This window comes from Canis lupus, chromosome 18, assembly GCF_003254725.2.
Source record: "Canis lupus dingo isolate Sandy chromosome 18, ASM325472v2, whole genome shotgun sequence".
Classification (NCBI taxonomy): Eukaryota; Metazoa; Chordata; class Mammalia; order Carnivora; family Canidae; genus Canis; species Canis lupus.
In genome coordinates this window covers 111,495-397,375 of record NC_064260.1, presented here as the reverse complement: position 1 = coordinate 397,375, position 285,881 = coordinate 111,495, and the positions used below count along the sequence as shown (strand labels likewise).

The window sequence follows — 285,881 nt, the reverse complement described above, 5'->3', positions numbered from 1 at the left end:
TCTAATAAATAAATAAAATCGTTTTTAAAAATAAATAAATAAATGAATAAATAAATAAATCATCACCTGCTTAGGGACTTCCATCACATCTGCCTTCCCCACCAGCACTTGGTGACGGCGGGTTTGTACCTCAAGAGTGTTGCTGCCTCTCTCCATCCTCCACCTCTGACAGGAGCACGTCTCCTGTCCCCTCGGTGAGACACTCCAGAAAGGTAGTTCTAGGGGATGTGGCCGAGCCTGGAGAGCTGACCCACCCCACCGCCATCACCGTCCAGCCCTTGTGAACACAACCCTACACACAATTCCCGAAACCACATGTCCTCTGAACAGCGATTGACACCATTGGCTCTCCTGTGCACGACTGTGTGCCAACTCCTCCCTGGAAAGAAAGCAGAGTCGTCAGGTGACATTCACACTTCTCCTGGGATGGCCTGCGGCTCATACCCAGGTGTACGTCGACTATGAGTACTACCTTGTGTTGGATGACAGCAGGTGGGAGAAGGGAGGAGACACAAACACCAGGTACAGAAGACGGAATGTCTGCATCTTCCCCAAATCTGCCCATTGAGATCCTGACCCTCAAGGTAACGGTATGAGGAGCTGGGGCCTTTGGGCAGTAGTTAGGCCACAATGGTGGGGCCCACACCCCAGGGTTAGCGCCCTTGGAAGGAGAGAGGAGAGAGCTTGCCCCTCTCCCCAAGGTGGGCTCTCCACCTGTGAGGACGCGGTGCAGGACAGCTGTCTGCGAGCCGTGAAGCGGGTCCCAGCAGACACCAGGTCTGTGGGAGCTTGGATCCGGGACTTCCCAGGGTCTACAACCATGAAAAACAAATTCGTCATACAGTCAACGATATTCTGTTACAGCGATCCAAACTAAGACAGTAGAAAGGCACGCAACATGAATACACATGATAATATTCATAATGTGGTAAATGTAATATAAATATCATATATAAAATTGAACACCAATAAAAAATAAATTTATTATTAAAAATATATATATCGTATATAAACCAATGTGTTCACACTGAGATGAGGAAGAAACACTGGAGGTCTCTTCTGGCAGATGTAGAGAACGTTCTCCAGATCGGCCACAGTAGGCCAGGTACCCAAGGCCGGCCAGCGTGCTGGCACACCCTAACCCCACCTGGACCAGCAGCTGCTGTTGGCGTGACCCCCTGACCCCGTCAGTCCCTGAGACCCATCCGTCTTCCCCACGTGCAAAGTCAGTTGAATGTGGTTGGGGTCGGAATCCCCATCCCTGGGTTCTTTCAAACTTTGTTGGTGGCACGAATGTTGCATCCTTCTCGGAACGTGGCATTGGGGACTGTCTACTGTTTCTGTAGGTAGAAGCAGGTGGAAACCACCAGACATATGAACACATAACCGAGGAAATCGATGACACCATGGCGGATGGCGAAAGGCGGAAAATCTGGCACTTCAGCAGAAATGAGGACTCTTAGGGGGTGAGGAAGGCCCTAATTATTTCTTAATTAAGTTTAATGTTTTAAGATACTGTTTCCAGGGGTGTCCGGGTGGTTTAGCATCTGACTTTTGACTCAGGCTCATAACATAATCCCAAGGTCCTGGGACTGAGCCCTGTGTCAGGTTCCACAGTCAACGCAGAGTCTGCTCGAGATTCTTTCCCCTTCCCCTCCCCCCCTTTTCTGCTCCTCCTCCCACCACTCGCGCTCTCTCTTTCTAAGAAATAAATTTAAAAATAAATTAAAAATTTATTAAATTTATTAATTTATCATAAAAAATAAATAAATAAAAATAGATATGAATTTATTTATAAAATAAATAAAAATAAATAAATAAAAATAAGTAAATTTATAAATTTATATAAAAAAATAAATAAAAATAAGTAAATTTATAAATTTATTTATAAAATAAATAAAAATAAATAGATAAAATAAATAAATTTATAAATTTATTTATAAAAGAAATAAATAAAAATAAATAAATTTATAAATTTATTTATAAAAGAAACAAATAAAAATAAATAAATTTATAAATTTATTTGTAAAAGAAACAAGTAAAAATAAATAAATTTATAAATTTATTTATAAAAGAAACAAATAAAAATAAATAAATTTATAAATTTATTTATGAAACAAATAAAAATAAATAAATTTATAAATTCATTTATAAAAGAAATATAAATAAATAAATAAAAATAAATTTATAAAATTTATTGATTTATTAAAAAAATCTTTTTTAAAAATAAAGTGCTGTTATCAATGATTATTTCAAATTGACATCAATGATGGATGTCTTTGGCCTCTGAGGCAGATTGACCCCTTGTGTAGAATCATAATATTATCAGAGCTAATTAGAGAATAATCCTCTAAAATTCAGGCCACATTCAAATTTCTCCAGGGCTGCGCAGCCTTAGAGGTAGAATCAAAACACCAGCATTTCCACCAGGTGTAAGGTGATCTCCACGCCTGGCCAAGATGGAGGAATATTGCTCCAGGCCCACCTTTCCTGAATAGAGTTGGGGTCTAAAGACTCATTCATTTGGGGAATATAAATAATAGTGAACGGGAATAGAAGGGAAGGGAGAAGAAATGAGTGGGAAATATCAGAAAGGGAGACAGAGGGATCCCTGGGTGGCCCAGTGGTTTGGCGCCTGCCTTTGGCCTAGGGCGCGATCCTGGAGACCCGGGATCGAATCCCACGTCGGGCTCCCGGTGCATGGAGCCTGCTTCTCCCTCTGCCTGTGTCTCTGCCTCATTCTCTCTCTGTGTGTGTGTGTGACTATCATAAATAAATAAAAAAAAAAGGAAAAAAAGAAAAAAAAAAAAGGGAGACAGAACATGAAGACTCCTCACTCTGGGAAACGATCTAGGGGTGGTGGAAGGGGAGGAGGGCGGGGGGGTGGGGGTGAATTGGTGACGGGCACTGAGGGGGGCACCTGACGGGATGAGCACTGGGTGTTATTCTGTATGTTGGCAAATTGAACACCAATAAAAAATAAATTTATAATCTCTGTCTTAAAAAAAAAAAAAGTTGCTCCCAGTTTCACTGTCTGATCAAAACCCCAGGAGAAATAGTAGTAGTACTGCTAGTGTGCATGCAACACCCTGGAACCAGTCTGCAAAGTGCTCCCCGGTGCCTACGGATGAAAGATCCTTGTGACGCTGATCTCCAGGAAGAGCACGTTCAGGACAGCGGTCCAAGCGGGTGATGAGGGGGCACCGTTTATCATGTCGTCAGCCCCTCCGTGCCTGGGACGCCGGGAGGGCCGACTACGGGACAGGCAGAGAGCTCAGCACAGGGAGCACACGGCGTCCTCCTTGGCGGATGCTCCGAGTAAAGGAGAAAGCTATGGAAAGGAGGAGTCGTGGCCGACAAAAGGAGAACATCGCGGCAGAGGAGGCCTGGGTGAAAGAGGGACATTTCGCCCAATTAGGGATTCGACACGAGGTGCTTCACGGATACGTGCTGGACGGACGAGCAGGTGCTCCCGGGAGACTCCGTCAGCTGGGCACATGGATGGTTTGTGCAAAGGGCTTGGTCGCACGTGAGTGCGTACGGAAATCCGGTTGTGTGAGAGCCCCTGGCTGAGCTCATCCTTCTCTCCAAAAGTGTTCTTTCTTCTCCTGCCTTTTTTTTTTTTTTTTTTTTTTTTTGATGTCGCTCCTCAGATCCCTGTCCCCACCCGGAAAGCAGCACCATCTTCAACTCTTCCTTGTTCCATCCACCACTTCATCCATCACTTCGCCTAGTCTTTTCGGAGCTCCCTCCTCCCCTCCACCTCTCCGACGCTACATAATTCAGAGGTCGGTAGCCCCTCGTCAAAATGACAATTTCTGCATCTTCAAATACACACCGTATACTTCTGTGGGCTCAGCTCAATTCGTTGGAGCATCTGTTGAGTTCCAACAATAATATCCCAGTCACGCTCCTACAACGTGGTCCCTTTGGCTCAGCTAGATAGCCCTTCGCTGCGTTTTCTCCTCTTAGGATTTTTCCTGGTCTCTAAACGCAGGCCCCATGGCACTTCCCGTAGTGGATTGTGTTGTTCTCTCCATGCCATCTCCACTGGGCGTTGACCCTCGTGCCGTGTAACTTTGCGGTTTCTCCCACTGAAGGACAGAAGCACGAGGGGGTGACACAGAGCCGCCGCCACGGGCACATTGTTCCAGGGCAGGCAAGGTCTGGCCCTTGCTCGGCTCCTGGAGGGGACCTCTGAGCCCTCGGCCTCCTGCTGGGGATGCTCAGCATCTTGCTTTGATCTACAGTGACGCAGATCTGGCCTCCACACCTTCATCCGGCTGACCTGGCGGGGAGACCACCCTCTCGATGGAAAGTGCGGTCCTCGGAGGAGTGGGATTGCCCAAGCTGGCTGCATCGCCAGGCTCTGCTCCAGGGGGCGAACCAGGAGTCCTTGCAGCGGGTACCCTCACTGGGAAGCAATGGATGTCTTAACTTCAGTGGATGCAGATCAACAGAGGCAACCGGAAGCACTAAAATAAAATACTGGAAATAAAAAAATGATTGTCTTTCCGTTTTATTTTTTTAATTTAATAAATTTATTTTTTATTGGTGTTCAATTTACCAACATACAGAATAACACCCGTCTTTCTGTTTTAATAACAATCCCTGCTCTGATCATTGCCCCGGCTCTGCTGCTCACTCACCGTGCGAACTTGAACAGCCTCCGACACCTCTCTGGTCGTGAGCACCTCATTTATAAGATATGAAAAGTAAAGATGCGTCACTTAAACCGTTGTTGTAAGTTCTAGAAGTGGACGTGTGGCATGCACTGGGAAGAACGCCTGGAACATTTTTGCAAGTATCCGGTAAAACTAATCGTAATAATAATTATTGTGCCCCTATAATTACTCTTGACTTTCTAGGATGAGAGCCAAGTTCCTCAGGCTTCCATATATGACATCCCTCATTTCCACAGTGCCCCGGTGCTCCAATCCCAGGGCTTGGAAGATTTTTAAGAGCATATTTCCTGGTGTTAAAGCTTCATCTGAGGCCCTGAGAATAAAGTCTTGTTTTATTTTGTTTTTGTTTTGTTTTTTGAAAATAAAGTTTTGTAGAACAGATTGGATGGTTGCAACAAAAATCACAAGATGAGCTGACACTCCAGATGACGATATTTCCAGGGGAAGAAGGTAAATTAAGGGACCCACCTAGAAGCCAGGCTCCCGCCCATTCCAAGTGGTACAATATTGAAACCCGCAGGCTCTGGTGAGTCCCACGTGGAATACGGACTACGTAGAGCAACTGTAAGGAGGCTGTGAAGCAGATATGTGCCAGAGCACTATGAATAAGTCAGGATGGAATAAAAAAAATAATATTCAAGGAAATGAACAGGAAGGCAGCGAAAGGGAAACAAAGAACTCAGAAACAGAGACAACCAACAAAAATCAACTAATAAAATGGCAGATTTAGGCTTCACTGTAGCAATCGTTACCTTAGAGGTAAATGATCAGGACACACCGATTAAGACAGACCTTTTCAGGGTGCGAACACAAATGGATTTTAACTACTGCCTATTTATAAGAGATTTGCTTCCGATTCAAGACGTAGGTAGATAGAAAGTGCAAGAATAGGAAAAGACATACCATCCCAACATAATCCAAAAAAATACCAGTTGCCTCAATTGTATTTGAACTTTTTAACATTGACATCCCTCCGTGCTACATCTACTTTATTTTTATTTTATTTTATTTTTCTATGTCTACTTTAAATGTGTGCTAAGAGGTCGTGCAACACAGATCCGTACCTGAAATCACGGACTTAAAAATGCTGCACGTCTGCCGCTTAGAGGTGGAGAAAACCGTCTGCCTAGTAACTCAGCCAACTTTGTTGAGGTTCAAGGTGTCAAAAGTTACGTGGAGGGCAGGCCCAGACAACACCGCGCTGGGCTCCGGGTGCTGGTTTGCAATTTCCAGGGCTGTGGGCTCCGGGAAGACCCGGACAGAGGTGATGAGACTCCAAAAGGGAATATTGAAGTTTGATGGCCTCAGACAGGAAAACGGGCAATCTGGAATAGACCTACCCGCCTCACTAATGGCATAACTTTCGAGCTGCTAGAGCTTCCGCTCGGCTAGTGAAATGACTGCAAGGTCGGGGAAAACGCCCACAGAAACCAAGGAGGAGTAGAGGTCTCTGACCATAACCGCAGATGGGGAAAGCATCCTCAGGGCGCCTGGCGGGGCAGTGGGGTGGCCAAGGTCGTGATCTCAGCGCGTGAGACTGAGCCGCACGTCGGGCTCTGCGCTGGGCCTGGGATGCTCTCTCCCTCTGTCCCTCCTCCCTCTATAAATAAGTGAATGAATGAATGAATGAATGAATGAATGGCATTCTTAGTAAGTGAAAGGACAAGCAAATAATATCAGAAATAATATAAAAGTCTGGAACAAGATTAATAAGTCGATGCAATTAAAACACTTGACACTTGTACACAAACCAAGAGAGCACAGGTTCCCCACGTGCACACCTACCAAAACGGACCGAACGCTGAGCCACAGAGAAAGTCTCAGAAAATTCAGAGGTTTCAGTCTGAGCACAACGAAACTAAAATACGGCCTAAACCAATTAACATTTTAAAGATATTAATGATAATCGAGGTAAATATGATTAATAAACTATCTAGGGAGAGCTCAGATGCTTGGATCTTAAGCAACAGGCCTCTAGATAATCCAAGGGTCAAAGAAGACAGTGTAGTAAGAGAGTTTGTCTTAAACTTAATGAAAATTGAGAGGATGCCATACCAAAAATTGTGGAATGGATCTACATGCCAGTGGATGTGTTTTTTTAAAAAAAGGAAAATGGTTGGGATCCCCGGGTGACTCAGTGGTTTAGCGCCGCCTTCAGCCCAAAGTGTGATCCTGGAGACCCAGGATCGAGTCCCGCGTCAGGGTCCCTGCAGGGAGCCTGCTTCTCCCTCGGCCTGTGTCTCTGCCTCTCTCTCTGTGTCTCTCATGAATAAATAAATAAAATCTTTTTAAAAAAATTATTATTTATTTTAGAGAGAGAGAGAGAACAAGCAGGGGCAGGAGCAGAGGGAGAAGGAGAAGCCAACTGCCCCCTGAGCAGGGAGCCCGACATGGGCCTCGATCCCAGGACCCTGAGACCATGACCTGAGCTGAAGGCAGATGCTTAACCCGCTGAGCCACCCAGGTGCCCTTATTTGATATATATATTTTAAAGATTGTATTTATTTATTCATGAGAGATGTAGAGACCCAGGCAGAGGGAGAAGCAGGCTCCCTGTGGGGATCCCCACGTGGGACTTGATCCCAGGACCCCGGGGTCACGCCCTGAGCCAAAGGCCGATGCTCAACCACGGAGCTCCCCAAGAGCCCCCCGTTAGATGTTTTTTAAGGTTTCATTTCTTTATTTGGGCGGGGGAGGTGCAGAGAGAGAATCTGCAGCAGAGTCCCCGCTGGGTGTGGAGCCTGCCGGGGCCTCGAGCTCGCAGCCCTGAGATCATGAGCACAGAGAATATCTGACTTTAAAATTCTAGGATCAGTGGAGGGACAGAGCGGGACAGGAGCCATCCAAGAGGGTCTACAGTGAGGGACGTCGCTGGGTGTGGGGGGCGGGCAAACATGACCATCCCCACATTTTCAAAAAGAAACCCAGGATAAACGCAGCAGCAGAGGCAGCAGGCACGGTGCCTGAGCCCCGGCCTCAGTGGGCTTTGCCCTCTGGGCCTTCAGCAGCCCGGCCCTACTGGGTTCTCTGGCAGTGGCGACGCCCGCGAGGTGGCCAGGGACTGGCCTGCGCTGCTCAGAGAGCTCCTCCCAGGACCGGCTCCCTCGTCCCCGCTTTTTTTCTTTTAAAAAAAAAGGTCATTAGGGGATCCCTGGGGGGCTCAGTGGTTTAGCGCCTGCCTTCGGCCCAGGGCATGATCCCGGGGTCCCGGGATCGAGTCCCACATCGGGCTCCCTGCATGGAGCCTGCTTCTCCCTCTGCCTGTATCTCTGCCTCTTGCTCTCTCTGTGTCTTTCATGAATAAATAAATAAAATTCTTTTAAAAATGTTTTTAAAAAGGTCATTAGAAATGTTTGCGCCACAGCTGTGTGTCTCCACCCCGATGACACCTGTTATCGCCCGTTCATAGTACATAGTTTTATGGCACACACTCCATCCCTAGAGAATATGTGGGTTCATTTTACTCTTTAGGAGCCTTGCAGGAGTCACTGCGTTCTGCGGCGCGGCGCACTCGCGCGTGCACACTGGGTAACGGCGGGCGAGTCTGCGACCCTCTGGTGGCACCGCAGTCTGTGTCCCCGCGTGGCACTTACTGGACTCCGGCGAGACACCACGAGTGACTCCAGAGCGACATTTACTCTCAATGGCTGCATTTTCAGTTAATGGTGTAGACAAAACTGGGGCCCAGAACCAGTTTATGAATTGAAGGAAACTTCCGTTATTCCATGGAAAGAAGCTCAGTAGCTTAAACTAAGTCTTAAAATGTATTTAATAACTTCTCTCTGTAGAGCTCATGCCTTTATGCTCCCAATACTGTATATTTGTGATATATTTTCTTGTGCTTTATGAATCCTCCCAGATATTTATGTATTCCATTAGTTTTATTTTTCCTGACAATAAACATTTAGCGTTATTGGTCTTTCTAGAATGTTTTCTATTTCATTACTTTCTGCTATCGTCTTGATTATTACTCACCCCCCCTTTATTTCCTTTGAGGTTATTTTGCTGCACCTTTACTACCGTGTAACACAGCTGCTTAGCTGCTTGGTTTTCAGCCTTTTTTTTTTTTTTTTGGTGAATGTTCCTCTACATCTTTCTTTAGATCTTCCCTCTGCATCTCCTAAATTTCTATACATAATATTTCCATTATCTCTTAGCTCTATTTCTCTAAATCTTTTTTTAATTTTTTTATTTCTCTAAATCTTTATGTGACTTCATTTGATGCAATTATTTAGAACTATATATGTATTTTTAAATTTTTCTTTATTTTTTCTTTATTTTTTAAAATTTCTAATGGATGATGATTTTTTAAAAAAAATATCTCTGTTATTACAATATAATTGCATTGCCTCGGACATTGTGACTACCACGGCATAAATGCCTTAAATGTGCTGAGGTTTGCTTTATTGGTTAGCATGTGGTTAGGGCCCACGCTGCTGCTCGCCCAGTCTTACCCCCTCCCCCTGACCACTGCAGGGACAGTGCCCTCTTCCCAACCGTTAGCATGGTTTCTTTGCCAGTAGACTTGGTCACAGCCTGTGCTATCAGCCACCTGAGCTGAGACCCTCTAGTGCAATATGTGTGGTGGAACGAAAGCCTCTCGGGGAGCGCCAATCCACCAGCGTCCGTGGTCTAAGGCACCCGGGCTGTCCACAGCCTGCTGTGCATTTTCATACTGGCTCCCCCAGTTCCTCAGCAGGAATAAGCTCCATTTGCCCACAAACCCCAAACCATGCCCTTTGCCTTTTCCCTTCCTCGCTCCCCATTTCTCTATCATGGTTTCCTTCTGTACTCATAAGCCACCCTCATGCAAACATTTGTCTCAAGTTCTGTTTCTGAAGAATTGCAACGTAAAGGCAGTGATGAACTGGAAGCTACATTTATCCTTGAGAAGAACCTGAGTCCTCTATTTTTTTAAGGATTTTATTTATTTATTTATCCATTCATTCATTCATTCATTCATTTATTATTTATTTATTATTTATTTATTTATTTATTTATTTATTTATTTAGTGAAAAAACAGGAGGAGAGGCAGAGGGAGAGAGAATCTCGAGCTGACTCCCCTCTGAGTGCAGAGCCCAATGCAGGGCTCAATCTTGGGACCCTGAGATCACAACCTGAGCCAAGATCAAGAGTCAAATGCTTGGGCCGCCGGGTTCCTTCAGTTAGTTGAGTTTCTGACTTTTGGGTTTGGCTCAGGTCATGATCTCACAGTTGTGAGGTTGAGCCCCATGTTGGGCTCTGTGCTCATTGGGGAGCCTGCTTGGGATTTTCTCTCTTCCTCTGCCCGTCCCCCTGCTTATTCTCTCTCTCTCTCTCTCTCTCTCTCAAAAACAAATAAAAAGAAGTTTTGGAAGTGAACCCAATCTGGCCTAAACCTTAATGATTTTGAGCTTTCTGAGTTTGTCTGGGGGCATCTGGGTAGAGCGAGGCTGGCATCTGCCAGCCAGGAGATTGAAGCAAGAGGAGCAGCTCTCAGCAGCATGGACACTTCGGTGGCATCTGAAACCAGGAAGTAGTGCGGTCCAGGAAGGGAAGGAGAGCGACATGAAGGCAGACCCTGGAAAGCTCTAAGCTTCATGTGAGCCATGCACGCTATACAGTGGGGAGGAACAATCCAGATTTCGAGCTTGATGCTCCCATCCCAGTTCTTAGGTTTTCAATCCACCCTCATTCATCTCTTATTTCATGAGTAACATAAAATGTCCTGCCAGAAGCCATCCATCCATCCATCCCTGTTTGTTTTAGAGTTGGCTGCAGAGCTGAAAAACCAAGCCACCTGACCAGCACAGAACCACTTGACGTGAAAGGCGGTGAATACGGTGAGGTGGAAGATGAATCCCATACACATCTGAGAAGGGTAGACAAGAACCGTGTGCACAGGCCTATAAAGGACCAGCAGGCAAACCTTCCAGAAGTTAACAGACGGGGAATCTGAGACAAATAGAGGTGATGGAATATGGACCCAAGGTGGAGGATGCAGGGTGCAACACAGGACATGCCGAACCGTAAGTGGCGGAAACAGTTCAGCAGGGAAGCAGCTGGACTCAGAGATAGTTTAGGGAGAGACCAAGGACTCTCTCTTCAATAAATGGTGCTGGGAAAATTGGACATCCACATGCAGAAGAAGGAAACTAGGCCACTCTCTTTCACCATACACAAGGATAAACTCAAAGTGGATGAAAGATCTGAATGTGAGACAAGATTCCATCAAAATCCTAGAGAAGAACACAGGCAACACCCTTTTTGAACTCAGCCACAGCAACTTCTTGCAAGATTCATCGATGAAGGCAAGAGAAACAAAAGCAAAAATGAACTATTGGGACTTCATCAAGATAAGAAGCTTTTGCACAGCAAAGGATACAGTCAACAAAACTCAAAGACAACCTACAGAATGGGAGAAGATATTTGCAAATGACGTATCAGATCAAGGGCTAGTTTCCAAGATCTATAAAGAACTTATTAACCTCAACACCAAAGAAACAAACAATCCAATCATGAAATGGGCAAAAAACATGAAGAGAAATCTCACAGAGGAAGACATAGACATGGCCAACACGCACATGAGAAAATGCTCTGCATCACTTGCCATCAGGGGAATACAAATTTAAACCACAATGATTAAAAAAAAAAAAAAAAAAAAACCACAATGAGATCCCACCTCACACCAGTGAGAATGGGGAAAATTAACAAGACAGGAAACCACAAATGCTGGAGAGGATGCAGAGAAAAGGGAACCCTCTTGCACTGTTGGTGGGAATGTGAACTGGTGCAGCCACTCTGGAAAACTGTGTGGAGGTTCCTCAAAGAGTTAAAAATAGACCTGCCCTACGACCCAGCAATTGCACTGCTGGGGATTTACCCCAAAGATACAGATGCAGTGAAACGCCGGGACACCTGCACCCCGATGTTTCTAGCAGCAATGTCCACAATAGCCAAACTGTGGAAGGAGCCTCAGTGTCCATTGACAGATGATGGATAGAGAAGCTGTGGTCTATGTATACAGTGGGATATTCCTCAGCCATTAGAAACGACAAATACCCACCATTTGCCTCGATGTGGATGGACCTGGAGGGTATTATGCTGAGTGAAATAAGTCAATCGGAGAAGGACGAACATCATATGGTCTCCTTCTTTCAGGGAATATAAAAAATAGTGAAAGGGAATAAAGGGGAAAGGAGAGAAAATGTGTGGGAAATATCAGAGAGGGAGACAGAACATGAGAGACCCCTAACTCTGGGAAACGAACAAGGGGTAGTAGAAATGGAGGTGGGCAGGGGGTGGGGGTGACTGGATGACGGGCACTGAGGGGGGCACTTGATGGGATGAGCACTGGGTGTTATTCTATACTTTGGTATATTGAACACCAATAAAAAATAAATTAAAAAAAAGAAAAAAAGACATAGTTTAGGGAGAGACCAAGGACAGGATGAAAAGGACGGTGGGAGACTAGCTCCATATGAAGATTACATGACATGGAATAGAGTCTAGAGAGATTTGCTGCAAAATACGTTTCTTGAGAAGAATCCAGGGATTTTCAAGGCTTTTCTTTTCCCAAGTGAAATGAGGAGTCAATGAAACAAAGATAAAAGATATCTGGCCTGAGAAAATGCACGAATGTTGGAATGGGAGAGGAGAGCTGGCTCTGGGTGAGGGGTAGACGGCTCACAATTCCCTCCCCTGTTCTCGAGATCTCTGTGAGGCCTGGGGACCTACAGACACATAGAGCGACTCCCGCCCTCAGAGTCAGGGGCTCCGGCTGCCGGGAGGAGGCCACCAGCCACGGCCCACCTCGGAGCAGCAGCGGCCCTGGCTGCACCCGGCCTCCCTCACGTCTTCAAGGCCACCGCCTGGCACATTCTCAGCCTCGTTTGAAATGGGCCTCAGCATCCTAGAGCTTCACTGGTGACAAAACCCAAGTTCAAATCGATGACTCTAAGGTAAATATTTACAAAAGCCCCCTCTGGCTGTCCATAGGAAAAAAGAAATCGTTGTTTGCCCGAAACCAAATATTTTCCGAGCTGGATGTGACCTCTTATTTATGCAGAAACACAACAAAGGGATAATTAAATAATAAATATTCGAAGGAAGAAAAGCCCTTGTTCCCGGTATCCTATCCTGATAAATAAACAGGGTTGAAGGCAACACTGCGTTGATGATGTGGTTCAGTCTCGTTTGCTTTGTCAGCCTGCGAGTTCCATTAAAATACAATCAACGGATCTATTTACACCCTGCACAAATCTATGACGAATTTTAGACAAGTACACACACCACTAATTAATTATTAATAATAAATAAGTTAATCTTGAAAAGATGAAGGAACAAAGGTAAGAAATGAAGTCTCATTCCAGAGAAAGGTTAGTCCTAAGAAGTGTCCCATGGGATCTTCTAAACTGGAGCGCGGACGCAGGCCGGGGCTTCCTGGGAGCCAGAGAGAGGACAGGGGTCGCCTCAAGTAAAACCCCTAGTCTCACCGCCAAGGTAAAGCAGGTGCGAAGGTCCTGTGGTTACCAAAGGCCGTTCCACCTTGCTCGACAAGCACGGCCCCAGCTCTCATTGTGGTGTCTCCAGGCCTCCCCTGCAGCCTCTGGGGCTGCCGCTCTGGTCCCCAAGATAGACCAGCTGCTTCCCCCACAGACAGCAGGATCCCTCAGCTTCCAGGGCCGTCGTCAGGTGCCATTGGCTTCTGGGCTCAGGACTTCCTTCCTCTCGCCCCCACTTTCTGCCTCTAGCACCCGCTCAGCATCTCCGTTTCCAGGAGTTTCAAGGACAAGCAATAGGGAGCCCTGGCAGGGGGAGATCGGGGCCCGTAAGGTGTATTTTTATGCCACGTGCTGGGAAGGCGAACTGGCCATTGAGGCAGGGCCTTGCCCTCCTTGGAGCCTCAGGAAGGCTCGGCTGCCACGCGGGCCCCCTGCAAACACCTCCTGCGGGCCCTACAGGCCGCACAACCCCGTGAGGAGGGTGAAACATCACGGGAGGAGGGGGCCGCGCGGGTGGGTCACCGCGTCACCACGAGGCATGAAGGACTGGAGGAAAGCAACTCTCCCTCTCCCTCATCTCTCAGAGAATCACACGGGAAGATCGCACGGCGCGCCTCGTCAAAGAGCCCAGAATTTCTTCCAAAAATCATCAAAGAAACGAGCGCCTGGGTGGCTCAGTCCACAGAGCATTCGGCCCCTGGTCTCAGGTTTTGAGCTCAGGGTTGTGAGTTCAAGCCCCGTGTCGGGCACAGAGGGTAATTAAAAAAAAAAAAAAATAGCAAAGAAAAATGACGAAGACACTTTCAAGCCATATGATGAATTGACACATACTCTTTTAAAAAAATTCCTTTTTGTATAAACTCCCAATTCTTCCAATTAATGGGCCCTCATTTGTTTTCTTTGCAAGAGGTCTTAGGAACGCGACTATTAGTAGCTGACGAGGAAGACAGCAGTCGCTGGATGGGACAATGGAACACCTCACCCCTTCTGCTCCAGGCTCCGGGTGAAGCATTTTTTATGCGGTTGAACTTTGGGGAAGGGCTCCGGAATCTCCTATTTCATCCCCGCGCAGTAGACCCAGCGCGGCGCGGAGACGGAGCGGCGATGCCTGCACAGCTGACTTGGAAGCTCTGCTCTCCGGTCGCGGTGCCCACGGCCCCGGGCGACTCAGGGAGCCTCTCCAGCCTCTTCTCAGTTACGGTAACGGAGCAGAGAGGCCTTACCCCGCCAGGCGATCTCCAGATTGACCGAGACGAGGCAGAGGCAGCTCATGCTGTTGGTCTGGGCGGCTTCCTCGAAGCCCAGCAGCCACGCGCTCGGAGCCACACACGCAAGGTGCTCCCGTCCTGCTGGCTTCCTCCCCTCCTGGCCTCCCTCCTCCTCTGCCTCAAGCAGCCTCCCAGGATCTCCGGCCAGAGAGGCTATTTTCACCCAAATACTTGTCAGAAGGTTGCTCATCTCGCTTCTTTTTGGGGGAGAGCCCAAATCAAGACGACCCGAGAGCACCCTGGCCTGGCCAAGGTGCTCCCGAGAGCACCTCCCTCTCCTGCATCGCCTCACCTCCAAGCAGCCTTTCCCAGCGGCCCCGTGTCGGGATTCCCACATTTCCCTAAGTAGCTTACAGACGGAGCTATGCAAATGTTAATGACTTTTGTCCTTAGGATTTGCTGAAAAATAAGCAATGGTACGGCAATTCTATAAGCAGTGTTCTCCGTCGATACGTGTCCACCGATGATAAGGTTCCGGTCACCCGACACCCCGACAACCAATTTCTTTCTTTCTTTCTTTCTTTCTTTCTTTCTTTCTTTCTTTCTTTCTTTCTTTTCTTTCTTTCTCTTTCTTACTTTCTTCTTTCTTTTCTTTTTTTCTTTTCTTTTTTTTAATATTTTATTTATTCATCTGAGGTAAAAAGAGAGAGAACAAGCAGGGAGAGGGGCAGAGGGAGAAGCAGACTCCCCGCCGAGGAGGGAGCCTGATGTGAGGCTCGATCCCAGGACCCCGGGATTGTGACCCGAACCAAGGGCTGACACTTAATCGACTGAGCCACCCAAGTGCCCCCTTTTTTTTCTTTTCTTTTTTTCTTTTTTTTTTTCCCCACAACCGATTTCTTAATGTCGTCTCTCTGGGGCAGGGATTTCTAACCCGTGGCCCCAACACCCTGCATCAAGCCGTCGCTTCCTCCCCATAACTGAAGAAAAGGCTGCTCTTGGGATTAAAGACCAGTGTAGGGAGAAGGCAAGACTGCTTCTGTCGCGTGTCCCACTAGCTCGCGGGCGCTGGCCATTCACACCTGCTGCACAACCTGCAGTGTCTTCCGTTCAGGAAATTATGGGGACGGCGCACTGCAGGTCGGATGCTCCGCGGGAAACCAGAGGAAGGAAGCATTACGTTTCTGGTCCCTCACAACAAAGGTATAAACAGACCATTAAAATGCAAGGTTGGGCGGGGGGTGGGGGTGACTGGGTGACGGGCACTGAGCGGGGCACTTGACGGGATGAGCACTGGGTGTTGTGCTATATGTTGGCAAATTGAACACCAATAAAAAATAAATGTATTAAATAAATAAATAATAAATAAATAAATAAATAAATAAATAAATAAATAAATAAATATAAATGAAATACAAGGTTGGGGGATCCCTGGGTGGCTCAGCCCAGGGCGTGATCCTGGAGTCCCGGGATCGAGTCCCGCATCGGGCTCCCTGCATGGAGCCTGCTTCTCTGCCTCTCTCTCTGTCTCTCGTGGATAAATAAATAAAATAGTTTAAAAAATAAAACAAAAAAATAAAATGCAAGTGGGCGCAGAGCCGTGACCCTGAGTCATGCCTTCCTGCCGTCCGGATGCAGGCCTCCACCTGCCTGGACCTTGGCAGCGGCCGGGACCAGGGAGGGACCCAGTGGCGCAGGAGCAAAGGGACGCTGTCCCTGCACCGCACTCTAAACCCAGGAAACACTTGGAGTCTGACTACAGATCGCAATCGATCCAGACTCGTTAAAAACCGCCCGGAAGAGTGTCAAACGCAACCATTTTTTTACTACACTGTCATCCCAGAGTATAAATTTTCTTTCAAAAGCTCAAAAGTTCATGCTTTGGAGAGCTTTTTGGTCCTGTGCAATTTATAGAGACGTCACACAGATCCGCATTCTTTTTTTTTATGAGCTGAGGATGTTGGGTGGCATATGGGCGAGCGTGGAGGGATGTTTCGTGGCCCAAAGCACAGTACGCTTGCTCCCAGCACAGCACCTTCCCCATGGAGCGTGACTGGGGACCTTTTGAAACTGGAAATCAGGCAAGTGTCTTTGCAGGGCTGAGACGCCTGGGATGCGTGGGGACACCGAGAGGGGAACCAATGGCCACGTTCGCTTCTCCAGGTGCACCAGGACGGCGCAGACACCAAAGGAGTCATTTGGTGCCAGGGTCACTGCTCCTGGTGGCAAATGTTGACGTTCCTCAAATAGCACTCTATTCCTAGAAAAGAAGTAATGCATGATGCTTTTGTTTTTTTCCAATAAAATGTTGTGATCTTTTTACATGTTTTCAGGGTTGTCCTGGGCTTTTCCCCTTGATCTACAAGCATATGAATATGTGACTCTTCAAGTTCTTCTTTTAAATCAGTAGTAAAGGGCAGCCGGGCTTGCCCAGTGGTTAGCGCCGCCTTCAGCTCAGGACCTGATCCTGGGGACCCGGGATCGAGTCCCATGTCGGGCTCCCTGCATGGAGCCTGCTTCTCCCTCTGCCTGTGTCTCTGCCTCTCTCTCTCTCTGTTTCTCTCATGAATAAATATATAAAATCCTTAAAAAATAAATAATAAAATAATAAAATAAAATAAAATAAAATAAAATAAAATAAAATAAAATAAAATAAAATAAAAAAATCAGTAGAAAAAGAAATACAAGCAAGCAACCAGCAAAACCACCAAACAGGCTGGTAACTCTGCGTTACACAGGAACATCCTGGATTCCCTTGATCGTAAAAACGTCTTTTCATCTAAGATTTTTTTTGTTTTGTTTTGCCATTTTATTTTATTTTATTTTATTTTATTTTATTTTATTTTATTTTTTTGGATTTCCAAATGATTAACAATCATCATTTCATTTGGTTTTTGTCATCTGTCATTTGAGCTTCCCCAAGCAAAACATATCATCAGGGGACGTTAGGCCTCCTTCGAAGTCAGCCGGTGTCGGGCAGCTCAAGTGTTGCTCTTCTTCTAAATGAAGTTGGGACCGGAGGGGAGACCTTGGGATCAGAGAGCTGCACTAATCTGCTGAAGATCCCGAGTGAGGGAATTCCAGGACCCTGGGGTCACGACCTGGGCCGAAGCAGACGCTAAACCGCCGAGCCCCCCAGATATCCCCAAGGCATCTCTCTCTATGCAAACATCTCAAGGTCTGTGAACCAGGTTTCATAGACATATCTATGCCTTATTTTTGTCCTGCGCTAGAGGAAGGAGCTGCACGCCCCCAAGGCTTGGGGCGCTCCCGCCTGCCTGCAGCGCTCACCGCTGGGGGGTCCCCTGTGCACCTGTTACTGGCTGTATCGGTGAGACCCGGCCACAGCCCGCCCGCAGGGTCTCCCTCCTCATCGCATAAGCCCGGCCTCTGTCCAGACCACTCAGGCCCAGGAACAGCAAGACGGTGTGCAGAGGCCCCCACGCCAGTGAGCGTCAGTTTAGAACTCAGGAAGTGGGTCCGCTGCCGGCATCTTCTGAGGTTTGGCCCCCAAACCCGTCCCCAGCCAAACGCCAAGATTGAAAAAAAAAAAAAGAAAACATTTTATCTTTAGATTTCTCTAGTTGGGGAAGAACGACATCGCAGCCTGACAACGGCCCCGGGTGAGGCCACACTCAGAACTTCGCACGTCCCGTCGGACCCACGCAGATCAAAGCGCGGCGCAGCCATGCAGCCCCACCGCGTTCTTTCCTGCCGCCTTCACACACAAGGGTGACAAGACCCATAGGAACAGTAACTCCCGGTGATCTTATTATACAGGAATCACCAGTTTTCTGGCGAACCTATGCAAAACGGCAACCAAAACCCCCAAAGCCTTCCTAAAACAAACGCCTACGTACACGCACTTTGACAACCTGCTACTCACGATACAGGTGATTGTATTAAATATTTGCTCCAATATTTCCTATTCGTTAAGCGCTGATGGTCAAGGCCCCGTATTTATTCCAAAGAAGCCTGAGCGGGAGGGCTGCAGGGAAGCTGAGCCGGGCTGAGACCCGTCAAGGAGCAAGGAGCATCCTCCCAGGACGATGGCTCAGGCCCCTCCAGGAAGCCTGGCCGCCTCCCCCGACTGCATGAGGCAACGTTCCTCCCTGGGAAAAACTTTATGGGAACGAATGTGCGTCTTCTTGGACACGTTTTTTTTATCCCAGCAAGTGGAGCAAGCCAACTTGTGGTTACGGATCGAAGATTAAGCAGTATTCAGGTTTCGATGAGGCCTTTTGGCTTTTGTCTCTAAAAAGAAATCCCAGGAGAAGGACTAAGCCTCTGGAACGCTTTTCACCAAGAATGGCAGCCTCTTGTTGACTTTGTGAGTTTTTCTGACACTGTGGATCATATTAGACTTTTTGCAAGCATGGTTTTTGATCTTTTGGGAAAATCTCCCTCCCCGAGAGCAACACTGGAATTTCTATATGGTGAAGTTTGAATCCACTCCTGCATTCATACACGATGCCATTTTTATAGAAAGGAATTATCCCTGAGGTTATTAGAAGAGTAATCGCAGAGCCGTCCCTCCCGGAGCCGAGCGGATGCTCACATACGCAGAATTCTCAGTTATCTGACGGCAGCGATGTGAATTCCCTTTGGCAAGGAAGTGAATAAATCTCAAAATCATTCAAAGCAAAGGAATCGCTAATGGTAACTCTATTAAAGTCTTCCACCTTAGAAATTGGGTGCAGTGCATTTGAGCCCCAGGATAATTAAAGCTTAGGTGGGTCGTATACCTTAAATGGGATGTCTCCGCCTGGCGGGCCTCAGCAAAATTAAGAGGAGGTTAATTACCAAATCAGTGGGATATAGACACAGATATAGCTGTGCCTGGAGACTTGGACATGTGTTCTAAAAAATGTAGGATGACCCTCCAGGGCACCTGGGGGGGCTCCGCAGGCTGAGCGTCTGCTTCAGCTCAGGTCATGATCCCGGGGTCTGGGACCGAGCCCCACATCAGCTCCCTGCTCAGCAGGGCGTCTGCTCCTCCCTCTCTCTCTGCTGCTCCCCCTGCTTGTGCTCACTCTCCCTCTGGCTCAAATAAGTAAAGTCTTTAAAAAAAAAAAAGTGTGATGACCCTTCAGGTGACACTCGGATGCTCCTCTTCCAGAAGACTTCCAGAGGGGGCTCATGCGAAGACTACAAAGAAGCCTTGAAGCACAAGCACTTCCTAGTCTGTGCACCCCGTTTGCAAGTGTGTCACTGGCTAGACCACCTACGTGGCGAAGCCAAGAACTAACTTTGAAGTGTGGTCATGTTTACCACCTACCACAAGGCAGGTAAGAGTGGTTCCATGCAGATGTCTGAGAACGGAACTTCCAGGCAGAGAAGGCAAAGAAGTAGAGTCTAAGGTAAGACTGTGCCTGAAGTAGGGAAGGAAGCTTATGTGACCAGGTGAGCAAGTGAGCAGAGAGCAGGTGAGCAGGTGAGCAGGTGGGCAGAGAGCAGGTGAGCAGAGAGCAGGTGAACAGGTGGGCAGAGAGCAGGTGAGCAGGTGGGCAGAGAGAGGTGAGCAGTGAGCAGGTGAGCAGTGAGCAGGTGAGCAGAGAGCAGGTGAGCAGATGGGCAGTGAGCAGGTGGGCAGAGAGCAGGTGAGCAGAGAGCAGGTGGGCAGAGAGCAGGTGAGCAGAGAGCAGGTGGGCAGAGAGCAGGTGAGCAGTGAGTAGGTGAGCAGGTGGGCAGTGAGCAGGTGGGCATGGGGCACCCTATGCAAGGGGACACCAAGGACAGCAGATGTGGCCTATCTTACCCTTCTCATTTGTGCACCTTGCTTTCCTCCTCGTGCAGGTGAAGGCACTGATTTAGGGGAGAGGCCGGGCCGCCTGGCTCCGGGCCGCAGCTCCGCCGCCTCCATGGCGGCCTCCGGGTACCGATTTCCTCTCCACCATGCCCTGGGTGTAAGGGCCGCGGCGGCCCCTCCCGGCCCGTGTTGTGGGGAACACCAGGCCGAAGCACGCGTGTGGCCAAGCCCACGCCCCCGTGACGGTGCGTCGTGATCAGCGGTGGTTCCCCAGGTAACCTCCCGCCGGTGACATTCGTGCTTCCCTCCCTTCTGTCCCCAGCTCTTCGGCACAATCGGCAAGTCGTCGAAGGAAGGAGCGAGTGAGCCGGCGAGTGAGTGAAGGAGGGAGCAAACCTGGGCTGTGCCTCCGGGTCCCCAGTGTGCCCAGGTCGGCCGTCTCCAAGCCCCCGGGAACTTCTACCGCCACCTCCGACTGGTCCGTCCCTCAGCACCAGACCGCGCACCTCGACGTCTCCTTCCCACTCGGCTGTTCCCAAGGCCACAGCGCAGCGGGCTAGCGCCCAGGAGCGCTGCTGCTCTTGGCCCGACGCTCTTCCTCCATCCGTGGGAGGCAGGAACATCGCCCGCCCATTCAAAATCATCTTAAAATTGGTTAAGGTTTATTTATTTTACTTTATTTTATTTTTTGGTTAAGGTTTAAAAAGAAGAGGAAGGAGTTGGTGTTGGCGCGCGACAAATCGGGACTTGCTCAGAAGCGCTCGGGTACATAATCGAAAGCTGATTGAATGTTCTCATCCATATGCATGAAATGCAATTGGCATCGCTTCATTATTTAGAAGCGGCATGAAGATGCGGCGGTGGTGGCGGGCACCTATGCGAGGAATGTTCTTCCTGCAAAAGGAAGCTTGACTCTTCGGATCTTGGGGATGTCTTTCGGAGCCCCGCACGCTGCAGGGAACCTGTGCTTTGGTATAGGGGCTAGACCCGGAACACTGGGCCGAGCTGGTTCTAACCACCCTGCACTCCCCAGCTGAGTCCGCTCTTCACAGTCTCTTCTAGACAAAGGAAGAGACAACCCGGGGCAGAAACTCCATCGCCCTGGGGCCTCTGTGGCTATGGGATTAGCGATCCTATGGAGCGCTGGAAGGTGGGCAGAGCCGTCGCAGCCCCACCGCACCCTCCCGGGCTCTGGGCCCTTGTCTGGGCACCCCTGGGCCGGATGCCGCGACCTACGTGAGGCCACCCAGCCTAGACGCGATTCCGTATCCGTTACTTTCTTCCGCTAGTAGTGTTTACCGTGACGTATCCCACTGGAACCACAGAGTGGGATTCTTTGTCGGGGCGGCCCCGGCTCCCTTACTCTCTGGTTTTCGTTGTCCTCAATCAGCACAATATCAACAGAAGGACTTTTGTTTCCGGGGAGACGGAGTAACAAGCACAGGGGCCGCCCTGCAGCCCGTTGGCCCGGCCGAGCTCCCCGTCCTGGCCGCCCCCCGACCCTGCAGAAACCAGCCCTGGGTCCACCCACCGCGCAGCCCACCTCCCCAGCTCAGGTTCACAGCACTCACCTTTCCTCCAAGCTTCCAGAAGCCAAAAATCATCACAGTTGTCCTTGCGTGGCCAGTGCCGCGATCGTACTGGTTTTATTCCACAACACAACCATTGCATTTCCCATCCGTTGCCTCATAGACAGGTCAGTGACAGGCATGTCTTTCTCTTTGAACCTATGAAAATTTGAGAATATTCAGGGAACTTAGAGGCCTACACCTGTTTAATTTTTAAAATGCTTTATCTTCAAAATTCCAAGAACTGGTTAAATAATAGTTTCTGAAGCCACTTCAGACTATCTCCTAAACATGTTCTTTTTTAAAAAAATTTTTAAAATAAATTTATTTTTTATTGGTGTTTAATTTGCCAACATATAGCATAACACCCAGTGCTCATCCCGTCAAGTGCCCGTCACCCAGTCACCCCCTGCCCACCTCCCCTTCCATCACCCCTAGTTCGTGAATATCAGAATAATTTCTACTGGTTTCATATAGTAAAACTATAAAAAAAGTCCTGTGCTCATAATTACTTTGAAAATTATCACTGGTCTTTTTTTTTTCTGGATGTTAGATCCCCGAGGATAGGGGCTTTATCTGTGTTTCTCCCTATTCTGTTTCAAATCTCTCGCCCGTGTATCTATCTCACGCCAGCTGTCGAGGGTGAAACCAGATTTTACATCAGATATCACATTGCCTGGCGTGCAGTGGGGTTCAAGGAATACTGAATTCCCCCAAATGATCCTCAAAGCAAACCATGGAGAAGGTGGAGTCACCCCCAAAGTTATAGATTTAATTTCCATTTTTTTGAAAAGAAAACCAGAGGCTCCATTACCTTGGCTTCGATGGAGTCTTGCGGCCAATCGGGAGGCGCCCCCAGAGGTGGACGTGAGTGAAGGCCGGTGCTCCCTGCAGGTCCCGGGCACACAGCTGCAGGAGGGGCCTGCCCACGACGTGCAGAGGAAGGCCCCGTACAGTCGCAGGTATGTGACGATAAGCTCGTGGCTGTAGGGTAAGCATCCACCGGGATGCTGGGATTAGCATCAAGGGGTCACTTTTTATAACCTGGGAACGGTCTCCAAGGACTTTATGATATCTAGTTGCCTTGCAGAGACTCCCTGGGCCCGGACTGAGCCAAATACCTCCCCTGAGGAGGCTCATAACTGAGTTAATACCTGACAAATGGTCGAAGCCAAGACCTGGCTGACGCCAAAGCCCCTGTTATTAACCTCAGCGCTTTGTGGCTTCCCCTGCTTTGAGGAAATCACAGAACGTTGCCAGAGGAGCTCTTCCTGGGTAATTGTAAGGACCTTCTGGCTCTTCTGGTTCTTACACATTTTTGCTTTTGACATAGAATCTTGAAAAGAAACAGAGCACCCATCAAAATGCGAATTATAGTTGTCAAGTGCCATGGCCCCATAAAGCCCATAAACCTCCAGGGCGGGCGGAAAGCAAACGGATCACCCAGGCCTGGGCCTACGGTCCAAGGTCCCCCCACTCCTCCCCGCGGACCGGCTGCCACGCTCCGCACATCACCCCACGCTCTGCCCACCCCTGTCTCTCCTCACCTTCCAACCCGCTTCACCCTGAATGGAAGGCCTTTCTCTACTGCCGCAGGATCTACGTAGGCTAACAAACCAGGGATCCTCTTTTGCAAACATCCGTTGACAGGATGCGTGTTCGAATATTCCTTCGAAATTTCTGCAAAATGAACCCCTCTCTAAACTCAGGCACTGCTAACGGGCCGTGGGCGGAGGGAGTGCAGCCAACGGAGCGGTAGGCATGTTCCAGTTGCGCTTCTGTCTGGCTTCCAGCTCTTGGCTGAAGGTAGGAAGGTCTCCTGATCAGCTCTTCTCCCGCAGCCGGGAGGTAGTTGGCAGGAGAAATTACATGGGTGAGGGGCGCCGGGGTGGGTCCGTAGGTTAAACGTGTGACTCTCGGTTTCACCTCACGTCATGATCTCAGGGTTGTGAGATGGAGCCCGTGTCGGACTCTGCGCGGGGCGTGGGGGCTGCTTGAGACTCTCTCTCCTTTTCCTTCTGCCCCTTGCCTGCAAGCTCTCTCTCCCGCTCTCTCTCTCCCTCAAAAAAATAAGTAAATCTTTTTTTTTAAGAAATTATATGGGTGACCACCACCCCCTACCATTGTGCATGCACCTAGTCACTATGGGTTCAACCACTTTCTCCTACTGATCCAGGCTGTTAATATCTGGTAAACCAGGGTCCATATGCACTGCCCCCCATCCATTCTTTGGTCCCCACTCTGCACCCTGTCTTGGTCTTTGCCCAAGAGGCTCATCCTTGCAAATTGCATCATCCAAACGCACCTGCCAGGCGGCTTCTGGGTGGGTTCAGCTAATGGGAAACCCCGACAGAAAGCAGATGACGGAATGAGAGAGGTCAGGGCACTTCTTTGTGCTTGTCTGCTGTAGTACCACACCTCTGTAAGTGTCTGCGCCCCCACTCCCTCCCTGATCACCGCTACCCCGCTTTCTTTGGCTCCATGGATCCTGACTCACCACAGCCTCACCTCTAACCACAGCCTCACCTCTATTAAGTGTTCTTGTTGAAATCATTCTACTTGAGCTGAGCATGGAGCCAGATACAGGGCTCAATCTCACAACCCTGAGATCATGACCAAAAAACTGAAATCAAGAGTCATTCAACCACCTGAACCACCCAGGCGCCCCATGGGATGAGTTCTCTTTTCTATAGGGAACCAAATGATACATCTAGAAACAGAACATAATTCTCCTCTGATTGGACAAATCAGAACAAAATTTTTTCCAATCCATTGTATGCTTCATGGCAAATAGCCTCACCATCCAAACCAGAATTGTGTCAATGTTAGCCTGCATTCTGTATTTTTCCAGAAAAAGAGAAGAAGAAAAATCTCTTCATCGTTTGGTGACAGTCTCATCTCAACCAACACATCACTGATCGACGACTCATCTTTCAGGATTCAACTTCTCCTCTGGTGCCTTCACCGCTTCCAGACAGAGGTAGACCAACCCTTCATTCTCCCCTCGGGATTCCTCACATAGTAACCAACTCCTTCTGTGATTGCTCTTCTAACTGCTCCCAGTGCATGTAAATGGAAGCAGCAGAGAAGATGCTGTGAGCACCTGAATCTCCCCCCTTGCATAGTCACCTCGTTTGGCACAACTTTGATATCAGCTCAAACTCTTCCCAATTTGCTTGGCCACAAACCTCACACCCCCTTCCACTGGCCTATCTGGATGCTGCTTCAGTAATTGACCCTTCTGCAGTACACGTGCCAATCCTGGGCAAGATGCACGCACGCATCTTGATTTGGCACATTTTCGAGACGACTTGCCTAAATCCTGCTCTTCCACAATCATCTGCAAACCCTCAAAGCCAGGGATTTTTGTTTTACTTGTGTTTGTGTCTTGAGTTTTCAGCACTGTAGACACTCAGTTAACATGGTTAAACATTCATCAAAAAATCATGCAACGAAAAAATTAGTTGTGGGACCAAATGATTCAACAAAAAAGCTCTTCTAAACAGCATAAAGCTGTCAACTTTTTGGCACAATCCCTTTAAATCCCATCCATTATAATGTTCAAATACATATATCGAACTCTGCAGTTCCGTGTTCTCTGATCGATCTCTTTCACTCTCCTTTTTAAGACACAGGCAATCCTTTCAGAAACCATTGAGAATTTCTTGACAAAATAGAATAACTGCTATATACTTTTGGTTTAAATAAAGATCACCTAAAGCGTTCTCTGGGGCTGCTTCTGGAAAGTTCAAGACTAATGAGGAAAGCAGACAAAAAAAGTCTCCCAGACGAGTTCATGTACTGAAGTGGTGGATTTTGAATGGTACAGGTGTTCTAACATGATGATGAACGGGGAACTCTCTGAGACTCATCGAGGACACTTGGACAAATAAACAGCAGGACGTACTCCTTGAGGAGTGACTGAACAGCGGTAAGACTGCAGAGAATGCTCTGATTTCTTTGATTTATTTACTGGCATTCTTCCTACAAAACAAGGTATAATGAAGACAAATATGGAAGGAATGAATTTCTAGGCCCAGAGATCACAAGATCATTACTTGTCCCCTGCTTCCAAATAACCAGGGGAAAGGACTCCTAAATTTTGAAGAAGTCGCCGGGCAAATATTTCAAAGTGATCCAGGAGAAACAGAATACAATAGCTGCTGTCTATACCAATCAACTGGAGAAACTACAAGATGGGTCTGTTAGGGGAGAATCAAGGGGTGGAATGGTGACAGGTGCGTGTTTCTGTGCACAGCACTGAGCTTTGAGGGCACTAACTTGCAGTGCAGTATAAGGAATAGAGAAGCAGGGATGCCTGGGTGGCTCGGCAGCTGAGCATATCGGCCTTTGGCTCACAAACAAAAGGAACGGAGAAGCAGTTCCAAAGAGAAAAGATCAGCGCAGAAATCTGAGAAACACTTTTTAGAAAAGTACAATTTGCTAATCCAGACCTCAGCAGCCCATATGTGTGTTTTGTTCCTAAACTGAACATCACGCCCTTTCTCATGATGCCCCTGAGCGAACTACTCCTGGACCTCCTGCAAATATGTTGCCATGGCCCGTTCCAAATTCAAGCCATTGCCAAGGGCCCAGGCAGGAATCAATGCATCCTACTTCCTGGCTCTCAGAAGATACCAATTCTATTTCCCTGGTTTAAAAAAAAACCCTACACACACACACACACACACACACACACACACCCCTACACCTGAATTAGAAGACCAGGTAGCCCACCAGGCACAAGAGCAGAGATGACAGTCCTGCGCCAACAATCACAAGAGGGGCCCAGAGGGTGGCGAATCCTAAAGACATAATGACAGAAACACTGAAGCCTGGGAAGGGACTGCAGAGCCTGGGGCGAGCCAGTGAACAGCACTGGGAGTGGGAGAGGCAGAGCTGTCACCTTGACATTGGCTTTTGTCCCATTGTGGTTTGCTTTACAGCACTCTAGGCCAAGTGCTGCATGACCTGCCAGATGGAAGAGCTGCAATACGAAAAGATGCCAGAACCCAAAAGAGTCCCTCATGGGGACTCCCTAGGTTCACCCGCTAGAAGGCCTGCAGGCATGGTGGGTGGGTACAGATTCCCATGATTCTGTTTTCATTGGTCCAGGTTGTCGTGTGAATGTTTGTGCTCCCTCACAAGTTCATATGTTGACATCCTAGTGCCCAATGTGGCGGTAGGAAGATGTGGGATCTTTGGGAGCATCCTCATGAATGAGGTGAATGCCCTTATAAAAGACCCCTGAGAGCCCCTTTCCCTCTTCCACCATGTGGAGACACAATGAGAGGAAGGCACTCCCCCAACCATGCTGGTACTTGGTCTTAGACTTCCAGCCTCCAGAACTGTGAGAAATAAATGTTTGTTGTTTATAAGTCACCTAGACTGGGGTATTTTGTTAAAACAGCCCAATGGGACTGAGACAGCCCATCATTACTATGAAAGCTTCAACTACTGGAGCTGTTCTGGCCTGTACTGGTGCCAAGCACCACTCATCAGAAGCTTGTTCAGTGGGGAGGCCTGGGGGGCTCAGCGGTTTAGTGCCACCTTCGGCCCAGGGCATGATCCTGGAGTCCCGGGATCGAGTCCCACATCGGGCTCCCTGTGTGGAGCCTGCTTCTCCCTCTGCCTGTGTCTCTGCCTCTCTCTCTTTCTCTGTGTCTTTCATAAATAAATTAATTAAATCTTTAAAAAAAAAGAAGCTTGCTCAGTATATTCATGTGCCTAAAAATATATTACAGATCCTCTTGGGAAACCCACTCCCTTCAAAGTACATCTAGTTATGATCACTTTTGTATATCTGCACACCTAGAAAGGATCTATACTGCTGATTATGGTTGAGAGCCAGGGAGGACGTGTACCGTCTTTGTGAACATATATTCATCATCCAGGTGATGCTGTGTCCAAGGAAAAACAGCGGGTCAGTGATGAGGGTGTCCATGGCCAGATTCCAAGGGCACCTGAAGGGTGAAAGCAGGGCACTAGTCTACCAGTGGACTAAGGACAGAAGTCACAAATATGGTGCATCAGAGAATGATATGCTGGATCTGGAAACCTCCCAGATGCCACATTGGAGACTCGGCCTAAGCACTAGAACTCTTGGAAAGAAAATAGTTCCTATAGAATCAACAGAAGTTCAAGTCACAAACACAAATGCGTTATAAATCTAAAGTAGGAAATAGATCTTTCATGATTTACTCCCTTAATCAAAGCCTGTGACATCCTTACAGTCTCCATTATTTATTTATTTATTTATTTATTTATTTATTTATTTATTTATTTATTTAATTTTATTTTATTTCATTTTATTCTATTTTATTTTAGTTTTTCAGACTCCATTTAAGTGAGCAAAGAGCATGACCTCTTCCAAAATTGTTCTGCCATTATCCTTTCCTTAGAGCCATTTCTGGGGAGGCAGTCCCCCGTGGGCCCCAAGTACCTGTCCTTCCCTGCTGGGTGCATCAAGAATCTGGGCCCCTTCCTCGGACTTGTGTTTGTAGTGAGTAGCTACCAGGAATGAAGCCACAGCTGCACCCTACCTTCCAGAAAAGGGAAGATCTCCTATAAAGAAAACACACCACATATATCCTATAAAAGCCATACGTTCCCTGGGCTCAGCGTCTCATCCTGGCAGGCGACCCACTTCGTGGACAGACGTCATGTGGTCCTGCCCATGTCGGGGGCCCATGGATTGTAACAAGGATGAGAAACTGTAGCAAACCAGCATGAAGCTCTTGCTTCAGTTTGTTCTTGAAAATAAATCCCCATGTCTGACCCCGAGCCTCACGTCGCCTAGCAACACCCACAAAGCAGCGGAGGGCTACCCACCAAGGCCGTAACTATGATGAAATCTCACCGCCCTTCCCAGATCCTGCCAGCCACCAAGAAGTTTGCAAACCTAAGACCCCAAATTCTACCTTCCTCTTCCCACGAAGGGTTGTGAGATCTTATTAACCACAAACCCTTATGTCTAAGACGTTTGGGGCTAGCGGGGAAGACGCTCACCCTGTCTCACCACACTACAGAACTAGGGTCCCCACCTGCATGAGACCAACTCTGTGGGCAGCAAGGAGCACTAGCTCCCTGCTCCATCCAGCCTTCCAAGAGAGCACTGCTGGATCAGACAACGCAGGACAGACCTACGGGACAGGTGTCCCAAGAGGGTGAGCGGTTGGACACACAGGCTCCTGACTGTTCTCTGAGCCAGGCTTGCAAACCTAGTTCGTTCCTTTCCAGGAGTGGGATGGTCCCAATGGACCCTGCTCCCTCGAAAGGTGCGGAAACCATTACCATGTGCCATACCTGGCAGGGAGGGACCCACTGAAAGCCCTAGAAGTCTCTTGCAGTAAGGGCGTGCATGCCGAAACCTGCTTGGAACACCAGGTAGATTTCAGTTAACCTCATGTTTACGTAGAAAATACACTATTTTATTTTATTTTATTTATTTTATTTTATTTTTTTAAATACACTATTTTATTTTATTTTTTTTAAATACACTATTTTAAATCATGTTCGTGAGTTCATTGTTCCTTAAAAATGTGTATGTTGAAGTCCAAACTTCTAAGTACCCTAGAATGTGACCTTATTTGAAAATAAGGTCATTGCGGGTGTAAACGAGTTAAGAAGGCTTCATTAGGGTGGAGTCTAATCTATTACGACTGGTGCCTTGCAGAAAAGGGGACTTCGGGACCTAGACACACGCACGCACAGAGTGCCGTGTGCAGATGGAGGCCAAGACAGGGGTGCTGAGGAGCACCGCGGATTTCCGGGAAACCTCTGGAAGCCAGGAAAGAGGCAGAGACCCGATCCTCCATGGGTAATCTCGGTCTTGAACTTTCCGCCCCCTGATCTCTGAGACAATACATTTCTATTATTGAAGCCACGGTCTCCGTGGTCCCAGGGAACCAGGACAGGCTCACAGGGCGTGTGTCGTGTGTCACTGGCCTTTGCTGGAACTCACGGAGGATGTGAGTCCGAGCCGTTTGCTGGGCTGCTGGGCAGGACCAACCAGGCAGGATTTATTCGCTGAGGCCTCTCAAGTCACGCGCACGAGAGGGCAGGCCAGACGCGCAGGCCGGGCCACCGTCCCCCTGTTGCTAGTAGATGAAGACGGAAGGCCATCCGTTCTGACTCTCTTGACTGCCTTTGCAGGGACTGGGCCCTGGGCCCCCGGCCCGGGGGTCCGCTAAGCGGTTAGCACTGTCGCCCCCTCGCCAGAAAGTGGCCGCATTTCCTTCTCAGCGATGCTTGTTTCAGACACAGACAGTAGGTGGCTGAGGCCAGACCCACTGAGCGAATAATAAGTGCTCTGGAAACCCCGGGTTTTTATCTACCCAAGCTATGGCCACAGGGTGGGGGTGGGAGCCCGTCCCGGCTACCTCCAGGGGCTGAAATCAAGGTGCTCACCCAACGTGAGAGCATGGCCAGACCCCTTGGGGACGACTGAGGTGACAATGGCCAACGCAGACGGTCCAGTGGAGGAAATACACGGCAGGAACCAAGACCCCCCCCCCAGGGACTTGGAGAGGTGGGGGGACCCTGGAGGGCTTGCTCACCCCCTCCAGCTGCTAGCAGAGCACCTGCACCAACACATTCCGTCTGTCCTTTCAGAGCCTTACTGTTGTGTGGGGTCCCCTTGGCCCTCACTTGTGACAGGGGCTCCTTCTCCTTTGTTCTCTTTGTAAACGTGGCTCCTCTGGGTTTGCACCCGTCCTCATCCCAGTTGCTCGTTTTCAGTGTCAAACGCTCAGCAGCCCCGGCCACCCTCTCCTGGGGACCCGCGGGCAGACGCTGCTCAAGCCATCCACCGCAGGAGCCCAGGTCAGACTCCGGAGTCCGGTCCCGCGTGACCCTGCCCGCCAGCCCGCCAGCCCCAAACGTCCCCACGCCCTGACCCCACCTGAGCTCCCGCAACACCCGCACCACATTTCGACCATTCTCAGAATTTCCCTGGCAGGTGCACGCCCTCACTTGTCCACACTCTTCCTGCGCCCTGGGTCGCCACCCGGGCCTCCCTGGCAAGCGCCGACCTCCCCAACAGTAGGAAAAGGATTCTCTTCCGTGATGTGCCCCTGACTTCCTGCACAAGAGCCATGTGCTCCCTCTCGAGGGGCCTCCACCTGCCACAGCCGTGGCCACCGTGGCCATGCAATCCTTAGTGGCCTGTCCACTGCATGGTGAGCTCTTGGGGTGTCTTTGGATTTATAAATCCCAGTACCTAGCACATTATTATTTTATTTTATTTTATTTTATTTTATTTATTTTATTTTATTTTATTTTTTTATTTTATTTTATTTTTATTTTTATTTTATATTTTATTTATTCCATTATTTTATTTTAATTTATTTCATTTATTTTATTTCATTTCATTTTTTTAAATTTTTATTTTATTTTATTTTATTTTATATTTTATTTCATTTCATTATTTTATTTTATTTCATTTCCTTTATTTTATTTCATTTCATTTTTTAAATTTTATTTTATTTTATTTTTTATTTTATTTCCTTTTTAAAATTTTTATTTTATATTTTATTTTATTTCATTTAATTAATTAATTTATTTATTTTTAATAATAAATTTATTTTTTATTGGTGTTCAATTTGCCAATATACAGAATAACACCCAGTGCTCATCCCGTCAAGTGCCCCGCTCAGTGCCCGTCACCCAGTCACCCCCACCCCCCGCCCTCCTCCCCTTCCACCACCCCTAGTTCGTTTCCCAGAGTCAGGGGTATTTCATTTATTTTATTGCATTTCATTTCATTTATTTTATTTTATTTCATTTCTTTTATTTTATTTCATTTCATTTTTTTAATTTAATTTATTTTATTTTATTTTATTTTATTTTATTTTATTTTATTTTATTTTATTTATTTCCTTACTGCAGGCATGCATGAGCACAGGTGTGAAGGAAAGGAGAGGGAATCCTAAGCAGGCTCCACCCTCAGCTCAGCAGGGAGCCTGACACGGGGCTGGATCTCATGACCCTGAGATCATGACCTCAGCCAAATTCAAGAGTCAGCAACTGAGTGGCCGAGGCACCCCGGGCCCCCCACCCCCCAGCACAGGATTGATAGCAAATTTGCAGATGAGTGAGCAGCAGTTACGAGTTTCTTCCAAATGATATGGAACCTAAGATAGAAACAACGAGGTGATGGCTCACATTTTGGTGACAGCTTGTGGCTCACGCTCCACTAAACGTGTGACTTGGTATCCCCCCGCGTCACGTCTAGAGCCAAGTCAACAGCACTTTTCTTCATCGTTTGTAATCGCCTGGGGAGTTGCAGCCCCCGGTGCCCGGGCCGAAGCTCAAGCGCCCCGAGACTCTCAGCCTCGCCTCCTCCCCCTTTCCAGCCTCTGTTCCGGCCCCACGGCCCCAGACTGGGGGGACTGGGGAAGAGCCTCCCAGGCCCCCCCACCTGGCGAGGCCCCCGGGGCTCGGAGCCACTGTCCCTGCCTCGGAGCTGAGGAGCCCGGGGACCGTGCCTTTGCGCTGCGGGGAGGGAACCCTCACTGGGCAGAGGGCAGAGCGACCCTGCGGCCTCCCTGCCCAGGGAGGGGCCTGCGAGGTCACCAGCAGGCCTTGGCCTCAGCCACAGGTGCACTGAGGCCCCTCCAGCCCGTGGGGTGCAGTGCGCAGGGAAGCACAGACCTTCCTGACAGGCGTGCGGGAGGCAGGAAGGCACGAGAATACTCGCGCTTCTCCCTCAAGTCCACACAGAACTTGGTCAGGGGCACCTGGGGCTCAGCCGGTGAAGCACCTGCCTTGGGCTCAGGTCATCACCCCGGGACCTTGGGATCGGGCCTGCGTTGGGCTCCCTGCTCAGCGTCTCCCTCTGCCTCTGCCCCTCCCCATACTCATGCTCGCTCTCGCCCTCAAATACAAAAATAAAATATTTTTCTAAAAAAATATCTTAAAGAAAATACCTTGACACACACAAACACACAAAGATGTAAACCTAAGGACATTAGTTACAGCCACACTTTTGGTGATACGGACACAGCATATGTGTGTGGGCACAAGCAGGTGCACACGTTTGGGTTGAAAGTCTAGCATTTCGTGTGTTTACCTAAGTGGCCATGATCATAGCTCCCCTTCCACAGGGCGGCCGCGAGAACCATCTACGACGTGTAAGTGTGCACACACGCGCATGCACACACGCACACACATGTGCACCCCAAGCCTTTGGAACCCTGCCCGAGACAGCTACTCAGCAGGTGCCAAGCAATGTTCGTTATCCTTATTATCACCTTAGTTCCTATATTTACCAAAATAAGATTGTGTGGAGAATGTCATTTTGTAACTTATTTTATCCAGTTTCTGGACGTGACCTCACGTCATCGGCGTTTAGCTTCTGTGCCATACCTCATGCCCTGTTGTTTGGATACACCTTCCCCCCCCCCACCCCAGGCCGCTGGGAGATTAAGCAACCAACCCCCTATTGTCAGATCCCGAGGCTGTTTTTAGCGTTCCACTGCGCAAATACTGAGGGGGTGATACAGGTCCCTGCAAGTAAATTTTACCACGTGTTATTAATTTTTTATTAATTAATTAAATTTACTCGTTGACATAAATTGGCCACACTAAAGAATAAGTGATGTTTTCCACTTTTTAGGCCAACCTCTTGGGACAGCCTTGACAGTTCGTGATTTCTCAACCAGAAACCGGAGGGTGCAGCCTCCCGCGTTCCCCACAGAGAGGCCCTCAAGCATGGCCTCTGCCAGCGTGATGCGAGACTCGGTGACCACGGGCTGTCACCTGTTTACCCAGGACACTTCGCATCTTAGTAATGAACCCCGAGCCCCAGACCTGCTTGTCACACAGACCGAGGGCCGAAGGGGCCGAGGGACCGCGCGGGGCCGTGCACATGGGCCCAGGCTGCTGGGGGTTGTCCCCGCCAGGCCCCCTCTGCTGGCCCCCAGGGACCCCCCCTCTGCTGGCCCCCAGGGACCCCCCTCTGCTGGCCTCCGAGGACCCCCCTCTGCTGGCCTCTGAGGACCCCCTCCCCCGGCCTCTGAGGACCCACCATCCCATCCCAGGGGGAGCCAAGGCCATGCTGGTGCCATGGAACTGCTTCACCTGGGTCACCCCAGGTGTCGTGGGGCCACAGCTCAGGCTCCTCTGCCGCCGGTGCCGCATCCACACGAGCCGCAGGCGACTGAGATCCTAGGAAGTTTGCGGGGAGCTCACTGGTCGCTGCTGCCCCTGCCCAGCCCACTCCGCCCTCTGCTCGATGGCCCGGTGCATCCCACTAACCATTTTCTGCTGCTTTTACGGGCTCCTGGGGTGGGGAGACCCCAGCGGGGCCAGGGGGGCCCTCAGGCTGCTTGTCCTCTGCATAAAGTGCAGGACGGGATGGAGCCAAGCGTCCTGTGCCACGCACATCCTCCTTCGCCCCTCGGGGGGCAGGGCCTCAGACCCCGGGGGGTAGGGCACCGGGGAGCATGGGAGCACAGCTCGGGAACCAGGGAAGGACAGGTGGCTTCCATCCCGCCCGTGGCCGGGGCCCCCGCTCTGCCGACACCTGGACCGTGGTCTCCTGGCTTGAGGACAGTGGGGGCGAGCTCCTGGTGGCCCTGCTCCCACTGGCTTGCGCGCTGCACCCCGGAAGCACCCCCCCAGCTCCGGGCCATCCAGGCAGCCACCCACCCAAACACTTGCCGCGCATGGTCTCCTTCCCAAGGCCGCGTCTTCCATCCCTGGGACTCCGGGAGCCCGTGCCCCCTACACCCTGTCACCCACTTTGTTTTAAGGATGCAGTGCGTGATTTTTCGAGGGAGACAGAGGTGAGGGCGCAAACAGGGAAGAGGAGAGAACGTCTCACGCAGGCTCCTCGCTGAGCACGAAGCCCACGCGGGCCTGGATCCACAACCTGAGGTCACCACCAAGCAGAGGCCAAGCCGGAGCCACCCAGGGGCCCACCCTCGCACCCGTCCATGCACCCCACCCACCCGGGGCCCACCACTGTGTTCTCCGTGTTCACAGGTCTGTTTCTGCTCTTGGTCTCTTAGACCACACATGACTGAGCCCCACGGTGCTTGTCCTTGTCTGACCCCACGTAGCATAAGGCCCTCCTGGTCCACAGGAAACTTGTTCTCTTAAATCATTCAATTTGTGGTGCTTTTGTTACAGAAGCCCTAAGACCAACATGCATGGCCCTGACCAACTCTAAAAATCCTATTTTTCCTTTTTTTCCCCCCCCTGCTTCAGGGCAAGGCTTACATGTCAGTCCTTGGGGAAGCTTTAACGGACCACGATTAATTTTTGAAATTATGTCATTTATTTTATTTCGGCGTCATAAACACACTCAATTAATTAATCCTCATCATGGATTTCCCCGTCCCCTCTAGTGACCATCCGTGCTCTCTGTACTGAGGCAGTTTCTTGGTTTGTCTCTCTCTCTCCCTCTTTTCATTCCCCTTTATTCATTTGCTTTTTCTCTTAAATTCCATATATGAGTGAAATCATATGATGCTCGGCCTTATCTCTCTGACTTCTTACTCAGCCTACCACACTCTAGATCCATCCACGTGAAATCAAGTGGCGAGGTCTCATTCGTGATGGCTGAGTAAAGCTCCGTGCACACAGACCGCATTTCCATCCATCCGTCAGTCAGTGGCCACTTGGGCTCCTCCATAATTTGGTGACCGTTCACTGCCCCTGTGATCCTGGGGGTGCACGTATGCCTCTGAATTCGTATTTCTGTGTCTCTGGGTAAATCCCCGGTAGTGGGATTACGGGGCCATTAGGGTAGCGCCATTTCTAACTTCTTGAGGACCCTCCACGCTGTTTCCGCAGTGGCTGCACCTGTTTGCCCGCCCCCCGCCCCCCCCCCCCCCGCCACCGCGCACAAGGGCTTCCCTCCTCCGCATCCCCACCCGCACCTGTGCCTTCCCGTTTTACTAATCCAAGCCGACCTGACAGCTGTGAGGTGGCCTCTCATCACGGTTTTGATCCGCATTTCCTGCCGATGAGTGATGATGAGCATCCTTTCATGCGTCTGGTGGCCATCGGGACCTCTGAGCCCCCCAGGTGCCCCCCACTTTTTTTAAGAGAGAGCGAGCAAGCAGGAGAGCCAGAGGGCGAGGGAGGGAGACTTTAAGGGGGCTCCACGCCCAGGCCCCGACATCATGACCTGAGCCCAAACCAAGAGTCGGACGCTTCTTCTTTGCAGAAATGTCTATTCGTTTTTTTAAACTGGATTATCTGGTTTTGGGGTGTTGGCCTGTATAATTCTTTGAAGATTTGGGGTACTAACCTTTTATCAGATGTGTCACTTGCCTGCCCCCATTCCATAGGCTGTCTATTAGTTCTGTTGTTGCCTTTGCTGTGCAGAAAACTATTTTTAAATATTTTATTTATTTATTCATGAGAGACACAGAGAGAGAGAGAGGCAGAGACACAGGCAGAGGGAGAAGCAGGCTCCATGCAGGGAGCCCGATTCGGGACTCGATCCCAGGACTCCAGGATCACACCTTGGGCTGCAGACGGTGCCAAACCGCTGTGCCACTGGGGCTGCCCTGCTGAAACCATTTTTTTAAGATTTATTTATTTGAAAGAGAGAGCGAGCAAGAGGAGAGGTGGAGGGACAGAGAATCCCGAGCAGACTCTGCAGCGAGTGCAGTGCCCGACACGGGGCTCGACCTCAAAACCCCGAGATCAGGACCTGAGCTGAAACCAAGAATCAGCACATAACCGACTGAGTCCCCCAGGCACCCTGTGCAGAAGCCTTTTTTTTTTTTTTAACATTTACTTATTTAGTTAGTTATGATAGACATAGAGAGAGAGAGAGGCAGAGACACAGGCAGAGGGAGAAGCAGGCTCCATGCCAGGAGCCCGACGTGGGACTCGATCCCGGGACCCCGGGGTCACGCCCTGGGCCAAAGGCAGACGCTCAACCGCTGAGCCACCCAGGGATCCCCAGAAGGCTTTTATTTAATCAAGTCCCCATAGCTTATTTTGCTGCTCGGGAGACACAACTAGGAGCAAGCTGCTGGAGCCGAGGCAGAGAAATCACTGCTCTGGTCTCTTCTGGGGCTTTTGTGGTTTCAGGTATCATATTTAGGTCCTTTATCCATTTTGAGTTTACTTTTGTGTACAGTGAAAGGAAGGGCCCCGGCTTCATTCCCTTGCGTGTCTGTCCACAACTCCCACGTCCCTACCTTGTGTTTCACTCCTGGGCAATTCCGAGTGCTCCGGACGCACTTTTCGGAACACTGGTTTGGACCCCCCCCTCCCCCCGAGGTCCCGGGACAACCGCGAGCCACCCGCACACACCCCCCAGGGACGGTCCTTGTCAGTCTGGGTCACGTGCCTCTACGGCCACCCGTGGCATCTGCTAAGAACTGGACCGGGACTCGTGGGCTCAGTAGTGGAGAGAAGAGAAAGGCCAAGCCGGAGACTGACTGGTAGGAATCGGAGGGGCCATTGCAGCTGGAGAAAAAATACAAGTTGAGACCTAGGAAGAAAGATCCAGAACTAAAACTCGTCTTAACGGGCCGCCAGGTGCCGCACCCGTGCGCCCATCCTCCCACTGTCGGAAACCCGTGGACCCTCCTGACCCCCAGGCCCTCTGTCCCTCACCCCGGCCCCACTGCGATTCCAGGAGGGAGGTGTCCTGGAGCCCCGTGTGCGCCGCCGGCCGTGAGGACGGGGACTCCCGCCCCAGGAGCCACACTCTGAGCCCAGACGACCCCTGTCGCGGGAGGCGCTGAGCCCGCTCACAGGTCCGTCCTCACCTTGGACGCCTGCGCGATGCGCATCCTTAGGACGCCGGCGCTGAGCGTCTGTTCTCCACGAACACGGGACATGGTGTTGTCGCCGGTAAATAACAGCATTTTTCCTGCTTATATCTGGTGGGCAACACGCTCCCTTCCCCCGAGATGCCAGATTTCTATTCAGGTCTTTGTTACCAGGAGCCTGAGCGGGTCAGTTAAGCGTCCGACTCTTGGTTTGGACTCAGGTCATGATGTCGGGGCCTGGGCGTGGAGCCCCCTTAAAGCCTCCCTCCCTTGCCCTCTGGCTCTCCTGCTTGCTCGCTCTCTCTTAAAAAAAGGTGGGGGGCACCTGGGTGACTCAGCAGTTGGGCATGTGCCTTGGGCCCAGGGCGTGACCCCGGGATCCCAGGATCAAGTCCCCCATCGGACTCCCTGCATCTGAGGCTTTACCTGTGCAATCCCAGCCGCCATCAAAGTAGAAAGCAGGTGGTTGCAGGCAAGACTCGGCGGGGCCGAGGTTCGGCGGAGATGCCGCAGCAGGGCTGTGGCCCCGTGGGAGGTGAGCGAGCAGCGGAGGAAACCAGCCACAGCCGTCAAGGGGCTACGCTGGCAGAGGGGGGAGCCTGGAGCCCGGAAACCAACTGGGGAAGCGCTGAATCATGGAATCCACGGAATAAAAGCCACCGCGTCGGAGAGCTCAGTCCGTGGGCTGCTGCCGACTGAGTGCAGCCCCTTCCTTGCTGGGCCCGGCCAGGGCTTTCTGGCATGAGGAGGGGGGTCCTGAGGTCGGGGCGGGGGACGGGGGGGCAGCGCAGGCTGCAGACACTTGGCCGCAGGTCGGGAGGCGGGAGCTGGTGCCCAGTCAGCACAGACAGGCCGCTCCTGTGAGGACACAGGAGAGGACCCGGTGCCAAGAGAGACAACAGGGGAAGGACCCAAAGGGCACAGTCCCCTGGGGAGGGTCGAGTCTTTCCGCAGAGCCACACAAGTGGCCGTCAGCACTGCATACATAGGTGTGGATAGGTCTTGACAGATCTTGGAGAGTCACTGGCAATGTCAATCTGAACCTCTACGGGTTTTCTAATATATTTTATCATACATTTCATGAGACATCTTGTCTGCATTTCGGACGATTCATGTTCTTACCTTTTTTTTTTTTTTAAAGGTTTTTTAAAATTGTATTTATTAATTAGAGACACACAGAGAGAGGCAGAGACACAGGCGGAGGGAGACGCAGGCCCCATGCAGGGAGCCTGACCCAGTACTCGATCCTGGGACCCCGGGGTCACGCCCTGGGCTGAAGGCGGCGCTAACCGCTGAGCAACCCGGGCTGCCCACGTTCCTACCTTTGAACGCAGTGGGTTGCGTTGTTTCTCGCGTGGAACCACCATCACCATCCCGATAAATCGTACCGATTATCAGCCACGTTACTTATTATGAGCACCCCGCGGGGGTTCATTGACCGATATTCCTGTATCTGTGCTGGGACCTGAAGTTGTTCCCAACCTGCTTGACCTCTGCTCGTGGACAACGTCTTGTGCCAAGGCCAAGCTGGCATCAACAAGGTGGATGGCGATTCTCTCCTTATTTCCTACGAAGTTGTAGGAGCTGGTGTTGAACCCCCGTGGTGTGAGCCTGAAGCCCTTGGGCCCCCTGCCTCCCCGTGAGCTAAAGGCGGGGGACGACCCGTGGGACCCATTCGTTTTCCAGTGTGGCTGCTGCTTCCTTAACACAACCTTGGTCGCTAATGGTTTCTGAAAAACATAGTCCACTTCATCGATCTTGAAATAATCGGCAGAAAGCGTTTTGTGTTACCGTCTTACGTCACATTTCTACGGAAAGATCTGTTCTGCCTTCTTGGCTAATATCGTAGATTCAGGCACAACAAGGTTTGCTGATCTCACTAGGCTGTTTGGAGATCTCACCCTGATCGCAAAAGTGAAGAAAAGGGAAGCTGGAGAGACGGGAGGCAAGATCCCGGTGGAGCTGAGGTCAAGCCGGGTCTCCTGACGCGCGGCCAGCGGCCTTGGCCTGCCCTGCTGTCTTGCCCTCATCTGTAACCCTGACTCGGGGAAATTCATGTCGGGGCAAAAGAAGTTTTCCTGTGACTACACGGGGGCAGGGTAGGGACAAGTACGGTCACCGAGGACTCGTCACCACCATGACGCCCCGCGAGGGTTGAGCGGAAGCTGCTTCCCAGTTTCTCAGGGACAAAAGCAAGAACCAGATAAAAGACCACCTCAGCTTGGTAACAGGTGAGATTCAGCACCGCAAAGCCGTGTGCACCAGAAGTAAGTGCTGCGGCAAATGCGGCGTTCACAGCCCTCCCTTCCATTTCTGTATTTTTTTTTAAAGATTTTATTTATTTATTTGACAGAGAGCGAGCAAGAGCAGGGGCGCAGGGAGCGAAGCAGACGCCCCGCCGAGCAGGGAACCCGATGCGGGACTCGATCCCAGGACCCTGAGATCATGACCTGAGCCGAAGGCAGGTACGTCACCGACGGGGTCACCCAGGCGCCCCATCCCCTTCTGTTTAAAAGAAAGATACGCTCCTGATATGTCCAGATGAGTCTTTTAAGCGAGGACGCCTGCCAGGTTTGAGATGTACGTGTCCCTCTGTGGGCCCCATTTTTCCACAAAACGCTCACATGTAAAGAAAAATGTGATGGATTCGCTGATAAGGGAGCGAAGCGCTTCTTTTACGATGACAAGCAAAAGCAAGTAAGTGAGAAGAAACGGTTCTGACTTCTTTCAGCAATCTGAAGCCCTTTCCGGCAAGGAAAAAAAAAGGATCTATTAAGACTCTTAAAGGAATTCCCCCTTACGAGTAAGTGACAGGGCTACTTATTGACTCCAAACAGAAAATAGCCATAAACCTCTTTCTCCCCCTCGGCTACTGCATTAAGCGTGACGTCTCTAGACACACGGATGGCACTGGGCCTGTGAGTCCACACGTCGCTTCAATTCTGGGAGTAGAAACGATCTTTAGAGCTCAGACTTCTCAAAGACAGTCCCATTGTTTGCCTCGACATGCCCCAAACTGATTTTACTCTATCCTCATGCAAATGGCACACAACCTGTTCTGTGATCCTGGAGTAGAGGCCGCTGGCCGTCCATCCAGTATCCATTTCGTTCTTGCATAGAATCAGAACTCTCGTGTCACTTTAGGGACTCCGTTAAAACTGCACTGTGACGTCCTCGAAGCCTGACTACGTGGGTTAGGCATCTTTAAATGGCGTCCCCCCGCCCCCCACCCCCGGCTTAATCCAGTTGTGGAGGCCGAGAAAAATTAAGGCCATTCCACCTCAAGTTTAGTATTAGCAAAAGTACAGCCATCTTAGGCCCCTGGGAATAAGAGCTGAGCTTTACAGGAAAAACTGCAGAATGTCCTAGGCAGGAAATCCCATATGGAAAGACAATAAAGCTCAGAATTGCCCTCGGCAGAGAATCCCATATCAGATCTTAAGAAACTCCCCCACCCTTTCAGCCATATCTGAATGGAAAAATTCCTCCACCCCTTCTGAAGGTCCCCTAGACCAGCCCATAAAAAACCCAGCTGTAACCCACTTTGGGGTCCAAGTCCCGGCTCTGCTCTATCGGGTCCACTTGGACCCAAGCTCAGGCTTGTAAATAAACCCTCGTGTACTTGCATCGGTGTCGGCTCCTTGGTGGTTTCTTGGATTCGCAATCTTGGGCACAATACAGTCATGTTTTTGTTTTGTTTTGTTGTGTTTTTCTGCTTTGAAAATATTGTGATAACTGGTGCTCGAGCAGCCACTTTGGAACATAAGGGAGACTGTAAAGATGGTTGACTGGGGTTTTGGGGTCTATGGAACTGCTGTATCAGCCTCCACCAAACGAACAGGCAAATGTCCACCTCCTGAATATTGAATATTGTGGATTCCCTCCGACATTCCCTCCCCTCCAAGGGCTTCCTCACGCCCCAGGGGGTAACCCTTTCACGAGGCTGGATCCTACATCCTTGCTTAGAAGGAACCCCGCCGAGGCCCCACAGCAAGCGGTGCCTGTTACCTGAAGGTCTCGTCCAGTCCTCCCCAGGTAACCCCCTGCTTCCCAAGGACACACAGACTCTGGGTCCTTTACCTGCCAGGTACCACCCTCATGTTTGCCATACCCACCATCTATTTATGCACATACGATGGGCTCAATAGTATGAATTGAAACAATGCGCACGCGCGTGTGTGTGTGTGTGTGTGTGTGTGTGTGGCTTTGAATCACTGGAGTATGAGAAACTGGGTTGTCAGGCACCACCAGCCTACATCATCGAGCTGAAACACCCCAACATCCCACAGCAAAGCCGGACGAAAACATGCCCAAACCAGTCTGAACAGGTTAAATGTCTGCATCCCGTATTTGGTGGGGGAGGAGGGGGCGTGGAACTCTGTGATGCAGCTAAAGTAGTCCCGTCATTGTCGTCGCCGTGTATAAACACCAAGTAGCAGGGGAGGGCGGGGGAGGGAATACACTTCCCAAAGGGTTTGAGAGCCATCGTGTTGCGTGTTTCCCCGTTCAACATCTGCTGAGCCGAGCCCCCTGTAACCTTAGGCCCCCCACTGTTTACTCTTCTAAAAATACGCTTCTTGTTTGCTTTTTCCAATCCTGATTGTGCACGAGGCTTTAATACACCCTCTGTTTAAATATTCGGGTAAAGATAAGCCATGCGATAAAAGCTGGGTTGCTGGAACCGGGATAATCACGGCGATCTCTGCCTTAGACAGGACTCTCCTCCAAAAGCTCTCAAAAGAAGGCAGTTTGTTTAACAGTCTCAGTTGTGTGACCATAAGCCCAAAGGTCTTAAGGCAAATGTTTAACTCCAAAGGCGTAAAACATCTGCATGACTTATGAATGCAATGACATTTTCAACACCAACATAAGATTTGACCTTTCCTGTCCAGTCGTCTGGGGCGTTTTCACACAGTGAGTTTCTTTTTTCTTCCTGTTTATTGTTCGAAGGTCTACCTGGAAGCAGAACCTTCAAGAATAAAGCAGCTCCAAGAGTAGAAAAGAATCCCTAAGAGCAGAACATCGCGGCCTGAAGCTCAATCAAACGGTGACCTTTTCAAGCTTTAAAAGCTCTTGAGTAGGTACATTTCCTCCCCAATCGGCTAACGGGGACCCCTGACAATGCAAGGAAATACGCCAAGTTCGCTCCAAAAATCAGGTTCAATCAAAGCACGTCTCATTTATTTATGCTCTTATTTATAAAGCAGTATAAACACATTCCTGTGTTGCAGGGGTTTTATGGATGGATTCAGCAACGATCATAACAAAGGATTACATCTTCCATTAGACAGTGAGACCATGTCAGAATCAAGAGGGGAATCCTAAACCCTCAGCTGTAAGAAATCCTAAACCCTAAACTTTAAGGAAGCATAATTCATGGGATTCCTGTGAATCGAAATCATTCAGCAATACTCTCCGTGACCAGCTGAAGCCTGACAAGTTAAAAATATGTTTAGTATTGAATGGTATCAGAAAAGAGAGATTTCAGTGAAATCCTGTGGCTGGAAACTTTTTGGCCATGAGCTACTATGACTCAAAAATTTAACTGGATAAGATCAAATTTTATTTTATTTTATTTTTTTTTTTAAGATCAAATTTTAAAATTGACGCACCCCTCCGCTGAAATTTGAGGAAAATGATATTCAAAGGAGGTTGAGGAATATCTCAAAGCTCAGAAACATCTGGCTAGAAATGATTTTCAGTGGTGGACAAAAGGACTTTTTATCATTTAAAATGATTTTATCATTTATCATATTGCATTTTGCCGTCAGGTGCAGAATGTCAAGGGCCCACGGCCCTTTGCAGCCACATCACAGCGCTTTATATCTGAAAATACTAGCACAATAATTCTAAGGCTGGCATCACTGTCAGAAAATTTTTAAGTGTTTGAAGATTTATGTTTACTTACTACACATTGTACTGATTTTGCTGGTAAAATTAGAAGTAACTAGTTTACATCATTGGTTTTGAAACTAGAATGTGCCTCAGAATGCCAGGAGGCAGTAAGAACACTGAGAAACCCAGAAAAAAGTAAAACACACCCATGTTATATTTCTTTCCATAACTCCCGTATTTAAAAATCTGTGAATTTTGGGTAAAACTTGTATAAGTGACATACCTGGTTCAATTTACTTAATTTTGCTACAGCAGTCATTAAAATCTCCATAATTCTGATTTTTTAAAAAAATCTTTTGTATGAAAAAACTGGCTATTTTTACATGTCATGCCATATAATACCCAATATTACAAAGAATGTGTGTTTCAATCCTTGACCTTTTATTTAAACACACGTAAGCGTATCTAGTGAAAGGGGACAGAAACAGAAGACAGTCGGAGGTAGTATTTCCTAAACAGATAGGTTAGGAAAGTTACCAGCCTTGGCTGCCTCAGTTTCCTTAAAAGCACAATGAAATGTGTCTGACAGCTCCAACATGTCTCGGTTTGGACTCTGGGGTGACTCACGCCCCCCCCCCCCCCCCGTCACAAAGAAGCCGGCTCCTCCCTGGCTTGACAAAGGGATTAGCCATGTGGGAGGAACACCCCAAAAATCTACAGAAAACCATCTTCTAGCTTGCAGGTTATTAGTTAACCGAGAGTTTCAAGAGGAAAGGAAGGAGAGGGTGGATTCGACTGCTTGGAGCGGACTCCCAGCATCTGCGTGGTGCCCAGGCTCTTCTGATCTTTGAGGATGAATTGTAACCAAAGAGGGTATCACTCCTCTTAGACACGTGCCCTCGGTGCTTAGATAGGCAGGCGATGTGGCTGGTAGGAGTCAGGGGGTGTAGCCGGAGTAGACTGTGAAGGTTCCCGTTGCTCAGTAGCAAACTTAATAAATACCTGAATGAAATGACAGAAATCACTGTGAACCTCTACGGACACCAGACCTTCTCTTCTCCACTATAGTAAGAAGAGTCATCTCAAAGCACCGCCCAACTTTTCCCAAAAACCATAAAGCTGTCGCTCATACCACCGCCTTGGAAACCACCATAAGCAGGTAGATCCTTTGAGGACACAGATCCATTTGAGGACAATCATGAAAGCACCTGGAAATTCTGGGGCTTTAGGACGCAGGTGGGATTTCATTCTCCCTTCTGGAACTCGGTAAACCAAGCACTTTGCTTCCCAAGGTCAGCGATGGCTCAGCCAAGGGGCAGAGTCCCCTTAGACACTTAGGGCAGGGGGAGCAAACAGATAGGGGCAGGTTGGTGGGGCGTGAATGCCCAGTGTAACCGTGGACAGATGGGAGCCCTCCTGAACATGCACCTTGAACAGAGAGCTGACCACAGACACACCTGCTAACACCCACCACCCTATTTTGTAAAATGAGCATTTAATTTAAAGAACGAAAGGCCTCACGAAGCAATCTGGCTAGTTTTGAGATCAGCTGGGGGAGGCCTCGAGAACACGCCAAAATGCAACCTGCCGAAGTATTCGGGGGGACCATACCTGTTCCAAAGTGGTCTGGCTAATGGAGTAATGTTTGATATTCAGGAAGGTCTTCTGGTTCTCTAGGACTTGGAACAGATCCGCTAAGCACTCCCATTGTTTTGGCAAATGATATTCCAGTAAGTTAAGGTGCTGCCCCTGAAAGCCAAAAACAACTTGTAAATCGTCTCACGTGATTAGCAACTGTTGAGCAGAACGGATCCTGCAGCTTTTAAGTGATAAATGCATTGTCATCCTTTTCAAACCACACACCTAAAGGGCGGCGGATGGCAGGACAGCTCTGAGAGTCTCCAGTCCGTGCGTACGGACGACGGCACAGTTGGCAAGGGGTCCTCCTCAAGGCTGGGCTACCGCTTTGCCCCCTGGCATGCCCCCCACCCCTGCCCTGCCCCAGGTGTGGGGAAGCCATCCCGGGGGTAGGAAGGTGCCTCGCCTACTGAGAAGGAGGAAGTTGTCGTGGAGCAAGGGAATGCCAGGGCACCTGAACGCCCTGGGTCTGGAGCAGAGCTCCCGCTGTCCTCACCCCTGGGAAGAGAAGAAACGTTCCAACCCTCGTTCTCATATGTACAAAGGGGGAGAACAGCAAGTCCGCTATTGGACCGTTTAGAGGAGAGCCTGAGCACGCCCGCCTGGCCTCGTACAGCTGCTGCTCATCGATGGCTTTTACTCAGCAGCTCTTGCGGGAATGGACAGGTGAGAGCTGCTTCAAACGTGAGAACCTATTTATGGAAAACCGCAATCACGTAGTTATCCAAGATACCGTAGCTGGTGCTTCTAAAATGTTAGCACGCTGGGAATCACCGGGTCACCTCCTTAAACGCAGAGCTGAGTTCAGTAGGTTGGGGCTCGAGGTCCCGTAGGTGTAACCAGCTCCCCGCTGATGGAGATGCTGCTATGTCAGGGATCGCGCTCTGCCTGGGGTCAGCAGAGGACTATGATGCCGAGCACGCGATGCCGAGCACAGCCGAGCACAGCGTGAGATAACGCGGGAGCCTCCAAGTCTGTAAGCCCTACAGCAAATGCCTGGAAGACACTGCCTTTTGCGATCTTCTTTCCTGAACAGAACAGGCCATGCAATGGGGCTGTGCCCCCGGAGTGTACCCATGGTCCACTCTGGGGCACCCACAGAGCGCTCAGACAGGCGCACCGTCCTTCCGAGTGGCCAAGCGTATCTGCTGTCCACGCTATTCTGGGCCGCGGGGACGTGCGGCCTGTGCTTCGCAATCAGGCCCAGGACAGGCAGCACCTCGTAACAGCACGGGGCAGAACACAGGAAAGGACAAAGGCGCTGACCCGATTTCCCCATAAGGAAGTGAATACGGAACCCCGGTCTACCTTAAACTGGATCCCAGGGAAGTGCAGCTTCAGGCAGTCCGAAATCGCACTGTGTGCGTGTGTTTCCTGACACAGCCAGATCCTGACCGTATAACCGTCACCGAACCTGGAAGTTAAATGAAACCAAAACACGGTTAGGACTATTTGGACCCAAGAGGGGTAAATTCTAAGTCCGTTTTCACGGATACAGCAAAAGAAAATAACGATCCCAAATCGACGGGAGAGTCTGGATTTTCAAAAATCTAAGACTCAGAAGAGGATCCTAACTCGGTGAGGGGGTTTCCGTCATCCGCGGACACAGGTGCCGATGGACCTACGTGGTCAGCAAATCCTGGAATCGCTCTCCATCCGGTACAAGGGAGAAGATGAAAGCAAAGCAGGTGCTGAGTTCGAGAGAAGTTGGAGTCGGAGCCGGGCCGGAGCGCCCCCCGCCCACGCCTGCTGCTTCCCCGTCCGTGATGACCCGGCAGGGCAGGGTCGGGTGGCAGGGACCGGACCGGGCGCTCGCTGCTTCTCCACGTAAGGCAACTCTGCCAACGGCACCCTGACCCAGGGTTGGCCTGCGACACACGGAGCCGTGCACGGTAGCTCCCGGGACCCGGCGGCTGTGCGGGGTCGTACCCACACCGCACAGCGACCTCATAGAGTCACCGCGAGGAGGGATGGGGCTTCCACAAGCGGTGTCACGGTATCGCCGCCCATCCTGGGCACCTGCGCACCTAACAGCATCTCCGTGAAGACCCATGAGAATAGAAACAGGAATCCGGGGCCTGGTGGCTCAGTGGTGAAGCGTCTGTGCGCCTCGCAGCTCAGGTCACGACCCCGGAGTCCTGGGGTCGAGCCCCACGTGGGCTCCTGGCTCAGCGGGGCATCTGCTTCTCCCTCTGCCCCTCCCCCACTTAAAATAAATAAATTAAATCTTAAAAAAAAAAAAAAAAACATGAACACATGAGGACAGTTTCTGTGGATCTGTTCGCCCACCTGTCGGCACCAAGTAGCTGACCTGGGGACTACGAGCTGGGCGACCGGGGGGCCCAGGCCTCGCCAAGCAGCTGCGTTACTTGAGCGTCTCACACGCTTACGGTCAAATCACTGTTCCGGTGCATGTGATGTGGCTGCATGACAAGTCCCCCAGGTCGTCGTCCTGCTGTTGCCTGACTCCAGGCGCCTGACACGGAGCGGGGCCCCAACCCTCCCGTCCTGCCGGCTGAGGGGCCCACGGGCACTCAAGCTGAAAGGTGAGCCACACGAGAAGGCGGCAGTAACAGCCCCGTGGTGCGTCCCCTGAGCTGCAGGTTAGAGTCCCGGAGGGCCGCCCGGGGATGCGCAGCGGACGGACGGTGGTCAGCAGCGCCACGTGTCCACGCTCTCGAAAAAATAGGTAAAAACCTTTAAAAAAATCTAAAACCCCGTGAAGTGGTACATTTTCCTAAAGGAAGAGATCCGACGCCTGATTATGGAAGAGGGCAGCAAGTGGGTGGTGGGCGTGTGGCCACCCAGACGACAGTACCAGGAGGGTCCGAGGCTTCCAGCCACCGGGTGGCTCCCGCCACGTGTCCCGGGGGCTCCGGCCGCAGCCGAGCAGCCCTCCCCGCGAGGACCGGGCAGCTGAAGGGGTCGCCACCCCAGCAACGCGGTGGCCTCAGAGCCGGACCCCACCCGGCCACCCGCAGAGCACGGCCAGGAGCCCCGTGGGGCCTGGGGAACAGGACTCGAGCTGCCCCGCACGGAGCCCCCGGAGCCCCGTCTGCCAGGCGGACCCACGGCTCAGCCTTTAACTGTGCGGAGACCAGGAACACAACGGCTCGGAGGGCGCTGCCGGGAAGACTTCCGGGGAAGGCAGCTCCTGCGCAAGGTGTCTGCCCAGGTGCGGCTGGGACTCGCCCCCGGACAGCAGGTGGTGGCAGGCACCAGGGTCGCCTCCCCACAGCTCCACGGTCAGCAGGCACCAGGCGAGTGAATTCCTGAGAAAGCTACTCGGGGGCGCTGTGGGTAACCCGGGGGCAGCGCCAGACTGACCCAGTGCCCAGCTGGGCAGCGGGCACTCAGGCGGGGTCTTCCTACGGCTCCCACGGCTCAAGTATCGGGCGGTAACTATGTCCTAGTATCACCCTGGGTCCCTCCGACCACAGATCAAAGCCAAGATGATCCGTCAAAGAGCTCACACCAACGGGGCCAGCCAGCGCCATGGGTTGTGTGCACCTGTGTACCTAAGTACAGGAGGAGGTACCCAGGTGCACAGGTACACAGGTACGCAGATGCACAGGTATACAGATGAACAGGTACACAGGTGCACAGGTACACAGATGCACAGGTACACAGGTGCACAGGTACACAGATGAACAGGTACACAGGTGCACAGGTGCACAGGTACACAGATGCACAGGTACAAAGGTACACAAGTACACAGATGCACAGGTGCACAGATGCACAGGTACACAGATGCACAAGTGCACAGGTACACAAGTACATAGATGCACAGGTGCACAGGTACACAGATGCACAGGTGCACAGGTACACAGGTGCACAGGTGCACAGGTGCAGAGGTACACAAGTACACAGATGCACAGGTGCACAGATGCACAGGTACATAGGTGCACAGGTGCACAGGTACACAGATGCACAGATGCACAGGTACACAGGTGCACAGATGCAGAGGTGCACAGGTACACAGATGCACAGGTGCAAAGGTACCCAGGTGCACAGGTGCACAGGTACAGAAGTACACAGATGCACAGGTGCACAGATGCACAGGTACACAGATGCACAAGTACACAGGTACACAGATGCACAGGTGCACAGGTACACAGGTGCACAGATGCACAGATGCACAGGTACACAGATGCACAGATGCCCAGGTGCACAGGTGCACAGATGCACTGGTACACAGATGCACAAGTGCACAGGTGAATAGGTACACAGATGCACAGGTGCACAGGTACACAGATGCACAGGTACACAAGTGCACAGGTACACAGGTGCACAGGTACACAGATGCACAGGTGCAAAGGTACACAGGTGCACAGGTACACAAGTACACAGATGCACAGTTGCACAGATGCACCAGTACACAGATGCACAAGTGCACAGGTGCACAGGTACACAGATGCACAGATGCACCAGTACACAGATGCACAAGTGCACGGGTACACAGATGCACAGATGCACAGGTACACAGATGCACAAGTGCACAGATGCACAGGTACACAGGTACACAGGTACACAGATGCACAAGTGCACAGATGCACAGGTACACAGGTACACAGGTACACAGATGCACCGGTGCACAGGTGCACAGGCCCCTACGGCACCTCCCTGGTTTGTCTGCGAATGATATACGGGAGTGACTTCCTACTTGGAGTCTCATCAAAAGACGGCACTTGCCCTCATGTAATGTCTCCAAATCACCCAAACTTGCTTTTAAGGGAGATCACCTGAATCCATAAACGTGTGCGGCGGTGGCAGGGGCGGGGCCGCAAAGCCTCAGGAGCAGGGAGCGTGAACACCGCCCTGGGCTCGCAGTCCTGCCGGCGCGGCCACTGGCCAGCACGGAGGGGATGTGAATCGACGTGGGGGGAAGCAGGCCGGGCTCCGGCGTGGCGGCCTGAGACGCCTCGCACACCCGCTTCCGCGCAGAACGGGCCGCTCGTGTGGGCTCGGCTCAGAGCCTCCGGAAGAGGCCTTCTGGGCGCGCGGCCGGGACAGCAGGGCCTCAGGAGGGCTCGTGGGGTCGACCGAGCGGAGAGGCCCTGCGGGTCTGGGCCGGGACCGCTCCCCGCCTGCCGGGCCGCCCGGCGAGGCGGGAACCCCACTCCAGAGCACGGGGACCCCCCCAGCTGCGGGCGAGGCGGTCTTCCTGGCAGGTGTGCAGCGTCCCCGCTCCCCGCCTGCCCCCTCCGCCCGCTCCCGATGGCCCAGCTGAGTTCCAGAAAGCTCAAGGCTTGCGTCCTCCGGCAGCACGCGCTCGGCCCCTGCAGGGGCTGCCCCTCTGCAGAGCGGCGGCTCAGAGACCGGCGTGGAAGGGAAGCGGGCCGCGGGGGGGGGGGGGGGGCGACCTCCAGAGTCCTCCCCGAGGCCCCCCGACGTGAGCCAGGGCAGGGGACGCTGAGGCCCTTGGGCGTGGTTGTCGGGGCGACGGAGCTCTGGGTGAGGGCGAGAGCCTGGGGACACGTGCAGACGCGGGGGAACCACCGGGCGGACGAGCCCTCCTGGGGGCACAGCAATGTCCGACGCGGGCCGGGGAGCATCGGTGCGAAGCAGCCCAAGCCGGGAAGGGGGGGGGGGGGAGGGCCTGACTCTTGGTTTCGGCTCAGGTCGCGAGATCCAGCCCCAGGTCGTGCTCCGCGCTGGTGCTCGGGACAAGGTCTGTTTGAGTCTCTCCCGCTCCGCCTCTGCGCCTCCCCTCCCTCCCTCTCCCTAGGGTAAAGAAAGAAAATTCTAAAAAAACCAAGAAGCCCAAATTTGATTGGATTAGGCTGTGGAACAGTTCATGTCCCGGGCCGTTGGTGACAGCGGCAGAGCAGTCAGTCATAAATCGGTGGCAACAGCTGGCTGTGCCCAGACGGGAGGCGGGAAGCCGCGCCCCAGCTGCATCACCCCGACGACACGGGGCACATGCGGGCTGCCCATCCCCCGCGGGGGCAGCAACAGGCCTCGCTGAAACTCCGCCAACAAGCAGAGCCACGACAAGCCCCAGCGGTGCCCAGAATGGCTCCAGTGCATCATCAGAATGCTCAGTTTCCAATAAAAAAAAATTGTGAGACATATATGGAAACAGGAAAGAACGACACACACCAGAAAAAAACTGTAAGCCACAGAAAGTGCTTGTGAAAGCCGCCAGATGTCGGATTAACAAAGGCAACAAAGCAGTGATTATAAATATATCCGAAGAACTAGGCGAAATCATGACTGAAGAACCAGAAGAAGGTAGCAGGATTGCGCGCCATCAAAAGAGACAGAAATTACGAAAAGACCCACATGGAGGGACACCTGGTGGCTCAGCGGTGGAGCACCTGCCTCCGGCCCAGGGCGTGACCTCGGGGTCCCGGGATCGAGTCCCACATCCGGCTCCTGCATGGAGCCTGCTTCTCCTTCTGCCTGCGTCTCTGTGTCTCATGAATTAAAATAAAAATCTTCAAAAGCATCTGCAGAGCTCTGGCCGGGCAGCCGAAGAGAGTCCCTTATCGCCAGCGCATGGACACTCCCCGGGACAGAGCACACGGGAGGCCCCGCGTGTGAGCACGCAGGAGTCGGGATGCAGGCCCCAACCAGAACACGAGGTCTCATGGCTGGCGTCTCCCACCGTCCCGCGTGTGTCCTTGGGAGGACCTGCCGGGGCGCGGCCGCCCTCTGGGCCCGCGACCAGACTCCCACCTGGAATGTCCAGCGTGAGGACGGGTGCTCAGCATCAACACCCCTTCCGCCCTCCCCGCTGAGACACGAGCCACGTGCACTTCACACTCTTGGCTGCAGAAGCGACATGTATCCCCCCAACAGGACGACCCTTACACTGAGACCCGGGCTTTCTGGGCCAGAGGGAACAGGGCAGGGGAGCTAACAGGTGACCCACGCAGGTGCGGGGTCCAGGTGGCTCGTGGACGCGCCCCAGCCGCGCCAGGCCCGGAATGTGGGAAAGCCTCCCCGGTTCCCTGGGACGGAGGGTCCGTGCCCCCGGAGATGGACCAGGCAGTCCTGGCCGCCCGCCCCCGCCCCCCCCCCATACACACGCACATGCATCCATCCGTGTGCACACATCCTTCCATGCACACACATGCGTCCTTCCATGCATGCACACACATCTGTCCTCGTGCACACACACATCCGTCCATGCACGCACACACACATCCTTCCATACACACACACACACACATCTGTCCTTGTGCACACACACATCTGTCCATGCACGCACACACACATCCTTCCATACACACACACACACACATCTGTCCTTGTGCACACACACATCTGTCCATGCACGCACACATGCATTGTCCTTGTGCACATACATCCGTCCATGGGCACACACATCTGTCCATGCACATGCACACACATCCTTCCATGCATGCACACATGCATCCATCCTTGTGCACATACACACATCCACGCACACACACACATCCTTCCATGCACGCAGACATGCATCTGTCCTTGTGCACATACATCCGTCCATGTGCAGTCCCATCCGTCCACGCGCACACACTCATCCTTCCACGCACGCACACATGCATCTTGAACTCACACACACACACAATCTGTCCATGTACACAGACATGCATCTGAACTCGCACACACACATCCAACCATGCACATGCACCTGCATCCTTCCATGCACGCACACATGCATTCGTCCTTGCACATGCACACACATCCAACCATGCACGTGCACATGCATCTGAACTCATGCACACACACATCTGTCCATGCATGTGCACACGTATCCTTCCATGGACGCACACACGCCTGAACTCGCACACACACACATCTGTCCATGCACACACACACACATCCTTCCATGCACGCACACATGCATCTGAACTCGTGCGCACACATACATCTGTCCATGCACACACACACACACATCCATCCACGCACACGCATCCATCCGTGCGCATGCACAGTGATGGCTCACACAGAAGCTGTATCGTTTACCCCGTATCATAGGACAGTCACACAATAGGGTCCAACCGACCCTCCCCTGAGCACAGGACTCAGGAGAACGAGAGATCGGAGACACCCACCCAACATCCACTGCCTTGTCTTGCTCATCCACAGAGACCTGACTTGACTTACGTGGCAAAATGCCCAGATAAATCCTACATTTCTCAGGCTTCCAGCAGCCAGGGTGTCTAACAGGGCACGAGGGCACGTGTCTAGGTAGGACTTACAGACGGCTACTGAACCCAGGGGCAGGGCAGGTGGTCCTCCCTCTCCCTGCTCCCTCTCGCTTGTTGCCTGGAACAAGGATGTGATGGGCGGAGCTACAGCCGCCACTCTGGGACCAAGAAGACTGAAGCCTTGAGCCACGGAACCAGTGCCAACCACCGGTACTTCGGACATTTATTACACAAAGCGAACATGCTTCAGTCGGACACGCTAACGTGTGGGTGTTCGACATTCTGTGACTAAGATGGATTAGCTCGTAACGGGCGCAGAAGATCAAAGGTAGGACAGGAAAAAAATCCCCTGGACGAGGGTCTCGGAGGGACTGGGATTGTCAAATGGGAAGAAGACAGACGTCGGCAAAGAGGCAAAGTCCCTTCTCAGAAAGAGAGACAAAGGCAGAGGAGGAGGAGTGGCAGGTGTGAGCCCCCCAAGGGCAGATACAATGCTGGTGGAGTTTAAAATTTAAAAATGATACATAGTAAATAAATAAATTAATTAATTAATTAAATATAAAAAATTAAAATAATCTAAAAAATGAAAAAAGAAAAATAAATAAATAAATAATAATTTTTAAAAGAATTTAAAAATGAAAAATAAATAAAATAAAAAATAAAAAATAAATAAAATAAAATATAAAAAATAACAAATAAATAAAATAAAAAATAAAAAATAAAAAAATAAAAAAATAAAAAATGATATGATTGTACAGTCGGACGCAAGGCACACTCAGGTGCAGCTATGGCATCGGACGCCCCGGGAACTTCTAACAGGGTCTGGAGCTGGAGAAGGAAGCAGGAGCCACGTTAACAATGGAGTGAGTTTAGGATCTGGGGGTCAGTCCTCCCGGGGGCCCCTGGGTCTCCGGGTGTCAGGACGGGCAGCAAGGCCCTCAGATGGTGCCTCAGGAGCAGTGTGGCCCCGACGGACGGACACACAGGGCCCAAGGGGGCCGCGGGGTCCAGGCGGGTTTGGGAAACTGAGGCACACATGCACAGATCCCACTGCAGGCACAGCCCAGACCTGCAGGGTCACCTCTCCGGGTCCTGGGACAAACCTGCGGCCTGCATTGGGGACAACAGGGCTGGAAGCGGGGCCATGCATGTCACATCTGCTTAAAGCCCAGGACGAGCATGCCCGGGGCCGTGCACACTCAGGGGCCCGTCCTGTCCATGCAGCCCCTCAGCCCCAGGGACCTGCAGCGGGCACAGAGGCCAGGGACTCCTGGGGACTCCTGGGTCCCCGACACAAGGAGCCCCTTGCCGTTCATCCCATGTTACCGAAACCCATCATCAGCTGAGCTCTTGCAGGAAAACACCAAGTTCACAAAGGATGCTCTGCAACGCGTTGGGTTCCGTGTCTTGGCGAATCGCCCACCAGCCACTTCTCGCTTCGTGTAATCCCACAGTCCCTGCGTCACTAACAAGCCGCCCTGCGCCGCGTCCCGGGAACAGAGGCCAGAAGTGGGTGAGACCGGGGCCCACAGCCCACACCCTGGTGGACGGCTGCCTTGGCTCCCCCGCGGCTCCCCCGCGGCTCCCCGGCGGCTCGCCAAGCCCTGGGGCAGGCAGCGAGGCGCACACATAAATCACCGAGCAATTAGGCACGGGCTATAAACCTTTATGTGAGCATTCATAAAGGTTAGGGAGTATGAAGTATTATTTTTCTTTTGATGATACTTATCAAAGATGAGCGGAGTACAAACTGAGAAGTTTCCAGCAGGTTGATCTGACAAGTGGCCGACCCTGCGCAGCAAGCGGCAGCGGCCTTGGCTGTCCCGGCAGCCCCGACTCCGAGCCACTGCACAACAGATGTTCACTGCCCCGTGCAGCCAATCAAGCACCCGATAACATTCCTCCCGTGAAATAAACACCTTTCAACCTAACATATAGGTCTGTTAAAGCTCTGCCTGCAGATTCCAATTTCAAAAACACTAAATAAATGAAATAAAACAATTTATCAACATGTATTAATGAATTATTCTGTATCCGAAACAACAGATTAACCAACAAGTTAAAAGGAAATCAGAAAGAGTGAAAATAGTTTAGATGACACCGAATTTTACAAAAAAACGCAATATGGGACACAAACATGGTTGTAGAAATTGATATAAAAATCATGAATATCCCCAAAACTCGAAAAAGACATAAAAAGACAATTAACAGGGAAGAAATGTAAAGGATGAGAACACACAGGGAAAATCTTTAGTCCTTATTAGTCCAAATAAAACCGACGACCACAGCACCTGTGTGACCCCACGCCGGCCGCCGGTGCCAGGGCCCCATCCACTCCGGACGAGGGGTACAGGGTTTACAAGCGCTGGGGAAGGCATCCTGGATCAGCGAGGACATTTCTTGTCCTCTCTCTCTCTGGACTGTCGCAAGGAGAGCGCATGTCCTACTGGTAGAAGCATGACTGTGGTGGGGACTGGGGGGCTCCACGTGCGTCCCAAACACACTCACCTTCTCAGCCCCCTTCTCCCTTCCTCTGCAGTGAGGGGACCGGGCCACGCTGGCTCTAGAGCACCAGCAGGTAGAGCTACGGCACGCACGGACGCACAGTAAACAGTTCGACAGAAAGAAACAGACATGCAACATACATGTACACGTAAAACACCAGCAACATACACATACACACAGCATATGTACACATGGAGCACGATACATCCGTACGACACACATACACAACACAGGGGCACATGCAGTCTATACACAACATGCATGTACACACACAACACGCGTGTATGCACAATATACATCTACCAATGCAACATGCACACAACACGTATATACACACAGCATATGTGCGCTGCATACACGTACGACATACATGTGGCATGCATATGTCCAACAGGCACCATGCATGGGACATACATATGCACACACAACATACATGTAACACACATGCGACATACCTGTTTTTCAGGTGCTGGGGAGAGCCAAGGCACCGGAAGCTGCCGTTGACCATGATGGCAAGTCTCGTGCAAAGAGCCTCGCACTCCTCCATGCTGCGGGGAGGACGAGAGGCGTGTGAGCGAGCTGTGCCCTGCGGACATCAGGCTTGGACCAAACAGGTCAACAAAAACACTGTGGCAAATTCGTGAATTTTCTATATTCTTGAATATCTAATATACAAACCTCAAGAAACCCTCCAAAACTCATTTTTTACACAGATGTTTTATTTAGATAGCCCTGACACAATGAACTGAAAACTTAGCAGCCTTTCAGTATCTGAGGAGCAGTTATGAGGACAGAACCTTTTAGTGACAGTACAAAAATATAAACTAGATACAAGTGACCTTCATAGAAAATGTGGAAGTTTTATGAAAAAATAAAAGCAATAAGATCTACTAATGAACCTAAATGAAATCTTGAATCAATAAAAAGATCTTCCAAGAAAAAAGTGAATATATTTTAGAAAAAGAAAATTGTTATAATATTTTATAATTATTATAAAATTATAATTATAAAATATTTTATAAATATATATAAAATTATAAATAATTATTAAATTATATATTATAATTATTATAAAATTTATATTATATAAAATTGTCATAATATTTTATAATTATTATGAAATTATATTAAATAATTATAAATTTATATAATTATTATAAAACTATATTATAAAATTATTATGAAATTATAATGATTATAGAAATATAATTATTATAAAATTATAACATTATAACTGTTATAATATGAAAATGAAATGTTATAATGTGAAAATATAATGTTATAACATTGTTATAATTATTATAATATGAAAATTACTGTAATATGAAAATTATTGCAATATAAAATAGTGTTAGTATAAATGTACATGTAAAATATAATAGGATATATAAATACAAAATGTAATCAGTGAATTTCATATAAAATACAAATATGAATTTGATTTTACTATAATATATAAAATAAAATATAAAAACCACATTATAATTTGCAACTGTGATTTAGTTGGCCTTAATATGCAATATTATTTTGATATAAAATCTGTAATAAAGAGTCCTAGCTTAGAATAGTATTATTATAATTATATGGAAAATAACATGAATTATAATAAGGATATAGTCTGATGCCAATCAAAATTATGGAGCATATCTTCAAAGTTATTTAGTTAAGAGGGTGAAAACACTGTAAACAAGAAAAGTAATAGAATTTGCCCCAGAAACTATTAGCATTTGTTTAAGGCTAAAATAATTTGAAGAAGGCTACCCACTAAGGAATTCGAAGGCAGATCGTTGGAACCAGACAAGACCGCATGGAAGGGGACAGTCACGCTTCCAACAGGTAAGTGCTGGGAGGAGGCGAACGTCCCGCCCAGTAGGACAGCAACAGACAAACTACGACAATGTCTGGCAGCTGACAAGGCAAAACTACAAACTTCTAATAAACGCGTCAACACTCAGCAAATAAACCTTAAAAAAAAAAAAAAAACTACAACAAACGCAACCCAAGAGGGTTAATACGTTCAGTATAAAGAGCAGATACATGTTAGCGTAAAAACAGAACGATGCAGATGCGATCCAGGAAAAAGGGCAAACACAGAGACTCCAAAGACCTGCTCCCAGGTAATCCGCATACCAACAGCTTAGAAGCTCAGCCACCAAATAAGTGATCAGAAAACTATTTTCCAGCCAGAGAGGCATTTGTCATGTGCACTTTTGTACGTTGTACAGGAAAGCACTTTCCCCCCTCATCTGCAGGGCAGATTAAAACAACGAATTCTCAGATCATAAAAATTACCCCCAAAGTTAAAGCATCTTCTCCATGATCCTCGGAGGGTCCCCTCATATACTGCCGGTAGGAGTGAAAAATCGGCATGACTTTCTGAAAACCCAATTTGACGATTCCCTCTTTTCTAGGAACTTACCTTAGGAAATTCAGAACTTATGAATGCATGTGACAAGTTACTTATAACGGTAAAAATCCAGAAATCGGTCCTGCAATAGGATAATACAAAACTCCTACAAATGGGAGTGGATCCATGTGTTCGTCATGAAAAGGAGGTTTTGTAAAGTCAATGTAGAAAGTAGTGATACAGCAATGATAAAGTGACAGTCATGTTAGAAAAAATGTACACGTACATGGAAAAAACTAGGAAAGAAAAACACACAAAAAGGTATGATTTTCACGATACTTGAAAAAGTGAGGTGAAGGGTGGAAAGTGTTTCCTTCTTCGACCTCGTTATACTATCACCTGTGGGAACATGCGGGGTCTGTACCACCAGGGAACGGACGTAAAGCAGTCGTGCGCTCGGTCGCGGCCTGCCCAGATTGAGGGTACCCTGCTTGCCGCCCAGGCGGCTTAGGTTCCTTCCACCGTCCATGAGCTGGACCAGAAAGTGAATTTCAACCATGAAGATGGGGCCAAACCCACAGGTGAGTAAGAGGCATGGAGGGAAGACCCCGAGGCCTTGGATGACCTGAGCTCCGGCACAGCCCACCAGCGCAAAGAGTCCGTGCGGAAGAGGAAGCTTGTCTGGTCTGAGTCACTGTAGTCGGGGATCTTTGTTACAGCAGCTTAACGCGGACTGAGGAATACACGCTATCCACGTCCCAAACATGCCTTAAGGATCTTCCCGTGCAACCACGTCTTCCTCTGTTTCTTTAATCGGTTTCAGTTTAAAACAATCTTATTCCATTTTTACGAGTGTGATTAAAGTGGGGGACGCCGAAGCCATCTCTGGGTCACATCCTTAAACAGCTGAGGTGTGTGCGGATCCGTAGAAGCACCGACCTCCGTAATGACTCCGTAGTTTCCACTGATTTCTTATTAGCCGTCAAACGAACAAGATCCAAACAACAGGTGGGATAGCACGGGGGGCCAGCCGCTCAGCACGATCTCATTTGGTGAGATCCCGACCAAATGCCGGGGGTTGGATTATCAGCGAAAGTAGCCTCTGCCCGTGTACGTGGAAAACAAACGCCGCACGTCCTTGGGGTGATGATCACGCTGGCTGGAACAGCACTCTGGCCGAACGGCGGGACGACTTCAGGGCTTATAATGGGACGTACAGGTCAGGGCTCGGCGGGCGGGCGAGCAAAAAGACTCCCCATCATTCTTGGATGGACTCACTTTTTTTTTTTTTTTTAAGATTTTACATCTTTTGGATGGGGATGGACTCGCTTCTGGTTTGTTTTTGTTTTTTTTTAAGATTTTATTTACTTATTTATTTGAGATAGAGAGAGAGAGAGAGAACGAGCAGGGGGAGAGGCAGACATGAGACACAAGCAGATTCCACACTGAGTGCAGAGCCTGACACGGGGCTCAATCTCACGACCCTGAGATCATGACCTGAGCTGGAATCAGGAGTCAGACCCCCAGGTGCCCCGGATGGACTCATTTTATTTCAATTCCTCTTGGAGGGCACAGTGGGAAACAGGTGGGAACCACACATTTCTACGCGGTCCTCCAGGAAAGGAACAGTAAGAGGAACAGAGACGGGAACTCAAAACTAAGAGGAAACTGTGCCATCTGGATAGTTTTCAGCTGAAGGCAGCTGTCTCAGAATCACAGACTCAATCCCCGGCTGCCCTGCTCTCCATTAATCGTGAGTCATTTACACCTTTGCATTGCATGAATATGAACAGATTTATAGAAATGAAGGCACAAAAAAAAAAAAGAAATGAAGGCACCTCATCAACGTGAAGCCATATGAATAAGAGGACATAAAACAGAAATTACGGTGACATGTGGTCTTTCTGAGAACTGTCTGCAATAATTATGTGCTCAGTGGAATTTAAAAGGCATTTTTAATGTGACACCAGTTTATCCGATCGTAGAACCAACCTATGAACATGAGAACCTAACAAAGGCCAGCATAATGAACACAGGAACGCAGGGTGTTTCTGCAATCGGCTCGGCCAAGAGATTGTTTTAAGCCAAAAAAAAGAAAAATGTATATATATTATAAGGTAGAGGATTTGCCAAATATATTTCATGTCAATGTAAATTTTAATTTTCTGAAGAGAAACGGAACAAAGACAAAAAGACAAGGGCAGGACTTCTGGCTGTGGCTGAATGAAAAAAAAAATTGGCAAATCTTTTCCCCCAAAAAAGACACGTATAAAACTGAGCAAAATGAATAAAAGCAACCGTTTCAGAATTCTGGAAACTGGCCAATGGCATGCAACGCCCTGAGAAGCACAGCTGACACACGGCTGAATTTAGGGTGAGGAGACTGGTGATGCACGACTGGCCTCACAACACGCAGCCACAGCGGGTGGGCCTGACCCCGGGGGCTCTGCGCTCTGCCCAGACGGCGACAGCATCAGCAGCAGGAGCTTGGTGGAGCCCGGCAGCCAGGAAGGGCCAGCAGCGCCAGCGTCCAGCCCGAGGTGGGCTCCGGGGCCCAGGCACCGGCTGGCTGGGGCACGCACGGCACTCACTGGGGCTGTAGGTATGTGCGGCAGAGTCAGGAAGGGGCCACGCCAGCCACACGCGCCACGTGCACGTGCCAGAGGCCAGCAGAACCAGGACAACACAAAACCAGGCCGCCTGGAGGAGGCCTGGGCGTGCACTCTCCTCCCCGGCGCACACACAGCCCCACGGCCCTGAGGTCGCTGAGGGCAGCCTCTGCCCATGTAAAACCCGGGGCGGGACGGGGCTCCAGGGAATCCGGGCTTTAGAAAATGAGCACGGAATTTAATCTACAAACTGAACAGAGGGATCAGGAGTCACTCGCTGCAGGGGAAAGAGATTTCGCAGATTCATGGAGGCAAAGAAACCCTGACACACGGACACATAAGAGGAACAGACAAATCAAAAACACCAAAACAACCAGCAATAATGGCAACTTTGAGGGAAGGGGAGGAATCAAAAGCCAGAGATGCTACAATTCATTAAATATCGTGAAATAGGACAGTCCGGGTGGCCCAGCGGTTGAGTGCCGCCTTCGGCCCAGGGCGTGATCCTGGGGACCCGGGTTTGAGTCTTGCATCGGGCTCCCTGAATGGAGCCTGCTTCTCCCTCTGCCTGTGTCTCTGCCTCTCTCTGTGTGTCTCTCATGAATAAATAAAAAATTTAAAAATAAATAAATAAATAAATATCGTGAAATATCCAGTTTTTGACCAGAAATTATAACCTGCATAATAAACTAGAAATTATTACCCATACGCAGGGGGGGAAAGCAGCCAGCAGAACCTGTTCCTAAGTGTCCCTAAATGCTACCTTTAGCAGAAAAGAAACTTCAAGTGAAGCCACTCTACTTAAGTAAAAGGCACTAAAGGGAATGATGTTCAAAGAATTTTTTAGAAAAATGACGATGATCAACAAAGAGAGATCCTAAAGTAGATTGACACTATTCCTTTTTTAAAAAGGAACAAACGGGGCACCTGGGGGGGCTCAGCCAGTTGAGCGTCTGACTCTTGATTTCAGCTCAGGTCATGATCTCAGGGTCGTGGGTTCGAGCCCTGCATTGGGTTCTGTGCTCAGCAGGGAGTCTGCTTGAGATTGTCTCTCTCTCTGTCCCTCTACCTCCCACTAAAAATAAATAATTAAACTTTATTTTTTAAGATTTTATTTATTGATTCATGAGAGACACAGAGAGAGGCAGAGACACAGGCAGAGGGAGAAGCAGGCTCCATGCAGGGAGCCCGATGCGGGACTCGATCCTGGACCCTGGAATCTTGCCCTCAGCCAAAGGCAGATGCTCAATTGCTGAGCCACCCAGCTGTTTTAATAAATAAATTTAAAAAAAAAAGGACCAAATGGAATGTTTTTAGTAGAAGCGTATGATAAATGGAATGAAAATTTCACTACAAGGCCAACAGCAAAATCTGAGTAGCAGAAGAAAGCATCAGTGAACTTGAAGATCAATCAATGAAGATAACGCAATCTGAAAACAGAGAAAAGTATTTAAAAGAAAAGTATTTAAAAGAAATGGATCCCTGGGTGGTTCAGCGGTTGAGCACCTGCCTGCGGCCCAGGGCGTGACCCCGGGGTCCCGGGATCGAGTCCTGCATCGGGCTCCCTGCATGGAGCCTGCTTCTCCCTCTGCCTGTGTCTCTCCCTCTGTGTGTGTGTGTGTCTCTCATGAATAAATAAATATTTTTAAAAAATAAATAAAACATAAAAGAAATGGACAGACACCCATAGAGCTGTGGGACACCGTCATACTTACAGAAAGTACCAGTGATAGGAAAGGAAAGATAGAAAGATCCAGAAAAGATACTGGAATGACCACCTGCCAAAACATCCCTGCGTCTATCGAAAAACATTAACCTACGTATTCAAGAAGCACAATGGACACGAGCAGGGGCGGGGGGATGAACAAGGAGATCCACGCGTGGACACGGCAACGTTCAACCGTGAAAGCCAAAGGGGACTCCTGCAAGCCACAGGCAGGAGCGACATCAGGATCACCTCTGGCCGCCCTCTAACGGGAAACAGCGCAGCTGTTGAGTTCCCCATCGGGCTCCCCGTTCAGCGCAGTCTGCTTCTCCCCCTGCCCCTCCCCGCCCATGTGACCGTGCTCCCTTTCTAAGATAAAAATAGGTGAATCTTAAAAATAAAAAAATGATGTTGGGCAGAGAGGCACGGACGCGTGGGGCGCTGGGCAGCTCGCGGCCACCTCCCTCGGCTGCAGCGGTGTCCTGACGACGACGGATGGCGTGGGCCACGGGCTCTGGCCCCGCTGCCCTGCGGCCCTCGACACCCCCCAGCCATACCCGCGGCTCGGCGCCAGCCTGCGGCTCACCTGTGGGAGGTCAGCACCACCGCACAGCCTCTCCGAGCCTCCTGCGTGATCGTACGCCACAGGTGCCGCTTGGAGCAGGGGTCCATCCCAGAGCTGGGCTCGTCCTGCGGGAGAGGGCACAGGTGAGGGCCGCAGGGGGAGCCTCAGGACACGCGGGGGCGGGCGGGTTCCCGGCTCAGCACGTGCCCGAGCTCCCCTCGGGGTGCGGCAGGGCGGCCACCACCCACGGAGCTTCGGAAAGACACGCAGGAGCGGAAACGGCGTCCCCCGTGTAGCGCCAGCAGGTCAAGTGGGGTTTCATGCAACCTGGGGCTCTCTCCTCCAATATACACCCGACCCCTGCACTTACTGAACCACCTTTGAGAGAAACGGGCTCTGGGCGGCGAGATGCATGTCTGTGCTTTTTGCCGTCAGGGAGAACTAAACGCATTTCTCTTAAGGGCTCAGGGTCAGCAAGAAAGAGAAAGTGCACCCCAAAAAATGGCCCCGAGCTGCAAAGCATAGCTGTGCTCTTCTGCAACCTGGGTGAGGTACGTGCACAGCTAGAACAGTAACGGGAGCTGTGCTCACGCAGTGCCCAGCGAGCGCGGATGTGCGGCTCGTGTCCCGCCTGCGGCCCCCCCGAGCGCCCTCTGCACCTCGTCGGGAGGGGGGACCTCGAGCCACGCTTCAAATGCCAGCCGCTGGCTCTACTTCTCGGCCCGCCGTCACCAGCTGACGCCTTCATCCGGCCAAACTGGATTACCGCCAGCTCCCAGGCAGGTCTCGGGCAGCCTGCCCCCAAAGCCATGGCACCCATGCTCGCCCCCCCCCCCCCGTGCCGCTCAAGGGCCCGCGGTCCCCAACACGCCCACCAGGAGTCCCCCATGGGCGGGCGGGACGCAGAGACAGCGGGCGGATGTCAAGCCCGGATTAGCTTAGCGGTAGGTCCCGCACAGCTGCCGCTAATGGTGGACTTGTGTCGGACCTTCAGTGACGCACGTAACAGGGACTCGATCCCAAGATCATTGTTTTGGGGACGCCCGGGGGGCTCAGCAGTCGAGCATCTGCCCTTGGCTGGGGTCATGACCCCGGAATCCCGGACCGAGTCCCGCATCGGACTCCCTGCAGGGAGCCTGCTTCTCCCTCTGCCTGTGTCTCTGCCTCTCTCTATGTCTCATGAATAGATAAAATCTTAAAAAAAAAAAAAGGATGATCTTTTTTAAGATTTTTGTAAAACTTCAATGCATTTTTGGATTCTGTTCGGGAACTGTCATCTCAAGCAGGAAGTTCCTCAGTTCAGGGAACCAACAGTGCAGACGGGCTCTCCTCCCAGGGGGCTCCATGAGCTCGGCCGCGTCCCAGGTGGCGGCGCCCAGAGGCCGCGGCCCTCCGTCCCCAGGACTCACCAGGAGGAGCAGGTCAGGTGAGCCCAGCAGGGCCAAGGCCGTCGATAGCTTCCGCCTGGTGCCCCCACTGTACGTGGCCACCAGCTGGTCCACGTGGGCTTCCAGGCCTAGACGCTCCACGAGGTCCCCGGCCACCTGCAAGACAGGCGCCTCCCATGAAGGCAGCCCTCACTGGGCCCGGGCCGGCTCTCAGCCCTGCAGCCCCCTCACCCCCGCCCGGCACAGGACGGTGCCTGTGGGCGTCTCCGTGTGGGCCGAGCACCCCGCCCGGAGCCCAGGGAGACACAGGGGGCGCAGGGGGTGCAGGGGCGGAGACCCGGCCAGCCAGGGTCTGGATGCACAGCCACACGGGCGGGCCCACTGGGACTTCGGGGCGCAGAGACTTGGGACGAGGGTTCTTGACAGTCACACAGGCAGGAAATGCCCTGTTTCCAGGAAGGAGCCCCTGGGCTCGGGAAGGGGGCCACTGAGTTGGAGCTTCCCTTGGGCCACGGCTGGGAAGTGGCTCATGCAGCCTTGAGGACGGGGGTGGGGGGGGATGGTGCCACGGGCTGGGGTCCTGGCCCTGGACCTGCACACTCTCGCGCCTCCTCTCCCCTCCCCAGCTCCCCCTTTGCCTGCCCTGTGCCTAGCACCCGGGGCCCAGCCAGTGGGCGTCTGTCCGCACCCCCTCCTCCCAGTGGCCGTCCGGGGCCCACGCAGCCCCTCTGCTCCACACCCAGCACGATTCCCACCCCGTACGTTTGGCTCGTTCCCGGCCCATCCCCCCCGACCCCATGCAGACCTCGGGGGCTGACGCCGAGCACCAGTGGGTTTCCCGCTCCCTCCCCACAGTTTAAACCTCTGACAAAAGGGTCAAACTGGACCCTCGCGACCGCAGAGACACGGACCTGGCTCTGTCTTGTCCCTGTGGATCTCATCATACAGTCAAACTGGCCAAGATTGTATCTTAACTCAAATTTAGGAGAAGCAGGGAAAAGTCTGTGCCCTGAGTAACTAACAAAATGTAAGACAAAGGGAAAAAAATAAAAAAATAAAATAACAAGATATAAATATATTTAAACTGTATGAACTAATATTCATGCTTTATTAAATAAACCCGCACAAGTCAGGATAATCCTAATAAGGACAACGACGATGAAACGTCCACAATGCCTGGAAGTACCAGTGTGACGTTTCTGCCCCAACAGGAACCGCTCTGCAGCTTTACCGCGTGGCCTCGAGGTAACACGAAGGGCCCGAGGACCCACCTCGTGCGCAGACAGCGCGAGGCCCCGACCCAGCCGACTTCAGGGTTGCTTGTGTTCCCGGAGCCTAGAAACCGGCCACATTGCCCCAATTCCACAAAAGGTCACCGCTGGGCACCTGGGGGCTCGGCTGGTGACGCGTCTGCCCTCGGCTCAGGTCGTGACCTCAGGGTCCTGGGATCGAGTCCTGCACTGGGGCCCTGCTCGTGGGGGGCCTGCTTCTCCCTCTGCCTGGTTCTCTGCCTCGCTCTGTGTCTCGTGAGTTAATACATTTTTTTTTAAAAAAAGATCAAAATGGCAAGGAAAAAGGAAGCGCAGGATTGCAGACACAAGCCCGCCCCCAGCTTTCAACCCGGTCCCCATTCCTCCAGCCGTCACTTCTGGCTCCTTCCACCAAAACCTCAGAGCGGAAGAAACCTTGAGGATGAAGGCAAATGGGAGGAGGAAGCAGCGGGTGGGAGGCGCTGGGGTCACCACCGGGCAGGGCCCTGCGTCCCCTCTCCCCGGACACCACACCCCAGACACCCCCACCGGCACCGCGCCCGTGGTTCTGGGGCCCGAGCCCCGACGCTGTCGCACTGTGACCCCGGCCGCAGGCCACGCCTCTGCCTGAATTGTTTTCTTATAACTTGATGCTAGATTTATTTTTAGATCAGATTCGCTGAATTCAGGCTAAAATGGAGAATTACAACACTACGCAGTGTGGACAGCCGGGGAAAAATGGAAAATCGTCACATCGACAGACTAAGCCTAATACAGGCCAAATGAATACAGCGTGTCTTCAGCACTAACTGAAGTTGTAGGGGTTCCGGGGAGGGGAAGAGGAGGAGGAGGACACACAGAAAACCCCAGGGGCTGGGCCACTGTGACCTGGGACCCCCGGGGGCTGACGGGCCTGGGTGCAGGGGGGGTGGGAGGGTGCAAAGGGCGGTCAGGAGGGGCAGGTGGGGGGACGGGGCTGTGCGAGGGGCGGTCAGGTGGGGCTGGTGCAGGAGACGCAGGAGGGGTGCGAGGGGCGGTCAGGAGGGGCAGGTGGGGGGGTAGGAGGGGTGCGAGGGGTGGTCAGGAGGGGCAGGTGGGGGCGCAGGAGGGGTGCGAGGGGCAGTCAGGAGGGACAAGTGCGTGGGGGGCGGGAGGGCTGTGAGGGGCGGTCAGGATGGCAGGTGCAGGGGGTGCAGGAGGGGTGCCAGGGGCGGTCAGGAGGGGCAGGTGCATGGGGGGGCGGGAGGAGTAGGATGCGAGGTCAGGAGGGGCAGGTGCAGGGGGCGGGAGGGGTGCGAGGGGCAGTCAGGAGGGGCCTCCCGCAGGTGCAGGTGCAGGTGCATCCTCCTCTAGAACCACAGTGGACCCCCTGCGGCTGCCCAGGCCGCTGAAGGCAGGTGCCAGCCCGCAGGAGGGAACCCAGGTGGGGGCAGATATGCCAGGAAGGCATCCCAGGGGCGGGGAGGAACCCCAGTTCCCTGTGATCAGAGGGGCCGCAGTTCAGGTTCAGCTGCGAGGGGCTCCTGGTCCCGGGACGGGCTAGGGGACCCCGGGCGGAGGGGCCACAAGGTGACTGCACGTCGTCTCCACTCCCTAGGCCACCGAAGGACCGTAGAAACAAGGCCGGACCACCCGGGGCACCAGAAGCCCCGCGGAACCCAGTGAGAAGCCAGCACGTGCTCGGCACCCGGGTGGCGTCTTCACCCGGACACATATGGGCACCAGTTTATAGGATTGGAAGGGAAACCCGGCCACTACCTGCAGCTCAGCTCCCCGTGTGCAAGCCAGGGAACAAGCGTGGCATGTAGGTCATGGGACGGCCGTGCGACACCCAGAACAGCCGCTGTGTCCCGAGACCCGGGCGGCCTGTGTTGGTCATTTTCTAAGAGCCCCTCCTGGTCACCGAGCCGAGAAGCTGCGGGACCCACCTGGCCGCTCTGGTTCCCGGATTTCTGAGGCTGAGGACGGGGCGGGACCCGGTCAGGGGAGCTAACTCCCCCGGGGTGGGGGGTACCCCGACGGCTCAGGAGGCCAGGCCTCCCATCCGGCAGCATTACCACAAACTCCGGGAGGGTTCCCCGACCCAGCCTGCGCCCAGAGGCCGGGGGGTGCCGAGCTGGCCCTGCCGCGGGACTCCACGGGGCGCGGGGCGCTGAGGCCCTGCCGACCTCTGGCCTCTTTCATCCGGACAAGGGGGGGCTGATGGGGACAGACGGCCCTCGAACGCGGGCTCCGATCGGCGTCGGGCTTCCACAGCCGCCTGGCTGGGATGAGCGGACCCAGGGTAGCGGGGCGACGGCCGGCCCCGCAGCCCGAGGGCCCGACTTACAGAGGGAGCACCGGGAGGGAGCACCGGGACGCGCAGAGGCCGAGCGTGTCTGCATCCTCTGGGGCCCGGGCCAGGTGGCAGGGCAGGGGCCACCCAGTCCCCGGGAGGGCCTCCTTCCAGCAGCCCGCGCGGCGCCTCGGCCGCGGCCCTTACGGAGAGGGGGGCATGATGTTTGCTCCCGAATAGAAGGGCCCCTAAGGGGGAGAGGCGCATAGAGACCAGACGAGCCCGCGAACATCAACCTCCCCCAAGAGGCCGAGGTGCTCGGCTCGTGACCGAACCCAAGACACCCCAGTTCCCTGTGATCAGAGGGGCCGGGGTTCAGGTTCAGCCGTGAGGGGCTCCTGGTCCAGGGGCTGCAGAGTGCGCTGCACCTGCAGGGGCCGAGGGCGCCTTACCTGGGGGATGCTCGGGCTGGGAACCCCGCGGAGGCGGCAGTAGTAGTCCAGGTGCTCCCAGCCGGTCAGCAGCTCGTCCAGGGCGTCCTGCTGCGGGCAGTAGCCGATGCGGAGCCCCGCCGCGCCCGCCGCGCCCAGGTCCAGCAGCTCTCTGCCAACACACACGGCCGCGCCGTCCAAACCCGGCTCCACAGGCCCGGCCCCTCCCGCACCCGGCCCGGCCCGCCAGGAGCTCGGACGGCCCCGCGGGGAGCAGCTACCCGGCGTCTGGGCCGGCGGGACACCCACACGGGGCGCCTGGGTGGCGGCCCAGGCTCGGCCTCCAGTGGCACCCGGGGTCACGGACACGGGCCCGAGCGACCCCCGGTCAGGCCTTTAAGAAGCCCACGCTCCTGGCGCCGTACGCAGCCTCCCACTGAACATCCGTAAACGTCTCCTGAAACGAAGACTCACCGTCATGGTCAGTGACCTCCACCCCTGAACCTGGGGCCGAGCCCATGTTGGCCCCTGCTCCGCAGGGAACTGCCCTCCCCCCGTCCGCTCTGTGCACACACACTCACCCTCTCGCTCTCTAAGTAAATAAAATCTTAAAAAAAAAAAAAAAAACTCATATTAACTGTAAAGCCTGAAAGCATTCCACACAGGAAAAGGTCTATTTCCTAAATGAAAAAAAAAAAAAAAGTCATTTTTGAGAAATCATTATTGCTACAGGTGTTACTATTGGGATCTCCCAAAAAGTGAATCCGTTCCATTCATTCAATGACTATTAATATTTTTAATTAAAGTGGCATAAGCGCCTGGGAACAAGGAAACGACACAAGAAAACCTAGCTTTGCGTAATTTTTCATTGCAAACCTTGCTTCATTTTCTCTGCTTCTTGCGAACCTCACGCCCTCCAACTCCTTCCACTCTATTTCCTGTAGCAAACAGCTGCTTCCAGCCTGACTTTTGCTGATCTGTGGAATTTTTTTCTTTTTTTTTTCTTTTTTTTTTTTTTTTTTTTAGTTTGGCCACATTCCGGAATTTTCTCCACTGATGGATTTTAAGAGACTTTAAAAGACAGGTAGGTATCAGTGGGAGGCTTTCTCGGCAACTTTACCCTGAATATCAGAATTTTGTGAATTAATAACATACAGTTGACCCTGGGCAACACGGGGTGTTAGGGACGCTGACCCCGAGCCGTAGAAACTCCACCTGTCATTGTGGGCGCCCCCAAAGCTGAAGCGCCAACAGCCGGGTATCGACAGGAAGCCTCGGATGGACGCGTGCTCTGTGTGCCGCGCGGAGTTTATCCCGCGTCCTTAAACTAGAGAAAATAAGAGGCTCCGAAGAAAATCCTAAGGAGGACAAGACACTCACAGTCCTGGAAACTGAGAAACAAGAATCCGTGCACGGGGCCGCAACAGGCCTGGAGGGTCGGGCTTCGTTTTGAACCTCGGCCTCTGGAGAAACGTCACTGGGCGAGTTTTGCTTTCTCTCGTTTTTCCTACTGTTATTTTCCACGGCGGTAAAATGCACATGACACAGAAGGAATCGTTTGGGGGAGACCCGGCGGCTCCGAGGACACGCCGGGCGCTGCACCGTCACTGCCACCCAAGCCGCCCCAAGGCCCTGCACCCAGAAACCGGTCACGGGCCCAGGCCCGCCCCCGTGGACTTGCCCGCCCCGGGCGCCCGCAGAGCTGGACGATCCAGGGGACGACGGCAGCAGCTCGGTGTCTGGGCTCGCCGTCGAGGTCCACGCGCGCCGCGGCTCGGTGTCTGGGCCTGTTTCCACTTCCGTCCCCCACCAGCCATGTGCACAGAGTCACGTTTGGGGACCCCCACCGGCGTTTCAGAGCCGGCAAAACAAGGCCACATGTCCCCACGGCCCCCAGGGAGCGGAACGGCCGATGCCGACCACTGTGCGGCGCTGGGCGTCTCCCGCGGTTTCCTCTTTTTTCATTCTGCGGCCGTGAGGCAGAGAGAGGGAGCCGCGGAAGAAAGGAAGAGGGGCGGTCGGCTCACGTTAATAGGGACCCTGCTGCAGCGCAGCGCCCGGTTCGCAGGAACCCCAGCTGGGCTCCCCTGCAGCGGCTCCCCGGGACCATCCGGCTCGGCCGTGCATCTGCGTGGGGACTGTCACTCAAGCCCTCACCGCCCATCAGGGCTCACCAGTGACACATACGTCAAGGTCTTCGCATCGCATGTCAACAGCATCAAGGAGAATCTGGCCTTGTCCCGGGACCCTTCTATGCCCCGTCTGGGGGCACTTGGGCTGAGCATTGCCTTCAGCTCAGGTCATGATCCTGGGGTCGTGGGATCGAGGCCCCACGTCAGGCTCCCTGCTCCACGGGGCCTCTGCTTCTCTCTGCTCCCCCCACCCCGTGTGGGGTCTCTGTCTGTCTCTCTCTCAAATATACATAAAATCTTTTGGCAGGGAGGTGGAGGAAAGGGAACCCTCATCCACTAGTGGTTAATGGGAATGCAAACTGGTACAGCCACTGTGGGGAACAGGATGGAGGGTCCTCAAAAGGTTCAAAATAGGGCTACCCTACAACCCAGCAGCTGGACTACTAGGTATTTATCCAAAAGATACAAAGATACTGACCTGAAGAGGCCCCTGCACCCCAGGGTTTATAGCAACACTATCAACAACAGCCAAACTACAGAGAGAGCCCAAGTGTCCCCCGAGAGATGAACGGACAAAGAGAAGGTAGTAGAAGCATATGCAGTGGACTGTTACTCGGGCTTCAAAAAAGAATGAGATCTTGACATTTGCAAGGATGTGGATGGAGCTAGAGGGTGTTCTGCTGAGTGCAATGAGTCAGAGAAGGACAAATACCAGAGGGTTTCACTCAGATGTGGAATTTAAGACACAAAAAAGGTGAGCATAGGGAGAAAAAAGAGAGAGAAAAACCAGAAAACAGACTCCTAATGATAGATAACACACAGAGGGGTGAAGGAGGGAGGTGGGTGGGGGCCGGGCTAGATGGGTGGTGGGTAACAAGGAGGGCACTTGTGAGGAGCGCTGGGTGTTGTATGTAAGTGATGAATCACTAAATTCTACTCCTGAAACTAATATTACACTATATATTAAGTAACTAGAATTTATTTATTTTATTTATTTTTATTTTTTAGTAACTAGTATTTAAATACAAACTTGAAACTACAAAAAAATAATAAATTTTTAAAAATTAAAAAAAATTTTAAAAACCACCAAAAATACTAAAAGGCATCCTATGCAAAATGGTGAAACTTTTGTAAATCATGTATCTCATAATATGCTTGTTCTGGAATCTAATAAATAATGCTTACGACTCAGTAATAAAGATGTACGTAACCCAACTTTTTTTAAATGGGCAAAATATGTGAATATACATTTCTCCGAAGATGCACAAACAGCCAAAAGGCATAGAAAAAATATGGTTAGTACCAGTAAGTCATTAGAGAAATGCAGGGAAGCACCACCTCCTACCCTCTAGGATGGCTGCGATCCAACAGGGACGCGATACGTATTTGTGAGGATGTGGAAATATGGTGACCTTACTGCCCTCCTGTTGGCGACATAAAATAGGGCTCTGTTTTAGCAAAACAGCTTGCAGGGGCGCCTGGGTGGCTCAGTCAGGGCTTCACCGACTCCGTCCCTCTGGTGCCCACGTATGATCCCATTGAAGGAAAGTTTACAAACGAGGCTAATCCATGATAACAAGTCACCACAGTCTCCTCTCGACGGGGAGAGATCACGAGGGGGGCTTCTGGGTCCCGGCAACGGTCTGCCTTAGGGATGCTAGTGGGGATGGACGAGCAGAAGAAAAAATTCATCAAGCCTTATAGTCACGATATTTAGCTGTTCTACATCTCAATTTAAAGTTCACATTTTAAAAAGGGTTTATCTGCACTTGCTGATTTATAAAACTCCCTGCGCCAGTTTTAGCATTTCAGAATGTTTATCTGGGTTCTGCTGAAACGAGCTTTCCTGGTCTCCTAGCAGCTCTGCCCAAGTCGACTAGCTCTGTGGCAATTTAAATGTATGAAACTTGTATTTATTCATTTTTAAAGATTTGAGAGAGAGGGAATATGAGTGGGGAGGGGGCAGAGGCAGAGGGAGGAGCAGACTCCTCACTGTGGAGGGAACCCGGCCATGTAGGGCTGGATCCCAGGATCCCGGGATCACGACCTGAGCCACAAGCGGGTGCTTAACCCACTGAGCCCCCCAGGTGCCCCAAACTTATATTTAAACAGCACAAGCCATTTAAAGACATGGGGGATCTATTTAAATGACCGTTCTCATGGCTCAGTGGCCCAGGCCCCTCCTGCCTCTGCAATGCTTGCACCATGTGTGTCCCCTCTCAGGTGGGATATCTGGGCTTCAGAGGAGGTCACTAACGGCAGCCGGGGAGGGCTCTAGCCACGGAAAGAGGATGCTTCTCCATCTGTCTTCAGGACTACTCACCACCCAGGTCACGAATGGCTGCCTCCTTCTAGTGACACGGGAGCCACCTTTTTAAATCGCGGACAAGATTTCACACTGGAGTGGGACGAAGAGCCTCTTCTGCTGGTCGTGCACGTAAAACGCTTGCATGCGCTTGGAGTTAGACAGAAACCACCTCGCCTGATCCTGCACGTCAGGGATCCCTCGGTTCTGCACTGTTGACCACGCACGGACGTCCGGTGCGGCGGGTGGCGGGGTCCACGGTCTGCGGAAAGGAGCCGGGGCCGCCGAGCCGGAGTGGGGCCAGGCCTTCAAAGAGCTTTAAGGACCTGTTGAGTCGAAGCATCCCGTGGCCTCTCTAGCTCCGCTTTGTTAGCTCAAAGACCTGCTGCTCTGGGAGTAGCTAAATGCTTATCGAAATGTAGAAGAGAATTCTCTGGAAAGATCAACAGATACCTTGGAGTTGAGGTCACAGGACCCATTTCAATGGCGCTGTCACAAGGGAGCTGGAGACTGGACGTAGGCTGAGCCCCGGAGGTCAGCCTGGCAAAGGTCATGTGATAATGAGGCTCTGGGGTGAGATGAGTTTGCCCTCCCCGACCTGGCAGGAGACCAGCCCGGGACGATAGATCTCAACGAGGGGTGATGCCAATGGGGCACCGCCTGCCCCAGGCCCCCGCCGCCCGCCTCCCAGTCTGCACACGGCTGCACCACCCGCACGCTGATGCCTCGGCGCCTCTTGCCAAGGCAAGATGTTTTCCCGTCGAGGATTTGACACAAAAACAAACTTCGAATGGCTTTTATCGTGATGCGTGCTGACCAGCTTTCTCCCCCATCTCTTCGTTTGATGATGCAACACAGCAAGGAATTCTGAAGACTAAACAAAACGCTTGGCGCCTTCTGAGAGGCCGCGGCCAAGCCAACACTTCAATACTGAGAGTTGGCCTGGTTCTGCTGCTCGCCCACCCTGACTCCCCTCCTGCCACCAGCAGGCCGCAAGCGGCCAAGGCAGAAGGAGCCAACGCAGACCCGTTCCATGGCCCTGGCGGATTCGCTTCCAAGGCAGATTTTTAAACCCGTTTGCCTTCAAATTGCTCCATGTTTTCCTGCCACCGTCCACACGTCATCGCACCACAGCCTCCGCCCAGGTCACAACGGGTCAGTCCCTGAGTAACTGGATGTCCATGAACTGCTCCCATTGGGTCAGGAGGAGCCCCCACGCCCGAGAGCAAAGCCAGAACTGGATATGCGCCCTCCACAGTGGCCGCACGTGGGTGTGGAAACCTACGCACACCAAATTTTACCATCTATGCTCTTATAAATGACACATGAAATACAAGTGTAGGTGTCAGCATGTTTAGAAACATTCTTGGGAGAAACCAAGTCTTCAAATCAACGTAAGAGGTCAATACTGACTGGTACATGGGTTAGGGTGGTCATCCACGTACGTGACCACCTCTCATCCAGTCCTTACATCCGCCCGTCACAGCCGTAACTGAGCGAGACTGGTCATCAGCCCCACCAAATCCAGCCTTTTCCTTTTCCTTCCATCCCAAAATGTTAAAGAGAAGGTGGAAGGGAACACATGCTGGGAATCCAGGGACTGGGTCACTGCTAACTTCACACTATGTGACTCAGGCGAGTCCTTCGCCTGCCCAGCCTCCGGCTCTTCACCTGTGAGAGGAAGAGGGTGAGTCACTCATTGAGGAGCTACTGTGTACGTCTTCACAGAGCTCGTGATCCAACAGACCTGCCAATGGGAAGTGAAACACAACGTGACAGGATATTTTAATGGTGATGTGGTCAAGTGTCACGTGGGATGGAGTGAGAATAACTCTATCTTCCCAATGGGTGGCCGTAGACCTGTCCGCACTTGACACGGATGGACAGCTGGAGTTCCCCAGGTGAAAGGAGCACGCAGGGGCATAGAAATGGGGCCGGAGGAGGAAGAAAGAGTATCACGTGCATCGGAAGTCCTACACGATGCTGGGGAGGGCTTGGGTGCCGTGCAGGGAAGGCACCTGCAATCAACGGGTGCCCAAGGGGGCCTTGTATGGAGAGCTGAGCAGCTTAGACAACATAGGAACCCTGATGTTCACCAAAAGCTCCTATCTGAACCTTCACACAGCTCGACAGATAACCTCTATGTTTGAGGTTGCTTCTGATGATCTTTGGACAAAGGAAATCACGTGTGTCGAGCTGGTGTTCCTATCACCCCCGGCCCCCAGCGGCCCATTTTATTCATTAAAGAAAATAGGGCTCCGTGTTGGAACAACCTCCGGAGAAAAGGATTCTAAATTTACGAAGACCTCGACCTGGCTTTTGTGTTTAAATGTCCAGGAAAGGAGAGCAATTGCCTCCAATATTCGTCTTCAGTGAACATTATCCTTTGATTAACAAAACGCTTAGGGACATACGTCTGCCGGGGGATTTTCAGTTTTTCTAATATCACTTTGTAATGAAACAAACGGATAATGCAGGATGGCTTAATCCCCCTGGTCCGTCAGTACAGGAGCCGATGTGTACTGGTGGGGGATAAAGCCCCAGGAGAAATGATGAATTAAGCACCACACACTGTGGGAGAGGTCAGCAGTTCTTGACATAATGAATGAATTTTCCATTAAAAAAAGAAATGACAGGGGCAGCTGGGCTCAGTTGGTTACGCATCCCACTCCTGATTTCAACTCGGGTCATGATCTCAGGGTCGTAAGACCAAGCCCTGCGTGGGGCTCTCTGCTGAGCTGAGCATGGAGTCTGCTGGGGCTTCTCTCTCCCCTCTCCCTCTGCCCCTGACCCTGTTCACGGTCTCTCTCTCAAAAATGAATGAATGAATGAATGAATGAATGAATGAGATTCTCAGCCCTAACGGCGACCTGCGGAGGCCTTCCACGGGCCCTGCTTTCTGCCATGGCTGAGCCCGGCCACATGGCCCACACCAGTCTGTACTACAGGACAAGACTGTTGGATCCAGGAGACACTGAGCTCCAAGAAAAGAAAACTCAAGTAAGAACATAATTGGGGGGCTCAATCGGGTAAGCATCTGACTCTGTGTCAGCTCAGGTCATGATCTAAAGGTCTTGATCTCCCGATCAAGTCCTAGGTCTGGCTCCATGCTCAGCACCGAGTCTGCTTGCAATTCTCTCTCCCTCTGCCCCTCCTCCCCCATGCTCACATGCTCTCTCTCTCAAATTAATATATTGTTTTAAATGAGATAAGATTTTTTTTTTTTTTAGGAAACAATATGATTGCATGAGAGAAAAATGGCTCAGTAGTTGTGGACTTAGAAATCCAGTGGAATACAGGATGGGCATGAGCATGGGATCTGTGCAGCAGTCAGTTGTGAGCTTCATGGGCAGGAAGATGTACACCGGCTAAGTAGTTAAAATTCCATTGTGTTCTAATTACCCATTTAACTCCTTGACTAGCAATGTGCATCACACATCCTGCTGTGATGTAAAAATTGGAGACCTAGACGACACAAACCAACAGTTTATAATATGACGGCAATGATGTGTATGTGCACCTACAGGACGGACAGGTAAGTCTTAGATGATGGGGACGTGATAAGCACACACATGCAGGATAAATGGGCAGATATAGACTATTTATAGATGACAGAAACATAACACACACACATCAGACACATACGTACATACAACAGAATTTTTTTTCAAAGCTGGGACTACAAGAATAAAAACCACTTTCATGTAAGAATAGTCTTACAGGATTTCCCTTCACTGTTTTCCTAATCGGTATTAGTATTTTACATCGCCGTTTAATTTAAAACGGGAGAGAAACAAATTTCCAAGCGATTCCTAATTGGTGAGGTTATGACTTAATCTGTGATTCACGTTAGTGTAAAAGATTTATAAGCAATAAATTAGCCTCGGTCTTCTTCGTAATATTGGTATCACGGTGCTTAAACGAAGCCGGGTATCTGTATGTAGGTTCCTACGTGTAATACCCAGAATCTCAGCAACGTGGGGATATTAGAGGGTCTAAGAGTTACTGCTCACCCGCATCTCTGATGTGTGATCACTTAAGACGGGAGGAAGCTGGGGGGCCGGGAGGCAGAAGAAAGATCTGTCCTACCTTCATGCATTGACATGGAACAGACTCCAAAAATACTGGTCTAACATGTGAAAAGAATGCCTGCGTCTTTTTTTAAAGATTTTATTTATTTGAGAGAGAGAGAGAGAGAAGAGAGAGAGAGTGCACGTGCACACACGCACGGGCAGAGGGAGGAGGAAAGTCAGAAGCTCTTGACATCTAGCTCCTCAGTCCACCTGTCAACACCTTCCTGGGCCCAGTAGGCAGCTTTTAACTTCCTGTTCAGAAACTTCACAACTTCACGTTTTTCTAACTGGGTGATAACGTCACCAAATTTCCCCCAGGCCATGACTTACTATTTCTCCTAGAAAACCACGATGCTTCTCGAGCATCACAGTTGAGAAGATACTCGTACCTGGACGTCTTGTAGTGAGACTGCGGAGTTAAATCTCAGACAAGCTCTTAAGGAAAGATGAGAGAAAAAGACCATAAAGGAGCAAAATTAGGTTTGTGTCTGTTCAAATTAGCAGCTACTAACCACTGTGGCTTTTAAGCTTCATAAAGTATTTTTTTTTATTGATCTGAGAGAGAGATAGAGGCTGGGGAGGGGCAGAGGGATCTCCAGCACATTCCCCGCTGAGCCTGGGAGTTGGGGCCTCACCTCACTACCCCGAGATCACGACCTGAGCATGACCCGAGCTGAAATCAAGAGGCAGACACTCAACCGACTGTGACACCCAGGTGCCCCTAAACTTCAGTTTCAATGTATTCAGTTACGGGGGTGCCTGGGCGGCTCATCCGGTTGAGTGAGTGCCTTGGGCTCAAGTCATGACCCTTGCGCCGGGTCGGTCTCGGTTGGGGCTCCCTGCTCATCGGGGAGCCTGCTTCTCCCTCTCTCGGCCCCTCCTCTCTGCTTGTGATCTTTCTCTAAGATAAATAAAACCTTAAAGAAAAAAGAAAAAAACCCTCCTCAGGTCAAGAACCGGCAAGAGAGGTGAACTGAGAGGATGCACACAGATAGGGCCTGAGGCTTTGCGGACTCCTGACCAGGTGGACACTCCTCTGTGGATGATCACCGCTCGACAGGACCAGCACACAGCGGACACGGCCCTTACAAGGCTGCTGGCCACACACTGAGTGCAAAAGGCTCACAGGCCCGGGGCTAATGCACACACACCGGAGCCTTACAGGGACCGTCCCTCCCTCGCACCCAGGACCCAGGAGGGGTGATGGGCCTTGTAGGTGGCGTAACTTATCCCTCCAGACACTTCCAAAGTCTACTCTGCTTCCAGGCAGACCCAGGCCAGCCCCGCTTGGCTCCGAGGCAGCACCTTAGCCCTCCTACTCCTCCAGTGAGTCATTGGCCTGAATTCCAACGCTATGTGATCTGGTAACTCCTATGCTGAGAACTCGGATTCAAATCCTCTGCTACTTTCCAGAAGCCTGACTCCTAGCACACCACAGAATGCCCTGAGCCCCAAATTCCTGATCAGTGTGATCAGGATGAGGTCCTCTTCCCCAGGTGGTTCCAACCCCCGGATGAGACCAGAAACGCCAAGCCCCACATGGCCTGATGCTTGGTAAATACCAGAGTCACAACAGTGTAACTATTAGGATTACAACTTATTCTAATTCTAACCCCAGGAGTTTGCAACCTCTAGCATCTAAGAGCTGCAGAGGGTCAACCTACACATCTGCTGGTGCCGGTAGTGAGGCCATAGGGACGGGTGGGGACTGTGACGAACTAGGAAGTCTGCGTTCTGACCAAGGGAGGTCCAATTCCAAAATGCACGTGCTGTACTGGCCAAATAAAAACAAAGTGACTGTTGGCCTGCGGTCTTCCAGTCGGTGACCACTGCCATTGTGCCAGGGGCTCAAGATAATTTAAATCTAATTACAAAGCTCGGTTACGAAGTATATTCTGTACTTACGGACACACCTTCATAGACGTTAATAAACAAGAAAAGAAAAGAGCCCTGTTCCTGATCATATAACCTCAAAAAAAAGAGACAAAAAGGACCTGAAAATAATGAATGACTATCAACGTACCCTAACTGGGTAGCAGTAGGTTATGAGCTTCATGGGCAGGAAGATGTACACCAGCTAAATAGTTAAAATTCCATTGTGTTCTAATTACCCATTTAATTCCTTGACTAGCAATGTGCAATTAACATTACAAATAATCAAGGTTAAAAATATAATTAATGCAAGTGCGATTTAGTCATAATTAAACTAATTACACACATACGTAGCATAATAAGGGATTGCAAGCCATTAAGGAGATATAAATGTATTCTTTCCTTCAAGAACAGCTATTTGAATTTCATTTTCCAATTAGTTTACAAATGATGGGACGGGATCATGAACAAGAGAGTCAGGCTTCCAGGGATGAGAAAAATAGACCATATATTTTTTGCTTTTGACATTCTGATCCTTCTATCCACAGGTACTGGTAAATAGAGAGGTTAGGGATGTGCACGCACGCACGCACGCCACCCAAGCAACAGACACACACCTTCTTCCTTCCACAACTGCAGGAAAAAACCAGCAGTGTGAGAGCTCGAGCATGCTTCGACTCCATACACGCGACTCCCTCTCAGAGCCTGCACCAGGACGCACACGTACCTCACACTCTCCCTACTGGTCGGATCTCCTTCCTCCTATTTCCCACTCACCTGGGTCAGCAGCCAGACACACGGGGCCCGCTGGGCGCCCGGAGAGACCTCAGGCCTGGCCGCTTTCTGCCCACACCCCCTCCACCCTTTGCGGATGAGATAAGGGAGCTTATCCCATTGGCACCAGAGACCCCTCCCCGTCTGGCACCTGGCAGCTAACAGAAAGGTAAACGTGGAAGGAGGACGCAGCTCAGACTCCAGGCCACAGAGCTGAGGGGATGCGGGCGGCTCTAGGGCTCGCTCAGGATGCCCTGGCAGGCTCTGGATTTACCCTGCGGGGGTCCTGATGACGGCGTGTCCTGAGGTCGGAGGGCAGTCCCCGTTGAGCATCTTGAATGTGCTGCTCTTCCCAGCCCCGTTGGGCCCCAGGAGCCCAAAGCACTGACAGGAGAGAAGAAGCGGGGGAAGGGCATGTCAATCCCAGCAGACAGCACTTACTCTCCGAGCCGCCGGTTTCTGACGCTCGCAGACCTTTAAAATCACACGACAGTGCAAAGCGCTCTGGAAGCGATCGTGGTACCTGAGCGGTGTGACTGTAGGGACACTCACCTCCGAGGGGTGAATCCAAGGAAGGAACCCTCCAGAGGGTGAGCAGGCAATGCCAACTACCGGGGATTGTGCGAGATCCCCCATCACATGGCGGGCAGTCCCCACAAGGCCCTAACTGTGTCCCTTTGTGGGAGATGACAGTCTTTGGAATTCACTCGTTGTTACCGTTATCTGCTTGACGCCACTGCACAGTTTACAGTTTGTTCTGGGGCACCTGGAAGGCTCAGTCGGTGAAGCTTCCGAGTCTTGGTTTTGGCTCAGGACATGACCTCAGGGTGGTGGGATGGAGCCTTGTGCCAGGCCCCATGCCCAGCGAGGAGTCTGCTTGAGATTCTCTCTCTCCCTCCCCCTCTGCCCCTCCTGCACTGAGCTCTCTGTCGCTCTCCTTCACAAATAACTAAATACTTTATTTTGTTTTAAGATTTATTTATTTATTTATGATAGACAGAGAGAGAGAGGCAGAGACCCAGGCAGAGGGAGAAGCAGGCTCCATGCCGGGAGCCCAAAGCGGGACTCAATCCCGGGTCTCCAGGATCGTGCCCTGGGCCAAAGGCAGGCGCCAAACCGCTGAGCCACCCAGGGATCCCCCTAAATCAATACTTTAAAAAAATGAACACTTTAAGTAGACTCTAAAAATATTCTCTAAGCCCCCAACTTGGACTCTAGGCTGCTCCAGACAGCAGTTAAGATGACAACCGTTAGTTCTAAACACGGACACTCGGCATCAAGCCAACATTTTGGAGAGTCTTTTGGCTCAACGTCGTCTTATGTTCCATGTGAAAAATGCCCTTCCTGCTGTCTTTTCTAGATCTAGTCCTTATCTGTCAGTATGTCCTTAGCTAGAGATTCCACGGTAGAGATAGAAACACCGTGTGGTTCTGAAAATCTCCTTCCAAGACCTCTGTGTTCTGGTGGCAGGGGCTGGCTTCCTGTCCACTGACCTAAGCTGACCTGGCTTTCCTGGGGCTGGAAACCTACTCGGGACCTCTGCAGGACAGGTGCTCCCTGAACTGCCACCTGTTTAAAGGTAGTCATCTTCAGAACTGATTTCTTTTTATGCAATTAAGCACAAATCAGGAACAACTTTCATGGCTTCTATCAGTCCCGATTAAACATTTCTACTAGAATTAATACCATATCCATGAAAAAAACTCTGAGCTATTGCTCTGGTGTGAGCATTCTTTTCCCTTTCCCAAGGAGCATTTTACTAGATGGACTTAACTGGCCATTTAAAGAGCACGGAAGTCCAAGCAAGAGCTAGAAGAGGTTCCCTTAATTAACTGGATTGATAAAATATTTGCATTCAGTAAGATGCCATCCTATAGCTAAACGATTAAAATTCTTCAATGACTTGAAATTTTTTTAAGATTATAGAAGAGAAGAAATTCCATCAATCAATTAGCAAAGTTTTCCCTGGGGAAAGAGCTGATAGATGCTCTACTCAGATTCCGTGTCTAGGGATTTTTGCAGAAATTCCAGAAATTTGAAGGAGATCTCAGATACTTTGAGCATAAGATATCAAAAGACATCAGATATTTTGAGCATGACACAGGCAGATGTGCAGTGAGAGATGCACGGGTTTGTAACAGGAAGGGTACAAATAGAGGGTCCTTACCTCTCCTCTTCGTAGACCCAAACTAATATCGCACACAGCAGTGGTTCTCCTGAAGCTCCCATAGCTTTTGCTGAGGTTGCATAACACAAGAAGGTCTTCACTGGTTTTTCCTTTCAACACTCTTATTTGCTCTTTTTCCACATCTATGTCCTTGGAAGGTGTGACTGTGCCCTGGATGGCAGAGTGACCCCTGGGGAGACGAGGTCAGAGTTACTTCACGTGGAAATGGAAGAGTCAAGAGGAAGGTCAGAAACCTGTTGAAACGGGAGATGTGGTCCTGCGCGTGGACTCTCAGCTCTGGTCCAGGCACCCCACTTCTGCATCGCGATTAAGAATCAGCAGGGATCTGGGGCCCCTGGGTGGCTCAGGGGATGAAGTAGCCGACTCTTGGCGTCAGCTTAGGTCGTGATCTCAAGGTCGTGAGATCAAGCCCCACGTTGGGCTCAGCATAGAGCCTCTTTCAGATTCTCTCTCCCTCTCCCTCCAGCTCAGGTGCTCTCTCTCTCAAGGAAGTAAATAGAATCTTAAAAATAAATAAATAATGAGCAAGAGTCCTTAACGTGAAGGAAATGTCCATGTTCCTAAAAGACAGTGAGGTGGGTAGATGTCCCACTAGGGCTACTCCCTTATTTTTTATTTTTATTTTTTAGATTTTATTTATTTATTCATGAGAGACATGAGAGAGGCAGAGACACAGGCAGAGGGAGAAGCAGGCTCCACGTGGGGAGCCCAATGCAGGACTCGATCCCGGGACCCTGGGGTCATGCCCTGGGCTGAAGGCAGGCTCTCAACCGCTGAGCCCCCGGGAGTCCCAAGCTACTCCTTTATTTTACGGACAATAAAGCCATGCCAGACTTTTGCACAAGGTGGGAAAAGGATGCATCACAAAATATCTGCAAGGAGTCGTTCTGTTTAAGCACTTTTAGCAAACAGGCCACTTGAACAAAGTAGACTGCACAGAAAAGAGCCTAAACATCATAGTTGCATAGTACACACCGGATTGTGTAGGAGGATCGTACGGTAAGTACTGCGCACAACACCGTGCAGGATGGATTTAGTGAGTTTTTGTCAGGTGGATACAAATTTAACCTTCGATTCAAATTAATCTGTTCTAAATCTGAGCTGCTCCCTTCTCGATCTTCCGTATGAAATTCAACCTGGCACACTTTAAGTTTAAATTTCAATTTCCCCTGTAAACTGCGACACGCCAATATTTTAATCATTAAATGGGCACAGACACCTAGTTAAGGTTGTGCCGAAATCAATTTCCTGGTTTTCGCCAATGTGATGCTGTCATGTGACATCAACCAAACTGCCATGAGACCAGTGGGAGGAGCGGAGTCAAGGGCACACAGGGACCCTAAGGATTCTGCAACGTCTCGCGAGCCTTGAACTATTTTAAAATAAAAAGCATTTAAAATAAAATACCCGCGGCCAGCTCCCAGGGCCCTAGGTCCTTTCTCTGTATTATTTTTTTCTGCGCCTGAAAATTACCATCGAACGAATGTAAAATCTACTCAACACACAACCTACAAGATGAAGGAATACGTGACACCAGTCACATAATGTTCAAAAGCACGAGACACGAATCACCAGAGACAATGAGATCAGTGGAGAATCACGGCATCGGTGCCGCGCGACCATCCCATTGGCACAGGGTGCCCTGGAGAACCTGGATTCTGTGCTGGGAGGGAGGACCCCACAGCAGATTTGAAGCGTAGAACTCAGGCTGTGTGTGAGCTTGATGCATTCTTTTAAGATTTAGTTCTTTATTTTTAGACGGGGGAAGGGGCAGAGAGAGACTCTCAAGCCGACTCCGTGCCGAGCACAGAGCCCACCGCGGGGCTCGATCCCAGGGCCCTGAGATCACGACCTGAGCCGAAACCAAGAGCCAGATGCTCAACCGACTGTGCCCCCCAGGCCCCCTTGACCTTAATGTATTTTAATTAATAAAACATAATGGTTGTTAATGTGCTAAGCCACCCAAGGACGGGGGTCGTGTGGAGTGGCTAATGGAACAGGGCCGAGGAGAGGCGGACGGAGCTCCGTGTGGGAGAAGGGGCTGCAGGTGTGTTCACGTTGTGAAGACGCATCGGATTTCACGCTCCTGTGTTTGCTGGTTCCTTCCCCCTTTGCCAGCTGCAGCGTGTCTCCGGACCCTCAGCTGGCCTGGCCTTTGCCGTCCTTTTCTGAGTCCAGGAGGAGAGAACAGGCCCTTTCTTCCCCAGGAGCCCCCAGCAGCGGCTCTGACCTCCTCCCCATGGGAAGCACCGGGGAGCCCCTCAGGTTCATCCCCAGAGCTTCTGGTCGCAGGGTTCTGAGGGGGCAGGGGCAGGAAAGTGCACCTGTTCACATCTCCTGTCATTGTAGCGGTCACTTTGCAGGCACTCCCGACAACACAGTCCACCCAGCCACGCTCAGAAACGCGCCTCTGCTTCCACGTCCCGGAGGAAGGACGGGCGCGGGCACAGAGTCGGCACGGCCAGCAGCAGCAGAGAAAGGCCGTCCTGGGCCACCGGCCTACGCGCAGCCCCCCACCAAGCCAGACCCAGGTCCAGCTCCAGATCAAAAGGGGACAAGGACGCCCCCAGCCCGCCTGCCGCTCGGCCAGGGCTCGGCGTCTCGTGGAGACTTGGATTCTGAGCAGAGCCCCATAGGGAGCAGCAGGGCTCAGCTCAGGGCCGGGGCTGGCCAGGGCGACAGCAAGGAGGGGCCCCTCACCCAGCACCCAGGCCCAGCGGTGGGGGCCGGTCACGACGGCCCATGGGGCGTGGGGGGAGGTGGGCACGTCCCTCCTGGGCATGGGGGGCAGGTCTTCCTATTCACTCCCAGGATTCAGCTCCACCAGCCCACAAAGGACCCGATGGTGGCGGGGAGTGCGGCACACACACAGCACAGGATGATGCTGGGGCCCGCCCGGGGCGTGGGTGACGCCAGCCTGCCAGAGACCCCGGCTGAGCAGGTGACCGGAGGCAAATGCCCCCCAAGGGGGGAGGGGACGGTCTTGGAGAGCTTCTTGGGCGTTAAATGCCCACCTGAGGGGACCAGGCTAAGAACCCTGGATTTCCCCGTTTGGGCAGTGATTAGCGGGCCCGGGCGGATGTGGATCTGAAAAATACTGCAATGCAGTGAGACGTCCACTGTAGGAGCCCTCCATGCGGCAGTGCCTGGAGGGCAGCGGCCGTATTCCAAAATACGGTTTATCCTACGCTGTGCAAAGGAATCCAGGACGGGTTCCCTTTTAAGAACAAGTCTTCTGATGCTCCCGGAGGAGGAGCCTCCTGGAATCCACCCGACGGGACGCTGCAGTCTAGGTTTTAAAACAGATTAGACGCGTGAGGGCCAATCACAGAACCAGTCGTGTTTGAAAGGCACTCAGAATTCTCTTACAAATCCAGGGCAACGCTGGGTATCCACAGCCTCCGGCGTGATTGTGGCCGATTCAGGAGAGCTTTGGGATTCCGAGTCAGAGCGGCTCGCTGCTTCAGCAGATTGGAAGGATTGACAAAGGAAGCATGTCACGAAGCGACTGGCGGGAACAATTCCACAAAGGCGTCGCCACAAAAGCTCATAGCGCGGCCCCCGTCCTCAACAGGCTCTCCAGGGACACGGCCCTAGTTAGTCACTTCTTCACGAAGGATCCTCTTGTAGTTGAAGCGTGCAGCGCTTGGGAAGAGCAGGTGCACGGACGCAGGCCACGCGGGCCACGGAGGGGCACGCACAGCTCTGTGAGGCCTACGTGCAAACGCACATTTCTTCCCCATGCGTCCACAACATGTTAGCTGACAATACTCTAGATGCTCCTGCAAGGCTGCCTGAAGTCCCGCTTAGAGTAACAGGGACTTGTGTGTGTGCAGACGGGCCACAAACACAGGAACGGACACGTCAAAGGAAATATAAACATATTATATACTATGCACTGTTACGTCGTTAAACACGAGACGCGCGTGTAAATGTCATAGTATTAACACACAACACGTATTCCTCGTGCTCCTCGACGTTCGTCACCTAACAGAGAAGATCACAGCATCAAAAGCAAAAGGATTTGGCAAAGGGCAGGCGGTTGTCAGAGCTGACCTTCCATTCATCCCTGATTTTTAGGAGTTAATGCCATTGAGCCGTAAAAATAAAATACGTTAGGGGCGCTGGGGGAGCTCAGTTAGTTAAGGATTGGCCTTCGGGTCAGGGCACGATCCTGGGGGCCTGGGACTGAGCCCTGCATCGGGGCCCCCGGCTCAGCAGGGAGTCTGCATCTCCCTCTCCCTCTGTGTGGGAGTGCGCTCTCTGTCTCAAACAAATAAATAACATCTTTTTTTAACTAACTAACTGAATAAAAGAAGAAAGAAAGAAAGAAAGAAAGAAAGAAAGAAAGAAAGAAAGAAAGAAAGAAAGAAGAAAGAGAAAGAAAAAGGAAGGAAGGAAAAAAGGAAGGAAAGAGAAAAAAGAAAGAAGAAAGGAAGGAAGGAAGGAAAAGAAAGGAAGGAAAGAGAAAGAGAGAAAGAAGAAAGAAAGAAAGAAAGAAAGAAAGAAAGAAAGAAAGAAAGAAAGAATTTATGGTCTCAACTGAAGTCGCCTAGATGCTACAATCAAAGTAAGAGGGAAAGTCAACAATTTCAAAGGGGAAAATTAAATAATTAGAACGATCATGTCACCACTTGGCACTGCCACATCCGCCTTCCTAGCAGTGGTGACTCACATCAGTCCAAAAAGCAAAAAGGGACGAAAGAAAGACGGAAAGAAAAGAAAAAGCAGCATCAACCCGAAGCCTCCCCCGTTGGCAGTGTGGCCCACGCTGGGTGGACGCACTGGGTGTCCTGCGACCTGAGGATGGAGCCCCCCCGCCCCCCCCACCCCACCCCGGGACGAGCCCACGCCCCACCGTGGCCGCGGCAGACGGTCCCACTGCAGCGAAGCCCTGAGGAGGAGGAGCACGGTGCCGTGCGCGGCCAGCTGCACGAAGATCCAGCCCAGGAAGTCCATCTGGAAGGGGCTCACGTAGGAATCGATGCCGAAGCCGTGGGTCAGGTCGTACCGGATCTGGTTGTAACACAGCTCGATCAGGCCCTGCCCGAGGCAGAACTGCGGCAGCACGGTGAACACCCACTTGAGCACGTCGTAGATCTTCTGTAAATTCTGTGCAGGGACACGAACGGGGAAGGGGTCAAGCTCTCTGCACCCCCCGCTTCCCTGCGGGGCCCGTGTCCCAGGCTCCCTGCCGGCGCCCTGGAGGGCGCGCACGGCCACCGACCCAGACGGCGTTATTCCGGAGCCTGAGGTCTGCCGGGTCTGCCTGGCTGGGCCGGCGGACGTGCCCGGGGAGCCCTCACCCGCTTCCCCCTTCCGTGTCCCGCTTTGGGAACGTGCAAGTCCACCCTGAGCCCGTCCACAGTCGTGCTGCGGAAGGAAGCACGGGATCTGCGGTTCACCGGCTCCCGGATGGAGGGCGCTTCCGTCTCACGATGCTTCACGCCTAAAGCCCCGTCCACACCTGAGCAGGTGAGACATAGGGGAAGACTTGCGAGTGATGCTAGAGTAAGTCAAGGCTTTGGGGGACTCGTGGGATACATGGAGGTATTTTTCCTGTGAGCAGAACGTGATCTGGGGGGGATTGACGGAGGGGACGTGCCCTGCAAATTCACAGGTGCACCCCTAACCACCACGCCCTCGACCCCGCGGGGTGATGGTACTAGGAGGTGCGGCCTGAGGGAGAAGACCGGGTTGGATCGGGTCAGTTTTATTATTTTTTTTATTTTCAATGCCACTTTTAAATTAAATGTCTACTGAGCTTCAACAGCTCCCCTAAAATTCACTCTTTTTTTTTTTTTTCACCATCCGGTGTGCCGTGGATGTCAGCTTCATCTCACCATGAGATTAGACTTGGGGCTGTGTCAGCCGTCGCCCACTAGGCCCTTCTGTAAAGGACCCTGTGCTCCCACCTCCATGGACTTCACTGCACTTCACCCTCGATAAATGCACAGAGCAGTCAGGTGCACCCAGCAGGTGTGGTCCGAGGGGCACACGGGGGCTCAGACCTCACACCCCTGCCTGCAGCTCAGGTCACGGTTTCGGGGGCCTGGGATCGAGTCCTGCATCGGCTCCTCGCTCGGCGGGAGTCTGCTCCTCCCTCTGCCTCTGCTCCTTCTCTCTCTCTCTCCCTCCCTCTCTCTCTCTCTCTCTCTCTCTCTCTCTCTCTCTCTCGCGCGCGCGCGCGCGCGCGCGCATACACGCGTGCTCTCAAATAAATGTTTAAATAATTAAATAACAGAAAATCAAATAAACGCAGTCGTGAATAAGGTGACTTGGGAGCAGCAGAGCGCGCGATCGCAGGTGTGAACTCTTACACGAGGCTTCGTCTCCAAGCGCACAGGGAAGCAGCACGGGGGCCTCATCGGACTCTTCCCTTAGCTCATTGGACTCGTCCTATCTGCCGCTCGTCGGGGACGCCAGCCCGTCCTAAACGGGCTTATAACCGGGGCTTTTGGGAAACGGTGTCCCTGAATCAAATAACGGACCACACCAGAGCTGCGTCTCTCCCCGGTTAGGACGTAGGAGCGGCGCGTCCCTGGACGCTGACTGCGGCTGCAAGAGCACAGACGCCGAGGCCCCCGCGCCTCCTCCTGTGATCCCGTCCCCAGGGCTTCGCCTGTCCCCCCCGGGGCAGTGTCCGCCCCGAGCCTGCTCCCCGTTCCTCCTTGAGCCGCAGGGCCCCTGCGAGGCAGGGACATGCCAACCCCGGCTCAGCTGACGTCAGCCGAACGGATCCGTTCCCTTCGCCGAGCGCAGGACGGCGTCGCCGCACCAAGGGCTTCAGCAGCAGCCCGGCAGTGACCCCAAGCCGCCGGTCCCCGCGCCCAGGCCGGAGCAAGCGAGCCTGCCCGGGGACGCAGGCCGCCGTCCCCAAACACCCGACACGGCCCCGCCGCACGGCCTGCACCGGGAGGGCTGGGCGGTCGCTAGGCCGAGCTCACAGCCCCTGGTCCGTCCCATGCCCCGGACGGAGGAATCGGGGGCAGGCCAGCAGCACAGAGGGGCAGCGGGCGGAGGCAGGGGTGCAAACTTTCTGGGGGTTAAAGACCACGGCTGGCAGCCTGTTCTCCCATAGTTCCAGCTGGAAAAGTCCCCCGAGGGGCCGGGGCCGGCGCCCCCCACCCCCCCGCCGCCCTGCGAGGCGCGGCTGGAGCCCACCGACCTGCGCTCTGGAGACCATGGCCAGCAGCCGGGGCATGATGGTCATGAGCATGGTGCACAGCCCGAAGATGAAGTTCAGGGACACGAAGGAGATGAAGGCCACGTCCGAGCTGGAGAAGATCCTGGACATCAGATACATCCATGGGAGGGTCGCGTACCTGCAGGGCAGGGGGCAGGTCAGGCTGTGCTCCCAAAGGTTTGGTGGCGTGCAGGTGCAGGTGCGGGTGCAGATGCGGGCCGGGTCGCCGCTCCCTGAGCTCCCTGAACCGAGCCCACGCGGGGCCCTGGCCTGACGGCAGCAGCAGGGGACGGCCGCCAGCGGGGCAGCCCCACGACCTGGGGGCCACCCGGGGTGCCCCCACCTCCCCGGGGGCCAGCTCGGCTCCTGCTTCTCACCCCGGTTCCCGTCAGGGAAGCGAGAACCAACGGCGGCCACGGACGGGGAGCAGCAGAGCCGACGAGGGCCCTGAGGGGGCTCGGTCGTGACCTCGGGGTCGTGGGCCGCCCGCCCCAGGCTGTGCTCACAGGCTCCCCCGCTCTCCCCTGCACGTGCACTCTGATAAATCCCCCTAAATGCATGAAGGTAAAACCAGAAAGCTCCTTCTCGGCTCCTCCCCATGTCCCGTCCTGCGGGCCCGCACCCTCCCGGTGTCCAACGGCCTGGGCGGAGGGGGCCGTGGTCCCCCTGCAGACGGGAAGGCGTTCATGGGTCCTGACCAGCGGCGAGGTGACCACGGCGGCCACGAGGCTGCGTCTTCTCGAGGACACGGCACCAGCCTCACCCGCCACCCGCCGCAGGTCACAGCCTCCCTCCCATACGCCCTGTGCACGAAGCGGCAGGATGACCGCCTCCATGGTCCCCTGGGAGCCCGATGCGAATCCCCTCCCCCAGCCCCCGCCCCTGTGACTCTTCCAGACTCCGGGGGTCAAGTGTCCACAGGGCTCAGGTCACGGCGTCACTTGTTTAGGCAACGACGTCACCGGCGGCACCTGCAGCAGAGCTGCTCTGGTCGCATCTGGGAACAGGCTTCAGGTCGGGTTTCTGGCCGCCGTGCATCCTTTTCTTCCTACGTGTTCATTAGTCACCTCAAATACTTGATTCAAATTCCCATCGTGGCAGCTCCAGGATCCTTCTTTTTTTTTTAAGAAAAAAGTTAAAAAGGGGGGCTCCTGGGGGGCTCCGTCGAGGAAGCGTCTGCCTTCAGCTCAGGTCATGATCTCGGGTCCTGGGTTCGAGCCCCGTGGCGGCTGCTTCTCCCTCCGCTCCTCCTCCTATTCCTGCGCGCACCCTCCCTCTCTCTCTCTTCCTCAAATAAATAAATAGAATCTTTAAAGGAAAAAAGTTAAATGGGCTTCTAGAGCATAACCTATTTTAGAGCAACCCGGGGGCCTGCAACAGTTTCTACCTTTGCTCAAAGGTTTACAGGAGCTGATGCTCTTTTGTTTCCAACATTCCTTTCCTCTTTTTGATGCTAATTATCCCCACTTTCCAGCTAAAATATCAAGTTTTCCAGGGCCAAGACAATAGGAAGATTAAAAAAAAAAAATGTGTCACTGGGCACTTTTCCGTGTGTCTTGGAGACTCTCCGGGCTTGTCTGACCCCGGGTTTCCTCGGATCCCAAGCCCGGTCCCGCGGCAAGGCCCCTGAGAGGCCTGTAACGTCCTCAGGTTGGGGGTCACTCTGGGGCCAGCCTTCCCCGCTTTGTCCTCCGGGTCCCTGTCCCGCTCTTGGGGATGGCAGTGACCCGGGGGCGGGGACACAGCGCTGCCCCGGTGTGTCGGTGTGTCGCGGGCGAGGCAGGGACCCAGCAAGGAACAAAGCCACGACCGTGGGGACGTGGCCCTGGGATTCCCGCCGGCTGCCCGGGGTGACCGGGGCCACCTGGCCTCAGGGTTCCTCCCCGGAGCCCTGCGGCCTGGGCCAGGCCGAACATCAAGGGATCTCGGAGTCTCCCAAAATCCCCCAGAAAATGCTTCCACTGCAAACGCGGCCAGAGGTCGGGGCTTCGTGCCGTCTGTCCCAGGCTTGGGCCGCACCATAGGGCTCTGTAAGCAGTCGCCTCTGTCCCGGCGCCGCCTCGCTCCAAGCCCAGCGACCTCCGCATTCCCGAAGCTCAAAATCAAGGCAGGGCGCAGCGTGTCTCGTCCGGCCGTGGGGAGCTTGACGGCACCATCGACGCCCCTGGATCCTCACCTGAGTCACCCGAGTCCCCAGACACGGGAACCCACACTTGCGGCCGTGTCCGGGCCCCAGTGTGCACGACTCCCGGAAGGAGCCGTCTGCCTGTCTGTCTCCCACGCCGTCTGTCCAGCCACGGGAACAGTCGCTTACGTTGGACCCTGTCCCCTAACCAAGTGTTTTGGGTCCGCAGCGTCGCCGTGAGCTGCATACAGTCATCTCACTCGTCTTTGGCTTTACGGGGTTTTAAATAAAAGACTCGCCTCGCGTTATAATAAACGAGTACGTTAGAGACGCTCCATCCCCCTGACGAGTGTCTCTCGCGGCTCGGCCTGGATCGGACGTACAGCCGCCGCGGGAGGGACGTGCGGGGACGTGTTATGGGGACAGCGAGCGACGACGCTGGCCGCTGGGGACACGGAAGCGAGCAGTGTGGACGGCGCCCTTGCTGTGCCCCCCGAGGAGACCCGGGAAGCCGGGCGGCCTGTTTCCAGGCCCCACGTGCACCCGCGGCCTCGGCGACACTCTCCCTCGGAGGCAGTTTGCAGCCACCGCCTCCGCCGTAGGGCACCGTCAACCGCCCCGGCCATCTACACGGCCCTCCGAGAAGCTGCAGAATTGCTCGAAAAGAGAAAATCATGCAGCCGGCAGCAGGTCCAAAGCCACCCAGGAGGTTCTCCAGCAGAAAACAAACCGTAACCCTGCGGCCGCGTCCCCCGCACGTACCCGAAGAGCGCCAGCAGGAGGGCGGTGGCTGCCAAGTTCTGGCGGACCGTAAACGCCGGGAGCTGGAAGGCGACGATGACGGCCACACACAGGCTCACGGAGACCAAGTAAAAGACCTGGGGAAACAAGGAGGGGGGGTGACGTCCCACCCGGGTTGGGGGGTGACAGGCAGGCAGCCAGGGAGAGTCCAGCTCTGGGCCGGGCTGCAACCCCCCGGCCCCCCACGGACGCCCTGGGACCTCAGCCCGTCACTGGGCATGAAGCTGCGGCCCTGAACGGGTCCCCAGAGCGGCCTCGACAGAGGAGGACATCGGGACGCGGACACACCCAAGGACGCAGGACGAATGAAGGCACCACCACGCGCCCGGGACAGAGGCCGGGGTCTGGGGCATCCCGCCTCCCGCACTGGGTGGACGGCCCTGGGAAACCACAGCAGTGCCCCGGCCACTCTGGGACCTCCTGGGACCTCCCAGGACCTTCCGAGACCTTTGAGGACCTCCCTGGACCTTCTGGGACCTCCTGGGACCTTCTGGGTCTCCTGGACCTTCCAGGACCTACTGGGGCCTCCCAGAACTTCTGGGACCTCCTGGGACCTCCTGGGACCTCCCAGACCTTCCAGGACCTCCCGGGACCCTGGCCTCTGCCCCACGTGCACTCAGGGATGTGCCCCTGCCCTCCTCCCCCCGGGTCCCATGGCCCTGCCGCGAATGTGTCCCCGCACCGTGGATGCACCTCGCCCACACAGAGCCACAAAACTGCTAAATGAGTGGTTTGATCCACTACGTAGATGGGAACCGATGGGACAACGATGGAAACAGGGTCACCGGGGAAGAGAAGCACCCTCCCTGCCCTTCAGCCCCAGGGCGGGCATCGCAGGATAAAGAGGAGCCGCCTCACGGGCAGGGCTGGGTGTCAAGGGTGTGGGCAGGGGGTCAAGGGTGTGGGCAGGGGTCAAGGGCATGGGCAGGGGTCAAGGGTGCGGGCCAGGGTCAAGGGAAGGGCCGGGTGTAGGGCGCGGGCAGGGGGTCAAGGGCGCGGGCAGGGGGTCAAGGATGCAGGCCAGGGTCAAGGGCACAGGCCAGAGTCAAGGGCGTGGGCCGGGGTCAAGGGTGCGAGCTGCCTTCAAGGGCACGGGCAAGGGGTCAAGGGCACGGGCCGGGCTCTGTACTCTGGAAACCCCCCCGCCTAGCACCCTCCCCTGTCGGTTGGTGACCCCACTCGCCCCGGAGGGTGGGTCCCTACACATGTGACCGAGGTCGGAGGGGCGCGGGGCGGGTGGATGGGGAGGACACACTCATGCGGCTGGGGAGCGGATGGTGAGTCCGGGCAACGTCTGCACTGGGCGGGGGGAGGGGAGGGAAGAGGGGAGGACGGGGCGGGGGGAGGTGGAGGACTGGAGCGGGACCTGCCCCTGCAGCACCCCAGCCAGGCTGTGTGTGGGGGGAGAGGAGTGCGGGGGGCAGAGTGGGGGGTCCGTGTCCCAGGGTGGGGGTGGGGTGGGCGGGTGAGGGGGGCAGAAGCCTGTGGCTCGCGGCAGCCCCAGGGCCTCCCCCTCCCCGCCCCCCCTCCTCCCCCTCCCCGCCCCCTCCCCGCCCCCCTCCTCCCCCTCCCCGCCCCCTCCCCTCCGCCCCTCCCCCTGCCCCAGCAACCTACCCCATCGAAGAGGAAGTTGGCGAGCCAGTAGGTGGCGTGTCCCAGGCCGCTGATGCGCTGCAGCCTGAGGGCGCTGGTGGCCCGGTCGTGCACCACGGAGCTGCCCAGGGCGGCGGTGAGGACGGCGCAGCCCAGCACGATGCACAGCGCCACACCGCACTGCCGGATGCTCTCCAGGCTGCGGGAAAGGCGGGCGTCAGGGCCGGGGGGGGGCAGCACCCGCAGCGACCTCCCACGACCCCCCCGGGGCAGGATGGCACCCCCAGCCCCAGCCCCAGCCCCAGCCCCAGCCCAGCGAGGCACCTGCACCAGGAGGGCCCTTCCCGAGGCCTCCCGAGGGCCTGCAGAGGCCGAGGGGCGCTCCTGGGGCTTCCACCTTTAAGGACTTTATTATCCACGAGAGACACAGAGAGAGGCGGGCTCCCTGCGGGGACCCCGACGCAGGACTCGATCCCAGGACCCCAGGGTCATGGCCTGAGCCCCCAGGGCGCCCCAGAAACTCCGAGGGGCCGCGTAGACATGGCTGGCCACCCCCGACCCCGCGCTGCACCTTCCTCCCCGGGAGCCTACAGGGCCCCCGAGCATCCCCGTGGGGCGGGAGGTCGACCTGCTGGGCGCTGCTGCTGCTCTAACACCCGGGAAGCGGGGCGCCCAGCAGCCCGCGGCTCCAGCGCAGGTCGGCAGGTCCTGGGAGGACGCGACCGACGCCGCCGCTAAGTTTTCAGGGAGCCGAGTTACACACAGATTTCCAGGCGCGTGGAAAAGGGGGGGATGGGCAGGCGCGCCCTCCCTCCCCCAAGGTACACCCACACCCTGGCCGACCCTACGCCCCAGGCGCCCGCCGCTCAGATGGTGGCTCGTGCAACCCTCGACCTCAGGGTGTGAATTCGAATCCCAGGTGAAGTGAAGACATGGCTTAAATCTCTAGGGCCCCGGGGGCTCGGTGAGGGGGGGGAGCGCCCGCCTCCAGCCCAGGTCAGGGTCTCGGGTCCCGGGATCGAGCCCGCGTCAGGCTCAGAGCTCCGAGAAGGGTCTGCTTGAGGTTCTCTCTCCCCTCCCCTGCCTTGTCCCTGCTCTCTCTGTCTCTAATAAATAAAATAAAGTCCTTAGAATAAGACGGTGCCCCAAGGAGCACCTGGGAGACGGGCCCCAAGCTTCCTGGAGCTCACGCCCTTGGGACAACGGATCACACGGGGAGTCCGTACGCTCCTCCGTTTCCAGCTCAGGCCAACGCCCGTCCCCCAGTGGCCGCTGTCGTCCCCCTCGGCAAAGAAACGGCAAAGAAACGCCCAAGCCGGCATCGTGGGGCGGCGCAGCGGGCCACCAAGTCACCCCTAGAACCCAAGCTCCGCCCCCCCCAGGCCGCCTCGCCCGGCGGTCCCCCAACTCACATCTTGTCCTCGTTCAGCAAGGCGCCTCCGTACGGGTGGCTGAACAGCGTTATTCCTGCGGAAGACACGTCACAGGGTGAGCCTGCGAGCCCCGGACCCCACGGCAGCCAGACCTCTGGGCCCCCACGGCGCCCCCCTACCCTCCGCCCAGGCCCCCCAGCACCCACCCGGGCCCGGGCCCCTCCCCTCCATCCAGACCCCAGCACCCACCCGGGCCCCTCCCCTCCGCCCAGGGGCTCCGTGCGTTAAGTGCATCTTTGAGGATATTTTCAAGGTAAGACGGGTTTAGGGGAACAAACCCCACTGGTAAGTGCGGGGAGCTCTGCGCCCCCTCACGGCTGCTCAGAGACGATGCCGACTCCCGAACCCCATGGGCCGCAGGGGGACCTCTGAGGATCCGCATCCTCCCCACGCACCTGTCGGCGCACAGGCCTTGACCTGGACCCGGGGCAGCTGTGCCCGCGCAGGGGAGGGGCGCACAAAGGGGGAAACTGAGGCAGAGGCACGTGGTAGGGACTCCCCAAGGCCACACACAGCCGACTGAGAGCCACAAGCCTGATTCTCTAGATCCCAGCACACCCCGTTTGTGGGAAACCACTGCGGTCCACGTAGCCTCGGGTGGCTGCCCTGAGGAGCCCCCGCGTCAGCCACGAGGACTGCAAGGGGCTCTTGTCGCCTCGGCGGTCGACAGAGAAGACGTCTGCCCGCGTAGCTCCGAGTGCACTTGGTCATCTGATTGCTGTCGGCACGCGCGGCGAGGAACAGGCCCACGCAACGCACGACCCTGAGGCACGGGCTCCCTCTGCAGCACTCGTCACGGCTGCCACGGCTCTCGGTCGGCACAGCCCCTGCCTGGCTCCTCCTCCTCCACAGCTCCATCTACGCAGCACACCCAGTCCTGCCGGGGGCGGGTCAAGCCCGGGGCCCCACTGCGCATCCTGTGTGCTCCGCTGCCTCCCATCCCAGGAGGGGACCGGGGACAGGAGACGGCCGGGCAGGGGAGGGACGAGCGCGTGTGAACTCCGGGCCATTTCCGATCATTCCAGCGTGGCTCTTCCGTGGCGCATCCACGTGGTGCCGTCGGTCCTTGGGTGGCCACAGAGCCCGTCGGAAGTCACCTAACCAAGTGCTCACGACAGAGGTGATGCGTCCATGACGGCCACCTCGTCTACTCAGCCTCCGCACTGACGTCCGGGCCCTGCTCTCCCCACCGGTAACACGGTACGCATCGCCGTGGACGGCCGGGTCCCTCTCCATGGACGGCTGGGGTCCCTCTCCATGGATGCCTGGGGTCCCTCTCTGTGGACGCCCGTGGTCACTCTCCATGGACGCTCTCCGTGGACACCCGGGGTCGCTCTCCGTGGACGGCCGGGTCCCTCTCTGTGGACGGACAGGGTCCCTCTCCACGGATGCCCGGGGTTGCTCTCCATGGATAGACAGGGTCCCTCTCCGTGGACACCCGGGGTCGCTCTCTGTGAATGGCTGGGGTCCCTCTCCGTGGACACCTGGTGTCCCTCTCCATGGACACCTGGGGGTTACTCTACGTGAACACCTGGGGTCCCTCTCCGTGGACACCCGGGGTCACTCTCCGTGAATGGCTGGGGTCCTTCTCCGTGGACGCCTGAGGTCCCTCTCCGTGGACAGCTGGGGTCCTTCTCCATGGACACTTGGGGGTTGCTCTATGTGGACACCTGGGGTCCCTCTCCGTGGATGCCCAGGGTCACTCTCCATGGACGGCTGGGGTCCCTCCCCGCGGACGCCCGGGGTGCCCTCTCTAACGAGAGGAAAGCTCTGATCCTCTGAACCACTTGCACCGACCGACCTTGAATGACCTCGGCCTCTGCAGCTGCCCCACACTCCCGCGGTGCTTTGCGACAGGACCGGAGACGCAGGCCCCGAGGACACTGCCCACTGCCCCCTGCAGCTGCCGGCTCTTTAAATTCTCTCCTTTCCCCAAAACTAACACTAACCTTGGCTCCCATCCGTCTGAACTTTATGATTTCATGTATTTTTCCTCCACGTCGTGCCAGAGGCCCGGGGAACGCCCGACTCGGGGGAGCGCTCGGCCGCCAGGTGGCTTGCCGGCGACCGCCCTCCGCCCTCCAGCCCGGGCACCCGTCCTGGTCCTCGCGCTCATCCTCGGACACAGGGGAAGGCCGCCGGGGAGGCGCACAGTCCTCCCTCTGTCGGACGAGGCCAGGCGGGCGACCAGGCCGAGCCGGACCCCGGCCCTGAGCCGAGAGGACAGCACGACTCCCTCGTGGCTATGACCTGCTCTCACTCGACCTCGGCCCGGGGTCCCGGCCCCAGGACGCAGCTCTCGACTTGCGGGAGTCGTGGGGTCAGGGCTCTGACGTCAGCCTGACCTCGAGCCCAGGGCCCCAGAGCCCGCCGGTGGCCGGTCCCGCTGGGCCTCGTCCTCTGAGCAGCGCAGCGGGCTGACGCGGCCGCCCTACAAGGCCCTCGTCCGCGCGGGGACGCCGCGGGCACCGTGTCTCCCGGGGACCCCCGCGCTCGAGGCCCGTGCGCACCGCCTGCTGCCCTCCCCCGAGACCCACTGCCCTTGGGCACCAGCGTGTTTCCTTCCGCGTATTCCCCACCAGCTTCCCACGCGATGACGGTGCCACCGAAGGATCCAGCCTCGCTTCATTACACACTTGGTGGGAAACAAACCGGGAGGAAAAAGATAAAGTGGGGTAAGGTGAGGACACCCGGGAAATCGCTTTGGATTTGCTTCCCTGGAATTGATGCGGAAACAGGAAACGCTGTGAGTAAAGCCGGCGGCTGCGGCCCGTCCATGCTCCTACAGCTGGCTGCTTTCTTGAATTTTTTTTTTTTTTTTTTGAGAAGCTGAAAGAATTTGATGAATTGCAGCCTGCCCCACGCAAGGGAGGCAAATGACATCCCCTTAAGTCAATCAAGTCACTCTGGATTCCGGACATGACCTTGGGTCAATTTTTCCAAATAAGCTTCTTTTTGCTTTCTTCCTCTTTCTTTCCTTCCTTCCTTTCCTTTCTTTTCTTTCCTTTCTTTCTTTTCTCTCCTTTCCCTCCTTTCCTTTCTTTCCTTTTCTTCCTTTTTCTTTCCTTTCTTTCCTCCCTTTCCTTCCTTTCTTTCTTTTTCTTTCTTTCCTTCCTTTTTCTTTCCTTTCCTTCCTTCCTTTCCTTTCTTTTCTTTCCTTCCTTTCTTTTCTCTCCTTTCCCTCCTTTCCTTCCTTTCTCTTTTCCTTCCTTTCTTCCTTTCTTTTTCTTTCCTTTTTCTTCATTTTTCTTTCCTTTCCTTTCTTTCCTTTCATTTCTTTCTTTCTTTTCTTTCCTCCCTTTCCTTCCTTTCTTTCCTTTCCTTTCTTTTCCTTCATTTCTTTCCTTCCTTCCTTCCTTTCCTTCCTTTCTGTTTTCCTTCCTTTCTTCCTTTCTTTCTTTTGCTTTCTTTCTTTTTTCTTTCCTTTCATTTCTCTTTCTTTTCTTTCCTCCCTTTCTTTCCTTCCTTTCTTTTCTTTCCTTCCTTTTTCTCCCTTTTTCTTTCCATTCCTTTCTTTCTCCTTTCTTTCCTCCCTTTCCTTCCCTTCCTTCCTTCCTTTCCTTCATTTCTTTCTTTCCTTTCTTTTCTATGTCTATCATGAATAAATAAAAAATAAAAAATAAAATCTTTATTAAAAAAAAAAAGAGGAATGATTCTCGCTCCCGTGAGACGGCGAGGCCCTCAAGAGGGAACGTGTCACCGTCCCTCCACCCCACTGCGCAGACGGGGCCCGAACGGCAAGAGCGTGGGGACACTGTGCGACGCCAGAGGCCAACCCCCAGAATCGTGTGACTCGTGCGTTCACGCACAAAGAGGCTGCCCTGGGAAGACCTTCTCATCACGCTTCGCGTGCATCGGCTCCGCCGTCTTTGCACTTTCCCCTTCAGAAACGTTGGCTTTTGAGCAGTGAACGCGCCTGCACGGGACGGGCCATTACCGTATCGTCTCCAGTCCTCGGCAGCAGGCACGTGTCTCCACAGAATGAGATTGTTGAGGTGATTCAAGTAGGAAGGCAGGGCGTGAAAGCCCTTCTGGTTGTACCACACCTAAAACACACAAGAAAACACGTAATGGGTCTCGTGAGGTCAGTCCCACGCCGTCAGCTACCCCGAGACACAAAGGACGTGAGTCCACGGGCTTCAGCGCCTGAACGTCGGGCCCGGGCGCAACCCCGCGGGCCGGCAGCAGGCAGGCCCCTCACTCTGCTAATTTCACATTCATCTCGAGCATATAATTTGCAGCTAAAAATAGATTAATTTTCCCCAGAACAAATGTGAATGCTGCTCTATAATTATATTTTCACAGCGAAAAAGGAACCTAAACCCATCATTTTTTTTTCTTTCTTTCTTTCTTTCTTTCTTTCTTTCTTTCTTTCTTTCTTTCTTTCTTTCTTTCTCGGTCAGTAAGCTAATAAAATTTGACCTGCAAATTAAAAGCAAAGAAAATGATCAGAAAAAAAACAAAAAAGATTACTTTCAAATTAATGACTGAACACGGAACATTATTTCTCCAAATACATTGACCTGAACGTTCGCCGAGCACGGAGAATAGAGCAGCGCGGCTGTCCGTCGGGAGGAAGAGGACGGAGGAGGAACAGGAGACGAGGCCAGGAAAGCCGAGATAACAGAGCAGAGCAAACACACTGATGGGACCTGTACTGAAGGATATTGCTATTCTAATGGACTCTTTTCTATTTTTTTATTTATTTTTTTAAGATTTTATTTATTTATTCACACAGGGAAAGGCAGAGACCCAGGCAGAGGGAGAAGCAGGCTCCATGCAGGGAGCCCGACGCAGGACTCGATCCCAGGACCCGGGGTCACACCCCAGGCTGAAGGCGGCGCTAACCGCTGGGCCCCCGGGGGCCCCTGGGCTGTACATTCCGTTGGGGGAGCTGCCGCACGCTGCGAGGACCCCACGACCCCGCTGGCGGCCCCGGTCTTCATCCCGCCGGCTGGACGGCTCGTTTCTCTGGACGGGGCCGTGTTTGGCAATGGGATCAGGGCTGCCACCCGGCAGGTCCCACAAAGAAGCATCCAGGTCCCGCAGTGGCAAGGCCACCAGGCCTCACGCCCCTTGCGGGCAACCACCCCCCCACATCCTCCCAGCACGACCCAGTTCCCGCCAGCTCCCCAGTGGCCACAGCCAAGCGGCTGAGAGCCACGAGGTCAGGAACCACCACTTGCGTCACATAGAAAGGCAAGGCGAGCACGAGATGGGTCGCGGGGCGCCCGGAGCCCACCCCAGTGAGCCGCCCACAAAGGAGACCCCCGACGGCCCTCACCAGCCCGCCACTGCACCTCCGCCTCAAGTCGTTCTTAATGTCACAGAGGATCGTTCGCTAATTCTGGGTTTTTGTTTTTTGTTTTTTGTTTTTTTGTGTGTGTGTTTTAACTGCAAAAAAAGAAGAAATCGCTCTTGGCACTAAGCACAGACCGCAGGACAGTCTAGGCTCTTCTGGGGGAGCGTGGGCGGACCCAAGGTCCTGTGACACCAGGGTTCCCTGAGCGGCATCACTGGGGGCAAGGAGGACAGACCACGGGGTCTCTTCCCTTGGTCAGGGGCTTTCTATCCCATTTTGTTCCAGTTGTTTAATTTTTATCTTCAAAGCAGGGTGAGAGGGTCCCTGGGGGGCTCAGCGGGGAGCGTCTGCCCTTGGACCAGGTCGTGACCCCTGGGTCCCAGGATCGAGTCCCCATCAGGCTCCCTGCATGGAGCCTGCTTCTCCCTCTGCCTGTGTCTCTGCCTCTCTGTGTCTTTCATGAATAAATACATACAAATGAAATATTCTAAAGAAAAAGAAAGAAAAGGAGGGAAAGAGCGCAGCGTGCAGGAAGCCTGATGCAGGGAGGAGAAAAAGGAAGACCTTTACCTTCGCCACAGTGTCAGGTTGGGATGCATCTGGATCCGCGTCTTGAGCAGGGATCCGTGCTCCGAACGTCCAGCCTCCAAGCCTGGTAACAGGGGCGGCTGTTAGTACTTTATCTGCTTTTTTTTTTAAAAAAAAAGATTTCATTTATTTATTAGAGAGGGAGAGGGAGAAGCGGGCTCTTCGGTAAGCAGGGAGCTGCCACAGGGCTCGACCCCAGGGCCCTGGGAGCACCCCTGAGCCAACGGCGGACGCCCACCCTGGGATCCGTGCTTTGATCAGTGAGCCAGCACGTGCAGCCGGGGGGCATTTCGTCACCACCCTGACGGCCCAAGAGCGGCTCCAGGGTCAGTGTGACCTGGATCCCAACCACACAGGTGCTGGGGACGCAGGGGGCATGGCGGGCGCGGGAGCCGGGCGTCCACCGAGGACCCCGAGTATTCAACAGGGAGGGCCAAGGCTTCCACACAGGGACGCGCTGTCCGGGGCCCGCACGGTGAGGAGACGCGGCCGACCAGGCCCCGACCAGGCCCCGACCAGGGTGAGGATGCACGACCCCCGGGCGTGGTGCACTCATGCGTTCACTCATTCATTCACTCAGGGTAGAAGTCGTCGGAGAGACGGCGACCGGGGGCCTTTTATGGGCCACGGATCACTGAGTCCCTGGCAAGCAAGCCCTCGAGCCCTCGCCTTGGAAAACAGATTCCGGGACGCGTTTGGGGATACGAGGTGAGCTGGGGACCTGCGGTCTCGGTCACCCGAGCGTCTGAGCCTTGGTCTTCAGCTCAGGTTGTGATCTGGGGGTCGTGGGATCGAGCCCCCCCGGTCGGGCTCTGCGCCCAGCACCCAGCACGGGGTCAGCTTGGGATCCCCGCCCCCTGCCCCTCCCGCCGTGCACACTCGCTCTAATAAATCAATCTTAAAAATCAAAAACAAAACGAAGGAAGAGGTGGGCAGCAGGAGGGGGAGCGTCCAAGGAGGGGACTCCTCCTAGGCCGTCCCCGCTAAGGGGGAGACGGGTCGAGACGCTCCCGACACGGCCTTGGTCTCTGAGAGGGAAACTCGCCTCTGGCGCCCGGAGCGAACCTCTGCGGGCGGCATTTGCACCCGGAAGGAGCCTCACCGTGGCCCACAGCATCTCTTGGCGTCTTTAGGAGCGTCAGGGCCGAGCCGGTGACTGGAGGGGAGACGCGGGGACCGCGCAGACCCACCTGGGCTTGGCGGCCGGCAGCAGCAAGTACTCCTCCAGCGGGAAGGCGGACAGGTTCAGCAGCGTGTGGCCCAGGCGGTCGGTCAGGTAGGGGGCCCCGGCGCTCGTGTTCGCGCACTGCCGGCGGTCCGAGGAGGCAAGGCAGACGGGTGGTTAGAGCCCGCGCAGGCTTCCCGGCCTCACGGCGCGCGTCACCGCCCGCGACCCCCTCCCCGCCACTACCTGGGCCTGTGACACGGTCTGGTCTGTTGGCCCCGTATGCGGCGCCCGCCACCCCGACCTTCGCCCTCCGTTCCGCTCGGGAGCTCACGGCCTTTCCCGTGCGTGCGAGGGCGAGACGCCCACGGAGGATGGGGCTTCTGGTGGACTTGGGGAGCCCCGGGCCCCGCGGAGAGGGATGCGAAGCACAGATTCAAAAGCCCATGTGTCTCGCAGAAGCGCCAGGCGTGGAGGCCGAACCAGTTCTCGTCCAGCCTCCGCGTGGAAGGCCGGCGGCTGCACCGAGTCACAGGATGGAGGCTGCAGAGGGGCCCTGCCCGGCCGCCGTGGGGACCCAGACCCCGTGCCGGGGACGGTCAGGAAAGAGAATCCACGGCGGCAGAGACGGCCGCAACTGGCTTCAGCTGCGCAGAAAGGTCCCAGTGACGAAGCTCCGTGCGCTCGGACGCGTCCTCGGGTTCTCTTTCCAGCCTCGCCCGTGCGGCTCCGTCCAGACGCGCCGTCCGGCCCACGAAGGCCAGAACCTGCCTGTCGGCTCCGTCCTGGGGCACAGGCTGCAGACGTCGTTGGAATCAGCACCTCGGGGGGGGGGGCTCTCCAGGGTTGACGGGCACGTGTGTCCCCAGAAGAGGGGGCGGACAGAAGCAGGGAAGCCGGCAGGATGGCTCCAACGGCCGCCGCCTCCAAGCAGGCAGACCTGACTGTGTCCCCGTGAGCGGGTGCCAGACTTCTGACCCCAGACAGTGACAGCACGGACTTGCCGCTTTCATGCACCGTTGTGACGAGTCCCCCTCGCAGCCACAGGAAGCAAGCGCACCCTCCCCCGTGTGTGGGAAGCCACCTGCTTGCCGACGGCCACCCCTGGGTCCTCCCGGGCTGCCCTCCAGGCAGTTAGGCCCCAGAGCAGCCCCTCATCCTCGGGGCCCAGCCTGATCCCCGGCCCCTCGGCGCGTCCCCTCACGGCATGTCTGCAAGGTCACGCGTCCCGTCCAGCAGAGCTGACCCCGCAACACGGTCGTGGGGTCACAGGAACTCTCGGGTTTGCCTGGAGCCCAAGGGGCTGGACACGGGGCTTCGGGGGGACATAAGCGGAGAGAGACGGTCTGCGTCCTTAGGACACTCGGGTTCCCGGGCCGGCTCGACCCCAGGGGGCAGGGTCTGAGGTCCAACCCGGTGTGACCCAAGGGACGCAGGTGCCACAGGCAAGGACTCAGCGGTCACATAAGCCACAAAACATGCTGGGTGTGTGCTGGCCCAGCCCTGTGGACGGAGGGCAGTGTCACCCCGGCACCGCGGGCAGGAGGGCAGGGGTCACCGGGAAGGTCACAGCGCATGGAGGGCAGGGGTCACCAGGAAGGTCACTGCACACGGAGGGCGGGGGTCACCGGGAAGGTCACTGTGCACGGAGGGCAGGGGTCACCGGGAAGGTCACCGTGCACGGAGGGCAGGGGTCACAGGAAAGGTCACAGCGCATGGAGGGCAGGGGTCACCGGGAGGGGTGTCACGGGCGGGCTGCAGGGGGACCTCGTCAGAGGCAGCTCGTCCGCAGGGCCAGGCTCGCGCGTCCAGGGAGCCGTTGCGCCCGCACCCGTTTCCCTATGTGCGTGTCCCCGGAATCTTGCCGCTCACACAAGGTGGCGTGACTCTGGGGACAGCTGAGTCCTTTGCCGCCGCCCCCCAGCCTGGTGACGCCAGATCCGAGGTAGCTCGTAAGGGAAGGCGCAGATTTAACAGAAAGGGAACAGTCGCAGAGCAGGGGATGGACGGCGGCGGCTCCACAACTGGAGCGCGGGGGAAGGGCCACCATCGTGCCTGTGGGCCTGGAGCCGAGGCCGCGGGCTGTGCCCCGGGGGAGCTCCCACAGGCTGACCCGGCCGCGGGGGCCCGGGGGCTCGGGGCGCAGGCTGGGTCGGGCACCTCATGCGCCTCCCCCACGGGGCTGCCACTCGCCGCCCGCGTCGGGGGGAAAGCGGGTTCGTCCAGGGCATGACCCCCGGGGTCGCTCCTCGGCAGGGAGGGCCGTGTCCCGGCCGCTGAACGCGGAGCGCCGAGAGCGTGTTCTCCGTGGGCCGTGCTTTCCTGACGGCGGCCGCCGCGCACTCGTGCCCGCTCTCCCCTCCCTCTGGGCACCAGGGCTGCACGCGAGCCCCGTGCCGGTGCCCGACAGGCCGACGCTCGTTATTCGTTCCGTCAGGAGATGCCGCTGAGGAGAGTCCCCGCGGTCTTCGGGGGAATTTCAGCTCATTCACCTGCGCGGACGGGATGGCGGGGCCCCTCCCTCCTCTCTGTGAGCGACCTTAATCCCAAAAGCCAGGCGGTATCTCAGCTTCTAAGGAGTCACTCTCCATGCTCACGTAGGCACGGGACGAGGCTTGAGGTCATCCTCCTTAAAATTTGGGGAAATTTCTCGCCAAAAGGCAATTCTAGCTTCTTCATCACGAATTGAGGAAGATTAATTCGCTTGAAAAATGCCATCGGGGATGTTATCCCGGTGAACAGCAGGGCCACATCCGTGTCACATACACGTCCACTCCAGGCCCAGTCGGCCAAGCATCCGCCCTCGGCGCACGTTGTGATCTCGGGTCCTGGGATCGAGTCCTGCGTCGGGCTCCCTGCTCGGGGGAGTCTGCTCCTCCCTCTCCTCCCACCCGCTCCCACCCTCCGCTCTGCTGTCTCTCAAATAAATAATACCTTGAAAATAGATGAATAAAAAGTAAACGTCCACCCTCCGTAACGAGACTTTTCCAAAAGCCAGCTGGTGCCGTCAACCGGGAGGCTGCGGAGACACTCCGAGTCACGTTACAGACGGAGGGAGCCGACTGCTGCTACTTTCTAGACTCACCAAAGATGCAACACGCCGTACAGACCTACCGGGCAGCCGCAGGAATCCCGGGCTCGCGGGGCAGACGGGGGGTCCAGGCGCCAGCATGAAGCATTCATCCTACAGACAAAGGAGAGGCCCGGGATGATCTCTCAGACCACAGAGCAGTTTTATTCCCACAAAAGAGGGCTGCGTCAGCCTCGAGCCGTCCGCACGACAGGCATCTCCCGCTGCACAAGGCATGGCTCGTACATTGGTTTTCACAGCTGGAGCTGCTAATCTGATGACGATGTTTTATCACAATGACAGTATTTCCAGTCTATTAAATGACGCTCACTTGGTTGGCTGTGCGGGATGGGATGTGCGACCAAGGCTCCCGGGTGGGGGGCCAGGGGACAAGGGGCTGGGGGGCCGGGGGGCCAGGGACGCACTCCAGGGCTGGAAGGCTAGGGGGTTGGGGGCCGGGGGGCTGGGGATGTGCTCTGGGGCTGGGGGGCTTGGGGTTCAGGGGTGTGGGGATGCGCTCTGGGGCCAGGGGTCCAGGGACATGCTCTGGAGCTGGAGGGCTGGGGGGCTTGGGGGCCGGGGGGCCGGGGATGTGCTCTGGGGCCGGGGACATACTCCAGGGCTAGAGGGCTGGGAGTCCAGGGATGTGCTCCGGGGCCGGGGGACTGAGGGGCCAGGGATGTGCCCCAGGGCTGGAGGGCCGGGGATATGCTCTGGGGCTGGGGGGCTTGGGGTCCAGGGGTCTGGGGATGTGCTCCGGGGTCAGGGGGCTGGGGACGTACTCCGGGGCTGGGGGCCGGGGATGCTCTCCGGGGCTGGGGACTGAGGGGCCAGGGGGCTGGGGATGTGCTCCAGGGCTGGGGGGCCTGGGACACACTCCGGGGCTGGGGTCCGGGGACATGCACTGGGCCGGGGGCTGGGGGGCCGGTGACACACTCTGGAGCTGGGGATCTGGGGACATGCTCCAGGGCCGGGGGCTGGGGGGTGGAGGGTTGGGGACTCGCTCCAGGGCCAGGGGGCTGAGGAGCCAGGGGTCCAGGGACGTACTCCAGGGTTGGGGGCTGGGGGACCAGGGACTGAGGGGCCGGGGGGCCAGGGGTCCAGGGATGCTCTCCGGGGCCAAGGGGCTGGGGACATGCTCTGGGGCAGGGGGACTGGGGAGCCAGCGGTCCAGGGACGGGCTCCAGAGCTGGGGGTTCGGGAGTCCGGGGATGTGCTCCAGGGTAGGGGGGCTGGGGGGCCGGGGCCACACTCCAGGGCCGGGGCCACTCTGACGCCTCAGGCCCTGCTCTGGAACCAGCTGGTCCGGGCAGCACTGCAGCAATTAATAAGCACGAGGAGCTGCCGATTCCGCTTCGAGGCGGGACGCAGCAATTTAACGGGCACTTAGAGAGCAACAGCGCAGACCAGCTGCCCGCCCAGTGCTCCTGGGACCTGGCGGCGCTCCCGGCAGCTCCGGGCAGCTCTCAGCCGTGGCACGCCCGTTCTCGTGTTGCTGCCACCCGTGAATACGAGGTCGCTCGGGAACGTTACCAAAGCACACTCACCACCGCCGGCTCCACTACCGAGCTACACTGTCCCCTCGGAACTCGGTTCAGAAGGGGAGACACACATCTCCCGAGCAACGGCCACCCCGCCGGGGGTTTTGCCGACACCTCCTCGTGGGCCCCACTTCTCGGAAGAGAAAGGGGAGGCCCTGCAAGGCCTGAGGTCACCGGAGCGGGGTGGGTCCCCGGGTCCCTGGGCCTGCGCTCGAGGCTCTGGGCCGGGCGGGACCTGCCCCCGACCCGCCGCATCCCCGGAGCCGGGCCCCTGCGTGTCCACGGAGCCTGACCTGCGCACTCCCCGGGCTCGGCCCCAGCACCCGCCTTGCGGGGCCCCGGAGACACAGGTCGCCAGCTGCTGCAGCCTAGGGGACCGAACCTGGGGACCGCGGGCGCTGAGGCTGCCGGTGACACCGCACGGGCTGCAGTCTAACCTGGGGAACCACCTTGCCCCTTGCCCCACCGGGCCCCAGAGTTCCGGGGACGGAATGGCCCATCTCCCACGAGGAGGGGAGGCGGCTCTAGACCAGCGACTCCGCAGGACGCGACTAAGCATCCAAATCCACCAGGCTGCTTCCGAAAAGGGGCAGCGTCGAGCTCATCCTGAAGATCTAATCACAAAGGCAGGTCAAGAACCATCACCACATCCTCCCAGGTGACCCTCAGAGGGCTCACGGGGAAGTGGCCGGTTCCGGGAGAGGCCTCAGGGCAGGGAGATGGAGCCAACCCCGAATCCAAGACCGGCTCTCACTTAGGGAAGGGAACCTCCGGGTTTCACGGAGAACCTTTGGCCTCCACCTGGGACCTTAGCAGATCAGACCTGGTTTTTGTCACCTGGGCAGATGCTGACACAAGCGTTGAGCGGGATGGGGTCAGGGCAGGCTGAGCGGTCATCGCGCACCGATGACTAAGTGCTGGTGGGCAGCAGGCCCGGCCCTCTGCCCCAGGCAGGAGGACAGTCCCCACGGCAGGTGCGCTCCCTTCTCACCGGGGAAGCTGCCCTGGGAAGCCAACCCTGTCACTTCCTTCCTCCCGACCCCTCCCAAGCCCACACCCCTGGGTCCTCTCAATTCTCAAACGTATGGCTTCTTTGTCTAAAAGGTGTCGAGCGGCTGCGGCTGCGTCTCTGCCGTGAGCCCCCTCCCATACTAACTACCCTTGCTCTTCTCCCATTAATCTGCCACAGCTCGATTTAATTATGAGACCAGGCAGAGAACCTAGAAAAGAAGCAGGGACCAGCCTCCAGCCCCTCCATCTGCAGCCTTGTGGGAGGCAGCCCCCCGCCAGCCCCGGCCTTTTGTCCTGGTGACCAAGGCACAGGGCAGGACAGGTCGCTGATTAGGACCGCTTGAGAGGAGCCCCCGTGGATTTCACCAAGAGAAAGGAGAAAACCAAACCACAGATCCGGAAAGAAAAGAAGGGCTGAGCAGAAAACGAAGGAAGGAAGGCCGGGCTGAGGGAGGGGCCGAGTCAGCGGGGCCTTAGGGAGGGGCCTGCAGGGGGGATCCCTGCTGTCCTTAGGGCTGAACCTACATTTTTTCCCCCTCTTGAGAGATTTGATAAGGAAATCTCCTTCTGGGCCGCCTGGGGGCTCCGTCCATGCAGCATCTACCTCTGGCTCAGGTCATGATCCCGGGTCCTGGGATAGAGTCCGGCCTCAGGGTCCCTGCTCAGCGGGGGCCCCCTCGGCCCCCACCCTCGCTTGTGCTCGCTCTGTCTCTCTCGAATGAATAAATAAAATCTTAAAAAAAGAAAAGTTCTTTTATCTGCCAGCCAGCTGAGGACAGGAGGTCCCCGAGCTCCCGTCAGTTTCTGCCACCGCATGTCACGTCCTGTGAGGCTCAGCGCGCGGGAAACCAAGGCATCGCCAACGATGCGCCCTCTGTAAGCGGGATGGCTTTGGTTTCCAACCAGACTAGAGTGGGGCAGCATAATGAATTTTCTATTAATTCTTCCTTACTGAGCCCACTAATAGTTATTTGCTCCCGAGCTAATTGCCCACATGACTAATGTGAAAGATGTGTCATCACTAATTAGGAAAACCTACTGCCAATATCGCATTATTGTCTGGATTGTTCTATTTATTACCCCAAAATGTACACTCCGGTACTTAATCCATCATTGTGGTTTTATCACTTTCCCCACGTGCTCTTCCCAGAACTGTAAATTCCTGAGGCAGGGCCAGATCCAGCATCAATCCTGGCTCCGACGGCAGCCCTGTATTTACAGCAGATCCTCGATAAGTAACAGCCAAGCAAACGTAGTGAAAATTGTTTATGAAGAAAGGCAGACTTTCACAAGTTTCATCAAAGAGTCCTCTCAATGCAATCATTTTCAAATCTTAGAAGAAAAATTCGAAAAAAAAAAAAAGAAAAATTCGCCAAAGTAATTCACCCCCAAATGGACTAAACGTTTTCTTGTAAAAAAACAAAAAACAAAAAAAAACATCTTTTCATGCGTGCAAGTTTTCCCAAAAAGTGAATAAGTTAATGCATGTCTCATATTTACTTGCTATTTTATACTTTTTACTTTGGGGTTTTATGAAACAAATTGAACGCTATTAATTATTGATTATTGATTATTTTTCTAATATATAATATAAAGCCTGTGTTTGCCAAGGAAGGAAAGGGGCAAGTATGCAGCCTAACCTACTCCTTAGGCTAATGTTTATTTCCAGTTATTTCGAGTCATTTAAATTTGTTAGTGGGGGTGGCACCTGGGTGGCTTAGCAGGTTGATCGGTGGGACTTGATTTCAGCCCCTGGTATGATCTCGGGGTCATGGGATCACACCGCCCCATCCCAACAGACTCTGTGCTCACCCTCTGTTCCTCCCCACTTTCTTTATCTCTAAAATAAATGAACAAAATCTTTCAAAAATAAAATTAATGAAGTAATAAAATAAAATATAAAATATATGTAATATAAATAAAAATTAAATAAATAAAATAAAAATAAAATAAAATAAATAAAAATAAAATAAAACAATAAAATAAGATAAAATAAAAAATAAGATAAAATAAAATAAAAAATAAAATAAAATAAAATAAAATAAAATAAAATAAAATAAAATAAATAAAATAAAATAAACTTGCAACAGGCAAGACCAGTCAGCAGGGAGATGGTGCTCTGGGTCTGCAGGGTTGGGGCTGCAGCGTGCACTCTGGTAAAGGCGTCTGATACTTACGGGTCTGGGTTTAAACCACCACAGAGCAGATCCTGATCTCCAAACTTCCGCAAAAGCACCTGGGCGAGTTCCTGGCCGTCGCTTCCGCTGCTGTTCATCCAAAGACAAAAAGAAAGAAGGCAGTAAGGCGCCGTGTGCTAGTGCTCATCGGGAGGTCACAGGGCAGCATGCCCTGGCTGAGCTGATGCAGGCAAGCAATTCCTCTGTCCGTGATGGCAGATAAAGCTAATTGTGGAGTCTGTATAGTAAAGCCAAACCAGCAATAAGATTAAGGATTTGCATCTTTATATACGGATATGGATGTTCACAGTGCATTACTGCTCTCATCTTTTCATTTATTACTATAATCCTGCCATCTTTGGCATTTTTGCATGGTTTTTAAAAGTAAATTTTAAAGGCCGCACAATGTTTCATCACATTAATATTTTAAAATCTATTTAAAATTCCTCTTACTGTGGGAACTCTGGTTTGGTTTGAAAATTTGTTCAATCACCTAGCTCTGCAATGGAGCTTTGTATTTTTATGTTTTCTTATTTCTATATGTGAGCTATATGGAATGACATTTTCTTGGTAACAAGTCCTGTGTGTGCTTTAAGTACACATCCAATTATCATATTTATTTTACTGGAACAAGTGTCAGAAATCAGGTGATAGTTCAAGCAGCGTTGCTGAAAAAGAACCAAGCCCACCAGTACTGAATTTCCTCACTGAAGACATCGTCAGCGGTAAGACGTTCTATTCCTCTACCTTGGGGGAGGTGTGGAAACAAACTATATTACATTTTGTACATGGATCATAAGAGTCACCGTGACTTGAGAAAATGGAGAGGAAAAGACCACTTAAACCTGTCTAAAATGGGGCACCGGGGTGGCTCAGTGGCTGAGCGCCTTCCTTCAGCCCAGGCCATGACCCCGGGTCCTGGGATCAAGTCCCACGTCAGGCTCCCTGCATGGAGCCTGCTTCTCCCTCTGCCCATGTCTCTGCCTCTCTCTGTGTCTCTCATGAATAAATAAGTAAAATCTTTATTTTATTTTTTTAATTTTTTATTTATTTATGATAGTCACACAGAGAGAGAGAGAGGCAGAGACACAGGCAGAGGGAGAAGCAGGCTCCATGCACCGGGAGCCTGACGTGGGATTCGATCCCGGGTCTCCAGGATCGTGCCCTGGGCCAAAGGCAGGCGCCAAACCGCTGTGCCACCCAGGGATCCCTAAAATCTTTAAAAGTAAATAAATAAACCTGTCAAAGTTGGACTGATTGGGAATGACTTCATTTAAAGCAATTAAAACTCTGAATGACTATTTCCGAAAGAAAGTTGGTTTATTGTTTCTAGAACTTACGCCGTGTCATTCACACAATGCCTCTGAGTAGACACGGTCAGGAACACGTATCCCCAAGATAAGGAAAGACGATGTCTTCCTGGCATGATAGAGGACTCAGGTATAAGGGCGCCCTCAAATCTCTTTCTTGGGAAAAAAGCAGCGCATCAATCAACAAATGCACCAAAGGTTTGTTTTGAAGAACTCGGAACAGTAGCTCCGCTTAAGCAATGGAAGACCCTCAACTAAGGTTCAACCACGGATTCTTCTGATTGTCCACGGACTGGGAGATGCCAATTCCCAAATACGGTTGGGCTGCTACCAGCATCAAAGGTGGGGGGCGAGGCGTCAGGCCTACTGCACCCCACGTCTCTTAGGCGCCAATAAAAGCCCAAAACGAGAACCAATTTCAGGATTTCCGCGTGCAGCCCTTTCCCCAGACGGGATCTCCAACGTTCCTAACCCCTAATGGGCCTCTAACAGCGATCTGCGGTTCCTCTGTTCCTCATTTATCAGCGGCGCCTCGTTATCTATGCGCTTTGAAACCCCCACACTCCTCGGGGCAGCCTTGGGACAGATGCGGCCCAACGGGGCTCCCAGGAGGCCGCACCCCCACCCGAGCCTAGCGGGCCCTGCCCGGCCCCCCACCTCCTGGCCCCTCCCATGCCCGCCCTCCCAGACCCTCCTGGCCCCTCCCGGCCTCGCCCACGCCAGGCTCCCACTGCAGGAAATACAGCAGAGCTTGAGGGTTGGGGCTGACCCCGGCCCACAGGACTCCCTGCAGCTGCAGCGGGAAGGCAGCGAGAGGCGTGTAGAGAGTCCCGACGGCGATGTTTCTCGGAGCAAACAGCCTCCCCGATACTGACAAATGAGAAGATCCTGTCACAAGCAAAGGGACATATTTCCCACTGAAATGTTGCCCATAAAAAGAAAACATTATTTGTGGCATCTTCGGAAAATACTCTGGATTGCTCTCTTTTGACCCATTAATCCAAGAACAAATATGAAAGTCTACAGTATTTTTTTCTTTCCAAGAAACACATATTGATCGATAAAGTGGCTTACTGGGAATAATTACCAAGTGCAAGTTTAAATGTCATAGTTTAGTTTCTACTAGATTTTTGCTCAGGTCTAGAGGTCGCTGTTGAAAAAAATAAAATAAAACAAAACCACCGTGGTTTCCAATTGTCCTTGTTGTCTGAAAATTCAAATGCTTGTTCCTAAAACAATTGCTTTTTGCTTGTCTTCAAATTCTCGCCTATATTTCAATATGTTGTTAGAACCACGTGAAATCTATCATTCCCAGACTAGGAAGTTTAGAATCTGAGGTGATTCTTAAACGGGATACTGTTCCTCTCTCCAGGTTACTCACAAAATGTACTGTGCTTCAGAGTGACCCCGGGGACCTGCTGGAACAGATGCATGTTTCCAAACCTGACCCCAAAGAGGCTTCCTGCACCAAAATCTGAAGGTCTGATGAGAAGAAGATGGAGAATAAAGATCCAACACTCTACAAAGAAGAAATCTTATAAGATCAAGATCTCCTATTACATTATCTACAAAGGAAAGGGAACTGCGAGCCAGACGCCCTGCCTGGAAGCTTCTGGGGTGCAGGGCACCTGCCGTCTGCTGACCACGCTGAAGAAGCAGCATCCAGAGATGACATGCAAACCAAGGCACCATCCGCAGAGCAGGGCAGAAAGAACGGGAACTGCAGATCTGCATGACTTGCAAGTGGACCAGAGTGGACAAGGTGAAGTGGTTTGAAGTCACTTAAGAGGGGGAACGTGTGTCAAGTGTTGGGGCACGCTGGCACAACTAGGAAGCATGCATTATGCACCCCCAGCTTAGCTGCTGTGCATAGCTGTGCTCAGATGCAACATAAGGATCCGTAGACTAGACAGGAATACGCATGTGAGGGGGACAGGGTACGCCACCCCAAAATATGCCTCTTTGGCATAAACATTTTCTTGAGCTGGCTATTTTTAAGAAATACACATAAAAGCAGTGAAGGGGACGCGTATGTGCAGGATGGTAACCGCTTTGGAAAACTTTGGCATTATCTCCTAAAGCAAAAGATTCACATACTCTGGGCCACTGATTAGCAATTACATTTCTGGGACTCCACCCATGAGAAGCTCTTATATACGTGTAAATGAAGACCTTCGCTAGAATATTCTAGAATATTCACGCAGCACTGTTCACCATCATAAGAAAGAAAAAAAAAACTGGAAGGAGCTCCCAATGGCCACCATTAAGAGAAAAGACCAATAAGCTGCTGTGTTCACACAGTGGTACGGCGTCCAACGCTCAACACCGACAACATGTGGAGACGGGCAAAGGTGCAGAATCTCCGTGACGTTCTCAGCAGTGGAGAAGGCCACCCTCAGATGCGTGGGACCCTGCTGACCACTGAACAACACACAGACCCCGAATGTGTCTCAGCCAGAGGCAGAGGCGTGGGGTGCTGGAGTATGGATTCCATGCGTTGTCCTCACGGAGATGCTCATGACGTCCCCGACTCTAGGGGAAGCTAGCAGAGGGACGCAGGCCCTGTGTGGCCAGTTCCACATGGTACAAGCTCTGAGACGCTTACAGAAAAGGAACCCGTTTAACTTTGTTTTGCAGCTTAATCAACCCCAACAGGAAGATGTGACCCCTTTAGCGGCCCTCGGAACGGACCCCCAAGGGAACGGTGCCCCATGGAACAACCGTCTGGGGAATGCACCGGACACAGCCCGTTACATCGCACCATGGGGTGTAGCCTCGTGCTTCCGCCCTTCACTCTGCTTGAAGGCTAAGGTAGTCTCTGCTTGGAAGGCCTCCCGCACCTGCGGGAACACGTAGACATTGCAGGATTGTCCCGTTCCTCTTCACGCTGACCTGCACCTCTTCCTCTGTCTGGAGAAACGCTGCCTCCTACCTGCCCGGGGAGCACCCGGTTGTCACTGAGGACACTCGACTCAGGTGCGTAGGCTTCCAAAGGCCTTCCTGGAGCCCCGGGTGGGGCCCCGCCCCGTCCCCACCAGCACAACCCGCACTGTACGTGGCTGCCTGGTGTGGCATTTCTGAGACTTCCTTGTCCAGCTATTTGTGGGGTGATCTCTCAGCTCGGCCGGGAGCTTCCTGCGGGTAGGACTTGTGTCTGTGTCTGTTTGTGGAATGAGAAGTAGAGCCAGGGCACCTGGGTGGCTCGGGGTGGAGCATCTGCCAACGGCTCAGGGCATGACCTGGGACCTGGGATCGAGTCCCGCATCGGGCTCCCCGCAGGGAGCCTGCTTCTCCCTCTGCCTGTGTCTCTGCCTCTCTCTGTGTCTCATGAATAAATAACTAAAATCTTTTAAAAGAGAGAATTAGATCCAGAAAGCTTGAGCGTTCTTTCCTTCCTGCCCCCAGGAGGTGGTGTCACCCGAGGAGGTCCCCTATGTGTGTGAGTGAGGGGTCTTCAGGATGAGGACCCAGTCAGCACTGCTGCTTCGTTGTCCTTCTATTTCAACATCACCGCACCAAGCGCCAGGACAGGGTCCCCTAACTGTCGCTGATTCATGATGCGTTGAAGGCAACTGGATGGGGCTGATGGACCGTCCCCTGCGGGCTGTGGGAGGAGGTAAAATGCCTCCTAAGTTCAAGGTCAGGGAGAGAGGAAAGGACTGGAAATCGCCTGTGTGCAAGTACTCCAGGGACAGCTGCCCGGTGCTGGGCACCATCCAGGGGCGGCGTGTGGCGTCCGTCAGCGTGAGCTCCGCTGCTTGCCCTCCACGGTCTCCCACTGGAGTGCGCACTCCACGGGCGCCGAAGCGCAGCATGCACCAGCTGGTGAAGCACCCGGGGGTACGCTCGGTAAGGATGCTGAGGGGCCACTTGAACAGGACTTCAAAAGAGGCCACACGTGTGTAAGTTGAGCCAGGAAGAAAGGGCCAGACCGCGGCCTAGGGCAGAGAACGCTCCTGCGGTCAAGGTTGGATACGCAAGGTCAGGACAGAGTTCGGAGGCCCCAGGCGGCACAGGGTGGCGGGGCTCCCAGGTGGACTGGACAGGACACAGGCGGCCGGCACCCGGGCGGGCGGTGCAGGGAGCACCTAGTTCGTTCTGCTGGGGGCACGTTTCCCAGCCCGCCGGGGAGCACCATGTGCCTTCCGCTCACCACCCAGAAGCACAGGTGATGCACCGGGGCTGCCCAGGGTATACCAGCAGCCCACGCGTCATTTCTGCCAGGAAATAAGCCAATTACTTTGCATTCGCCATCCCTCCGAATCGTCCGAACAGAATAAGGTGCTCTGTGCTCTCACGGGATAAAGATACAGGGTCCGTAGGAGGAGTTACTCCTCCGTACAGACAAGAACGTGACCCATGAAATGTTCAAGGTGGATGTCGGGAGGCCACCAGGTGTCACTGCTCAGACGTGAACGTAGGTCCACCTACACCGCATCCCAGGTCCCGTCCTGCCAACCACGGTGCTGACGTATACACACCAACCATCACGCTCGTCGTCAACCAGTTTTTATTTCTGATTTTCCTTCCGCATGCGGGGTCTCGTTTTTGTAGAAAGCCAAGTCACTCTTTTTTTTTTTTTTTTTTTCAAAAGGTGACTAAAACGTTGGTTCAGCTGAACAGCACTGGCTAAGGCAGGTGCTATGAAAACGCGGACTGCGATGAACAGTGGCTGCCCACAATTCCGTGCCCATCCAGAAGGCCATGATGGGACCTTGCTTGGAAACGGGGTCTTTGGAGACATAGTTAAGGTGAGATCATAGGGGACCAGGGTGGGCTCACTCCAATACGGCAGAGGCCCTATGGGATGGGGATATTTGGCCGCAGGGACACGCAGGCAGAAGGCCGTGTGTAGGGCTTCCTCTGGCTGGGACTAGGTGGAGAAAGCAGAGACAGTTCGATGGTGGAAACACAGCTGACCACGGACCGGGGTGACGTCCACGTTCAGGGGGGACCCCGTGGGTTTTCCCAAGGTGCCTCAGGAGCACCCCTTCTCGTGAGGACCAAGCGCCCAGCCCAGAAGAGGGAGCCCTGGGGTCTCCTCCAGATGCGCTCAACCACACATCCGCAGCCACCTTTCCACGGTCCGCGCTTTGTTTGCACCTCAAAGTAGAGACCTGGGCTCATTTCTGGAAGACTTTTTCCTGCTACATTTTATCTTGATCGTTGAGTTCAACTTCACAAATACTTAATGAAAGGAACCTTTTCTAGACGCTGGCTGCGGCAAGAGCTACCCTTAGAGGGATGAGTAAGCCTCGATCCTGACCCTCCAGGGAGCCATCCTGCGGGAAGGAAGACACGGATCTGCAGCCACGGGTCAAACCACCGTGGGATCCACGTGGCGTGGTGGCCACGCAGAGAGGGCGGAGGCTGAGGATCCCTGCAGGAGGGACTTCTGAGCCAGATTTTGCAAGTGGTCTTATCCCGAGGGCACCTGGAAGGTTCCATCGGTGAAGCCTCTGCCTTCAGCTCAGGTCACGATCTCAGGTCCCAGGGTCAAGCCCCACGTCGGCTCCCTGCTCAGCACGGAGTCTGCTTCTCCCCTGCTTGTGCTTTCTCTCTCTCAAGTGAATAAATAAAATCTTAAAAAAAAAAAAGTGCAGAGTGCCAGGTACCTGGAGCAGCAGCCACCGCACAGAAGCCTGAAGGACAAGGAGGCCGGGTTCGGACGTACCGTCATCATCCCAGGACAGTGGGGACAGACTCCGGGACCTCTTGCAGGGTCTCCGGATTTTACCCCCGAGGTGTGCAGAGCAAACAGGGTGCACACAGCTGTGCCCGGGCTGCCCTGCTCAGAGCTGGACTGCCGCCTTCCTGCTTCCCTGGCCTGCCTGCCCGGCCTCAGGCCTGAACAAGCCGAGTCCCTGCCTCCTCTCTCTTTGCAGCTCCCAGTGGGAACGGGGAGTCCCGGAAGCCCCCCCTGAAACTAGCAGTTAGCTAGCAGCTGATTCAGGAGCAGGGGCTGTGGACTGGCTGCTTAGGCCCACAGCAGCCAAGATGCACTCCCTCTGCTCCGCTTTCTGGTCGCAGGCCCATAAGACGCGGCTCTCAAAATGGTTCTTCCTCGGCTTCTCAGCCTCGTAGGAGCAGACTCAGCTCCCCCTGCCTGGCCCCCCACTGGTCCCCCCATTGGACACCCCTCCCAGCACCCCCCTGCCCAGCCCCGCCACTGGCCCCTCCTCCCAGCCCCCACCCAGCCTCCCTGCCTGGACGCCCCACTGCCCCTCCCTTGGGCACCCCTCCCAGGCCGCCCCTGGCCCAGCCCCCCACCGCTGGCCCCTCCTCTCTGCTCCCCCACTGGTCCCCCTCATTGGACACCCCTCCTAGTGCCCCCCCTCCTGGCCTCCCCTTGGCCCCCACCTGAGCCTCCCCTGACCCCCCGACCGCCCCCTCAGCCCCCAGGACGTGGAGTTAGAGGCGTCCAGGCTACACACGGAGCCACGAAGCCCCGGGCTTTCTGGGCGCCGAGCACCAAGTCCCCTGTGAGGGGCCTGCCGGCCTGCGCACGGGCTCCTAGGTGGGTGTCCTCCAGGGCGTGCCTTCCTGAGTGGCCGACCTCAGAACTCTTAAGGGAATTCAACAGAGGCGCATCGCTGCCCTTTCCCGAGCCGGAAGGCCTTAGGACCAGGAGGCCGTGCTGAGGTCGGCCAGTGCACCAGGGGCCGAGACTCCCGTGTACCCTCGGGCCGGCCGGGCAAGGCAGTGGCTGCTGACACCACACGCAGGCCTGGATTCCTCGCCCGGCAGCCAGGAGTTCCGCTGGAGAGCACCGGAGGATCGCGATGCAAGTACCGCGTGTCGCCCCTGGAGACCGCTCACAAGTGTCATGAAATGGGGATGCGCCCACCTGCAGAGCAAGAAGGCTGAGAGCCGCTGACCCCGGGCCGTGTGTGTGTGTGTGTGTGTGTGTGTGTGTGTGTGTGTGTGCAGGAAACCAAGGGGAATCACGAGCAGCGTGAAGCCGCTTGTCGGAGAATCATTGTTGGGCTAAGATGCAGACCCCGATGATCAGGTCAGCACGGCCTGGGCGGTCAGGAGATTCCCCGCCGCCGCCGGAGGGAGAGGAGCCAGGAGCATGGGTCCCGGGACGCGGGACCGCTCATCCTGGGACCCGGCACCCAGGACAAGGGCAGCGATTTCGGGGGCACACTCCTTCCGAAAGCAGCGGGACGCACGTCAGATAAATAAATCAGACAAATAAAATCTTAAAAAAAAAAAAAAGGTTCTGGCTTTCCCTCTCCCCCTCTCCTTGCACATGCGCTCTGTCTCTCAAAAAAAAAAAAAAAAAAAGGAAGAAAATATTGAAATATTCACCATATAACCTTAATTACTGCCGTAGAGGCCCCGTGTCCCACCACAGCCACACGGGTTAAAGCTTCAATATCTGACTGCAGGGGGACACCCAGGCCCCCGGGGGCTGGCAGCGGCCCTGATGCGTGGCCTCCCTGCCTTGCCAGCCCCATGGTGGCCTGACCGCGTCCCTGTGTGTCTCTGTGCGCGGGGGTGGGGGGAGACACAATATGCTGCCCTGTGGGCACAAGGATCACCGTGAGCCGAAGGCACCTGACAAGCAGGTGTCGGAGACGCTCTCTGGCTGCACCGGGGGCCCCGTGGGTGAGGCACCTGCCTTCGGCTCAGGTCGTGACCTGAGCTCAGGCCCTGGGTGGAGCCCCGAGGGGAGCTCCACGCTCAGCGTCTCCCTCGGAGCAGCGTCTCCCTCGGCCTCGGCCCCACCCCCTGCTCATGCTAGCTCTCTCACGCTCTCTCTCACTGATTAATTAATTAATTAATAATAATTAATTAATTAATTAATTAAATCTTGAAAAGAAGAAAAAGAGAACAGAAAAGCTCTGGCCTCGCCCCTATTTGCCGAGACGCAGCCATAGTCTGAGTGCCCCCCTCCCTCCACTCTACCAGGGAGCGGACCACCAGCCACAGGTGGAGACCTCTGGGCCAGACACACCCCCCGAGTCCGCGCAAGCATCCCTACCCCGACTGTGTGCCCCCCACTGGCTGCTCCCAGAGCGCGGAGCCTTTATCCAGCGTCCTGTCAAGTCTCCAAAAAATCATGGTTCTCTTGTTAAGATGCAGTCCCGAGCGCCCTCTTGAGCTACGCATACGCGGGGGCTCCCCGGTGCATGTACTCTGCACACGTTAATAAACTTGTGTTTGCTTTTTTCTTGGAAGAAAATGTTAAAATAAAATATCTCTAACTCCCAGGGCCTAATACGTCAGGACTGCATGACTTCTATGCAAAAATGAATGCTGGGAGAGCAAGGAAAATGCTTTCAGACGGACAAAAAAAAAAAAGAGAGAGAGAGAGGGAACAGGCATGGCATACAGTAGGTGCATAATAAACAGCAGCAAAAAAATAAAATAAAATAAAATAAAATAAAATAAAATAAAATAAAATAAAATAAAAATAAACAGCAGCGAGTAAACGAACCAAGGACTTTCTGGGGCTGCACACGGATAGGAATGGTTGGACCGTATCTACCTTGAAGACCCTAATGCCTGTGGCCCCACAGCTTGGGAAGGAAGCATGTGATGCGGGAAACGGACGGGGGCGTGAGCCCGAGGGGACGTGATTCCTACAGAGTCGCCTGTAATAGGAGAATTGCTTAAACCAATGAAAACCCCCAAAAGAGAGCATTTGACTGAATCACGGGGTCTCCCTGCCACGTGCTGTTGCACAGCCTGAGGGTGGGTGATGCTGGGTCGCCTGGGGCTCCGGTTTCTGCCCAGGGTGTGATCTCGGGTGGAGCGATCGAGCCCCTGGCGGTCTCCGGACTCGGCCACCGCGGACTTTCTCCGTCTCTGCGTCTGCCTCTGCCTCTCCCCCCCAGCCCACATGCTCCTTCCCTCTCTGCTTCGCCCTAAAGGATGGAACAAATCTCAAAAACGAGAAAATTGAAAATGAGTGGCGTGGGCGTGCTCGACTTACAGGAACAGAAGGATATGTCATCGAGTAAAAAAGCAAAAAAAAAAAAAAAAAAAAGAAGAGTCCCAAAGTGCGATACCGCTGCCCTAAAGAAGTAAAAGTGCTCGTGTTTAGGAGCTTTACGTGCCCGGGGCCCAGGGGTGGCCCAGACAGTGGAGGGTCGGACTCAGGGCTCCCGCGCGGTCCCGATCCGCGGTCGTGGGAAGGGTCCCCGGCCCATCCCTGGGGGGCTCGGTGCGGAGTCCCCTGCACGTGTGCTTCCTCCCTCCCGCGTCGCTTCCCAACACAGGGCACAGGGCGCGGCTCCCCGTCTCAGGGTCGGCAGCACTGGGGGGACCGCCTAGGACCGTCCTTACACTGTTTTGACCGGCCTGCATTTTCTATTATTTTTTTTTCCAAGAAACACATTTACTCATTAAAAAACTCGCGATAGTGACGACTCCTTCCCATTCGAGGCACAAGGCAGGGCTGTGAGCATTCAGCCAGAACACGCTATGGGACGTTCTGTCCTTTTGGTTCATTCCTTTAAAAGATTCAGGGGAAAAAAATAAAATAAAAAAATAAAAGATTCGGGGGGAAGACGGGAGCCTGGGGCTCGGCATGGAGCGTCTGCTTCAGCTCTGGGTCACGGCCTCAGGTCCCAGGATCGAGTCCCACCTCGGGCTCCCTGCTGCTGCCCTTCCCCTTCACTCTCGCTATCTCTGTCTCTGTCTATCAGTCTCAAATAAATAAATAAAATCTCAAAAAAAATAAAAGAAAAAAACAAGAGCATCAAAGCCACTGCTCTCCGTTACCTGTCCTGCCATAACTCAGACGTAAAGGAGGAGAAATAGGTTCTCACCTGAAAAAGTAAGCTTCGGCCCCCTCGGAACGGCCGGGCGCGAGCTCGAGGGGCGGGTAGTCCGTGGCCAGCGGCCTCACCATGAACAAGCCCATGGCCAAGGCCACGAAGAGGACGGGCAGCAGCAGGTTGGAGACGGCGCCCTTCCAGGCCCGGCGCGTGTGGCGGAGCCGCTTCACCAGGAGGGCCGCGGCCTGGGCCAAGGGGGTCCCTGCGGGGGCGCCACCTGCGGAGACAGGGACGGGCAGCCGGCTGAGGCCAGGGGACCGCCCGGGGCCTGCCGATGCCCACGGCCCCCCCTCGGCCCCACTCGGCCCGGCAGCCGGCGGCACGGGAGCCCCGGGGGGGCCGCAGCTCGCTGTCCCCACGGCCGTCCTCCTGAGGATGCTCCAGGTCATGCCCAGGTGCCCCCCCCCGCCCTGGGGGTGTCCCTGTGCAGGGGAGCCAGCAAGGCATCAGGGCCGCATCTGCAGCTCCAGGGGAGGCCCCTCGGCTGCAGGCTCAGCCTCCCGGCCTCCCCTCCTTCCACCTCGACCCTGAGACCCGGCCTGAGGGAGCGATGCACAGCGTGAGCACAAGTCCGGGACGTCCTGCTCCCCCTGCCAGGCCCCTTGGGGAGGGGGGGTCCCCTCCGCCCCCGGGCCACCCGACCGGTGCCTGCAGCTCTCGGTCCAGGCCGCGGACGGCCCAACAGGAGGGAAACGGGAGGCAGACCCAAGGCCTGCAGCCCCAACCCCTGTCCACGGAGGGACGCGGCCGCGCCTTGCGTCCCAGCGCCTTCCAGGTCGGTCTCCCCAAGGCCGCGGACGACGCCAGGTACGTGCTTACAAATACGAAACCGAAATGCAGGTGATAACAGCGCAGGGAATACACTTAAAATCCCCCAAAGAAATCATGTTGAGAGAAAGGACCATTTTGAAAGATCGATCATTTATCAGGGCAGCGAGCACAAGGCTGGCGAGAGCAGCTGGGACGCAACTCCTCGGGCACGCGGTAGGGAGCCCACGGGCACAACCAGGTGCAGGGACGGCGGTGCCCACTGGGTCCGCGGGAAGGACATCACGGGGGTGGGGGGCGGGGGGCTCAGGGGTTGAGCATCTGCCGTCGGCCCAGGGCGTGATCCCTGGTCCCGGGATGGAGTCCCGCAGGGAGCCTGTGTCTCCCTCTGCCTCTCTCTGCGTCTCTCATGAATAAATAAATAAAATCTTCAAAAAAACAAAAAGGGGGCTGAGAGAAAACGTGTGAAGAAACGAGGGAACACGAAGCGAGTGTCACGATCAGCAGGGGCCACGCGGAGGGCAGGAGACGTTCAGGGCCACGGGGTTAGCCAGGGCCACGGGGCCTCGAAGGCCCAGTTGGGGGGGGGTGTTCTGAGCACAGACTCGCCCCCTCAGCTCCCCTTTAGCTTCACCGAGAAGCCGTCACCGTCACCTGCGAGGCCCCGGGTCACCAGGGGCAGGCTTTGCTCCCAGCCAGGGGTCCTCCGGGCAGCCGCCCCCGAGACCCCCCCCCCCAGACGGAGTTGGCCCGCAGGCCACGGCTGGGTCCCTCGGAGCTGTCCCTCCTCACCCCAGATGCCAACCTCGAGTGCAGGCTGTCACCTTGCCTCCGAGCAGCTCCTGTGGGCCCTGCCTGGGGTGGAGCTAAAGGGCCAGAGCGGCTCGGAAGTGGGGACTCGGGTCGGCCACCTGACCGAGGGCCGGGACAGGAGGCACAGACAGGAGCAAGGCCACGGAAGGGCGCCGGCTGCCGTGCACTCACTCCCCAGCACCTTCCGAGCACCCCTGGAAGGAAGCTCCCCGCACTCCCCAGTACTGGGACCTAATGGAGCTTCATCAGGCACCCACGACCCACCCCAATGTCCGGGTCTGGCCTGTCTCCCCTCCCTGGGGCTTGGGGCTGGGGCTCCATACACCCGCCTCTAATGGAGAAGCCCCATCCAGCGACCCCGAAGCCCACCCAGCATGGCCCCCCTGGAACGCACGATGCTCCTGGCACTCTCCTTTCTCTGGTGGAAGCATGCCTCACCCTTTTAGGGTCAAGAGGCATTGAAAGGTCACCAGCAGCTGAGATGGGTTATGACCCAACCGAGCCACCGGCCATCATCTTCCAAGAGCCAGCACCCTTCAAAGCAGCCTCTAAGAAGCGCCTTCCAACACCCCATCCAGGGCCCCCCCCCCAGCTGCCTGCCAAACAACGCACCTGCTCAAACACGTCTGCAGCAGGCGGTGCCCATGACACCTGTTTACAGGAAGCTTTCGTCTATGCAGACAGGTGCACAGAAAACAGAAGCGGAGCAAGGCCTTCTAGGCGTCGGAAATGCACCTGCCGGTGGGGGGAACACCAGCAGGGAATGGCCATGTATTTGTCCACTGGCTCTGCTCAGGGAGGACAGGTCGCAGCATCACGGGGGGGACGGCGAGCATTCGGTCCCTTAGTCTACGCAGACCTGGCCTGGAATCCAGACTGGGCACCAACAAGCTGTGTGACTGGTGTAGAGCTGCCTGCGTCTCCAGACGCCGGCTCCGCTCTGACACAGACACTCCCACTTTCCCCTCTCGGTAATGAGAATTCTTTTTTTTTTAAGTAATGAGAATTCCTATTACCACGCTTAGGGCACTGCCAGGACAGGTGTACTGCTGACCTCCAGACATCGTAAAAGCTCACCAGACAGGCTCAGTAAGTCTGTGGGGACAGACGTTTCTCATTATTAAGAAAAATAAATTCTCCCCGCCTTCCCATATGTTAACTGAACATAAATGAGAGAAATAAAGGGCTGAGATGGTTTATGGTCACGGAGGAACCGCCGATCAACTATTTATGGCGAAACTCATAAAAGTATTCACATGAATATTTTAACAGACAAAATTAAAATGCCGGACCAAATTGTTATGAATTGTCTTCTTTCACTTATGACTGTAATTCTATTCGAAGCATCTAGTGACATCCAGGATTAGGCATTCCCGGTGACCCTGACCATCAAATTATTTGGGAAAAATGTACAAAGATTTCTTTTTTTTCTTCTCCTCCTTCTCTTTTTGGGCTGATGGCTTCAATCGCTTGTACATTAGCACCTGGTGGGGAACACCTTAACCTACCGGGGACTCAGCACGCGCCCCAGACGATGATCTCCACGGCACTGAATTCATCCAAAGGTTCTCAAAGCCTTTAAAACGAAGTATTGCAAATGTGATGCGTTCAGGTCCTTTTTTAAAAAATGAACACCCCAAACAAAAAAGTGGTCAAAGAGCATGCATAAATATGTAGTTCGTTAAAGAATTTACAAAAGAAGGGTGTCTGGGTGGCTCAGTCGGGTCCCGACCCTGGGGTCCTGGGATGGAGCCCATGGCGAGACCCTCACTCAGCGGGGACTCGGCTTCTCCCTCTCCCTCTCCCCGCTGCTCATGCTCACTTTTTCTCTCTTTCACTGTCTCTCAAATAAATAAAACTTTTTTTTTGAAATCTACACGAGAGCCGATATATATCACAAAATACGGCGACAATGAAATGTTCAGATTACCAACATGGTTAAGATGAAAAATAACATAAATACCTAACATTACTGCATGTTTAAAGACACAGGCATAAGGATTCAGGGCTTGCAGGACAGCAGACGAGTATGGTCTTCCCGTGGGGAACAAATATGAGCCATCTTTGACCAGTGACTCCCAATCCGACAGTTGTATTATTTAAAAAAAAAAAAAAAAAAAAAAAAGGACATCTAGGTGGCTCACTCGTTAAGCATCCGTATCTTGGTTTCGGCTCAGGTTGTGACCTCGGGGACCTGGGATCGAGCCCCACGTGGTTGGGCTCCACACTAAGCATAGGTTCTCCGTCTCTCGCTTTCTCTCTGCCTCCCCTGCCCCTCACACTTGTGTGCACACATGCACAGTCTCTCAAATAATTTAAAAAAATCTTTAAAAAAAGTAAAAAATATATAAACAAGGGAAATTCATCACACATATCAAATAAGGTGGTTTATTACACCTCGCAGAATATAGTAGCAGGACGTTAGAAACAGGTGTCTGGGGGATCCCTGGGGGGCTCAGCGGTTTGGCGTCTGCCTTTGGCCCAGGGCGTGATCCTGGGGTCCCAGGATCGAGTCCTGCATCGGGCTCCCTGCATGGAGCCTGCTCCTCCCTCTGCCTGTGTCTCTGCCTCTCTCTGTCTCTCATGAATAAATAAATAAAATCTTTTTAAAAAAAAAAGGAAAAAAAAGAAAACCAGAAAGAAACATAAAAGGAAAGGAAAACGTTTTCTGACACCAGTATGCTTGTTAACATGACACGAAACCCAAAACACAATTACGTCTTAAATATTAAACATGGTGACACAGAAAATGTACACATTTTAAAACCAAGCTAGGTTACTGAGATCTTAATTAATTTAAGTAAGCTCTGCGCCCAGCAGGGAGCCCCACGTGGGGCTCGAACTCCCAGCCCCAAGGGCAGCCCTGAGCTGGAGAGGATGCCCTGCCCCCCCAAACTCCTGGCCGCGCGTCCCCCCTGGCCACAGATTCATGGGAGCGAGTTAAAGGCTGCGGGAACTCCCAGACGGGGCTGGCAGAGAGACCAGGTGCAGCCCCACTCAGCCAGCTGCTTCCTCGGGGGCAGGTCCCGGAAACACGGAGTTTGGGGATTTTGTTCTCAGTGCACCAGAGCAGGTCCCGGCCCCACAGCCGGACCCTCCGGAGCTCCAGGGGTGGCAGGGAGGGGGAGGGGGCTACGTCCTGCGGCACCTGGCGGCGGCGGCCAGCCCTGAGCACCCACCCGTGCCCACCCGTGCCCACCACAGTCAGACGGAGGTGAAGCGCAGGCGCGGCTGTCTAGGCCGCTCTGTCGGACAGGCCTGGCCTTTGCCTCCCCACAGCCCCGGGCCTCACGGCTGGCACCAGCCGGCCTCCAGCTGGAGGGGTCACGGGGCGTGGGGACGTGGGGGTGGCGGATGTAGCCACACAGAAGAGGAGTCCTCGCACCCAAATCTTCTCTAGGCCCCTGGCCCTGCATTCACCACGCTCCCTGCTCGGTCTTCGTGTGCAGCCACAAGGCGCCCACCCGAGTTCATCCTGCCGAGCTCAGATGGAGCACACTGTCCAGGCCTCAGGGGTGCTCGGAGCCACATGGGGGACCCCCAGTCCTGGGGGATGCTCAGAGCCACATGGGGGACCCCCAGCCCTGGGGATGCTCAGAGCCACGTGGGGGACCCCCAGCCCTGGGGATGTTCAGAGCCACGTGGGGGATCCCCAGCCCTGGGGATGCTCAGAGCCACGTGGGGGACCCCTAGCCCTGGGGATGCTCAGAGCCCTGTGGGGGATCCCTAGCCCTGGGGATGCTCAGAGCCCTGTGGGGAAGAGTCTGCAGGTGGATGTGACCCAACACCCCGTCCGCATCCCTGCGTACGTCTCACCTCCCTCCCCATCCAAGCTTCCCTACTCAGAAGTGACAGCTCGGATCCCCCAGGAGATACCTTAGGGAAGAAGAAATTCGCCCCAGGGTTCAGGGTCCTCCAGCTGGGTCAGTACATAAATTTACACAAGGTGAACAAAAGAAAAAATAAGGAGCTTATAGTACGTGCGCGTGGAGGCCCAATAACAAACCTGAAGCTTGAAGTGGGAGCAGGGCCGGGAGACCGTCTGGGGCGAGGCCAGGGCAGGGGGGTCAGCCCCGCAGCTTCAGGGGCTCCGAGCGGCACCTGCAGGTCTCCGGTCCCTGTCGGGGTGATGCGGGTGTGGAGGGACCCCCTCTCAGGGCGCAGCGCCCCCAGGCCACTGGCGTGTAAGGTGGAGACACTCCTGCTCTGTGGCCCAGGCTCCCCCCGCCACACGCTGGAAGCGAGGCCTGAGAGGAGGGAAGGCCCTCCTCTGTCCAAGGTTCCACGAGAAACTGTGATTTCAAGGCCCGAAGTGGCCCTGGCCCTGGCCCGGCCCGCTGGCCCGCAGCCCCGAGCCTCCTGCGTCCTCCCGACCCCTCTCAGCCCCGAGGGAGCAGCCACTCGGGCACCTGCCCTGTGTGCACTCGTAGCCCACCTGTGGGGGGGCTGCACCTGCCGCGAGCTCCACGGTGGGTGACCTGGCCCCACGCGGCCTCCCACGCTGCTTGCAGGGGCCGCGGCTCCTGAGCTGTGAGGAAAGGCGGACGGAGCAGAGACAGCACTGAGGGTGGAAGCCCGGCCCAGCCTCCAGGCAGCAGGGCCTGGAGCGGCTCTGAAGGCTGCAGGCACTCAGATAACCCGCTGCCCAGCCTCCATCAGCACCGGGGTAGCAAGCAGGGGCGAAAGGTGAGGATCCGAGGGTGGGAGGCAGAGCGGAGTGCAGGTAACCTGGTGCTGGCAAACCAGAGCGGAGACATTTCCCTCACTTGGGGGGTGAGGCTTCAGGAGGAGGGGGGAGGGGATGGAGGGAGGGAGGGAGAGAGAGGAGGGAGAGGAGAGGGAGGAGGGAGAGGGGAGGCAGGGAAGAGGGAGGGAGAGAAGGAGAGAGGAGGGAGGAGCGAGGAGGGAGAGGGGAGGCAGGGAGGAGGGAGGGAGAGAGGAGGGAGGGAGGAGGGAGGGAGAGAGGAGGGAGGAGGGAGGGAAGAAGAGAGGAGGGAGGGGAGGGAAGAGACAAGCAGGCCAGGGCAAAGCCCGACACAGGCCAACATCGCCGCCCAGACCCTCTGGGAAGCAGGCAGATCTGCGAGCATCGCCTGCCCTGAGCTGGACCACACTGCCGGGCTTGTCCCCGGGGCTCTCGCAGCGGTGGCCACGGCCCACCCGCTCCAGGGAAGCCAGGGTGCTTGTTCCAACCCGCAGATGTGTGGGCCTCAGAACCAAAAGTCACGAAGTTGGACCTAACACTCTGCGCTTTTAATGAGCGTCCAAGTTTTCTCTTTTTTTCTCCCTCTGATGATGGCCACCCTGGCAGGGGTGAGGTGACGCCCCGCTGTGGCTGGGATCTGAGGACATGATGTTGAGCATCTTGCCCGCACCTGTTGTCCATCTGGGTGTTTCTTCTGGAAATATGTCTGTTCTCGCACTTTGCCCATTTTTTATTTGGGTTGCTTATCTTTCTGCTATTGAGTTCGAGGAGCTCCTTAGATTTTTTCGGATATGAACCCCTTATTGGATATACGGTTTGCAAATACTTTTTCCCCAATCAGTGGGTTTCCTTTTCATCCTAAGAAATCCTTTGCTGTGCAGAAGCTTTCGTTGGGAATGAGAAGCCCGATGCCTCCTGCACTACTGGCGGGAACGCAAACGGGGGCAGCCGCTGCGTGGCGGCTGCGAAGGGCCTTCCACAAGAACCACCAGGGGCTCCGTCAGCGGAGCCCCAGCTCTTGGTTTTGGCTCCGGCCGCAATCTCAGGATCATGGGATCGAGCCCCACATGGGGTTCCACCCTCATCAGGGAGTCTGCTTGAGATTCTCTCTCTCCCTCACCCCCTCTCCCTGCTTGTGAACTCACTCTCTTTCTCCACAATAAATTTTAAAAATCATAAAAAAAAAATAACAACTACCGCATGATCCATAAATCCTTCTTCCAGGTATATATCAAAAAAAAAAAAAAAAAAAACGAAATCAGGACCTCAAGGAGATGCCATCCAGGGCCGTCATTCCACAGGGCCACGTACCATACACAAGGGCCCAGACTCCAGCAGCAGGTGGATGGATGAAGAGAACATGCACGTGCACACGTCTATAGAATGGAACGTTGTTCAGCCTTAAATAGGATGGAAAGTGACACCTGCTGCCACGAGGACGACGCGATGGCTCGTGCGAGATGCTCCTTGATCCCACTCATCTGAGGAATCTGAGACGGTGCAGCTCCTGCGCAGTAGTGTGGTGGTGGCCGGGCGCTGGGTGCGGGTACTCGGGGACGCGTGCAGCAGGTGCAGTTCCAGCTCCAGAGACCCACTCCCTGCGCCTCGGGTTCTCTTAGACTGTTTTCCTGGAGGACGAGCTGTGAGCACGGCTCCCGGGAGCCGCAGCCCTCCCACGACACCTCTCAGCCCGGCTCCCCGGATCCTCTGCGGGGCCGGGGCCGCTGGGAGGGTGCAGGAGGCCCTCCGAGAGCAGGGAGCAGCACACCAGGCTGGCGCAGGTGGTGCTGCCAACGGTCACCAAGGACCTGCTACGCAGCCTGCACCTGTAGGTCGCTGAAGCGCAGGATTCCCGGCAGAAAGCAGACAGCATCGTGTGGGTGACAGGAAACCAGCCCCAGGAATAGGGACGAAGGGTCACTAACCGCTCGGGGCAGCTGAGACCGGGGCCTCGCGACCCGAGCCCACGTGGGGCCGGCGTAGGCACAGAGGGTCTAGTAACCGGGCCCTTGGGTGCGCGTGGTCCCACGTGGACTGTCCTGCCCCGTCGAGCCTGGCCGCTTCCACGCAGACGTCGACATCTCACTCAGGGGGCTGGGAGTCCAATCGGGGTGCTGCCTGCAGGCTGGCTTCCCTTGAGGCCTCCTCCTCCGCGCCCCCGAGGCCCTCCCGCTGCGGGCTCACCGCCCCGCTGCCCACGCTCCCCTTCTTATGGGGACGCCAGTCAGACGGGGTTAGGACACTCGTATCACCTCATTTTTACCCTAATTACCTTTTCAAAGATCCTGTATCTCCACATGCTGAGGCACCAGGAGCTCAACATGCAAATCTGGGGGGCAGAGTTCAGCGCACAACACGCCTGCGCTGCTGAGAATCGGGAGAAAGACCCAGAATTCGTGAATCTAAATAGAATTCTCCTTTGGCTATCCCACCACAGCGGAGGGTGTCAACGGGTGCTGCCTGGGCCCACAGTATGGCCCGGGAGCCTAGGAGAAATGCAGGTTCTCGGGCCCCCCCCAGGAACCACCAAATCAGAAAGTCGGGGGCCGAGGCTCCGTCATCTGCGCTCTAACAAATTCTGCAGGTCGTCGTTGCGATGTGAGATCATGCAAGGAGCTGGCCCGGTTACTCATGCCTCTTCCAGACGCCGTGAGCAGCACGCATTGGGGGGCTTTGCAGAAAAGGGAGAGACTCAGGGAGAGGGCAGGAGCAGGGGCTGTGCCTGCAGGGGGGGGGTCCTGTTGGAGCCGCCAGGGTTTGGGCAAATCAGCCAAGTTCCTACAGCTCAGTGTCCACAAAGGAATCCTAACAAAAAAGTAATATCTGAGAGCACCAAGGAGAGAGGAAAGATCTGTGTAAGTGATTCTAGAAACTTCCTCTCTCTAGTGTGGATCACGCCGCCGTCGCCAAAAAGCCACGAAAGCACTTTACCCAGAAGACATTGGCACTCGCTCTCTCCCAAATCCTGATCGAGCATTTTGATAAAGTTCTAGCTGCTAAATGATATAAATTTCACTTAGGTGGATGCCTCCTGTGGAGCTTCATGGGAGGATTTCAGAATACAATAAAATTGGCAAATGCAAGGAAATCTCATACCAAATTTGTCTTAATGCCTCCTGGTCTCACGTCTTTTTTTAGTAATGAAACACTTAAATAGATTTTTTAATGATGTATTTTCCAGTTCCATAATTTGTAATTTGAATGATAAATAAAATTGCATTTTTTATATCATATTTTACAACGGTAATAGAAGACACTATAATGTTCCTTCCCTCGGGGTTCTTTTTTCGATTTAAAGTACCATTTTTTTTTTCACATAACATTAGCTTCTTTGGCACATGTTTTATTTCTAACATATTTGCATGGATTTTCATAATGTTCCCCAAACTCAGAACATGAAATTATCATTTTTTTGGGAAACAGGTGCATAACCATAATGAAGAGGATGTATGTAGGCATTGCACTTCCAATGTAAATCACCCTGAGTTCTCAATGATGACAAAATGTTTATGAGAACATAATCATATTTTCTTTAAATTCGCTCTTACATGAGAAAGTCATTAACTAATGTACCTTAAAAATAAATGAATGCTCAGAGGCAAAACCCTTTAGGTAAAATGCTAATAAAAAGGGAAAATAATGTGTATGCACAGTCGAAGTACAATCTATACATACTCGGTGCAAGAGAGAACAAGTGTATGCTCAGCAGAATATGACTAAGTAGAAATGACACAGCAATAACATAGATGGATCTGAGAGACAGAATATAAAGAAAAAAACACAGACTCCTGTGCAAACTTGATGATGCCGTTTATACGACATTCAATAAAACGCACGATCACTGGAAGGTGAGAGCATCACCACGGGGCCGGGGGTCTGACTTGGAGAGGGCGGCGGGGCCGGGCAAGGCGCTGGGAACGTCCTACCTTGACCCAGGAGGTGGTGACACAGGTGTGTGCCATGGAAGAAGGCGTCTGATTGTGCGACCAAGAAATACGCCATTTGTGATACGATGGAAGTCAGCGAAACAAATGTAAAACACGGTTCTTCAAAAATAAAACATTCACAAGCACAGGTAAGCGACAACCATGTCGTAAAACAAGAAACTCACACGGATGATAAGCATGAAGGGGAATTTAACGTATTGTAGTAATTTTTGGTAGGGAGAAGTCTAAACCAGCCCCAGTCACTCCTACTTCCTGGAAGGTTCCAATCCCCTCCCCTCAAGCGTGGGTAAGTCCTCGAACACCTGACTGTCACTCTTACGACTGGATCACAGCGTTCAGAAGGAAAGGTGAAGAGCTTTGGCGGATCTAGTCTCTAATTTGTTAAGTTGATCAAAACGGGGATTTTTCCACGGGAAGTTGTAGAAGAAACACGTCCTGTTGTGAGGGGACCACGTGGCTAAGATTCCAGGGTGCCCCGTAGGACCTTGAGAGCAAACCCAACAGCCCGCCAGCCAGCTCGTGTGGACCTCAGTCCTGAAACCACAAGGAACTGAGTTCTGCCAACAAGCTGGATGACAGCACGGGTTGGTGGTGCGTCGCAGCGATTTATCACAAGGAATGTTCATCTGCTCTTTGCTTCTTGCAAAGCTCCTAGGACCTGTGGGTTTTCCAAGATGATTAGAGCAACAGCGTGTCTGTTGTTGTGTTAATGAGCTTACGGAGGTGACTGAGAAGCCAGCTAAGGGCCAGGGGAACCACCACCTACATGCAGGGCTGGAACTTTCATTCTCTTCCCCTCGAAGGCCAGGGACCAGAGGGGGGCTGGGGGTCGAATCAATCACCAATAGGCAATGATTTAATCATGCGTGCGTCATAAAGGCCCCATGAAAACCCGAAAGGATGGGGTTCAGAGAGCTTCCAGGCTGGTGACTACTTGGAAATTCAGGGACAGCGGCTCCAGGAGAGGCTGCAAACTCTGGGACCCTTCCCACATTCTCTGCCTCATGCATCTGACGAATTCTGACACTGGCCACACGGAGGATGAATCTTGAAGTCGTTATGCTGGTTGAACTAAGCCAACCACAAGAGGACGGATACCCCGTACGAGGGATCTGGAAGAGTGGAGTTCATACAGACCGGAAGGAGCATGGGGGCCCCAGGGGCTGGGAGGGGGAAGGGGAGCTGGTGATCACTGTGCACAGTCTTGGTTGGAGAAAGCAAAGGAGCCCTGGAGATGGATGGCGGTCATGGCCACGAAATAACGTGAATATACTTGACGCCGCAACTGTGCACCTCAAGACAGTGAAATTCCCATCATGCATGTTGTACCCCAGTAAACAGGTGAGTGAGTAAATAAATATTAACAATTCACTCATTTATTTATCAACCATTTGGCGTTTTCTTGCACTAATAAGCCTTCTACATTAAGAAAAAAAAAAAAAAAGAACAGAATGAAAATTGTGAACGAACCTCACAGATCTATTCGACTAAACCAGAGGGCTTCTAGGAAGCGTCGTGGGGTGGTCTCCTCTGCCCCCCCACCCTCTCTGCAGAACCACAAACAGAAGCAATTATCTCAAAAGGACCTGGATTTGAGCTAATGGAGGAGCACTCCCAGCGTCGGAGGAAGTTCCCTGAAGTTCCCAGGAAGCAGTTCCTCAGATGCAGCGTGAGCACAGACTAAAGGGTCAAGGAGACACAGCAGGGAGCAAGACCACGGAGCTTCTTGGCCACAGGCCTCCCACCAGGGAGAGACAGAGGGTGATTCAGGCAACTGAAGAGCCCTGGGACATCTAGATGGGCCATATGCTGGCCCATAAAACTAGCCTCAATAAATAAAAAAAGACTTAAAAGTATACAGCATTTCCCCCTCTGGTCCCCATAGAATGATATTGGACTTTACTGAAAAAAGAAATCTGGGAAACCCGTAAAAACATGGAGATTTAAAAACATAAACTCAGAGGCACCTGGCTGGCTCAGCTGGAAAAGCAGGCAACTCTGGATCTCTTGGGGGGTAAGAGGTTTGAGGCCCACGATGGGTGTGGAGGCAAGTTAAACAAACACACACTTTTTAAGTTAAAAAAATAAATAAATAAAATAAAATAAAAAAATAAATTAAACAAACACACTTTTTAAATTAAAAAATAAAAATAAATTAAAGAAACACACTTTAAAAAAACACACACTTTTTAAATTAAAAAATAAATTAAATAAATAAATAATAAATAAATAAAACATAATCTTAAATAAACAATGAATCAAACAGGAAACCAAAGGGGAAGTTAGTAAATATTCATAAATAAATAAAAGTGAAGATAACAAGATCCCAAAACTAAGGGACCCATGGAAGGGGTGTACAGAGGGGAATCTACAGCTGTAAACGCTGGTATAAAAGAAAGATCTTGGGGCACCTGCGTGGCTCAGCTGGTTAAACATCTGCCTTCAAGTCAGGTCATGCTTCCGGGTCCTGAGGTCAAGCCCTGAGTGGGGGTCTCTGCTGCTCCCTTTGCTCATCCCCACCCCCCCGCACCCCCATGCTCGCTCGCTTGCTCACAAATAAATACATAAAATTATTGATGAGCACTGGGTGTTATTCTATATGTTGGCAAACTGAACGCCAATAAAAGATACATACATAAATAAATAAATAAATAAATAATAATAATAAATAAAATATAAAATAAATAAAATAAAATAAAATAAAATAAATAAAAGAAAGAAAGAAAGAAAAACCCACAAACAAAATTCAGGCTCAGATGGCTTCACTGGTGAATTCCACCAAACATCTGAAGAATGAATTCTTCACAAACATTTGCAAAAACTAGGAGGAGGAGGACGAAACACATTCCAACTCATCCTATGGGGTAACACCGGGATAGCAATCCCAGACAAAGACATCAACACGTAAAACACGACAGGCCACAGGCCAATGCTTATTACAAATACAGACTCAACCCCCCCAAAAAATACCCCCAAATCCTATCTATCGGTCTATTAAAAAAATCATATGGGGAGCCCGGGTGGCTCAGCGGTTGGGCATCTACCTTGGGCCCAGGGCGTGACCCCGGGGTCCTGGGATCGAGTCCCGCATCGGGCTCCCCACATGGAGCCTGCTTCTCCCTCCGCCTGTGTCTCTGCCTCTCTCTCTGGGTCTCTCATGAATAAATAAATTAAATATTTAAAAAAAAGAATCCTATACCATGAAACCAAGTGGGATTTGCCTGAGTTGGCCAATGAAATGCTGCTTTAACAACTAAAAATCAATTCCTACGTCACATCAATAAATAAGGCCAAGAAAACCACACGACCGTCTCAACAGGTGCAGGAAAGCATCCGGCTACTGCTCTCCGCGTGTCACGATAAACCCTCCCATCAACCAGAAACAGAAACTTCCACAGCGTCACAGACGGCATCTCTGGAAAGCCCACGGGTAGGACCACACTTCTCATGTAAGAAAAGACTCTGGCAACCTCAGAGGCCAAGTCAGCCGAGTCCTAGAACCGGGTAAGGGAGCAGAAGAGACGTTTCTCCCAAGAGGATGCGCGAACGCCGGTGAGCTCAGGAAAAGGTGCTCGGCGGCCTCGGTCATCGGGGGCCGCAAGTCCAACCGCAGGAGCTAGCGTCCGCACCCCGACATGCCTCGGCCCCCGCTAGCGACCTCAGGTGCTGGAGCGCCAGCGCAGAACAGGAGCCCACGTCCCACCCGCGGGGTGCGGAGCGTAGGTCGCGGCGTGGAGGCCCGTCCGTCACACGGGTAAACGCACGAGCCAGCCGTTCCCCTCCTTGGCACCTACCCCAGGAGACACACGCCTGCAAAAGCCTGCACACAGGGGCGCCGGGGTCTGTCGGTTAAGCCTCCGACTCTTGATTTCAGCTCAGGTCATGACCTCACGGTCGTGGGATCGAGCCCTGCGTCTGCCGCCGTGCCAGGCCTGGAGCCTGCTTGTCCCTCTCCCTCTGCTCCTCCCTCAACTCCCTCTCTCCTTCTCTGTCAAATAAATAAAATCCTTAAAAAAAAAAAAAAAGCTTGCATGCAAACGTTCACAGTGGCGCATTCGTAACTGGAAACCAGCCAAATGAACAGACAAGCAAAACGTGATCTATCCATACAGACGAAGACCGTTTGCAAATCCAAAGAACGAACACGCGCTACATGCGTGACCCTTGAAAACACGATGCTACGTGGAAAAAAAAAAGCCAGTCAAAAAGGCTCACGTGTTACATGATCCCATTTACGTGCGGTGCCCAGAAGAGGCAAATCTGTACAGAAGGACGGCGGGTCACAGTCACCCGGGAGGATGGGAGCGGATGGCTAAGCTGATGCCCTGTTTCTTTCCTAAAATCGACGGGGGGACGGCCGCACAACTCCGAACAAGCCACAAGCCGCCACGCTGTACGCTTTAAATGGGCGAGCTGTGAGGTGGATGGATCCTATCTCAGTAAAACTGCTCAAACGAGAGATAAGCCTGACGCCGCGGGTCATCGGGGAACAGCGAATTAAAACCGCAGAGAAGGGGGCGCTGGGGGCTCAGAGGGCCTTTGGCTCAGGCCGTGGTCTCAGGGTCCTGGTTCGAGCCCTGCCCGGGCTCCCGCTCACTGCCTCCCCTGTCCTGCACACTCTCTGGCTAGCTCTGTGCTCTCTCCAACAAATATATAAATAAATCTTTTTAAAAAAAGATTTATTTATTTATTTACTTTGATAAACACAGAGAGAAAGAGGCAGAGACACAGGCAGAGGGAGAAGCAGGCTCCATGCAGGGAGCCTGACGTGGGACTCGATCCCGGGTCTCCAGGATTGTGCCCTGGGGCAAAGGCAGGCGCTAAACCGCTGAGCCACCCGGGGATCCCCTTTGTAAATAATCTTAAAAAGGATTTTAAAGAACGATGAGAAACCCCCACATAGCAGGTGCAAAGCCTCAGGTTTGCTGGGGTTTGGGGTTTCTTTGGCCCTGGGACATGGGGCAAACAACTGTCACGTGCTGCTGATGAGCGTGGGGCACCGAGAACCCCCGATATGGGCTCTGACGCATTCAGCTGCTGCTACTTATCCCTGCCTCCGTGCTGCTGTCGGACTGGGGTCTCCAAGGGGGGAGGCGGGTCCCCTGGTCCACCCGGGGCGCGTGCCTGCCTGTTACGAGCACCCGATCTGCTGGCGCTGCAGCCACTCAGCCAGAGGCCGAGCCTGGGGTTGGCCCGACGTCGGTGTCTATGCAACGCATGTGCCTCAGGTCCACACTGAGCTCCGGGGGGGGATGGAAGCTCCAAGAAGGCGAAGCTCCTGCCTGGGCTTCTCTCCACGGGAACCCACTCCCAGCAAAGCGCCCGCTCACCCTCGGCGCCCCGAGAACAAGGCTGGATGGGACCGTTCGGAGCGAGCGGGGACAAGAGGAGAGGTTGTCATGACTCCGATTTTACGTGCGGAGAAACTGCTAATACAGTAAACTCGGTTCTGAAGCCGAGAGTGAGCTGCCCTCAACACAGCCATGTCTTGTACGAGGCTGGACGAGAGCTGCGGGCTTCTGCATCTGCACGGGCCCTGCCTCCCGGTCGCGCCGTCCGGGCCCCTTCCACCGAGGGGTTCCGGGGAAGGATGCGGGTGCGTGTGCCCCGTGCTTACAGCGCAAAGCAACACCGCATACTTACAGGAGCCCCGAGCCCGCTCTGGGGGCCTCTGGTCCCACCGCGCCCGCTCGGCCGCCGACGGCTTCTTAGAACCTTGCAGCAGCGTCAGGAACACCTTTTGGAAAATGAAAAAGCAAGTTTCCTGTTATCCAGACTCATGTGCACAACGTGCTGGTGTTCCTGGCGTCAGCTGCGCGGAGAGGCCCCCAGGACAGCGTACAGCACACGCACACCCGTGCCTCAGTGCCTTTCCCGGCACTGGCCTGGCCCTCGGCTGCGGGTCGTAGGCCGCCCCTGGCTCCACAGACAGGGGAGCGCTGACCACGGGCCCGCGGGCACTGAAGCCGGACGCCGGGCCAACTGAGGGCAGGAGCGGGCAGGCAGACAGAGGTGCCACTAGCAGCGTGCGTCCAGCGCAACCCGCGTCTGTGGCCGCCGCAGCCTCTCGGGAAGTCGGACGTGAGCCCAGAAACTGGTCTCTCAGCTGGTCCAGCACGGGTGGGAAGCCTCGTGTAAGGATCCCCCCGACGTGGCTCCCACGGGCAGCCCACGCGCCCGCAGCGGCTGGTTCCAGCCACGGCTTGAGGTCCCCGCTTAGTTGGAGCTGGAAGCAGGAGTGCAGCTTTCGTGTGTTCACATCCCAGGACAGCGAGAGGTGAGAAGCCACCTGAGCCAGGGTGGCGATCCAAGCCGAGAGCCACACCTGAGGTCGCCCGGGCCCAGGGGACCTGAGGGCATGTGCATGAGGCTGCGCTTGGTGTGCATGAGCCTGCAGCGGCCTCCGCCATGGGAAAAGCCAGGCACCGGGCACGAGGGCGAGGCTCCCTGCCCAGACCCAGCCAGCTCTGCACCTGTAGGCTCGGGACCCGGCGCCCAGAGCACTGGCTGCACAGTCTCGGGAGCAGGCGAGCCATGATGAGCCGCGCAAGTTCAGCGGGAGAGGGCTTGCACACAATAAAACCTCGCCCGCGGTTGTGCAGGCTGCACCCTCCGACTCTGCCAATCTAAGAAGATAAATGCACAAGTACAGACTGTCTGTGGGTGCCTTGAGGAGCCTCCAGCCTGCAGGGAGCTGGCAAGCAAGCCTGCGGGGTGAGGGGCGCACGATCTCATCCCACATGATGGGACGGAGATCGGAGAGAAACCCGACATCCTCCGGAGTAAAGGGCCTCGAGGTCTCATCAGCTCTGGTCAGCTACTTGTACTAGAAGGTAGCCCCTTGCCAACTCCCAGCAACCCCGGGAAGAGATGCAAACCTCAAGACCACCAGCACCAACCATGATGGCAATTAATGACTGTTGCCCCGTGGTGCCAGCGCGCCACCTGGGGAAAAGGATTCTGCTTCCGACTTAGCTTCCTCTATGATAAATGGTAAGAGTAAGACACATAACGGAGCTGCCGCGAGCGGTGGGCGTGTTTGTACACAGTGGAAGGATGGCACTTGCCCAAGGGAAGCTTCCATGGCCGGTCCTGAGAGAAGCCGGGCCAGTGGAGGAGGAGGAGGGGGACGTAAGGAGTGGAGGAGGAAGAGGAGGAGGAGAAAGATGAGGACGAGGAGGACGAGGGAGAGGAGAAGGAGGAGGAAGAGGAGGAGGAGGAGGAGGGGGAGGAGGAGGAGGGAGGGGGAAGAGGAGCGGGATGAGGAGGAGGGGATGACGTATGGAGTGGAGAGGGAGGAGGGGGAGGAGAAGGATGATGAGTGGAGAAGGAGAGGAAGAGGACGGGGAGGAGGAGGGGGGAGAACGAGGGTAAGGAGGAGGAGGGGGAGAAGGAGGGGGAGGGGAGAGAAGGAGGGGGAGGATAAGGAGGAGGAGGGGGATATACTAGTGGAGGAGGAGGGGAGGAGGGGGAGGAGGAGGAGGAAGGGGAGGAGGAGGGGGGAGGAGGAGGAGGGAGAGGAAAGGGAGGAGGAGGGGATAAGGAGGAGGAGGGGGAGAAGGAGGACTCCGGAGCACCATGTCCCGATGGTCACTTGAGTCTGCCGTCAGCCCGGCCCAGCGACAGCAGCGCGGCTCCTGGCCCAGGAGGAGGCACCGCAGCCCAGGCGCCAGCGTTCACCGAGCGCACTGATGAAGACTTATTTGGGGGCACCCAGGGGGGCTCAGTCAGTTGAGCGCCTGCCTCTTGATTTCGGCTCGGGTGGTGACCTCAGGGCCCCGGGATCGAGCCCCCGGGAGCGTGGAGCCCGCCTGAGTCTCTCCTTCTCCCTCTGCCGCTCCCCTGCTCGCTGCCACTGGCTCCCGTAAATCAACAGGTAAACCCTAGGAAGAGGAGCGCGGCCCGCGGCAGCCCTGGGAAGGCGTCGGAGCGCGGACCACGCCGCTCAGACCCAGCTACTCGCCTGCGGTTCGGGGTAACGTGGGGAGGCCGGAGTGGGTGGCGGCGAAGGGCCCCAGGCCACGCACAGGACCCCACACACCCACCCGGCCTCCTGCAGGACCCTGCCCGGAAGCCGTTTCCCATCTCATCTCATCTTCTGGATTCCCTGCAATTAGCTCCAGTTTCCAAAGTCAAAGGAAAACCAAATGAGGGCAGGTCACATCGCTTTTCCTGACGTTTAAGTGAATCCATCACACAAATTGAGTAAGAACGAGACAGATGATGACATTGCGTCCGACGGTGACAGTATGAACGATCCAAGTTAAGAAGGGGCAGGGGCGGCCGGTGGCTCAGTCAGGCAAGCATCTGGATGTTGGCTCAGGTGTGATCTCAGGGTCGAGGCATCGAGCCCACGTCAGCAGGGAGTCTGGTGGAGACTCCCTTCCCCTTCCCCTCCCCCACTCTCTCTCTCTCCCAAACAGATAAATAAATCATCTTTAAAAAAATGGATAAAGGACCTGAATAGACATTTCTCAGGGGAAGACACGCAGGCGGCCAACAGACCCCTGGAGAGACGCGCCGTCCCTCGTCAGCAGGGAGATACGAGTCCAACCCACAGGGAGACACCACCCCACTCCCGTCCGAACGCCTGTCGTCCAAATGACAAGAAATCACAGGCGTGGGCAAGGACATGGGGAGGAAGGACCCCTCGTGCGCTGCCGGTGGTGACGGGAACCCAGGCAGGCACTCCGGAACACGCATGGACGTCCTCGAAAATTCTATTAAAATGAATTCTATTAAAAATAGAATTACCACGTGACCCAGCACTTCCACCTCTGGGTGGAAATGAAAGGAAATGAAAAGTCTCTACTGAAGAGGCATCTGCTCCCTGTGCTCCCTTTGCTCCCTGCAGCACTGTGTGCAGCAGCCCAAGTGCCAGGGTCCACGGGGGATGAATGGATAAGGAGGGGCTAGTAGACAGACAGGTGGGCAGGTAGACAGACAGATGGGTAGGTAGATAGATAAGCAGGTAGATAGGCAGATGGGCAGGTAGATAGACAGATGGGCAGGAAGACAGATAAGCAGGTAGGTAGGTAGGTAGCCAGGTAACCAGGTAGGCAAGTAGGTAGGTAGGTAGATAGCTAGATAGATAGACAGACAGACACACAGAAGGGCAGATAGGCAGGTAGGTAGATAGACAAGTAGATAAAAAGCAGACAGGTAGACAGGCAAGTAGGTAGATACATAGACAGACAAGTAAATAAACAGAAAAACAGACAGACAAATAGACAGATATAGATAGACAGGCAGGCAGGTAGATCTAGAAAGAGAGCAGGGGGCCCCCAGGGCCGGGTGTCTCCCCAGGGCAGGGGGGTCCCCAGGGCAGGGGGTCCAGCACAGGCTGTCACTGAGTCCGGGTGTGGGAAGGAGGGACCCCAAAGCCGTCGGGGGCGTGGAGGCCCCAGGGGAGTCCCCCGTCCCCCCATCCAGGAGGCTGGCAGGAGCCCGGGACCCCTCCAGGGGCAGCTCCGCGGGCATTTCCTGGGCGACCCTGTCCAGCTGGAGCTCCCCAGGCTGCGTGGAGCCCCTGCCGTCAGCCCCACCGGGCGCAGCCTCGTGGGTCCCGGGGCCTGGAGTCAGATTCCCACCCGGGATGCAGGCGGGGCTCTGAGGGCCGCCCCACAGGGGAGTCATCGCCACCCGGGCGTAGCAGCTACAAAGACCTCAGCTTCTACCTCCATGAAAAACCCCGTCAGAAGCGAAGGCCCCTGCTGCCCGAGGCCTGGGTGGCCCCTGCGTCCTGCGGCAGCCGCGGGGGCCCTGGCGGACGGTGACAGAGCCACCGCGGGCCCCTCGGGCTCCGCGCTCGCAGCCTGCTGTGGCCCGGCCGAGGCCCGTTGATCTGTCGGGCTTCTGCTCAGTAAGGCCTACGATGGAGACGGAGACGGAGCCGGAGCCGGAGACGGAGACAAGTGGCTTAAGGATTCTGACGGGGAAAAGGAGCGAGAGGAGTAGGAGGCAGAGCACCTACTTTCCTGTTCCAGAGTCCCCCTGACGTAGTCCAAGGCTGTGGCTGAAATCCAGCCAGGCCTGATGGTTTGACAGAAGGGACTCAGGGGGGAGGGAGGGAGGGAGGGGACGGAAGGAGGGCTTAGGGGAAAAGGGAGGAAGGGGTGAGGGTAAGAAGGAGGAGGAGGGAGGAGGAGTGATGGGGGCAGGAAGAGGAGGGAGGGAGGGAGGCAGGGGGACGGGAAGGGGAGGAGTGAGGGGAAGGGTGAAGAGAGGAAGAGAGGAAGGGGGAGGGGAGGGGGGAGGGGAGGGACACAAGTAGGGCTTGGGAGGAGGGAGGAAGGGGTGAGAGTAAGAGGGACAAGGAGGGAGGAGGAGTGATGGGGGTCGGAGGGAGGGAGGCAGGGTGAGGGGAGGAGGGTGCGGTGAGGGGAGGGGTGAAGGGAAGGAGAGAGCTTCCCATCAGTTACTGGGGGAACCGGGCAAACCTCGCTAATGAGGCCATTTGCTCACCCGACCTGGGGGCACGACTGGCAGGACACGGGGAGCAGGGAGGCCGGGCCTTTGCACCGGGGCTGTGTCCCGGGGGCCCTGCTCACGCCCGTCCAGCGTATCCACAAGCCCCGCGGGTGTGGCCGGGCCCGGGCCACCCTGCAAGGGCGCCAAGCCCATGGGCTCACCCACTTGCTCACGGATGGCCCAGGCGGGTGGGCCTCGAGGTGGGAGGGGGGCTGAGGCCCGGGGCATGCGGCCGAGGTTAGGGACCTGCTGACAGGGGTGGGACGGGCCTCTCTGAGCCCCGAGACTCGGCCACGGTCACGGGGGACAGGGTCTGGGGCGTCGAACGCCGTCCACACGCACAGGCTGAGTCCCCCTACGTTCACGACCTCTCACGACCAAAGGCCGCCCTGGCTGCGGTGTCCCCGAGGATGCAGCCGCCTCCTGGCCTGCACCCGCCCCGGCGACGCGTCGTCACCCCCGTTCCCCCCAACACACGGCCCGGGGTTCAGGCCCTGACGGCCTCTCGGGCCCCGTCACCATCCCCGACCCGTAAAGAAACAGGGGCCCAGATCCTCCCCAGATTTCTACATTTTAACTTGCGCCGTTGAATTTTTATGTTTTGCTTTGAGAGTAGGTGTGGGGCGGGGTGGGGGGTGCAGAGGCATAGGGAGGCAGGGCCCATGCCCAGCACGGAGCCGCCGGGGCTGGGTCCCCCACCCAAGACAGTGACCTGAGCCACTGAGCCACAGTCGGGAATCGGAAGCCTAAACGCCGGAGCCCCCGATGCCCCAGCGCCCCCAGATCTTCGCCCAAAATCTGCACACCTGTAGTGATGACCAGGTAAGCTCACAGGTGGGGGGGCCTGGCTGACCTCACGGCCCCCCAGCAAAGCTTGCCCTTGGTTTGGGGCCACCTCCTTCGGCAGGACGTGCCTGGCTCTGCGCAGAGACCACCGCCAGGGTGCCGCCACCCGCCCAGCGCCCCGGGGCCGTGTGGGGCGCCCCGAGAGCCAGCAGAGCTCACAAGCTTGACCTTCTGTGCCCTGAGCGTGTCCCTCCATGTGAGGGGACGGGGCCCCCCAGCTACCGACGGTGTCTGCACCCCTAGCGGCTCCTGACGGCACCCAAGGCCTCAAGTCCCAAAACGCATCCTTCCCTTAAAGAGCGACCCCGCCTCACAGGGCACGTCCACACTCCACAGGGGCTCGCACGCAGTGCACGGCCTCCCTCCCCCCCAGCCAGCACGCCTGGCCATCCATCCGTCCATCCGTCCATCCGTCGGTCCGTACCTCCTCCAGCGTGGTGTCTGAAATCCCGAAGCCCGTGAGCCGCAGGCAGGGCAGGTTGTGCTCCAGGGCCCGGAAGAGCGCCCCGAAGCGGGCCCGGTCCGTGTCCCGGGGAAGCCCGTAGACCAGCTCGCCCGGGCGGCTGTCGCGGAGGAAGGCATGTGGGACGTGGCTCTGTATCAGGGCCGTGGCCCGGGCGAGGTCCTGCGAGTCGTCGGCCCCCAGCACAGAAGGCTACCCCGAGAAGGGAAGGAAGGGGGCTTAGTCCCGGAGCGCCAAGTCTCCACCACCCGCGTCACGCTTGAAATGACAGGCACCATTCAGGCCACAGGCGTTCGGGGGATACATCTTAGGTTTTCCCTTAAAATATGCAGAGGGGCGAGGCTGCTGGTCCCCGGGGAAATGGGATCCCCCCAGCAAGGCAGCGAGCCACCTCGGGACAGCGGGATGCTCAGCCCAGGCTAGAGGAAGCTCAATGCAGGGCCACACCCCGGCACCCCGACCCACACGACCTCTCAGGGGCCCTGCTGCATCCGCCTGCGCGATGGGCCCTCCCCGTGGGAAAATGCTCCCGAGCATCTGGGCCAGGACCCCGCACTCTCTCGGGTGGGGGCTTCTGACTCCGCCTGCACCCCCGGTGCTCAGGATGCACTGAGGCCCCAGAGGGTAACCACCTGGCTCACCCTGGGGGACCGGGATCTGGGCTGCTGGGCACCCGGGACTCCGTGAGCCCCTTCGTCCGGGGCCACCAGGGAGCTGCCGTAGCCGAGCCCCCTCCCTGGACCACCAGGAGCCCCCCACAGGGACGCTGTGGTCCCCATATCCTGCTTCTCTCTGGCCCCGGAGCAGCCTTTCCTGCACCTGCCCTGGGGCCCGGGGCCTGGTGCTGCCCTGCGCCCCGACCGTCCCGCGCCCCCTACCTGCTTGGTGAGCGTCAGGAGGAGCCCCTGGCCGTAGGCTTCGGTCAGGCAGGAGGGGGGCCCGCAGAAGCGCAGCCGGCCCTGCTGCAGGACAGCCACGCGGTCGCTGAGCGCCTCCGCCTCGTCCAGGTGGTGGGTCGTGAAGATGACCGTGCGACCTGCGGCCCAACACAGCGGCGTCAGGACCCGCAGCTCGGCGGCCCCAGCGGGTGAGGGGGGCCCCGGAGACGATCCAAGGACCCTCCCTGACTCCAAACCAGAAAACACTGAGCCCGAAGGTCGGGAGGGCCCAAGCCACAGCTTGGAGGCCGTGCTTCGGGGCAGGCGCCCCGGGGACCTGATGCTGTTCCCCCACGTCCGCCCCCCCCGGTGACCCCGAGGGGCCAATGATGCGCACGGGGTGATGCAGAGGGACAGGAACACGTGCCCCAAAATGGGGGGACGCCTGGTGGCTCTGCGGTGGAGCGTCTGGCCTCGGCTCAGGGCGGGACGCCGGGTCCTGGGATCCAGGGGTCCCTGCTCCTTGGGGAGGCTGCTCCTCCCTCTGCTCCCCCTCCTGCTCTCGTGCACTCTCTCTCTCTCTCTCTCTCTCTAATAGATAAAGTCTTAAAAAAAAAAAAAACTTAGGAATAGTCTAACGAAGACAGTGAAAGGGACTGTGCGCCCCCCACACAGGTGTATTGGGTCCAGAGCTGACCCGGGATGGCCTCGGGGGGACGCTGGGATGCCTCAAGACGCGCCCTAACCTCAAGGACAAGGATCGCTTTTCGAGACGCCCCCTCCCCGCTCCTCCCTCCCAAGGTATGTGCCCCCCACTGCCCCCCACCTGCACCTGCTCGTTTCAGCCTCAGTAAGGACCCACCGCGGTTGACCAAGCGCCCGCCCACCACCGGCAGGGCCCTACACCACTGCCGCAGGTCACCTGCGTGTCCTGAGGCCCTAAGGGCAGGACCCCGGACGCCCCGGGGACGCTCATCCCTCCCGGGTCTGCAGCCACAGACGCCAGGGGCGTGCGCACCTTGGGGCTTCCCCACACGCTCGCTCGGGGGTCTGTCCCTCCCTCACGTCCAACAGGTACACCCCGAGGAGCAGCGCAGGTGCAGCCAGGTGCTCGGCCTGCCCGGCCGGAGGCGGAGCGCAGGCGGATGCATCCCAGGAGGCTGAGCAGGTGGATGCATCCCGGGAGGCGGGGCACAGGCAGATGCATCCCAGGGGGCAGGGCGCAGGTGGATGCATCCCGGGAGGCGGGGAGCAGGCGGATGCATCCCAGGGGGAAGGGCGCAGGTGGATGCATCCCGGGAGGCTACACAGGTGGATGCATCCCAGGAGGCGGGGAGCAGGTAGATGCATCCCGGGAGGCGGGGCGCAGGCAGATGCATCCCAGGGGGCAGGGCGCAGGTGGATGCATCCTGGGAGGCGGGGAGCAGGTGCATGCATCCCGGGAAGTTGCGCAGGCAGATGCATCGTGGGAGGTGGGGAGCAGGTGGATGCATCCCGGGAGGCTGCGCAGGCAGATGCATCCCAGGAGGCAGGGCGCAGGTGGATGCATCCCGGGAGGTGGGGCGCCCATGGGGACCGGCGGTGGGTGAGGGGCGGGAGGGGACCAGGGACAGGACGGGGGGGACCAGGGGTACCTGGGGCGGGGGTGGGGGTGGGGAACCAGGGGTACCTGCGGCTGGGAAGCCGGGGGACGGGTCCGGGGCTCTTCCCGGGGACCCCACCGCCCTGATGTGACTCTGCACCCCCAGGCCCTGCCAGCCTCGTCTGCCCTCGAGCCGACCAGTCAGCGCGGCGCCCGCTCCCCGGGGCCCTCCCTGAGCCTCCCTAGAACCCTGGAGTCACCGCTCACCCTCCAAGGGCCCCGGGAAACGAGGGGTAACCACGGAGGTCGTGCTCCTGAGATTTCCACCGGCAGCGCATGCCACAACCCGGGCTGGAGACCCTGGAGCATCCCATCACCTCCCCCATCCGTCGCCGCCACCTGTTTCCTCCACCCCGGGGCTCCCCCTCTGTTCCCACGTGTCTCCCCAGGGCGCACGAACAGGTGCAGGACGGAGGGGGCTGCGGCTCAGGACCCCAGGACCTGGGGCGACGCGTTCACAGCTCAGGTGGGGCCCAGGGTCCGGTCCAAGCGGGGAGCTTCCCCCTGTGCCCCGGGAGCAGGGGCCCCACGCGGGCCTCGACCCCAGGACCCAGGATCACGACTTGAGCCACGGAGCCCCCCAGGCGCCCCCTCTCTGTGTCTTAAGCAGCAGGTCTCCATGTCCCGCAGGAGATGGAGGCATCAGAAGGCATCTCCATACACAGAAGGTCGGAGAGCGCAGCGGGGCGGAAACCCCGCCAGCCACTCCTGCACCCGACAGCACCCAGCTAGCTCTCCCGGTCCTTGCCACGTGTTTCCCAATTACAGTGTCTCTGCGTGAAAGGCCGCGTCCACGCAGCTTAGGTGTCAGGGTCACAGACAGAGGCAGACGGCAGAGCCCGTCCCTGACGTCACCCAGACACACGGGATAGAGCAGCGGAGACGCGCGGGGCCCAGGGTCAGCACCCAGCAGGTGCCCGGGGAGCACCCAGGCTCCCTCAGCAAGCGCAGGACGCGGGTTCCCGGCCACAGCCGCACCCCCGCCCCGCAGCCTGAGATTCCAGGAGGAGGCGCAGCCCGGACGGGGACAGTGCAGCGGAGATCACGCGGGCCAGGCGGTCACAGAGGGACACCGGCCCCGGGGGGCGAGCCCAGCACGGCACACGTTGCAGGACGCCGCCTCTGGGGCGCCCAGTGGCTCCGTCCCACGAGCACCCCACTCTTGGTTTTGGCTCAGGTCGTGACCTCAGGGTCACGGGGTGCCCCGGACTCCTGCTCGGCGCGGGGCCTACCTCAGGTCGCCTCCCCCCACGAGAGCCCCGCTCGCTCTCTGCAGTAAAGATCTTGAAAAAACTTCACGACGCACCAGCTCCGCCTGCACCTTTGTGACCGTTCCTTCCGAAAGCAGTGATGGGTCCTCGCGGGGCTGGCACCCGGCCCCACGCGGCTCTGCGGCCTCCGGGGACGCTCTGGAGGGCGCCCTGTCCTACCTTTGCGGTGCTTGAGGAGGATGTCCCAGATGCCGCGGCGCGAGCAGGGGTCCACCCCGCTGGTGGGCTCGTCCAGAACCACGGTCCGCGACGCGCCGAGGAAGGCGAGGCCGATGGACAGCTTCCTCTTCATGCCCCCCGACAGGACGCGGGTCTGTGTGTGTTGATGCCGCGTCAGCTCCACATCCTCCAGGGTCCTGCAAGGAGAGCTCCTCGCTCTTGTCCCCGAACGCCTAAAGCCTTCCTTGGCTCCGTCCACCCGCCGGGACCGCCAGCGACTGGGGACTCGGCAAACCGGAGGCGCCGACGAGGCCCAGAAGCCACGGGCGCTCGGGGACCCTGCCCCAGCCACCCTGGCCTTCGGAGGGATTGCGCCAACGGGCCGCGACGCGGGGGCCGCAGGACCCACCCAGGGCTGTTTGGGGAGAACAGTCGTCCCCCTCCCAGGAGTATTTTCTTAAGGGACCTAGATTTCCATGGGGCACTGCGGGGGCACGTGGGATGAGGCGGCCGTGCGACAGTGGAGGGCCTGTGGGATGCTGGGAGGGGCCGTGGGACGGTGGGGGGGCCCATGGGACGGCGCGGTGGGATGCTGCAGGGGGGCAAGCAGAGGCCCACCCACCGCACACCACGGGGCCACCTGCACAAACCTTGTGGCCCGGCCCACACACAGCTACCCGCCTTCCCAGAGGAGCCGCTCCCTCAAATGCCACCAGCAAGGGACAAATAAGAGCAGCCCTCCTGCGCACACAGGTCCCCTGCTCCTTCCCAGGGGCGCGCCATGTGGGCATCCAGGTCTCAGACACAGGAGAGTTTTGGAAGGGGGGCAGGGGGACCCAGAGGCCCTGCACGGGGCGGGGGCAGGGGGACCCAGAGGCCGTGCACAGGGTGGGGGTGGGGGACCCAGAGGTTGTGCACGGGGTGGGGGCGAGGGACCCAGAAGCCCTGCATGGGGCGGGGGCAGGGGACCCAGAGGCTGTGCACAGGGTGGGGTCGGGAGACCCAGAGGTTGTGCACAGGGCAGGGTCGGAGGACTCAGAGGTCCTGCTTGGGGTGGGGGTGGGGGCGGGGACCCAGAAGCCCTGCATGGGGCAGGGTCGGGGGACCCAGAGGTCATGCACTGCACGGGGGCAGGGGACCCAGAGGTCATGCATGGGGTGGGGGCAGGGGACCCAGATGCTGTGCACAGGGCGGGCGGGGGGGACCCAGAAGCCCTGCATGGGGCGGAGGCAGGGAACCCAGAGGCCGAGCACGGGGCTATAGGGCTGGACAAAACCCCGAAGGCCGCCCGACTCCACCTTCACCACGTGCAGACCACGAGTCTGTATTTTAAGCCGTGAAGCCTGCAGCCATCCTGCACATTGGCCCCTGCAGCGACCCGGAGCCCCCGGGAGGGTCAGCCTGGGACACGGGTGTCGTCAAGCTGCCGCAGGCCCGGCTCCGCCTCTGGATGGTCACAGGCAGGAGGGCGCAGGCAGGGCTGGCGCTGACCTGTTCACCTCCCGGCGCAGCGTCCGCTGGGTCCAGTGTGGAGCCTTGATGGCGGCAAAGAGCCGCAGGTGCTCGAGGACGGTGAGGTTGTCCAACAGGACGTCCCGCTGTGGACACACGCCCAGCTCCCTCCTGATGGCGGCCAAGTCCGTGTGCAGGCTCCTGCCGTGGACGAGGACGGCCCCAGACGTGGGCGGGTGGAGGCCGGTCAGCACGGATCTGCCGGAGAAGCGCGTGAGCTCGGGGCCCCGAGCGGCCGCTCCGGATGCTAGACCCGGGGGCCGCCGGCTGCACCCCACGGCGCTTGCGGAGTGTCGCTGGCTTCTCCTGGGAAGTGGGGGCCCGTGACGATGCTTACGGCCCCAAACCTGAGCCCCTAGAACATGCCGGCGCGCGGGCGTTCAGGATCATGAACCCAGCTTCCGTTACAAGGTAAGGAAACCGGCGCCTGGGGGCTGAGTCGGCGAGGCACCCGCCTCGGGCTCCCCTACGACCCGGGTCCTGGGGTCCAGCCCCGGTGGGGCTCCCCGCTCAGGGGGGCGTCTGCGTCTCCCTCTGCTGCGCCCCGTTTGTGCTCCCTCTCTCTCCAATAAGTAAATCTTTAAAACCTGAGGAGACCTGAGGCAAGCAGAGCACGAGCCCGCCGCCCATGGTGCGCCCCCGCCCGCCCGCCACCCCACGGCCTGCATGCACGTGGAACGTGTGACCTCCAGGGACCCCGCGGAAGCTCGCCGCCCTGACCCAGTCAGAGGGAGCCGGGGGACGGCCTGGCTCTGCTGCCCGCTCAGAACCTTCACTACTCAGGGGTTTGGGGCCGTCCTCACGGTTCCGAGACTTTATAGGCACGCCCGCCGCCCCTAGCTCGTAGCAAATCCCAAATCCGCCCCTGGCTGCTTATGCACAAGACTAACAGGTGCATCCACGCAGGAGTATCCGTGGGGAGGACCATAGCAGCCCCGTCTACAACCCCGCAAACCTGGACGTAAGCTCGGCCACCACCCACAGCAGGTGTAAGGATGAGCACACGGCCCCAGAGCCCCGCGCCGGGCGCCCAGGGGCGATGCGTCACGGCCACCATGAGCCCCAGCGTCAGCGCCCCGAGGGCACCAGGGAGGGCGCGGCTCCCGAAAGTGCTCTGCGCCGGCGCCCAGCTCACGGCCCGCACAGGCTGCAGCTCCGCCAACCTCCCCAGGGACCGAGCCGCGCAGGCTTCAGGCCTCCTGGGGGTAGGAGAGACGACGCACTCGCAGGCCCCAGGCGCCCGCGCTCCGCTGTCGGCGGGATGCGGGGCGCTGGCTCGCGTCTCCGGGCGCCCGAGGGCTCCCCGTCCTGAGCTGAGACACTGCGAACGCTCGGCGGGATGGGCAGCTGGACTTCAGCTCCGAGCACAGAGCAAAACTTCCCTTTTTTTGACTTCTATTGGAGATTTCTGTGTGTTATTTTGCTACTTTGCTTTAGAAGCTCAAAGCAGGGGCCTCCGGGCGGCTCAGCGGGTGGAGCCCCCGACTCCTGCTTTTGGCTCAGGTCCTGATCTCACGGATTTGGGATCGAGCCCCACGGTCTGGTTCTTTAATCAAATCTGGAGCCATTGGGCCCCAAACCAGAAGTCAAGCCGGGACTCAGGCGGTGGAGAACCTTGCAGACATCCCTCCCGATTCAAGTTCCCAGAGACAGGAGAGCGAAAGGAAGCGTGGCGGGGGGACGGTGCGGCGCCCCAGGACCCACGTGAAGATACAGTGCGGCATCTGCGGGGAGCGAGGGGTCGAGGGACCCCACCCGCCCGCTGTCCCGGGGCCCCGTGGGTCACCACCGCCAGTGCCGAGCGGCTCAGGCCCCGGGGCCGTCCGTCTGTCCCGTGTGTCAACGAGCGTGGGGCGGGACTCACATGACGGTGGTCTTCCCTGCGCCATTGGTCCCCAGCAGGGCGGTGATCTGGTCGCTGTGGAACGTGATGCTCAGGTCTCGGATGGCCGCCTTGTGGGGCTCGTACTCCTTGGTCACGGACACCAGGGCGACGCCCGGGGGGCCTCCTCCAGCCGCCCCCGCCCCGTCGTGTCGCGAGGACCCTGCAGACAAGATGCCGACTCACCCCGACGGGTCCCGGAGCCCCCGGAGCCCCCAGAACACGGCTCGGCCCTGGCAGCGCAGCCTCGGACGCGGATCGCAGCTCACAGAAACGCACCCAGAGGCGCGAGTCCCTTCCCCACGGAAACCAAGAGGCCAATTACATCACAGCAGAAATTACGGGGCGGCCGGGCGGCCGGGCGGCTCGGGGTCCCTGCAGGGAGCCTGCTTCTCCCTCTGCCTGGGTCTCTGCCTCTCTCTCTCTCTGCATCTTTCATAAATAAATAAAATCTTAAAAAATATAAATGGAAGCGCCGTGATGGGAGCCTGTGCTCCCTTCCAGGGGCTGCCTCTGAAGTCCCGCCTCCACGGGACGGCCTAGGCGAGGCCTGGGGGAACCTTCGTGGCGTCTCCGTGAGCACACCGGGCAGCTGCCCCCTTCACCTTTGTTTCTCACCCACTCATGCTAGCACCCAAGCTTTGTTTTGCGGCCGTGGAGCAGGTGCACGCGCGCACAGAGGCTCTGCAAACAGCAGGTGATGGAAGGACCCCAGCGCTCTGGCCCCCGGCCCAATGCCACCACCGGGGGATCGTTCCTCGGGACATAGCCCCGAGCCGCGCTTCTGAGCCCAGCACGGACCCCGGGGCAGCCGGCAGCCGAGGCAGGGGCACAGTTGGAGACTCCAGCCCCACGAGAAACAGAAGGTAAGCAACCGGAAGGGAAGACGGACGTGCCTCCGACGCGGCTGCTTTACAGACCTTCCCTGTCGGAGTCCTCGTGGGGGAAGGACAGGTCAGGGCCAGGCGCGCGGCGTCCTCCTGCCGCTAAGCCACACAGACTCTTCCAATATGATGCAGTAAAGGGGAAATACCACGGTTTCCTTAAACCGAAAGCTCCTGAAAAAAATAATAATAATAAAACATGATGGAAATCAGTTTATTTTTGGGCAGCCCCGGCGGCTCAGCGGTTTAGCGCCACCTTCAGTCCAGGGCGTGACCCTAGAGACCCGGGATCGAGTCCCACGTTGGGCTCCCTGCATGGAGCCTGCTTCTCCCTCTGCCTGTGGCTGTGCCTCTCTCTGGGTCTCTCATGAATAAATCAATAAAAAAATAATAAAATAAAATGTCAAAAAATAAATAAATAAAATAAAAACAGCGCTGAACAATCGCCGCACGTCCCCGGAGTAGAGCTCCGCGCCCTCCCCCTGCCCGGTGACGTGGTCAGTTGCACACGTGCACAGAATCCTCCAAGTGACTGGGAGCTGAGGCCCGAGTGGCCCTGCAGCCACGGAGACATGGGCGATACTCACCCAGTGTAACCGGAGGCTCAAGGACACGACCACACGCAGATGGGGCGAGTGAAGGAGGGTGCGGGGCTGGGATCCTACGGGCTGAGCCGTGTCCCCCAAGGTTCCCGCGGACGCCCGAGCCCCCAGCTGCCCAGAATGGGGCAGCTTTGGAGGAAGGCCTTCAAGAGGTGCCTAAGGCCAGGCGAGGCCCCGGGTCAGCCCTCATCCCATCCAATGGACGTCCTCACGGGGACAGACTAGGGCAGACGGGGAGCGAGGGCAGAGGGACAGGACGGGGCCATCAACCAGCCTCCTGCGGCCTCTCCCGTGCCAGCCACACGGCCAGTGTTGCCACGCCCGCCCCCAAAAACATGCACCCACAGGCAGGATGTTCTCCAAGGCCCGAGCCAGCGACCAAGCACCCCAGGCGGGGAGGGATGAGCAGCCTTGGATAACCACGGCCTATGCCACACGCTCTCCCCCTGCACCTGCCGGAGGCGACCACTCGAGTCAGGGTGTTGTCAGCACCCCTCCCTCCCGGGGGGCAGGGGCCCAGCCCGCGGCAGGACTTCGAGGAACTGCGTGCAGCAGCCCCCGGGAGCTGCTCCGCCGGGCACAGGCCTGCAGCAGCTGACGCACTGTCGCCCAAGTCGAGCGGGGAGGCCCGGCACCTCGGTGCTCCGCCGAGGGACCCGCTCGGTGACCAGCATCAGCGCCATTGACAGCTCGAGGGCTGGCGGGCAACGGACCCAAACACCTTGGGCGATGAGCGTCTGGATGAGCAGAGGCGAAGGGGCACCGCCCTGCGCTTGGCTTTCCCTTCCAAGTGCAAACGCGCCTCTGAGCGTCTACCAGCCCCGCAACCGGGGGTAACCGGGCACATTATATGTGCAAAGGCCCTGCGCTCCGAGGGCCTGTCCTCCAGGGGAGCCGCCTGCTGGCACGCAGGCCCGGGGGCTCCTAAGCCCTGGCCCCCAAGGCCCCGCAGGGGTCAACACAGAAGCCGGTGAAACCAGGCAGATGGCGCGAAACCAACTTTAACTGGAAGCGCATGGAGGAGAGTCTATGAAACAAGAAGGCTCAGGGCGGGCGAGGTGTGCGCGGGGAGCTCTGCACAGGGTGGCCTTTGGCCCCGAACCCCGCGGGCCTGACCCGGCCTCCCGCCAAGGCTGCAGGGCGAGAAATGTGGGTGGCTGCACCCACCCCGCACTGCAGGGACGGGACAGACGGGGGATGGGGAGGGGACCCCACCCACCAGGCACTGCAGGGACAAGACAGACAGGGGACGGGGAGGCAGGGGACGCTGCCCACCCCGGCCCTGCCGTGAGGCCTTCCAACCTGCCCAGACCCGCCCACGGCGACGCTTCCCGGGCTGAGCCACCTGCAGGGGTGCCCATGGCTGTGCGAGCGGACTTCGGGGTGGCTCCGCCAACAGGCCCTTTAAGTTGCAGGTGTTACTATCACTGGGGCCTGGGGAGGCCGGGAGACGGGAACCCGCCTGGAGCAGGTGGTTGGCTGCTCAGGCCCCAGGGCAGGCGCACAGGGCAGGGGCAGGACGGGCGCAGTCGGGAGACACAGGGAGGGGACTGAGGCCGTGGCCGCTGCTGTGCCTGCTGTGCAGGAGCAGGTGAGGCAGGTGAGGCAGGTGAGCAGGCTCCGGGGCACAGGGGCCCCTCCTGGCTGCGCGTCCCAGCCCTGGGCCATGAGGGCAGCAGCCGGAGAGCCCACGGGGCGGCAGCGGGGCGTAGCCGGGTTGCCGGGTGTGCACAGAACAGCGAGCTACGTCTAGGACGTAGGGGCCAGCCCTGGGGACAGTCCCTCCGGGGGGGGGGCACTGAGGCCCAAGACGTCAGGGTATCAGGAGCACCGGCGATAAGAAGGCACGTGCTTAACGATGGGAGCACGACCGGCCGTTCCTGGGAGGGGTCCGCGGGGCTGGGTGTGCTGCGGGTGCCCGGACAGCCCAGCCAAGAGAGCTGCCCCTGACCTGCCCCCTGGGAGGCCCGTCTCGCACAGCCAGGCGGCGAGGAGCTCAGGTCCTGGGTTCGGGTCCCGCATCGGGCTCCCTGCTCTGCAGGGAGTCTCCATCTCCCCCTGCCTCTGCCCCCCCGTTGTTCCATCTCTCTCTCTCTCTTTCTCTCTCTCTCTCTCTCTCTCTCTGTCAAATAAATAAATAAAATCTTTTAAAAAAGAAAAGAAAAGCCACCTCCAGCAGGCGGGGCCTAGGACCTATGAACCCGGCGCCCTGGGGCAGCTGTAACGACACCGAACCTCCCAGGAAGGCACTGAAAACGCATTTCGTTTTCTGGTGCAGAAACGCCCAGCGTTTCAGGAAACCACGTCATCGGTGCGATGCCAACGGGACGTCTGTGGAGACCCCAGGCAGCTCAGCAGTAGCCGCTCGCGTGGCTCACGACGCACAGATTCAGGACAAAGGATTTGCGACCGCTTCGAACCAACTCAGAACCAAGTATTTTCAGAATTGGCAGTTTTAGGAAACGCGCTACGCTCCGTTAATAAAGGTGTTTGAGAAGCTACGTCCGGTTATCATCATTCTGCGTATTTTTTAAGTCGCTCAGCAAAATAATAAAACATCATGTCGTAGAGATTCCGCATTGAGGTGAGGGGCAGGGAGGACCTGGTTACGTCTGACGCCACCTGCAGGTGCCTGTGCCTCGGCTCTCAGGGACGTCACCCGGGGCTCCATCCCGGACCCTGAGGTCATGACCAGGGCCCCGTGCCGAGCTGGCTGAGCCACGCAGGTGCCCCCACCCCATGTTGGAGCCTGAGAAGTTATCTGACCCCACACTTTCGAGTAAGACCCAGATCATTTACAAAAATGTCACTTTTACGAGCAGCTGGGGGGCTCAGAGGTTGAGTGCCTGCCTTCGGCCCAGGGCGTGACCCTGGGGTCCTGAGATCGAGTCCCGCATTGGGCTCCCTGCATGGAGCCTGCTTCTCCCTCTGCCTGCGCCTCTCGTGAATAAATAAATAAAATCCTTTTTTTTTTTTCAAGTCACATTTATCCACTTCCCTTGGCTGTAATGTTTCCTCCCACATTATTCCTAGTTTAATTAAATTATCCCCGCATTTCTTATCACATACAAAAAACTCTGATTGCTTAACATTAGTTTTCATGACAGTTCTCATCCCGTTTATCTCTGCCATGTGTATTCCTTGCTTCTAGTACCAAACGGCGTTGGATCCTTTTCCTTCCCTTAGATCCGAACCTTGTCCTCGGAAGTAAGGAAAGCGTCCGAGTACCTCCCTCCTTGTTCTAACAGTCGTGCCTCGGCGCTGAGAGTTTATATATTATTTTTTACAGATCACTTTCCTTTTCTTTCTTTCACGTTACACTTAATTTACATTAAACTTTCAAATCAGGTTGGAAGGCGGCCTCACTAGCTGCGGATCCCATTCCAGGAGAGTAAAGGAGCGATGGAAATCATCTGTCCTAAAAGGAACGCGTCGGGTCAGAGAGCTCCTCAAAATCGCAATCCCACTTAGGAAAGCCCATCAGTATTTTCTGGCAGTTTCCTTTTTTTTTATGATTTATTTATTTATTTATTTATTTATTTATTTATTTATGATAGTCACAGAGCGAGAGAGAGAGAGGCAGAGACACAGGCAGAGGGAGAAGCAGGCTCCATGCAGGGACCCCGATGTGGGACTCAATCCCGGGACCCCAGGGTCATGCCCTGGGCCAAAGGCAGATGCTAAACTGCTGAGCCACCCAGAAAGTCCCCCCTTCACTATTTTCAACAATTTTTGACCATTGTCATCAATTTACATTTCTCACTGCCCTTGAGAAGTATTTCACCGGTTGAAACCAAATTGCCTTTTTAGTATTTTTTTTTAAATGATTTATGTGGGTTCCACTCGACTTTCCCAATAGAATGCTTCACCTGAAGCGGTATGAGGCATATGAACTTATACACTGATCTGGAGACAATCAACACACTTAAAATGGTAAACGCCCACGTTGGGGAACGTGGCACCCTGTCCGCTTACTCAGCTCTACTTCACGTTCGCCGATCTTTAAAGAGGAAACGTGTGGGGATGGGGGATGGAGAGCATCCCAAGCAGATGCCGAGCTCAGCGAGGAGCCTGACGCAGGACTCGATCCCGTGACCCCGAGGCCACGACCTGAGCCACCGGGGCGTCCCTCGCCAGATGTGTAGTTTCGTCCTTGATGCATACCGTCCTCTACGCTAGACTCGCACGGACACATCCTACTGCTCTTGGGACGGGCAGCGTGGCACGGTTGCTGCCGACACGCAGCGGCACCTCCAGGCAGCAGGTCCGCGTGCCTGAGACGGACCATCGGATGCCCCCGCCGGCTCGGCAGTCTCGCACAGGACCTGCCTGCGGCGGTGGCCTGTCTCCGTCTCCGGGTTTGGACACAGCTGCCTGCTGCGTGTGCTTCCTTCCCCCAGGGCAGAGCCTCGGCCCCAACGTCTATGCCCGCCCAGGCAGCGCAGCCGACCCCAGCTCACCCGTCCTCCCTCCCTGGGCCCGGTCTCCCCCCCCCCCCCCCCGCTCACCTTCCGCAGGACCTCGGGGAGGGGCCGCAGCCCGAGGGCCTCCCCGGATCCCTCACCAGGGCCCCGCGTGGGCGCCCATTACAGACCATGTCCCTGTCCGCGTGGCCCGGCCCCTTTCCTCACCCACAGCCGGCCTCCCCAGCTGCCCGCCCTGAGCCCCCGCGGGGTCGCTGCCTCCTCGTGGCCGCAGCGTCCTCGACGGCACAGAGCCCCGCAGCCCCGCACCCCTCTGTCTCCCACCCTGTGGCTCCGGGAGCGGCCGCTGCTACAGGAAGGGGTGCGACCGGCCCATCACAGTATACAGGACAGCATCCCGCCAGGAGCCCCGGACTCAGGTCCCCGGATTCCCGCCCACACCCCCGGTGATCGCCCTGTGGACCCTGAGCCGCCGGCGACGTATAGGGACACTGACACCCCTCGCCACTCGCTTTGTCCCGGGCGAGCCCTCACTCCCCGAAGCTCAGCTTCTCTCCTCCGGGGTCATGACCCTTCCACTTCCACTGTGCTTCGGTCTGCGAGGCCCGTCTGTCCACCTCCTTCCGGCCGCCTGTCCCTGGGCAGCGACTCCCCACCACCCTCCAGTCCCGCGTCCCCCCGCGCCCCGACCCTCTGCTCCTGACACCTCCCGCCCGCCGACCAACCACTACTGTCAACATCACATGCCCCGAACGCCATCCGGGCCCCCAAGCGGGCGAGTCGCCTCGTCACACCCGGCGCTTCTCGCTCTGTTTCACCTTTACCTTGTAATTCCTCAGCTCATTTTTTTAAAAACTTATTTTCCAGAACCCACCCTTTCATTCCTGGAACTTAATATTCCAAACTCAGACACGTTTCAGGTATGCGTTCCCTCTTTCACCCTTGGAGGCCAAGGAGGTCTCTCCCCTGCTTTTTCTGCAAAATAACTTTGTCGGCGGCACATTCCATCTGGGTTCCCTGTCATCCTTCAATTAACACGTGAGCTCTCCGCGTCTGAAATATGTTTTTGTAAATAGAACGGACGGGATTTTTTTCTGTCCCTTCATATTGAATCTATAGGATCAGAGTCAGTCTCTCTCTCTCTCTTTCCTTCGGTTTTAGTTCTTGACTTTATTTATTTATTTATTTATTTATTTATTTATTTATTTATTTATTTATTTTAGTTCTTGACTCTAAAGGCGAGATGCCATTTGAAAGATTCAGGTGCTTTGGAAAACACAGAGACAGAATCACAAGTAATTTCAGCAAGGGCGTCACATGTCATTAAAGCAATTCCTGCTAAAAATATAAAATAGAGACCTTGCAAAAGCAGTGTCTGTCCAGCCGGCACGTGGCACGCCCACCCCTCCCCACTAGCCCAGCGAGGGAACCGTGACCGTCGGTGGGTGACCCCGGGCGCCCCCGTCCCGACCTCAGGTGGCTTCACCTGCCACTCAGGACTCGAACTTTCACCGTCCCCTCGACGATACACCGTACCGGCCCCCTTTCTGAGCCTGAGGTCAAGAATAAGCAATCATTCTGATATTCACACATACTGATTGAAACTGGGTTTAGGGCTTTTTTTTTTCTTTTTTGAAGCTTATTTTAGCATTTTTTTTTTCACTTGCAGAATTCTTACCAGGAACCAAGTTGTTCAGGTACCATCCACATACGAAATAGAGGCCTGAATCGAAGAGGATCATCCAGCAAACCCAGCCGAAGGTCATGCCCATTTGTTCCGGGGGCTGGGACAGGTTATCCCACTGAACCCCTAGAAGGAAGGACAAGGTCAGGGTCGGAATCGCACATGCCATTGTGGGGCTGACTGCGGCAGCGCGTTCCCACGTCCTGGAGGCTCAGAGCAAAGCTGAGCGCAGCCAAGAGCTGCAGGTCACCCCGGGGATCGCGGGTCTTCCAGCAAATCATGAGGCTGCTGAGCTGCACGGCGATTTCCAGGCTCCCGGGGGGCCTGGCGTTAGCCACAGGCCAGTCTCGGACATGTGTGACCGTGTGCAGCGCCGCATCCCTTCTGCCCCCACTGCTACCTCCCCCCATCCCGGCCTCCGCCCTGCACGCCGCCCGCCCGCCCGCAGCCGCCCGACCCCACCAGTCTGACTCACTGATCTCTGTGCCGCGGAGCATCCCTTACCTGCCTCTTGCCCTTCGAGGAAGGTGACGAAGAACACTCCTTGTCCAAAGGCGGTGGTGGAGAGCAGACACTGCCCGCGGCACAGGGAGGGGGAAACAGCGTGTTAGCGCGTGTGCGGACCCCAGCAAGCACGGCGCTCGTCCCCACCGAGGTGGGTGGGCTGCGGCTCTGGGCGCCCACAGGCATGCGGGCCCTGGGCGGCCGGGCCCAACGTCAGCCCGTTCTGGAAGCAGCAGAGCAAGCTAGTTGTGAACGCGAAAGGGGCTTGTGTCTCTGCTGCGATGCTCCGAGCACCGCAAGCCCAAGATGCTGCACACGGGAAAGCGTGCAAAATAGCAGCAAACGGAGCGTGGCGACTGCCCCTTTCTTAGGTTAAGCGAACGCGCCGGAGCAGGGGCAGCACCCGATGGAGCACGTGCACCATTCGGCACTGGAAAGGCCTTATTTCCATTGCAAGGTCCTTTGTCCACAAAAAAGTGCCCTGGGAAAGCGTTTTACGCTTAAGAGGATCGCCGTGTACCAGAGTTTGATTATTTCCAGGGCAGGGATGGGGGGTGGGGGGGCTAGGAGACATCTGAGCGTGTAACAGGGGCACCAGACGCTGCACACTGCAGCACGGAAACATGCACAACCGTACTTGGAATTCACGCAGGTGATCCACAGGTTCTCCTACATGTAAGGAGGTGGGGCTGGGGGTGAATGGTCCCCGTGTTTCATGTTAATGGTCCAGCAAACAGCTCGTTAACACTCAGCCGAAATTATTGGTTATCAATTATTGGTTACCAATCACAGCAGGTGTGACATAAGCTAATTGGAACTGTGAGCACCTATCGATGGATAAAATGCTGATTACAGGCAGCATTTCGGGGCACCCGGGGGGCTCAGCCGGTGAGGCGTCTGCCTTCAGCTCAGGCCATGATCTGGGGGTTCTGGGGTCGAGCCCCACATCGGGCTCCTGGCTCCGCGGGGACCCTGCTTCTCCCTCTGCCTCTGCCCTCCCCCTGCCTGTGCACACATGCGTCCTCAAATAAATAAAATCTTAAATAATAATGATAACAAAGGCGGCAATTGCTTGTCAGGCACACGCATCGGTGCTGTGGGGAAACGGCCAGCAGGAGCCCTGGAGGTGTACGATGTGTACAGAGGTATTTCACGCAGAGACTCCGGACGAGCAGACAAGGGACCCCATCCCCATGGGAGAGGGTACATCAGCTGCCACCTTGACCTCTGCCGGCCTTCAGGGAACCCCACAGGAGCCCCGAGGGTCCACCATCCTGGGAACCTTCCAAATGCTCCCTCAGGACTCTCCTCACACCTCCCAGCAGGCTGCAGTTTGGGGACCTGGCCTGACCTGCGGGGGGAATTGAAATACGGGCTGGTGCCCTGCAGTTGACCGTCCTCAGAGCCACGCGCATGTCCCGTCCACGAGGACGCAGTTCCCTGCTCCCTCCCGGCTCCGTGCTCCCCAGGCAGCTCTCATCAAACAGGGAATGGGCACCTCTCTGGTCCAGGCACCTCTCTGGTCCGTACATCACATCGAGCACGGAAAAGAATTCTCGTACTTTTTCGGGAGGTGCCTTAAACGGTGGAACAATTGTGACGTTGCTAGTGGAGGGATCCTTCCACCCGACATGACGTCATCCCTGATGCTCCAGGAGAAATGCTTATCTTTTGCTTCTAGAACAGCTCTGAGGGTATCCCCAGGGGGCTCAGCGTGCGCCTGCGTTCGGCCCAGGGCATGACCCCGGGGTCCCGGGATCAAGTCCCGCGTTGGGCTCCCTGCGTGGAGCCTGCTTCTCCCTCTGCCTGTGTCTCTGCCTCTCTCTCTCTCTCTATGTCTACCATAAATAAATAAATCTTTTTTTAAAAATAAATAATAAATAAATAAAACAGCTCTGGAAATCTACTGCTTTCCATCCGGCAAACAATGAGACACAGAGGTCCTGTGCTGCCTCTAAGGTGCTACCAATTTCCAAAAAGTGCTGCGGGGACCGACTGCTGGGTGGGTGCAGCGGTTGTGTTGTGCGTTTCTAAAAACAGCAACAGAACGAAACGAAAACCCCACTTACCAGAAACATCTGAACGATGACACTTAATTGGTTACGGAGAACCAGCAGCACGATGTAGGGCAGGAAGCTGATCATGTACACCAGGCTGGCCCACAGGGCTGCTGTGTTCGCTCGGCTGAAGAACGCACCCAGGAGGTAACTCAGCATGACGACCGACACCCCGAAATCCAGGAGAAAGAGGAAAACGATGCAGGCGTTGCTGTGGGCGAAGATGCCGCTCACCTTCAGAATGACGGCCAGCGCGGCACTGCTCAGGGCCAACGTGGCCACGTTCTCCAGGAACCAGGCCAGGAAGAGGACCGTGGAGTGCACCCCCATCATCCTCATGTACTGCCGAGGAGGAAGGGAGAGCACGGTGATCACCCCAAGGCCGAGAAGGAGATGAGACCCGGGTGAGGCCGCACCCGACGCTTCCCTGGAGCCCGGGCCCCGGTGTGGCGGGCGCCCCGGGGACCTCAGGGCTGGGAGCCTGCCCCACGCTGCCTCGTCCATTTGGTCGCTGCTGGTTTTCTTTCTTCCACACCCTCCCCCCTCATTTATTTATTTATTTATTTATTTATTTATTTATTTATTTATTTTTGGTTGTTTTCCTTCGTTTTTATTTTTCATCATTTTGGCTCTATTGGTTGGGTTTAATGAGGACAAAGAGCGCAAAGCAGGGAAGGGGGACCGTGGCCTTCCCACGCCCGGGCTGGAAGGCTTTCCACACAACGACGCGGCCTGAAGTGATGGTAACGGAATCACATCGGTAAACCCATGGGTTTTCAGCCCAGAACTCCCCGGGAGGCCGCGGGTGTACGGCTGGCCACTGGCAAAGGAGACCAGGTCGGTGCGGCCGGGCCTCGACCCCAGCCCCCCACCCGGGGCCCTGCTGGAGGGGGAAACACAGAAATGCAGGGATAAGTCGGTTCTAAGTGCGCGAACAATGCAGGAAGCAGCTGCACCAAAGGACAGGAGGCCAGCGGGCAACGTGCACACCGGTCCTCCCCGGACACCAGCCTCCACCCGGGACGGTCATCCTTAAAAGCAGTTGCAACTGTTCCAAGTTTTAATGATGTTAAAGCCAAAACGGCGAGGCTGCCCGCGAAGGAATCGCCCCGCAAGTCAAGGCGGGAAGTGCGCCCTTGGGCCTTTCCGGGTCATGTAAAAATTGGCAAGTGAGCAACCTGGCCACCCGTCCTGGGCTCCCTCACAGCCCCACAGGAAACACCTGCTAACCCTGGCGGGCGGGAAATGCTTTCCCCAGACCCCCCGCCCCGCCCCGGGCATGGGGACCCCGGCTGAGGGGGTGGCTACGGGCCAGGACGCCCGCCCACCCCCGCCGATTACCTCCTCTATCTGGGTCTGTCGCTCGTAAACCAGCCTTCGGACCATGCTGGCCACAGACACCATCCACGTCAGCATCATTATCAGAGGGAAGAAGAAACCGACGTTGTTCAAGAATCTGCAAGGGAAGGATCCCGTGAGCGTCCGAGGCCAAGGGGCGCGTTCCGCTCGGGATCGGGTCCCATGTGCCTGCTTTCCCTGTCGTCCTTACAAGCCTCAAACCCTTCTACGGAGCAATAGCTCGTGTGGCCACTTCCACGGGCCTGTGACTTAGGTCGGCTGGTGGTGTCCCGGGAGGTGTGCAAAGTCACGAAGGACGCTCGCTGGCTGGAGGTCCCTTGAGCGGCCACTGCCCCCACCCCGTCACTGCTCTCTGACACGCTCCTTGGCAGAGCGGGTGGGAAGAAGGAAATCGGCCGTTACCCCATGATCACAACTTCCCCGTCAGGGGAGACCAGTCTATCTCCCATCGACCGTCTCCGGTGACTGTGGATGATCGCCTACAAGATACCTGACAAGTGGCCGCTCGAAGTCTCCCCACCGTGGGGCGCCCGGGGGCCCGGTCGGTTACGTGCCAGACTCAGCTTCAGCTCAGGTCATAAGACAAGACCCTCACTGGGCTCCACAGTGAGTACGGAGCCCGCTTGTCCCTCCCCTCTGCCTCTCCTCCCGCGCTCATGCTCGCTCGCTCATAAATAAAATCTTTAAAAGAAAGAAAGTCTCCCTGGCTCTTCCTCCCCACTCACTCCCCAACCTCACCCACGAGCTTCCCTGTCCAATGCAACTTGACACGGCCGACCTCCAGAAGGCCCGTTACGGCCACGCCTCACACCCAAGGAGCATTTCTCCATCATTTTCCTTCTTGACTTCTTGGGGGTTTGGTTCCAGTGACTGGTCCCTCCTTCCCTTCTTCCTTTTGCTTCTAGAACCTGACTTTCCTTCTGTCTCTGTCCCTTCACTGTGACTTCCGCTGTAAATACGGGATTCCCACCCCAACCGGGGCCCCGCCTCCTCACCCCACGCCCCCTGAGCTCTGGGCCACACACTCATGATTTGATCCATCATGGGGGCCGCCGAGAGGGGCAAGCCATTTGATGGGCCATGTGGTCCGTGAGCAAACCAGAGAAAGGTCTTGTCATGGAAGAGCCTGTGTTCTGGTGGGGCTGGGGCACACCTGACGTAAGCCAGGATGAGAAGACACACGTGGTCGAGCATGTGGAAGACCAGCACTGGCCCTAGTGGGGAGGGATGTTATCTGCAACAGGGTAGTTAGCCAAGGCGTCCGTGGAAGAGACATCAGAGGGCAGAACAGGTGGAAATGAATCCTGCAGAAATCGCAGGAATCTGAAGTCAGGTTAGGAGGTGGAGGCGGCACATGAGCGGGGCCAGAACCCTAGGAGGACTTTGTGGGTCTAGGTGACAGTAGGTTTACTCAAAAAACAAAGGAATTCCACGAAAGAGTTTTGGAAGGAGGGGAGGGAACCTATCAGGTGTGTGGTTTTTAAGCAGAGCACTGAATGCAGTGACGACAGAGAAGTGGAGGTGGCAAAGCCCAGGAGGAGAACGTGGGAAGGTCACAGTGGACGTGCAGCAGTGTAGATGGACAAGGGTGCAGACAAAGATGCTGACCTGGGGATGGGACCGGCTAGCGAGGTCCCTGCTGCAACAGCCTTGAAGGGACCCCCCCCTCCAGACCTCCCTTCAGAGTGTTAACCATCTGCCCTTCACACTGGGTGGTTGGGCCTGTTGGGGAAGGCCTCCCACTCCTCGGCTTGGCAAAGACAGGCCACGCAGCAGGAGCCAAATATTTGTCAATGAAACCGTAAGTGCGTGAAAAAAAAAGGGAAGGGGGATTAACTTATTTTTATTCATTTTTCTGCCTAAGATGACTATGCTGAGCCATCAACTTTGTGCATCACATTTTAAAGCTAAATATCAGTTAACTTGTATGTTATACGGTGAAGCTAAATAGGTAACTCACACGCTACTCAGTTTCATGAATTTTCTGGGATTTTTTAGTCCTTGTTTTTCATAGTGTCCAGTGCAAGTAAAAGTCTGTGAACGGGAACACCATACAGTATATACCCCTGTATACCCCACAGGTGACATCACTTCTCCCGGGCTAGCCCAATTTACCACAAAAATGAAGCTTGGATCACTCGTAAAGTTAGAAACAACTAATACAGAGTTTGGGTGCGGGGGGTTGAAAAGAATCTATCTACGTGTTCGTGAACTTTATCTTTTTTACTTAAAAGCACTGGAATTGATGGCTATCGGAGTCTGTACTTCCAGCAACGTCTTACAAACAGCCAATTAGTATCACACACAAATATTAAGGTTCCACCCAAGTTACTGCCCAGAAGTCACACTGGGTGGGGATTCTCTGTGGGTCTGGGGCTATGATGTGCATGTCCTATGGACCCTCCACCTTTGTAAAGGAGAAAGTCATGACAGGTCTGCAGTGGAATAAACCCAGTTCTGGAGTTCTTACAGCCACTACCCCGGAGCCAGAGAACGTCCAGACACTCTGCACGTACAGCCTGAGTGAGGCCACTTGGGAGAAAGTGCGTGGAGTGAGAAACGGTAGTACGTGGCTGTGTGCCTCTCCCTTGCCTAATCTGCTGCTGAGAATCAGCCCCTAGTCAACGAGAAGGGAAAAATGTTTGTTCTGATTTTGACAAATGCTTGGAAGTATTTGAAACAGCTGCTAAAATAATCAAGGTCAAGAAGGAGTCACACAAAGTAGGTAAGGGAGATACCAGTAGCAAAGCCCACACTCTGCAGATCTAGAAGGTGTCGTCAAACTGCTCTTCTTAAAGTCCTGGGCACGATCCAGGGTACAGCATATGGAACAGGATGTGTTAAGTGGATGCCAAGCTGCATGTTAAGGGGAGGGTGGTACTAGAAGCCACTCCTGCACCCAGACCCTACTGTTATGCGAAGAACACATGTATCTGCAGGAAGCTCTCAGCCCTTGTGGCCACAGAAATGTCACCTGGTCCTCACCACTAATAGGACCCCTTGCAAACGACTTGTCAGGAATATCCAATTCATTCAGAACGAGTAACAACAATAAAAACACAAATCCAGCACATTTATGTAAGGGATAAAGGTGGTTGAGACCCACAGTTAGTAACAAATGAAAAAAATAAACCCAAAAGATGGTACCGTGAAGCAGATGAAAACAGTGAACATATTTTTTGCTATAAATGTAAAAATATTTAAAAAGGGAATTCCATACATTAAAAAAACCACCCTGTAGCAGAATTGTTACAATTCAGTGATGAGGTGGCAAGACAGCAAGACGAAAGGAAGTGTGTACTGGAAAAACCTAGAAAGAAATAGAAGGAAAACAGTACCCATCAGACAAAGATATAATTGGAAGAAGCACATGTCGATACTGCATAAAACGTGGTATGGGACCATGAAAAATTGACGTAAGAAACACAACGAAGAGAATCAGAAGTGATACAAGGCATTTTTTTTTTTTTTGTAAAGTAGGAAAATTTTATGGATAAGAAATGCAGGGAAAAGAAATCCGTGCAATTGGAGACTCTGAAAAAGATCTGTCAAAATTTCCATACAAGGAAACTTAAACCTGAATCTACACATTGAAAGGTCTTATCCTGCACCATGCAAAATTATCCTAAAATGGTCAACAGTGAAATGTATCCCACTAAATTCACTCAATTTTTTTTAATTCACTCAATTTTGAAGTCACCAGCAACTCCCCAAAATTAACAGGTCAAATAAAAGCAGGAAAACATCAAAGTGGCCTCAGATTGCTCCATAATCGCATTCAAGGCCACAGATAATGGAGTTATTTCTACAAGATACTTGAGGAAATACTGAGTGAAGGATTTCATATCCAGCCAAGCTGCCTTCAAATATAATTCATTTGGGGAATATAAATAATAGTGAAAGGGAATAGAGGGGAAGGGAGAAGAAATGGGTAGGAAATATGAGAAAGGGCGACAGAACATGGAAGACTCCTAACTCTGGGAAACGAACTAGGGGTGGTGGAAGGGGAAGAGGGGAGTGACTGGGTGGCGGGCACTGAGGGGGGCACTTGAAGGGGTGAGCACTGGTTGTTGGCAAATTGAACACCAATAAAAAATAAACTTATTGTTAAAAAAAACAAATATAAAACTGCAAAGAGTTAAGGATGTAAGAACGCAGGTTGTATGACCTCATATGATCATCCTAAAAAAAAAAAAATAAAAAAAAAACAAAAAAATAAAAAAAAAACAAAAAAAAAAAAAAAGAAATTACTAGAAGACAAATTTTGGCCCACCCAAGGATGACCGGTAAATTACAGTATTAGGATAATGCTCAGCAATGAACATGTGGTTCCAGTAAAAGAAAGACTAAAACAAAAATGGAAATTCATATGACAAGACAGACAGGAAATGTTATGTTCCCTGAAACGTAGAAATGATACAACAAACGATAATTAGAAGGTTAGGAGAAATGAATCAGAGAGAATAAGTTGGCAAGTGTGAAAATTAGAGGGTATTTGTTCAAAGTTCACAGATTATAAGTAGGTGTCTTTCATGGTATAATCTAAGACACTGGATAATATCAACGAAAATTGCATGATGGAGAAGAAAATTTACTGATGGAGAAAGAGAAATTACTTTGCTTTTATTTCACATCATAAAAAAATAAAGGGTTGATATTACTCATATGATGTTGCAACTATAAGATATCCACTAGAACAACAATAAAGCATCACTAAATATGAGGTTTCTTTTTTTTAAAAGATTTTATTTATTTATTCATGAGAGACACAGAGAAAGGCAGAGACACAGGCAGAGGGAGAAGCAGGCTCCCTACGGGGACACTGATGAGGGACTCGATCCCAGGACTCCGGGATCACACCCTGAGCCCAAGGCAGATGCTCAACCGCTGAGCCACCCAGGTGCCCCTAAATATGAGTTTAAAAGCAAAATTACAAGTATAGAAAAATACCTAAGACTATCTATACAAGGAAGTTCACTTCATCCTATTACACACCTACTGTCACCTAAATAAGAAGGTATATGAAACATACAAGAGACACACCCAAAACAAAACATTTCAGAAAAGTCTAAGGGCAGAGGCACATGGCACATCAAGCAAATGGGAACACAGAGATGTAGGGAAGAGAGCGAGAGGGGGAGGGAGAAAGGAAGGAAGGGAAGCAAGCAGGGATCATCACATTAACTTATGTGCACGAAGCATTAACTAGGACTCCAAAGACAGTAGTTCACATCTGTGCTCAGCACAGGAAAAGAGAGAGGGACAACCAAGTAGGAGGGGGACCATGACCTATGTGCCTTAGTCCAGGACACATGAAAGGATGCACATCAAGGAAAGAGAATCCCTAAATAACAAAGTGAATATGGATCGAATCTGTGCTCCCAAAAAAAGAAATTAGAAATTCTTCTAAAGGGCCCAAGAATCATTCACAAGAGGAGATTATCTATTAGCTGACAGGGAGAAATGCTATTAATTCAAAATGTGGACGTGATAAAGATGCTTTCTGAAGTCAATGCAAAAATTAGGGTACACCCACAGGAGGTGGCAGTTAGCATAGGGTGCCTTTTTGAGTGTTTGTCAATCTGATTGAAAAAAATGCTATCACAGAGTAGTTTCTATTTTATTTTTTTTTAATATTTTATTTGAGAGAGAGAGAGAGCACAAGCAGGTGGAGTGGCAGAGGGAGAGGAGCAGGGAGCCCAATGATGCTCAGTGCTTGACCTGATGCTAGGATCATGACCTGTGCCAGAGGCAGCTACTTCACCAACAGAGCCACCCAGGTGCCCCTTATTTTTTTCTTATTAAAAGTACACTTAGTAACTTTGGAAATTCCTGAGGACTTCCACTTGGAAATTAATAGAAACTTTACTCAAACAGTTCTTGGGAGACGAAGACCATCGGCACCCATATTCCAAGTATTCAGAGAGAATCGATAAATAAAGTCCAAATATAGTTCCATGAAAATGGAAAAAGAGAAGCAGAACATACCGAAGGCCCTTGTACATGTAATGTATTTTAAAACTGCAAAAATAAATAAATAAATAAATAATAAATAAATAAATAAATAAATAAATAAATAAATAAATAGAATAAGATAAAATTGCAGCATCGGCCTGACTCAGGTGGTGGAGCACGTGACCCTTGCTCCTGAGGATGTGAGTTCGAGCCTCACGTTGAGTGAACACCTTTTCTTCCTGCCAGGAACCCAGGAGCCCACGGTACCTGACACCTGGCAAGTGCTGGACACACTGTTTTCCAAAGAACCAGCGCAGGCACCTGTGTCTTAGCAAGATTCATGACGTCCGGTATGTGACATGCGCATCACCACGACAACGCGTGGAAGAGCAGTTCGAAAACAAAACAAAATAGAACTGACGTGTAAGAAGAGGGTATGAAGTAGGATTTTTTTCCCTCTGTTGTCTCAACCCTTGATATTCATTTGTTTATAAAACTCACAATAAAAAAAGAAACATATAAAAGTCAGGGAGGTCAGAATAGGATTCCATCTGCCCCCTACTGTCCACACCGCATAAATCAACCAGGTGTTTTCCAGATGCTTCCGACTATTCACTCCTAGTCTGGAACTCAGACAAAAGTACCTTCAGCCAAAGTCTGCAAACAGGAAATCAAACCGCTGATTTACTAAGCATCTAGGAAAGGACGCTCTGATCTTCAGAAACATTCATTGGCACCAGCTCTTTTCCTGAAGGTGGCGAATGCTGGATTTACATTCTAATGACCCCTTGTCTAGCGTCTCCTCTGCCTGCTGCTGGCCTCTATTAGCCGCAGCTGCAGCCACCGAGTTCAAAGAGGACAGGAGAGGGAAAGAACCAGAGGGACTGGCTTTTGTTTTTCTCACTCAAGATGCAGGGCTTGTGTCCAAAGTGCAGAGCGGCCTCCACATCCCCAGCAGCTCGGCCTCTGCCCGCTGCTCCCCTGCCTCCCTCCACGGCCCCCAGATCGCCCTAGGTGCTCACAGGCAGGTCTCGTCCCCTCCCCAGGTCTGGTTTTCAGCAGCACACCACCGCTGTGCCCTGCAAGCCAGTGAGGTGGGCCGGCGGGCAATAAGCATCCCGATCCCGGCAGGGATCCCCACCAGCAAGCGTCACATCACTGGCCCGAGGTCTGTGACCAGCAAGAGGAGGACCTGGCTCCAAAGGCAAGTTTTCTTTCTTTTTTAAAAATATTTTATTTACTCATTTGAGAAAGAGACTAAGTGATGGAGAGAATAGGAGTAGGAAGGAAAGAGGGAGAAGCAGGCTCCTGCTCAGCCAGGTCAGGATCTCAAAGTTGTAAGACTGGGCTCCAGGCTCAGCAGGGACTCTGCTTAGGATTTTCTCTCTCCTCCCTTGCCCCCCCCCCCCAACTCCCTCACTCTCACCTTTTCTCTCTCAAATAAATAAATAAATCTTTGAGAGAGAGAGAGAGAGAGAGAGAGAACAGGCCCAAAACATGGGTCACTTGTGCTGAGCCACATCAGCGAGCGAAGCCCAATTGCAGCTCCAGCCACCAGTCAACCTGGAATCACCTGGTCAGCGCTGCAGAGACGCCCCCTGTGTTCCCCTCGGAGGGTAACCTGGCCTGAAACAATGTGCTCTTTGCTAATAATGTCCTCTGAATGTTCTCCTTTTGCCCTGACAAGCCTTTCCCTTTCTCCCGCTCTGGGAGCTTCTTCGTATTTGCCACATGAGATGATGCCTGATGCCTGATTCGGGAACCCTGAATAAAGCCCATTTGATCTTTAAATTTACTCAGTTGAATTTTTCTTGTTTAATAGACTGAATGTCACTTCCCTGGCAAGGCTGCCCTTGGCCACATTAATAATTCCTCTGGAAGCCTTGCCATCCTCGTCCCACACCAGCAGGGCTCTTACCTCCCTCCAGGGCTCAATTCAAGTGTTTACTTTATTGTATGTGTAGACCCTGCTTCCCTCAACTTGGGCTTGGGAGCGGGTGACTTCACCTGTCCCTTCACTGACCCACCCGCGTCTGGAGACAGACACATAGTACATAGTAAATAGTCAAACAAATGAGTCCATTAACGACTGTATAACTCATTCTGCAAGTAGCAGGAGCTACTAAAAACCTCCCACAAGCGTGGTTGGGGGTCGGCACCATGCTTCAGAGCCATCACCCTGGTGGCCGAGGACCAGGGCCTTATAGGATCTCTCCACTGGGCCTCCACCTCCCACAGGCCCACCGAGCCTTCAGGTAAGGACATCACTAGAAACCAGACAGAACAGAAGGATATATGGCGATGAGGGCCTCCAAGACTTGACTCTCAGAAAATGAGGCTACTGCTTCTCGTGCTTCAAAGGACTAAAACAGAGGCTTCTGAGAAATCGTGAAATCCTACCGTATCCGAGGAGGGAATGAGTAAAAGTGACCCCACAACCCCATGGTCCAGGGCCGTAGCCAGACACATGGCTCAGGCAGCGCAGGGCAGGAATGTGTCGACCCATGGGGCTGCAGGTCCTGTGATGACCCTGGGTCTATAGACCATATACCATATATTCCAAAGTATACAATAGAATATTACCCAGCTGTAAAAAGAATGAGATCTTGCCGTTTCCAATGACATGGATGGACCTAGAGGGTCTTATGATGAGTGAGACAAGTCAGAGAACAACAAACACCACGTGATTCTCCTTCTATGTGGAAAGTAAAAAAGACCAAAATAAACAAACAGCACTAATAATAAAGGAAAAAAAAAAAAAAAAAAAACAGAAACAGATTCATAACTACGGAGAACAAAGTGGCGGTTTCCAGAAGGGAGAAGGGACAGGATGGGCGGCATCGGTGACAGGGATGAAAACAGACAAGCTTCTCGTTATAAACCAAGTAGGTCAGGGAGACAGAAAGTACAGCATGGTCCATACTGTGTGACAATATATGATGACGGTGGGGACAGATGGCAGCTACTCTCAATGTGAGTAACGACTGACGGACAGAGTCGCTGAGTCACCGTGTCTCCCTCCAGCCTGAGGCCTGAATGGGTCCCATTCACAAGGGGTGAGAAAGCACATGGGGCCCTTCCTCCTCACAAAGCCCATTAGCCGAGCACCATGGTCGGCTCGGAGGGAAAGCTGGCCACCACGCGGGCCACCTCCGACTTGCCATGAGGACGTTTGCAGAGATGGGGCCGTTCTGCGCAGTGCACCCTCCTGGGGGCAAACCCCAGGCTCCCCTGCACCAGAGGGAGGGAACCTGCCCCTCCTACTTGCTCGCCCCAGCCCCTCTTCCAGGGGGAACATCGACAGCATGCTTTGGAGCTAGAGAGAGGCTTTCAGAATCCCATCTTCCCGAGATTCGGCTAAGGGACAGCATCATAAAAAGTCCATTTCTCCCGGTATCTGGAAACGGGACATTCATCCCCACAACGCCCTGGCACTGGGGCTATTGTGAGGTTTTTACACAACACTTGGCCAGAAAAAAGCCATTTTCTCAAATTTTGCTCTAGGTGATATTTTCTCCAAGAAAAAATAGTTCAGGGAATTCGGCCTGAGATTTAAAGAGAGACCAGCTGGAATGCTACAGTGAGAAGAGTTCGCGCTTCTATCAAGGTAGGAAGACGGGGAAAAAGAAGTAAAGAAACAAAGTCCTCCAAGGGGGAGGGGCCCCGCGAGGAGCCGGGCTGAGGCCGGGGCGAGGGTCCCCAGGACAGGAGAGCCCCGTCCCGGAGGAGCAGGAGCTGCACCGACCTTCCCGGGCGGAAAGGGGCTCGCAGGGAGGTGGAGCAGGACCCAGGAGGGCGGGGATGCCCTCGGGCTCCCGGGGACAATAACAGCAACTGCGCGCCCAGGAGAGTGCGCCGAGCTCCCTAAGGGCTGCAGCGCGCCGGCGGGGACCCGGCGGGACCCGGAGCAGCTGAAGGGGCTCGGGCAGAGGAAGAGGCTCCGTGCGGAGGGGGCTGCGCGGTTCCAGGAGCAGCTCGGAGGGGCTCGGGCGGCGGCTCCGCGGAGGGGGCTGCGAGGCCCGGGAGCGCGAATCCACCAGCGCAGGCTCCGGAGCACAGGGCGCCGGGACACAGCCCAGGATCCCGCCTCCCCCGGGACAGGCAGAGGCCGGGAGGGCCCAGGACAGCGAGGACGCTCCTGCCCCAGCTGAGCACATCAGCGGCCCCGCCCCGGAGCCTCCAGGCCCTGCAGACGGAGTTCCTGCCGGAGCTGAATCCAGGTTTCCAGAGCTGCCCCGCCACTGGGGCTGTTCCTCCTGCGGCCTCACGGGGTAAACAACCCCCACTGAGCCCTGCACCAGGCAGGGGCACAGCAGCTCCCCCAACTGCGAACACCTGAAAATCAGCACAGCAGGCCCCTTCCCCAGAACACCAGCTAGACGGACAACTTCCAGGAGAAGCCAAGGGACTTAAATACACAGAATCAGAAGATACTCCCCTGTGGTTCTTTTTTTTGTTTGTTTGTTTTTGTTTTTGTTTTGCTTTGCTTTTTGATTTGTTTCCTTCCCCCACCCCCTTTTTTTCTCCTTTCTTTTTCTTTCTCTTTTTCTTCTTTTTTTTTTTTTTTTCGTTTTTTCGTTTTTTTTTTTCTTTTTCTTCCCTTTTTTTTTCTCTTTCTCTTTTCTTTCCTTCTTTCTCTCCTCTCTTTTTCTCTTTTTCCCAATACAACTTGCTTTTGGCCACTCTGCACTGAGCAAAATGACTAGAAGGAAAACCTCACCTCAAAAGAAAGAATCAGAAACAGTCCTCTCTCCCACAGAGTTACAAAATCTGGATTACAATTCAATGTCAGAAAGCCAATTCAGAAGCACTATTATACAGCTACTGGTGGCTCTAGAAAAAAGTATAAAGGACTCAAGAGACTTCATGACTGCAGAATTTAGAGCTAATCAGGCAGAAATTAAAAATCAATTGAATGAGATGCAATCCAAACTAGAAGTCCTAACGACGAGGGTTAACGAGGTGGAAGAACGAGTGAGTGACCTAGAAGACAAGTTGATAGCAAAGAGGGAAACTGAGGAAAAAAGAGACAAACAATTAAAAGACCATGAAGATAGATTAAGGGAAATAAACGACAGCCTGAGGAAGAAAAACCTACGTTTAATTGGGGTTCCCGAGGGCGCCGAAAGGGACAGAGGGCCAGAATATGTATTTGAACAAATTCTAGCTGAAAACTTTCCTAATCTGGGAAGGGAAACAGGCATTCAGATCCAGGAAATAGAGAGATCCCCCCCTAAAATCAATAAAAACCGTTCAACACCTCGACATTTAATTGTGAAGCTTGCAAATTCCAAAGATAAGGAGAAGATCCTTAAAGCAGCAAGAGACAAGAAATCCCTGACTTTTATGGGGAGGAGTATTAGGGTAACAGCAGACCTCTCCACAGAGACCTGGCAGGCAAGAAAGGGCTGGCAGGATATATTCAGGGTCCTAAATGAGAAGAACATGCAACCAAGAATACTTTATCCAGCAAGGCTCTCATTCAAAATGGAAGGAGAGATAAAGAGCTTCCAAGACAGGCAGCAACTGAAAGAATATGTGACCTCCAAACCAGCTCTGCAAGAAATTTTAAGGGGGACTCTTAAAATTCCCCTTTAAGAAGAAGTTCAGTGGAACAGTCCACAAAAACAAAGACTGAATAGATATCATGATGACACTAAACTCATATCTCTCAATAGTAACTCTGAATGTGAACGGGCTTAATGACCCCATCAAAAGGCGCAGGGTTTCAGACTGGATAAAAAAGCAGGACCCATCTATTTGCTGTCTACAAGAGACTCATTTTAGACAGAAGGACACCTACAGCCTGAAAATAAAAGGTTGGAGAACCATTTACCATTCGAATGGTCCTCAAAAGAAAGCAGGGGTAGCCATCCTTATATCAGATAAACTAAAATTTACCCCAAAGACTGTAGTGAGAGATGAAGAGGGACACTATATCATACTTAAAGGATCTATTCAACAAGAGGACTTAACAATCCTCAATATATATGCTCCGAATGTGGGAGCTGCCAAATATATAAATCAATTATTAACCAAAGTGAAGAAATACTTAGATAATAATACACTTATACTTGGTGACTTCAATCTAGCTCTTTCTATACTCGATAGGTCTTCTAAGCAAAACATCTCCAAAGAAACGAGAGCTTTAAATGATACACTGGACCAGATGGATTTCACAGATATCTACAGAACTTTACATCCAAACTCAACTGAATACACATTCTTCTCAAGCGCACATGGAACTTTCTCCAGAATAGACCACATATTGGGTCACAAATCGGGTCTGAACCGATACCAAAAGATTGGGATTGTCCCCTGCATATTCTCGGACCATAATGCCTTGAAATTAGAACTAAATCACAACAAGAAGTTTGGAAGGACCTCAAACACGTGGAGGTTAAGGACCATCCTGCTAAAAGATAAAAGGGTCAACCAGGAAATTAAGGAAGAATTAAAAAGATTCATGGAAACTAATGAGAATGAAGATACAACCGTTCAAAATCTTTGGGATGCAGCAAAAGCAGTCCTAAGGGGGAAATACATCGCAATACAAGCATCCATTCAAAAACTGGAAAGAACTCAAATACAAAAGCTAACCTTACACATAAAGGAGCTAGAGAAAAAACAGCAAATAGATCCTACACCCAAGAGAAGAAGGGAGTTAATAAAGATTCGAGCAGAACTCAACGAAATCGAGACCAGAAGAACTGTGGAACAGATCAACAGAACCAGGAGTTGGTTCTTTGAAAGAATTAATAAGATAGATAAACCATTAGCCAGCCTTATTAAAAAGAAGAGAGAGAAGACTCAAATTAATAAAATCATGAATGAGAAAGGAGAGATCACTACCAACACCAAGGAAATACAAACGATTTTAAAAACATATTATGAACAGCTATACGCCAATAAATTAGGCAATCTAGAAGAAATGGACGCATTCCTGGAAAGCCACAAACTACCAAAACTGGAACAGGAAGAAATAGAAAACCTGAACAGGCCAATAACCAGGGAGGAAATTGAAGCAGTCATCAAAAACCTCCCAAGACACAAGAGTCCAGGGCCAGATGGCTTCCCAGGAGAATTTTATCAAACGTTTAAAGAAGAAATCATACCTATTCTCCTAAAGCTGTTTGGAAAGATAGAAAGAGATGGAGTACTTCCAAATTCGTTCTATGAAGCCAGCATCACCTTAATTCCAAAGCCAGACAAAGACCCCGCCAAAAAGGAGAATTACAGACCAATATCCCTGATGAACATGGATGCAAAAATTCTCAACAAGATACTGGCCAATAGGATCCAACAGTACATTAAGAAAATTATTCACCATGACCAAGTAGGATTTATCCCTGGGACACAAGGCTGGTTCAACACCCGTAAAACAATCAATGTGATTCATCATATCAGCAAGAGAAAAACCAAGAACCATATGATCCTCTCATTGGATGCAGAGAAAGCATTTGACAAAATACAGCATCCATTCCTGATTAAAACTCTTCAGAGTGTAGGGATAGAGGGAACATTCCTCGACATCTTAAAAGCCATCTATGAAAAGCCCACAGCAAATATCATTCTCAATGGGGAAGCACTGGGAGCCTTTCCCCTAAGATCAGGAACAAGACAGGGATGTCCACTCTCACCACTGCTATTCAACATAGTACTGGAAGTCCTAGCCTCAGCAATCAGACAACAAAAAGACATTAAAGGCATTCAAATTGGCAAAGAAGAAGTCAAACTCTCTCTCTTCGCCGATGACATGATACTCTACATAGAAAACCCAAAAGTCTCCACCCCAAGATTGCTAGAGCTCATACAGCAATTTGGTAGCGTGGCAGGATACAAAATCAATGCCCAGAAGTCAGTGGCATTTCTATACACTAACAATGAGACTGAAGAAAGAGAAATTAAGGAGTCAATCCCATTTACAATTGCACCCAAAAGCATAAGATACCTAGGAATAAACCTCACCAAAGATGTAAAGGATCTATACCCTCAAAACTATAGAACACTTCTGAAAGAAATTGAGGAAGACACAAAGAGATGGAAAAAATATTCCATGCTCATGGATTGGCAGAATTAATATTGTGAAAATGTCAATGTTACCCAGGGCAATATACACGTTTAACGCAATCCCCATCAAAATACCATGGACTTTCTTCAGAGAGTTAGAACAAATTATTTTAAGATTTGTGTGGAATCAGAAAAGACCCCGAATAGCCAGGGGAAGCTTAAAAAAGAAAACCATATCTGGGGGCATCACAATGCCAGATTTCAGGTTGTACTACAAAGCTGTGGTCATCAAGACAGTGTGGTACTGGCACAAAAACAGACACATAGATCAGTGGAACAGAATAGAGAATCCAGAAGTGGACCCTGAACTTTATGGGCAACTAATATTCGATAAAGGAGGAAAGACTATCCATTGGAAGAAAGACAGTCTCTTCAATAAATGGTGCTGGGAAAATTGGACATCCACATGCAGAAGAATGAAACTAGACCACTCTCTTTCACCAGACACAAAGATAAACTCGAAATGGATGAAAGATCTAAATGTGAGACAAGATTCCATCAAAATCCTAGAGAAGAACACAGGCAACACCCTTTTTGAACTCGGCCATAGTAACTTCTTGCAAGATACATCCACGAAGGCAAAAGAAACAAAAGCAAAAATGAACTATTGGGACTTCATCAAGATAAGAAGCTTTTGCACAGCAAAGGATACAGTCAACAAAACTCAAAGACAACCTACAGAATGGGAGAAGATATTTGCAAATGACGTATCAGATAAAGGGCTAGAATCCAAGATCTATAAAGAACTTATTAAACTCAACACCAAAGAAACAAACAATCCAATCATGAAATGGGCAAAATACATGAACAGAAATCTCACAGAGGAAGACATAGACATGGCCAACATGCATATGAGAAAATGCTCTGCATCACTTGCCATCAGGGAAATACAAATCAAAACTACAATGAGATACCACCTCACACCAGTGAGAATGGGGAAAATTAACAAGGCAGGAAACAACAAATGTTGGAGAGGATGCGGAGAAAAGGGAACCCTCTTACACTGTTGGTGGGAATGTGAACTGGTGCAGCCACTCTGGAAAACGGTGTGGAGGTTCCTAAAGGAGTTAAAAATAGACCTGCCCTACGACCCAGCAATTGCACTGTTGGGGATTTACCCCAAAGATACAAATGCAATGAAACGCCGGGACACCTGCACCCCGATGTTTCTAGCAGCAATGGCCACTATAGCCAAACTGTGGAAGGAGCCTCGGTGTCCAACGAAAGATGAATGGATAAAGAAGATGTGGTTTATGTATACAATGGAATATTACTCAGCTATTAGAAATGACAAATACCCACCATTTGCTTCAACGTGGATGGAACTGGAGGGTATTATGCTGAGTGAAGTAAGTCAGTCGGAGAAGGACAAACATTATATGTTCTCATTCATTTGGGGAATATAAATAATAGTGAAAGGGAATATAAGGGAAGGGAGAAGAAATGTGTGGGAAATATCAGAAAGGGAGACAGAACGTAAAGACTGCTAACTCTGGGAAACGAACTAGGGGTGGTAGAAGGGGAGGAGGGCGGGGGGTGGGAGTGAATGGGTGACGGGCACTGGGTGTTATTCTGTATGTTAGTAAATTGAACACCAATAAAAAAAAATAATAAAAATAAAAAAAATAAAAAAAATAGTTCAGGAGCAGAGAAGGAATGGCTGAAAACATCCAAAGCCAAAACGATCATCACTTTGAAAGTAGTCTTCACTTTACAAAGATGGAGGGTAAGGGGCTTTCAGATGATCCGCATAGCGAGGCAGTCCTGGTTCCAATGGCACCCTGGTCATCTGATGACCTCTGTCTCCAAACGGTGTCTTGCTCCTGACCCTCTGCCTGGGCACCGCGCTCTGACACCCCTAGAGAAGCAACCACGCGGGTGCAGCCTGTGCTCAGGCCGCCCCGGGAGGGTACCTCCTGAGCAACCAGGTTTTGCTTCATGAAAAGGCTCCAGGGAGCCGTGGTGCGGAAGGTGTGCGGCCAGGCAAGGAGGGGGCGAGGCAGGTGTCCGGTCAGGGGGCGTGGCCCCGGTCAGGTGGCTGCTGTGCAGCGGACCCTGCTCTGTGGCGCCCCTGGAGGGCGAGCATCTACTGCCTGCCCCATCACCGACAGGTTCCAGGTGGCCCCTCTGCCGGCCTCCCTTCACCCCCTTCTTCTGTGCTCCCCACACCTGCCTCCCGGGGAGTCTCGCTGGGACACAGGACGAGACGCTCCAGGAAGAGTATCCCTCAGGGCTGAGCCCACCCGTGCAGCACTGTGGCTGCCGAGCTCTTGACCACCCGGCCACACCTGTGGGTCCGCGTCCAGTGGGGCACCCCCTCTGCTCCACTCTGCAAGCCCCATCTGGCCCAGGCCCCACTGTCCTTCCAGTGATGTGCTCCAGCTGCTCCAGCCCATAACCGACCATCCCTTCTCTCCCACAAGGACATCACCAGCCAGGTCAGGAGCTAACCCCAGGTGTCCTCAGATGGCCTCGCGAGCCCCTAAGCCACCCCCACGGCCTCTGAACCCTCCCCCTCCCTGCAAGCAGGCCGACTGTTCAGGGTCTGCATGTGAAACCTGTGAATTCTGTTCAGATTCCTCCTGAAGGGTCTTTAAAGCTACGGACGCCTGGTGTCAAATGTGACCTTCCGCACCATCCCATAATCTCCCGCAGTTCCCCCTGGGAATGGGTCACCCGGATGCAGGAAGGCAATCATACGCAATTAAACTGAGGCGTGGACTTCCCTTAAATGCTCTTCGAAACACCTACAGGGGAGTTCGGAGACATCCTCTGCTCAGAGATCCAAACACAAAGCACATCTCACTGTAAAGCAGGAGCCCGCGGGCGGGTGGCTGTGTGGGGCCTACTCACAGGTCCCTGGTGTGGCACGGGTATGGGATAGCCTGCGTCTGCACGGCCGGCTCCACGGCCTCCCGCCCCGTCTGCACCAGGATGATGGCTCTCTCGATCATGTCTTGCAAGGGAACAAAGATGTAGTTGTACTTGAACCCATCGGCCGGTAGGTTCTGAGGATGAAACTTCCAGAGAGGATTTTTCACCAGATCTGTCCTCATGCTGTACAAGATGCTGGTTCGGATGGTGTAGGTGATGTGGGGGGGCAGCCGCACAGGCCGCGTCCCCTGGTCACGGTCGGCCAGCGAACTGTTGAATATGATACCTGCCGGCAGAAAAGGGAACGGGGGTCACCATGCGCTCAGGGCGGCTCCCCCACGGCCCGAGCAGGTGGAGGGAGGCCAAGCCCCACAGGCCCCCAGACTCAGCCCCATGCCCTCCAGGGAAGGATCCGCGTCCCGGGGGGGCAGTGCAGGCAGGCACCCGTCCACAAATCCATACCGTGTGTCATTGATTATTTGCAACAAGATAATCTGTACCCAGAAAAATTTGTACCAAAATGATTTCTTTCGCATTTTTATAGAACTTGGAAAATGGCACCAGGCTGTTCAGATAATCTTCCGTTTTCTGAGAACGAGGCAGGGGAGGAACAGGTTTGCAGGGTTAGGAGGAGGATATTGGGGGATGGAAGGGAATGTGGTCAACGGTGTGGTGACAGCGGCGAGCGACGCGGGACACAGAGAGTTGTCGCATCGCATGATGTACCGAGGCCCAGCTGGGCTCCAATTTCAACCAAGGAACTGGTGCCTTCGGGTTATGGATCGATCACTCGAATGCAAACACGGGGACCGTGTCGGGCACACGAATTCTCTGAGGGTCGCACACCACGCATGCTGGGGGTGGAACGGGATGCTCCGGGGTTCACGCGCGCAAGTCCTGGCGCCCAGCAGAGCAGAATGCGAGCGCACGAGGAGACCGCGTCCTCAGCGAGGCCAAGGGAGGAGGAGCTCCTCAGGGTGGGCTGTCATCCAGGACATCCAGGTGTCCTCGGAGGGGAACGTGGTCCCACACGGAGAGACCCCGGCATGAGGCCCAGACGGTGGCAGTGGACACACCGAGGGGAGGCTGGAGCACGGTCCCCTCGACCTGAGAAGGAGCCGGCCCCGTCGACACCTCGACCACAGACTTCTGGCCCAAACCGTGAGAAAACAGATTTCTGTTGCTGAGACCACAGCCTGGGGTCCCGTGTCACGGCAGCCCTCAGCAAACGCACGCAAACCCAAATGAAAGAATAACTCCCTGTTCATTCAAGACCGGAGCACGCTTGGTGTGTATCCTGGACACGGGCACACGAGTGACAGCGGGGGAACTGGCCGTGGCCTGCCTCCACGTGCCCCCGGGGCGTCAAGCTGCTGCGATCAAAGTAAAAGTGAGGAGGCAACCAGAGCATGACTTTAATCGGGGAGATGCAATTTATCAAGTGAGATTTTACCGTTAAAACAACACCATGAACTAGTAAAACAGGTGCCGCGAATGGCGGGCAGCCCGGGATGGGAGACGCCAAGAGCCACAGCTCACCGCTCAAAGTGAGTCTTTCTGCTTGGTTTGGTTTAACCGGAAAGGACGTCTTTTCTTTTCAAGCCCCCGTCATACGCGGCGGGGGAGACCGACGCAGAGCGGCAAGCGCCCTGGAGCCCGTGCCTGCCCGAGTGTGTTTCTCGCTGGATACTTACTGGCCAAGAAGTTGTTGTGTCGCATGAGTTCCTGGGCTTTCGCCTCCAGGCTGGCGACAGACTCCAGGGCCTGGAAGCGGTTCAGCGCCACACAGGAGGAGAGGTTGACCAAGACCCGGCCCAGGAAGCGGATGCGTCCGGCACCCCCACGGGCAAACACCTTGTCCAGCTCGCCTCCTGGGGACAGAGTGCAACAGGACATGACCTTCTCTCAGCCCAGCGAGGAGATAAATCCCTTCAATGGAGCACGTGACTGGAGAGTCACACTTCGTTCCTACGGAAGATGTGCTATCTATTTGCTGAGTGCCAACTCTGCCTTTTGGGTTTTGGTTTTGGGTTTGGGTTTGGTTTGCTTTTGTTTTTTTGTTTTTGTTTTTTTTTCTTTTTTAAGTAGGCTCCAAACCCAAGGTGGGGTTCGAATTCATGACCCTGAGATCAAGAGCCTCAGGCTTCACTGACTGAGCCAGCCAGGTGCCCGGTTCTGCAGTCCTGTGATGCTGATCCATTCATGGGGATGAAAAGAAGCCATAGAGGGGCAGAGGGCGGGACCCAGGGACACCAGGTGGCCAGCAACATGCAGAAGAAACCAGGGAAAGCCCATGAGCAGCACAGAAGGCCTTGTACACAGAGAACCCAGCCAAACAATGCTAGTGTCCCAACCTGGTGTCAAGGAATTCCAGAAAACAAGCCCTGAGCCACACAGCAAGTGTTCTGTGAACACCACCCACCCGGTCACATTAACTCTGCAGGAACAGCGATCTGGGATCAAGGAGCGCTGATGCCAAGGAAAGCCAAACCTGGTCCAGCCTGCCCAGGTGTGCGCGTTTGAAATGGACACGGAGCCGGGATTGAAGCTGGCAAGGTCTGGGCCTCCGAGGCTGGACGTGGACCATTCACCTGGACCGGAGACCGAGGGGGACTCGGTACGTGAGGTCGGGCTCCAAGGAAGAGCTGGAGCACCGGACGGAGAGACGTGGAAAACCCAAACAATGCGGAGTGGGGCAGTGTGGGCGGCACACCCAGGACCCAGCCAGGGACGGGGGCGGTTACAGATGTGCTCAGCATACTGGGGTGGGAGCAGGGAGATGCCATCAGGCCCGCCAGGGACACCGAGGTCATGCGTCACCATGGGCTGCAGCAGCGTGCTTGAAGCCTGCTGGGGTGGACCACACCCTCCTCTCCGGCCTCGCCCCTTAGGGGACCCCCAAGAAGCAGACTGCTTGGGACTTCATAAGGGACAGGAAAGGCCCAGCCAAGGGGGGGTGACCGCACACGGAAACACACCCACAACACACACACACACACACACAGCAAATCAGAGCCGCATAGACACAGGGCAGTATAGAGGCCAGGCCCGTCCCTCAGCCACGGGACCCGCTTCCACAGGACCATCCCTGAGCCGTGGACGCCGACAACTGGAACCAGAGCCAGCAACGGGGATCCATCAAGAAACGGAAGCATGACAAGAACCTTCTAGAAAGGACCCCAGGTGGAGATGATTTCTAGTCTTCACAGTAGAAGTATAGACTATGCTTTACAGCACGTGTTGGTCGACATTCTCGCTATGTCTTACTTTACTCTTTTTTAAAGATTTTATTTATCCATGAGAGACACAGAGAGAGGCAGAGACACAGGCAGAGGGAGAAGCAGGCTCCATGCAGGGAGCCCGATGTGGGACTCGATCCCGGGACCCCGGGGTCACGCCCTGGGCCCCCAGGCGTCCCTGCTCCTAAAAGGGTGAAGTGGATTCGCTGTGAGCAAACCCTACCGGTCACTGCGAGAAACCGGGCAATGCCTCAGGGGGTGCAGCCATCGCCGCATCGAGGGAAGGAGCGAGCACACATCAGGCAGGACCAGGGCGATCCTGAGCCCACCCTGCAGCTCAGCGTGAGCCTGGGGTGGCCCATTCACAAGTGTCCTGTGCGTGAGCCCCTGGGGTCCTCGTGGTCCCCCCACGGTCCGGGTCGACCCCTAGCTGCAGGCCCTGTCACCTGTCCACCATGTGGTAGCAGGTAGTGGCCCCCCCGCAGGCCCTGCTGCACCTCCGGATGCCCCCAGGCTCCCACTGATGCCCCCCCCCCTGCCGTGCCCACTCCCCGGGCGCCCCTGGGGCGGCCTCAGCATCATCACTTCCCTCCATGCCGGTCCGCCTGCCCGTCTCTCCTCCCGGCTTCCGGGCTTCACCCGCTCGGCGTGGACCCGCTCTGACGGGCAGCGTGAGCCCCAAAGGCCAGAGATGAATGAGCAATTCCCTCAAGGTCTATCCCTGTCACCTCGATGCGGGTGGAAAAGAGCCGTTAACGCGTCCAGGCTTTGGCACTGTCCGTGGCCAGGGAACACGGTTAAGGCGGTTTCATGCACCCTGTCCCGGCGGCTGAAACGGGACGGTCCCAAGGAACGGAGAAGCGGCCTGAGCCCCGGCCACTCGCTGCCGCTCTCACTCTGCCCCTTCCGGGTCCCAGGCCGAGACACCGCGCAAGGACCCGCCTCCACGGGCCTCTCCGCGCAATGAGAGGCCACGGGGGTTCAGTTTAAGGGAAGTCCCTCGGTTTGGACCACATCTGCTGTGGGGGTGCAGCGTACCGGGTCATGGTCAGGGTCAGGCCGGGGTGTCCACCCCCACTCCCTGGGGCAGCTGTGTCTGCTTGGCCCTGAGACCCTACGTTTCATCCTCATGGAACGCGGGCGATCATAATCTGCTCTGCGGTGTTTTTCTAAAGATCACCTGAAATAAAACGCCCGTCAGCCGTCTGGCGCTCACTGTCTGGAGCACGCTGAGCGCCCACCGGGGTGTCCACTACCGCAGTCACTGATAGACTAGAGAAAACCCGCCTGCAGCAGAGGCACAGACGGAGGGTGCTGCCTTGATCCCAGCAGATAGCGGCTCCTCGGATGCCCGCTCCAACGCCGCCGCACGATCAGAGCTCTGCTCCGCATGGTGGGCAGACTTCCAGATCGCCAGCCACCACCTCCACCCCAACCGAGACAGAGAGCTGGGCACCCAGGTTATGTGCTGTGGAGACACGGATGGCAGGGTCCGCACGGCTGGCTCAGCTGACACAGGGGCGGAGCTGACGCCAGCACCCCCCATCCCGTGGCCCTGGGGACTCCAGCGGGCACGGCTCCGTGCAGCAAAAAGCCATGCGGTGCTTCTCGGGTGCTTCGCTGTGGGCCCTGAGCGCAGGAGAGTGGAGGGCGGCCGAGGGGTGTCCGCAAGGAAGAGACGGGATCCCCAAGAGAGCCCTTCCAGGAAGAGAACTTTGTGAAATGAGTGATTTTCCTCCCCAGGAAAATGTTACCATCTTCTAGCCTCTTTTGTTTTTATATAAAATTATGTCTCTTTTTTCCCCCAGATGCCGAAGCAAAAGTGATGCATGCTTTTGGGGGGTGCACCAAGTTTGCTCTGTGCCTCTGTGGGCCCCGGCACACTGCCAGGAGGCATCCACGCCCCGGGGTCTGCAGACACTGTTCACACACGCACGAAGGCTGGGTGCCTGTGGGTGGCAGCAGCCACGGCGGATGCCCCGTGGGCGTTCGCTCCCCTGTTTCCCAAGCACGGTGGGTAGAGGCTGAGTGCAGAGGTTCCCGTGCACGGTGACAGGCCCCGGGAGCCGTCAAGAGCCAGACACATGAGACACACGGGAGGCGGTAGCCAGCTGGGGGCACAGGGACGAGTAACATCACCCCCACACGGTAGCTGCCGCAGGAGAGCTCGGGAGTGGTGGTGGAGAAGTCAGCAGGGCACGGCTTGGCCGTGGGAGCAGTTCCCAATGATTCTGTGCTTTATGCTGGAAAGTGGGGTTTTTTTTAAGATTTTATTTACCTGAGAGTGTGAGAGCGCACGTGGGCAGTGGGCGGGTGAGCGGAGAGCAGTGGGACAAGGACACGCCAACCCGGGAGCCCGATGCAAGGCTGGACCCCAGGATCCTGGACCGTGACCCGAGCCAAAACCAGGAGCCAGACCCGCCTAAGCCGCTGGGCCGCCCTGGCGCCCCTTGCAGTGGAAAGTGGCTTTGATTGGCGAAGTTTCTCTGTCGTCGCCCGCCATGGGAGGGAGGCCGCTTCGCCTACGGAGCTGTTCGGGAGATGGGGAGCAGCCCGGAGCAGAGACCTGGCCTCGTGGGACCACAGGGCAGGGGACACGTCCTGGATGCCAGGTGGCCAAGCTGCCAAGCAGACACAGCCGGCGGCTTGCAGATGAACCCCGTGGCCTCGTAGAGTCAGGGAACTCGGGGTGCCAGTGGGTTGCCTCGGGTTTAGACAGACAAGGGGCCCCGGGGGGCTCAGGCGGTGACACGTCTGCCTGCGGCTCAGGTCATGGTCTCAGGGTCCTGGGATCGAGTCCTGCATTGGGCTCCCTGCTCCGTGGGGCGTCTGCTTCTCCCTCTGCCTCTAACCACCCTCCCCCTTCACCCCCATGTGCTCTCTCTTTCCCAAATAAGTAAATACATCAAATTCTTTAGAAAGCAAATCAGGAGACACAGGATGGCGCCCCAGCCATGGGGCGGGGGCGGGGGGGGGGGTGTCAGGTGTCAATAAGTCCAAACAACTGCAGTCGCACTGACAGCGGGTGCTCTGACCACCGTGGCAGCTGGAAACCGGCAACACAGAGATAAATGGAAAATAATGGAAAATAACAGGTATTTAGAAAGTGAGCTAATCAACTTCCAAACGGCCCAAGGATCAAAAACAGCTACACGGCACTGAAGCTAAGAAAGTGGAACGTAGCAAAACGCGCGAGGGGCCACGAGGCCGTGTCCGGGGGGGAGCGTGTGGTCATGAGCATGTGTGTGTCCAGGGGGAAAGGTGCAAATCATAGATCTAAGCATCTCGCTCAAGAAGCTACAAAAAAAAAAAAAAAAAAAAGACAAATCAGTCAAAGGACAGAACCAAAAACAGAAAAGCGAGCGAAACATCAGAAGTCAATGAAATAGAAAACAGAATTAAAAAAAAAATTTTTTAAAACACAGAATTATCACTAAAGCCAAACATTTGTCTAAGAAAAAAAAAAAACACTAAGAAAACCGATGACCCTCCGACAAGAGCAATCAAAAAATGAAAATTAGAAGAGGGAGAGAGAGAGGGGAGCGCACGTTGAAATCTGTCGCTGAAGCGGAACATCCCACACATCGCTCGGCTCTGACAGCGACTCTACTGAGCCACGGGGGCTCCCGTGAGCCGCTGGGCCCCCCTCGTAGAAGCTCCCGGGAAGGCCGCGTGTTCACAGCAGCGGGGCCACTTGCGCCTCTGCCTCGGGCAGGACACCCGGATCCACTGCAGGGACCGCGGCTCCAGGAAGTCCAGAAACGGCATCAGCTCTTTAAGGGTACGTTTTAATTACTTGAAAAATGACTCGAGGCGGTGACATTTATCTTTAAATGTCGTTAACTTGGGGCGCCTGGTGGCTCGGTCCACTAAGTGACCCACTCAGGTCGGATCTCAGGGTCCTGAGTTCAAGTGCCATGTTGGGCTCCACACTGGGCCTGGAGCCCACTTAAGAGATAAAATGAAAGGGAAATCATTTAAATACCAGTAATTTTTCTAAAGGAGTGAATTTAGCACATTTGGTTCTCTCCTAACTGGAAGTATGGTGCCTCCTGCCACCCCCAATCCCTGCGAGCCCCCCACAAGCCCCTCCAAGCCCCCCACAAGCCCCCCAGGCTCCATGAGCCCCCCCAAGCTCCCCACGACCCCCGCAAGCCCCCTGAGCCCTCCACAAGCCCCTCCAAGCCCCCCACAACCTCCCCCAAGCCTCCACGAGCCCCCCTGAGCCCCCATGAGTGTTCCCGAGCTCCCCACGAACCCCTGCGAGCCCTCCACAAGCCCTTCTGAGCCCCCCACAAGCCCCCCCGAGCCTCCCCGAGCCCCCACAAGACCCTCCAAGCTTCCCACAAGCCCCCCCAAGCCTCTACGAGCCCCCCTGAGCCCCCGTGAGCACTCCCAAACTCCCCACGAGCCCCTGCGAGCCCCCACAAACCCCTCTGAGCCCCCAAGGCCCCCCGAGCTTCCATGAACTCCCCACAAGCCCCCACAAGCCCCCCTGAGCTCCCCATGAGCCCTCGAGCCCTCACAAGCCCCCCCAGCCCCTGCAAGGCCCCCGTGAGCCCCGATGAGCCCCTGCAAGCCCCCGCGAGCCCCCCACAAGCCTCCGAGCCCCTGCAAGCCTCCTGCTGGGGGGAGGGGGGTTGGTGGAGCCACGGGCACCACCAGCCCCTCCGCTGCTCAGCCACAGAGCTGTAGAGATGCCCTCCCACGCTTCCCCCGCCCCCGGGGACCCTCCTTTACTCCCATTTAGCCCCCGACTGGGCTGGGCCCCTGAGCACAGGCCCGGGGGGCACCTCACAAGCCTCGATCCTGTCAGGGTGCCTTCGCCCCCACGCAGCCCCCACACGGCCCCCACACGGCCCCCACGCAGCCCCCACACGGCCATGTGCGCCCTGCTGGACGGCCAGTGGGTCTCCAGGTCCCGGCCCAGACCCCGACTGTCCTGCGGGCTCAGTACGCGGTTGCCCGACCTCTAGATGAGTCCGTGCCCTCACTACGGATGCGCGGCGTGAGCGTGGTGGGCTCCCAGAGCTTTCTAACCCGAGCTACGAATCTGCAAGCCGACGTAGCAGCTTTCAATCGACTGTAAACTCAGGGCCACTCACTTGCTCCGGAGCTTACGTGCAGGCTCCGTGACTCCTGCCCTCACGTCAGAAGCTGCCGTTTCGGCCAGTCCCTTGCTGCACAAGCCCTGACTCAATGATAAATCAGAAAACCCCGGGTACGAGCCACCTCAGGGCATACCCAGCCTTGCGGACGAGCCTCCAGAAGCCCGAGAGGAGGAGCGCAGCCAACATCACTCGGAAACGGGGAGGCAGGACGAGGGCTGCCCGGGGGCGGGCCCCCCTCCCACCTGCACCCGCACCCGCACACTCACCATATGTCTGAAGCTTCCCGCTCAGCGCGTCTAGGTCAAGGTGCAGCTGGCTCTCCACAAAGCTGCGGACGAACTTGTTCCTCAGGGCTTCCTAAAGAGAGAAGCCCGGCGTAGAGACCACCGCCTTTCCTCGAACGGGAAACACCTGCTCTACCCAAGGTCTCGCTCGCACTGTGGGGGCCGCTCTGAGAACCAGCAACGCCGGCCCTCCGCTCCAGGACGGGCCCGGGGGCTTGGAACGCCCTGGGTCGGCCTGGGTGCCGGCAGCCCCGGCCGTGCCAGGGGGCGAAGGGACAGTGAGTCACTCCCCCCGTCCGGCCTCCCCCGCTGCACCCAGGGCTCGCTGGTCCGCACGGCCCTGCTCCCTCGCCTGCTGCCCGCACGGCGCGGCACGTCACCGAGCCCAGTCGCAGCATCCACCCGCAGGAGGACCTGGACACCGCAGCCTCCCCTGCGCGCCCAGCAGGGTCTCCGGGGCCCAGCCCGACTGCTTTACAGCTGGCGACTGGCTGTTGGCTCCTGGTGCGGCCAGAGTCCCGGCCTGAGGCGGGGTGGGGGGAGGACCAGTCCCAGACCACACAGCGCTGTGCAGCCAGACCGGGAACGAGAGCCCGTCGGGCCGGCCTTCACCTGCCTGTCGGGAGCACATTGGGAGCACAGGAATCAGGCCAGACAAGCACGCACGGGCATGGTGCCCACTGGCAGGCCCCAGGGGGCGGATGGGCACATGCTCAGCCCGGCTATTCCGTGGCCTGCTTGCGTGAGTCCTGAGTCCACGGTCGTTGGGTGCCGGGGAGGCCAGCGTAGGCCCCACGCCCCAAGTCAGGGGCACATTAGGGTGTTGGCCCACGAGGTCAGGGAGCCAAAGCCCAGCCCTTAACAGACCCCGGGGGACAAGCCCACACACCCCTCAGAAGACACAAGGACGCAATCGTGCCCCCGCTTATGCCACTTGAAGAACGAGCAGCCACTGGTAGACCATCCGTCGTGCTCGCGACAGCGGCCTGTGGTGCAGAGCAAGCCTGGCTCCCCTCACCGGCCCCACGTGCTCCACGCCGGGTCGCCGCCTCTGCCCACCAACAGCCCCCAATGGGCATCCCCGATGGGCAGCGCTTGCTTCCCAGCTCGTCCTCCCCCGCGGGTGCCCCCCCCTCACCTGCAGCTGGCTAAGCATCTGGCCGCTGCCGCCGCTCTGAAAGATGCTGGAAATCTTCAACAGTGTTTCTGCCAAGGTCGTGAGCTTGTCCACGAAGTGGAAGGTGTGATTTGCCTGCAAAACCAAGCGTTGGCGGGTGTGACTCCAGGCCTGCGGCCCTGGGGGGCGGGGAGGGGGGTGCTTCGGGGCTGTACGGGGACGCGGGGAGACAGCTGCGGCTGCACCAGCCAGCGGGGCCACGATCCGCCACTGCCGCCCGCAACCTTGAACCTCCCCAGGGCCGGGTGACCCACCCGTGTCCCGGCCTCCGAGGCGAGTCCCCAGACCATCGGCTGCCTCCCACCGTCCCCTAGGGCTGAGCTCCCGGGAGCAGCAAGGTCCCCAGCACACGGCGGCTACGAGCAGTGCTGCACACCCACACATCCTCCTAAAAATACACACTCGGCTAACATCCACGCCTTGGCTCCGTGAAACCCAACGGCAGCATCCCTACGGCACGCACCTCTGCGGGGGCTGGGAGCTGGGACTGAGGCAACCAAAGGGGAACCGTTAAAGGATCTTAAATCCATAAACAGAGGAGCGCCTGGGGGGCTCAGGAGGCTCAGGGTGGAGCGCCTGCCTTTGCCCAGGCGTGACCCGGGGTCCCGGGATCAAGTCCCGCGTCGGGCTCCCGGCATGGAGCCTGCTGCTCCCTCTGCCTGTGTCTCTGCCTCTCTCTGTGTCTCTTGTGAATAAATAACATTTTATTTATTTATTTTTATTTTTTTTACTTTTTTTTAAATGACTTCAAGGACATCTGGGTGGCTCAGGCCCGCGGTTTTGAGTTTGAGCCCAACATTGGGTGTACACGTTACTGAAATAGATTTTTTTAAGACTTAAAATAACAACAACAAAAAAAAACAACTGACTTGGATAAAAAGAAAACCAATAAGTACATGGGCTGCTTTCCTAAATACACAGCAAGATCTACAAATCTCCACTCGTTCCAATTTTAAATGATCTAATACAAACTAAAATAGCAGGGGACATTGAAATATTAATATTGTATGAATTCAGATACTCAGAATAACCAGAGATGATTCTTTTAAAATAATAATCATCGATACTTGATAGAAAAAAATGGTCTAAAAATTAAAACTAACAGTTGAATTTAATAGTATTAGGAAACAAAGCTACCAAATATGGAAAATCCCTAGGACATGCCCAGCGGACCGTGTTTAAGCCGCAGAATGCCATCCGGGCGACCCCAGCCCCAGAACCCCAGGGAGGAGGGCTGTGTCCCCGAGCCAGGGCGCCCAGGGTGCACCTCGCACCACTCTCCCCACAAAGAGCCAGGAAATCACAAGCTGAAAACGAGGGAAGCAAGGACCTGACACCGTATTGAGATCCTTCGGATGTCGAATGACTGGCAAGTGTTTAAAAGCAGCCGCCAAACACGACACGAGGGTTAGCACATAACAAAACAAGAAACCCGGGGCTTAATATTTCCCCTTTTTTTTCAAGATTTTATGTATTTATTGGCAGAGAGAGAGCATACAAGTCGGGGGGGGGCAGCAGATGGAGAGGGAGACGCAGAAGCCCCATTGAGTCCCCGACGTGGGACTCAATCCCAGGACCCCGGGATCACGACCTGAGCCGAAGACAGACACTCACCCACTGAGCCACCCGGCGCCCTATCATTTAATTCACTCTTATTTGCAAGGCAGTGGCTTCTTTGAACCACAGAACACTGAAAACATTTCCCCTTTGATTTAAGAAATCTCGACACCGGACGTGGGACTCGAACTCAGGACCCCGAGATCAAGGGTCGGATGCCCTTTTCAACCGAGCCAGCCGGACACCCCCTTAGTTTTAAAAGTTGGAATTTACAAGGGAGCTGTGATATGGTCACGTTCTATGAAATCCCCGGAACACCCAGAACCCCTGAAAGCTTAACGAGGAAGGGTGTCCGGGGGCTCCGGTGTGTGCCCAGGCCTGTTACGAGCGTAGCTCTGGGAGGACGAGCTCCCGGTGGCTCTCTAGACCCAGATTCAGCAACTATCCCTCCAAAGTAACATTTTCAAGACAAAGACCGAAGTCACTGACGACATGCAGAAGGCAGGGAGCTACATGCAGCTCCCGAGCCGAGTCACAACCTGGGGTCATGCAAGAGCCGCTTGGAGCAAAACAAACTAACGCAATGGCTCACGCGACCACACGCCAGCACTATCCTTTTCCTTTTCCAGTCAGGACCACTTGAAGCTTACACGCGTGTCCTCAGGAGAACCCAGGGTCCTCCCGACTGCATGTCCATCCCCCTGAGGGCCTTGAAAGGTGCCTGGGAGCTTCCTTACAAGCCACCGCCCGACTCGGAAACAAAACACAGATTACAGCACAATCTGCTCAAAAGGACAAGGACATGCAAGTATGAATAATCACCAGTCTTGCAGTGCCTGGGGGTGGGCGCCACATAAGGCCCGGAAGGAAGGACCAGCAGAACTGTGTGACCCCAGGGCCGTTCCCAGGAAGCTGATCTCGCCTCCTCCCCGGAGTGAAGCTGACAAAGCCTCACTATCAACCTGGAAACGTCGACTACAAACACATCGGCTCTGACGCATCCTTAACCTCCAGATGCGTCGAGTCAGAGACCAGCCCTCATCCTCCACATTCTCCTGGACCCACGGGCACCGGGCTTCTGTGTAATCATCCTCACGGCAGAGGCTGCTCCACACAACACCCCTGTCACCAAGTGTCCTTTAGGAGCGGGACCCGCCCCACAGAACAGCAGGAGCAGGCAAAGGCCACCAAGAGCCGCGATCTGCACACAAACACACGTGCATCGTTACGAGCCTTTGAAGACCGCTTCCCAGCATTGTGGGTACGGTCAGTAAGATCCTTGGTCATTCGGACTTACCTTTTTTTTTTTTTTTTTTTTTAAGACTTATTTATTTACTAAAAGAGAGAGAGAGAGAATCCTTCAGCAGACTCCCGGCTGAGCGCAGAGCCCAATGCAGGGCTCCATCCCATGACCCTGAGACCGCGACCTGAGCCAAAATCAAGAGTCATGCGCTTAACCACCTGAGCCACCCCAGAACCCCCAGACTTACCTTCTGGATGACCTTGTTAATCTCTGGAGTGTTTGGTGTGTACAGTATTTTCCCGTGTAATATAGGCTTGAGGAAGGACCACACCAAAGCACCATTTGGAGACTGTAGAATTTCCTGATAGAGGTTCAAGCAAAAAGGTGCTGGGGTAATTAGAAAAAAAAATAAAAATAAGAAAGAGTCAGGATACGGGATGCCCAGACTAAGAGCGACGCTCCCTTGCATATCCATATGGCGTCGCACTTTACAACGGGTGAAACACACTGAGATCTATTTTTCATGCCACGATTCTGAATTTGGGCAGTAAATATGAGAATGATCTTTCCTGTTGCTGGCTTTAGTGGCTCCCGTCTCATAAGAAATTTCAAGATACCGTGGTCATTTCAGTCATTGGAAAGAGAGGACAGCGTGACCTTGACACACTCAGCAATATGAGCACTGACAAAGGCACCGGCAAATAGGAGCAGAAATGTACCTGAACTTTAATCTAGAAAACTGTCAACACTTACAGCATTGAGAACAGAATCGGGTTTTTCCTATGAAATTAGCTTTATACATCGCTCCTGAATTTTCTTCCCTGCACCTACGAAGCAGTGTTGACCTTACTGCTTGTGATATAAATTGCCTTATTTCCACTCTGACACTTTCTCCCTCAGGATGGCTTCCACGTTGCTGTGTGCTGATTGGTTTTAACTGAAGGTTTACTCGACTGACCTAACCCAATAGGTACCTACTGGAGGTAGATCCTCCACCAGCATAAGGGTTGTTAACCAAATATTATGAGGTTTGTGCGTGTTTTGATTTTTATGTAGCCCCCATGCTCAGTGTGGAGCCCAACACGGGCCTCGAACTCACGACCCTGAGATCAGGACCTGAGCTGAGATGAAAAGTCGGACACTCAACTGACTGAGCCTCCCAGATACCCCAAAATATTATAAGGTGTTAAGCTTGTGGTGAATAATACTTCAGCAGAACTGGGGCTTTCACCCCTGAAGTCGAGTATTTATATTTACGATGAATATATCTTAGCTTTGATACCAGGATTCCTGACGTCCAAGATATGAATAGTGCCTTCGTGATTATTCCCACTGTTAATTTCATCTTCCCAAATTCTCCATTTGAAAAGGAAAAAGACCAGCTCTTTTTATTCAACAATTGTTGAATTTTTAATCAACTGCAATAAAATTGATAGAAACTCCTGAGATATAAATTAAGAGCATAACTACACAATGAATTTTAAACCATCATGTCTAAAAGCTGATCTTACTAATATTTTTTTTAAAGTCACAGTTTAAATTATCAGCATAATTGAAACAGTAATGATTTCCATTTCAGAAAAGACATAAACATATAGATGTACAGAACAAGAAATCTGAAACCAAGACTCCTGACATCGGTCACTTGAGAGCTGAGTGACCTTAGGTAAGTCACTTAGCCTTCTCTGAGCTTCTAGTATGTCATGTAGAAAAGGAGGGTACTAATATTGTCCATGGTTAATGTGACAGTCATTTGAATTACGATGTATGAAAAAAACAAGAAAGACTGGTCCTCCATGGTAGCTGAATGACTGGATGGATGAATGGTTGAGTGGATGGATAAATGGATGGATGGGTAGATGGGTGGATGGGTGGATGGATGGGTGGATGGATGGATGGATGGATGGATGGATGGATGGGAAGGTGAATGGATGGAGGGATGGAGGGATGGATGGACAGATGAATAGGGAGATGGATGGATGGATGGATGGATGGATGGATGGATGGAGAGATGGATGGGGAGGTGGGGAGGTGGATGGATGGATGGATGGATGGAGAGGTGGGGATGGATGGATCAGTGGATGGATGGATGGATGGTGGTGGATGGATGGGGAGGTAGATGGATGGATAGAAGAATAGATGGACGATAGGTAAGTGAACAGAAGAATGGATAGATGATAGGGCGGGTGGATAGATGGATGGATACATGAGTGGATGGATGGATGATGGAAGGGTAGACAGATGGATCAATGGATGGGTAGAGGAATGGCTGGATGATTAGATTTGATAAGCAAGTAAAAATCCTCAGGAAACCCAAATGCAAGAAAAAAAAGAAGAAATGAGAATTGAGAGGTAGACAACAAATTATCAAATATTAATAACATTAACGTGTTTCTGCTGCCAAATCATGTTATATTTGGCAGGTGTCCCAATGGTCCATTAGCTGGTGAGCGCACTGGTGCACACTGTCTGTGAAGTAGCTGTGAGGGTGCTGCCATGGGGCTCCCCACCCTACACCTCCAGTTCCACAAACCACCACTCTCCTCCTCTTCCCAGTCCCACAGACACTCTCTCCATCCCAGGCTCGCTGTATGTAAGCATCAATTCAAACATCTATTTCGTACGTTAAGTAAAGCGATATAAACCTATAATGCATAACTGATAACTGATGGGGAGCATCTCATACACGGGGGCAGGTGGTGGCCAGAATGCTAACACGGCCACCGCTGGACGGCACACCTTGACCTGTGGACAGAGCTCATGGGTATATGGCGGACGCCGGGCCCAGGCTGGCTCCACAGGTGACGTAAAGGAATCCTGGAGGTATAAGGAAGGTCCTAACCAGCTGACTTGGAGTTTATCAAAAAGAAGATTTCCCTGGCTGAGCAATGCAATAAAAACCACTATTAAAAATACCGGAAGCCGGGATCCCTGGGTGGCTCAGCGGTTTGGCGCCTGCCTTCAGCCCAGGGCGTGATCCTGGAGACCCGGGATCGAACCCACTTCGGGCTCCCAGTGCATGGAGCCTGCTTCTCCCTCTGCCTGTGTCTCTGCCTCTCTCTCTCTGTGTGACTATCATAAATAAATAAAAATTTATAAAAAATAAAAAAATAAAAATAAAAAATAAAAAGACCGGAAGCCCCAGAGTTGGACACTCCTGAGGCCCCAGTGCGTCTGGGACCCCGGCTCCCCTGCACCGGGGAGGGGCCTGGGCTCCCCTGCAAACCCGCTATGTCCTGCAACTGGGGAAATGCATGTGGCTTCCCCCAAATCTGTGGAGCTCAGGGGCAAGGGTGGTGGATGGGTAGGTGGCCTCCTGCCCCACATCAGGGGGACACGTTCTAGGTAGGAAGGCCTGGAACGTGCTGGGGGGCCTGGGTGTGGACGGCTCAGCGTCCCCCACCCCCGCACACGCACACGCAATCTCGTCTGGGAGGCCACTCTTGGCCGGTGAGCCCCCACCTTCCCCCAGAACGTTCAGCACAGAGCAGCGCTAAGGGCCGAGACCCTAAGTAACCGGATCAGACGCAAACAACCGCCGTCTTACTTGCGTCCTCAGGAATGTTGAACTTCTCCTTGTCCCCGCCCAGGAGCTCGGTAACTTGAGGCAGGTTCATGAAGGAGTTGGAGCCGCTGAAGAGCGACGCTGGCTCCTGGCAAACCTGCTTCACCACGAACTGGAAAGAACCGAAGGCTGTGCTCCCGCCCCGACCCTGCTGCGGAGCCTGAGAGCGGGAGGAAGACAGAGGGCATATGAACAGGGGCTCCGACCTCCGAGGGGAAGGACGCACCAGATGCTCACCGCGGCCCCGCGTGCAACCTCTGCTGCGGGCTCCTCCGACCTGGGCACGCGCAGCCTGTCACGCGGTGGGGCCTCTGCGCACGCAGGCGCCCAGCGCATCCCCGACCGTCCCGCGAGGGATGAACACTCCCTCCGACTACCCAGCGGTCTCCTGGGCTGTCTCCTGCCCCGTCACCGCAGGACGTGACGGCGGTGAGCACAGCCCTGTCCCGCCTGGCCCGGCACTGTCCTGCGCATCCGCTCCCCGCACGCACCCGTCCCGGCGGACGGCGGCCAGCAAGGGCTCGCGTCACGCCACTGACCGCATTCAAGTCTCTGTTTTCATCGGCCGCAAACGACTTGCAATTTGTGAACCAATTATTTATATGTAAATACACGCCCCAAGGTTTTTGAAAGCGCTTCACCCCCGGAATTGAGATAAACGGGCCCTCGGAATCTTGTTCGTGCGGAGTCGGTGCGGTGACTCCCGACTTCACGGATGATGCGTGAGCACCCATGGGTGGACGCGGCTCAGCGAAGCCTCCGGGGGATGCCCGGCCCCGCGGGGCCACAGAAGGCACTCCCGCCCCTGTATGTTGCCGCACGCGGACTTGAGATGTGAAGAAAGAGATAAACAAATGCAAAGACGCAGCAAATCGGAGTAATGCCCCGGGCGCCCCGAACACACACCCACCTGGTCAAAGTCGGGCACGTCGGGCACGTCCAGCAAGGTGGTGACTTTATACGTGCGGAGGAACTCGGGGAGCTGCTCCAGGATGTGGCCTGCTTTGGGGAGCAGCTGGCTGAGCCTGGAGACCACGTCCAACAGAGCGCCGAGCGCGCGGCGGACTTCCAACGGCATCAGAACCTCAAAGCAGAAAACACGACACCAGATAACCGACGTGGCACTTTGGAGGGTCCAGAGCTTGCTGGAGCACGGGCGGCCCGGCTACGTGACCTCATTCTCTCTGGAACGAGGGAGAGGACTTCGCTTTGCCATAGAAAGGTCCTCCTCATGCCACACCTGGCTGGGCTCCCTGGCGCATGCTAGGCTGCACCCGCACATCCCAGCGCACGCCGGGCCTGGATGCGGTCTCTCGTGAGAAATTCAAACCGTTTTCAACATATTTCTCTTGACCTTGGAGGCGCCTAAACCGCGGACATTTAGGAGGGTGCAGAGGCGGCCGTCCTTACGGGGGAACCGCCTCCACGTACCGCTAGAACCGCGCGGTTCGGTCCTCATCTGGACACGTGGCCGCCTGCTTCGTGGACGAGTAGACGCGAGCACGGCGAGGAGCCTCATGTCGGAGTCCACGGGCCCTAGGGACAGCAGCGCCCCTGGAAGCCTCCGCGCCACCACCGACCCGGCCCTCTGCGCTGTCCGGGTCCCGGGGGGCGGGGACACGTGCCTTAGGAGCTGCCGGCCTCGGGGAGCAGCGCCGCGACGCGGGGTTTGTTGGGTAAATGGATGAATGAGGAGCCGCGGCCTCTTTCCAAGGGAAGGAGGGAACCACGGGGGCCTCCTCCGTCCACGTTCATTTGCACACTGAATTTTTTGGGCTTTGGGACCCAGGCCGAGGCCCTGTCACTGCCACCTGCTTCTGCTCATCAGCGTCTGCACCTGCGCCTCGGCGGCGGCGGCTGCGCGCTGACCTGCGGGCCGGAGGCCACTGCTCCTCCACCCCCCAACCCCCGGCCGGGCTCAGCCCAGGCTCGCTGGCAGGCGGGAGCCCGTGTCTACCGGCCGTCGTCGCCGCGGCCTGCAGGGGAGGCGTCCGGGCGCCTGTGTGCCAGAGACGACGGATGGGGCCACAGCACTGGCAGCCTCATGGGTCCTGCCCCGGTGTCGGGGAGCGGGGGGTTCGGGCGGGCGAGTGGGTGTGCGGGGCCCCGCATTCCACCCAGGCTGGACTTCCCCCCACCTCCCCTCCCGCAGAACCGGGTCCCCTCGGCTTCCGACAGCCAGGCACCCGAGGCTCCGGCCCAGGACTCGCGCGGTCAGCGGCGCCCTCCTCCTTCTGCCTGGGAGCCTGGCCCCAACCCACACCTCCTCTCGATCGCTCCTCAGGGTTCCTGTCTGGAAGCACCGATCTCAAGTTGGGGGCCCCTGAGAGCATCTGCGGGCCCCAAGACACTGGCTTTGGGGCCGCGGCAGACTTGGGGCGCAACGAACGTGGGACCAAACCACGCACACGTCAGCGGCGGTGTCCATCCAGCCTCCTGGGCAGGGTGGCCTTGCACAGGGGGGACCCTCAGGGGAGCTTCCCTCCTCCTTACAGACTTTTACATGCACGCGATCTGACATTAATTAGCATTCGATCTCAGAACGTGTGCGTGTGTGACCCTCACGGACCCACGGGAGGGAGACCACAGAGGAGATGGGGTTGGGATCGAAGCCCCCAGCTCCAGCCTCCACAGCTGACCTCCGGGCCGGGCACCCAGAGCCCCCTCGCCGCCCTGACACACCTGTGGCATCTCTGAGCAGCCCAGGCGTCAGCAAACCACCCCTGGGGGACTCGAGGACCCAGGCCTGTCCCTACGGGTGGGGGCGACTCCCAGACTCAGTGGGGACAGAGGACAAGAAGAGGTGGAGCCCAGAGAGCAGTCGGTGGGGGGTGAGGGCGCCCCGGGTCGGCCGTGCTCCCTGCCCACGGGGGTGGGGGGTTCAGTGCAGGGTGAGGGCGCCCCGGGTCGGCCGTGCTCCCCACCCATTGTCATCCCCGTCCCACACACTGTCCTGGGATGTCTCAGAGCCCCCTCCCCTCGCCCCACTGCGAGCAGGAGTGTGGGGGCAGGTGTGAGCTGGTTCCTGGGCACCAGGGCCACGGACGGTGGGAGCGGCTCCCGCCTCGGCCAGGGTGCTGGCCCGGCCACAGGAATCCGCTGCCCCAGTGGTGCCCTCGGAAGGGCCCTTAAAGGGGCGGGAACCCGGCCCCAGGGTTTAGGTGGGGCTGTTCCTCGCACTGACCACACCGACTGTCACCGTGTGGTGTCAAGTGTCCCAAGGGGCCCGATTCCAGGACCGGGGGTTGGGAGGGCCCGGACGGCGACCTGAGCGCTTGCATCCCGGGCACCACCCCAGAACCAGCAAGCACGAGACCCGGAGGTCAGCTGGGGACCCGCACCTGCCGCCCCCGCCGGGGACAGGTCAGTGCCGAGGGGCGCCGTGCGCCGAGCCAGGCCCCCCCAGCAGTCACCCCCTTACTTTGTAAATGAGCCTCCGCAGGTCCAGGTTCTGAGTCAGGGACACGACAAGCGCGTAGGCCCGGGGCCCGGGCAGGCCACACAGCTCCCTGGCCGCCTGCGCAGACGTGGGGTCCTCGGGAAACGCCAGCAGTGGGCGCAGGATGTCGGCGTCGCACCTCCCAGACAGAGCCAGCGCCAGGGCACCGGGGAGCACCTGTCGGAGCAGGAGGTCAGGGGGCGCAACCGGCCCAGAGCCCCCAGCGAGGAGCCCCGACTCCTCCCTGGCACACAACCCCCACCCCCCAGCACCCGGCCGCCCCGGCACAGAGCCTCTGCGCTCGCCCCCCTCCCCCAAGGCCTGAGGATTTACCCACAGATACATGGAGCCCCAACCTCTGTTGGGTCCTCACGGTTTGAGTGGGGACGTTCCCGCCACGTGCACAGACGCCCCGTGTGACCCTCCGGCCTCCCCCCTGCACCGCGGCCCCACCCGGCCGCTGACCCTGCCCCGTGAGGCCTCCGCCTCCGACCTCCGCCTCCCTTCCTCCCTCATCTTTCAGGGGAGACCAGCTCACAGGTGGTCACGGTTTTTGCTTGTTTTTTTTTTTTTTCTTAGATTTTATTTATTTATTCATAGAGACACAGAGAGAGAGAGGCAGAGACACAGGCAGAGGAAGACACAGGCTCCATGCAGGGAGCCCGACGTGGGACTCGATCCCAGGACCCTGGGGTCACACCCTGGGCTGCAGGCGGCACTAAACCGCTGTGCCCCCGGGGCTGCCTGGTCACGGTTTTTAAAACAAACAGCCCGCCGCTCAGGAGGGACCCGGGCTGCCCAGCACCGCTGATGGCCCACCCTGGACCCCGTGGGCTCCTGGACCCCCGGACCCCCTGACCCCATGCACCCCTGGACCCCATGGATCCTTGGACCTGCAGACCCATGGACCCTTTGACCCCCCCCCAGACCCCTGGACCTGTGGACCCATGAACCCATGAACCCCTGGAACCCGCAGATCCCATGGACCTGTGGACCCTGTGGACCCTGTGGACCCTGTGGACCCGCGTACCCCTGTACCCGCCACAGGGAGCGCATCTGCCGTGTCCCTGCGCGGGGGCGGCCGTCCACTAGCGGCCTGTGCAGCGGGATAGGCACGGGGCAGAGTCTCACGGACGGACTTCCCGGTGGTGTGGACGCCGGGACGCACAGAATCGGGCAACCCGCTGGGGCCAAGAAGACCCCTGGGAAGAGATGCCGCCGTTGACTTATCAGGGGCCTTCCTGTGACACCTAAGGAGCCCAGGGAAGTCAGGAAGGAACGGGAGACACCGGGTATCTGTGTGTGGGGGTGTTTTAAGGACTCGGCCCAGGTGCTCAGCGGTCTGAGCCCCAGACCCATGGGATGGGCGGGGCAGGGGCTGCAGATGGAAGAACTGCCGCGGGAGCTGGGGGCAGACTCCTCTCCTCCTGGGGTCAAAGGCTTTCCCCTTACAACCGTCAACTGATTGGACAAGGCCCACCCACATGGTGGTCTTAGCACACCGACCTTGGACGTAGACGTTCATCTGCCCTCGGGAACACGTTCACGACAGCAGTGACGCTGGTGCTTGACCGAACACGAGGTGCCAGTCGGCGGCCTCCCAACCAGACGCAGATGGCCAGCTCGGCCTCACTGCGCTGGTGACGACGCACCACTGGCACGAGGACCCTCAGGAGGGACAGAGGCTCCAGGAGAGGCCGAGGGCGCTGGGCCCGCACCCACTCTCCCTGCTGAGCCGCCCCCACCTGCCCTCTGCCCCCCACCCCAATCCCTTAGCGCTTCAGGAAGGGCACCTGGCGGAAAGGGAGGTTTCCAGTGAATGAATGAATGAATGAATGAATGAGGGCTGCTGCCGTCTGTCCGGGTCTGTCCAGGGCCCTCGTGCCCCTGATACACATTCCCTGTGGCCACCTATGAACCTGATGTGACAAATCCGCACCCTGGCTCGGGGCAGGACCGACGAGCCCAGGGAAGAGGACGTGGAGGTCGCGGCCACGGCGCTGCCGGGAGCCGGGCGGCCCAGAAAGTACCGGGCCCCCCAGCGCCGCCCGGTCCCCGACGCAGAGCCATCCCAAGGACCTGGGGACACCGGCGGGTCCGGGGATTCATGTAGCGAGCGAAGCCTAGTGGAGTCGCAGGAAGGCTCCCCCCCTCCTCCCACCACCACCCCGCCCTGGGGTCTGGACACCCAGGGTCTGGACAGCAAGGGCGCCAGGTGGGACGGGGTGGGACGGCCTGCGGCGTGGAGCGCCGGTGACACCTGCTGGCTGCCAGGCGCCGCCAGCCTCTGCTCCCATGCGGGAGCCACAGGGACCCTAACCCTGCTTCCCCACCAGGCGCCCGGCTGCACCTCGGGTCCGACCCCACGCGGACCAGGTGTTCGGGAACCGCCTCCGGCAGCTTCCCGGGAGGACAACGGCGCGACTCGCCACAGACGACTGATGCCATCGCTTGAGTTCCGGTTTCCTGGCTCTGCCCACTCTGCCCTAACGCAGGTTATTCTGAAGGACGGGGCGTCGGGGGGCAGCAGGCTCCGTCCCAGAGCGCTGCGCCAAAGCCAGAGTCGCGGTAACACGAGTCAGCTGAAGCTTCTGCTTTCCCGGGGACGGAAGGCTCATGTCCGTGCTGCGGCCTACTAAGTGTGCAACAGCAGGACGTCACTTAAAATATATTTCTGGATTAAAAAGTACTTTATTGGGACTCCCGGGCGGCTCAGCGGTGGAGCATCTGCCTTCGGCCCAGGGCATGACCCCAGGGTCCCGGGATCGAGTCCCACATCGGGCTCCCTGCACGGAGCCTGCGTCTCCCTCTGCCTGGGTCTCTGCCTCTCTTTCTGAGTCTCTCATGAATAAATAATCTTTTTTAAAAAATTAAAATAAAAAATTAAAACTACTTTATCGCTCCAAACCGCTAACCACCACCTGCGCTCACAGCGAACCGTAACCACGGCTCACAGGCGTGTGTAACAATTGTGAGAGTCTGAGACGCTGCAAGCACTATGGAAACACGACAGACGGGACACGGGGGCGCCGCCAACCCTCAACTGCGCGCCTGTAGCCGATGCACAATAAATAATAAATAAATAATTTAAAATAAGTAAGTAAATAAATAAATAAATAAATAAATAAATAAATAAAACCAATGTACCCGGAGGGTTGCCCGGGACCCCGCTTAACCAAAATCAACGTGAGATTAAATGTCACCGGGGCCCCGCTGGCTGCCAATAAACACCTTCACTTGAGAGCCGTCGTCACGGCTTCTGGAAGGTTCTCAGAGCAGAAAGTCAAATGCCAACTGCAAGCGCTTGAGAGGCCCCTCAGAAAAGCTCGAGCTCAGGCTCAGGCGACTGCAGCCCGGAGACGTGGACTCGCTCTTCCAGCCTCTGCACACAAACGACGGGCGGCATCGGGCGGCTCGTGCACCCCCCGCCCGGGTGCACTGGCCTCGTCGCCACCGCGGTGACAGGACGCAGCTCACCACCCGACCGCTGACACGATGAGCCTCCCTCCACACGCCCCCGGACGGCACACGGGTTTGCGTGTTGTTGAGAATTCTGCAAACCCCACGTAAGCCGGCAGGCCCCCGGGGTGCCGTGCATGTGGGCTGGGACCAGCGAGAGTAAACATCAGTGCCGAGTTACCCTTTCCAGCCCCAAAAAGACAATGCCGTGACATTAGAGATGCCAAGGTCCTGGCATGACAGGGACGCCTCCCCTTCCTTCCCGCCCGCAGCCACCGACTGCCCCGCAGACGATGACAGGGGCCGGGGACGCGGCCCACGGCACCAGGCTGGCCGGGAGGGGGCAGAGGCACGGCGGCCCACACCTGCAGACCCGAGACACCGGCCTCTAGGATTCTGTGGATAGTGTCGTCGGAGATGTGGATGGAGGAGCGGAGCTCGCCGGTCAGCCTGGAGGTGTCCTGCATCAGATCTTTGACTTTTACATCTGAAAAAGCATCAAAGGGAGGAGATCCCGTCATAATTAACGTCCCGGCCGCTGTGACTACAAGGGTCCCCGGCGCAGCCTGGCTAGGATCACCAGCCCGGGGTGACGCTGGACAGAGACGTGCCCTCCCTCCAAGGAGCGAGGCCGTTCACCCCAAAACACACGCCCGGGCCGTGCGGCTCCCCGACCGTCGACCACACTCCCGGAGCCCCGCGCCCCGAGGGATCTGCCCCGGAGAGGCCTGCTTCCCGGGCATGGAGGCCGGCGCCTGCAGGCCTTATCCCGCTCTTTCTACCAAGCGGAGGATCAGGTAGGGAGTTTCCCAAACGCCCTGCACAAGCGTGTGGGCGCATCACGGGCGCTGAGAACCGTCGGCTCGGCGGACGGGAAGCTCCCTCCCGCTCGGGGGTGCCAGGACGTCCCCGGGCTCCCCTGAGCCCGAACTCGCCGTCCCGTAGCGCGACTTCCCCTCCACACGGTCTCTGCCGATGGCCCACGTCTGCGGGGGCGGGGGGGGGGGGCGCCCGCCCTGGGTGACGACGCGGACCCGGAGGAGCCGCCTTACCCTCGGCCGCCGTGACGTTGCTCAGGAAGGTCAGCCCGGGAAGCCGAGCCCGCCAGGCCCTCTGGAAGCCGTGGGCCAACCTACAACAGCAGGAAGCCAGAGCTGACGCGAGTGACATGGAGCAGCAGAAGCGGGGGTGAGCGGGAGCCCCCAGGGAATCACCCAGCCCACATCTCCCACTGCCCTCCGGGTGCCGGCGCCCACGGCCTCCCCAACTCCAGCAGGGTCCCCGGAGCCCCGGCGGCGACGATGCCTCATAAGTGGCTTCCCAGGAATGTGGAAAGGTCACCTAGAACAGACGGCCCCGGCCCGTACGTACGTGGGCACGAGCCGCTGAGCCGCGAGCAGCGGCGACGGGCACTCACAGCCCCGGCCGGCCGCGGGCTCCAGGCCGCCCCTGAGACGCCGCAGGGAGGTGGACAGGTTCCGGCCCAGGCTCTCACAGCTCAGCCGAGGGGGCGAGGACCACATCGTCTGTATTTCCTAGAGAAACAGAAGGTCTAGTCAGAGCGTGTGCTCGTGGGGCTCCCGTCCCGTCTCCTGGCGCTCGGCCGGCGCTCAGCACACCCAGGGCGGCCGGCCCGGAAGGAAGGTGTCCGAGGTACGTCGACACGTAACAGAGTATTCCTGCCAAACGTGGCTTCTGACACTTTCCCTCGAAACCACCAGGAGCTTCCCTCGCAAAGGAGGCTGTGACTCGCGGGGCCACGCGGAGACCACGGAGACACACACCCCGCGAGGGGACTCCGCTGCCCGGAGGCCGTCCTCGCAGCCGTGGGTGCGGCCGCAGGCGGGTCGGGCTGGGGCTGCAGGTCTGAGCCCGCGGGAGCCGCACAGGGCCGCGCGCCCCGTGCTCCGCGGGGACACTGCAGCCCTCAGGGGGTAAACACGGCCGGGACCCGGGGACGCGGTCAGAGGCCTGGGCCGACCAAGTCCACGAGCTCCACGTCTGGACTCCCTGCTTCACAGTCCAGCGCACTTTGTGTTCCGTCTCCGCTGAGCTCCGTGCTGAGGGCGGCAAGGAGCCGGCGAGAGCTGGTCCCCGTCCCGACCACCGGCTCCGCAGGGCGCTCCCTCCCGGGGACCCCTACGCCGGCGCCGACAGCACCCCCTAGGCTGTTGGCCATATGCCGTCTGCCGGCTGCGGGGCCCGGGGCACCTTCCAGCGAGCCGGACGACGGTATTTCGGTTCCTAAGAGCCTCGCTCCTGCAGGCCTGGCCCCGCCCTCGAGGCCCCACGTCCCAGAGGCAGGGCCTCCAGCTTCCCCTCAGACGGCTCAGTCGCCGCCAGCCAGGGATGAGCCGGGGCTTCAGGGCAGCCGAGAGTGAGGACTCTGCCCCGCGCGGCACTCCCGAAGCATCTCTTGGGGCTTCTTCGTGTGGATCCACGTTATTACGGGTCGGAGGTCCCCTCGGCCCGGGAGGGAGGGAGAGTCGGACGGTCCCAATGCATCGGCCGCCCAGCGGCCCGGGCGCGTCACCCGCTGCTCCCTGGGCCCCACCCGGGTCACCAAGACGAGGCTATGGCTGGCCCACCCGGCGGCCGGCTCCCCGGGCTCCCCGCGCTCCCCACTGCCCTTGCTCGGAGCCCACGACGGGCTGGGGAACGTTCAAGAAGTGGCTCTCTGGGGAAAAAAGCTCTTATCGGTAGAATTTCTCCACCTCTGTGGTATACCCAGCGTCAGCACGGCCGCGTTCGGGCCCCACAGCGCTGGTAACAGCTGCGTACGGGGGCAGGACACCGACCACGTCAGGAGCCCACACGGCCACGCTGGTCAGCCGAGCATCTGCCTCCGGCTCGGCGATCTGGGATCGAATCCCGCGTCCGGGCCCTGCTCAGCAGGGAGCCTGCTCCTCCCTCTGCCCCTGCTCTTGCTCGTCCCCTCTCTCACTCTGATAAGTAAGTAAGATTAAAAAAAAAACACTACAGCAATTAGGAATTGTGCTGTTGAGGCTCAGGGGCCAGCGTGTGGGGTTCCGGAAACCCGACACCCTGCGCAGGAACGCCTGGGCCCGCCCCCAGGGACCCTGGCCAACGCCTCGGGGACGAGGGCCGCGGGCTAACAGTTCAGCTCAGACCCACCGGGCAGCTCCACACGGCCATTTGGGTTGAACGAGCTCCAGGGACCCACCCGCGGGGACGACAAACCTCGTAGTGGTCCAGCCCCCAGGCGGCCACCCGGAGGACAGGGACAAGGAGACGCCGCGTCCCGTCTTGCTTGCAGCTCAGAGCAGCGCACAGAACGTCCCTGGTCAGAGAAGGGTTATCTGCAGGGGAAACACAGGGACAGACAGGTCAGCCGGAAACATCCGGAAACCCCCGGAAACCCCCGGAAACGGAGTTACAGATTCATCGACATCCTGAGATCATCAAAACGCACATTCAGGGTAGGAAAGGGGAAGCCATGGCTTCGGAGTCGCAGACGTCTGGGTATTTTTAGGGGGTAAATGTTCAGAAACGGTGCACCTGCTCCCCCCACGGCCGGGCCCCCTTCCGCAGCCCTTTGGGCAGGTCCCGGTGCAGCGGGTGCGCCCGGGGCCGTCTCGGCGCCCTGACCGCCCTGGAGGGGCTGTGGGCAGCACCCTCTGCGACTCCCAAGGTGCCCCGGCTTGAGGGCGCGTTATCCCCACGGTCGGTCGGTGCGAGGCCCCCGGGACCCCCCAACCTCGCGGCCCAGCCCCAGGTCACGGGGCCCCTGCTCAGGGGACACGGCAGGTGATGGCGGCGACGTCTCACGGTGCGGAGCCCTGCCCCTGGGAAGCCGCCCTTGGCCGTTACCGAGGTCAGAACCGCTTCACCGAACTTCACGGCCAGGGCTCCATTCGCCCGGCACACACCGCACACCCGCTTCCTCCCAAATAGCCTAGAAGAAACATTTGAACGGGGACGCCCGGGGTTGAGCGTCTGCCTCCGGCCCAGGGCGTGACCCCGGGGTCCTGGAATCGAGTCCTGCATCGGGCTCCCCGCAGGGAGCCTGCTTCTCCCTCTGCCTGTGTCTCTGCCTCTCTCTCTCTCTCTCTCTCTCTCTGTGTCTCATGAATGAATAAATAAAATCTTTAAAAAAAAAAAAAAAAAGAAACATTGCTAACTAAAGGTAAGAGTAAAAGCTCCCACCGGGCACCCATGCCTCCCAGCCCCACAGCCTTGCACATACTACGGGCTTAAGATAGTTTGTGACTTTCTGGAATGTTCTTCCTCCCAATGCTTTTTAACGGCTGATGTGACCAAAACCCTCCAAGCCTGTCTAGGAGTTAGTGGGAAGGTTTGGGGCTCAGGGCCGGGCCCCGACGAGCAGGTGCAGAGGCAGCGCGGCCGAGCTGCCCCCCGGCGCTGCAGCCCGGACAGGCCCGCGCTCACCCGAGATGACCTGAAAGGACCTCTGCTCAACGTCCCAGGAGAGGACGCTGACCCCCGCGGGTTTGCCGGCGCCGAGGGCCCGGGGGTGAGCGCACCGGCCCGGCAGCACCAGGGCCTCGACCCAGCAGTGGCCCCGGGTCGGCTCGGCCCCGTGCCCGGACTGCTCACGACGGTTCCACGGAGCAGCTCACGAAGCCCCTCGACTCAGAGACTCCGGCGCAGCCCCCAGGCCCGTCCCCAGGGCCCGAGGCTCCTGCTCAGCAAAGGCCGCCCTGCTGCACCCCCCCCCAGGCTGCTGTCCCCCTGGGTCCCCGAAGCGGCCAGCCCGGGAGCCGCCACCCGAGGGGACGCTCCTCGGGAGCCCGTGTTCCATCCCGGGAGACTCTCTGCTCCGTGAAGACGGCGGAGCCCGGGCCTTGGACACCACCTCTGCCCTCCCATACGGTGTCCACGGGACTCGCCCATCTCACGTGCACCGCAGGGAGTGGCCCAAGGACCCTGCTCGCTCCCCGTGCTCCCCCTGCAGCCCCTGCACAACCCACAGCCTTCCCCAGCACCAAGCCCGCCCCTCGGCGCCCCTAGCGGGCAACTGCACGCCCTGGGCAACCGCACAGGGCCTTTGCCCGGGGCTCGTCCCCCGTCGCTGCTCGCCCCAGCCGCACCTTCGCACCCAAAAGGCACCTGCTGAACAGTGGCGCCTTGCTCATCACCCAAAGTGAGAGGTGTTGTCAGGAGCAGCGAAAACTTTAAAATACTTTTTTTCTGGTTTTGCAGAAAGTCCAGTTGTGCTTCTTACATGATCACATTGTTTCTCCAAAATAATTAAAAAAAAAAAATTTAAACTCCCGGTGACCCTTGAACAACACGGACTTGAGCTGTGTGGGTCAGAGTTACACGTGGGTCTTGGCTGCACGAGGGGCCCGTACCCCGCTCCGTTCAAGGGCCTACAGGACACGCAGCGCGGGATGGACCCAAAGCCATGCTGTGCGGAAGCGACCACCCGAGAGCCGCATTTGCTTAGTTTCTCATTAATGTCGCTATTTCCCGGATTTTGAGCACACATCTCCCGACCGTAAAACCTGCAAAATGTGTCTCCTGAGTAACGTCCCCCAGAACACGGCAGCGTCTCCCTTTGGGACAAATGAATCCCCTGCTTTGAATGAGACACGACGGCGTGTTCAGGAGTTGCGTTACCCGAACCTGCAAGGGCGTCGGGCGCTCCGGTGAAGCACCACTGGCCGCGGCTCTAGGCCGGGTCCAGGTCCACCCGCGTTTTCCTGCTCTGAACTGACCAGCCGGGACGGGTGGGCGCGGCGGCCGGGCAGGGTCAGGCCGGGGGCGACTGCGGGCTGCCGTCAGGGCTGTCATGCACGCTCCCGGGCACGCCTGCCGCCCTGTGGCCCCCCGGCCCCCCACCTGCTGCGGCGCTCCTCCTGGCCCTGGACGCGTCGGATGCCCCGCTCTGGCTCTGCAGCCCCACTGGCCTCAGGGACCCTTCCCGCCGGCCACCCCAGCCTCCTCTGCTGGGGACGGCCCCCGACCACTGCGCTCCCAGGTCCTGGCAACCCGCTCCCACTCCCCAGGCTTCGATCTGGCAATTTGGCAAACCAGAAGGTCAAAGAGGCCCAGTCCCTCCGGTTCCGGGAGCCCGTCAGGCCACACGCCCCGTCCTCCAGCGACAGTTCTCAGAGGTTTCAAGTATTCGATCTGGAGCCCAGAAATGACGACTTTTCTGGTGGTGACACCAGATGGACACGCAAACTACGTGTATTTTGCAAAATACTACGGTATTTTGCACAGCAAGTCACGGCCTGAGCGCTCTTCCTTGTGTGTGATGTGCGGCAGGGACCCGGGCGCCCACCCCAGATCCTCACCCCGCCGAGCCGGTCCCACCCTCCTGCTGCAGGTGACAGGGACGCCGGGCCAGGATGTGCCGGAGTTCCCTTGAAATGAAATCACACGTTCAGAACTGACTGTGCGGCCAATGCAGTGGCAGGTCCGCCCCCTTAACAGCTGCGCCGCAGAACACGGCCCGGCTTCCCTGCAGGCCACTGAAGGCCACTACGTCGGACCCTGGCTGGTACTCTCTGAGAAGCACCAGGATGACTACGTGTCTACAGGTGGCCGGGTTCAAGGTCAACCGAGCATTCGGGACGCAGGAAAAAGATGCAATTTGCCGTTTACCCTTGCAGGCTCCCTTGCACCGAAAACACCCACGGCCTAAGTGTCCCGAGATAGTGAACGCTTGATACACAACAGAATCGCCAGCGTTTGCAACATCTCTAATCGGAAATAGAGATTTACTTTTAGGAAAAGGAAAAAATAAATCGACACGGGTGTGCAGCTGGAGACAGATAGCAGGGCCTCCGCCTGGATGCACTTGCGTGATCACAACGGGCCACCGGCTTGCCAGGGCGGCCACACTGCGGACGAGGGGACGCCGCTCCGGTCCCTGCACCCTGAGGCCTAGCAGCACTGAGGGCCGTGCGGCCCCGCTCGGGACGCGCCGCAGGGGAGCGGCGAGGGGCGTGCACAGGGGCATCACCCAAACAGCGGCGGTCCAGGCCCGGGCTCAGACCCACTGCGCACGCTGCACAAAGTCTAACAACCCGGTCACCCTGTCGGGCAGCTCACGTGTGCCCCACCTGCGTCAGGACGATTGCACGTGGGCTTGCAGCCGTGGGCTTGGCCTCCGGATCTCCGCAGATGAATCAGCTCACTTATGAGATAAATACAGGGTTCTGCGGGAGTGCAGACGCGTGCCCGATGCCACGGAGACAGAGCTGAGGGAGCCGCAGATCCCGCTCCCCGGGGAGGGAGGACGTGGCCATGGGGGGCTACAGAGGACGGGGACAGCATGGGGGTCTCTCCGCACACACGGGTGGAATGTGACTTCCGTGCCGGGAGCACAGGAGAGAAGACACGGTTGCTGCTCTCAAGGACCACTGACCCCTAAGGATGGAGGCACAGGAGTAAGGGCAAGACAACCGCACGCGACAGCTTGCTTGGCGTGGCTACGGCAGACAGAGAGGGAGGCCTTCCTCCTGGAAGAGCGGCCCTCAGCCCCAGGCCACAGTCCCCGGCCGGCCCTCGGGTCGCGGAGACGAGGATGCATGGACCACGAGCAAAGACAGAGACCGAGAGGCCAGCTCAGGGGCAGAGACGGGGCTGCTCGCCCTGGCTGGGGACGGGCACAGAGACGAACGACCCTCGCCACACGCGCACCCACCTGCAATGATGATGAGCACACGTAGAGCCAGCGCCGTCGCCTTCTGCAGGGTCTCGACGGCTCCCGGGGGCTTCCGCAGCTGCTGGAAGACCTGACACACTGCCACACTGAGGGATAAAACAGACCGCGACCTCACACGGTGCTCGCGCCATCACTGCCGGGTGCGAGAACCGAAGTCCTACCCGCCCCACGTAGGCTCCAGGCACCCACGCAGCAGGGCCAACTCCGAGGACACACGGGGCCCCTGTTCTGCAAGCACGGACTCTGCCCGGGAGGCCAGACGCTCCTCTGACGAAAAGGGTCAGAAATTCAGATTTACCTCTTTTTTGTTTTTCTTGAACCCCAAATAGCTCTTGTCCCACTCAGAGATGAGCCAATACCCTTTCCAAAACCCGAAAGCATCCTCAGCATCCGACACAGCTGAGCAGATAAACCACACCATCCGTAAAGCCACTTGCAAAGGAATTTAACGAAGTCTGTCTGTTTATTCTCTTTTTCTTTTTCTTTTTTTTTTTTTTTTTTTTTTTTGACACTGTGGGTCACATCTCCTGATGGAGAGCACAACTGCCCAAGGAAGTTTCCTGAAATTCCTTGGAAAGGAACATCCTTGGGCAACCCGGGTGCCTCAGCGGTTTAGCACCACCTGCAGCCCAGGGCATGATCCTGGGGACCCGGGATCGAGTCCCGTGTTGGGCTCCCTGCATGGAGCCTGCTTCTCCCTCTGCCTGTGTCTCTGCCTCTCATTCTCTCTCTGTGTCTCTATGAATAAATAAATAAAAAAATCTTTAAAAAAAATCTTAAAAAGCACAAAATGTCTACGTGGTTCTACGAGCCGATTGCAGGTTCGAGAGAGCGCGACGCTGTTCGATACTTTCGGAGGTAGAGCAGAATAACACAGAGTCCTCCGGGGACGCCAGGCACAGGGGGCAGTGGTTGCTCTAAACTTGGGAATGAACAAAATAAAGAGGTTTTATTTTTGGATATGATAAAAATATAGTTGAACTGGAGAATATTTGGTGGGGGCAGGAAATGGTTATTCCTGAATTGAGTTTTAGTGCCATAGAAGGACAGACATAACTATCATTTCTGGCCAAATCACCCATGACGGTGTGTAGAGCCCTATGCTAATCAGCAGCTGGTATTACATATTTTGGTAAATTGTGGGATTTTCGTTACTACATTTCAGTTGTGCCTACAAGATCACTGACCCGGAAGCAAGAGTGATGATTTCTTTTCAATGTACAAAGGCCATGTACCGTCTCGCTCAGTAGGTGTATTGTACTGCAAAAGACACCGAATTGCCCCAAATCTGGGCTTCTCAGCCTCCAAAATGAAGACTGTGGTGGGGACCAGCATTTCACAAACTAGAGCACGCTCACGGATCACCTGGGCATCTGGGTAGACCGCAGGCCCTCGGTGGGCAGGTTGGGGCATGCTGGGGACCTGCTCGCAGGTGAGCTGCCGGCCCCATGAGCTCACACTACAGAGCAAAGGGCTCCACCAGGCCTCAAACCCATGACCCCTGGGATTACCTATTCTGAACATTTTTTTGTCTTCCCCATTGAAGAAGCCAATGATAAAAAGAGTGAAAACAGAGAAGGAAAGCACTTTATGGCTAAGATATGGGGAACCCAGCCTTGTGACCTTAGTGGCCACACAGCCAGGTCACAACCAATTCGTTTCCAGTCGTGGGGCACAGTGTAAGCTCCGTCCCCAGAGAAATGGCAACATCAGATGGAAACTGGAGTTGGTGGAGTAGAGGGATTGCCGGGACCACCTCTGCTCACATGGAAATTCACAGCAGAGCCTAAAATCTGACGCCGTGTGGCCTGGGATCAGAGGCAACGCAGACGTGAAGCGAGAAGCTCTGAAAGCCAGCATGCAAATTTTGAAGCAGCGATAGTTCTTCCTGCCAGGAGACCCTTGTCCCACTGACTGAGGAAATCCTGCCAAGTTACCAAGGATGCTGCATTCAAACTGCAGCCCTTAGCGGCAGAACCAGCAGGGAATAGGTCAGGCTCTCTGGCCGAGGAGCAAGGGTCTGGTGGCACCTCCCATCTCCCTGTGGGACAATGAGAAAGGCAGGGACAGGCAGGGACCCTGGACCACCCAACTGTACAGTCACACACAGGAAGGATGGCGTGGACAGAGCCGCGTCTCAGAGACTCTGCACACCCAGGACACAAATCCTCCAGCCTCAGGCAGCAGAAGCTTCCAGAACGTGACCAGGGCTCCCCTGACCTGCCTCAGGGTTGAGGGTAGTGCTTGGAGGTGGATCAACCTAAGGAGAGAAAAAGCCAGGGCGCCTGGCTGGCTCAGTCAGTAGAGCCGGCGACTCTTGATCTCAGAACTGTAAATCTGAGCCCCATGTTGGGTGCAGAGATTACTTAAAAGTAAAATTTTTAAAGAGAAAAGAAGGTAAATAAATAAATAAATAAATAAATAAATAAATAAATAAATAAAAATTAAAAAAAAAAAAGAGAGAGAGAGAAAAGAAGGCAAGAGCTGCCTGTCCCTTTCCAGGGATGGTGACAACTAAAAGCACAGTTTTCAGCCTTATATTCCTATTGGCCTATCAGAGAGTAGGACCTGTGGGAGCCCGAGTATATGAATGGAGACACTGGGTATGTACCTCACTCAGGACAAGTGAATACAGTAAGAAGAAGTTTTTACTTATGAAAATGGAATAGTGAAAAAATAAATTAATTAAAAAAAAGAAAAGAAAAGAAAATGGAATAGTGTCCTTTCAAACACTCTTGGGTAAATCCAAAACACGTTTGAATGCCAAATCACCAGGCAAGTCGTGAAGACGCTAGACTCAAGGCACCGGGTGTTGAAGGAAGCCCCAGTGGGCAACCAAGGTAAAGTCAAGAAGCCTTCCTAACCTGATTCCAGGCCATTCCTACATAGTCTTGTTTTACAGTTACTGCAAGGAGGGGGCGCAAAAAGGAGGTGAATCAGGTGTTTTATTACCTTTGATCCATCAGCGGGACGTCTTGCCAGTAGTCCACCAATTCAATTAATCCCTTCAGGTACTTCTCGAAACCTGACAACGGTTCGAGGAGGTAAGGAAAATCAGGCATCGGGACCGTCTCTTCTTTTCCCACTGTGATCTTCTCTCTGGTGGCTGCATTCATAAAACTCTCAAAAATGGGCTGGAACACAGTTCTCATGGAATTTATCCACTGAGAATCGTTGAGCGGAAGCTCTTCCCCCACGAATGCCATCCTCCTTAACAGGACCTGGACCGCTTCTTCGAGCTGTTGATGCGTTACATCCTGAATCAGAGAGAAGTTGGAAAACAAAGCTCCACTGGCATCATCTCTTCCACCGGAGGCCTCTCCAGCTGTCTCTATGGCTTTCAAAAGGTGGTCTGGATGCTGAGCAAATGTCAGCGACAGATTAAAAATACTCCAGTCGTCCTTCTCTAAGTCATTCCGAAGAGCTTCCAAGGTGCGACCAATCACTGTTCTCAAGTAAGTCCCGATTTCCGTGCTGTCTTGTGAGAACATTTCATTAAAAAACAGGATCACTTCCCGGGTTCTTTCCCATTTCGTATCTTGAGGGTAACTACGCGTGGGAAGTGGCTTCGGATGTAAGAAGTCTATCTGGTTGATGATATTATTTATGGGATCTAAGCAATCCAAAATTTCCTCCCATAGGTTAACAGAACCCATAGCAGATATTCGAGTCCCATTACTGAAAGCTGCCGTAAGATGCTCCATGGTTCCCAAGTGGCTTTTCACAGAAGTTAAAAATTCAACAATTTCTTTCAAAGTATCAGAAAAGTCCTTGGACTGGTTCACATAGGAGAATGTGCTTGAGGAAGTGTTGACAACATCAGCGTCTTGTGAAATAGAAGGCTTGACGCCGATCATCCCAAAAGCCAAGTCAATAAATGGCGTCAACAAGTCATTTATATTTTCGGACGTGAAACGGTCTACATTCTGCAAAGCAGTTAATTCGTTCACAATATTTCGGACTCTTTGCTGCAAAATGGAATAGAGACTGTCGAAGAACTTCATAGTGTCACTGGTATTGGAGATGGAATGGGTTTCAGACATGGTGGCCATCTTCCTGGCAACTTTCTGGGCTCGCCCCACAAGTTCCACGGCGGAGGTCACTGAGGCTGCAAGATGGCTCATGTCAGCGATGTCCCTCACCAGCATGGTCAGGGTATCCGACATTTCCAAGAGGGGGCCTGGGGCACCACTCTCTCCACCAGCTCCTGAGATAACACCCAGCAATCTCTCAGTAATTTCTAACGTTGCTCTGTTTCTTAGAGGAAATGGATTATTTGCAAAGGGAAGCAAACCAGTTAGATTAGCAAGTATAACTCCTCGGAGCGTTGGACACGAGTCACGGAAGCCCTGGAGAGGAGAGGTTACAAGCTCGTCCATGAGACGTGCTAGCTCTCTGGAAGCTTCTCTCACGAGCCGAAGAGCTGATCTGAGATCATGACTTAGTTGGAGGAGATCCTCAGAGCTGTTCATGTGGAAGAGCAACCGACTCACGACCGCAAGGAACTCCGAATTATTTTCAGTCTTATTTTCCCCTGGGGTTTCCCTTAGAAGAGCATTAAATAAATCTCTCATGAACTTCGCTCCTCGACCTTTATCAAAATAAAATTCTCCATTGTCTAAAATAAATGAACTTTTGATTAGACGATTTAGAGTCTCCTTTAAACTCAAGAAAATGCTCATCAGACAGTCTTCTTTTGAGGTGGTAAGAAATTGATCCAGTGTCAGAATTTCTAGATATTTATCCTTTGGGACAAAACTGTAAATAAATATTTATTGAATTTCACGTTTAGTAGTGGGGAGATTAAAGCCTAGAGTCCTATCTTTGTTTCATAGTAGGAACACGGACAGATCACACTGGCTACAAGGTGACACGCTCACTCACATTCCAGATGAAAATTAGGATTTCAGAGCCAAATAATGAAAACGACGGAGGAATTTCACAGGTAATCCCATTATGATGCCTCACACCTAGCCACTTCAAAAGCCACATACTTTCAGTTTTAGAAAAGACAGGAAGATGAGATCAAGATAAGCTGCTTCTCGCTGCAAGAGGAACATCTTTCCGAATGTTCCAAGTCCCAGCAAATCGCTCAGACGGGGGGTGGCGCTGCGATGTGTCAGCGGGGCGGGGGGACAGCCCATTCCATGTCACTCCTGGAGGGTGAGAAGGTGGATTCCCTCACAAGAGTAGAGGAGGACAGGAAGCCAGTGGCCCTACCGCAGCATCAACACTAACCCAGGTGCTGCTGGGAAGTGATTCTGCAGGTGCGATTAAAACCTCTGATGAGTAAACTCTGACTTAGTGAAACAGTGTCCTGAGCGGACCCGACTCCATCAGTTAGAGGGCCTTCGGAGCGTGCCTAGAACCCCCCTGACCCAGCAACTGCTCTTCCCAATCACCACCCCCGAAAACCTTTTCCTGTGGGCAGTACGACCCCCCCCTTGGGATCCCACCTGCCTGTGAGCATGCCTTCCGACTCTGCACCTGCTTAGCCCGCGGCCAGAAAGGACAAGAGCCAGCTCCTTCCTTGAATTAAATCCTTGCTCTGACTGGGTGTTATTCTGTATGTTGGCAAATTGAACACCAATAAAAAATAAATTTATTATTAAATAAATAAATAAATCCTTGCTTTGCCTCTATTTCTGTGGTTGTGCCCTGACTGACACAGACATCACAGAACGAGCTGGGATATCCCTCCAACCTTTTCACTGGCAAGCTTCAAATAGAATGAAAAAATAATGTGACTATCAGTTTTAGAAGTATTTTTAAAGACTTTTTTTTTTTTTTTATTGAGAGAGAGAGAGAGCACGAGCAGAGGGAGAGGGAGAAGCAGGCTCCCCGTGGAGCAGGGAGCCCGACACGGGGCCCGATTCCAGGACGTTGGGATCATGACCTGAGCCAAAGGCAGATGCTTTACCAACTGAGCCACCCAGGTGCCCTCAGTTTGAGAATTTTAGATTAATTGGCATGAAAATATTTAAACCCCTCACTGGTGATGAGACAGTTACTACATCTATTCTAATTATGAGCATGTATATGCATACACATATATAAAAACTAATGCTTAAGTTCCACATAAAATAGAACTTCTATAACTATCTTCAGAACCCAAAAATGTAAGAAAGCATTAGTGATTAATGGCCAGGGGCTAGGTTTCCATAAGTGCTTACTACTTAGATGACAATCATCAAAATTATTTCGCTTTGGTATTTTAATAAAATGTCCATTAAAACATCCAAGGTGATAGGTATAAAAGTGCTGTTATTGGTATTTATATGCTTCAGGAAATAAAAGTCAACTGTAACATAGAATAACCTCATTTACTACACAAAAGTAGATGGGCGCCTGGCTGGCACAGTTGGTTAAGCATCCAACTATTGATTTCAGCTCAGATTGTGATCTCAGGGCTGTGAGATCGAGCCCCTTATTGACTCCATACTCCGTGCAAAGGAGTCTGCTTGAGATTCTCTCTCCCTCTCCTCCTCCCTCCCCCACTCAGCATTCTCTCTCCCTCTCTTTCTCCCTCTCAATAAGTAAACCTTCAAAACAAAAAAAAAGTGGGGCAACCGGAGTGGCTCAGCGGTTTAGCACCGCCTTTGGCCCAAGGCCTGATCCTAGAGACCTGGGATCGAGTCCCACATCGGGCTCCCGGCAGGGAGCCTGCTTCGCCCTCTGCCTGTGTCTCTGCCTCTTTCTCTGTTTCTCATGAAGAAAGAAAAGAAAAAAAAGAAAAAAGAAAGAAAAGAAAAGAAAAGAAAAGAAAGAAAAAAGAAAGAAAGAAAAGAAAAGAAAAGAAAAGAAAAGAAAAGAAAAGAAAAGAAAAGAAAAAGAAACCCTTAAAAAAAAAAAGTAGACTCACCTCATCTCTGCAACAATGTCTTTGTGGAAGGCCTTTAGCAGAAGAGATATTTTGTCCTCAGAATTTTCCTCTAGTAAAACTGAGAAGAATGTTTTCAAAACCTGTTCCACGGAATCCACCATGCTTCTTGGAGGCAGGATTATTCTCTCACCGTTTTCTGACAGCGTCTGGTTCAAGGTGAGCTTGATGAAATTCATTATGTGAAGGTCAGTATCACTTGAATTTGAGGCTTCCTCTGGAGAACTCCCGGCTAATGTATTGATTGAGTTAATTAAGAAACTTTCAAAAAGGAGTGGAACAAGGGAGAAATTAGTTAGCTGCTCTTGGCTTAACAGTTGAGTAAGATGGGCAACATCAAAATTACCTTCCCTAGAGATGATTTTGAGTAAACCCAAAAAGGTAGCAATGTCTTTGATCAACAAAGCTAGATCATCAGGTGAACTCCCATTGGCCATAAGAAGAAATAATGTTTGAATCATTTCAGAGTCATCTTGGTTTGCCCCTTTATGAAGCCAGTTTTTTATGACCGACAGAAAATCTTCAGTGATTTCTGATGTCTTCAATGACGACCCCAGGCTTTCAAAAAAATGGGCGAGTTGCAAAGTTACGTTTTGAAGAGTCTCTGAATTAATCATCTGAATTTCTTTGATAATTTCAGAAAGCAGGGGTCTGTTAGGAAAGTCGTGGCTTAGATCTGTCATGATTTGTTCAAGCTCAAGCCTTAGTTTCTCAAAGTAAGAAGAGTTGTAAGCTGCTTCTCTTTTTTTAGTAAAACTTGATGATGCTTCTGAACTACTGCCCGTCAGGTTGACATCTAGAAATGTCATGAATGGAGGATCTAGGGAACGGGTACTATTTTCTGGTTGCTGATCCCCAGAAGGCAATTTCATGATCTTTTCCAAAATTAAGGAAATCTTATTTCGAACAGATGCCTCTGTGCCCTCACTAATGTTAAGGATCTTGTTTAAACTAGCTAGTTTATCAAGAAAGTTTTCATCTAACTGAATTTTTGTAAAGTTAACGTTTTTTAATTGTGCTATGATCTGCGAAGCAATTTGCTTTATGGGGCCACTGGGACAAAGTTCGGAGATACTGTCATTGCTTTGATTTTCAGAAGACGGGACATACGGCAACGCTTTATGCCAAAATTCTTGCATGGTTTTCACAAGCGATGTTTTAACATGGAAGACCTCAGAGAGCTCTAGAAGAATGGAATTCCAGTCCACTAGTTCACGAATTACACAGACCATCTTCCTAGAAATCTCCTCCTGCGAGCCTTCATCCGGACACTGCAAACCTACCGGGGGAGAGAGGTGGAGGTGGTTGAGCATACTGGCCACTTTACTATAAAAGGAAGACGATGTGAGCTCACGGGATTTACAGGCGTCTAACTTGAGGCTCGGCTGAAACCCAGAAGCTGTGTGATTCCAGCACCAAATCACAGGAAGGCAGGTTAAAGCCGCAGAAAGAATTTCCGGTTTCTCTGATATTAATTCAACTGTGTCCAAAAGAGTCTTTATCACGATAGCAAAGTCTTCCTTGGTGACACTGGAAATGCTTATGCCATGAAGGAGAGTGAAGTTGTAGACATCCTTGAGGACTTCGGTGAGGTTTTTGTCGACTCCCCTCTGCAGGAGTCTCACGGCATGAGGAAGCACATAGTATGTGTCTACCACAGCGTTGACATCATCCTTAGGGAACAAGCGTGAGAACTTCAGCAGATGATTGACATTCCAAGCACGTGAGCTGTCCACAAATTTTTCCACCAAGCCAACAAGCAAGTTGGCCCCCAGGCTGCGAGTACCTAACCTACTGACATTCTTCAAGAAATCTGTTAGGCTTTCACTCACTTGCTCAAGTTGGTTGACCAGCAGGTCTATGTCCATCTTCTTGAGAGTGCGCAGGAGAGAAGCTACCTTCTTGAAAACTTGAATGTCACCCGGATCTTGTGGGATCTTATGAAGAACTGAGGGCGTCAGGGAGTTGAACACATCTCTAATCAGTTGGATACCAAGACCTACAGCGTTCATGATTTCATGAGGAATTATTTGTGGTGGATTTTGGAGGTCATGAGAGAAGTTGAAGGCAAGGTAGCTGGCTAATTGATAAAACGAATTGCCCAAGCTGTTGACGTCCTTTTCTTTTGGACTGGTAGCAAATATATTTAAAAACTTTACAGACGTAGAAGAGGAGTCATTTTCTAGGATGTTACTGGAAATTTCTTTCATAAGTTTCTGAATTTCCTTCCCCAGAGCTACTAAATGCCGCCAAAGATCTGTAAACTGGCTAGGTATGTCATCTGACAGTTCTACGGGTCTTAGAATTAATTCAGTAAAACGTTTCCAGTTGGACTGAGATATAAAGTCAAAATCTCTTGTCAAGTTGTTGATAATCATCCTTACTTGGTTTGTGGAACCATTTAAAAGAGTTAGTAAGATCTCAAATTTGGGTACCTTTTCCTTTTCAAAGATTGCAGTGAGCATTGCATTCAGAAAGTCAGTTACATTTTTCAATACGATATTCACACAATTTATGTCTGACTTATTCCATGAGCAGGGAGATTCCTTTATATTTAGAATCCAAGTAACAAGGTTCAATGTAGAGTTAATTTTGTCTCCCACATCTCCGAAACTCCTCCAGTTACCCTGAGGAGAGCCTTGTGCAACACCGGAATTATACATCATGTACAGATGGTTCATGAGGTCTACCCAGGCAATGCATCCCTTCAGGCTGCTAATCGTGTCCTCGGAGGAAAATGTGGAATTTAGCACAGCCAGAATACGTAATGTCCTCTGTGATGTATTTACATGTAAAAAGCCATCTTCCAAAATAAACTCAGTAATGTTTTGGAAAATATTGGCACAGGACAATAAATCTTGGTCATGTGACACATTTTGAAGCAATAACATTGTTTCTCTGAGCTGGGTGAGGACACTTTCAAATTTCACTCCATAATCTGTGACATCATTTGACAGAAAGTGATTTATCAGTCGTACGTTTCTGTTGATGTATTCTGAGGTATTAGTGCTTAACTCCATGAAAACATCAAGCAGAGAATAGAAAAATTCTCTGCTTGCACTTGTGTTTAATGGAAATGTCTTTAGCTGATGCAGGGCAGTTTCCATGGTGAAAACGGATTTCCCTACTTGGCCAGGGCTAAGTGACTTTACCCAAACTAATGCATCACCTAATACTACCCAGAGATCTCTGAGGGTCAAAAAATCATCCCAATCATGAAAGCCATCAGCTTGAGTTACATTCTTAAACAAATCCAGTATGAGTCTGGCAGGGTGATGGGTGGGAAATATTCCCAGGCAGCTTTCAGAAATTTTCACATCACTTTCCAATTCATCCAGAAGCTGAGTGAGACCAACATGAAGAGGAATGAAAACATTCATGTCAAACTGTAATATCTGAGATAGGTTTCCCAAGATTTCAGTCCACATTTGAAGCCATGAGGCGGTACAGTGAACAGCCGTTAATTCATTGAACGTACTGCCATTTGCTGAGAGGTTTGAAAGAATTTGTGTCCATGGAAGGATAAATGAAGACCCTCTCTCTGTTGAGTAATCCACGGAAGAGATGTTCTTATTATCCAAAGCAAAGCATTCATCACCCGACAGGGCTTCTACTGATCCGTTGAAGAGCTGGCTCATGTATTGAAAGAAAGAAATACGGAAATCTTCATCTACCATGAGCAGCTGCTTGAGGCCTGTCAACGTGGCATGGATCACTTCCAGTTCTGGGCCCTCTGTAGACACCAGGGATTGAGCTTGAAGCTCCAAGTAGTTAAAACTTGAAAGCAACTGCTGACAATAAGATCCGTCAGAAAGTCCCTCCAGAACCCCTGTTGTCTCGTATAAAAATGCAAATGCTTTACTGATGTTTTGGAAATTAAATTGCTTTATGATATCCAAAATGTGTTTTGAGGTTTGTGCAAGAAAAGATAGCAAAGACTCTGTGCTCTGAATGCTCAAGAGTTTATAAATATGTTGGAAACACGAAGAATAAATCCGCAGAAGCAAAGCTGAATCTTTGTCGTGGAAGACATTTAGATATATCTGAGTCAAGATTGTATCAACTTCTCGTTTTTCAGGCTCAGAAAGGGCTGAGAAAAGTTCAGATGCATTCCTTATAGCATAGACTGTGTCCAGAGCTTTGGAGACTTGTCCCTGCTTCAGAAACCCGAATTCATAGAGACCACTTATCACAGTTTCACTTACATGTACAAAGTCCATTTCCACAGCTGGCGATTGAGGCCAGTCTGAATGGAACAACTGGGAAAAGTTAAGGCTCTTGCTAAGGACCCTCGCATCTTCCGGGACAGAAAAATTAAGAAGTGTAGACAAGGTTTCCAATTTCATTCTTTCTCCTTTTGAAATGCCATACATCCACAATTCCAGGAGCTTGGGATTAATTTCAAAAAGTACTAATTCCATAAATCTTAAAATATTGTTTGATTCCTTCTTTATCCAGAGATGTTCAAGAGTTTCTATTTTGTCAATCACTGCTTTGCCAAATTCCAAGAGTTTCTGACTATCAATAGCAGATGGGTCTCTCTTTAAACTTTGTAAACGATTTATCCACAAATGGCTCGTGTTCAGAAGAGTCTCAGTGAGGGATGGGGGGTCATGGAATTTGGGCATACTGGGTGAGTCAAAAGGATCAGGCAATAATTTCTCCAAAAATCCCACAAAAGATAAAAAATAGTCTATTTGCTCGTCCTCAAGGGGATGCAACTTCTTTTCCATCATAAGAAGTTCCTTTGTGGAATTCAAGACCCTACAATAGTAACGGAATTGTCTTAGTACCCAAAAATAAATAAATAAGTAAATTCAAGACAAATTCAACTTACTGAATTTTCAAAGTAATACACTTATCTACAGCAAAACATAATTGGACTATTTGCTACACAATATATTTTGCAACTGGAATTAAGTTAATTTGAACATCTGGAAGTGTTTTAGAAAACCACAATTCAGATGCTCAAAATCTGGGCAGCCCGGGGGGTTCAGCGGTTTAGTGCCACCAACTTCAGCCCAGGGTGTGATCCTGGAGACCTGGGATCAAGTCCTGGAGACCCAGGATCGAGTCCCCCTTCTGGCTCCCTGCATGGAGCCTGTTTCTCCCTCTGCCTGTGTCTCTCATGAATAAATAAACTCTTAAAAAAAAGAAAAAGATATAACTCAAAATCTGCTTCCTGCACCAAAAACAATAAATTTTATATTATTTTACTCCATGATTTCTTTTGTAAGATCGTTAAAGCTAAGTTTTCTGTGTATGTCAGAAGAATCTCAGGATTCGATTCCTGTTGTGTCTCCCAATGTCTTGGCTACAGAGGGAGTCCAATGGCAAAGTGTGTCAGAAACTACCCCCTATGATTTAAGGACAACTACTGGAATGGCCTGTTCTGGGAGATATTCCAGTGCTCCTTAAACAATGCAGTACTTCCCACCACTAGAAACTCATGATTGTAGGTCATGTACCTTCTCTCCGGGTGTCTACTTGTGAAATACAAAGAGTTCTCAGAGGAGCAACTCAGCAGTTATGATAAGTCCATACCCGTAATACAAGTCCACACCTGGAGAAGTCACTAACTCAGGAGCCACCAGCCCACTTTTTAAATCACTGGGGCTCTATGTGTTTCAGAGTTTAGAAAGACGACATAAAGGGCACATGGGTGCCTTGGTTGTCTGAGCATCTGACTCGTAATTTTAGCTCCTGTCATGATCTCAGAGTCATGAGATCGAGCCCCAAATGGGTCTCCGTGTAGAGCATGGAGTCTGCTTGAGAGTCTCTCTCCCTCTTCCCCGCCCCTCCTCCGCTTGTGCTCTCGACCTCTCTAAATAAAAATAAATAAAACCTTAAAAAAAAAAAAAAAAAAGACATGGTGCATGCACCAGGCAGAGGAATAGGGAGAAGCAGACTCCCCGCTGAGCAGGGAGCCCGATGTGGGGCTCGATCTCATGACCTTGAGATCATGATCTGAGCCCAAGGCAGACACTTAACCAACTGAGCCACCCAGGCACCCCTCGGGGGCTCAGTCAGTTAAGAGTCCAGCTGTTGTTTTGTGCAGGTCCTGATTGCGGGGTCATGAGATGGAGGCCCACGTGGGGCTCCACACTCAGCGCAGAGTCTGCAGCAGACTCTCTCCCTCACCCTCTGCCGCTCCCCCCAGCATTCTCTCTCTCTCTCTCTCTCTCTCTTTCTCAAATAGATAAATATATCTTAAAATATACATGATAGCTAGGGCACCTGGCCAGGTTAGTTGGTAGAGCAGACAACTCTTGATCTCAGGGTTGTGAGTTCACGCCCCACATCGGATGTAGAGCTTACTTTAAAAGAATAAGTAAAATGAAAGGCTCATCCTTTTAAATAAATTAATTAATTAATTAATTAATAATAAATAAATAAACTATATACAATGTCCATAATTATACATAAAAATCTCCACCTCAGTGCACATGCCAAAATAGCAGAGCCTCATACAACCTGGCAGTGCTTGTTCCAAAGGTCATTTCTCTCCCCAAAATCTCTAGAACTACCAGAATCTTAAATCACTGATTCCCTGTCTAACGTAAGCAACTGGATGAGAGTATTATTCCAACATTCCATCTTCGGAGCAGGTATTATAAGTTACGCTTTGGAAAGAAAATCTTATTATTATCGTCTGTATTTCTCTTCAAAATCCATGGAAACATGAGTCATTACATTGTATGGAGCAAATATTATCAAACACCTAATAGGAAACGCCGCATCAACAGCCACATCAGGAGCTCACATTTTAAAGCAAGTGCTTATTGGGCCCCCGGGTGGTGCAGCATGTTAAGCGTCCCACTCTCGACTTTGGCTCCGGTCGTGATCTCAAGGTTGTGAGATCAAGCCCCTCATCAGGCTCTGAGAGGGACCTGGAGTCTGCTCAAGATTCTCTCTTCCTCTCCCTCTGCTCCTCCCCCCAACTCACACTCTCTCACGTTATCTCTAAAAAATAATAACTACACAAATAAATAAGTAAATAAAGTGTTTCTATAAGTAGGTTTTGTCTTTAGATAATAGTTAAATCGAAACCTGGAAATTAAATTCTGAAAACTCACCTAGAGATGGAAGCAGCTGGAGACTTGAGGAAGTTACTCAAAAATGTGAAATAATTATCCGTGATGACTTCCCAATCCATGTTTTCTCCATAACAAGGCGACTCCTCAGAGAAAGCTAAATGGAAAGGCATTTCATATATTGATTTTTAGTTGGACACAACAGTCAAATCTGCCAAAGTGAAAAACACTATAGTGGTTCGGTTAATCCTGGTTGAAAATAAAACAAAAGGTTTGAAATCCTTGAGAGTTGGCTTCCACTTCTGGCAAAGGTCAAATACCACTGGCCATCAAGCAGCATAGATGGTGATCCATAGAAAACAGAAAGTACAGAAGGTGAGACCCAGGATTTCTAGAAGTTTGGTCTTTTCTCATTTTAAACAAGCTGTTTCTGGGGCTCCAGGATGGCTCAGGCGGTTAAGCATCTGCCTTTGGCTCAGGTCATGATCCCGGGGTCCTGGGATTGAGCCCGGACTCAGGCTCCCTGCTCAGCTTCTCCCTCTCCCTCTGCCACTTCTGCTTATGCGTGTTCTCTCTCTCTCTCTAATAAAATCTTTTTAAAAATAGGAAAACAAAGTAGCAAGCACAAAAGGATAAATCATGTTTGAAAAAAATAATAAAATAATAATGTTTGGCATCAAAAATCACTGGGCAGGGGATCCCTGGGTGGCTCAGCAGTTTAGCGCCACCTTCAGCCAGGGCGTGACCCTGGAGTCCCGGGATCGAGTCCTCCGTCGGGCTCCCTGCATGGAGCCTGCTTTTCCCTCTGCCTGTGTCTCTGCCTCTCTCTCTCTGTCTCTCATGAATAAATAAATAAAATCTTTTAAAAAAAATCACTGGGCATATAAAGAAGCAGAAAGATGTGACCCATGGTTAGGACAAAAACATAATCAATCAAAATAACCCAGAACAGTATGCCATTGGCACAAAAATAGACACATAGATCAAGGAAACAGAATAGAGACCTCAGAAAATAAGCCTGCACTTATAGGGTCAATTAATCTGCAACAAAGGAGACAAGAGCACACAATGGGTAAAAGACAGGCTCCTTAACAAGTGGAGTCGGGAGTACCGGCCGCCACATGCAGACGAGTGAACTGTCCACTTTCTTACACCATGCACAAGAATAACCTCAGAATACACCAAAGATCTAAATGTGAGACCTGAACCCGTAAAACTCCCGACAGAAAATCTAGGCAGTAAATTCTTGGACAGTGGTCTTAGCAATATTTTTTTTGGATCTGTCTCCTCACGGAAGGGCCACAAAATAAAACTATCAAGACTCCATCAAACTGAAACGCTTCTGCACAGCAAAGGAAACCCCATTAATAAAACAAAAAAGCAACCTACTGGACTGGAGAAGAGATTTACGGAGGATACTTCCAGTAAGGAGCCAATGCCCAAAATACATAAAGAACTCCTTCTACTCAACAACAAAAAAACAATCTGATTTAAAAATGGGCAGCTGACCCCGGCAGATATTTTTCCAAAGACAGACAGATGGTCAACAAGCAAGAAAAAACATGCTCCGCATCACTCATTATCAGGGAAATGCTAAAGAGGGGCCCCTGGGGGCTCAGCTGGTTAAGGGTCTGCCTTGGGCTCAGGTCACGATGCGGGGGCCTGGGATCCAGCCCCGCGTCGGGCTCCCTGCTCAGGGGGGAGCCTGCCTCTCCCTCTCCCTCTCCCTCTGCCACTCCCCCGCCTGTGCTCTCTCGGTCTCCCTGTCAAATAAATACATAAAATCTTTAAAAATAAATGGAAGCCAAGTCAAGGGTTGAAGTGAAGACCGAATGAAAGAACTGAAACAAAACACAGTAAATGTTGTGATTGTCAATATTATTGAGACTTCCGAACCCAGACTTCTCACTGAAGGTCACTCTTTACAGCCAGTGTTTTTGGAAAAACCAGCAAAATAACGAAGCAAAGCTGCAGCGCAGGACAAGAACCCAACAGGAGTGTCAGCCGTCAGCCCAGCCCTGACGGCTGCCAAGTGCAGAACTCGTGTGGCCTGCCGCAGGTGGAGAGACCCGACGAGGGGGGGTCTGACACCGACCTCCACAGCCGGGGGTCCCTGGCGGCCCCTAAAAGCACTAGTTGGGGTGTGGAGGGTCCTCAAAAAGTCCCCAAGAGAGCAGCCCTGCTGGGTATTCATCCAAAGGCCACGAGAGTAGATTCGAAGGGGCACCCGCCCCCCAGCGCTGCAGCAGCAGCAACAGCCAAATAGAGCAACAGCCCCGTGTCCCTGCTGAATGCTAAGGAGGTGGTGCAGGCACCCACTATGGAAGACACCAGCCATCGAAAGGAAGATCTTGCCACCACGACAACGTGGGCAGAACTGGAGCGTGTTCTGCTCAGCCAAGGAAGTCACCCAAAGGGGGACAAATACTGCAATTCGCCGCATACTAGGAGCAAAGGGAAGGGGAGGGAGACAGACCCTTCACTGTAGGGAAGGCCTGCTGGTTGGGGGGGGGGGAGCGGGGGATGGGGACAAATGAGCGCACCCGTCCTGATGACACCAGGCGATACAGGCAACTGCTGGATCGCCGTCTTGCACACCTGAGACTAGTATTAATTATCCTGTAGGTTAGCAAACTGGAATCTAACAAAAAACTGAAAACAACAACAACAAAAACCAAACGGCTGTTTGAGGAGGATGGACACGATTAGGGGGATGTGAGCACGGAGCAGGGACACAGCCTCCTGGCCCCACCGCACGAGGAGGCAGCAGGTGTTCCGAGGGGAAGCCGTGGTGTGCACGGCGCACGGACAACCAGGGCCAGCGTGGACCCCGGGGCGGGCCGGACCCAGGCCACCAGCCCTCCACCAGGTGCCACCCCGCCAGCATCTTCCCAGAAAAGGAGGCCTTTGGAACGAGAGAACACCCGCCTGTGGGTCGCGCAGTGGCAAACGCATCAAATTTGCATTTGAGAGGATTTTGGGGTTTGAGGACGCCATGGAAACAGGGGAGCTGCCCGGCCCGGGGTGCTGCCCCAGGAAGCAGGGTGAGCCGCACATCTGGGCCCCGGAGGGGCTGTTAGGAACGTGGCGTTGTCATCACGGTGGCAAGTGATACCTGGCGAGCCTGTGCTCCCAGCTCCCCTTTAGTCGTCTCTGAGGAGCAAGGGGGCCACGAATGGGGGACTAGTGCCCACATTCCCGTAGTGGAGGCCCCGACTCACCAGGTGGGTGGTTCGGGAGCCTTCCATGCACGTGCACATAGCAGACCAGTTCACAGGTCTTGCGGATGAGTCCCAGGAAGGCTCCCCGGTAGGCTGTTTCCTCCAGGGACAGCTGTACTTCCTCCAGGGTGTGAAATACCCTGCAACAGAGGAGTCCAGGGACAGCTGACGTCTCCTCGTGGTCCCCCAGAAGACACACCAGTACAGATTCATCCAAACGCAAACATACACGCGCGCCGGGCAGTCCACTCGGTCAGAAGTTGGAACCTTTGCGACAGTTTCCTCAATAGCTATCTGACTGCTTACGGATTCCCTCAGCCTGATTTGAAAAGTGAGGGGAAACCACTCGCAGAAACACACGGCACGTAAGACCCAGCAAATCAAGAGAATAGAAAAGCGGAAAATAGAAGGACACAATACGGAATCAACTGTGGAGTCCGGAACCTTGTGAAAGATGAAGTCAATGGTCAACCTTTAAAAGACTTGTTTATTGTTTTTTGTATTTTTATCTTTTTTTTTTTTTAAAGATGTGCTTACTTATTAGAGACGGGGAGGGGGGCGCATGCACACGAGCAGGGGAGGGGCGGACGGAGAGTCTCACGTAGACGTCCCGCTCAGCACGGAGCCCAACATGGGGCTCGATCTCACGACCCTGAGGCCACGGCCTGCGCCAAAACCAGGAGTCAGGTGCTCAACCTGCTGAGCCACCCAGGCACCCCTAATTTTTTGTATTTTTAAATATTTTCCAATAGTACCAAGTAGGTCCGTCTTTTTTTTAGGTTAAAAAAAAAAGGATCATACCTCCCCTCGAAACAGAATATACTAGAAATAGAGGATGCTACGTTGACCCCTATGGAGGGCAGCTAGCCCCCCCCCCCCCCCCCCCGGGTCTCAGCTATTCTGCTGCACGCGGGCTTACACTGCGGCGAGAAGCGGGTCCCGACAGTCCGCGGCAAGGTCACCGTCCCCGGGTGAGGCAGCAGTTCCCAGCAGGCGCAGGAGCCTCCGGCAGGAAAGGTCCACGGCCGCCAGCTGCGCCTCCACCTCCGGCCAGCCCAGAAGTCCTCCGGGTACTGACACTGGCATATCTGTGCGCCCGGTGATGACCTCTTGCAAAAGGTGACCCTTGACAGGAGAAGAGACGCGCTGTGACCCAGGGAGCCAGGCCGGGTGGCGCGGAGAGGCCCTCCCCGCCGTTCACTCCCCACGGGCTCCCTTGAACCGTGACAGAGACGTGGCTGGTGGGCCTCTGAGGAGCCCCAGGGCCCAGGGACCATCCTGGATCCGAAGCCCTAGCCCCGCACCGCGGCTCACCCGGGACAGGCAGGAGGGACTGCGTGCCCAGCGCCGCTGTGGCCGGACCCGTGTCCCCGGAGCTGTGCTGCAGGTACCCCGGGCTGGGCTGCGACACCGCGTCCAGCCACACCCAGAAGGTGCAGGTGCCCCGGGCAGCGCAGCCGACGGGGTGACAAACGGAACCGGTTGCAGGGAGGAAGAAATGGTAGCCGCTACTGGAATGTTCCGTGCTCGGTGGGAACGATCACCTTTCCTAACAAAGCACTCCCCACTGTTGAGCGCTCAGCAGGCGGCACGAGCAGGGAAGGCCGGCCGGCTGTGCCTCCACCCTGGCTGCCTGACGCCTGGAGACACGGGCCGTCTTGACATTTGCAGCTGGAGCTGGAGAGGACGGGGAGCCAGGAAGCCAGGGGAGCACAGGGCCGCGTCGGAAATGTGGGGGCTCCCGGTCAAAGCTCGCTACTGTTGGGAGGTCTGGTGGGATGGGGGCCCGTGCCCTCCCGGTGTGGCCAACGCACAGGCCGCAGGGGCAGCTGGCACCGCACAGGGAGCCAACCCCTAAAACGAGCCCGGGGGCTTCCGCGGACGAGATCAGAGGCGGCTACTCACCGCATCCTCTGCTGACCTCAGGAGCTTGTTCAGGACGCTGGTCTCGTCGGAGAAGCCGCGGGGACACGGGAGGGCCGCCCTCCCGGACACGCTCGCGTGCAGGCGCCCCTGCCGGGACAGAGGGCACAGTGGTGACGCCCAGAGGGGCTGGCAGGGGCACAGCCCGCGTCAGCACCGATGCAAACTTCAATGTAAGACCAAGCTCTTGGAAAACGCGCCCGTTCCGCCAGCGCAGCCCACGGCGTGGGCCAAGCGAAGGGCCAGGAGCCTCCCGAGTGTTTCACCAAACCTGTCTGTTCACAGGCCGGGCCACGCTTTACCTGCTCCTGCTCCCGAAGCAGGGACTCCTCTCCCGGCTGCTCCTGTCCGCCCGGGCCGCCGCCGCTGGCCGCCGCCTCCAGGCACGCGAGGGCTCCTGGGGGGCCGCAGAGCGAGGCATCAGGGCTCCCCACGCAGGCTGCTCCCCGCCTGACCCCCACGCACGGCCGTGCACGGACACGGATGCAAAACCCCGCACCTGCGCCCCCCCACACCTGCCACCACACGCTTCATGAGCTTGCCCAGAGAGGGAATCAGAGAACGCGTGATGCGCTCTCACGCTGCTGAAGACCCGGAGGATGGCTTTCCAAGGGACCCCACGTGTGGCTCCTAGCAAGCGGTGCCAAGAACAGCGGCGAGCTCACCTTGCACGAAACGCAGCTTGTGCGCTATCGCGTTCCCGAGGGCCGGGGAAAGGGCGAGCGGCCTCCTCGGAGCCGGCCTTGGTGGCAGGTCTCGAAGAACGTCCTCCAGCTTCTGTAGGTGCAGCAACCTGAGGGCACAGGAAACAACAGTTTCAGATGCCGACTTATGAGTGGTGGGCGGACGCCCCGGCACGGGCGAATCAGCAGCAACCGAAGAGTCTGGAAGGTTCCAGAAGGATGCCCAGCCCGCAGCCCAGCTGCACCCCTGCAGCCGGGGCCGGGAGGGAGGGAAGCAGGCGGGCACTGCTGCAGCCCCGGAGCTCCCCAGCGGAGAGGTGCGGAGCCCACGCCCCGGAGGCCAGGCAGTCCGGGAGCCACCCCAGGAGCTGCAGCGACCTCCCCTCCCCAGAGGCTCTGTGTGGCCCCAGGAGGATGAGGAGGGAGGAGGGAGGGAGGGGGGAGGGAGGGGGCAACCCAGGAGAGCAGCTCCAAAGACAGACGCTCTGAGGTGAGAGGGGCTGAATCTGGGACCAAGTGTGTGAGTGAAGAACCAGGTGGGGGTCGCACCCTGGGAGCAAGCGCCCAGCAGGTGAACGCAGACCCTCACGTTCTCCACAAACACGCGGAATCCTCCTCCAGGAAGAGTGTGAGCAGGAAAGAGAGACACAGAAGATGACGCTAGTGGCACTTGTGCCAGGTCTACAAGGCTGGAGCCTGACCCCGCTGGCCGCACCTGGACCCTGCCTGGACCCCACCGCCACCCCACCCGACCACTGCCTGGCCCCACGGGCCCCGCCTGGCCCTCACCTGACCCCGCCTGAACCCTGCCTGGACCCCACTCCCACCCCACCTGACCACTGCCTGACCCCACCTGGCCCTGCCTGACTCCCCCTACACCACCAGACCACTGCCTGGCCCAGCCTGGCCCCGCGTAACCCCACCTGGCCCCACCTGAACCCCTACCCTTCACCTGACTCTGCCTGGCCCCGCCTGACCCCAATGACCCTGTCTGACCCTGCCTGACCTGCTTGGCCCTCACCTGACCCCACCTGGCCCAGACTGGCCCTGCCTGATTCCCCCCACCCACCCAACCACTGCCTGGCCCCACCTGACCCTGCCTGACCCCACTGGGCCCTCACCTGACCCCATGTGACCCCACCTGGCCCCGCCTGGCCCCACCTGACCCTACTTGGCCCTGCCTGTCCCCAACTGACCCCACTTGGTTCTCACCTGACCCCACCTGGCCCTGCCTGACCCCACTTGGCCCCCGCCTGACCCTGCCTAGCCCTGCCTGGCCCCACCTGACCCCACTTGGTTCTCACCTGACCCCACCTTGCCCCGCCTGACTCCCCCACCCACCCGACCACTTCCTGGCCTTGCCTGGCCCTGCTTGACACGGCTTGGCCCTCACCTGCCCCCACCTGACCCTGCCTGACTCCCCCTGCCCCACCTGACCACTGCCTGGCCCCACCTCGCCCCACTTGGCCCTCACCTGACCCCTGCCTGATGCCCCTCACACCCCATCCAACCACTGCCTGACCCCACCTGGACCCTGTCTGGACCACACCCCCACCCCACCCGACCCCCACCTGACCCCATCAGACCCCACTTACCCTCCCCAGGCCCCACCCAACCACTGCCTGACCCCCACTGGCCCTGCCTTACCCCACTTGGCCCCCACCTGACCTTGCCTGACTCCTCCTGCCTACCCTGCCTGGCCCCGCCTGGACCCTGCCTGGACCCCACCTGACCCCACCTGGCCCCCACCAGACCTCACCAGACCCTGCCTGGCCCTGCCTGACCTGCCCACATCCCACCCAACCACTGCCTGACCACACCTGGCCCCCACCTGACCCCATCTGGCCCCCACCTGACCCCTGCCAAACCCCACCAGACCCCATCTGAACCCACCTGACCCCAAGAGGCCCCCCACCTGACCCCCGCCTGGCCCCACTTGACCATCACCTGACCCCACCTGATCCCACCTGATCCCACTTGGCCCCACCTGACCCGACCTCACCCTCCCGGACCCTACCTGTCCCCCATCTGACCCTGCCTGACCCCACCTGGACCCACCTGACCACCCCTCCTGGCCCCACCTGGCCCCGCCTGGCCCCCCTGCCCGTGCCCACCAACCCCCCTCTACCGCATCTCATCATCCTGGTGCAGGAGGTCCAGGCAGGAACAGGTGCCACCAGCTGCACACCCGCCTCTAATGACCTGCGTCCTTGGTACCAAAGGGAGACTTGTTCAGTCTTCCGGTTGGAAGCTGTGATGTGAGAGACAAGCTGTGAGCAGTGGGCGCCAACGGGTGGGAGCAGGAGCCTGAGCCAGCAGCTTCCCACCAGGGACAGGGGGTCCTACCCGGACCGGAGGAGCCCGGGCAAGCGAGGTGCTGGGGGTTGGGCAGCTGCCGTCTACAATGACACCGAGCGCTAGGAAGGACGCGCCGGGCGATGCCAGGAGGGGACACGAGTCCAGCGGCCGGGGCAGGTGTCGGCCCGGAGGACGGAGCTGGGACCGCACCACGGCCGCCCCCATGACCCCTGCTGCAGCGGGGCTCGCGTCCACCCAGGAGACAGCCGTCTGCACAAACACGGGACGACACGACCCAGGAGGGCGGTGCGGCGGGGTGTCCCAGGAGGCAACTGCTAAGGGGAGGAGGCGGCGGGGCGGGCTCAGGCGAGATGAGGACAGAGTCGTGGGTGCCGCGGGAGGCGTGAGGGAACGGGGAGCCGCCACTAAGCGCGGGGCGTCCTCAGCCCGGGGTCTCCTGCCTGCCCTACGCCCGGCAGATCCTTCCTTCCTTAGAGCGGAGGGCACAGGGCCTCTGGGGTCCTGCACGGAGCCAGCAGTGGGCAGGCTCGTGGGGACGGGTGGGCCCCCCTCCTTCCCACCTGCACGTGGGCAGAGGTGGCTGGGGCGACCCCACCTGCTCCTCGGAGCAGGACCCTCTCTAACATCCCGATCCTGGAGGAGGAGCCAAGAGCCAGAGTGCCCCGGGCTCCCCGTCCCTGGGCCGTGGGACCTTGGTTCTGCTCGTCTGACACGTCCCCAGCCACCCGGGACGTCCCTCCTCCACACACACGCGGGGCCGCCGACGGCGCAGGACGCCCCCGCTGCAGCTTCCCGGCTGCTGGCTGCAAACCCTCCGGCCTCCGTGACGCCGCCCTCACCGGCCCGGCCCGGCCCGGCCCGCCCGAGCAGGGAAAGACGCCTTACGTGTTGGGAGCCGAGTGGTTGCCGCCGGGGCCAGCTGCTGCCACGCTGTCGCCGAGGACGAGGGGCACGGCGTGCAGAGCGCCCGCCCCCTGCCGACGGCCGAGGGCCTCCAGGCCGCGGGGGACCCCCGCCGGCACCTGCCGCCAGCGCCCCAGCACCTGCGAGCAGAAGGGACAAGGTTAGCGCTGCGGCCGCGCGCTGCCGCCCAGAGCCTGTGCCGGGGAGGCCGCGACGGGCCCCGCGATGACGGCCGGACGGCGGCCCGTTCTGGAGATGCGGCCAGTGAAGCGCCTGCTACTCGCCGTACGATTCGATTCCTACCCAGGAGTTAAGGGTTAAAAACGGCATCGAAGGACGCGCGCAGCTTCACGGGGCTGCTGGCTCCCGTCCTCCGCCCGCGGCCACCGTCAGGAGCAGGGCGCCGGGGGGCCCAGACGGCTGCGCGTCCCACTCGGTTTCGGCCCAGGTCATGACCCCCGGGGCGTGAGATCGAGCCCCGGCCCCTTCCCCCCAGGCTCTCTCACTCGCGCTCTCTCTCTCTCTCTCTCTCTAAAATAAATAAATAAAATCTCTTTTAAAAACGGAGAGGGAAGGCCGTCATCACAAACGTCACTAAACCAGCGACGCGGACCCTGAAATCGGACACCTTGGGGACGGCATGAACACGTCGGCGAGCTCTGGTTTCGCGGTGATGACACGCGCCCCCCACGTGCCCCAGGCCCACCCCTGCACCCAAGCACCGGGGGCGTCCAGGCAGCCCCCGGGGACCCCACACGCCACAGCCCAAGTCTGGCTCTTGTCACGACCCGTGTGCGCCTCGGAGGAAGACACGCTTCCTGGTGACCTTTGTGCCAAGGCCGGTGGATGCACTCGGGACGCAGGCGCTTGATGGGGGGGACGTGGGGCCCCCGGGGCTCGTCCCTGCAAGGGACTCACCACGAAACAGGAAAAAACGTTGGGAAGGGAATCGAGCTGTGGGCTTAGGGCTTCAGTGAGCGAGGCAAGCTCCGGTGGCCGGGGGCGCAGAACCACAGCAGACGCCCGCAGCTCATGGGCCGCTTCGCCAGAATGAAGTCGGACGCTGCACATCAGCCGAATCGCAGTCGGAGAGACGGGGAGGCACGAGGCGGGTGTGGACCCGCGGGTGGCTCGCGGCGGGACGGCACCTGCTGCAGACCTGGGCCAGCTGACCGCGTGCAGCAGGTGCCCGTGCCCGGACCTGCAGGGCGGACAGCCCCCGGGGTGACCCTCTGGGGGGTCAGGACAGGACGGAACGCACGATCCGCTCCCAGGCCCCCTTGTGGGGATCTACCAACAGCAGGAATCACATTCACTGGCCGTTTCTTCCAGAGTGTTCCCTCCCGGGAACAACACCACAGCCTTGGCCAAGGAGCCGCTCTGGTCCCCGCTCCACGGAGGAAGTAACGGGCCGACGAAGGGTCACCCGTCCGGTCAGTGGGCAGGAAGCCTTCCAGAATTAGGTTTTTCGGGATCGTCTATAAGCGCACAGCACAGCTTCCCCAGGCCCGGGACCCGGGACGAGTCAAACGCTGCTCGTTGTCACCCTCCAAGCAAAAGTGAGCACCAGAGCAGCCCCGTTCAGCTGGCACCTTGGAGCAACAAAGCTGCTTTGCCAGAAACAAACATTCTCTCTCCAAATTACCCAAGAGGGACGAGTCACAGCACGAGTCACACTGGATTTCTAGGTCAGAAGCAGGTCGACATTTTGGGTTTTATTAAGGATTTTATTTATTTATTCATGAGACGCAGAGAGAGGCAGAGACACAGGCAGAGGGAGAAGCAGGCTCCCTGCGGGGACTCGATCCCGGGACCCGGGGTCACGCCCTGGGCCGAAGGCAGGCGCTCACCCCTGAGCCCCCTGGGCGTCCTCAGCCTGACATTTTGAACCCAAATCTCCTTTATTTCTGTAAATGAACTTGTACACGCAGTTTCTCTGCCTCTAGGAGGAACGCAGACACCCCGGTCGTAGCCCTGGGACCCCCCTGGGCCTTCGGACTGCCGGAGCCGCGCAGTAAACGTGTGTTGTGCGGGGCCACCATGCAAGAGGGACGTGTTCTAGCAGCCAAGGGAGCTGCGCACCTGGGACATGTGCCCGGGGACCCCCGATCACTTCCCTTGTGATTGTAATCTCAAAACCTTGCCGTTCGATTTTTTTTTTTTTTTAAGATTTTATTTATTTCGGCAGCCCATGTAGTTCAGCGGTTTAGCACCGCCTTTGGCCCAGGGCGTGATCCTGGGGACCTGGGGTTGAGTCCCATGTCCCCTGCAGGGAGCCTGCTTCTCCCTCTGCCTGTGTCTCTGCCTCTCTTTCTCTCTAAGTCTCTCATGAATAAATAAATAATATCTTTTTTAAAAAAGATATTGTTTATTTATTTGGAAGAGAGTGCAAGAGAGAGAGCAGTAGCCGAGCGGAGGGCGGAGGGAGGGAGAAGCAGGGTCCTCGCTGAGCAGGGAGCGCGGCACGAGACTCGATCCCAGGACCCGGGACCACAATGACCGACTGAGCCACTCAGGCGCCCAATCCTTACCCTTTTCGGTAAAGTTCTATACAGTTTGACTCAAACTCTGTTCTAAATTAATAAGAAAGCAGGGTGCTGAGTCTGGAGAAAATAGGGTCCCATCTGCCCCCTGAGCTTCCAATTGGTAGACACTGCGGCGCCCGTGACAGATGCCAGGACGCAACGGCCAGTCCCACGGGACGTCAGGGGTGGATGGCATTGGGCCGGGTGTGGGATGAGAACAGGAGACCGCGGACTGGCCACGCCGAGCCCGCCCGGTGAAAGAATGTTCCAGACGCTCGGCCGCACAGCCGTGAGCGGCGGCCCCCAGCCCACTACACACAGGTAACCCGGAGGTGACCCAGCCGCTGGGGAAGTGCGACGAGTGGCCCCAGGAGGCGCGCCAAGTCCAGACCCAGATGCTAGCAGGAGGTGGTGGTCTCACGGAGCCCCCGGCCCCTCACCGGCAACCACGGGGCCCTGCCCCAGGCCATCCACGCAGCCCACGGCGACAGGCGTGCGCCTCCCGCGTCCTGCTCCACCCCGAGGGGAAGTGCCAGGCAACACGCAGAAGTGACAAAGGGACGCGCAGGCGCCAGGAGTAGCAGTGGCGAGCGGGGCTCCAGGGTCGCACGTCCAACCCCTTTATTTGATGCGGTTTGGAAAGGAGGCTCCTGCCCGCGGCCCCCATCGCCGCTGCCACCCCACTGCTGGCCTGAGAGCGAGAACCACTACGGCTCGTGCCCCTGCTCCCGGCGCCCTGCCTTCGGGGCCGGGGCAACGAGGGAAGGGGGGGCTCCTCGAGGCCAAAGCAGCAGGGCCCGCAGCGGCCAGGCAGCCCCGCGCTCACGGGGCTCCACGTCCTGCTGCTTCTCCCACCCAGGCGCCCCCGGGGGAGCAGCCCACGGCGCGGGAAGCATCACGCGTGCCTACCTCCTGCAGCTCGGCTGAGTAATTCAGGATTTGTTCTGCGTGCGCTTCATCAAAACCAAATCGGGGCTTCAGGTCAGCCTGGGCCATCCGCGGACCCCACAGCAGCTTCTGCAGGGACGGGCTGTCTCCGGCCTCTGCAAGGCAACCAACGATTTGTACCCATCAGAGGACGTGGCCACGGCACGGCGCGTCGGAGCCATTCAGAAAGTGACGCCTCGCTCAGGTCTACAAGAGAAGCGAGTGACGCCCTCCAGGCCATCAGGTTGGAGAAGCAAACAGAAGCTACGCCGGGGGCCGCGGCGCGGCAGGACGGCCACCTCCCGGTCGTGGCGACCCTGGTCTCCAGGAGGAACACGAGAGCATAGCTCGAGGACTCTGAAGCTCACATCACTGTAACTCCGAGGTCGCCCCTCCGGAGGTTCGACATCACTTCTGGGAGCACGTCGCCAACGTGAAAGCCTCCACCTTCCGCGGTGAGCCCTCCGCGACATCCCAGCCGCGACACTGTTTAGGATCGTGACCCACAAGCACCTAAAGGACCCCGAAACCTTTCTCACCGGCGTCACCTCTTGGGACCCTTTTACACTAATGCTGCAGGCCGACCGGGAAGCCCCAAAATCCACGACTCCTCGCTCTCTGTCTGTTGTCTTTACATAAAGGGGGCAAGGTCAGGTTCTGAGATTTTTAAACGTGGCATTGGCTGTGTGTCCAAGAGGTGGCACCCCCGAGGCCAGCATTTCCCTCACCAGGTCCTGCCCACAACACATAGGTAGGTGCAGTGATCGTCCTCTTTGGGGGAAAAGGAATCACCATGTGTCACACTTGAGCTGCAGTCTTGACCCAAACCCAGATCTGATCCCGACCCTGCACTGTAACCACTGATCTCTCCTGCGCTCAGGATGGGCTGGAATTACAGAATTCTAGAAAGGAGAGGAAAAAGAGACAGCGGTGACCGAGAGGTATGAACTATAAAATCATTCCAGAAAGGGGGGACAGCAGGGCTCGGACACCCAGTGCTGAATGGCAGCTCAGATGGTGGGAATTAACAGTTTCACTGAAGAACAGTTTCAGTTTCAAGAACAGAACAGTGAAGAACATCTCGATCTGCACGTGAGGCAAAGGGATTTTTCTTGGGACAAGAGGAATGAGGACAATTTTTCTTCACCCCGAGGTGCTCTGCAATCGTGTGCCTCAGCTCGGACTCCCTGGCAATTGACAGAAAATCAGTTTGATGAGTTTGTTACAACCGAGGTCACCAGGGAGGTGGCAATGAGGTATTTAGTGTGTCGTCACCTCCATCTCCTGGGTTTTGTTCTGAGGGTTAAGGACTCGTGCTTCCCGCTGGACCCACTGCAGGAGAAGTAAATTAGACGTTAAAGACCAGTCTTCCCTCTTGCAGAGGCGCAGATCAACTCTCCTGCCCAAGGAGGCCCCTCTCTACGCTGAGTCCGCAGCCACGGGAAGAACCTGGATGGGATTGGGGTGATGGCGGGTGTCCCATCAGGTTGTTCCAAGGAGCCAGAAAAATCTAAAAGGGTTAGAAATCTCTGTGTAACCACTGTACTGCATGGTTCAGGAGACAGACTTAGAGAGTTGGGGGCGGGCAGAGAGAATCTGATCCTGGGCTCCTGGCCCCAGGCGCCAGCCCCCAGGCCAGCCCTACATCTGCACTAGGAAGGTCTGTCCAAAATGCGGGTTTAACTGCTGCCCCTGAGTCCTTCTGTGATCTGGCCCAGGATCTCACCCACTGCTCCAGCCACAATGGGGATAAAATACGTGGGGCCCTCGCCAAGGCCGGGAGCTTCGCACACAGGTTTTCCTGGCACGGCTCCCTTGAGTCTTTGATGAACTAGAACTCCTCCTTTAAAACTTCTCCTCACGCTTCTCCTGAGAAAGATGCTAGGTTCCTCCTCTCCAGGCTTTGTTTTTTCTTTATTGACATATTTCTCTCCTGTACTAAACAAGACTTCCCTCAGAGCAAGAACCATGTGTTATTCTGCTCTTTATTCCCACTCATGGGACAATGTTTGTTTCATAGAAAGTACTCAATAAGTGTTTACTGAGTGAGTTAAATGGATGGATGAGTGAGTGGGTGGATGGGTGGATAAATGAATGAATGGGTGGACCGGTGGATGGATGTGTGGATGGATGAGTGGGTGAATAGATAGATGAATGGATGGATTATGGACAGATGGTGGGTGTGTGGACAGATGAATGGACAGATGTGTGGATGGGTGAGTATTGGACAGATAAATGAATGGATATGTGGATGTATGAATGGGTGGATAGATTTATGTATAGATAGATGGGTGAGTGGGTGGATGGATGGATAGGTGAGTGGATGGATGTATAGAAGCGTGGGCAGGTGAATGGATGGATGTTGAGATAGATGAATGGATGTGTGGATAGATGGGTAGGTGGACGGATGAATGAATGGGTGGACAGGTGGGTGGGTGGATAGATGGATGGGTGGATGGGTGGGTGGGTGGATGGATAGATGGGTGTATGGGTGGGTGGGTGGGTGGATGGGTAGTTGGGTTGATGAGTATCTAGATGAATGGATGGATGTGTGGATGGTGGTTAGGTGAAGAGATGGATGAGTGGATGGATGTGTGGAGAGATGGGTGGGTAGGTGGATGGATGGATGAATATGTGGATGGATGATGGATAGATGAATGTATGAATTCTAACTCCACAGTTTGCTCCCTGAGTTCCCCTTACAGAAAGAGACAGAAATAGAGGAAAAGAAAGAATTAAAAGTAGAATACTCAGGTCCAGTTGGCAATTCAAGAAATAATGCCCTGAACAGAGAGTAGAATAGTAGCTACGGGAGGCTGGGAGGTAAGAAGTGGGGAGATACTGGTCAAAGGTACAAAGTTTTAGTTATAAGATGATTAAGTTCTGGAGATCTGCTGTACAGCATGGTGACGACAGTCAATAACAGTGTATTGGACACGTGAAATTTGCTAAGGGATCCTACATGTTCTCACCAAACTCTCATTAACTGCAGTGTGGTAACAACTGCACAACCATCACATTGTACACTTTAAACATACAATTTTAGAGGTGCCTGACTGGCTCAGTAGGTAGAGCATGCGACTCTTGACCTCGAGGTCATGAGTTCAAGCCCCATGTTGGGTATAGAGATTATTTAAATAAATAAGACTTAAATATATATATATATATATAGAGAGAGAGAGAGAGAGAGAGAGAGAGAGCTGGGTAATTCCATTGCCTTCCTTGTGGAAGGGGCTCATCCATTTAGTTAGCAGACCTTCCAAATCCACACTCGCTGGCCTCTTTTCACCAGCCTTACTATTTTTCAAATATTTTTTCCCAAATAGGATCAGAGGAGAGAGGAAAGATTCCAATCGCAGAACCAATGACAGGTTTAATCTTGGAGGGGGACCAAAGAAAAGAATTTTAAAATCAATCATTTTTTATTAAAAATAACCCATTAATTAGTCTCATTCATTGGGGGAATATAAAAAAATAGTGAAAGGGAATAAAGGGGAAAGAAGAAAAAATGAGTGGGAAATATCAGAAAGGGAGACAGAACATGAGAGACTCCTAACCTGGGAAACGAACTAGGGGTGGGGGTGCCTGGGTGACGGGCACTGAGTGGGGCACTTGATGGGATGAGCACTGGGTGTTATTCTATATGTTGGCAAATTGAACACCAATAAAAAATAAATTTATAAAAAAAATAATAATGACCCATTAATTGGCAACAGCCACAGAATTTCAGTAATGGTAGAAAATCAAATTCAGGTTTGAATTCCAAATTTTCAGTCTGTTTCTCTCTTTTATTAAAAAAAACAGTGGATTCCGCTTTACATTTGACATGTTCATCAAGCCATCTTTTTTGAAGAGCATTTTGGCTCTACGGTGGCTGTCGTAAAGGTAACCAGGGGAACGCTTGAAATTTCTCACGAGCTCTTGGGCACACATACCAGTGGTGGCCACTCCATGTTCCTGCAGAAATGTCAGCATCCAGATGGTCACATTCAGCACGTTTTCAGAAACCGTGGAAAAAGTGTGATTGAGTGGCAGCCAGTCTAAATCTTCCAAAGTTGCCAAGGAACTAGAACCAAAGGAAGACCAAAGCAACATGAGCTGGTTGTGCCCACGGAGCAGCGCCTCCCAGCCGGGTCCCAGCTCTTTGAGGGATGTGGCTGGGCCACTGACACACCAGCATTCGCTGTGGCTTTACACGTGACCCTAAGTCTCTGGCCTAGGGAATAATGCTCACTCAGGGAGCTGGCCAGGCCGGCTGGGGTCCACGGTGCCGCCACCTCCAAAAAGCAAGTGGGCAGACACCTGGCCACTTCCAGCTCAGAACAGCAGGTTAAACTCTGGCGGTGTCCTCCTGGACACTGAGCACCCCAACCCCCCACCGTCTGAACCTCTGAGGATGTCAGGGGTACGATCAGCGGCAGCCAACCTGTTTCTCAGAACAAGGGGCTTCGGGTAGTGCCCGTATATATATATTGTGCTCATGTAATTCTTTAAATAAATATTTAAAATTTTATTTTATAAGTAATTGCATCAAGTATCATTCTAAATGATCAAGCTTGTAAACTACAAAATCCATTCAGCTGAAGTAAGAACATGTCTACATTTTAGCAACCGCAGACCGACCAGACCTAAGTCATGCTTCAAACAAGTTATTTCCCTGTAGCTTCTCCCTAAGGAGAATCTCTCAAGGTCCCTTTGGCACCCCACGACAACAATATAGACCATTAACAAATGATCAGTTTGCATGGCACCACATGTACATACTTATTTCTAAGATTTTATTTATTTATTCACGAGAGACACACAGAGAGAGGCGGAGACCCAGGCAGAGGGAGAAGCAGGCTCCATGCAGGGAGCCCAATGCGGGATTCAATCCCAGGACCCCGGGGTCACGACCTGAGCCAAAGGCAGACGCTCAACCACTGAGCCACCCAGGCGTCCCCCAAATACTTATTCCTGAATCTAAGGCAGATTTTCTTCTTGTTTAAAGAATAGTAGTTGTTTAATTGTGTGTGTGTGTGTGTTTTTAATTGATGTGTAATTGGCTGCACGCAGATTTTCTTGACATCGTGTCGCCAAAGCAAAATATAGAAGTAAAACTAATGCTGGAGCTGATATGGCACCATAGCCGTCAGCAATATCCCGTAATTTCACATCCCGTGTCTCTCCAAGGAGCCCGCTCACGGCCCCGGCCAGCGCAGCCAGTGGGAGCGAGAGTGCAGCCAAGGGCACACCCGCTAGATCCAATGTGTAAGTCACAAAGCAAACCAACCAACGGTCAAAATATGCTCCGTTGTCCTTCGTTGACAAATATGCCTTCATAGCAGCTTGGAAAGTCATGTTCACATTCAGAATTTTCCGATCCTCGGGGCACCTGGGGGCTTAGTCAGGGAAGCGTCCGCCTTTGGCTCAGGCCCTGATCTCAGGGTCCTGGGATTGAGGCCCGAGTCGGGCTCCCTGCTCAGCGGGGTGTCAGCTTCTCCCTCCCTCTCTCCCTGGTCCTCCTCCTCACCTGGCCGTGTTCTCTCTCTCGCTCGCTCTCTCTTTCTCAAATAAATAAATAAAATATTCCTTAAAAATAAAGTAAAATAGCAACCACTACAAATGATGATTTGAAGGGGCACCTGGGTGGCTCAGTTGAGGGAGCATGCGGCTCTTGACCTCAGCATTATAAGTTCACACTCCGCCTTGGGCAGAGAGGTTATTTAAAATTAAAATCTTAAAAAAAATCACAATAGAAATAATCACTTGAAGACAACGGGAATGTACAAAATGATATGATGTCAACTTGCTTAAAACAGGGAGAGTGGGGTCTGCACAGCATGTCTGCCCTCGTGTGAAATATCTACACAGGTAGAGGACGAGACATGGAGATGCAAGACTCCCAGCCACTTCAGGGTGCCGTGATCCCAGACTTCTTTTCCTTGTATCAAGCAAGAGAGCTACCCAGAGAGAGTTTTTCCCCATAAAAACGTGAGGAGGAGGGCAGCCCGGGTGGCTCAGCAGTTTAGCACCTGCCTTTGGCTCAGGGTGTAATCCTGGGGTCCCGGGATCGAGACCCACGTCGGGCTCCCTGCATGGAGTCTGCTTCTCCCTCTGCCTGTGCCTCTGCCTCTCTCTCTGGGTCTCTCATGAATAAATAAATAAAATCTTTTTAAAAAAGAAAGAAAACGTGTGGAGGAAACCGCCCACACACGTGCCCCTGGTAGGTCCTGCACTTACGTCGAGGCCGCATGGAGCAGGTGCACCCCCCCACGGATGTAGTCTTCAGCGCAAACGTCGTTTGCTTGCAGTCTCGGCAGCAGGCGGAGAAAATCCCAGATGTGGGGCTGCTGGTGGAGTTTCTCCAACCTCAAGATCACCTCCTCGGTCTTATTGAGATCCATCTGTTAGGAAACAAAATACCAGGAGTTTGCCCTCTCATGATGTTCATGATTGAAGTAGGGGGGCTGGGTGGGCCGCAGGAGCCTCTGGGAGGTTAAATACTGTGTAGATAATGGGGCGCCTGGGGGCTCAGTGGTTGAGCATCTGCCTTCAGCTCAGGTCATGATCTCAGGGTCCTGGGACTGAGCCCCACATGGGACTCCCCCTCTCTCTCTCTCTCCCCAACTCCTGCTCTCTCTCTCTCTCACTCATTCACTCTCTCTGATGCATAAATAAATTTTTTTAAAAATTTTAAATAAAAGTCTAAAAATGAGAAGGAGGCCAAGAATTAACAATGTGCATTCCAGTCGGTGGGTGTCAGAGGGCTCCCTCCCCAGGCAGAGCTGTGCTGAAGGGGGGTAGAACCCATGTCGCTGAAGCCATAAAGCAGCTGCTTTAAAAATGAGCCTTGGGAGCAAGGGAGGCTGGGATGCCGGGGCAAGACGGGGAGGAAACGCATATTCCAACAGCCCGGCCTGTGGAACGGACACTTCGGAACATTCTAGATGCCTGAGCTTTCCACACCACATGCTAGCAATGGCAAAGCAAGCCGTTAGCAATGGCAAAACTGAGCGTGGGCCCCCAGAGCATCCCAGGACCACTGACCTCCCCCAGGGGTCACACCTCCGCCCAGAGCGGCACCTCTGCTTGCGAGAATTAGAACTCGCCTTTCAGCCCATCTCCTAGGGTGGGCCGGGCCACCTCCAGTGCGGCTCCCACACCATGTGGCCAAAAACTCATTAGGAGGAAGTGTTTGCGGCCCAGTCAGTGGAGCGCGTGACTCTTGATCTCAGGGTTGTGAGTTTGAGTCCCACGTTGGGTGTAGATTACTTAAAAAAACAAGTGACTGAAAAATAAAGTAAAAACCAGTGCTTTGAACTTAACTCTTAGGTCTCTGGAGACTAAGTTTCAAACTTTTGTTAAAATATTTACTGCTAGGGACGCCTGGGGGGCTCAGCGGTGGAGCGCCTGCCTTCGGCTCTGGGTGTGACCCTGGGGTCCCGGGATCGAGTCCCACATCAGGCTCCCTGCATGGAGCCTGCTTCTCCCTCTGCCTGCGTCTCTGCTTCTCTCTCTGTGTCTCTCATGAATAAATAAATAGAATCTTCAATAAGAAATACTTACTGCTATCAAACTGGAGCCGTGAGAAGAATCTACAATAAAAGAGATTTCAGATGTTAGTTCAATAAGCAATCCGCAAGCATTTGCTGGGCCCCTATTTGTTCTAAAATCGAATTAGCTATCACGCATCCCAAAACACGATGACACCCAAGCCGAGGAAGAAGTCTGAAGGAACTGGTCCCTGTGCTTCATCTGCTGTCCCTCTGTATCCGGTATAATATCTTATAAAAAAACAATAAAGCAGCTGGAGGTCTACGGGCCACTCTCCCAACCAGGAGGGGTTTGTGGGAATCTCAGGTTTGTAGTCAAGTCAAACAAAAGTACCTGGGGACCCACTACTCGCAGTTGGAGCCTGCAGTGGGGCTCAGAGGACCGAGCCCCAACCCGTGGGGTGGTTGCGTCAGGTGAAGGAACCAGCGGGACACAGGGGAGCGCGCGTGCGGTGGCAAGCACACCCGACTGTGTCACAAGTGAAGGTGTGGGTTTTCTTTGGCGCGTACGCCATGGGAACGGCTCAAAGTAGCAACACACTGAAAACAAAGTGGAAACTAAAGTTCATCTCAAAAAACATATTAGTTCTTGGGGCATCCGGGTGGCTCAGTCGGTCGCGCATCTTACTCCCGATCGCAGCTCAGGTCTTGATCTCTGGGTCATGCGTTCGAGGCCTGTGTTGGGCTCCACACTGGGCGTAAAGTCTAAAAAAATGGTTCTCTGCTTCATAGAATATTGAAAACCTCACTTGAGAATCACAGTTTAGGGGCCCTTGGGGGCTTCAGTGGGTTAAGCATCTGCCTTCCGCTCAGGTCATGATCCCCAGTCCTGGGATCGAGTCCCACATGGGACTCCCTGCTCAGGGATCGAGTCCTGCTGCTCCTCCCTCTGCCCCCCCACCCCCGCTCGCTCTCTCTGAAATAAATAAATAAAATCTTTAAAAAAATAAAGAAAACCACATTTTATAAAAGTAGAATGATCTTGTGATAGTGCTTAATACAAGGCTTCCATCACTTGAGTCTGGAGGGATTCTGGTCCTTTGCTGACACATTTGGGGTCATTTGCGAAACCTGCCCGTCTTCATTACATTCCCTCATATATAATCCATGGGAAGATAAATATATATATATAAAAAGAACACCTGAGGCAGGAATTTAGAGTCACCAGATTTCACAAATGGAATCACAAGGTGGCCGGTTACATTTGAATTTCAGGTAAACGACATGTACTTTTTCACCATAAGTACGTAATTTTGGAGACAGGCTTATACTGAAACATTGTTTACTGTCTCCCCAGAATCCAAATCTAGCTCAGAGCTAAAATGCAACAGCACCTGGCGGCCGAGTGCGGCCTGTGTCGCGGTCCACGCCTCCCCACGGGTGAGCCAGGCTCCAGGAGCCCCGCATCCCATTCTGCTGCCGGAGCACGCGGGGACACCTGGAGTCGGAGCGCTTAGGACGCGGGCACACGTCCCGTGGACCAGACGTAACAGGCCCCGAGGCCCTGAAGCTCTGTCTGCAGAGCTGATCCTCCAGGACCTTAAAGCATCACTAACACTGACAGACCGACCCAGCTCCCCCGGAAAGAGAGAGAGACACGGGGCGGGGGGGACCTGCAGGGAGACACCAGTGTGCCGTACCCCCTCATGGCCGCACCCCACTCGCCGGCGCCTTCCCGGGCAGGACGTTGGTAGAAATCGGCCTCACAACCAGCCCCGGGTGCTGGGCCTCAGGCACAGACCCAAACCACACAACCTGGTGCCATAAGGCAAACTAAGGCGTAAACAGGATTTTAGGGACCTTCTGGGCTCGGCCCGTGTCCAGAGGGGGCCCAACAGGCAGAGACCAACTTGCCTGCATCCTTGGATCCTCCTGCCCACAGTTCCCGCAGGATTTTCGCCCTGTCCAGGATTTCATAAATCCCCTCGGCAAGGTCCTGCATCTCCTCCAGGAAGGCCAGGTCGTTGACCTTCTCACGACGGCCAGCGGTAGCCCCGAATCTGGAGGAACTTCAAATAAGGAAAATGAATAACGCTCCGCACAGGATCACGTTCCCGGGGGGCTGCCAGGGTTCTTGCTCTCCGCTAACCCCCCCACCCCCTGCGGAGCCGGCTCCGTGACCTCCATCCCCAAGGGAAATGACCATTTTATGAGAATTACAAAAATCTCCGCCAACTGGAAGCCAGAAAGCCGTCCTCAATCCACTGCCCGTGACGCTCGAGCACTGCACCTGTGCAGGAGCGGGCCACGCGCTCGGTTTCCTGGGCCCGTGTCGCCCAGCCCGGCGGGGAGGGGCGCTGGGGCGGGCCTCCGGGACGCAGGTGCACAGGCGCACGACCCACCGCGGGGCCGGGAGGGGGGCCGCCGGGACACCCGGAGAGGATGCGGGACGGAGGCAGAAAGGCTGCGTCCAGAGGGACTCGAGCTGGACCGCCTCCCCGTTCTCTCTAGCTGGAATCTGACAGCGAAACGGTGAGCCACGGACGACGGGGGCCAGAGCGAGCAGGTGCGAAGACTCGGGACGGGAAGGACCCTGTGTGGGCCCCGGAACAGGAGCTGGGACCGGCTTCGCCAGGACAACAGGTGTCTGCACCCAGCGTGGGGCTCAAACTCACAACTCCAAGGTCAGCAGTCGCTTGCTCCACCGGCTGAGCCAGTTGGGCGCCCCGTATGTTCTTTTTCTAATTATTATTTCAAAACCACCTTAATTGTCCATAAGACCAGATTATGAATTATTACTAGCATGACAAATGTTTGCAGGAGAAAAAATACATAGAAAGTCCCGGGTTACAGGGTTGTTTATAGCAGCAACATCCACAAGAGCCAAACTGTGGAAGGAGCCTCGGTGTCCATCAAGGATGATGGATAGAGAAGCTGTGGTCTCTGTATACAGTGGGATATTCCTCAGCCATTAGAAACGACTAACACCCACCATTTGCTTCGATGTGGATGGAACTGGAGGGTATGATGCTGAGTGAAATAAGTCAATTGGAGAAGGACAAACATTATATGGTCTCATTCACTTAGGGAATATAAAAAATAGTGAAAGGGCATAAAGGGGAAAGGAGAAAAAATAAGTGGGAAATATCAGAAAGGGAGACAGAACATGAGAGACTCCTAACTCTGGGAAATGAACTAGGGGGGGTAGAAGGGGAGGAGGGCGGGGGGACGGGGGCACTGGGTGACGGGCACTGAGGGGATGAGCACTGGGTGTTATGCTGTATGTTGGCAAATTGAACACCAATAAATAAAAAGAAAATCCTGAGTTAAATAGTGATGTGTGTTGTGTGTGTTGTGTGTGTGTGCTCACTGGTGTGTGCAGGTGGGAGAGAAAGGGAGCAAGCAGGAGAGAGCGAGCGTGCCCAGGGAAATCCCAGAGGGGCCGTCGGATTGGGGTGTAGAGAATTTCCATCCTCCTGAGTCCAGATCCGCCTTTGGCCTGTTACCAAGGAATGTTTGACCAGCAAGGTGCAGAATGGCGGGGGGCGGGGGGCAGGACTCACAAGAGGCCACTGCCAGCTGACCAGCTTCTTTCTCAGCCCCCAGACGACTAACGAAACGGCCCTCCCAGAGGACCAGGAAGCAATGGTTGGTTCTGGCAACACTCAACAGGTTCCCAGCCAAGAGTCTGAGGATCCCAGAAGCCCGAAAAGTGCTCAGGCCCACCCTTCAGTTTCCCCATGAACGTTCCCCTGGCCTCAGAGTCGCCCTCGGAAAATCCTGTTTATTTCATCTTATTTTTTTAAGTAGGCTCCACGCCCAGCATGGAAAGCAGGCCTCAAACTCACGACCCTGAGGTCAAGACCTAAGCTGCAATAGAGTCAGACACTCAACCGACTGAGCCACCCCAGCACCCTGCAAAATCCTCCTTAAGACAGGATCCTGGGGAGCCTGGGTGGCTCAGTCGGTGAAGTGTCTGCCTTTGGCTCAGGGAGTGATCTCAGGGTCCTGGGATTGAGCCCGGAGTCGGGCTCCCTGGTCAGCGAGGAGTCTGCTTCTCCCTCTGCCCATCCTCCAGCTCGTTCTCTCTCTCTCTCTGTCAAATAAATGCACAAAATCTTTAAAAAAATAAAGCGGAACAGGATCCTAGTATTTTCCACCCACCAGGGTTGGTGAGGGTCAGCACGGGGAGCGTATGTAAGATCTGAGCCCCGAGTCCGGCCCCCCGCGCTCTGTAAATAAGAGCGAACGGCAGTGCTAACACGCGACACGTTTCTAGCCTGAGCTGCAGGGACCAGGGAGCAAGAGAAAGCAGTGGAGTAATTGTTTCCATCACGATCTGCGCTCATTTTCCTTATTACTTTACAATTAGGTGGGCTCTTAGAGAATTAGGATTAATTCTTAAGGCAACCAGATCCAAAGGCAAACATAATTCTAGGAACACCCTTGGGTGGCTCGCACACTGCTCCCTTTCCAGGGGGCTCCAGAGGAAAGACGTGTAAGTCGCCACCGTGACTGTCCCCTGCTGGCGCACGGGGACCTTCCCGGGAGAAGTGGCTTTTGAAACCTGCCGTAGCCTGGGTGTAAAGGAGCGTCTGAGCTTGCGGCAAGTCCACCCGCCGACAGAAAAGCAAGAATGGTCTCCCCGCCGCCTCACTCTCAGTCCGGAGGCGTCCTTGAAGAGCACCCACAGGTCCGCGACACACGGTTGGTACAGAGGATGGGGTCTACACACGACGGGATATTACTCAGCCGTCCCGACAATGAAATCTTGCCACTTGCAGCAACGTGCCTGGAGCTAGAGGGCACGACGCCAAGTGAGCTAAGTCAGAGGAAGACACATACATGGCTTCACTCCTGTGGAATTTGAGAAACAAGACAGAGGATCACAGGGGAAGAGAGGAAAAAATCAAACAAGACGAAATCAGAGACGGAGACAAACCATGAGAGGCTCTTAATGACAGGAAACAACAGGTCGCGGGAGGAGAGGGGGGACAGAGTCGCAGGGGGGCCCGGGACGGGGTGAGCCCTGGTGAATCACTGACCTCAGCCTCTGACACTAACAACACAGCACATGTTAATTAATTGAATTTAATTTTTAAAAAATGTATAAAGGATCTCTGTTCAGATCTCTTCCAGAAAGGACGCAGGCTGCACCGCACACTGGCTGTCATCAAGGAAAACAGAATCCGTGTCCACAGCACCCTCTTGGACTCCCCCGCCTCCTTTGCAGGGGGATCCCCTCCCGGCCCCCGCCCCTGAAACTCGGAGGTCTTGGACTGTTTCCCGGGTTCTCTGGGGAAAGAGCTGCTGGAGAGACCAGAAGTGAGTCCACAGTCAGATGGGGAGGGAAACGGTCCCAACTGACAGCAAGACAGCGTCTGGGGACACGAGACACGGCGGAGTTCATGTAAATTCTAACCACTTCACGACTCAGTGGGAAGAGACTGCTCCCCATGGCCCGACGGCTTTGGCGCTGGTGCAAGAAATCTCTGCTTACCGGCCTTCGTTCTTCAGGGACACAGGGCAATTTTCAGCTGTTTAAAAACTACCGATAAAATAACTGTTAAAAAAAAAAAAAGAACTTGTATGGAAACATAAATTGAAACGCTCTTCAGTAATAAGAGCCAACAGCTGGCGCACCCAGTACGGTGGGTGGAACTTAAGAGCACAGGCTCAGCAGAAAACAGCAAACCAATCTCCTGAAGCTATAGTCTATGTAATTCAACTTATGTGACCTTACGTAAATTTACCTAAACTCTGTAAAGTATACACGATATAATGCATATATAATTATAGCTCCAAATGCGAAGAGTATGGAGGCAGAGAACACGCTAGAACTTGAAGGAGGGGTGCTCACAGCTATACAGGGAGAGCCTGGAGATTATCTGTGATCAAACCAATACAAGATATTGATTGAACACAAGATGCGTATTGATTGTGGTGATGGTTACATGAACCTACACGCAAGAGATCAAACTGTCTAACAATACACACGGGGGAGTGCAGCTAAAACAGGTGAAAACAGAACAAAACCTACAGTCTACTTAACAATAATATGGCACCAACGTCAATTTCCCAGGTTTGATATTGTTGAACAGGATGTCACTATTTGAGGAAGCTGAACTCAAAGTCCTATTTTACGACTCTTTAAAGTCTATAATCACTTCAAGATGAAAGTTAAAAAAAAGTCAAAAAATAAATGACAAACTCACATAAGATATTTACAACTTCTATGACAAAGGGTTTAGCCCCTTTGTATGTAAAGAGCCTCTGGAAATCAAGAATAAAAATAACAATCCAAGAGAAAAAAATGGACAAAGGACACAAGTAAACATTTCTCCGGAAAACAAGGATAAACCGCACATGGAGATATAAAAATAGGCCCGACATCCCCATAATGAGAAAAATGCAAATAAAACCGCACTGATAGATCATTTCTCATCAGGAACGATGAGAAATCAGACTGACAGAAATGTAGAAGTCCATGCAGACCGCTCCCGGTCTCACCACGGTGGGAGAGATATCCTCACACCTTGGAAGACAGAATGAAAAATACTACAACCCCCATAAGGAGCATCTGGGAAACACCATCAAAATCACACATGTACTGGTCTCCTGACTTGTAATTCTGCTCCTAGAAATCACTCCCGCAGACACACATGCACAAGCATGAAATGGCAGGAATCGTTAGAAAAATACAGCAAGGGGCGCCTGGGTGGCTCAGCTGGTTGAGCGCCTGCCTTCCTCTGGGGTCGTGATCCCGGGGTTCTGGGATCGAGCCCCACGGCGGGGGGGGGGGGGGGGAGCCTGTTTCTCCCTCTCCATCTACCTGCTGCTCCCCCTGCTTGTGTGTGCACGCTCTCTCTCTCTGTCAAATAAATAAATAAAATCCTAAAAAAAAAAAGAAAAGAAAAATACAGCAAGATGCTAGAGTTAATAAGTCAGTCGTGTAGAAAAGTGAAGTAAAAAATACTCCACTTACATGAAAAAGGCAATAAAGAGGAAAACCAGAGTACACAAGAGACGATAGAAGCAGAAAGCACGTGCCGGTATATGAATCCAATATATTCAGGGTAAACCGTCTGTAGGTTAGACAGCAACTGTCAGGACGGGAAAGACAGAAGTGGCCAGGCGCCATCTAGGTCGTCGGCGTGAAGCCACGGGCAGCCAGAAAGGAGAAGGACGGAGGAGGACGGTACGAGACATTGGGCCGAGGAAAGCTCCGTCTGCACAAACACCACACGACGCCGACTTCAGACGTGGACGATGCCCAGGGCAGGGCTTGCACAGCCTAAGTGCTGGGGACACTGCCCGGCGCCACCAAACCCCTAATGGTCCCGCGTGCGCACCGACCGCACGGCCCCAGAGTAAACGTGGCAAAGCACCATAGAACTGAAAGAAATAAAAAAATCTACAATCAAGATTTCGATTTTGATTCCTTTCTTGTTATTTTGCAGGAGAAGCGGAGCCTCGACGAACTAGAAAAGACCTTCATCACGAGCGTCCCCTGGCCACCGTGGAATTGCGTATGGATTAGTAATAAAAGGCCTCAAGGAAAACGTCCCAATGTTTAAAGGTCAAGCATCTGACCTGCAAGTAACCCACGAGTCAAAGCAGAGCCCACAGCATTCAGTGTGTGTTTTGAACTTCGTACAAATGAAAATACGTCCCATCAGGATCTCTGACGGCGTGAAGCTACACCCGGGAAGAAACGCAAAGCTTTTAATATTTTTTTTAAAAAGATTTTACTTGCTTATTCAGGAGAGACACAGAGAGAGAGAGCGAGGCAGAGACACAGGCAGAGGGAGAAGCAGGCTCCACGCAGGGAGCCCGACACAGGACTCATCCCTGGACCCCGGGGTCACGCCCTGGGCCGAAGGCGGCGCTAACCACCGCTGGGCCACCCAGGCTGCCCGCTTTTAATCTTTACATTAGAAAAGGTCTAAAATCAACGACCTGGCGATGAACATGAAGAACGTGTGTGAACAGGAACACGTGACACTTCCCAAGAAAGAAGAGGCGTCCAGGCAAGAAAAGCAAGAAGTAAAACTGGATTTCCCGGCGGCGTGGCCTAAGGGATCTGTTACAAAGCCACCAGCGGGGATTGTCCACATTAAAAAATGGTTAAACCGGGGCGCCCGGGTGGCTCCGTAGGGGGAGCGTGTGACCCTCGATCTGAGAATCACGACTCAAGTTCCTCGTTGGGCATGAAGTCTACTTAAAAAAGAAAAAAAGAAAAAAAAGTTCAAGATCGGTAACCACCAGAGAAATGTAAGTGCTGCAGTCAGTGGGTGTCTGCCCTCAGCTCAGGTCAGGATCCAGGCCCTGGGGTCCTGGGATCGAGTCGTGTCGGCTCCCAGCTAAGCGGGCGTCTGCCTCTCCCTCTCCCTCTGCCCCCCCCCCGCTCGCGCTCGCTTGCTCTCAAATAAATAAATAAAATATTATTTTTTAAAAGATTTTATTTATTTATTCATAGAGATGCAGAGAGAGAGAGAGAGAGGCAGAGACACAGGCAGAGGGAGAAGCAGGCTCCATCCCGGGTCCCCAGGATCACGCCCTGGGCTGCAGGCGGCGCTAAACCGCTGTGCCACCAGGGCTGCCCATAAATAAAATCTTAAAAAAAAAAAAATGAAGCTCTTATATCACCTGATTTTGAGGCTTTCTCTACAGCTGAGACTATCTGCCCCTGGCGAGTCTCAGGGTGGCTGAGACGTGAGAGCAGGAAGGACTACAGGGTACTCTGAGTAGCGGGCTCCCCACCCTCCGCAAAGGCACCAACGCGGCGTGACGGCAGAGGACAGGCTTTGCCGCACGTGGAGCACCGGCGAGCTCCCCGGGGCACACGAAGCTCATCGCTCGCCCCACGTCAAACACAAAAATCAACTCAAAACGGACCGTGCACCGAAACAGAAGCTAAACCTGTAAAATCTAGAAGCAGGAGGAAACCTGCCTTCCTCTGGGAGGAAACCACGATCTCCCAGGAGGTGAATATTTCTGTTGGGGAACAACAGAGAAACCCAAACCCAGACAAAACGAAACAGGAAAGGAATCTGCTGCTCCTCAAAAGGCAGGTCACGAACTGGAAGAAAATATTCACAATACAATTCTCCGATGAAAGGCTTGTATCCAGAATATGTAAGGGACAGTAGGAATTCGGTAAAAACAAAGATCACAACTTAACGATTAATTGAACCAAGAGTTCACGCGAACAACAGACACGGGGAAGATGCCCCGACTGGTTCCCGCCTGGGGCGGGCGCCCCCATCGCCGCATCAGATAGCAATTGTCAGACACCAGCAGGTGCCCAAGAAGCCAAGTCACTGCCGACACCACCTGCCCAGTGGCAGCCCTAGTCCCCGGCCCCGCCCCAGCCCGTCCCAGCCCGTCCCAGCTGGGTGCCAGCAACAGACCGCCCCCACTGCCTTAGGTTAAGTGGCTAGGACGACGCAGGGAACTCGGGGAACACGTACTTACCTTTGCCAGTTTATGACGATATGACAGGATTTGAATCAGAGTGGGGTGGACCAGCTGCCCTGGGGGACCTGGGAGGTGCCAGGGCCCAGCCACCTTGCCCCCAGCCTCCCAGCTCCCCAGCCCCCAGCTCCCCAGCCCCTCAGCCCCCCAGCTCCCCAGCCCTCCAGTTCCCCAGCCCCCCAGCCTCCCAGCTCCCCAGCCCCCAGCCCCCCAGCCTCCCAGCTCCCCAGCCCCCAGCCTCCCAGCCCCCCAGCCCCCAGCCCTCCAGTTCCCCATCCCCCCAGCCTCCCAGCTCCCCAGCCCCCAGCCTCCCAGCTCCCAGCCCTCCAGTTCCCCAGCCCCTCAGCACCCCAGTTCCCCAGCGCCTCAGCCCCCCCAGCTCCCCAGCCCCCCAGCTCCCCAGCCCTCCAGTTCCCCAGCCTCCCAGTCCCCCAGCTCCCCAGCCCCCAGCCCTCTAGTTCCCCAGCCCCTCAGCCCCCCCAGCTCCCCAGCCCCCCAGCTCCCCAGCCCTCTAGTTCCCCAGCCCCCCAGCCTCCCAGCTCCCCAGCCCCCAGCCCCCAGCCCCCAGCCTCCCAGCTCCCCAGCTCCCCAGCCCCCAGCTCCCCAGCCCTCCAGTTCCCCAGCCCCCCAGCCTCCCAGCTCCCCAGCCCCCAGCCCCCCAGCCTCCCAGCTCCCCAGCCCCCAGCCTCCCAGCCCCCCAGCCCCCAGCCCTCCAGTTCCCCATCCCCCCAGCCTCCCAGCTCCCCAGCCTCCCAGCTCCCAGCCCTCCAGTTCCCCAGCCCCTCAGCCCCCCAGTTCCCCAGCGCCTCAGCCCCCCCAGCTCCCCAGCCCCCCAGCTCCCCAGCCCTCCAGTTCCCCAGCCTCCCAGTCCCCCAGCTCCCCAGCCCCCAGCCCTCTAGTTCCCCAGCCCCTCAGCTCCCCCAGCGCCCCAGCCCCCCAGCTCCCCAGCCCTCCAGTTCCCCATCCCCCCAGCCTCCCAGCTCCCCAGCCCCCAGCCTCCCAGCCCCCCAACCGCCAGCCCTCCAGTTCCCCATCCCCCCAGCCTCCCAGCTCCCCAGCCTCCCAGCCCCCCAGCCCCCAGCCCTCCAGTTCCCCAGCCTCCCAGCCCCCCAGCTCCCCAGCTCGCCAGCCCCCAGCCCTCCAGTTCCCCAGCCCCCCAGCCCCCCAGCTCGCCAGCCCCCAGCCCCCCAGCCCCCCAGCTCCCCAGCCCCCAGCTCCCAGCTCCCTGGCCCCCAGCCCCCCAGCTCCCCAGCCCCCAGCCCTCCAGTTCCCCAGCCCCTCAGCCCCCCAGCCCCCCAGCTCCAGCCCAGAAGCTCCGAGCCACATCCTTGAGAGTTTGCAGGAAGGCCTCCGGGTGGGGCCTGCTCCTACAACACCGGATCCCACCTGCGGGGGGGTGGGGGGGGGAGCCTGGCCTGAGAGTCCCACCCACCCCCAGCCCCGGGCAGGTCCGAAAGTCACCGTCATTAACACAACAAAGACCCCAGGGCCAAGTCCTGAGCTCCAGGAAACGCCAGGGATTTGGAAGCTGTGAGCCCGAAACGGGAGGAAGAGCAAACCCTGAAGGAATATTCGGGCGGCCGCGGCCCGTCGCCCCGCATCCCGACAGCATCCACGGTGGGAAACACAAGGTAAGACTACACCCGACGGCGTGACGTGGAGCCTGGCCGTAAGGAGGAGGCGCCCAAACACCGGGAGGCGGCGGCAGGTGGAGCACCGGCGCCCTGGTTCGCGGACGTGAGGAGGTGACTAGGTGACCTGGCACAACGCTTCGGGGAAACTGGAAGTGCCTCAAAGCTCGAGGGGCACAGTGCCCGTCTGCCTTGGGCTCAGGGCGTGCCCCCGGGTCCTGGGATCGAGTCCCGCAGGAGCTGCCTCTCCCTCTGCCCGCGTCTCTGCCTCTCTGCGTCTCTCGTGAATAAATAAATAAAATCTTAGGGATCCCTGGGTGGCGCAGCGGTTTGGCGCCTGCCTTTGGCCCAGGGCTCAATCTTGGAGACCCAGGATCGAATCCCACACCAGGCTCCGGGTGCATGGAGCCTGCTTCTCCCTCTGCCTGTGTCTCTGCCTCTCTCTCTCTCTCTCTCTCTGTGTGACTATCATAAATAAATAAAAAAAATTTAAAAAAATAAAATAAAATAAATAAATAAATAAATAAATAAAATCTTAAAAAGATCCCATTCGCAACAGCAACCAAAAATACACGGTAACTAGGATAGTGTGAGCGGAGGTGTCCATGGCCTTCACGGGGAAATACCAACAAGCCCCGCGGGGACATTCACGCAACACCGACCAAAATCCCAGCAGCGTCCTCTCGGGGCCCTCGCCGAAACGTGTGTAAAGTGCACGAGGAAGCACAGACACTATGGGACACAGGGAGGTAGGCGTGCCTGCCCGGCGGAGCTCCAGGAGGAAGGCCCTGAGCGCAGGCCAGGGTGGCTCCGTCTAGAAGGTTCCAGAGCCCACAGGGCACCAGGGCCACCTGTCCGCGGGCAGCTCCAGGGCAGCTCCACACAGATCGGTGGGGGATGGGAGAGCTGCTCCTGAGGGGAGATAAGGAATCGCTCACCGGATGAGAGAAACAAGTGCAACTGGATCCTCACCCCACGCAGAGACCCAAAGCCTGGACGAATTCAACACTAGGGCGAAAGGAGCAACTGTACTTAGAAGGAACGTGTGCAGGCGCCTGGTGGGCGCATGTTGGGTGTCTAGGTGGGCGTGTGGTAGACGCCTGGGTGGGTGTCTAGGTGGGTGCGTGGTGGGTGCCTGGGTGGGCGTGTGGTGGGTGCCTGGGTGGGCACCTGGGTGGGGTCTAGGTGTGTGCGTGGTGGGTGCCTGGGTGGGCACCCGGGTGGGGTCTAGGTGGGTGTGTGGTGGGTGCCTGGGTGGACATCTGGGTGGGTGTCTAGGTGGGTGCGTGGTGGGTGCCTGGGTGGGCGTGTGGTGGGTGCCTGGGTGGGCATCTGGGTGGGTGTCTTGGTGGACACCTGGGTGGGTATCTAGGTGGGCACGTGGTAGGTGCCTGGGTGGGCACGTGGTGGGCACCTGGGTGGGCGCATGGTGGGTGCCTGGTGGGCGTCTAGGTGGGCACCTGGGTGGGTACGTGGTGGGTGCCTGGTGGGCGTCTAGGTGGGCATCTGGTGGGCACCTGGGTGGGTGCCTGGTGGGCATCTAGTGGGCATCTAGGTGGGCGTGTGGTGAGCGTCTGGGTACTCAGCTGGCTGAGGACCTGACTCTTGATTTCTGCTCAGGTCATGAGCTCGGAGTCGTGGGAATGAGCCCCTGTTGGCAGGCTCCCTGCTTCTCTGCTCCTTCTCCTCCCCCTGCGTGCTCTCTCTCTCTCTTTCTCTCTCTCTCAAATAAATAAATGAACAATATTTTTTTAAAACTAGGATATTAACATGTTATAAAAATAAAACCAGCTTTCCTGGGGAGGAATTTACAAATGAAAGTTAGCAGAACACCCCTGCATCCCCATGAGAATCAGAGAGCGCCAGGGAGGGACCCGGGGAAGTGGGCGGCCTGGGTCATGGGGAGGAGGGACCCAGGGACGTGGGCGGCCCGGGTCATGGGGAGCATGTCCTGCGGGTCATGGGGAGCACGTCTGCAGGCTGGGCCAGGGGCCTGAGTGCTGGGAAGGGCCTAGAAATGAACCCCAGGACCCTGCGGTCTTTGCTCTGTGGCTCCTCAGAGAGAAAACTATAAAGGGGGGCGACGAGGCCTGAGGCGACAGCGGAGCTGAAATCAGGGCCCCGGCTGCAGCCTGACACGGTCCGTCCAGCGCGCAGCCCAGGCCCCTCTGGCCAGCGCGTGTGGACAGGCGTCAGCGTCCCGAGAACGGGTCCTGAGGCCCCCCTCCCAGCACCCCAATGCTGCCCCTTCATTTCCAAGGTCACAAGGGGAGGAGGGCACAGGCAGAGTCGGGAGCGGGATCCACTGCAGGAGCCCCTGGTCGCTAGGCCCCGACCAGGAGGGGCGACTCCGACCTGCATGCCATGGAGGGGCCACGGAGGAAGCCACTGGGCATCAGCGTTCACTAGAGGGGACCTGTGACCTCAGGGCTGGGGGGCAGCCCGCAGAGTGAAGGGTGCAGAGGGCACAGCACCAAGGGGAAGGGGATGACATGTGTCCAGAAGGACTGAGGGGGAAACAGAGGCAGGACGGAAGTCACTACATTTCCTTACCGCCTGTAGCCCGGTGACACGCCCTGAGCCAGGCAGGGGGACCCTCCTCCAGGGACTCAGCTGCCCCATCCTGGCCCGACCCCCAAGACCCCATGAGTCTGCTCCAACACAGAAACGTCCCCTTAGAAACTCCCTTTACCTCTAAGCCCGCAGGGTCACCCCGAGCACCTGGCCCACCCATGTCCACCCGAAGGGGCTCAGGGCTCAGATTGTGTTAGACGTAATAACTGACCTTCTCCCCCCACCAGCCCCCCACCCGGGGTCCTGGAACGCGGCTTCCTCAGGGACTCAGGCACTCCCTGACCCCTCCCGGCCTGGCCTGAGAGTCTACAGTCTACAGCGCGCCCTCCCCCTGCCCCCGGCACAGGCCTCTCTCCCTGGGCTCCAATAAAACCCTGTTTGCACCAAAGCCATCCCAAGAACCTTTTCCGGGCCCTGGGCTTCGAGCCCCGGCGTCTCATCCACGTCAGGGACGGGGTCAGGGCCCCCACAGAATCTCCTGGACTGCCCGCGTCCCTCCTTCTCAGGGCGAGGATGAACTAGCCCTGGGAGGAGGCAGAGGGTCCGGCTGCTCGTAAAGGACCCCGGAGCGGCAGAATGGGGGCGACTAGGGAAAGCGTGCAAACCGTGGGGCGGGCAGGGGTGACCCTCGAGGACTCGGGGACTGAGAAGGAAGAAAGGTGACAAAGCCCAGGGCCGCGCAGTGAGGACGCCAGAGGGAAGGGAGGTGGGGAGCTGCCCACCCTCCTCCGCAGCCCCCTGCCCCAGACGGGGCGAGGGCAGGTGGGCCGGGCCACACACCCGGGAGAGGCTTCCCCCAGAAACCCAGGCGGACCCCGTCCTCGGCGCGGGCAGCTCGGGATCTGCTCTCAGGGCGACTCCTCCTGAGCCCCGACCGCCCCCCTGGAGCCCAGGGCTGTCGCTCCCAAAAGCCGTGCTCGGGAGCACCTCCCACGGTGATGCCATGTGGGATTCCCACCCAGAGCGAAGCTCCGGCCTGACCCAGGGCTCGGAATTCCACACTAAACCCGCCACGATGGGGCTTGAAGAGACCCAAGGGGAAGCTTGCTCTCGCGGGTATAAACCCAGCCGCTTCTGAGCCGCTCACCACAGGCCCATGGACGGATGGAGTCTGCGCGGCCCTGGGGTTCAAGGGCACTCACAGGTGAACGGGGTGGGGGGTGGACAGGCCAGCAGCCTGCAGCCGGCCGCCAATGTCCTCCCCACCCACCTGCGGCCCCTCTGCCCCCCACCACGTCCCCACACCACCCACGGCCTGCGGGTCACTCTGCCTGCGTCACTTTGTGCGTTTCAGACCCGCCTCGGCACCTCTAGACGCCCAGAGCCACTCCTCCCTGGCTACGACGTTCAAGTCTTCCCGCTGCCCTGCCTGGCACGGATGGCCCCAGGACGGGGTATGACACGCTGTCCAGGGTCCGGACAGTCCCTGAGTATCGGCTAAGGGAGGTGGGCGCAGGGAAGTGGGGGGAGGAGAGCAGCTGTGGTCACCAGCGAAGTAAGAGCCGGCGGGCATTGTCCTCCAAACTCAAGAGCCAGGAGGCCGGTGAGGGAACCCTAAGGGTCAGAGACACCAGGAGGCCCCAGATGCCCAGCAGTAAACAGGGCTACTGTCTGGGGGCAAAGCCCACCTTTCCCTACTGGGACAGACCCTAAGGGTCCATTCTGAGTGAGGGGGAGGAGGGGGAGCCCTGGGTGGAGAGGAGGAGGGGGCAGACAGGGAGGACAGGGAGGACAGGGAGGACGGGAGGAGGGCAAGGAGGAGGAGGGGGAGGAGGGGAAGGAGGGGGAGCCCCTGGTGGAGGGGAGGAGGGGGAGGAGAGGAGGGTGGAGAGGACAGGGAGGAGGAAGAAGATGGGAAGGAGGGAGAGGAGGGGAGGACGGGGAGGAGGGGGAAGAGGAGAGGGAAGAGGGGCAGGAGGAGGAGAACGGGGAGGAGGGCGAGGACGGAGAGCAGGAGGGGGAGGAGGAAGAGGAGGGAGGAGGGAGAGCCCGGGGTGGAGAGAAGGAGAGGAGGGAGGACAGGGAGGAGGGGAAGGACAGAGAGGAAGGACAGGAGGAGGAGGGGGTGGAGGGGAGGGAAGAGAGGCAGGAGGAGGAGGAGGGGAGGAGGGGGAGCCCCAGGAGGAGATGCCACCGAGCTGAGCCCCCCAAACTCCCAGAAAGAGGGTGTTACCCCTTTAGTTGCTGCAGGAACAGAACGACCGCTGAGTATCTCGGGTTGACGTCCGGCAATTTCGAAATGACTTTCTCTACGTCTCACGTTTCGATTACGCGTCTCCAGTACAGGCAGGTAGGTGAACGTCGCACGGGGTGTGTCACGAGTCACCCAGAAGCCTGCAGCTCCCTCGGGGTCGTGGGGTGGAGGTGCAGGGGTGCTGTAGCGCCCCTCCCATGCGAGTGCCTAGACAGGCCCGGCCTGGAGGCTAGGATGGAGCCGACCCGAGCGTCAGCCGGCGCAGCTGAGCCATCACCCTTCCCCATCTCTTCTGGAGAAGTTTCCAGAGCCTCTGTGTACTGAGTCGTCTCGTAGGGAACCCAGGGGCTCCCACCCTTGAGGCCTTGGATGCCGAGCGACCCCCATCCCCAGGCAGCCCCAGAGTGGCCCGGTCACGGAAGCCCACCACCCCGTGTGAGCTGGTGAATGCCCCGCGGGCCGTGTGATCTCAGCCACGGACGGGACGGAGAGCCCAGTGGGCAGCTCGCACTCACACCTGCCGGTGGCACCTGGTGCCACGACCGCAGTTGACTGCGCCGGTCGGTTGGAGCCAGACTGTTAAGCTACGGAAAACAGTCGCGCGGGTGGTTGCAAGTCCACAGTCCCTCGTGGGTCCAAGAACAAGCGGCAGGAGGCCGCCCCAGCCTGCCGCGGGCTGCCAGGGAGCACACCAGCCTTTGGGTGCTCAGTTCCCGGACTTCAGGCTCTGTGACCCCCCAGGGCACGGAGGCCTCACTACCAGCCCCCACCCCGCCCCGGGCCCCCCAGGCCACTGAGGCCTCACTTCCAGCCTGGCCAGGAAGCTGGCTTTCTCTTACCTCCGAGGGCCCTCCGAGGGCGCTGGGGAGCTCACGTTCCTGCAGGTGGAGCCGGTGTTGCAGAGCAGGGCCTGCATGAAGGGGAGGACACCGCGGCTGGGCAGGTCCCGGGCTTGCAGAAAACCTGAGTGCGAGCAAGGAAGAAGCGCGTCTGTATAAGTGGGGGCCGACGCAGATGCCTCCCCGGTCAGAAGGGAAGTGTCTGAGATGCTGTAATTATAGCATCAACCCGTGATTCACTTGGTCTGGGGGCGCCCGGGGGCTCAGTCAGTGAAGCCTCTGCCCTGGGCTCAGGTCATGATCCGGGGTCCAGTCCCCGCTCAGCAGGGAGCCTGCTTCGCCCTCTGCCCCTCCCCCATCTGGCTCCTGCTCTCTCTGATAAATAAGCACCATCTTTAATAAATAAATGAATAATAAATAAAAGTCTGAGTACTCAAAGAAACCTTGCCCCCAGGCAACCTGGAAACTGCGGATCTAACGGGATGCAGCTAGTAAAGCCTTGGCGGAGGGCCCTTCCCGGGAATCTGGTTTGTTCTGGGAAATGACCGCACTCCCCGAGGCGCGGAGACCCCCATGCCCGCGGTCCATTCCGCACAATGCTCTGCACGCAGAAGACAGCCACCTAACGTTGGATCGTGAATCAATGACTGAATGAACAAGCAAATGACAGGAAGAAAGAAAGAACAAAAGAAAGGAAGAAAAGATGAGCCAGCGGGCTTCTAAGCTAGAGAGGCCAACAGGGTTCTGAGCTAACACAAGGCCCAGGGCGCTGGGGAGGAGACCAGACACAGCTCTGGGGTCGTAGCCAGCTAGTAAGAAAAGGCGTGTTTCCCTAACATGCTCTGTGCCACCAACCCCCGGGACATGGCAGGGATGCCGGCCACCACAATGGGCCGTCAGCGGGCAGAGATGGAGGACTCCAGTCCTGGCATGCGGAGAGCGGGAAGGGTGAGGAAGGGGAACAGACGTGTGTGCGTCATCTCTCTCTTCTTTTAAGATTTTATTTATGTATCTGAGAGAGAGCGAGAGCAAGAGAGATCACAGAGGCAGAGGGAGAGGGAGACCCGGACTTGCCATTGAGAGGAAAGCCCAACCCCAGGACCCTGAGATCATGGCCTGAGCCAAAGGCAGACACTTAAGCGACTACGCCCCCCGGGCGCCCCGCGTTGGTCATCTCTTGTGTGCCAAGCCCCGCGCTGGCCACACGCTCACTGCTGGCTTTCTCACTGAGTCCTTGGGCCGTTCTTGAGGCAGGTAAAATCACAAAGGCGAGGTCGCTGGCCCAAGCCTACACACAGCCGGCGAGTGCACACAGCTTCACAGTGTGGTCTCCGGGCCCTCTGAGGCTCTCCTCCCCACCAGTGCTCTTCTGCATCAACGTGTGGGAAGCGCTGCCAGACCTCCCCTCGCCACTTCTTTGCTGGGACCAGGCTCCCGATACAGAGTGAGGGCAGATGAACGCTCGAGGACCAGGTGTAGGCTTTTACCTAAGGACCACCACAGGCCGCTCTTCCCAGCTGCCAGGACTGAACTAGCACCACTAGTACTTTCAATGTTTTGTTATTTACAACGAGACCACTCAAGGACATTTTGCCACTAGTGACTTGGGCCTTCATGCTGTACGGTCTATGGCTCCGCTGTGCCCTTAGGAGGTGACCATCCTCAGCATCATACAAACCTCCTATGGATCTGACCTGCCACTTCCCTGCTTCTTAGTTGTAAGGAATCCCATTTAGTTTCACTTCTCCCCAAGCTGCTTGCCCTGTCCAGATCATTCCTCTCCTGCACACCTTAGTCCAACAAAGGATCACATGCCAATTCCCCAGGAGCCTTCTCCTCTGTGCTTACATGGCCCCTCTGCAGAATCCCATTGTGACATTTTTGCCAGTGTGTTGTATTAGTCTGGCCTGACGGCACGCTCTTTATAAGGACACGGAAAATACTCTTCTCTATCTTCAGCAAGGACTAGGACACAGCAGGCCCTCAATACATATTTGCCAAATGAGTAAATGAATGAATTTTGTTGGATAGTGATGTGCTATTTTAGATAAAGCCCATCCCTTAATAGTCCTTTATTCATTAACATTTTCAGAATTAGCCACATTATCCATATTTCAAGTGGCATAAATCCAGTAGATAAAAAATAGGCCACCATTTCATAAGCAGCAACGCTGCTAAGATTTCAAACCAGATAAACACAAGGGTCTTTCTGATAAAGCCCTTGGAGCAGAAGTTAATCGGTAATGGGTCATCAGTGCATCACCACCATCATCGCCATCATCACCATCACCATCATCAACACCATCATCATCACCCTCACCATTATCACCATCATCATCACCATCACCACCATCACCATCACCACCATCACCATCACCATCATGACCATCACCATCAGCTATTATCACCACCATCATCATCACCATCACCATCACCATCACCACCATCACCATCATCACCACCATCATCATCACCATCATCAGCACCATCATCATCACCATCATGACCATCACCATCAGCTATTATCTCCACCATCATCATCCCATCACCTTCATCACCACCATCATCACCACCATCATCACCACCATCATCACCACCATCATCACCATCACCATCATCATCACCATCATCACCACCATCATCAACACCATCATCACCACTATCATCACCATCACCATCACCATCATCACCACCATCATCACCACCATCATCACCATCACCATCATCATCACCATCATCACCACCATCATCAACACCATCATCACCACTATCATCACCATCACCATCATCACCATCATCATCACCATTATCATCACCATCATCTCCATAACATCTTCATCATCACTATCACCAGTATCACTACCACCACCTTCCCCACCACCATAACCATGATTGCCACCAGTATAATGTTGGCAAACTGTGAAATGTACCTCCCACTTTTACTTCTACTCTTTATATACATATAATATCACATAAACCTATGCCCAAAGAGGCAGTTTAGAGGAATTAATCTATGTGCTAGATGGAGCAGACATGTGTGAACCTCATTCTTAAGAGAAAAAAAAAACATAAACTGATGCTTATAGCACATACCCCAGAAATATAGCTATTGCGATATTACAATAAATATTCGTTCACTCCACACAGAGTTCTGGGTCTATAAAGAACAGAGGAAAGAGAGCTGCACTTTTTTCTCCAGAGGGCTGTATTTCAACAAGTATAGCAAAAGTGACACTTACAATTGTCTCTGTGTCTGGGAGGTTCTTGAAAGCGAAGCACTGTCAGAATCATGAACAGGATGCATGGCCAAAAGAATTCAGCAAGAGAAAGGACCTGGAGAAGATGTCCAAAAAAAAAAAAAATATATTAGAAATTGAATGAACTGCAAAGTACGATGGTATCCCCCTCTCCTGAAGGATGGTACACTGGCCAGGTCAGGCCTCCTTTAAAGGAATTCCTTGTAAAAAAAAAAATAAAAAATAAAAAAATGAAAAGGAACTCCTTGTCATTCCTACTGCGCATCTCTGAAAACACTCATTTGGGACAGGGACCCACAGAGAAGGCCCAGTTCGTCACTACATCCAGACCCACGACTGTCAGCTCCTCATACTTCTCCCCAAAAGGCAGGTCTTCCACTTCTTTCCTTTTTCTCCACATTCTTATTTATGGTAGACTTCATGACATTAAAGAAATTAAATAAATAACTTCATTCATATTTCTCCTATTCCAACAAGTTAACTATTTTTCTTTTTATTTATGTATTTATGTATTTATTTATGTATTTATTTATTTATTTATTTTTTAATTTTAAGTGGGCTCCACGCTGGGCCCAACATGAGGCTTGACTCACAACCCTGAGATCAAGACCCGAGCTAAGAGTCAGATGCCCAACTGACTGAGCCACTGAAGTGCCCAATATTTTCCTAATTTCTTTAATATTCCTGCCTTTTCCATCCAAATAGACATTTTCCCAGAGAGAGCAGTAGCACACACACACTCACCTCTTTTTATGAGTATTTTCTTTTTTTTCTTTAAGATTCTTATTCATTTATTTATTTGAGAGAGAGAGAGAGCCCAAGCAGAGGGAGGAGAAGAGGGAGAGGGAGGAGCAGACTTTCTACTGAGCACAAAGCCCGACTCAGGGCTCCATCTTACGACCCTAAGATCATGACCTAAGCTGAAATCAAGAGTCGGAAGCTCAACCTACTTAGCCACCCAGATGCCCCTTATGAGTATTTTCTGCTGTTGCTGCACGAGGTTCACAACTAGCATCTTACTGATGGCATTATGTTCTTACCTAATGGGTATATCATAATTCACATTCTTCCATCAACAAATATTTTTTGCATATAAAAAATTTTTCTTTTGAAAAAATAAAAATCCTCCTTAAGATTGGAACAAATTCAAAAAAAAAAAGATTGGAACAAATTCCTAAAATTCAGATTATTGGAGTCAAATCTCTTCACGTAGAAAAAAAAGAGGTACAGATAAGGATTGCAATAATTTGCATGGTCCTGAATTTTCAAAGTAAAAAAAAAAAAAAAAAAAAGGAACTACCATTGATACATGGAATTTAATTATCTAAGAAAGAGATACCCAAGGTAGAGTTCAGTGAAAAACTAATTAAGAGAAAATCTTCAATTATCACCAGTTTATTCTTATTGTCATCATTCTTCCCTTGATTTTTATGTTGGATAATGTTCTCCTGTAGACTTCCATTCATCACACAAATAGAAAACTTTATAACCAGACACAAAACAGGCTAGGCATTCAATAACGCATGAAGAAAAACCTAAGTCGGCAGATTAGGAAGAGAAGGATACTCAGTCTAACACTTAAGAAGGTTATTTCAGATGCCAAGTTACTATGCTTTGAACCAAAACAAACGTCTAATCTCTTCAATTCCTTTGCTCTTTGAACTGCCTGTCCCTAATCTTCCCTGTAATGAAACAGCATCTAAATGCATTAGGTGGGGTGCATGTGGCTGGGAGCCATAAAGGTGAAACACTAGTGAAAAGGTTCCCACCCCTACTGTAATTAAAGAAGATAAGAAGTCGCCACCTTTGTAATAGCTCATGAGATAATATTGTTTGTGCCAGAAAGTGCTTCATTATGAAAAGTTCCTGACCAATTACTGAGCCCAGTATCATACATCCTGATAACGGGGAGGGTGTCTGCAGGAGGCCACCACCTGACTCAAAGGATGGTAATTAAACCAGAAGGAGAGGTCAAGAACGCTCAGAAGACCACAGACCGTTCCGGTCATCTTTTCTGCAACAAATAATCATTTCCTGAAGAATGGGAGTAGAGGCGTGGTGGGGGAGGATTCCCTAATTAACTCTGGCTGAATACAAATGTGCAAAACAGAACACGTGCCTCAAATGCAACAATGACTTGACATCATTAAGAAGAATAAGTACATAATTTTTTGATTTAAAAATTTTAAACAACATGTGATAGCCATTTTTTAAGATAGAGAGGTATAAAGAAAACAAAATGGTTTATAGACCTAGATTCATAGAACAACTTTTGATATTATAAATAATTACATATTTGCATGGTTAGCAAATGTTAAAAGTACAGAAAGAATATAACCACTCTCCCAAAGGATAAATTATCTGAACAGTTTCCTGAATTCATTTTTTAAAAACATATATAAGCAAGGCACCCAGGTGGTTCAGTCGGTTCAGTATCCGACTCTTGGTTTGGGCTCCAGTGGTGACCTCAGGGTTGTGAGATCGAGCAGGGTTGGGCTCCACACTCAGCGCAGAGACTGCTTGGGACTCTCTCCCTCTTCTTGTATCCCTCCTCCCTGAATACACACTCTCTCTAAAATAAATAAATCAATAAATCTTTTGAAAAAAAAACATAAATAAGCATAACTAATGGTTTTGGAAAGAATCTTTCATATCAGCACTTATAGATCTACCTCACCATTTTTAAAGAGCACCTGATAATCTACTGTAGAATTTAATTTATCCAACCAGTCACCAATGGAAACTTGGAAGGTTTTCTGTTTGGGGCCATTGCTATCATGAGTTTTCTGCACGTGTTTGGCTGCCTTTGGTAAGTATATTCATGGAGTACCACTGCCAAGTGAGATAACCAAGTAAAAGTGAGTTTGATTTTTTTTTTTTTTTAAAGATTTGTTTATTTATGATAGAGAGAGAGAGAGAGGCAGAGACACAGGAGGAGGGAGAAGCAGGCTCCATGCGGGGAGCCCTACGCGGGACTTGATCCCAGGTCGCCAGGATCGCGCCCTGGGCCAAAGGCAGGTGCTAAACCGCTGCGCCACCCAGGGATCCCCGTGTTTGATTTTTAATTTGGATAAACACAACCAGCAGGCCCTCCGTAAAAGCTAAGCCAGTCATCCTTCTCTCCAACCACCCTCACTGGCACCCAAGATTAACAAACTTAAATTTCTGTCCATGTTTTCTCAAAGTGATATGCAAAAAGAATTTTTCTTTAATTCTTAACGTCAAGTATTTTTCATAGGCTAGTATATAATAACTCCTGGTCCATTAACTCCTTATTCCCTCTGTCCATGTTTCTATTACATGTATAATATACACTAAAGTTACAGTCAGACGCTAAACGGGCTCTTTGTGCTCACTAATGCACAAACAGCATTCTACATCCGACAGGTTCAAACTCAAGGATACTTGGTCTAACACTGAAGAAGCAGTCTTACTATCCCAGAACCCACTCGATGCATTTTTTTTCCTGTCTGCTTTTTCTTTTTTTTTTTTTCCTAAACTGGTCTGTACATCATTGCTTCCAATTTTCTTTTTTCTTTCTTCTATTTTTTTTTTTTTTTTAATTAAGGGACTCCTTAACTGGTCCTTTGTTGGCTTAAAGTATTACAAATATTTTTCTTCAGTGTCTTATTTGCCTTTTTATTGTCAAAATCTCTGATGTACCCAATGTACCAAACTTTTTATTTCTAGCATCTGGATTATTTTCTTCCTGCACATAGAGACCATCATCATTTAAGGGGCCTTGTCACGGCCAAGTTAAAGTAGTCAGTGGCAGCTGTGAAGCTACAAGTACTTACCTGTCCAGTCTTTAAATAAATGGAAAATCTCCAATAACGAATGGAAATAACAGTGTCAAAAAAATAGAACTCTATATGGTATAATTGGGAAGTTTCTTGGAGATCTTGAAATAAAAGAGAACCTCAGTTAAACTTTAAAAATACTTGGGTCATTACAAGCCAATCACCAGCTGCTCCGAAAAGCACAGGTAGGAAAAAAAATCTTCTATTGTTCCGACTTTGAAATAACTCTGGTCAGAAGAGAAAAGTATCCAAACACCCAGTTCTGCTGTGTCACTGCCCATTGTGAGCAAGTGAATCACCTCCTTTCATGAGATTGTTTCCCTGGAGGCACGCAGAGGCGGCCGCTCTTTGTCCTCACATTTTTGGATCATGCTTTCCTTCTCAAGTGTCCTCACTATCTTGTAATCTTGCTTGACATTTCTAATCCCATCGCTGCTAAATGGGAACGCTTCCCTCTGTGGCCCACAGCTCAGGCCCACCAGGAGATGGCAAAAGTGCCCAGCTCTGCATCCCAGCTTCCACATCCCACAGTGGCCATGGCCGTGACTCCTATGGACCCCCTTAAAAACCAGCTGAGAGGCAGCGGCATTTGCCAAGACCTTAATACTACATACGCGGAAACATACATGTGAAATATTGAAACTTCCTCACAGATTTTTTTCTTCTCCCAGACAAAATGAGAAGAGAAAAAGAAAAGAAGGTAGAGGGGAAAAATAGACAACTTGTCTTTCTAGAATACAAAAACTACAAAAATGCCAAGAAACGGGTCTCTAGAGCAAATCAAGCAAGACTACTTCAGTCCTGACCCCACCCAGCACCTCCAAAGCTGTAATGCTGCAGCCTGCAGTCCCAGGACCCTCCCCAACATCTGCACCTGCAGGGTGAGCACCCCAAAGGCCTTGCCTCTCTCCTTCCAGCAAGAGGCAGGGAAATGCAGCTGCAAACAATAAATGAAACACAGAGAAGTGAACAATGAGTCTGATTCTGTTGGAGATTTCACGGTTGCACATATTCAGGTGGAAAGAATCCAGAGTTGAAGAACAATTTCCCCAACTGGATGCAGTGAATATGGTATAAAACAGGGGACAAAATTCCAAAGCAGAGCCCAGAGCCCCACTGGTGTAATAACGTCTGCAACTCATCTCACTGGTGGGTAAGCCCCCGACTCATCTCCATGCTCATCAAACCATCCCTCCTGCGTAGAAAATCTGCATATACAGGGTGTGCTCAGAGATGGCACTAGAGTTTGGAGGAGAAATCAGCCTAGTCTTAGATTTATCAAAAAGAGAGTCGAGATCAAATAAAACACCCAGCTGAACTCTCAAGAATGAATCAGATTAAAAGAAAGAGCAGAACAGCTGTCTGAACATTCTGGATGGGAAGAAACAAATAAGCAAACCAAAGTCATAAAGCATGGCTGGAAAGTAAACAACACAAAGAAAATGAGGAATTTCTTTACAACTGTTTCAGAAAGAAAAACAATAAGAACATTCAGAAAACAAGAGCTCCAAAAAAAAAAAAAAAAGAATGTAAATGAAAAGAGAGGTTGCAGCTAAGAAATACATAACGACAGAACCATCACTGCTGAATTCTAAACCATTTAGAAACCACACAAAGAGATGACAGTTAAATTTTGATTTCTGCATTACAGAAACAGTTTGTGATAACAACAGTGATTTTCTTTAAAACACTTTTTTAAAAATTTTATTTATTTATTCATGAGAGACACAGAGAGAGAAGCAGAGACCCAGACAGAGGGAGAAGCAGGCTCCATGCAGGGAGCCCGACATGGGACTCGATCCCAGGACACCAGGATCACGCCCTGGGCTGAAAGCAGGCGATGAACCGCTGAGCCACCCAGGGATCCCTCTTTAAAACATTTTTTTTTTTCTTTAAAACATTTTTAAAGGGGCACCTGAGTGGGTCAGTTGGGGAAGCGTCTGCCTTGGGCTCGGGTCATGATCTGGGGCCCTGGGGTGAGCCCTACTTTAGGCTCCCTGCTCAGTGGGGAGCCTGCTAATCTCTCTCCTCCACCTCTGCTCATGACCTCTCTCTCTCTCTCCCTTTCTCAAATAAATACATGAGATCTTTAAAAAAAAATTTTTTTTAATATGATAACCAACCAAAACGGCCCTTAAAGAAAACTGACATACATATATTCTCAATCATAAGAAAACACAGATCATTTATTAACCATGAATCCCAAGGGGGAAATATCTTGATGATGAAATTCAGCCAATATAAAAATGGGACAAATTTTAAAATCCCACAATGTCCCTTCGGCTTCCAGTATCACACCAAGGAGAAAAAACAGGATCCCTGTCATGAGAACATGGTTTTTGTTGCATGCTGGTCGTCCAGAAAGTAATCTCCAGAGCGCTGCGATGAGGAGAGGGACAAAAAAATTAAAGAGAAGACAGAGGTCATAAGTTGAATCTTTAAGTATGAGATTTAGTTATAGAAGAGAGTCCCCCCGCCAAAGGGAAATGAAGAGGCTACAGGCAAGGCAGTATTCAAATAACAAATGTCTGAGAATTTTCCAGAACATACAAAATTCATTGATAAAGGAAATATAACATTTACCAGGAAACCAAATCTACTTTATTTCTTTTTCTTTTTCTTTTTTTAAGATTTTTAAAATTTATTCATGAGAGACACAGAGAGAGGCAGAGACACAGGCAGAGGGAAAAGCAGGCTCCATGCAGGGAGCCCGATGTGGGACTCAATCCCAAGACCCTAGGATCACGCCCTGGGCCGAAGGCAGATGCTCAATCCCTGAGCCACCCAGGCGTCCCCCAAATCCACTTTCAAAACCTCAGCATAACTAAGTCCAAGAAAAGATTTCAACAGCAATTCAAGAAATAAAGCCACACTATATCAAAAGAATAGACTTGCCAAGGACTCATCAATAGCAAGAAACCAGAAGAAAATTAAGTATCTATAGATTGCTTGGAGAAATTCGGTCCATCTAGAATTGAATATCCAGAAAAATGATCTCTCATGAATGACAGTAAAAGAAAACTTCCAGTGAATTAGAAACCAAAGTTACCCAACTGGAGACGAATGCTAAAGAAATTTGCAAACAAGAGGCTTAAGTTTCAATAAATGCTTGGATTAAACTCACTGTTTGAAAGACAAGAATATTCAGGCTTCATTTAAGAAAACTTTATGTTACTTGGAACAGATAAAATTAAAATATAAGGACACAAACTGGTTGAAGTAAAGAGATGAAAAAGAGGGTGTCTGCTTGGCTCACTAGGAAGAGCATTGACTCTTGATTGCAGGGTTGTAAGTTTGAGCCCCACGTTGGGTGTGGAACCTACTTTTAAAAAATAAATTATAATAAATAAATATATAAATTAATTTAAAAAAAACAAAGATTTATTTTTTAAAAAGAGTTGAAAAAGACACACAAGGTAAATATTAAAATTAGCTGGTCAAATCAGACAAGAGGATTTAAGACAACATTTTTAGGTATAGGAAAGATCACTATGTAATAACAGAAGTTATAGAATAGGAAGATGCAATAATTGTATGCATTTATAAACCTATTAAATATCCTCAAGAAATAGAAAACAAGTGATAGAAATGCAGAAGGAGACCTTTAGCAGCACCTTGGCTGGCTCAGTTGGTAGAGCAAGAAACTATTAATCTCAGGGTCATGAGTTCAAGCCCCATGTTTGGTGTAGAGATTACTTTAAAGTAAAATCTTTTTTTTTAAAGATTTATTTATTTATGATAGACATAGAGAGAGAGAGAGAGAGGCAGAGATATAGGTAGAGGGAGAAGCAGGCTCCATGCACCGGGAGCCTGACGTGGGACTTGATCCCAGGACTCCAGGATCGCGCCCTGGACCAAAGGCAGACGCTAAACCACTGTGCCACCCAGGGATCCCCCTAAAATAAAATCTTAAGAAAAAAAAAAAAGAAATTACAAATTTACTTTCATAGGAGAAAGTTCAATACTTGTCTCACAATAATTCCCTACACCAGCAAAAATCACCTAGAAAATGTATTTTTTTTAAGTAAGATGCCACTAATATTATGAATAAAAGTATTAAGGACCTTGGGAACAAAATCTAACCAAAATACATGCAATTATTTGATGAATAAAATCATGAACTTTATTGAAAGACACCTGAGAGAAACTAAATAAATGAACAGATGAACATTCTCAATGCATTAGAAACTTCAGTATCAGAAAGCTGTTAATTCTGCCCAAACTAATCTATGCCTTCTGTGCAATTCCAGTGGGATTCCAACAGGTTTTTGCTTGTTGTATTTTGATTTTGCTGATACCAATTTTAATGAGCTGGTTCTAGAACGAATCTGGGAGAACGAAGGTCAATATTCAAGACAATTTTCACCAACAGGTTGAAAGGATTTGTCCTCCCACATATCAAGACTTCCTATAAAATGATGGGAGGACTGTGTGCTATTAGCTCAACGTGCAGAGCCTAACCCGAAGAAAGGCAGATGGAGCCAGGAACAGAAGCCAGCATGTCGGAAATGTTATATGGGAAAAAGGTGGCCAGTGGACCAACGGGAGAAAAACTTCTCAGAACACGTGCCAGGTCATTGGTGATCTGTTGAGTAGGGGAGTGGGGGAGGGAGGGATTCAGTCCTGAGCTCTCATCCTAGAAAAAATGAGAAAAAGAAGCTAAAATGTTAACAAGAACACATAGAGCATGTCTTGTCTGTCTTAAGAAGAAAGAAAAAAGCATGAACAACAAAGGAAAATTAAAGCCATATTAAAATTAAAATCTCTGTTCCTCAGAAATCTATTTTTTTAATAATAAATTTATTTTTTATTGGAGAAATCTATTTTTTTAAGATTTTATTTTTAAGTCATCTCCACACCCCACCTGGGAATTGAACTCACAACCATGAGGTCAAGAGCCCCATGCTCTACCAACTGAGCCAGCCAGGCACCCCCAGAAAAACTATTTTTTTAAAGATTCTATTTATGTATTCATAAAAGACAGAAAGAGAGGGAGAGAGGGGAAGAAGCAGAAGGACCCTGATTCGGGACTCGATCCCAAGACCCTGAGATCACCAACCTCAGCCAAAGGCAGACGCTTCACCGCCTGAGCCCCCCAGGTGCCCCAGAAAAGCTACTTTATAAAGTGAGACAAGGCGCAGAAGTGAAGAATCTGCCTCAGCATATATAATTGACATCGTATCCAGAATATCTACACATTCCTACAAATCAATGCGAAGAACAACTACCCAGCAGAAAACACTCAAAGGATCCGAGCTGACGGGAGCGATTTACGAACACCTTGCGGAAGCTCGATGTGGGCAGACCTTAGGGAGGTACAAGTCCAACGCCAACAAGACACCATTTTACAGCCTGTAGTTTGGGAAAAACTAAACAATCTGACACCACCAAGTGTCGGTGGGAACTTTAGAAAACAACCTGATGACATTAATATATCTGAAGACGAACAAATTATATGACCACACACTTCGACAACCATATAATAAGTTGAACCATATTAATTTATCTATATGACATTGGTTTGAGCCTATAAAGAAGGTGCAGGGCGTCTGGGTGGCTCAGTCGGTTGAGCATCTGACTTGTTTCAGCTCAGGTCAGACCTCAGGGTCCCGGGACGGAGGCCCCGGCGAGCTTTATGCTCAGCACCAAGTCCGCTTGTCCCTCACCCTCTGCTCCTGCCCCCGCTCGTGCTCTCGCCCTCTCTCTCAAATAAATAGATAGATAAATAAACTATTTTTTAAATTAAATTTAAATTTAAAAGGTTCAAGCTAACAGTTTTTTTTTTAAAGATTTTATTTATTCGTGAGAGACACAGAGAGAGGCAGAGACCCAGGCAGAGGGAGGAGCAGGCTCCATGCAGGGAGCCCGATGTGGGACTCGATCCCTGGGCCCCGGGGTCACGCCCTGGGCTGAAGGCAGACGCTGAACCCCTGAGCCCCTGGGCGCCCCTCAAGCTAACAGTTTTTGAGAAGGTAATTATATGCAGGAATTGAGAGGAATGCTTCCATTATTCGTGAACAACAACAAAAAAATGGCAGTCATGCAAAAAGCCAGGAGAATTGATCATTAAATTGTTTTGCACTGGAATAATAATAAGAGTCAGTGTACTTTTTCACTCATTCCTTCCTTCCTTCCTTCCTTCCTTCCTTCCTTCCTTCCTTCCTTCCTTCCTTTCTTCATCCCTTCATCAGGAGGTGCAAAGCGAGTGTCAGGCACTGGGGCAACACCCTCGGCCCAGTCCCGCCTGCTAAGATGCAGCACGCGCCGTGGGAGCATCTGTGGGAGCATCCGTGGGGGCATCCGTGGGGGCGTCCGTGGGGGCGTCTGTGCACAGGCTCTTGTGGAAACGCCCGGGTGAGCTGGAGCCGTCCTCACAGCCTGGCCGCAGCTGGTGTCCACAGGCCCACGTGCAGCATCCGTCCCGCCTCCTACAACCAGCGAGGCCGCTCGGTGCCAGGTTGCGCACCGGGCTCGGTCCCCTGGCCTAGTTCCCAGGCGGCAGACAGGGCCTCGGGCCTGCGCTTCGGGCCAATGGAAACCGTCCGTGGGAAGGCACAGTGTCCCGGACTCGGGAGGGCAGAGGCTGGGGTGGGGGGGGGCTGAGCCCCAAGGCCGAGCCGGGGGGGCAGCTCCCTGGGGCCCAGGGCGTCAGGGAAGGAAGCAGAGCTGAGCCAGGAGCCCCCTGGCCAGACACAGACAGGCGGGAGCATGACATTCGCTGTGCTCTTGGGGCCTGGGCCGTCCCCGAGGCTCTATGAGGTCCTGCTGCAAAACACCGCGTGGCAGTGGGGCCCCACGACCCCGGCTGGAGCCAAGGAGCCCAGCGCCTCGCTGGCCCAGGTCCCCCCCAGCTGGGGCACCCGCAGCCACCAGGCCCGAGCCACCCGCGGCCTCGCTCTCTCGCCTCCCCGTGTCATCTGCTCTTACGAATTTTTGAGCTTCGTGTTGAAAAACACTCGTGTCTTAAATGTTCACTCAGTACCTACGCTGGGTCTCCCAGCACAGGCTCAAGCACGCTTGGAAACACATGACACAGTGACCTTCCGGCTAGCACAGGCAGGGAGGGCCACTGCACGAGGCAGGGGGCAGCCAGGGGCAGCCGGGGGCAGCGAGCTCCGGCCCAGCGTCCTGAGATGACCTTGACAAACTGAAGCTCCGCAGAGTCCCCCCGGGTGTGTTTTAAGTAGATGGAAGTCCAAACAGAGCAAACTCAAATCGAGCGAAACCAGAAGCAAGTAGACTGTTGGTCAAACCTGTCGGTAAGTAAAACATACTTCCTGCAGGTTTGAAACCATAAAAGACCTATTTCAAAGGAAAAGGAAAGGTGATACTGTAAGATACACAGACTACACCGGGCGGTACACGTACAGAAACAGAGGCAAGGGCGGCTGGGCCCGGTGGCTCCGTCAGGGAAGCGCCTGGACCTAGCTGGGTGCGGGCTCCCTGCTCAGCGGGGAGCCTGCTTCTCCCCCACCCCTCACCGTGCTGTGTGCATGCTCTCTCTCCGCCAGATAAATAAATAACATCTTCAAAAAAAAAAAAAAAAAAAAGGCAGGAAGGAAGACGGAGGACAGCTACCTGGGGCGAGGAGGAGGTACTTGCCATCAAGGTCTCAACAACCAAACCACAGGAGAAATTCACCAGCCTCCTAACTACACAAGTGGAAAAGAATTGAACCGGCCATTTATTATTTTCTTAAAGATTTTATTTATTTATTTATTTATTTATTTATTTATTTATTTATTTATATTTTATTTATTTTTAAAGATTTTATTTATTTATTCATGAGACACAGAGAGAGGCAGAGACACAGGCAGAGGGAGAAGCAGGCTCCCTGCAGGGAGCCCGACGTGGGACTCGATCCCAGGACCCCTGGGTCACACCCTGGGCCGAAGGCGGCGCTAAACCGCTGAGCCCCCTGGGCTGCCCAAAGATTTTATTTTTAAGTAATCTCTACCCCCAACACGGGGCTCAAACTCCCCACTGCGCGATCAAGAGTCACATGCTCCACCGACGGAGCCAGCCCGGCGCCCCTGTGGGCAATTTTCATAAGGGAAAATCCATATAAACATGTTCCTTTTTATACAAACCTCTCAAAAGAGAAGGTTAGATGACCCTCAACACACCCCTGGCCGTGCGGGAAGCCCTGGAGCACAGACCACCCGCACCCACACAGGCCACCACGGGTGCCACGTGCCTCGCACAGCCCTTCGGAACAGTGTGCGTGCCTCTGGCTCAGACGTCACCATTTGGAATTCATTGTAACCCCATTGTGTTTGGGGTGGGCCGGCCCGCCTCGCACGAAGGTCATGTTTCATACAACGTGACGAAAGGGGGCACATTCACGTTGGCAAGGCCCTGCTTGCTGGCAACAAGGGAGCCCCGGTGACAGCAGCCCCCGGCGGCACAGAGACCCAGGTGGGGCGTGCAGGTGACCAGCCCCAACCTGGCCAAGCAGGAAGGAGCTCCGCAGTGTCCTGCCAGGCGGGCGTGAGCCTGCTGCCACCACGGTCCCCGTGCCCCGGGTGCTCTCAGCCTCCATCATCCGTGAGGTGGGACTGAGACGTCCTGCCCTGCAGGGGCGTGGGGAAGACCACACAGGCCTGGGGGCCCGGCTGGGGAAGCTAGGATGTGCTGGTTGGCGGAGGGAAGGACGCAGGAAAGGCCTGGGGTGGAGGAAAGAGCCCGGGCTCGCAGATCCTCCCTGTTTGACCTTCCTCTGTGGGTCCCTCCGAGCAGCCTCGTGACCCACACTCTGCCTGGATCCCTACGTCTGGGACAGAGATCAGGATGGGTGGCGGGCACACACCTCCTTGCCCCGTCCCCCTCATCCCCAAGAGGGATTGTTTACAGAAGGGGGCTCTCTGGTGCACGGGTCAGATGGCCAGGATCTCCAGCTCTGAACCCACAGGGTGACAGGTACCTGTGAGCACCACCTGGGGACAAGCCCTGGCTACCTCTTCTGGGACACCAGCAGGGAGGGCCGGCGGCTGAGTGGCAAAGGCAGAGCCGACCTCAGAGCCCCAGGGTGACAAAATCAATGCTCCTCAATCTGCAGGGTGCCCAGGACCCACCCTGGGCTTCCAGTATAATCTCCTGAAACAAGCCTGAGGTGCCCCCTTGCCCGGGTCTCTGGCCTTATTATTTCCAGGAGGTTGGTTTTGTTTGGTTTTGTTTGGTTAATCTTTCTTGTAATTGGAAACCCAGGCTTATGTGAGGTCAAAGTAAATAAACCCGGGGAAACTCCAGGTTTCCTAGGACTCACATTCCTGAGTAGGGAGGAAACACCTCCCTGGGAAGAAGAGGGCTCCCTTTTTGGGTTTTGGTGGTTTGGTTGTTGTTGCTTTTGTTTTTTGTTTTTTCATGGGAGTCACACAAATTCACCATTCTGATGGAAATCTTCCAGAACCAGGGGCACCTGGGTGGCTCAGTCCGTTAAGCCTCAGAGTCTTGATTTCAGCTCAGGTCACGATCTCAGGGCCCTAAGATAAAGCGCCTGTTGGAATCTACACTCAACAGGGAGTCAGTCTGCTTGTCCCTTTGTCCCCTGCCCCCCAACCTCTCTCTCTCAATAAATAACATTTTTTAAAGATTTTATTTATTTATTCATGAGAGACAGAGAGAGAGGGAGAGAGGCAGAGACACAGGCAGAGGGAGAAGCAGGCTCCATGCAGGGAGCCCGACGTGAGACTCGATCCCGGGCCTCCAGGATCAGGCTCTGGGCTGCAGGCGGCACTAAACCGCTGCACCACCGGGGCTGCCCTCAATAAATAACATTTTTAAAAAAGAAAAAAAAGAAAGAAAGAACAAATGAAAAAACAACAGACTGGATACTCTCGCATCCTTAAACCCAGGCCTACAGTGAGCAAAACTCTGAATATGACAAGACCCTGTTCCAGGAGCGCGCGCTGCCCTTCAGAGCTGGCCCGTGTGCTCTGCTCCATGGAGCACCTGGAGACAGCCTGGGGGAAGGGGAAGCTGAGGGTAGGAATTGGGAGTACGGGAAGAATCATCTAAATGAAAGAAAGGGCCCTGCTGGTATGGCGCATGTGACCAGGAGCAAAGCAAACAAACCCACACAGCGTGTGTCCCTTCTAAAGATACAGAGAGGCGTCTGCTTTTCAGTAATTCACTTCTTTTTTTTTTTAATGTTTTTAATTTATTTTTATTGGTGTTCAATTTACTAACATACAGAATAACCCCCAGTACCCGTCACCCATTCACTCCCACCCCCGCCCTCCTCCCCTTCCATCACCCCTAGTTCGTTTCCCAGAGTTAGCAGTCTTTACGTTCTGTCTCCTTTTCTGATATTTCCCACACATTTCTTCTCCCTTCCCTTATATTCCCTTTCACTAAGGATAAACATTATATGTTCTCATTCATTTGGGGAATATAAGTAATTCACTTCTGAGTGCTTTTCCTGGACCACCGCGCTAAGTAAGCTGAGATGCACCTGACCAACCTTCCCTGACCCCGCGTGACCTCGGGGTGGCCGGCCTCCTCCCCGAGGGCCAGGGCCCGCACTGTCCCAGGACAGGCCTCACTTGCTCAGGCCCCCAGGCGAGACAATATTGGTAAATGACTCTCCGCCACCTTCTTCAGGACCAGGATTCCATGGCCGTGACTTTTAACTTTTTTCAAACCATCAAAGCACGTAGAGGTTCTTAGATCCCTGATCCCTTCAGCAGCACGTGCAACGTCAGTCTGTGCATATAGTTCACGTTTGAACAGTCTCATCTCCTCTAATATAAAGCTACTCTGCTATTTTTTTTTTATTTTATTTTTACCTAATCTCTACAGCCAGCAGACTCGAACTCCCAACCCGAGATCAGGAGTCCCGTGCTCCACTGACTGAGCCGGCGGGGCGGCCCTGCGTACAAGGCAGCCTATTGTCAAGAGCCAGCCTTTGGTCTTTTATTCAAGCTGCCAGCAAAGGGGTCAGCTCCTGACCTCTGACCCTCCGGTTCCAATCAAGGCTCTTATGGATCTTTGCAGTCAATCTGGCAACAAGAAATCGGTGGGTTGTAATGACACAAAAGCAGCCAGCGTCTGTCCGCCTCTAAGATCGAAACAATTTCCAGAAGAAGTAAGAGCTACTTACTCCTGGGATTGGAAAGCCAGGACTTCCTGCAATTTCAGAGGAACCCAGAATCGTGGCAGGAGACTGTTTCCGAAGGGCAACTATTCCTTGGCCCCAGGTGAGCTTGGTAGCAGGACAAAAATGCAAAGATCTCGTGCAAGGAAAACACAAGCTCGTGCACAAAAGCTCCGCGGCTTGAGGTCGCTGGCGCTCGGCTCGGGAACTGGTTCTTCAGAGGAAGCCCGGTGCTCCTGCTGACACGGCCCTCGGATGTTGGGCCCGGGGTGGGGGGCTCCCCAGGGCACCCCTGTGGGAGGGAGTCCGGCTTCGTGCTGAGCGGGAGCCCGAGGGGGCGGCGCCAACTCAGCCCCAGGGCTTCCTGGGAGCTGGCCCGAAGGAACAGCCCTCGCCTGCGACGGAAGCGGCCACGCCCGGCGACACGTGCCCCGGGCCTGGGACGGGGCACGGCGCCTTATGCGGTGGCCGAGGCCCGGCGGCAGGTGGGAGCTCCCTGTTGGACCAGGCTTGGCGGTCCTGGTGGAGCGACCCTGGCAGCTCGGGCCAATGCCGGCCTGGTGTAGGAGGCCCGCAGGCCCCACAGAGCCGAGCACGGTCCTAGGTCCTGCTCGTGCGGGGGCCCCTGGGTGGGGGGCGGGGGGGCGGAGTGGCGGAGCAGCGCCGTCCACTGTGCAGGTGACGGGTCAGCCCCGCTCTTCACAAAACCCAGAAACCCCCAAGAGTTGCAGCACGAGGAGACATCCAGCAGCAGACACTTGGTTTCCATTCTTTCTTCTTGTTGTTGTTATTACATGATTTTTAAAAAGATTGTATTTATCCATGAGAGACCCAGAGAGACAGGCAGAGACAGAGGCAGAGGGAGAGGCAGGCTCCCTGCGGGGAGCCCGATATGGGACTCGATCCGGGGCCCCGGGGTCACGCCCTGGGCCGAAGGCAGATGCTCAACATCTGAGCCCCCCGGGCGTCCCTGTTATTACATTATTAAAGTGAGGAGTGTTGCATCAGACTCATTTACAGTTAAAATGAAATGTGAAAGCACGCAGACAGACTTGCGCAGCAGGGCTCCTGGCCGGAGGCCCTGGGCCGTTTGCCACCGTTGGCCAGCTTGCTTGCGGATGGCCCATGAGGGTGCTCCTGGGGCGCCGGCTCTGGATGTGCTCAGCCCAGTGCCTCTGACCCAGAAACCAGCTCCAGGGAATTCATTCAAGAGGAATGACCTAGCCCAAGATGTGTCCCTCATGCATAACAAAGATGTCAGGCCTGACTGGTAAGAACCAGGAGGAACCTTACAGTCCAGCGTAAGCAGACGCTTGAATAAATTATGTGCATCCAACTGATGAACTATTTTGTGATAAAACCATTCAATATGAAGGCCAAACAGAAACGTTCAAAATGTTGGTCCTCCATGTTAAGTGAAAGCAAAAAGCAAAAGGCTATGGTTTCAATTATGTGAAAATAGCACATTGCATATGACCAACGACAAGAAAAGACCAAAGAAGTAGCAGCCACATTAGGAGAACGACATTTTTAAAGGGCTCCTCATTGTTAAAGTGTCCTCTGTGCAACAGACAAAGATCAGGAGAGAGCATGGGGGGCTCTGTCAGTTAAGCACCCGACTCTTGATGTCGGCGGAGGTCATGATCTCAGGGTCACAAGACCCAGCCCTGCATCAGCCTCTACACTCAGCGCAGAGTCTGCTTGAGAGTCTCTCTCTCTCTCTTCCTCTGCCCCTCCCCTGCTCACGCTCTTCCTCCCTCTCTCTCTCTCTCTCTAAAATAAATAAATAAAATCCTTTTTATTTTTTTTAATTTTATTTTTTTAAATCCTTTTTAAAAATCAGGAGTAGGCACCTGCGTGGCTCAGTGGGTTAAGCGTCTGCCTTTGGCTCAGGTCATGATCTCAGGGTCCTAGGATCGAGCCCTACATCGGGCTCCTTGCTCAGCGGGGAGGCTGCTTCTCCCTCTCTCTCTGCTCCTCTCATTTGTGTTCTGTCTCTCTCTCTCAAATAAATACATAAAATCTTTTTTAAAAAATAAAAACATAAAAAAATTTAAAAAACAAAAAAATAAAAAATAAATTTAAAAATCAAGAGAAAAAATAAATGATATTTAAATGGTTGTAAAAACAGTCTCCTGTTTCAAGTAAATTTTTTTCCCCAAGGAGAGTAGAAAGTCAGCAATTTCTGAAGCTAAGTATGAGGATAAAAACAAGGGGTAACCATTCATCCATTCTACACTATTCTATCTTTGTCTCAAGGGTCCATAGTAAAGCGTTTTCTTAAAGAACTACAATAATAAAATATAATGAAATGAAGATGAAACGTAAAAGTGCGTATATAAATTCATGTGTATAAAAATTATGTTTTTTAAAGGAAATATACGTGTGAGTTGTATTTTTTTAAAACATTAACTTATTTATTTCAGAGCAGGAGAGACCAAGAGAGAAGCCAACTTCTTGCTGAGCGACACTCGGAAGCTCAATCCTAAAACCCCGAGATCATGACCTGAGCTGAAACCAAGCCCGCAGAGCCCCGGACGCCCCTCACCAGGGGTGTGGTTCCATTTGCTCCCCTGTGAATGGCTCCTTCAGTGCGTTCGTTCACCCTACAGAGCCCCAAAGCCCACTTCTTATCGACTAGGAAACACTGTTCCAGGCTATGTGGTTCCTGCCCCCCACGGGGTTGCTGCCGGAGCAGGCCCTGCTGAATAACCTCGTGCAGGTACCACTCCCTCCCCATCTGCAGGATCGAGCCTCAGAGGCAGGCTCATTTTATAGGTACTTGATCCCCTGTTTTCCATGTCCCGAGCTACAGCTCCTTGAGGGCAGGGCACCCGTCGGTCTGGCTCGCCCAGCATCTAGCACCCAGCAGAGATGCCGGAAATACCGATTCCTCCCTTCCTTCACTTTCTCAACCAGTATGTACTGTCCACCTGTTTTGTGCCAGGTACAGCCTGGGCCTAGCTGAATACGCTGGCGAACGAGTCAGAACAAAACCCCCTGCTCCTGTGGATCTGAGATACCCAGGCAGGCTCCGGAGCGAGCTCACAAATCCGTCAATCCGCGAATCCGTGAATCTGTGGGATGCTGTGGGGTCACAAATACTACAGAGAAGAAGGAGGCAAAGGGCAGGATACAGGACAGCGCTTAAGGAGCCGCATCAGATAAATCAGCGAGTTAGATATTTCTAACCGGAGGTGTACTCAGCTCAGCAGCACTAAGCACCTTGACTGTGTTTGAACCACCAGAGCTCCCGATGCTGCAGGGCACACAGTCCCGGTGCCCGCCCGAAGCAGAAATTGTGCCACGCGGCAAACGAACTCCCACCCGTCACGTTCTTCCACAGAAAAGTAGGCTCAGTTCCTTAGAACTTATGTTGGTAAAATACGGCTTACAGGCCACGTGGCAATAAAACCCGGTGTTCGTGCATTGAAAAACACCTAGGCAGACGCCAACACATAAACAATAAAGCACAGAAGCCCTGCTTGTCAGTTCCTGATCTTTTTTTAAATTTTTTTTTATAAATTTATTTTGTATTGCTGTTCAATTTGCCAACATATAGAATAACACCCAGTGCTCATCCCTGTCAGTTCCTGATCTTAACACTTTCCTGCAAATTTCCGACTGAAGTCCTGTGAATCCTGAAGGCCTCTGCCTGAGAAAGAAATCACCCTTTTGACATTCACCATATTTGGAGGAAGAAAGAAGGCTCTCGATAATGAGAAATCAGCAAAATGAGATTCAACGCCAGTTACTGAGTTTCTTTAAAGGGAAGAAGGGGGCAGTGGGAAAACCCTACGTGCCGCACGCAGACCTTAAAATCTGAAAAGTTGGGCTGCCCTGATGGCGCAGTGGTCTAGCGCTGCTTGCAGCCCGGAGTGTGATCCTGGGGACCAGGGATCGAGTCCCACATAGGGCTTCCTGCATGGAGCCTGCTTCTTCCTCTGCCTGTCTCTGCCTCTCTCTCTGTCTCCCTGAATAAATTAAATAAATAAATAAATAAATAAATAAATAAATAAATAAATAAATAGATAGATAAATAATCTGAAAAGTCTGTAGCCACAGCTGCAGCTCCACCGCTGCTGGACATGACACTCACCGGGGTGCCGTTCAATGTGGCGGGGTTAGAAATACAGCAGAGGGCCTCCTGGGGATGCATGGGCGATTTCTGCATCATGAAAACGCTTCTGTAACAGCAGCACGAGGCTGGTTTGGGCAATTCTGAGCCGCTCAGGAGCACCTTGCAGTGTCGCTGGGATGCATTTCCAGGAGGCTGAGAACTGGCACCGAGGGCACAGGCCCTGCAGCCTCCTGCCTGGGGGCGGGGGTCGCTGCCTGTAACATGCTAGGTGTGCCCGTCCCTTCCACCAGAGGGGTCTGTGGAGGCCCCAAAACATTAGGGTCCAAATCCCCCCTTTAGTTTAGTTGAGGTGGGTATTTCTCTCCTAGCCTTGTTGTGACAAGACGCACCGCCTGGATTTGCCCGCGGTGGGACGGTGGGGCTCCTGTGGCCCTGAGGCAGGTTCTGACTCTGCCACTGGCCTCCCCAGGTCCCTGCAGGGGCCCCCCAGCGGCTCCCACCTCCTCTGTGCCCTCGCCCCCCCTAGGACGGGAGGCACGCTGCACTCACCGGCTGCCGGACTCTGCAGAGCCAATTCTTCCAGAGCAGGGCTCCGAACTGGCGCCCCGCCGGCCCCATGCCGCCTGCTGCTCCGGGCAGGCCCCTGCCGCCTTATATCCCTGGGCCTGGACCAGGGCCCGCCCGCATTAGTCAACCTCAACAAAAGTGAGTGATGCAAGACAGATTATGGTGGCGGGCATCGGATGTCCCTCTTGTTCTGCGTCCCTTGGGAAATCCTGCCCTTTCCCTGCGCCCGGTGTTGGGGGCTGGGTTACGGGGCGGCCTGGGGCCCTTTCCTGCGCGTCTCCACGAGCGCACCCAACTGGGGCGCCCTCGCTGCCCTTGCCAGTGGCAAGCGACTCTTCCTCCCTTCCCGGACTCGCCAGCTGTCACACGAGTCCTGGCCGGAAGCTTTCCCAGGTGGGAGGTCCCCTGGCAGGGGGAAGGAGGTGGGAGCTGCGTGGATCTCCCCCGTGGAGAGCAGGGTGGTTAGGCTCCAGGTCAGCCGGGCTGCTGCACCCCTCCCCGTGTGCCCCCGGGGGTCCATGCGTCAGGCGGAGGCAGGGCAGGCGGAGCAGGGGTCCCATCAGGCCCTGGGGCTTGTGAGCAAACCCTGGAGGACTGCTGGGACAGGAACGCGGGGCACTCGCCCAGGACAAAGGCCCCTGGCAGAGCACCCTGGGGCAGCCGTGCCCGAGCACCAGGCTCAGCAGGCCTGTGGGCCCCCCCGGGATTCTTGCACACACTACCAGCTGCAGGCAGCTGCGTGCCCATTGCTCCACCGTCCCAGAGGCCGGGGCTCCGGGTTCCTGTGGCCCCTGCTGTGGTCAGAGGAATGTCAGGCAACCAGGGCCTGTGGTCTTCCAAGTCATAAAGCAATTTCCACAAGCTACGAAGGCTCCATCGGGGGCTTTTGCAACAGGAAACAGGGACATAGGCTTCAGCAAAGGATTGACTCAACTATCCCATATGCCTTTTTTTTTTTTTTTTTTTTTAAAGAACATTATTTAAAAATTTCTTACATGTCGGGCAGCACTAGAGGGAAGGCCGTCCCGGGCAAGGTGGGGCCCAGCGCACAGACCCCAGCGCCACGGGGTCCCCTGGCTTCACCACCCCCAACCCCATCATGTTCCAGAGGCATCGCAGGCTCCCTCCGCAGGTAATGCATTACGGGCACTGTCCTTATTATTACTTTTCTTAGCTCTAGCACAAAGCAAAGCCCCCAGCTATGGGGTTGGGTTTTTTGTTTTGTTTTTTTCTATTTAATGTTCATAGCAGCCAGTATTTTTGCATACATGCGTGTGATTCCACGCTCTGCTTTCGTGGGAGAGTGCCACGAAAGAGTTGACAGCACAGGGGCTTGGGGGGCGGGGGCTGCTACCCAGAGCAGTTTGCCAACATTCAAGGAGCTCTTATGTTATCTTATTTTTTTTATTTTATAGGACAGCTGCGCATAGAGGTGCAGAAGGAGAGAGACTCGCAAGCTCCATCTCACGACTCTGAGCTCATGACCTAAGCTGAAACCCAGAGTCAGACACTCAACCGACTGAACCATGCAGGCAACCCTCAAAAGGTATATTTTAGCATTTCCAATCCAAGGTGTATACTCCAAATAATTCAAAACAGACATTCAAACAAGTAGGTGTGCATCCACGCTCATGACAGCACTATTCACAATGACCAACAGGTGAAACAGTGCACACCGGATGCTCCGGACAGATGGACGTGTCCGGGATAGACACACCTGTGCGTAGAAAGCAGCCCGGCAGGTGCCACAGCCTGGGGAGGGAGGGTTCAGGGGGTCCTTTAAGTAGGTGTGGGCTTCCCGACGAAGACTTTATCTCCATGCAATCTCTCCGCCCAGCGTGGGCCTGGAACTCATGACCCTGAGATCAAGAGTCACCGGCCAGCCGGGCGCCTGCAGAGGTGCCTTCGAGTGCAGGCAACGAGGGAGAAGCGGGGAATGCACTGATCCTTCACTTTCAGATGGTTGATTCTTTGTTACGTGAATTTCACCTCAATAAAGGATGGTCTTTTAAAGATTTTATTTATTCATAAGAGACCCAGAGAGAGAGAGAGAGGCAGAGACACAGGTGGAGGGAGAAGTAGGCTCCATGCAGGGAGCCCGACGCGAGACTCGATCCCTTGACCCCAGGTCACGCCCTGAGCCGAAGGCAGATGCTCCACCCCTGACCCCCCAGGCATCGCAGTAAATGACTTTTTAAGTGAATTTTGCCACCGGTGTCTTGCCAGGCTCCCCCTAACCTATGGTGCCCTGCACAGGTCTGCATTTGGAGCCTGACAGGCCCGACCATGCTCCCGCCCCTTCCACCTGGCGTCCCGCCACGACCCCCAGGACATCGGGCAGTGGCTCCTGGAGCCCCACTTAGAGGAGCCAAGGCCGAGGTCTCCTCCCCAGTGGCTGGCGCTCGTCCCTCCTGCCGTCAGAGGCGGGCACGTCCACTCCATGGCGTCCTGCCTGGAGCCCCTGCAGCGTGGAAGGCGCCCCCGGTCCCCACACTCCGCACACAAGGACAGGGACACACACGTGGACAGGGGTTAGGGTCCCAGCGCCCGCCTGCTGGCGGAGGTCGTTATCCAGAGGCTGACCGGCAGCCCCTCACCCCCTCCTTGCTCTGGGAGTGTGTGTCCTATCTGCCTCCCCAAGGACATGGCCCCGAGGGAGGGAGCCCCTCCAGGGATCCCAGGGGAGGCCCCGAGGACTCTCACTGGGTTGCAGGTTGTAAAGAAGTTAGTGTTCTGTCGCCTTGGTTCCCGGGGCGCTGACAGCTGCACCCACCGTCCACAGTGGCCGCCTGTCTTCTCGGCAGGTGGCAGGTGCCGCCGTGGAAGCCCTGAGGCTGTGAACCAGCACTGCTCTGCCTCTCCCCGGCCTGTCCTTCCCATCCCTTCCCTCGGACCCCAAAGAGCCTTGAGAAGCCGCCAGGTGCTGGTGGTAACAGTAGGATAGGGGGCTGGGGGGTGGGAGGGGTGCAGGGAAGGCCGCAGCGCAGCGACCCAGAGCGTCCAGGGCCTGGGCCCGCCGCGCAGGAGCAGTCACTGTCCCCGCCACAGGGCGCAGCGGTGGCCAGGACCGGTGCCCCACAGGCCTCAGAGCGGGAAGAAAGGCATTTCTCTTTTCCAGTCCAGGTCCCCCAACGCAGGTGCCCCTCCCCACTCTGCTGCGGGGGCCCTAGGAAACAGTGGGAGCCCCACTCGTGATGAAGCCCCCAAGCGAGGAGCGGGATCGGGATGCAAACGTCCCTGTGCCAAGCCCGGAGGTGGGCATTTGGTCAAAGTGTGCAGAGTTCTCTCCGGAGGCTCCTCCCTCCTCCCCCTGCCTGCCTCCCCCTCCCCTGCTGGGGCCACAGGTCCCTTGGAGGACCCTGGGCTCTACCATCTGCCCCAGCCCACGGCGCTCCCGCAGCAGCCGGGGA

General features: G+C 54.3%; 2 protein-coding genes across 2 annotated transcripts; both read right to left on the bottom strand.

Annotated features, from left to right (window-relative positions):
- Positions 1–42,591: 42,591 nt before the first annotated feature.
- Positions 42,592–231,330, bottom strand: ABCA13 (ATP binding cassette subfamily A member 13). Its single transcript, XM_049096779.1, has 54 exons — positions 231,154–231,330; positions 231,025–231,077; positions 228,790–228,917; positions 228,427–228,521; positions 228,107–228,214; positions 227,121–227,326; positions 226,202–226,341; positions 223,023–223,137; positions 215,929–220,710; positions 212,019–213,824; positions 209,046–209,152; positions 204,608–204,726; positions 202,778–202,941; positions 202,459–202,538; positions 201,772–201,893; positions 197,930–198,124; positions 195,419–195,592; positions 194,491–194,668; positions 191,191–191,330; positions 188,105–188,218; positions 186,949–187,039; positions 180,027–180,203; positions 178,312–178,618; positions 161,416–161,530; positions 160,087–160,416; positions 158,018–158,087; positions 157,508–157,639; positions 150,840–150,977; positions 149,902–150,082; positions 148,017–148,235; positions 146,526–146,722; positions 143,454–143,611; positions 142,537–142,767; positions 136,440–136,533; positions 120,555–120,780; positions 109,463–109,552; positions 104,778–104,847; positions 101,689–101,804; positions 100,481–100,562; positions 98,546–98,654; positions 94,588–94,642; positions 93,197–93,374; positions 91,544–91,659; positions 88,639–88,795; positions 86,329–86,582; positions 81,450–81,639; positions 79,557–79,666; positions 68,148–68,298; positions 64,192–64,326; positions 62,804–62,907; positions 56,012–56,104; positions 46,219–46,324; positions 44,884–45,021; positions 42,592–44,274 (listed from the first exon to the last, which is right to left on the bottom strand). Exons 1-54 carry the CDS (start codon positions 231,328–231,330, stop codon positions 44,179–44,181), a joined length of 14,019 nt encoding a protein of 4,672 aa, XP_048952736.1. The 3' UTR covers positions 42,592–44,178.
- A 677-nt stretch (positions 231,331–232,007) lies between these two features.
- LOC118351387 (ATP-binding cassette sub-family A member 13-like) lies at positions 232,008–283,398 on the bottom strand. The gene is made up of 9 exons (XM_035701815.2): positions 282,454–283,398; positions 262,911–263,004; positions 259,672–259,795; positions 244,871–245,025; positions 243,030–243,058; positions 241,704–241,867; positions 239,417–239,547; positions 235,410–235,597; positions 232,008–232,169 (listed from the first exon to the last, which is right to left on the bottom strand). Exons 1-9 carry the CDS (start codon positions 282,520–282,522, stop codon positions 232,008–232,010), a joined length of 1,116 nt encoding a protein of 371 aa, XP_035557708.2. The 5' UTR covers positions 282,523–283,398.
- Between the last annotated feature and the right edge of the window lie 2,483 nt (positions 283,399–285,881).

What these genes read in the sequence shown, in the direction of transcription:
- ABCA13 (XM_049096779.1), bottom strand. Translation starts at nt 231,330, where the DNA reads ATGGGGGCGGCCGTGGTGCGGTCCCAGCTCCGTCCTCCGGGCCGACAC. An exon ending in CGAGGACTGGAGACGATACG is followed by an intron (nt 94,643 to 98,545) that starts GTAATGGCCCGT and finishes TGTCTTCCGCAG; the next exon opens with GAATAACGCTGTTCAGCCAC. An exon ending in GTCATCAGGACCCCCGCAGG is followed by an intron (nt 68,299 to 79,556) that starts GTAAATCCAGAG and finishes GTGTGTTGGCAG; the next exon opens with AGAGCTGCTGGACCTGGGCG.
- LOC118351387 (XM_035701815.2), bottom strand. Translation starts at nt 282,522, where the DNA reads ATGGGGCCGGCGGGGCGCCAGTTCGGAGCCCTGCTCTGGAAGAATTGG. An exon ending in AGGAGGATCCAAGGATGCAG is followed by an intron (nt 243,059 to 244,870) that starts GCAAGTTGGTCT and finishes CTTTTATTGTAG; the next exon opens with ATTCTTCTCACGGCTCCAGT. An exon ending in GCTCCCCCGGGGGCGCCTGG is followed by an intron (nt 232,170 to 235,409) that starts GTGGGAGAAGCA and finishes TTCTGCTCGCAG; the next exon opens with GTGCTGGGGCGCTGGCGGCA.